The sequence below is a fragment of the Carcharodon carcharias genome, chromosome 19, assembly GCF_017639515.1.
Source record: "Carcharodon carcharias isolate sCarCar2 chromosome 19, sCarCar2.pri, whole genome shotgun sequence".
In the NCBI taxonomy this organism is placed as follows: Eukaryota; Metazoa; Chordata; class Chondrichthyes; order Lamniformes; family Lamnidae; genus Carcharodon; species Carcharodon carcharias.
Window position 1 is genome coordinate 96,527,083 of NC_054485.1, and position 288,358 is coordinate 96,815,440.

The following is a 288,358-nucleotide window of genomic DNA, read 5'->3' on the forward strand; positions in this document are numbered from 1 at the left end:
TTTATTACACTCCCAGAGTGATAGAGAGTCTAAAATCAGTTATATCCCACACACAGTGTGATAGAGAGACTGGGGTCAGTTGTATCACACAAACACAGTGAGAGAGAGACTGGGATCAGTTTTATCACACACACAGGGTGGTAGAAAGACAATGATCAGTTGAATCACACATGCCTCGTGATCAAGAGACTGTGATAAGTTCTATCACACACCCAGAGCGATAGAGAGTCTAGGACCAGCTATACACTACAAGCAGAGTAAAAGAGAGACTCAGATCAGTTATATCATACACCCAGTGTGATAGCAGGACTGGGATCAGTTATATCACACACCAGGTGTGATAACAGGACTGGGATCAGTTATATCACACACCCAGAGTGATATAGAGATTGGATCTGTTGTATCATACACCCAGAGTGATAGAGAGTCTGAGATCTGTTATACCCAGAGTAAGAGAGAGATTGGGACCAGTTATATCGCAGTACCAGAGTGTGGAGTGACAGGGAACTTTTATACCCTGCGAGATCACCAGACTGGGAACTGTTATACCAGAGTGAGAGAGAGATTGGGATCAGTTATATCACATACCCAGAGAGATGGAGAGACTGGGATCAGTTCAATCACACACCCAGAGTGATAATGAGACTGGGATCAGTTATATAACAAACCCAGAGTGAAAGAGAGACTGGGATCAGTTAAATCACACACCCAGAATGATAATGAGACTGAGATCAGTTATATCACAACCCAGATTGGTAGAGATTCTGGGATATCACACAGCCAGAAGAAGAGAGCGTGTGAGAGAGTCTTGGATCAGTTATATCACACACCCAGGGTGATACAGAGACTTGGATCAGTTACAGCATGCTATATTGTCAGTTATATTATTAAATGAATTAACGGCACAAATGGAGGTTAATAGGTATGGCCTTATGGCAATAACGGAGATGTAGTTACGAGGAGATAAAAGCTGGGAACTAAATATTCAGGGGTATGTGACTTACGAAAGGACAAGCAGAAAGGAAATGGTGGTGGGGTGACTTTTTTAGTACGAGATGGAATACGAACGATAGCAAGAAAGGATCTTGGTTCAGAAAACGTAGAATACATATGGGTGGAGATAAGAGATAACAAGGGGAACAAGGCACTGGTGGGAGTAGTCTATAGGCCCCCTGACAGTAGCTATCCTGTAGGACAGAGAATTAATCAGGAGATAATGAGGTCATGTAAAGAAGGTAGTACATTAATCGTGGGTTACTTTAATCTTCATGTAGATTAGAAAAATCAAATTGGCAAAGGTAGACACGAGCAACAATTCATAGAGTGTAGCCGGGACAGTCTCTTAGAACAATATGCTGCAAATCCAACCATGGAGCAGACTGTTTTGGATCTGGTAATGTATAATGAGGCAGGTTTAATAAATGATCTCAGAGTAAAGGATCCCCTAGGAAACAGTGACCATAATATAGCAGTGTTTAGCATTCAGTTTGAGAGTGAGAAACTTGGGTTGGAAACAACAGTGCTAAACCTAAATAATCTTACTAAACTTAATTAAACTTACAATGAAATGAGGGCAGAGTTGGCTGGAGTGGACTGGGAAAGCAGTTTAACAGAAAAGACGGTTGATGAACAATAGCAGACATTTAAGAAAATAGTACATAACTTTCAACAAAGATATATCCCAGTGAGGAAGAAAGACTCAAGGAAGGGGACAAACCAACCATACTTAACGAAGGAAGTTAAGGACAGTTTCAAATTGAAAGAAAAAAATTATAGAAAGATTAGTGGCAAAGCTTAGTGGTAAGCCAGAGGATTGGGAAAGTTTTAAAAACCAACAAAAAGAATAAAGGGGGAGAAAATAAACTTTGAGGGTAAACTAGCAAGTAATATAAAAACAGACAATAAGAGCTTCCTTAAATATATAAAAAGGAAGAGGCCAAAGTGAACATAGGTCCCTTAGAGAATGAGGCTGGGGAAATAATAATGGGAAACTAGGAAATGGCAGAGGAGTTGAATAAATATTTTGCTTCAGTCTTCACGGTAGAAAATATTAATAGCATTCCAAAAATACTAAATAATCAAGGGGCAAAAGTGATGGAGGAAATAAGTACAATAACTATTACTGGAGAAAAAGTACTAGGGAAACTAATCGGGCTAAAGGCAGATAAGTCCCCTGGATCTGATGGGTTGCGTCCTAGGATATTAAAGGAAGTAGCTACAGAGATAATGGATACACTGGTAGTAATGTTCCAAGAATCCTTAGAGCCTGGGAAAGTCCCAGAGGATTGGGGAATGGCCCTTTATTCAAAAAGAGAGGGAGACAAAAAAACAGGTAACCATAGACCAGTTACCTTAACATCTGTCATTGGGAAAATGTTGGAGTTTATTATAAACGACGTAAGAGCAGAGCATTTAGAAATACATAATTCCATCAAGCAGAGTCAGCATGTCTTCATGAAGGGGAAATCATGCCTAACAAATGTATTAGAATTCTTTGAGGGGGTAACAAGCAGGATAGATAAGGGGGAACCAGTAGATCTAATAACTTTGGATTTCCAAAAGGCATTCGATAAGGTACCACATATAAGGATATTAAATAAGATAAGTGCCCATGGTGTTTGGGGTAGTGCATTGGCATGGATACAGGATTGGATAACTCATAGAAGACAGAGAGTTGGGATAAGGAAGGCATTTTAGGGATGACAACCTATAACTAGCGGAGTGCCACAAGGGTCAGTGCTGGGGCCTCAATTATTTACAATATATATTAATGACTAAGATGAGGGAAGTGAATGTACTATCGCCAAGTTTGAGGATGACACAAAAATAGGTGGGAAGGCAAGTGGTGAGGATGACACAAGGAGTCTCCAGAGGGATATAGACAGGTTAAATGAGTGGGCAAAAAACTTGACATATGGAATATGATGTGGGAAAATGTGAGGTTATGCACTTAGGCAGGAAGAACAGAAGAGCTGGACATTATTCAAGTAGAGAAAGACTACAGAAAGCTGCAGCACAGAGGGATTTGGGAGTCCTTGTGATGAATCTCAAAAAGCTAACAGACAAGTTCAACAGGTATTAAGGAAGGCAAATGGAATATTGGCCTTTATTTCAAAGGGTGTGGAGTATAAAAATAGGGAAGTCTTGCTAAAATTATACAAGGCACTAGCTAGACCACACCGAGAATACTGTGAACAATTTTGGTCCCCTTATCTCAGGATCAATGTCTGACATTGGAGGCAGTCCAGAGAAGGTTCAATGGGTAGATCCCTGGTATGGAGGACTTTCTTATGAGGAACGATTGAATAGGTTGGGCCTGTACTCATTGGGGTTTAGAAGAATGAGAGGCAATCTTATTGAAACATATAAGATTCTTAGGGGGCTTGAGAAGGTAGATGCTGAGAGGTTGTTTCCCCTTGTGGGAGATTCTAGGACCAGAGGGCATAATCTCAGATTAAGGGGATGCCCATTTAAAACAGAGATGAGGAGGAATTTCTTCTCTCAGAGAGGAGTCAACCTGTGGAATTCCTTACCACAGAGGCCTATAGAGGCTGGTTCGTTGAGTATATTCAAGGCTGAGATAGACAGAGTTTTAATCAGTAACGGATCAAAGGTTATGGGAAAAAAGCAGGAAAGTGCAGTTGAGTGTTATCAGATCAGCCACGATCTCATTGAATGGTGGGCCTTGTACGGTTTAAGCAAGACTTCCCTATTTTTATACTTCATTCCCTTTGAAATAAAGGCCAACATTCCATTTGCCTTCCCTATTCCCTGTTGAACTTGTATGCTAGCTGTTTTTGATTCATGCACGAGGGCCCCCAAATCCCTCTGTGCTGCAGCTTTCTGCAGTCTTTTTCCATTTAAATAATATTCAGCTCCTCTATTCTTCCTGCTAAAGTGGATAATCTCACATTTTCCTACGTTATCTTCCAACTGCCAAGTTTTTGCCCATTCACGTAACCTGTCTATAGCCCTCTGCAGTCTCCTTGTGTCATCCTCACCACTTGTCGTCCCATCAATCTTTGTGTCATCTGCACGTTGGTGATAGTACATCCACTTCCCTCACCTAAGTCACTAACATAGATTGTAAATAATTGTGGCCCCAGCGCTGAACCCTGTGGCACTCCACTAGTTGCCGTTACGTTCAATGATCATAAAACCCTGGACCTGAGCTGGAGCATTGTGCCCAGTTAAGGAACTAAACAATGATGTCCAATTCTTTGAGAGGGTACGGAAGATATGTACTAGTATGGAATCAGGGATGAGCATCTACAGTTCAAGGAGAGGCTGGAGAAGATGGGATTCTTCACCTCTAAAAGAGAGCAAGTTAGGAGGAGATTTGTTGAAGTGGCTCCAGATCCAGAAGAGTTTAGTCACAGCCAACGACGAGAAACTGTTTCCACTGGCAGAATGTACGGGAACCAGGAGAGTCAGGCTTAAAGTGACAGAACAACCTCAGGTGGCATGAGGAAAAAACACTTGTGAAACAAGTTGTTGTGATCTGGAATGCACAACCCTGAAAGAGCAGCAGGAGCAGTTTCAAAGGTAACTTTCAAAATGGAATTGGGCAAATATTTGAAGGTGAGAAAGTGGCAGGGCAATGGGGAAAGAGTGGGGAGGAGTGAGACGAATTTGGAAACATCTTTCAAGGATCCCTGGCAGGATGGGCTGATTGGCCTCTTTCTGTGCTGTACGGTGCCGCTGCAGCTGAATAGCCTGCCAGCACTTGCTATGTAGGTCACTGGGTGAGATAAAGAAGGGCGATCGAACACTAGTTGGCTTGTATCCCTGTGGTAAATCAATTAATGCTTCAGGAACAGGGGAGGAGAAGGAAGGTTGGGTGAAATGCTGAGAAATGGGATAATTTGCACCAAGCGGCACTGCCATTGACTGTGTGAGAATTGAGACAGGCATCACCCTCCCCTTCCTAAGGACTAAACCCACCCCTCCCCGTTCCCCCCCCCCCCCCACCCCTTTCCCCCCTCTCTGACTGTATCACTTCCCAAAGCAATTAACTTCTTTGCATTCATAAGCAAGATGGCTGAATTAACTTCAATTTGTGGTAAGCAAAAACCATTTTATAACAGGGACCAGTGTCCACTGGGACTCGAGCTGAACCCAGCCAAATCCATGTTACTCTCTGACAAATGGCCATCTGAAAGCAGCCTTCCACTCTGTGGCTTGATTTGAAACTGCAGTCCGAATTGTCTTCACAGACTGAAAAGGAGAACAACATACCCCCTCTATACCAGCATAGGTGCTTTCCTTATAAACCATGATTCTTAGATCACTTCCTGTGCATGTGCTACCCAAAAAGAGCACTTTTAAAAATATTTGTTCATGGGATGTGGGCACCAATTGCCCAGCCAGCATTTATTGCCCATCTCCAATTGTCCTTGAGAAGGCAGTGGTGAGCTGCCTTCTTGAAACGCTGCAGTCCATGTGGTTTAGGTACACCCACAGTGCTGCTAGGAAGGGAGGTCCAGGATTGTGACCCAGCAACAGTAAGGTGGCGGCGAGATATTTCCAAGTCAGGATGTGGAGTGGCTTGGAGGGGAACTTAAAGGTGGTGGTGTTCCCATGTAACTGCTGCCCTTGTCCTTCTAGATGGGAGCGGTTGTGGGTTTGGAATGCACTGTCTAAGGAGTCAGCATATTGCCGGATTGCATTTCTGGCATTCTCCTGATGCCGAAACCTCCCGAAATTTGTACAGTGTCTTTACAGCCACAGGATGTCCCAAAATTCTTTGCAGCCAATGAAGTTCACTTCGAAATGTAACCACTTTAGTTAGTAGAAGAGTGGCAAAGGTTCAGCTCTGTTACTTAAATTGGGATGGGGGAAAGAGTGGGCATGCTTCTCTCAGTAAGGTGGGGTAAGTGAGGGTTTCTGCTGGAAGGCGGCACAGGTTGTCTGGCTGCCCTGCATGTTTCAATCTGAGCGCTCCTGGGAGGCCAAGCTCACTACATTGGAATCGAGAAAAATGCCTACAGGCAGCTCAGAGTCCTGCTCGGGGCTGTCACTTAATGTTAGGTTCCTCTCATTATTCCGCATGGTATTGAGAGGGTGCTGTCTTCCAGATAGGGCGTTAAACCAAACCCTGCCCCTGAGGTGGATGTTAAAGAACCCACGGCACTCTTTGGAGGAGAACGCGGGGGAGTTCTCCCCCAGTGCCCTGTCTAACATTTACCTCCCAAGCAACGGCCGGGATTTTCCGGTCCCGCCGGTGATGGGAATCGTCACGGGTGGCACAGGGAAATTTGACGGGTCAGGCAAAGGTGCGTTGGCTTCGGGCGGGAATTTTCGGTCCTGTGGCTGGCCGACATTTCTGAAAGAGATTACCTGGTCCTCATTGCATTGCTGCATGGGAGAGCTTGCTATGTGCAAATTGGCTGCCACATTCCTTACACTACGGCAGCAATGACACTCCAGACATGATTAATTGGCTGTGCACTGCCTTGCTATTCCCTGAGGGCATGAAAATCATGATATAAATTCAAGTCTTTCTTTTGAACAATAACACCTAAAGGAGGTGTGAGGGCCACTCGGGGGCCATCACACAATGTCCGATGCCTCATTGATTGTTCTTAGTCAGGTGATTTTATGTTTATAACACCAGTTTCATACTCAATACTGTCAGAATTGCGAGGTAGTTTAACAGCGATCGTGATTTCAATAAGGAAAAGCTCGTCCAGATGTGGCTCCTGGTGCAAGGAATCGTAAAGCCAGGTTTTTGACAATGCATTCCTCTACCTGATGTACACTCCTGCCCCCTGAGGTTCTGCACCTGGGGTGGAGCCTCCCTGAAATCAACCCGCAATTCAATCCCTAAAGGCTCATTGAACAATAATCAATACTCGCTGAATGGCAAATGACACAGTCAATTCCATAGACACAGACTGGGGCTTCAATTAAAAAGCATGTGAAAAAATATGGCTTGCATTCACATCACTCCTTTCACAACTCCAGGACATAAAGCACTTTACAGCAAGGAAGTACTTTGTGAAGTGGAGTCACCGTTACAATGCAAGGAAATGCAGAAGCCAATTAGCACATGTCATAAACTCTCACAAACAGCAATGTGATTAACAGCCAGATAATCCGCTTTACATATTTTGGTTAAGGAATGAATATTGATCAGGATACCAGGGAGAACTCCTCTGCCCTTCGAAACAATGACCAGGAGGTATTTCACGTCAACGTTAAATCTTTCTTCCAGTGAAGCCCAACGCAAACTGGAGGAACAGCACCTCATCTTCTGACTAGGCACTTTACAGCCTTCCGGACTGAATATTGAATTCAACAACTTCAACAACTCCATCCCCACCCCCTTTCTGTTTCTTCCCCCTTCCTTTTGTTTTTTTTTCCAATAATTTATATAGATTTTTCTTTTCCCACCTATTTCCATTATTTTTAAATATTTTTAAATCGTTTATGCTCCCCCCACCCCCACTAGAGTTATACCTTGAGTGCCCTACCATCCATTCTTAATTAGTACATTCGTTTAGATAATATCACCAACTTCAACACCTCTGTGTTCTTTTGTTCTGTTGTCTGTGACATCTTTTGATGATCTGCTCCTATCACTGCTTGCTTGTCCCTACAACCACACCACCCCCCTCCACTTTTCTCCTCCCACCCAACCGCCCCCACCACCTCCCCCCCCCCCCCCCCACCCACCTTAAACCAGCTTATATTTCACCCCTCTCCTTGGATTCACCTAGTTCTGTCGAAGGGTCATGAGGACTCGAAACGTCAACTCTTTTCTTCTCCGCCGATGCTCCCAGACCTGCTGAGTTTTTCCAGGTAATTCTGTTTTTGTTTTGGATTTCCAGTATCCGCAGTTTTTTGTTTTTAACTCTTTCTTTGTCCACAGATGCTGCTAGACTTGTTGAGGAGTCCCAACATTTCCTGCCTTTATTTTTGACTTCCAGCATCCACAGGATTTTGTTTGTGGACCATTGAAGTCTATCTGACAAGTACCTTAATTTAAAGTCAAATGCAAAAGGCAGCAATTCTGTAAGTGCAGTCCTCCCTCAGCGTCAGCCTAGATTTTTGTTCTCAAGCCTTTGGACTGGGGTTTGAATCCACAACCTTTGCCCACAAAGGCATGAGTGCAATCTATTGAGCCATATCTGACACCTACTTGCAGCTAGTTCTGTACAAAGGGATAGGAATTTTAATGGGAATTCATGCAGCCAGTCCTATGGATCGGGATTGGAGTTTTAATAGGAAATTAAATAACCGTAATTTCAGACATAGGGATAAAAATTTTAATGGGGAATCATTGTTCCAAGACATCACTGTAGGCATTCCTCAGGGTAGGGTCCTTTTTCAGCTGCTTTGTCAATGTCCTTCCTTCCATCATATGGTCAGAAGTGGGAATGTTCGCTGATGATTGCACAATGTTCAGCACCATTCGCAACTCCTCAGATACTGAAGTGGTCTTTGTCCAAATGCAGCAAGACCTGGGCAATATTCAGACTTGGGCTGACAAGTGGCAAGTAACATTCTCACCACACAAGTTTTTTTTTCATTCATTCACAGGCTGTGGGCTTCGCTGGTTGGGCCAACATTTATTATTCATCCCTAGTTGCCCTTGAGAAGGTGGTGGTAAGCTGCCTTCTTGAATCGCTGCAGTCCATGTTGTGTAGGTACACCCACAGTGCTGTTAGGAAGGTAGTTCCAGGTTTTTGACCCAGCGACAGTGAAGGAACGACGATATATTTCCATGTCAGGATGGTGAGTGACTTGGAGGGGATCTCCTAGGTGGTGGCATTCCCATCTATGTGCTGCCTTTGTCCTTCTAGATGGTAGTGATCATGTATTTGGAAGATGCTGTCTCTGAAGTCAGGCAATGACCACCTCCAACAAGAGAGAATCCAACCATTGCTCCTTGATGTTCAGTGGCATTCCCATCACTGAATCCCCCACTATAAATATCCTGGGGGTTACCATTGAACAGAAATTGAACTGGACTAGCCAAATAAATACTGTGACTACAAGAATAGGTCAATGGCTAGGAATCCAATGATGAGCAACTCACCTCATGACTCCCCAAAGCCTGTCCACCATCTACAAGGAACAAGTCAGGATTGCGATGGAATACTCTCAATTGCCTGGATGAGTGCAGCTCCAACAACACTCAAGAAGCTTGACACCATCCAGGAAAAAGCAGCCCGCTTGATTTGCACCACATCCACAAACATTCACTCCCTCTACACCAATGCACAGTAGCAGCAGTGTGTACTATCTACAAGATGCACTGCAGAAACTCACCAAGGCTCCTCAGACAGGACCTTCCAAACCCAAGACCACTACTATCTAGAAGGACAGGGGCAGCAGATAGATGGGAACACCACCACCTGGAAGTTCCTCTCCAAGCCACTCACCATCCTGAAATGGAAATATATCGCCGTTCCTTCACTGTCGCTGGGTCAAAATCCTCTAACTCCCTTCCTAACAGCACTGTGGATGTACCTACACCACATGGACTGCAGCGGTTCAAGAAGGCAGCTCACCATAACCTTCTCAAGGGCAATTAGGGATGGGTAACAAAAATGCTGCCCATCCAACGAAGCCCACATCCTGTAAAAATGAATTTTAAAAAACTGGTTTTGTACACCTTAAAACAGAACTCCAATATGACTGATTTTTACTGGGATTTGACAATTTTGAACTTTTTTTTTCCCTCCTGGGATGGATTTGTAGGTTAATAATCAACCTGTTTCATCACATTAAAAACACACTTGGCCATCGAGGCCTGGGGTGGGGTGCAAACACAGAGCTTCTGGCTCAGAGACAAGGAGACTATCCACTGCACCACAAGACCTCCTCAGTAGGTACTTCCCCGATTCTAATGATCTACCCACTGCTGTCAGGTGGGCATACATTGCCAGTTTGACCCTGCCTCCGACAAGATGAGGTAGACAACCTGGTGTGCAACTTCCAGAAATTCTCCACCCTCTCCCTGTCAAAGCCGCCTCTGCGTAGCTGTAAGATTCCGTTCTTTGTTTTGCTGGTTGGAGGATCAGTTCCCGATGGAGCAGCATTTCCCTGCTGTGTGCCCTCTAGAGCGTTGAAGCGGAAAACTGTGGCCTTAATTTGTAGAAGTTCAGCATTAAGTGCCCAGGCATTGAAGCTCTGTGCCTGCAGCAGCAGCCAGCAGCAGCAGCAGCAGCACAGCCTGACCTATTTATACAGGCTGTTCCCTGGGCGGGTCGGGGGGGAAGTTGGTAGAAATGTATTTTTTAATCCAGGGGAACCCAGCATGAAAGGTTTTCAGCAGCACCCCCATCCTCACAACAACATGTGTATCCGGGAACTGTGACAAGAAAGAATAGAGAGAGAAAGTACAGCTGAGATGCTTTGTGTTTACTTGGTCCTTGCTCAGTGTCGGCCCAGAGAAAAGTGACTTGTTACAAGGATCCTCCTCTGCTCCATTCACCTTCAGTACTTTCCTTCAGACAGTGGGACTGGTGCCATCAGGAAGGAGGAATTAAACCCGGGACACTGGAAATCCCACCACGGAGAATTAACCCTTTCAATTTCCTTATAATTGGACAACAAGCAGAGGAAATTAACCCTTTCATTTTCCTTATAATTGGACAACAAGCAGAGGAAATTAACCCTTTCAATTTCCTTATAATTGGACAACAAGCAGAGGAAATTAACCCTTTCATTTTCCTTATAATTGGACAACACGCAGAGGAAACTAACCCTTTCATTTTCCTTAAGATTGGACAACAAGGGAAGGAAATTAACCCTTTCATTCAAGCTTCTAGGGCAGTGTGAAATCTAGGCTCAGTCCTGTGCGGCTGGGAGGAGTGGAGAAATTTGACTCTGATGCCATCACACGTGACACCTGTTCTGAGCCCTGCCCTTGATTTTATCTTCAATGAGCTAAATACAGGGCATAACTGATAGCTGATGCGATGTTACTCAAACTGCGTCACCATCCCATTTGAATTTCACCACCCACCTCTGACTGCCTCTGCCTCTTTTACAGCTGCTGTAACATTGGCATCAATGTGGCGCTGGTGATGCTGCTTCACGAAGCCTGGCACAGCACACTATGGCAAATCTCATTATGGACTTGCTAGATCACCAGATGTTTAACACCTGGGGTGACCCTTTGTTTTAAAAGGATGAAACCATGTCTTCCTTGAACATTGGCCTCAGTGATTTACACAGATTCTTTCAGGTGAGGCATTAAACTGGGCACCGACTTCACTCTTGGATTGGCAAGGAAGATCCCAGGCTTTGAAGAAGAGCAGGGGAATTTCCCCCCCACCCACCCCCCGCATAACCTCCTTCTCAGCCCCGTATCCTGCCTGATATTTATCCCTCAATCAACATCATTATAACAGATTATCTGACCATTATCTCATTGCTGTTTGTGGGATCTTGCCGTACACAAATTGCCTGTCCTGTTTCCTACATTACAACAGTGATTGCACTTTAAACTATGTAATGCATCGGCTGCATAGTCCTTTGGAGAGATGCCAGAGAAATACATGTTGCTCCTTTTCATTCTGTACCCTGGGGTTTTGCCATTGGATGGAGGGGTTTCATGTTGATGAGATCAGTCACTACAATCCTGCTGATGCCAGTGGAAAGCAGTATGCAGGAAGGGACCTCAATGACGCCCACCCCCACCCCCCCCCCCCCCCCCCCCCCCCCCCCGCCATTCCCCACCCCCCACCCCCTCTTTAAAAGGGGGCCTCTGCTGGTAAGACGCAGCCCCTGACATCCCTTTGGGCGGCCACTTGTCCCCCATCGTTCCTTGGGCAGAGACCCCTGAACAAAAGCTTCAATAGGAAATAAGACATGAGTTGGTGCTGTGCTTTTCACAACCACCGGACATGCCAACTTTCTCTGAATCTTCAAAATCCCTGCAAAACAGGCTCTGAAGTACTTTTTGAAGTGTAGTCACTGTTATAATGTAGGAAATGGGGCAGCTGATTTGCATTCAGCAAACCTCCACAGTGCTAGCCAGCTCAGCTGGGCCACAATGACCAGGTCATCTGTTTTGTTCTGCCTTGGATGGGGGATAAATATTGGCCAGGACATCAGAGATAGCTCCCCTCTTCTTCTTCAAAATAGCACCATGGGATCTTTTACATCAACCCACGTAAGCAGGCAGACTTAACATCTCACCTGAAAGACTGCAATGCTCCCTCAAGGTACTGCACTAGATCATCAACCTTGAATTTTGTTCTTAAGCCCTGGAATGGAACATGAATTTGGAACTGTGTAATGTATGGATAAATGTGCTACCGACCAAGTCACAGCTGACACATGATGGCTGGGTGGGGTGGGCGGGGTGGGGTGCACAATGACGATTTCTAATGTTTCTTTGGAGTTTCCTATGTGATCAACCCTTCTACGACCTCCCTCTGCACCTTAGATTCAGGTTTTTCTTTATTCTTTCCTGGAAGGTGGATGTCGCTGGCTAGGCCAGCATTTATTGCCAATCCCTAATTGCCCTTGAGAAGGTGGTGGTGAGCTGCCTTCTTGAGCCACTGCAGTCTATGTTGTGTGGGTACACCCACAGTGCTGTTAGGGAGGGAGTTCCAGGATTTTGACCCTGCGACAGTGAAGGAACGGTGATATATTTCCAAGTCAGGATGGTGTGTGACTTGGAGGGGAACTTTCAGGTGATTGTTTTCCCATGTGTCTACTGTCCTTGTCCTTCTAGGTGGTAGAGGTCACGAGCTTCGAAAGTGCTGTTGAAGGAGCCTTGGCGAATTGCTGCAGTGCATTTGCTGATGTTATGTACTGCTGCAACTGTGCATCAATGGTGCTGGGATTGAATGTTTAAATTAGTGGGTGGGATGTCAACAAGGGAGCTGCTTTGTCCTGGATGATGTCGAGCTTCTCTAGCATTGTTGGACCTACGCTCATCTAGGCAAGGAGACAGCATTTCATCACACTCCTGACTTGTGCCTTGTGGACACAGAGTTAGGAGGTGAGTTACTCACCGCAGAATTCTCAGCCTCCGGCCTGCTCTTGCAGCCACAGTATTTATGTGGTTGTCCAGTTCAGTTCCTGGTCAATGGTAACCCCCAGGATGTTGATAGTTGTGGATTCAACGATGGTAATGTCATTGTATATCAAGGGGAGATGGTTAGATTCTCTCTTGTTGGAGATAGTCATTGTCTGGCACTTAGTATGGTGCAAAATTTACTTGCCGCTTATTAGCATAACCCTACCACTTGATCTTTAAGTATAGACTGAGCAGAAAGGACAGAGAAAGAAGGAGATTTACTTGCCAGCAATGGGAATTAATGCGAAGAAAATCCTGTGGGTTCTGTAAGAGACAAGCTGTAGCCCCTCAGCAGGTTTTCCTTGCTGTGTCTCCCTAACTGAAGCTTCACATCCAGCTGGACCAGATTAAAATCCACCCCTTTGCCTTTAAAAGGGCCTGTTACATCAGTGAGGGCTTTCTTCTAAAATAGTTTTCACTCTGGTTTGAAGCAAAGCAACTGATCTCTGGAACATTGCAAGGTTGACAAAAACTGTTGAGCTGAGAATGTCCATCGGTTTTACACTTTATGCCGTGCTGTACCTGCCCTGGGAGTGTTTGACGGGACAGTGTAGAGGCAGCTTTAATCTGTATCTAACCCTATGCTGTACCTGCCCTGGGAGTGTTTGATGGGGACAGTGTAGAGGCAGCTTTAATCTGTATCTAACCCTATGCTATACCTGCCCCGGGAGTGTTTGATGGGGACAGTGTAGAGGCAGCTTTACTCTGTATCCAACCCCGTGCTGTACCTGCCCTCAGTGTGTTTGATGGGGACAGTAGAGGGAGCGAGATTTACCCTGTATCTAACCCGTGCTGTAGCTGCCCTGGGAGTGTTTGACGGGACAGTGTAGAGGCAACTTTAATCTGTATCTAACCCTATGCTGTACCTGCCCTGGGAGTGTTTGATGGGGACAGTGTAGAGGCAGTTTTAATCTGTATCTAACCCTATGCTATACCTGCCCCGGGAGTGTTTGATGGGGACAGTGTAGAGGCAGCTTTACTCTGTATCCAACCCCGTGCTGTACCTGCCCTCAGTGTGTTTGATGGGGACAGTAGAGGGAGCGAGATTTACCCTGTATCTAACCCATGCTGTATCTGCCCTGGGAGTGTTTGATGGGCACAGTGTAGAGGGATCTTTACTCTGTATCTAACCCTATGCTGTACCTGCCCTGGGAGTGTTTGATGGGGACAGTGTATAGGCAGCTTTACTCTGTATCTAACTCTGAGCTATACCTGCCCTTGGTGTTTTTGATGTGGACAGTAGAGGGAGCTTTACACTGTATCTAACCCGTGCTGTATCTGCCCTGGGAGTGTTTGATGGGCACAGTGTAGAGGGAGCTTTACTATGTATCTAACCTGTACTGCACCTGCCCTGGGTGTGTTTGAAGGGGACAGTGTAGAGGGAGCTTTACACTGTATCTAACATATGCTGTACCTGCACTGGGAGTGTTTGATGCGACAGTGTAGAGGGTGCTTTACACTGTATCTAACTCGTGATGTACCTGCCCTGGGAGTGTTTGATGCGATTGATACAAACCCTTGATTCGCATCCTGGAAGATGCTAGGGAAACATGCCAAGTGGCAAAAGCATGAGATTCACACATAAACTGGTGCATTAAAATTGTCTTATTGACTTTGGAGTCACAGTGACTGCAGGACTCTCTCCCTTCCACTGTTAATTGATCTTTCCAAATTCATGCCAGTGCAAAACAGCGTTGAATTAGCAGCACACACATTCCATGGATGTTTCTCCTCAGACTGTAACAGGATTTATTTATTTGTTTCTCCAGATAACTTGAAGAAAATTTCGTAGATGAAATGCAGGATCTCTCTTTCCACATAAACTTTCGCTAAACTAAGATAAATAACGCAGGTACAAATACTTACTTCCTTTATCCTGCCACAGGTTACATAGTAACATATCGTAAGAAGAGTTTGGGCAGGAACAGTCTGTATGCACAGCCAGTCTCCTAACTAAACCTCCCTTTGGATTCCTTACCTCAGCTTTCCAACATGACAAAAATATTTTTAAAAAATCTCCTAGAAATATGATTAGACATACCCATGAAGCTGTCTTTTGTGTCTTGGTTTAACTTGCATTGATGTTGTACCTTTCACAACCTCAGGACATCCCAGAGCACTCTTCTTTTGATGTGCACTCACTGTTGTGATGTCAGAACAGTTGCAACCAACATGCACACAGCAAGCTCCCACATACACTAATGAAATAAATGACAAGATCACGTATCTTAGTGATGTTGGCTGAGGGATAAATATTGGCCAGAAGAGAAGACAGAACTCCCTGCTCTTTTTCGAACAATGCTATGGGATCTTTTGTGCCCACCTGAGAGAGCAGATGGGCCTCAGTTAAACATCTCACGCACCTCCCTCCGCACAGCACTGGGCTAGATCAAATCTCGATAGAGGGATTTGAACTCATGACCACTGAGCCACAGCTGATTCAAGTTTTACCTGGAGATATCAGTCTCTCTTAAAAGCCTAGCTAGGACACAATATTTTTCTTCAGAGTCACCACACTGTCAAGTAGAGAGACCAGCTATATAAGCACTATGGTTACAAGAGCAGGCCAGAGGCTAGGAATCCTGCAGCGAGTAACTCACCTCCTAACTACCCAAATCCTGTCCACCATCTACAAGGCACAAGTCAGGAGTGTGATGGAATACTCCCCACTGGCCTGGATGAATGCAACTCCCACAACACTCAAGAAGCTTGACGCCATCCAGAAAAAAGCAGCCTGCTCAATTGGCACCTCATCCACCACCCATACACATTCACTCCCTCCACCACCGACGCACAGTGGCAGCAGCATGTACCATCTACATGGTGCAACTGCAGGAACTCACCATTTCTCCTTAGACAGCACCTTCTGAACCCATGACCTCTACCACCTCAAAGGACAAGGGCAGCAGGTGAATGGGAACCACGTGCAAATTCCCCTCAAAGGCGCACACCATCCTGATTTGGAAAGATATCGCCGTTGATTCACTGTCACTGGATAAAAATCCACCCTAACAGCATGGTGGGTGCACCTACAGCACACCGAGTACAAGAAAGCAACTCACCACCAGCTTCTCAAGGGCAATGATTGATGAGCAATAAACGTTGGCTTTACCAGAGATGCTCACATCCCAAGAACACCAACTCCATCTGTGCTCACAGTTCTGAGGATGATACAGGCTGAACACATGCAGAATTATCCTGATGTATCATTAAAACGGGACAAATATTTATTCTCAGGTTGCATAAATACACATCTCTTTATCTCTGTGTCCAAATTATTGTAAAGAAAGGAAGGACAATGAATTTCAAAACCCTTTTCCAAGTAAAACTTAAAAATATATATTTAGTTTTGCCTTGGAGACAGAGGAACATTTACTGGACATAAAAGTTTGTGAGATTACTTTTTTTGCCAAAGCATTATGAAGTGACTGCACTGTGCCGTGGGTTTAACTGCCCCACCTTTAACTTTGTTCCAGATGGGAATCACGTGGCTTCCTTCTGCAGATAACACACCCAGTCACGCATATTAAATAAAAACACAGGATATTAATTACTACCCAATGCACCCGTTCTTAAAGGCATATCGCATGTAACCATTTTAAGGACAGAGTCCGTTTGCTCCAGCTACTTCACCAGTTATAGCTTAGGAAACCTTCTGCTGATTACCATCTACCGCCCTCTCTCAGCTGTTGAACACCACTTCAGAGAAGCACTGAGAATAGAAAGGGTGCAGAATGTACTCTGGGTGGGTGACATCAATGCTGCAGGCATGGGAGGGGGGAGACTTCAGAGAGGTAGTGGGTGTAGTAGTAATGTCACTGGACTGGTAATCCTCAGGCCCAAGTTAATGCTCTGGGGACATGGGTTCAAATCCCATAATGGCTGCTCGTGGAATTTAAACTCAATTAATGCACAAGCAATTGAAAGCTAGTTATCAATAATGGTGACCATGACACTATCATTGACTGTCATAAAAACCCACTTGGTTCACTGATGCATTTTAGGGGAGGAAATCTGCTGTCCTCATGTGACTGCAGACCCACAACAATGTGGTTGACTCTTAGTTGCCCTCTGAAGGGGCTGAGCAAGCCACTCAGTTCATAAGAAATAGGAAGAGGAGTAGACCAATTGGCCCCTCGAACCTTCTCCGCCATTTAATAAGATCATGGCTGATCTTTTTATGTTTCAATTTATGCATTGCCATCTTTCCCAATAACCTTTGATTGCCTTGCCTAGCAAAAGTCTATGTACCTCACCCTTAAAAATATTCAATGACCCCGCCCCCAACGATTTCTGAGACAGAGAGTTCCAGCGTCGCACAACCCTCTGAGAGAAACAAAATTCTCCTCATCTCTATCCTAAAAGGGTGAACCTGAATTTTGCCCCCTTGTTCTGGACTCACCCACAAGAGGAAACATCCTTTTGATGCCCTCATTGTTAAGGCCGTTCAGATTCTTATATACTTCAATCAAATCACCCCTCACTCTTCTCAACTCCAGTGGAAACAAGCTCAGTCTGTCCAACCTTTCCTCATAAGACAACCAGCTCATTCCAGGTATCAATCTAGTAAACCTCCTCTGAACCACCTCCAACGCATTTACATCCTTCCTTAAATAAAGAGACCAAAACTGATCACATTATTTGAGATACAGTCTCACCAACGCCCTGTATAATTGAGGCATAACATCCTGACTTTTATGTTCAGTCCCTCTCGTAATAAAGGATAGCATCCTGTTAGCCTTCTTAATTACTTGCTGTACCTGCACACTAACTTTTTGTGACTCATGTGCTACAACACCTCAATCCCTCTGCACCTCAGAATTATTTAGCTGTTCTCTATTTAAATAATACTCTGCTTTTTTGTTCTTCCTGCTAAAGTGAACAACTTCACATTTTCCCACCTTAAACTCCATTTGCCAGATCTTTGCCCACTCACTCAATCTATCAATATCCATCTGCAACCTCTTCATGTCCTCTTCACAACATACCTTCCTACCTATCTTTGTGCCATCTGCAAATTTAGCTACCATGGATTCACTCCCCTCATCTAAGTCACTGATGTAAATGGTAAAAAGTTGAGACCCCAGCACAGACCCCCGTGAGATTCCACTCATCAAATCCAGCCAGTCCAAAAAAGGTCCATTTATGCATTCTCTCAAGGGCAATTGGGGATGGGTAACAAATGCTGGTCTTGCCAGCAATGCCCACATCCCATGAAAGAGTGAAAAAAAACATCAGTAGCACCACTACTGACTGAGCTGGCCGAGTCCTGAAGGACATATCTTTCAGATTGGGCAACTGACAAGTAGTGAGTGAACCAAGGAAAGTGAAATATACCTGACTTCATCCTCACCATGGCAGTATTGGTAGGAGCAACTAATGCACAGTCCTTGTGGGCAAAGTCCTGAATTGATACTGAGGATATTGCCCATTGTTTTGTGTGGCACTGTCACTGTGCTAAATAAGATAGATTCCAAACAGATCCAGCAGACCAAAACTGGGCCTTCATTGGGTATTGTGGGCCACCAGTAGCAGCACAAATGTACTCAACCCACAATCTGTAACCTCATGGCTCAGCAATCTCTCATGTTACCATGGCCATTGAACCCAGGTGATCGGCCCTGGATTGATGAAGAGTATAGGCAGGCAGGCCAGAAGTAATAGCAAGCATACATAAAAATGAGATGCCAACCTGGTGGAGCTGCATCACAGGGTTACATAAATGCTAAAAAGTGGAAGCAGCATGTGATAGACAAAGCCAAGCAATCCCTTAACCAATGGATCAGATAAAAGCTTTGCTGTTCTGCCATGCCCAGTTGTGAATGGTGGTGGAAAATTAAGTAACTCACAGGAGGACTTGGTTCCACAAATATCCACATCCTGAATAATGGGGACCTCAATTTAAGTCAAAAGCATTTGCAACCACCTTCCTTAAAATATGTTTTATTCTTTCTTGGGATGTGACTGTCGCTGGCTCAGCCAGCATTTATTACCCATCCCTAATTCCCATGGGAAAGGTGGAGATAAGCTGCCTTCATGAACCACTGCAGTCCATCTGCTGCAGGCACACCCGCTGTGCTATTTGGATGGGAGTTCCAGGATTTTGACCCAGTGACAGTGAAGGAATGGTGATATCGTTCCACGTCAGGATGGTGAGTGACTTGGTGAGGAACTTGCAGGTGGTGGTGCTCTCATGCCTCTGCTGCCCTTGTCTCTCTAGGTGGTAGAGGTCATGGGTTTGGAAGTTGCTGTTGATGAACGTTAGTGAGTTGCTGCAGTGCGTCTTGTAGATGGCACTTCAGCCAGAAGTGCCAAGTGGATGATCCATCTCAGCCTCACAAATGCCAGATTACAGCCAGTCCAATTCACTGCATGTGAAGTGAAGAAACAGATGAAAGTGCTGGGCACAGCAATGGCTATGGGCCTGACAACATTCTGGCAGCATGCTACAGAACTTTCCATACAACTAACCAAGCTGTTCCAGTACAGCTACGACAATGCATCTAACCAACAATGTGGAAAGTTGGCCAGCTCTGTCCTCGCCACAGAAAGCAGGACAAATCCAACTCAGCAAGTTACCACCCCATCAGTCTACTCTCGACCTTCAGTAAAGTGATGGAAGGTGTTGTTTGGGTTCCGCCAGGGCCACTCAGCTCCTGACCTTATTGCAGACTTAGTCCATATATGGGTAAAAGCTGAACTCCAGAGGTGAGGTGAGAGTGACTGCCCTTGACATCAAAGTAGCATTTGACCAAATGTGGCATCAAGGAGCCCGGGCAAAATTGATGTCAATGAGAGTTTGGGAAAACTGTCCACTGGTTGGGATCATATCTAGTACAAAGGAAGATAGTAGTTATTGTTGGAGGCCAATCAAATTAGTCCCAGAGCATTTTTTTTAATTCATTCATGAGATATGGGCATTGCTGGTAGGGAATTTACAAGTCAACCAAATTGCTGTGGGTCTGGAGTCACATGTAGGCCAGGCCAAGTAAGGGCAGAAGATTTCCTTCTCTAAAGGGCATTAGTGAACCAGATGGGTTTTTATGACAATCGACAATGGTTCCAACGTCATCATTAGACTTTCAATTCCAGATTCTTATTGAATTCAAATTTCACCATCTGCCATGGTGGGATTCAAACCTGGGTCCACAGAGCATTACCCAGGGTTTCTGGAACACTGGCCCAGTGACAATACTGCTATACCACTGCCTCCTCACTGCAGAATCCCATCTACAGAATGCACTGAAGCAACTCACCAAGACCCCTTCAATAGCACCTTCCAAATCTGCAACCTCCACCATCTAGAAGGACAAGGGCAGCAGGCATATGGGAACACCATGACCTGCAAGTTCCCCTCCAAGTCACATACCATCCTGACTTGAAAATATAGTGTCGTCCCTCCACTGTTGCTGGGTCAAAATCCTGGAACTCCTTCCCTAACGGTGCTTTGGATGTATCTCCACCACAGGGACTGCAGCGGTTCAAGAAGGCAACTCACCACAGCTTCTCGAGGGTAATTAGTGATGGGCAATAAATGCTGGCCTAGCCAGCGACACCCACATTCTATGAACGAATAAATAAAGAAATAACCCTATCTACAAATCTTAGCCCACAGCCTACTTACTGTGCTTAGAACATTGCTTAAATACAGTTTGGAGACAAAGCCCAAAATCTTTGGAAAGAGTTTGTCTCAGAGCAAAGATCAAAGTCTACCAGGCAGTCGTTCTTACATCACTCCTACATGGGTGTATGAGTTAGACAATCTACCAACATCACATGAAACAATGAGAAGCATTCCATCTTTTGTTGTCTGAGATATATTTGCAGCACCACTGGGCAGGGTACAAACCCCAACACTGAGGTTCTTGCAAAGCGTTGCGTACCTTGAATGGAGAGCATGCTCATCAGAGCTCAATTTCACCAGGCCAGTCATGCGTTTCGCATGGAGGATTCCCGCACAACAACAAGCACCACAGGACATCCCAATGTTAGACAGAGATGATAGGGAGCCAACCTCCGAGCTTGCCAACACATGGGAGGGAGGGAAAAAACAACCGTGGACTGACCCAAATGAAGAAACCTCTGTCATCAGGCTGTCATTTTGACATTTGAGTGCCTTCAGGACAAGCGAGCATTGGCACAAAGCCAGTGACCCCATCCAACCCTTCAACATTGACTTCCTATGCAATATTTGCAAATGGTTATGCAAATCAGACTTGGCATAACCTCACACATGGGAGGACGTCAAACTAGACTGTAATCCGGTTTTGTTTTTTTTCACTTGGTCCATATTTTTCTGTGATTCTATAGTATCTGAGCCCAGATTTCATATAGTACTTGGGCTGTACAGTATACAGCAGGTAGTCCATATAATTGGCAATACTTAGCCCGTAGCCTGTCCACTGCACTTTACATCACCAAATAAAGGACTTGCATTTATATAGAGATTTTTCACACTTGCAGGACACGACAAAGTACAGACAAAGTGCGTTTGAAGAGCAGTCATTTTTAGTCAGGGCAAACAAACACTGGTCAAATAGCATGCTGTCAGGTGGCACAAATAGAACTCATGGGTTAATTGTTTATTTTCTTTTTAGTCGTGCTGTTTGACTTTGGAATACTGGCCAAGGCACCAGGAGGATACCTGGGGATGACTGCAGCGCTGTCTCAGCACCGCACCTGGAGGATGAGGTCAGGGAGAGCTGGCCCCTCACACGAGTCCAGGCATCCACTGCCTCTCACATTCCGCCCTGGCTTCGGTAACTGCAAGTGTGTATCTGATATGGAGGCACACAGAAGTCGGCCGAGTTTCCTCCTCTCTAATCTAGGCTGCTCACAAATACTCACTCCAGCGTTCGGCTGTGTTTGGCAGATTCCCAATAACAGTCCTGGGATCGCTTCCTTTAAACTGCTGGCTTCAGCCTGTGGCTCACATTCGCTCTCAGACGCACGGTGCCCAGGGCGAGCCTGGGGCGATACAAGAGAAACATCTAATCCAGCCGCTCTGTAGCCCGGGACATCAATCCTGGAAATTCTTGGAGTTCCGTTCGGATTTCTTTGCTGGGATTTTGTTTATTTCATTTGTTTTGCTTCGCTGCATGAGTCTTTCCGAGCTGCTGGAAGTTTTTGACGCGAGGGATGGTGCACCTGCTGGGAATTCTCCTGCTGTTTCTGCCAAGTTCTCAAGGTGGGAAGGACAGACAAATACACACACAGACACACAGATAGGCAGAGATAGACAAATACACACACAGACATACAGATTGACAGGGACAGACAAATACACACACACAGGCACACAGATAGACACACACACAGGCATACAAATAGACAGAGACGGACAAATATACACACAGGCACACTGATACAGAGACAAACAAATACACACACAGACACAGATAGACAGAGAGACAAATACACACACAGATATACAAAGGTATAGACAAATACACAGACAGACACACAGATATTTAGAGACAGACAAATACACACACAGACACAGGCAAATACACACACGAACAGATAGACAGAGACACATAGAGAAACACACACATAGACAAACACACACACATAGTCATGTGCACACAAACAAACACACAGGCCAGCACACACACACATAGACAAATAAACACACAGACAAATGCGCACACACAAACACATAGGCAGCACACACACGGTCAAATACATACACACAGATAGATGGAGACATATAGGCAAACACATGCAGACACATAGACAAATATTCACACACAAACACAGGCAACTACATACACACAAACACAAACTTTCAGATAGACACAAACACACGCAGAAAGCACGCACGCGCGCACACACACACACACACACACACACACAGCTGCACATACACCCACAGAGACACAGAGACAAATACTGACACACACGTACACACAAAGAGACATGCCTAGATAGAGACATACACACAGAGGCACACAGTTACACGCCACGCACAGACACGCATGTATAGACACAGACACACAAGTACGGGGGACACTCAGTTGCACACAAAGACACACGCACAGACACACACACTACTACACACACACGGATATACAAACACTGAGCCACAACAGCTACAGACAGATGCACACACATATACAAAGAAACACGCGGACATATAGAGAAACAAGCACACAGGCACAGAAAGGTTAGAAACTTCGGTAACTTGGTGAAGTAGTCAAATTCACAAAGTGACATGTCAGTTTCATAAATTGAACAGTTTTCAAGTGCGTTAGTTTCGTATTGCGAATAACATGTCAATTTCACAAGTTGAGCAGTGGTCAGTTTCAGCTAATGGAAACATCGCGTCCGCGTGTAAACCGTATCCGTGTTAACGCTTACTTTACATCTCATCTGAATAGTTAACCGAGCAAGGGGGGACATTGTAAAGTTAGAACAGATATCACGAGCGAGCTCCAGCCTCTCGAAGCTCGCCCGGATCAATGTCAGCGGTCTGCCTGTGTGGCCCTACCGACATATCCACATCAGTGTGGGTAAAAAGCGCTGGCAAGAGCAAAGTTGACTAGGGGCCCCATTCCTAACAATTACACGGCAACCTTTGCTAGAAAGTGCGTGAGCGGGTAGCTGGGAAAGCCCCTTCAACCAGGGGCGAGGGGAATTGCATGTTTTAATGGGTGTCCAGTAAACAGAGTGTGTGTCAGGTCACATGAAAAGAGAAACAGTTTTATTCCATTCGGTTTGTCCATTCACATCGCGTGTGGTATCCGTCAGGGAGGGCTTTATTCAAGATGTGGTTCGGATCTCAGGGACTGGCATTCGGAGTGCCTTCGTGCTTTGTGTCGATTTGAACAGTAGCTTTCGTTGCCGGGCGGAGGTCTCGTTGTGTGTGTGTGTTCAGTAAATGAGAGCAAATGACCAGTCTTGATCACCAGGATTCAACCGCAAACCAACCTTCAAGCCATGGTCAACCGTGTGCCCGTGAAAAGCTGGGCAAAAGGACCATCTGGATCCAGCAAAGCATTGGGGTTTCTTTCCAGGGGAGTAGAACTGAGGGTGCAGGGAAGTTCTGCTGAGCCGGTGTGGGAACATTGCTCAGATCACACAGGGTGCAGACCTGCACTGCTCACAGTACTGGTCGCCATACAATGTAAAGAAAGATAAGGGAGGCGTTGGAGGGAGGTGCAAAGAAGGATTTACAATTGTGATAAAAACAAAAAAACTGCGGATGCTGGAAATCCAAAACAAAAACAAAAACAGAATTACCTGGAAAAACTCAGCAGGTCTGGCAGCATCGGCGGAGAAGAAAAGAGTTGACGTTTCGAGTCCTCATGACCCTTCGAAGAACTTGAGTTTGAGTCCCTCGAACTCAAGTTCTGTCGAAGGGTCATGAGGACTCGAAACGTCAACTCTTTTCTTCTCCGCCGATGCTGCCAGACCTGCTGAGTTTTTCCAGGTAATTCTGTTTTTGTTTTTGTTTACAATTGTGATGCCAGGAATGCAGGGGGTAGGGGGGGTGGGGCGGGTGCTGATGGTGGATATACCTGTCAGAAGTAAACAGACTGGCCCTCTTTTCTCTTGGGTTTTGGGGAGGGGGGGTCGACCTAACAGAGATATTTTAAACTGCTACAGGTTTTGATAGAGTGGATGCTTCCCCCTGTGGGGAAGAGCAAAACTAGAGGCTGTCAACATAAGATAGTCACAAAGAAATCTAAGGGACAATTCGGTGGGGGGGGGGGGGAACCCTCTTCACCCAGGGAGTGGTGGGAATGTGGAACACACTGCCACAGGGAGCAGTGGTTATTCTTTTCGCTATTCTTTCATGGGATGTGAGTGTTGCTGGCAAAACTAGCATTTGTTGCCCGTCCCTCATTGCTCCTTGAACTGAGAGGCTTTGCTAGGCCATTTCAGAGGGCATTTAAGAGTCAACCACATTGCTGCAGTCTGGAGTCCACATGTAAGAATGACGGATTTTCTCCCCTAAAGGGCATGAATGAACCAGATGGATTATTGGAACACTCAATGATGGTCGCCATGGCTACCGCTACTGAGACTAGCTTTCGATTCCAGATTTATTAATCGAATTTAAATTCCACCAGCTGTCACGGTGGGATTTGAACCTATGTCCCCAGAGCACTAGCCTGAGCATTACTGGTCCAGTGCTAGTGGTTGAGGTGAATGGTTGAAGTGAATAGTATGGGTGCAGTTAAGGGGAAGCTAAGCCAACAATATCTAGGAGAAGGGAAGAGGGGGTTACGATGATAGATTTAATTGAGGAAAGGTGGAAGGAGGCTTGAGTGGAGCAAAATGCCAGAAAGGCATTTGACCTGTTCTGTACTGTACAGTTTATGTGATCCTGTGTAAAGATTTCCTTTGGGTGCTGTTTGAAGTCCAGGGAGTGCCATTTAAAGTCAAGATGTGTGAAGATGAGACACTTGGGGAAACATTTACTTTAGGCAGATGGAGGTGGCTTCTCCCTCCTTGAGTGTATAAGATTGAGGGGTGACCTGATTGAGCTGTTTAAAGGATTCAATAAGGCAGTGAGGTCGTGAGATAGGACTATCAGGAGGAAGTGGACATTAAGGCTAAGCCATTCAGGTGGGGAACCAGGATGCGTTTTGTCAACACAAACGGTGGTGGAAATCTAGAGCTCACTCCCCCAAAAGATTGCGGTCTTGTGGACAATTGGAGCTTCCTGTACTGCACTTGATAGATTTTTTGTTGGGTAGGGGAATCAAGGTTAATGGAACAAAGGTGGGTAAATGGAATTGTGGTACAGATAAACCAATATCCAGCTGAATGGTAGAAGTAGCTAAAGGGGCTGAGTGGACTTCAATTGTTTTCTACAATAGTGGAACATTTTCCCAGAGGATAATGGTGGGGTGAAGAACATTGGAAGATTTAAAATAAGTTTCAGGGGGAATTCCTATTAGGAGAGGGGTCACGGGGGGAATTGTTCACATTAGGGACCTGGTTTGGGCGGGGGGGAGGGGGTGGGGAGGTGGTGGCTATGTACTCAGTTGGGGTTTTAACAGTGTGTGGTGAAGTTAGTGGGTAGGTTTGTGTACATGTGCAGACATTAGGTAAGGGTAGATTGGACTGGGCTGCCACACCCTCCTTTTTCTTACTGTTCATTCTTGGCACATAGGCATCACTGCCAAGGCTGGTATTGATTGCCCGTGCCTAGTTGCCTTTGAAAAGGCCTGCCTCTGGAGCTGCTGCAGTCCACATACTGAAGGTGCTACCGCAGTGACATCAGCTCGGCAGTTCCAGAATCTTGACCCAGAGATGAGGAAGGGACCACGATTACCTGACCAAGTTCGAGCTTTGTTTGGCTTGGAGGGTAAGCTGGAGGTGGTGGCGTTTCCATGCCAAACTGCCCCTGTCCTTCTAGGAAGAGGAGGCTGCTGGTTCAAGAGGTGCTGTGTCACAGGAGCCTTAGTGAGTTGGTGCAACATCCTTTCTGGATGGTGTATGCTGCTACACTGTGTCAATGATGGAAGGAGTGGATGTTTAAAGTGGTGGATGGTGTGCTGATCAAACGGGTTGCTTTGCCCTGGATGATGTTTTGCCTCTTGACAGTTATTGGAACTCGACACGTGCTATGGTTGAATAGCTGGAATGGTCTCCCACAGTAAGAATGGGTTCTTGGGTGGAGTGCCCAGTGACTATTAATAAATGGTGGTACAGTTTCTCTAAATGTGCTGAGGATAGATACGGGGAGAGCACTTGAGGAAGAACACTTGCAGTCTAAGTGAGTTGAAGCTCTTAGGTTTACTGGTTGTTAATAGCATTGAAGGTTGAAGTCACATCAGCTGCCACAGTATAATGGACCATTCTTTAGCAATCTGTGAATGTTTGTTTGGGATAAGGCGTGCAGGATGAGGAGTGTTTTTACTCACTTCCTCCCCTTGTTCTTATTTTGCTCAGTAAATTAAGTCACATATCCTCCACTACATCAAACCTAAAAAAAAACAGTGACCAGGATAGTTTTTGTTCTGGAAATCTAATCAGGAAGATTTCGATGAATAACACACTTTTTGTTTGACTTCCCCACAAGAGCAAAGAGTCTTTTCAATGCCACATTGAAAGTTTTTTTAAAAATTAATTTACTGGATGTGGATATCGCTGGCTGGGCCAGCATTTATTGCCCATCCCTAGTTGCCTTTGAGAAGGTGGTGGTGAGTTGCTTCCTTGAACCATTGCAGTCCATATGATGTAGATACACCCACAGTGCTGTTAGGGAGGGAGTTCCAGGATTTTGATCCAGCGACAGTGAAGGAACGGCGATATATTTCTAAGTCAGGATGCCGAGTGACTTGGATGGGAACTTCCAGGTGGTGGTGTTCCCATCTATCTGCTGCCCTTGTCCTTCTAGATGGTAGTGGTCATGGTGCTGTCTAAGGAGCCTTGGTGAGTTCCTGCAGTGCATCTTGTAGATGGTACACACTGCTGCTACTGTTCGTCAGTAGTGGAGGGAGTGAATGTTTGTGGATGGAGTGTCAATCAAGTGGGTTGCTTTGTCCTGGATGGTGTCAAGCTTCTTGAGTATTGTGGGAGCTGCATTCATCTAGGCAAGTGGGGAGTATTCCATCACACGCCTGACTTGTGCCTTACAGATGGTGGACGGACTTTGGGGAGTCAAGCGGTGAGTTACTCACCGGAGGATTCCTAGCTCTTGAGGATCCTGCAAGATATCTACCCTGCTGCATGCTACTTACATTTCCTGATTTACGGTGAATGCATAAAACCCGTGTCTCCAGTATTGGAGACCTCCTTTTAGCCCTCCTAAATAACCAGTCTCCATGCATGAACACAGACATGGAGGGTCTGCAGGATGTTTGATGATGGAGGATTCCTCTGACCTGCTCTTGCAGCAACAGTATTTTTATGGCCACTCCAGTTCAGTTTCTGATCAGTGGTAACTCCTTGGATGTTGACAGTGTAGGATTCAGTGATGGTAATGCCATTGAACATCAAAGGGAAATGGTTAGATGCTCTCTTGTTGGAGATGGTCATTGCCTGGCACTTGTGTGGCGTGAGTGTTATTTGCTACTTATCAGCCCAAATCTGGATATTGTCCAGGTCTTGCTGCATTTGGACATGGACTGCTTCAGTATCTGAGGAGTCACGAATGGTGCTGAACATTCTGCAATCATCAGCGAATATCCCCAATTCTGATCTTATGATGGAAGGAAGATTATTAATGAAGCAGCTAAAGATGGTTGGGCCTAGGACATTACCCTGAAGTACTCCTGCAGTGATGTCCTGGAGCTGAGATGACTGACCTCCAACAACCACAACCATCTTCCTTTGTGCTAGGAATGATCCCAACCAGTGGAGAGTTTTCCCCCGACTCCCATTGACTCCAGTTTTGCTTGGGTTCCTTGCTGCCACACTCAGTCAAATGCTGCCTTGACATCAAGGCCAGTCACTCTCACCTCACTTCAGGAGTTCAGTTCTTTTGTCCATGTTTGACCCAAGGCTGTAATGAGGTCAGGAGCTGAGTGGCCCTGGTGGAACCCAAACTGGGCATCAGTGAGCAGGTTATTGCTGAGCAAGTCCCACTTGATAGCACTGTTGATGACCCCTTCCATTACTCTACTGATGATGGAGAGTAGACTGATGGGGTGGTAATAGACCTGGTTGGATTTGTTCTGCTTTTTGTGTACAGGACATACCTGGTCAACTTTCCATATAGCTGGGTAGATGCCAGTGTTGTAGCTGTAATAGAACAGCTTGGCTTGGGGTATAGCAAGTTCTCAAGCACAAGCCTTCAATGCTTTTGCCGGAATATTATCAGTGTGATGCTGGGGACCTCCGGAAGAGGCTGAGATGAATCACTTGGCATTCCTGGCTGGAGAAAGTATCAAATGCTTTAGCATTATCGTTTGCACTGATATGCTGGGCACCCCCATCATTGAGGATGGGAATATTTGTGGAGCCTCCTCCTCCAATGAGTTGTTTAATTGTTCACCACCATTCATGACTGGATGTGGCAGGACTGCAGATCTTAGGCCTAATTCATTGGTTGTGGGATCATTTAGCTCTGCCTATCACGTATTGCTTATGCTGTTTGGCACGCAAGTAGTCCTGTGTTATAACTTCACCAGGTTGACATCTTATTTTTAGGTATGCCTGGTGTAGCTCCTGTCATGCACTCCTGCACTCTTCATTGAACCAGGGTTGATTCTCTGGCTTGATGGTAATGGTAGAGTGGGGGATATGCTGGGCCATGAGGTAACAGATTGTGTTTGAGTACAATTCTGCAGTGCTGATGGACCCACAGTGCCTCATGGATGCCCAGCCTTGAGTTGATAGATCTGTTCAAAATCTATCCCATTTAGCACGGTGGTGGTGCCACACAACACGATGGAGGTTATCCTCAATGTGAAGTCGGGACTTTGGCTCCACAAGGAGTGTGCGGTGATCACCACTACTGATACTGTTGTGGACAGGCAGGTTGCTGAGGATGAGGTCAAGTATGCTTTTCCCTCACCACCGCCACAGACCTAGTCTAGAAGCTATGTTTTTTAGGACTTGGCCAACTAGGTCAGTAGTGGTGATTCCGAGCTACCCCTGGTGTTGGACATTGAAGTCTTCCACTCAGAGTACATTCTATGCCCTTGCCACCCTCAGTGCTTCCTCCAAGTGGTGTTCAACTTCAAAGAGTACTGATTCTTCAGCTGAGGGAGGGTAGTACGTGATAATCAGCAGGAGTTTTCTTTGCCCATGTTTGACCTGATGCCATGAGAGTTCATGGGGTCCAGAGTTGATGTTGAGGACTCCCAGGGCAACTCTCTCCCGACTGTGTACCACTGTGCCACCACCTCTTCTGGACCTGCCCTGCTGATGGATCAGGCCATAGCCAGGGATGGTGATAGTGGTGTCTGCTTCATTAAGTTATGGTTTTGTGTGGATGACTATGTCAGGTAGTTGCTTGACTAGGTTGTGAGACAGCTCTCCCAATTTTGGCACTAGTCCCCAGATGTTAGTAAAGCGGACTTTGCAGGGTTGACAGGGCTGAGTTTGCCTTTGTTGTTTCCAGTGCTTATGTTGATGACGAGGGATCCATTCGGTTTCATTCCTTTTTTATGACTTTGTAGCAGTTTGATATAACTGAGAGGCCTGCTAGGCCATTTCGGGGGGCATTCAGAGTCAACCACTTTGCTGCGGGTCTGGAGTCACATGTAGGCCAGACCAGGTAAGGGAGACAGATTTCCTTCCCTAAAGGACATCAGTTAACCAGATGAGTTTTTACAATAATCGACATGGTCATCATTAGGCTTTTAATTCCAGATTTTTATTGGATTTAAATTCCACCATCTGCCAGAGTGGGATTCGAACCCATGTCCCCAGAGCATTTCCATGGATCTCTGGAGCACTAGTCCAGCGACAATAGCACTATGCCTTTGCCTCAGGACTTTGAAAATGAGCTAAAGAAAGTATTGACTGAGAGGATTGTGGGGAAAATGGTGTGTGCAGAGAGTGTTCAGCACTTACTGGAATTGGCAGAAACCAAAAAGGATGTCCACCTTCCATTCCATTTGCGCTACCATTGGTGTCCGCGCTGTCCATCATCCCATCCCACTCTCTCAAATTGCCGCCCTAAACCCTTTAGTATCTCCTTCTCCTTGGATGGCGAATATAATAGCTTTCAAAGAGAGAGAGGAAAAGACTGTAAATAAGATAGATGAGAGAGGGAAAAAAAGAGGTAATGAATGAGGAGCAAAAGAAAGCTCGAGTAGGGGAGAAAGATTTGAGTGAAAGATAAAATGCTGCTAGATAAAGAACAGAGAGCAGCTAAGGTGACAGCTTTATATGCGACATAATAGTAATGTCACTGGACAAGTAATCCAGAGGCCCAGGCCTATGCTTTAAACGCCTGCCTGAAAACCACTCTTTAACCAAGCTCCCGGTCTCCCCTCCTGAAATTAGTTACTTCTGGCAACCTGACCTTTTATTAACATCTCTTTGGAATCCCTTCTTGTGTTAAAGACCCAAATAATGGGCGTTGTTGTCATTACAGTAGAAGGAGCAAGCACAAAGTGGCGAGGAGGACAGGAATAATGGGCTAAGGCAGGGCAGGGCTGGGGGTGCAGTTGGATGGCGAATATAATAGCTTTCAAAGAGAGAGGAAAAGACTGTAAATAAGATAGATGAGAGAGGGAAAAAAAGAGGTAATGAATGAGGAGCAAAAGAAAGCTCGAGTAGGGAAGAAAGATTTGAGTGAAAGATAAAATGCTGCTAGATAAAGAACAGAGAGCAGATAAGGTGACAGCTTTATATGTGACATAGTGGTAATGTCACTGGACAAGTAATCCAGAGGCCCAGGCCTATGCTTTGAGGGGTCTGGGTTCAAATCCCACCACGGTGGCTAATGGAATTTAATTTCAATTAATCAATCTGCAATATGAAGCTTGGGGCTAGTCTCAGTAATGTGACCATGGTAACCATTATTGATGATTGTAAAATGCCCCTTGCAGAGGGGAAATCTGCTGCCCTCATCCTGGCCTGGCCTACATGTGGTTCCAGATCCATAGCAATGTGACTGACTCTTAACTGACCTAGCAAGCCACTCAGCTCAAGGGAAATTAGGGATTGGCAACAAATGCTGGCCTTGCCAGTGATGCCCACATCCCGTGAAAGAATATTTAAAAAAAAACACTGCTCCATAGTGCTGTTTATGCTCCAAAAAACCTCCTCACACCCCCTTATCATCCAGCTCCATGAATGCATTCACACGATTCAACTCAACCACTCCCTGTGGTAGTGAGCTCCCTATTCTCAGCACTCTCTGGATGAAATGATTTCTCATGAATTCCCTGTTGAATTGAAAGCTCTGTGCTCTGAATCATGCTGTACAGCCCTGGTGCTACCGGCTCTTAGTGCTGGATATTTGCCAGCCCTGAGTCTGTCCCAAGCCTGAGGCCTGACTCTTCACTCCTCGTCTCAAGTCTGGCCTCTTGCCTCTTTCCCACGCTCAGAGCAAGCACTGATATTTTCCAGTTAACTAACCTACCACAGAAAGAATGGAAGATCTCACCGTTTTACCCACAGTAAAATGGAAATGGAATACTTAGAGGAAAAGTCGGCTTGTCTCTGACTGGAGCCCACAGTCACACTGCACCCTCACGCACAGACCTACCCTGAACACAGACTTCCCAAAAGGTAGCAGGTACAAACATGAGGATGGGAAAGCTGAGAATTAAAGTCAAATATTAAATTGAATTAGTCCTGCATTTTCTGTGAGTACAGCGATAATGAACAAACTGACTTTTCATCTAAATATTCCATTTCCGTTTTATGTCCTGTGGCTGCAGGCAGACAGTGACAGAATTGAGAGACTCCACAGCAGCATAGAGAGTTAGAGGATACTGATACTGGAACTGGCAGAGTCTGCACTTATACACTGAGCCCTGCATTGTATGGGGAACACAGAGAGAGTATTACAGTCCTATTGAAATCCTGTACTGAGCCCTGTACAATGCAAGGGCAAGAGAGAGCATTTATTGGTCTCTGTTAAAGATCTCCTTATATTCCAGGCTGAACTAGGCACTGTACAAGGGATGGTGGAGAGTATTTGAGTCCTGTACCATTCAGAGGGTGAGAAGGTATTGTAGCTCACTTTGTCAGCCATGGTTCAGCTGGTAGCACACTCATCTCCCCATTGCAAGGTTCTGGGTTCAAATCCCCATCCAGGGCCTGAGCACAAAAATCAAGGCTGACACACCAGTGCAGCAAAGAGGAATCATTGCACTATTGGAGATGCCATCTTTTGGATAAGGTGTTAAACCAAGCCCCCATCTGCCTGCTTGGATGGTTGCAAATGGTCCCATGGCGCGATTTAGAAGAAAAGCAGTGAAGTTACCCCTGGTGTCCTGGTCATTATTTAATCCCGCAATAAACATCACAAATAACAGATTTAAAAGTAGAAAACACTGTAAAAACTTAGCAGGTCTAACAGTATCTGTGGAGAGAAAAAAAACAGTTAATGTTTCCAGTCCATGTAACTCTTCAGAGCTGATAACAGATGACCTGGTCATGGTCACATCACTGTTTATGGGAGTTTGCTGAGCATATATTAGCTGTCACATTTTCTATATTACAAGAGTGACTACACTTCAACAAGGGCTTCACTGGCTATAAAATAATTGAAAATATGCAGTGATTGTGAACAGCGCAATAGAAATGCAACTCTCCCTTTCATTTACATGAAAATATGAAACTGAGCCCCATAAAATACAGGGGGTGAGAGAATATTAAAGGTTTATATATATCTATTATATATAAGGGTGAGAGATAGCAGTAAAGCTCCATTTATATTCCAAACTGAGTCCTGTAATATACAGATGGAGTATTACAGTTCTATTTTGTCTTCTTTCTGAATTGTAGTCACTGTTGTGATGTAGGAAATGCAGCAGATAATTTGAACATAGCAAGGCCCCACAAATAGCAAAGTTAAAAATGAAAATATAATGTTTATTTCATGGTACTTGTTGAGGGATAAATGTTAGCATGGACACAAGGGAGAACGACTGGTTCTTCTTGAAAATCAAGGGCAGGTGAGCCCTTGATTTAACAGTTTTTCTGGAAGACGGAACCTCCAGCTGTGCAGCTCTCCCTCAGTGCTGTCTTCTGCTCAAGTCGCTGAAGTGGAGCTAGACCTTCAGATTAAGAGAGAGGAGAGCAACCAGAGTGAGTCACAGCTGACTGTGGGGAAGGGATTAGAAACATAGAAACACACAACAGACTTGTGAGCAAAACTCTAGGTCATAGAATAAAAGAGAAAGTGGGCACTTGGTTATGAAATCATCTGAGTGACAGGAAACAGAGAGAAAAAAGAAAAACAGAATTACCTGGAAAAACTCAGCAGATCTGGCAGAATTGGCGGAGAAGAAAAGAGTTGACGTTTCGAGTCCTCATGACCCTTCAACAGAACTAGGTGAATCCAAGGAGAGGGGTGAAATATAAGCTGGTTTAAGGTGTTGGGGTGGGGGGTGGGGGGGTTGCTGGTGGGGTGGGTAGAGAGAAGTTGGGGGGTTGTGGTTGTAGGGACAAGCAAGCAGTGATAGGAGCCGATAATCAAAAGATGTCACAGACAAAAGTACAAAAGACCACAGAGGTGTTGAAGTTGGTGATATTATCTAAACGAATGTGCTAATTAAGAATGGATGGCAGGGCACTCAAGGTTCACGTGGGGTAAGTCGGAGATTGAGACAGTCACTGAGAAAGGAGATATGGCTTTGAAAGCGGGTTTTAGTAAACACCTTGTCAAACACCAGGAGAGAAATGGAAAGCGATGAAGATGAACAAGGCAAAAGAGAGATACAGAAATCTTTTCACAGAGAGGAGCAGAACTTCTTCAAGGTGGGCATTTCTTGAAGAGGAGTGGCAGTCAATTAAACACAGAGATAAAAAGAAAAAACTGCGGATGCTGGAAATCCAAAACAAAAACAGAATTACTTGGAAAAACTCAGCAGGTTTGGCAGCATCGGCGGAGAAGAAAAAAGTTGACGTTTTGAGTCCTCATGACCCTTCAACAGAACTGAGTGAATATTAGGAGGGGGTGAAGTAAGAAGTTCCAGGTAATTCTGTTTTTGTTTTGGATTTCCAGCATCCGCAGTTCTTTGTTTTTATCAAAGATTGGAAATGTTGTCAACTGTGATGGGGATAGTCTTGAACTTCAAAAGGACATAGACATGTTGGTGGATTGGACAGACAAGTGGCAGATGAAGTTCAATGCAGAGAAGTGTGAGGTGATTCATTTTGGCAGGAAAAATATGGTAAGACTGTACAAAATAAAGGGAGAGTCTCTTAAGGACATGCAGGAACAGATAGTATTCAGTGTATATGAACATAGGTCATTGACAATGGCAGGGCATGTTGAGAGAGCAGTTCATAAAGCATATAGTAGCTTAGGCTTTATTAATAGGGGCACTGTGTACAAGTGTAAGAAGGTCATGTTAAACTTGTATAAGACACTAGTTAGGCCTCATATGGAGTACTGCATCCAGTTCTGGGTGCCATACTTGAGGAAGGATGTGAATACATTGGAACGAATACAGAGGAGATTCATAAGAATGATTCCAGGAATAAACAACTGTAGCTATGAGGATAGATTGGAGAGGTTGAGACTCTTTTCCTTGGAGAAAAAAAGGCTGAGAGGAGACGTGATAGAGGTACTCAAGATTCTAAGGGGTATGGGCAGGGTAAATAGTGAGAAACTTCCAACGCAAGAGAACATCAAGAACCGGAGGACATAGATTCAAAATAATTGGCAAAAGGAGTAAATGTAATGTGGGGAAAAAAATTTTCACCCAGAGGGTTGCTGGAGTCTAGAACAAACATTTTGAAAGGATAGTGGAGGCAGGTTTGACCAAGGTATCCAAAAGAGAATTGGATTGATATCTGAAAAGAACAAATGTGCAAGGTTACGAAGGTGAGCCAGTGTTGTGGGACTCGGTGGAATATTCTTTCAGAGAGCCAGAGTGGATTCGTTAGGCCGAATAGCCTTCTTCTGCACTGTAAAGGCACTGTGATATTGTGATACATAGAAAATAGAAACAGGAGTAGGCCATTTGGCCCTTTGAGCCTGCTCCACCATTCAATATGATCATAGCTGATCCTCTATCTCAATGCAATACTCCCGCTCTCTCCCCGTATCCTTTGACACGTTTAAAGTCTGGAAATTTATCTATTTCCTTCTTAAATATATTCAGTGACTTGGCTTCCACAGCCTTCTTTGGTAGAGAGTTCCACAGGTTCATCACCTTCTGAGTGGAGAAGTTTCCTCTCATTTCATTCTTGAATGGTCTACCCCATATCCTGAGTCTGTGACTCCTTGTTCTAGGCCCTCCCCCAGTCAGAGGAAGCATCATTTCTGTGTCCAGTCTGTCCAGCCCTCTCAGAATTTTATACGTTTCAATGAGATCCTCTCTTTTTCTTTTAAACTCCAGTGAATACATGCCTAGTTGACCCAATGTCTCCTTATATACCAATCCTACCATCCCAGGAATCAGTCTGGTGAACGTTCACTGCACTCCCTCTATGGTAAGCATATCCTTTCTTAGGTAAGGAGACCAAAACTGTTCACAATATGCCAGGTGTGATCTCACCAAGGCCCTGAACAGTTGCAGTAAGACATCCCTGCTCCTGTACTCAGGCCCTCTCACAATGAAGGCAACCATAACATTTGCCTCCTTAACTGCCTGCTGCACCTGTATGCTTGCTTTCAGTGACTGGTGTACAAGGACACCCAGGTCCCTTTGTACATCAACATTTGCCAATCTATCACCATTTAACTAATACTCTGCCATTCTGTTTTTCCTACCGAAGTGGATAGCTTCACACTTATACATGTTATACTGCATCTACTATGTATTTGTCTACTCCCTCAACTAGTCTAAATCGTCTTGAAGCCTCTTCACATCCTCCTCACCACACATTCCCACCTAGCTTTGTGTCGCCGGCAAAATTAGAAATATTACATTTGGTTCCCTCATCCAAATCATTGATATATATTGTGAATAGCTGGGGTCTAAGCACTGATCCCTGTGGTACCCCACTAGTCACCGCTTGCCACACTGACAGAACCCACATATTTCCACTCTCTGTTTCCTGTCTGCTAATTAATTCTTAATCCATGCCAATATATTATCCCAATCCCACATCCTTTAATTTTGTGCGCTAACCTCTGATGTGGGACTTTATTAAAAGCTTTCTGAAAATCCAAATACTTGTTCTCCCTTATCTATTCTGCTAGTTACACCCTCAAAAAACTCCAGTAGCTTTGTCAAACATGATTTTCCTTTCATAAATCCAAATAGACTTTGTCTGACCCCGTTGATATTTTTCAAGTGTCCTGTTATCACATCCTTTATAATAGACTCTAGAATTTTCCCTGCTACTGAGGATAGGCTAACCGGTCTGTAATTCCCTGTTTTTTCCCTCCCTCCTTTTTAAATAGTGGGGTTACATTTGCCACCCTCCATTATGCTGGAATTTGGAAGATGACAACCAACGCATCCAATATTTCCATGGTCACATCCTTTAGTTTTTTTATTCATTTACGGAATGTGGGCATTGCTGGCTGGGCCAGCATTTATTGCCTATCTGGGATGTACCCTGGGATGTCGATTATCAGGCCCTGGGGATCTATCCCATTAATTTCTCCAGCACTATTTTTTTTGTAAACTAATTTCCTTCAATTCCTCTTTCTCAATCGACCCTTGGCCCCCTAGCATTTCTGGGAAGTTACTTATGTCTTACTCTGTGAAGACAGAACTAAACTAGTTGTTTAATTTCTCCGCTGTTTCCTTGTTCTCTATTATAAATTCTCCTTTTTCGGACTGTAAGAGACCTACATTTGTCTTCACTAATCTTTGTCTTTTAATATACTTATACAAGCTTTTACAGTATGCTTTTATGTTCCTTGAAGTTTACTCTCATCAACTGGTTTAATTTGCCCGTACTTTCACAAAAAGGAAAATTTTTTCCTTAGCCCTGTTGAAGAGTCATATGGACTCAAAGCGTTTACTCTGCTCCTCTCCGCAGATGCTGTCAGACCTGTTGAGTTTTTCCAGGTATTTTTATTTTTATTATTGTTTTGGATTTCCAGCATCCGCAGTGTTTTGCTTTTATCTTCACAACAAGGACTTCAGTTCAGATACTGTGGCTATGAAGCACTGTTAAGGAGGATCTTCAGTTTCCCAGCCTGTTGTGTGGTAGCTGAGAGGGGCCCTATCCACACAGCATGTTGTACCAATTGAAATATTTATCCAGCATAGCACAGGCTCCAGATAAGAGCTTCTTTGAAGTCACCCGTACATTGATTAGCCTGCAATATTGAGCTCATTAGCCCATTTGAGAAAGGATAATGAGGTTGATTATATATGCGTGCACATAATGGTCACAGGGATCGGAGGATACCAGCTGGGAGGTCAATGGGTGAACTGATAATGATGCGACTGTAGCTTTGCCAGTTTACCATTCCCAGCTAAGGCAACAGGAGGGAAAAAAAAAGTAAACAACCGACGCATTTATATATAACTTTTCATGACCTCAGGGTGTCCCAAAGTGCTTCACAAACAATGAAGCATTTTTTGAAGTGCAGTCACTGATGTAATGTAGGAAATTTAAACAAAGCCAATTAAGTAGTATGAAGGGAGAGCTGGCTAAATTTGATTGGATAAATAAACAAAAAGTTAAAAGGGTAAATAAACAGTGGGAAACATTTAAAGAAACAATGCAAAATGTTCAGTGCAAATCCATTTCATTAATTAACAAAAACTCAGCAAGATTCATCCATGGCTTACTAGAAAAATTAAGTATAATATTTGATGAAAAGAGAAGATTTATAATGTTTCAGGAATAAGACTAGGGATTGGGAATATTTTAGAAACCAGCGTAAGACCGCCAAAAAGTTGATATAAAGTGGAAAAATAGAATATGAGAGAGTAAACTAGTCGGGATATAAAATCAGTTTGTAAGAGATTTTACAAGTATATACAAGAGAGGAGTGTAGCTCAAATAAATAATGTTGGTTACTCAGAGGCAGAGAAAAAAAATAATCATGGGGAAGAGGAAATGGCGGAGACACTGAAGGAATACTTTGTGTCTATCTTTACAGAAGAAGATACAGGACAAAAATTTGACCTCGGCAGGTGTGTGCACGCCCGACCAGCTCAAACGTAAAATGATGCGCGTTGACGTTGGGTGAGCGTCCCAGAGTCAACCTGCAGTTGCGGGATATTTCAGTTAGCGGGAATGTGCGGGAGTCGGCAGCACGCCCACCGACAATTAAAAGGCCATTAAAGTCTCAATTAACCTAATTTTTCGCTGCCCGTCCAACCTTATGATTGGCGGGCAGGCGAAAAGGCTAAGCGGCCTTTGCACTTTTTTGGAAACCTCACTCGCGGGCGGGTTGAGGTTTCCAAAAGGAAATAAAAGTAAAATAAAAATTTTAAAATTTAATTAATGGAGCCACATGAGGGGACATGTTTTATAACATGTTTTCAATTTTTTATTTCTTTTTGGGAAAACTCTTCATCTCCCTAAGGCAGCTCCATGCTCTTTAGTGCACATGCTCGAAGTTTGCGCTCGCTCCGCTAGCCCCCCCCACCCCACCCCCGGCCCGCAGAGGCAGCACTGAGCGCTGCCGCTCATGTGTCATGCTGGGCGGGCCTTAATTGGTTCGTCAGCATGAACAGCCCCCCTTCCGGCCTCGATCGCGGGTGGCGATTGGCTTCCCGACCGCCCTCGTCTGCCCCTGCCGAGCCCATCCGACAAGGGCTAAATTCTGCCCACAATTTACATACCAAAAATAAAGGATAACCAGGAAGCTAATAAGAGTGAGGAACTTAAGGTAACTCTATCAGCAGAGAAAAAGTATTGGAGAAATTTAAGGGATTAAAATCTGGCAAATCTCTAAAACTCGATGGACTAATCCTAGCATTCTAAAAGAGGCAGCTACAGTGGATATGCTGTTATGATTTTCCAAAATTCCCTAAATCCTAGAACAATCCTACTAGATTGTAAGTTAGCAAATGTAACACCACTATTCAAGAAAGGAGAGTTAAAGAAAACAGGAAGTACAGGCTAGTTAGCCTGACATCAGTTATTGGTAAAATGCTATTATTATTAATTATCTGTTATTGAGGAAGCCTTAACAATATGCCTGGCAGCTTTAGAACTGCGCCCCTGCTTCTTCACTGCCACTGGACCAAAAATCTAGATCTCCCTCCCTATCGACATGGTGGGTGTATCTACACCAGATACATGGATTACAGCAGTTTAAGAAGGCAGCTCACCAACATATTCTCAAGGGCAATTAGGGAATGGACGATAAATACTGGCCTTGTTGGCAACACCTATATCCCATGAACGAACAAAATAAAAAGATAAACAACTCCTATGTCAAACCGCACACTGCACCAAGTATATTCTGTATCCTTCAGCACACTGGACTCGCTGCCTGAACCTAGATATGTCCTGAGAAAATTGCCACCACAGTAGTTTCCAAATTGAGTATAGCCGCCCAAAGTTTAGAGGGGTGTGTCTGTAATCCAGTGGCCAATGATGTTGGCAGAAGAGGAGCAGCAGTCGGTGGTGGAATGGAAACAGATGTCTTGAGGGGCAAGGCCATAACCAGCACCAGTTAGACCACAGCCACAGTTAGACTCAGCAGCTATCAGTCTGCATCAGGAGCCAAGTAAAAGAAGCTGGTCAGTTGCCATGCTCCCAGGTAGGCTGCAGTTAAACCAGCGGCCCATTGGAAGTAGAGTTGGCTTTGCCTCCAGGATAGTCCTGATGTCTCCTGGACACAAGCTGCAAGCAAACTCTGAGGAGAACTATCACAGAGGTTTTAAAAAATGCGCCATATTTTCGCTTTCTTTGAACAGGCTTTTTGTTCACTATTGGCAAATTACTGAAGATGGGAGAAAAAGCTTGTTTGAGCAGGATGAACATTTGCTGGCAAGAGTTCATATAGTGAAGCCTCTATAAATCATCCAACCAGCTGGCAACCCTTACTGGAAGCCAGCGTGACTGAGGCCTGACCGACCCAGCAGCCAAGGAGGAGGGGTAGCACCATTGATTCACAGAGCTGCTCTGTTAATCCTGGAGTCTCATAGTGCAGGAGCTTCCACATTAACAAAGAAACAGAGTGAATCAGAGAAGTTACCTCTCCTGCTCTGGTTCTGATACAGATACAAACTTTAGGGGATCTGAATCCTCCCTCTTTAAATAGGATCCTGATGGTGATAGTCCCTTATTAAAATACGTCCTATTGGTGAGACTCCCTCTTTAAGGGGTTTATTGATGGTGCGACATCCTTTTCAAGGGGATCCTGATGGTCCGACCACCCTCTTTAAAGGGGATCCTGATTGTGTAACCCCCTCTTTAAAGGGGATCCTGATGGTGTGACTCCCTCTTTGAAGGGGATCCTGATAGTGAGACTCCCTGTTTTAAAGGGGATCCTGATGGTCTGACTCCCTCTTTAAAGGGGATCCTGATAGTGAGACTCCCTCTTTTAAAGGGGACCCCAATAGTGAGACTCCCTCTTTAAAGGGGATCCCGATAGTGAGACTCCCTCTTTAAAGGGGATACTGATAGTGAGACTCTGGGGATTCTGATGGTGGGACTCACTTTTTATAAGTAATCTACATCATACAAATCCCTTTTTAATGGGGTCCTGGTTAGCGTCTCTTTTAGAGGGGACTGCAGCACAACAATCTGATTGGGATCTCCACCTTGAATACAACTACCAGATGGTGTAAACATTAAAATTTCTAATTATACTGGGCGGTGGGTTGTGGGGCTTTGAAATTGCAGTTGTTTTGAGAGCGTTTGATCTCAGATGTTCAGTGAGTTGCGATTGCTCATAGTGATAAAATGGGGTCAATTTCGTATCATAGTGTGCTGTGGACCCTGACCAGCTTGGAGTGAAACATGAGATACTTGACAGAGAGAGCAGGCTGCCGCATACTCTCCCCTAGCCGCTTAGCCTCCTTCCTTGTCTCCTGAATCTTCAACACACTTCCTCTTACCTCTAGCTCATTTTATAGTGGGAACTCTGAGCTGCGGATCCCCTTGTGTCCCTCACACGACCCTTAGCTCCTGCAGCCTGCCGGGTTTTATAATCAGAGGCTGGTGTCAACTCACTGAGCGTCTCAATTTATTTCATTCCCTCTACTAAGTGTCACCTCATTGATAACCTTCTGTCTCTAAGTCTCTAAGTCAGAAAGTTGGGAGTTGGAGCCCCAATACCTACATGAGCACATTGACCACTACATCCTGTAAGCGGGTAACTGCTGCCCGCTGATACTCATCTTTGCTGGAGATTTCGGTGGGGCGGATGGGGGGCGTGGGTGGTGGGGGGAGGGGGGGTGGTGGTGCCACCACAGTGATTGACATTGAGCATTGGCATGACATTGCATCAGTGAGTATTTTATTCAGCATTAAATTCAATGGATGGGTGTTTAGTTCAGTAGAGGGGGTGTTTAATTCAGTGGTGGGGGGTGCTTAATACAGTGGGGAGGTGTTTCAGTGAATGTTGAGTTCAGTAGGTATTGAGTTCAGGAGGGGTTTGAATTCAGATCAGGGAGGGGTGTTTGATGCAATGGAATGTGTTGTTCAACTCTTTGGGATGGGGGATGGAGGTTCAGTTGATGTTACTGCTCTGTCAGTTAATACCATTCCCTTCATGCTTCCATTTTCTCCATCTCTAGGTTTTAAATGCTTAAACACTGTGGATCCTTGTGTTAACGGTGGGAGCTGCCTGTCACTCAGTAACGGAACCGCAGCTTGCCTGTAAGTAAGAAAGTATCACAGTCATGGGGAAAGTGATTGAAGTGAAAGGGTATCACAGGCAAAAGGGCTAATGAGCAGAAGACACTGGTGTAGAGTGAGCACAATCAACCAGAGTGTGCCTGTTTCAGTGTGCAACTGTGCAGGTGTGCATGGCTGTGTGGGTGTGCACGCCTGCATGTGCCTGTGTTCCTGTTTGTGCCTTATGTGCATCTGTGCCCATGTGTCTGTGCCTGTGTATCTGTGCCTGTATGTCTGTGCATCTGTGTCTGTGTGTCTATGCCTGTGTGTCTGTGCATATGAGCCTGTGTGTCTATGCCTGTGTGTCTGTGCGTATGAGCCTGTGTATCCAAGCCTGTATGTCTGTGCCTGTACGTCTGTGTGTCTGTGCTGTGTCCTCACCTGTGCATCAGTGCCTTTGTGTCTGGGCCTGTGCATCTGTGCCTGTGTGTGTGACTCTGTATACACAAGGTGGGCCGCAATGGTACTGTTACCCTCCAAGTACCTCTCGTGCTACAAATGTATTATTCATAATCAGCTTTGATCGAAAACTGAGGTAAAATCACAAACACAATAGCATTTCAGTGGATATACAGTTGGATATATGGCACAGAAACAGGCCATTCAGCCCAACTGATCCATGCTGGTGTTTATGCTCCACTCAACCCATTGTAACTATCTATTCCCTTCTCCCTCATGTGTTTGCCTTGTTTCCCTTTAACTGTATCTATACTATTCCCTTCAACCACTCCCTGTGGTAGTGAGTTTCATATTTTCATCGTTCTTTGGGTGAAGAAGTTTCTTTTGAATTCCCTATTGGATTTCTTGGTGACTATTTATATTGATGGCCCCTAGTTATGCTCTTCCCACGAGAAGAATCATTCTCTCTGAATCCACTCTGTCAAAACCTTTCATAATTTTAAAGGTCTCTGCTAGGTTGCCTCTCAGCCTACTTTTTGGAGAGGGTCAGCCTCTCAATCTCTTCCTGACAAGTACACCCCCAAATTTCTGGCACCATCTTTGTAAATCTTCTCTGCGCCCTCTCCAAATCCTTTTTGGTATAACCCTTGGCCAGGCCCCCAGTTTGTGAGATCTGATTAGGGACAATTAATGTTTTGTTTAAAGTAGACAAAGTTTGAGATTCAAGACACGTGCTAATAGAAAAAAAAAAAACCACAAGATTCCAAGGATCTTGAACAAACAAAAATAAACTTTACCATACAAGGTCAGAAAGATAAAACAATTTACAATATTGAACTTATATTCTAATACTCAGGGTAAGTATGAAGTACATGTGAATTAACAGGTGAACTGTGATTGAACATACCACACTACACAATAAATGACAGATGCAACCAAGAAAGATTCCATGGATTTCTCAAACCGCATCCAAACATTAGTTGCATTCTGAGTTAACCAATCTCACTCAAACTCTGTCTCTCTCGCAGAAGTTTCCAATCTTCACCTTTGAAGATCTCACCTTGGAATTCTCTCCAAAAGTCACCCCAACTCAGACGGCTTCAATGATGGCCCACTTGTAGGGTTTCAATCTTGCTTGCCGAAACTCCGTTCCCCTAGATTCCTGAGTACACTCAAGCATCAATATACAAGCACAATTTCAGTTCTTCACTCATGCCAATCAGAACACTGCTGCTCCAAAGGAGTCCTTTTACCCCAACGGCCCACAGTACGGAGTCACCAACCTTTGGCTGCCTTCTTGGGTCATCAGGACTTCTTCTGAGCCCTCTTTGATTACCAGGGATTTTCCAGAGCCCACTTCATGTAAAGTCTGCTCCCCATAGCCTTTTTTCTAATTGGACCCTGTTTCTCTGTTCTACTCTTTCTTAACTGGGACCTGTTTCTGTCCCCTGTCTTTGACCCTTAACTGGGACCTCTTTTTGGGACCTCTCCCTGTCCCCCTCCCTTGCCCTTCTCTCTGGGACACTTCTTTTCTGATTAAAACTGACTGACTCAAACTGACACTTGAACTGATCTGGTGACCTATCAAAACACTCCAAGAGTGTTCTGCCCTTGTCACTAGGCAGGAACAAATGTAACAACCATTGGAACATCCTGTACTTTAAATGTTACAATCTCCACAGACTGGTAGCTCACAAATTCACAGAAAGAATGAATTTCATAACGTAACCAGGACTGCACACAGTATTTTAAGGCCTGAATTTCTGCTGAGTTAGAAAGCAGGCCTTAAGTGGCTATGGGGCTGGCCAAGTGCCCAGGTGAGCTGGTTAGAAGGCCCACTTTAGTTCTCTGGGGCTTCGTCCCAGTTGTGTTATGGGATTTTAAGCCCTCTAGCCTTCACACCTCACAGACCCTCAATCCCCACAAAGCCCCATGGCCCTTTATACACCTATGCCAACTTATACCAACTCTCCCATCTACCTGGGACCCTCGAGGTCCTAAATTGATGCAATGCTGTTGCTCCCCCCCCACCGGGACTTGGGGAGTTAACCTTTGCCTCCCTTTGTTCCCACCCTCCAACCCCCTCACTACTCCCCCAACTTTTGTCAAACTGAGTTGTTCTTTACTGCCGCTCCCGACCTCACTGGGACGTCGATGTTCTGAGACCCGTAAGTCAGGGGAAATCCTGATGCCTTGTGGGGCTTCCCCATAGAGAGGAGAACACAACCAAACATGATTCTCATGCAGTCACTCATGATTATTAGGATAACCCTTTAGTCAGCCAGTTAGGCTCACCTTTAACTTCATCCACCCGAAAAGACCCTCGCCCTTCTCCCAATTCAAGGATTCAAATGCACAGAGCAACTGTTTTGTGAAGAACCTTGAGTAAATGATGAGTTACTTTCCAGACACACTCCACCATCCTCTCTCCACCCTCATCACCCACCAACAACCCCCCATCACCCTTGACCCACCAAATATAACTGTCTCTCTCCCCTCTGTTACCTTCAATCTCCCCCCTTTACCCTTGAGCCTGTAACCATCACATGCCACTTGTCTTCTCTCACCTATGAGGCTACACCCGCTACCGCTCCCATGCCAAACATATCCCTGACCGCTCCCATTATCCATGATCTCCCACATGAGACCATCTGCGACCCGACCATGACCTTGAACTCACCACCCTAATGCAGCCCGGTCTCCCCTCTGACTGTGGCTGTTCCCCCCACTGCCCAGTGCCCTCAGTTCAACACCAGGACCCCACCATTGAAAGCACCAACCCCGCCCTTTAGGACCATCCCTCTCCCGCCACCCCCGGCCAGAAGCATGCCCCAATTCCCCCACCCATTCACAGGACTCCCACACCCAACATGCAAGGCCCTCCCCTCTGTCCCAAGTCGCTGTATCTTCAGGCTCCCTTCCCTGGCTCTATCCCTGCCTCAGACTCCCTCCCTCCCTCCCTCCCACCCTCCATCAGCCAGTCTCCTTGCCCCATTGCCCCTGAGGCTGCCACCATCCAATCATCTCCTCCTTGAACAATGCTCACCAAAGAGGAAAAAAAGCAGCGGCTACTCACTTCAACTCCGGCAAGTTGACAGCCTCGCCTGCTGCACTCCACCTACAGGCAGTCCTAAAATCCGAAGGCACGTGCTGCTCGCTCGCCGGTAACTTTATTGGGAAGGGAACTGAATTCCAGCGAGCTGACCCTTTAATGAGCCTGCCTGACATGCGGACACCCCTTTCAAAGACGCACCTTCAAAATTCTACGAATGTTCGCCCCGCCATTGGTCTCCCGCACAATTAAGTACCCCCACGACCCCCCCAACTCCCTCCCCTCCTGCCTTGCTTCCCGCTCCTGGGGGCAGCACACGATTCTGTCCATTGGAACATGACCTCGGATGCTGGAGGCAGTGAGGGATCACTGAGAATAGCCTTGCCTGGTGGAGTTATCTCCCCATCATTTATTCCTCATCACCTGCCCCACTAGTGCAGTGGGCAGCCTGGCACCACCCCAGCCAAGAGACCGCTCTTTACTAATCTTCCTGAACAGTCAGGGTCCGTGGGGAGCTAAGCTGTTCAGGAGCCCGGCAGCTGAGCCCCAAACCCAGGAGAAATAAAAGGAACATGAAGGCAAATCTTGGTGTTAGCTGTGGCTCAGTGGATTTGGAAGGCATTGCTCCAAGTCCCACCCTGGACACTTGAGCACATAATCCAGGCTCTCACTTCCATTGCAGTACCAAAGTACTGGAATCAATGGGAATCAGGGGGAAAACTCGCTGACGCTTGGAGTCATACCTAGCACAAAGGAAGATGGTTGTGGTTGTTGGAGATCAGTCACCTCAGCTCCAGGACATCACTGCAGAAGTTCTTCAGGGTAGTATCCTCGGCCTAACCATCTTCAGCTGCTTCGTCAATGACCTTCCTTCCAATATAAGGTCAGAAGTGGGATGGTCACTGATGATTGCACAATGTTCAGCACCATTCGCGACTCCTCAGATACTTAAGCTGTCCATGTCCAAATACAGCAAGACCTGGACAATATCCAAGCTTGGGCTGACAAGTGGCAAGTAACATTTTTGCCACACAAGTGTCAGGCAATGACCATCTCCAACAAGAGAGAACCTAACCATCGCCCCTTGATGTTCAATGGCATTACCATCACTGAATGCCCCATTATCAACATCCTGGGGGTTACCATTGACCATAAACGGCACAAGACTAGCTATATAAAGACTGTGATACAAAAGCAAGTCAGAGGCTAGAAATCCTGCGATGAGTAACTCATCTCCTGACTCCCCAAAGCCTGTTCACCATCTACAAGGCACAAGTCAGGAGTGTGATGGAGCATTCTCCACTTGCCTAGATGAGTCCAGCTCTCACATCACTCAAGAAGCTTGACACTGTCCAGAACAAAGCAGCCCACTTGATTGGCACCACATCCATCAACATTCACTCCCTCCACCACCGATGCAGGGTGTACCATCCATAGGATGCATTGCAAGAATTTGCCAAGGCTCCTTAGACATGACCTTCCAAACCCAGGACCACTACCATCTAGAAGGACAAGGGCAGTAGGTAGATGGGAACACTGCTGCCTGGAAGTTCCTTTCCAAGTAACTCATCATCCTGATTTGAAAATATATTGCCGTTTCTTCACTGTTGCTGGGTCAAAATCCTGGGACTTCCTTCCTAACAGCACTGTGGACTGCAGCAGTTCAAGAAGACAGCTCAGCACTACCTTCTCAAGGGCAACCAGGGATGGGCGATAAATTCTGGCCCAGCCAGTGAAGCCGACATCCTGTGAATGAATAAAGAAAAATATATTGGAGTGCTGCATTGTTGGAAGGACAGTACAGAGGAAATACTGCACTGTTAGAGGGAAAGTACTGAAGGATTGCAGCACTGTTGGGGAGACAGTACTGAGGGAGTGCTACACTGTTGGCAGGTCAGTACTGCGAGGGCGCTGCACTGTAGGAGAGGCAGGTCTGAGGAAGTGCTGTACTATTGGAGGATTAGTAATGAGGGGGTGCTGTAATGTTGAAGGGACAGTATGGAGGAAGAGCTGCACTGTTGGAGGGCCAGTACTGAGGGAGTGCTGCAATGTCAGAGGGTCAATACTGAGGGAGTGCTGCACCAACAGAGGTACCATCTTATGGATGAGTCATTAAACTGAGGATCCATCTGCCCTTTCAGGTGCATGGAACTATTTCAAAGAAGGGCAGAGGAGTTATTCCTGGCATCCTGGTCAATATTTATCTCTCAACCAACTCCACTAAATAGAGATTATTATTATATTGCTGTCTGGGGGAGTTTGCTGTGTGCAAATTGGCTGCTGCATTTCCTACATTACAACAGTAACTACACTTCAAAAGTACTTCAAAAGCGCCGAGGCAGGCTGAGGTTGTGAAAGGGACTAAGTTCCTTCATTACTTTTTCTTTCTCTTCCCTCCTTCTCCTGAAGAATGGAAAAGAGAGACAGACACTGCTTACTTCAGACCACTGGCCTTACATGGTTTCCTGAGGCACTGAGGTCAAGCAGGAGGTTCATTTGTGGTCGTCCCCGTCTCAGTTTCAGGATTTAGGATTGTTCGACATCCCAGGGTAAGGAGCAACTGGGGAAAATCAAAGTGGGACAAGAGCATGATCATCGAGGTTCTCTTGGACTGGAGAGTCAGCAGAATTCTAGGGCTTGGGCAGAGTCTTCAATCCAGTACAAAACTGTATTCCACGTTCCTCCTCCTCCTCCTCCCACTCACACTTTCAAACACTCGGAATCTAAGGGTCTTGCTGAATTTTTTTTCAGACATGGGCCTAGTGCTGGAAAATGGGATTAGCATAGTTAGGCACTTGTTTGACCGGCGCAGACTCGATGGGCCAAAGGGTCTTATTCTGTGCTGTAGGCCGCTATGACCCTATGACTATGTCTTTCCGAGAATTAGGCCTGTGTTGGAGTTTAGTCCAGGCCTGGCAGTTGCTGGATGAATGTTGCCAGCACAATCCTGAGAAATGGATTCCAGGGAAACAGTAGGAGATCGGGATCCTGGGGAAGACAACTGGAGATTGGGATTGGGGGAGAAAAGAAATAACTGGAGGTCAGGACTCCGGGAGATATGAACTGGACCGTGGCTTGGTCATACAGAACTTAAATGTTGCTGAAAAGCGAAGCGTGCTGCCAAAGCTTCTCGTCTCGCACTCATCAGGACAAACACAAGAGGATCAAATTTGAAACAATCACAGCAACTTTTACTGCAGGAGTGCTGATTGGTCGGCAAGTAAACTCTGATTGGCTGAAGTGTTGTTATGCAGAGAGCAGTGGGGAACCATAAGCTCCTAAGCCTCCAGGTCAACTCCTGGCCACCTACATGTTGAAAGCAATAATTGGATAAATATCGAAGTAGAAGCATTCACAGGACATTGAGGAAAGAATGGTGAGAGTGGGAGATGGGGGCGGTGACTAATTTGGAAAACTCTTTCAATGAACCAGCACAGACATGATAGGCCGAATGGCTGTGTGATACTATAATCCTATTGGAAAATGTTTGCGCAGACTTTGGGTGGGAAAAGGACTGAACTTGGGGGAGTGTGATGCCTTCTGTTGTTGAATAGCCTACCAGGCTCCCACAAGAGTGGCCAGATGGATGAAAAACTGGGTGAGGGACGGGGAAAGGGGGTCTGCTATTGTAAACACACCGCAGTAGTGGATCAGCACTGTTAGGATAGGATGAGTGAGGAGAGAAGGAGACGGCTTCTGCTCCAAGGCTTTGACTGTTTCCATGCACTGTGGCGTGAAGGAGAATGTAGGTGGCTCTGTTCCAGTGATCATTTCCAACAGTTCCTTATCTTTGTTGTTGATCAGTGCCGTAGACTGTATGACATAAATCATCACGTCCAACATTTCCTTTGAAACTGGTTCCAATGTTTATGGGAAGCTCATAAATACATAACACCTGAGAGTCAGGGCAGCCTGCTGGATTAATCAAATTGTCCTGTAATACCCTCTGCCAGTCACATTGCCCTGTGTCCTGTAATACTCTCTGTCCTGTAATACTCTCTGTCCTGTAATACCCTCTGCCAGTCACATTGTCCTGTGTCCTGTAATACCTACTGTCGTGTAATACTCTCCGTGCTGTTACACCCTCTATCCTGTAATATCCTCCACCAGTCACATTGCCCTGTGTCCTGTAATACCTCCTGTCCTGTAATACCTTCTGTCCTGTAATACTCTCTGCCCTGTAACACTCTTTGTCCTGTGATACCCTCTGGCAGTTGCATTGCAGATCCCAATTGCTCACTGCGTAGAAAAGGTTTTACTCATGTTACCATTGATTCTTTCATCCATTACTTAAATCTGTGCCCTCTGGTTCTCGATCCTTCCACCATTGGGAATAGTTTCTCTCTATCTACTCTCTCCGGACCCCTCATGATTTTGAATACTTCTACCAAATCTCCTCTCAACCTTCTCTTCTCCAAGGGAAACAGCCCCAGCTTCTCCAATCTATCTACGTAACCTTTAGACACAGAGGTGAGAGTTTTGCCCCCTCCCTCCCTCCGAGTTATGGCTGATGCCCTCTGCCATTCACAGTGCTTTGCCCCCAGTGTTATCCACACCCCATCACAGTGACTTCGGCCTGACATGCTCCATTTTGATCACAATCTTGCTTCCTCCCCAGCTGTGCGCCGCTCTACATCGGTGACCGCTGCCAGCACTTGGACCCCTGCTCCAGCGCTCGATGTTTGCATGGCGCCACATGTGAGACTGTTACGCGGAATAGCTCTGTTGCCGCCTCCTGCTCCTGTCCGCCAGGCTACGGGGGAAGATGGTGCGAGACGTTCCTCAACAGTGCCTGCCTGAAAAGCCGTTGCCTCAACGGAGGGAAGTGCGAGCTGCTCGCCAACAACGGCTACAGATGCCAGTGCCTGCACGGCTGGACAGGTAAGGCGCCCTCCTGCTCCCAATCATTATCCAGTGGCCAACCCCCACCCTCCACCCTCCGACTGGGGAGTCCAAGCATCTGCACATGAGTCGAGGGGCAGGATCAGACCCATCCATGTTGCTTTCAAGGGCGATCAGCTTGGTGTGCCAAATGTTGGCTATTTGACTAAGGTAATGGAAGGTGAACAGCACCTGAGACACTGAATAAGCCCCTTCCAAATAGGAGTTGGAGAAAATAAATCATTATGGAATAATAAAGCACAGGAGCTATGAGATGGCGGTGTAGTGGTAAAGTCACTGGGCTAGTAACCCAGAAGCTCAGCCTAATGTCCTGGGGACATGGGTTCAAATCCCACCATAGCAGCTGGTGGGATTTAAATTCAGTTAATAAATCAGGAATTGAAAGCTAGTCCTGGTAATGGTGACTATGGAACTATCATTGATTGTCATTAAAATCCCATCCTCCAGTGAAAGAAATCTGCTGTCCCTACCTGGATTGGCCTACATGTGACCCACAGAGTGGAATTGACCCAGATTTGTACTGAGTGTGATAGTGGGCAGGAAAAAGGGCATCTTGACTGCCAACCCACCTCCCCCCACCATTAATCGCACATTCTTGGGAAATATGCTGTTTTGATGGTGCGCTGCAAAGAGGACATAGCCCCGAAAGGCAAGAAGACTGCAGCTGCCATCTTACCGGTGGTGCTGCTGTGTACAGAAGAGCTATTGGCCTCCGATTGGCAGCTCTCAGCAGACAGGACCTCTTTAACCCCAGTGTAGGCCCGCTGCTGGCCTGTCAGGTGCCTGAGTCTCACTTAGTTCAGCAGGCCTTCCCGAAAAGAGGTGACGCAGGGACTGAGGGCCCCACAGCCTCCATTGAACCCAGCCCAATGACCCTGTCTTCTCCATGTAACTTTAGTCTCTGAGATCTCATTCTGGTAAACCACCTCCTGCAACCTCTCCAAGGACTTGAATATTTTAAAAGGAGTGAGTGGTGGGGGAACAAGTACCCCCTAGTATTGTGCTGGGAGATTTGGGCCTGTGTTTCATGGCCCCCTCTCTGTCCACGAGCGCAGACACTCCCAGCTGTTGGTGATCTCTCTTTTGTCCTCCATACTGTTGCCAGCCGCTGAGAGATGCACCACTTGATTGTTAAATTCTCCTCCTTGTTTTCAAATCCCCCTCCCCTCCACCTCGTGGCCTCACCCCTCCCTATCTCTGTCATCTCCTCCAGCCCCCTGAGATATCTGCACTCCACTAATTCTGGTCTCTCGAGCATCCCCAGTTTGAATCGCTCCGCCATTGGATGCTGTGCATTCAGTTGCCCGAGCTCTAAGTTTGGGGATTTCCACCCTGAGCCTCTCCACATCTTTCTTTTCTCCTTGAAGGGGTCTCCTTAAAACATACGGCTTTGAGCAAGCTGTTGGCCAAATGATCGAATATCTTCTTGATGTCAAGTTCTGTTTGATAACACTCCTGTGAAGCACCTTGGGATGGTTTAACTATGTTAAAGGCGCTATGTAAATTCAAGTTTTCTTGATTTCTGCTGGGTGCTGACTGATCCTTATCAGCAGCGAGGCTCTCTAGGTCAAGTGACCAGGCTCACCAAGCATGTCGCCAGGTGGAGCCAGCTCTCTGTCCATGGGCGAGGTTTGGCATGGCCTGGGTGCAAAGTCAACATGGAGGTGACCGCTTTCAGCAAGTGCTGCACGGTCATCTGAGGGAGGTCTTCTCTCCAGGTGTTGCGAGGGTTAAAACCTTCCTGGACGGTCGGCCGGGCCGTTAGCGGCCGAGAATTCTGACCCAGTGACGATGAAGAAGCAGTGAAAACGCTCCTAGGTCAGGATGGTGTGTGGCTTGGAGGGGAACTTGCAGGCGGTGGTGTTCCCATGCATTTGCTGCCCTTTGTCCTTCGAGGTGGTAGAGGGTGCGCAGGTTTGGAGAGTGTTGTTGAAGGAGCCTTGGCGAGTTGCCGGTGCATCTTGTAGGTGGTACACAGTGTTGCCGCTGTGTGTCAGAGGTGGAGGGAGTGAATGTTTAAGGTAGAGGATTAGCTACTAATCACACGGACTGCCTTGTTCTGCATGGTGTCTAGTGTCTTGGGTGTTGCAGGAGCTGCACTCGTCCAAGAAACTGGAGAGTATTCCACCACGCTCCTAACTTGTAGATGTTGGGCAGGCATTGAGGAGACAGGGATTGAGTTACTCGCTGCGGAAGTCGCAGCCTCTGACCTGCTTTTGTGGCCACGGTATTCATGTGGCTAGCCCAGTTCAGCTGCTGGTCAATGGTAGCCCCTAGAATGCTGATAGTAGGGGATACCGGAATGGTAATGCCATTGGATGTCAAGGAGTTGGGGGGGGCCCGGGCGGGGGGTGGGGGAGGTGGTTAGATTCTCTTTTTTGCTCTTGGTGGATGGGGTGAATGTTTCAAATAGGCACAAGGTCACTGTAACATTTTTCTTCTGCTCTTTAGGCCATCAATGCCAACTGGCAGACCTGTGCACTGCCAACCCCTGCACCAATGGCGGGAGATGCACAAGCACCAAGGGGCACTTCACCTGCCAGTGCAACCCGGGGTTCGAGGGCCAGGTGTGTGAGATCGACGTGGATGAATGCGGCTCCAGTGGCGGAGGGCCCTGTCAGAACAGAGGCACCTGTATCAACGTGCCCGGCTCATACAGGTGCTCCTGCCCACCTGCCTACACGGGCCCCAACTGCGAGGTCCCCTCCTTCTCCTGCTTCCCATCATTCTGTCAGAATGGAGGGACATGCCTTCCGAAAGCCGGCGTGATGTATCAGTGCGCCTGTCTCCCAGGTAAGGTCCCAATCGCTGTCAATAACTTGCAGTGAGGTCAAAATAAACTGACGGGGTGGGTTTTCCACTCCGGTGATGCAGGGGTTGCGGTAGTGGGTGAGGGCGTATATCAGAGAATGTGAACATATGCACAGTCCATGATTTTCCATGCAGTAAAACTGGCATTTCATAATGCCAAATCAGCCTGGTGGTCAGTGTGTAGCTGGGTGTGGCATTGTGAGAAGCTACAGCGCCATATCTAGTCCGAACACAATGCTCTAAATGGCTTTAGTGGGATACGTAGGTGAAACATAGTGTAGCCCTAGTGGGATATGTAGTGGGGGTACTGAGTGACTCTTGTGGAATATACAGGAGAGACACCGAATGAGCTGAGTGGGATAAGTACAGGGAATACAGAGTCCTGCTAGTAGGATTTGTATAAGGGATACTGAGTGACCATCGTGGGATTATGTAGAGGAGACAGATTGACTCCAGTGAGATATGTAGCAGAGATACAGCGTGACTCTAGTGGGGACTTTGCTGTACTTTCTGTTCTGATGTGGTATAGATTTTACATAGGATATATGGCACAGAAACAGGCCATTCAGCCCAACTAGTCCATGCTGGTGTTTATGCTCCACTCGCGCCTCCTCCCTTCGTCTTTCGCCATCTAAATCTCTCACTGTAATCCTCTATTCCTGTCTTCCCTTATACGCTTATCTAACTTCTCCTTAAATGCATCTACACTGTTCTCTTCCTGTGGCTGCAAGTTCCACATTCTCACCGCTTTCTGGGTAAAGAATTTTCTCCTGAATTCCCGACTGGATTCCTTGGCGACTCTCTCATATTGATGGCCTCTTTTATTCCTCTTCCTCACAGGAGGAAACACTCCCCCTGAGTCCACTCTATCAAACTCTGTCATAATTTTCAAGACCTCTATGAGCTCACCCTCAGCCTTTCGTTTAAGAGAAAAGGACATTTTGATGAAACCTGAAAGCCTGGCTGTCTAGGCATCTCCCATTCCCTCCTGTACATTGAGAGCCTTAAGTTACTGCACTGAGTCGGTTCAACCATTTCATTTTTGTGATGTGTATCTGCTTTCTGCATTTTTGACCGTTTTGCCTCTCCCCCTTTCTTTCTGGGGCTTTCATTCCTGCTGTTCTGCCTCCCTTATGTATAGACATTATCATCCTTATGCACAAGCATTTTCAGTGGGGGGCTGGGAACGAGGAAGTCCGATTGCTCACTGGGGGCCACTGGCCACTTAAGTAGAGGTCGGAAGCGGTCATCATGTGGTTTGGGTGAGATGTTCTCAGTGGAACCCATTAAAGAGTCTCAAGGCCACACTGTGTTGCTGCAGGAATGTGTTTCCATGGATACTTGGCTGTATTTATTTTACAAAAATACTGCGGGTGCTGGGAATCTGAAATGTAAACAGAAAATGCTGGAAACACTAAACAGGTCAGGTAGCATCGGTGGAGAGAGAAACAAGAGTTAGCATTTCAGGTAGGGGACCTTTTGCCAGAACTGGTAAAAGTTAGAGACCTGACAGGTTTTAAAGCAAGGATAGAGGCAGGGGAAGGTGGAGAGGGGGAGGGGGAGGGGGGGAAAGAAACAGAAGAGAAGGTCTGTGATGGGGAGGGAGGAAGGAGAGGTTAAATGACAAAAATGACCATCATGCAAGATGAAGGGAGATAGTAATTGTTTCTATCTGTTGAACTCTCGCAGAGCTGGTGTGGCCTGAACTCTGTGAGTATCATTTATCTCAGTTTCCCGCTCCACTGCTCTTTGGGCCTGAGCCAAGGGTTCACTGAACTCGCTTCTGGCACGAAGCAAAGCATTTGGAGCTGAGTCTCGGAAACAGCTCTTCCTTTTCAGCACTGGCAGCTGCTGGCTGAACTTGGCCTGGGGATCTGGTTACCAGGGTGACCAGAAAGGAACACAGGAACAGGAGGAGGCCATTCAGCCCCTCGGGCCTGCTTGACCAGTCAATTGCTTTGTGGCTTATCTGCAACCCGACTCCACTCACCTGCCTTTGCCCTACTTCACCTCGAGACTCTTAACCAACAAAAACCTATTGATCCCTTGGAAATCACCAACTGTTCCTCTGTATCCATCACTTCTTTGTGGAGAGGGTTCCATGTTTCCACTGCCCTTTGTTTGAAGAAATGCTTCCCTATTTCGCTCCTGAACAAACAGGGTCTAATTTTAACATTATACATCCTTGCTCTTGTTTTCTCCACCAGAGGAAAATGTTTGTTCCTTGAGATTGGAAAATCGTGCACGTCACTCCATTATGTAAGAAAGGTGAGAGAGGGGAACCAAGGGATTATGGGCCAGTTGGCCTAACACCTCTTGCCAGGAAATTGCTTGAGTTTATAATTAAAGCTAAGGTGAACAAGCAACTTGAAAACTCTCAGCTGATCAGAGAGGGAGAGAGAGTCAGCATGGATTTGTAAAGGGTAGGTCAGGCCTGAAAAATCTATTTGAAATTTTTGAAGAGGTGGCTAAACTAGTGGAAAGTAGTAAGGGAACTTTTGTGGATGTTATTTGGTAAAAATATATAAATCAGTTAGCTATCATTCACACCCATGGAATTGAAGACAAATCATTGATCTGGTTAGGAAATTGGCTGAGCAGTGGGAAGCAGAGAGTAGGGCTAATGGGTGGTTACCCTAAATGGAAGTAAAAACAAAAAAAGCTGGAAATATTCGGCAGGTCTAGCTCTGGAGGGTGATTCTCAAACACATTTGGCAAGCAAGACTGCGATTTTTATAAAATTCATTCATGTGGGCATTGCTGGCTGGGCCAGCATTTATTGCCCATCCCTAATTACCCTTGAGAACGTGGTGGTTAGCTGCCTTCTTGAACCGCTGCATACAAACATACGAATAAGGAGCAGGAATGGGCCATTCAGCCCCTCGAGCCTGCTCCATCATTTAATAAGTTCATGGCAGACCTGATAGTAACCCGAAATCTGCATCCCACCTACCCCTGATAACCTATTACCTCTTGCTTACCAAGAAACCATCGACTTCTGCCTTAAAAATGTTCAAATAAGCTGCTTTCACCACCTTTTCAGGAAGAAAGTTCAAAAGATTCACAATGATCTGAGTGAAAAAATTTCACCTCATCTCTGTTTTAAATGGGTGACCCCTTATTTTTAAACAGTGACCTTTAGTTTTAGATTCTTCCACAGGACGAAACATCCTCTCCACATCCACCCTGCCAAGACCCCTCAGGATCTTATATGTTTCAATTAAGATGCCTCTTACCCTTCTAAACTCCAGGATACAAGCCCAGCCTGTCCAACCTTTCCTCATAAAACAACCCACCTATTCCAGTTATTAGTCTGGTAAACCTTCTCTGAACTACTTCCAATGCATTTACATACTTCCTTAAATAATGTGACCAATACTGTGCACAGTACTCCAAATGTGGTCTCATTAGTGCCCTTTCCCACTGAAGCATAACCTCCCTACTTTTGTATTCAATTCCCCTTGCAATAAATGATAACATTTCATTAGCTTTCCTAATTATTTGCTGTATTTGTATACTAACCTTTTGTGTTTCATGTGTTAGGACACCCGGATCCCTCTGCACCTCAGAGCTTTGCAATCTTTCACCATTTAGATAATATGCTTCTCTTTCATGCTTCCTGTCAAAATGGACAACTTCACACCTTCCCACATTATACTCCATTTGCCAGATCTTTGCCCACTCACTTAACCTATTCTATCTTTTTGTAGCCTCCTTATGTCCTCTTCACAACTTACTTTCCTACCTATCTTTGTGTCATCATAAATTTGCCAACCATCCCAGCCATTCCTTTATCCAAGTCATTTATATCAATTGTAAACAGTTGAGGTCCCAGCCTTGATCCCTGTGGCACACCACTCATTACACCTTGCCAACCTGAAAAAGACCCATTTATGCCTACTCTCTTCTTCCTGTTAGCCAGCCAATCTTCAGTCCATGCCAATATGTTACCCCCTATAGTATGAGCTTTTATTTTCCGCAATAACCTTTGGCATTGCACTTTATCAAATGACTTCTGGAAATCTAAGTATAGTACATCCACCAGTTCCCCTTTATCCACAGCATATGTTACTTCCTGAAAGAACCCCAATAAGTTGGCTAAACATGATTTCCCTTTCACAAAACCATGTTGACTCTGCCTGATGATCTTGAGCTTATCCAAGTGTCCTGTTATAACTTCTTTAATACAGTGTCTGACATTTTCTCTACGACAGATGTTAGGCTATAGTTTCCCACTTTCTGACTCCCTCCCTTTTTGAACAATGAAGTTACATTTGCTATCTTCCAATCAAATGGGACCTTCCCCATTTCTAGGGAGTTTGGTAAAATTAAAACCAATGCATCAACTATCTCACTAAACACTTTTTTAAAGATCCTTGGATGAAGCCATCAGAATCCAGGCTCTTGTCAGCCCGCAGCTCCAACAATTTACTTAGTACCGCTCCTCTGGTGATTGTAATTTTCCTGACTTCCATCCCTGCTTCTATTTCCTGGTTTATAGCTGCCTCTGGGATGTTACTTGTATCCTCTATAGTGAAAACTGATGCAAAATACCTCTTCAATCAGTTGCAGTCCATGTGCTGTAGGCACATTCATAGTGCTGTTTAGAAAGGTGTTCCAAGATTTTGACCCAGCGACAGTGAAGGAACAGCAATATATTTCCAAGCCAGGCTGGTGAGTGACTTGGAGGGGCACTTCCAGGTGGTGGTGTTCCCATCTATCTGCTGCCCTTGTCCTTCTAGGTAGTAGTGGTCTAAAAGTACAAGGAGCAGGGTTTACTGGTGCCTTGAGGAACAGAGTAGGCAGGAGAGCAGAGGGCCACCACCTTCATGGTGCATGCAAGTGCCCGAATGCTCACTAATCAGGTACCCAATCCATTCTGTTCAAGCAATTGCAACGTTGTTCCACCACATGAGTACCTCAGCTTGACTATCCTTTTGTCCCCCAAGACTTCAAATCAGCAGCAACAGCAAATATTGGCTCCCTGCTAGACTGTTCCTGTTTTACCTTTTAACATTTGACTCTATGCCTCTCCAACTGGTGACAAGCTCTTCAACAGCCTTGACACCAAGTTAACTGGAGGCGTATAGATTGCTGGCTTCCCCGACACCTGCCTTTCCCTTTGAAAATTTCAGCATGTTCCGGGGTCATCAGAAGATTAACACAGCTGTCCAGAAGTACTGTTTTCCAACCCGACCTACCCCTCCAGGAGTGCTTGAAAATCCAGCCCCACTAATCACATCCTGCCAATTAGAGCCCAAAAGCAAAATACTGCAGGCGCTGGAAATCTGAAATAGAAGCAGAAAATGTTGGCAATGCTCAGCTGGTCAGGCAGCATCTGTTGAGAGAGAAAAACAGAGTTAACATTTCATCAGAACACATTTCTGAAAGTGATTACATCCAAGGTAGTTTATAGTCCATGGGATGAAGGGTTACTTGAGCAATGTAGAGTTTTAATCGAATCTTGACTCCTGGTTGTAGTTGGGTGTGGTGAGTTACCATTTGGCTCGTTGTACCTGTGTTGGCCCTTTGAGAGATCTGTTCAGTTGCTACCACTCCCCCTGCTCTGTCCCCATATCCCCGCAAAATTTTCCCTTCCGATTCTTTTGTCCAATTCACTTTGAAGGTTACTGATGGATCTACATCCGTCGCCCTTTCAGGCAGCGCAATCCAGATCACAACAGCTTGCTGTGTTTAAAAAAAACACAGCCACCTTTCGTCTCCAGGCACCATGCGGAGCCACCAATGGGTGCCAAACTTGCCTCCAGGCCAATTAGGGCTTTTACATAACAAAATCACCTAGAGTCACTGACACTGACGAGGCGTGGGGCACAGATCACGGAAGGTTAAAAATCCGGCCTATGGTGTCCCTTAGGTATCTGTGTTGGGCCCTCAACAATTCATTGTATCCTATTAATGAATTAGATGATGTGATAGGAATCCACATATACAAATTTGCTTATGATAAAGAGATATTGACAGATGAAGTAAATGGGCAAATATTTGGCAAGTGATTATTGATGTAAGAAAATGTGGGGTTATCCACTTTGGTCCTAAATGGGATAGAACAGGGTACTTTGTAAATAGTGGAAAGCTAGCAACAGTGGATGTCCAAAGTGACTTTGTGGTTCAGGTACATAGATCATTAAAATGTCAACAATAGGTAGAGGAAACAGTCAAAAGGCTAATGGGATGCTGGCTTTTATATTGAGAGGACTAGAATACAAGGGGGTAGAAGTCATGCTTCAGCTACACAAAGCCTTGGTTAGACCACACCTGCAATATTGTGAGCAGTTCTGGGCACCTCGTGTTAGGAAGGAGATGTTGGCTATGCAGGGAGTACAGTGTCGATCTACCAGAATGATACCTGGACTCCAAAGGGTTAAAATACCAGAAGAGATTCCACAAAAAAGGTTGTATTATCTGGAATTTGGAAACATCAAGGGTGACTTGATAGAAGCTTTCACGATATTGAGGGGAACAGATTGGGAGAAACTATTTCTGTTGATTGGGGACTCCAGGATTAGGGAACATTGTCCACAAATTAGAGCCAGATGTTTCGGGGTGAAATTAGGAAAAGCCTCTTCATTTTTAAAAATTCTTTCTGGGACATGGGTCACTGGCAAGGCCAGCATTTGTTGCCCATCCTTAATTGCCCTTGAGCTGAGTGGCTTGCTAGACCATTTCAGAGGGCAGTTAAGAGTCAACCACATCCATGTGGCCTGACATGTAGGCCAGACTGGGCAAGGATGGCAGAATTCCTTTTCTGAAGGGCATTAGTGAACCAGATAGGTTTTTACGATAATCGATGATAATTGTCATGGTCACCATTGTTAAAACTAGCCTTATAATTCCAGACTTATCAATTGAATTTAAATTCCACCAGTTGTCATGGTGGGATTTGAACCCATGCCCCCAGAGGATCAACCTGGGCCTCTGGATTGCTAACCCACTGACCGCAACTCCTAATCCCTTCATGTGGAGGGTGATAGACATTTCGAACTCTCTGCCAGAAATGGTAATTGATGCGAGAGCAATTGTTAATTTTAAAACTGAGATTGATAGATTTTTGTTAAACAAAGGTATTAAAGGATATGGGCCAAAGGTGGGTAGATGGAGTTAGGGTCGCAGATCAGCCACGATTTCATTGAATGGTGAAACAGGCTTGAGGGGCTAAATGACCTCCCTCTATCCCTGTGTCCCTTGAGGAAATTGTTTCTCCATATTTGACCTTTTGAATTATTTAACCATTTTAAACACCCCGATCAGATCACCCCCTCAATCTTTTGTACTCAAAGGGATACAAACTGGGCCCAGGAAGAGACCGAGACAGAAATTTTTTAAAGAATGAAGCGAAAGTATAGCAAAATGGGTCAGGATCTTTCAAAGAGGCAACATCGGCTCAATTAGCCATGTGATTTCTCTCTGTAGTAAACCTCAGTGATTTGTTGTTGAGTTATTGTAATGCCTTGTGGTTGTGGAAAGGTTATTTTTCGCTATCTGTGATGCATCTGAAATCGTACGCTAAAGTTATTTTAAAAGAGATGGGGGCGGGGAACGGGAGAGGCAGTGACATAGTGGTATTGTCACTGGACTTGTAACCCAGAAACTCATCAAAGTGCTCCAGGGACTCAGGTTTGAATCCACCACAGCAGGTGGTGAAATTTTAATTTAATAAAAACCTGGAATTAAAAGTCTGACGATGACCACAAAACCATTGCTGATTGTCATCAGGGAATCTGCCATCCTTGCCTGGTCTGGCCTACCTGTGACTCCAGACCCACAGCATGCGGTTGACTCTTAAAGGCTCTCTGAATGAGGGCAGTAAATGCTGGCCTTGCCAGTGACCCACATCCCCATGAATGAATAAAAAAGGAAAGAAAAATCCCTGATTAAACAAGGCGGGGGGGGGGGGGGGGGGGGGGGTGGGGGCGAAGGTTTATCAGGGGGGTAATTGGGAGGTTACAGTCAGATGAGCCACGACCTTATTCAATGGTGGAGCAGGATGGAAGGGCTAAGTGGCCGATCCCTGCCCCTAACTCATTTTATAAATCACTAGTTAGATCTCAGCTGGAATATTATGTCCAATTCTGGGAGCTACTCTTTAGGAAGAATGTCAAACCGTAGAGAGGGCGCAGATAAGATTTATTAGAATGGCACCAGGGGTGAGGGGCTTCGGTTATGTGGAGAGGGTAGAGAAGCTGGGATTGTTCTCCTTACAGCAAAGACGGTAAGGAGGAGATTTGATAGCGGTGCTCAAAATTGCCCAGGGTTTTGAAAGAGTAAATAAGGAGGAACTTTCTTTTAAATTTAAGAGAGGTAAAAGCAGGAGATGTGAAGCTTTACTAACACAGAGAGTTGTTGTAATGTGAAGTGGATGAACTGAAAGGGAAGCGGGAGCAATTTGAACAGTAACTTTTAAAAGGACATTTAATATATAATTAAAAAGGAAAAATTTGCAGTGGAAGAAGAGCAGAGATGAGTAGGACCAATTGGCTATATCTTCCAATATATTGGATATATTGAGTTCAACAGTTTTAGATCATGAACTCTCTCCTCCGTCCCCACCCCCTTTCTGAACCCCCCCCGCCTTTTTTCACTTCTTTAGTGGAGTTACACTCATCCAAGCAAGTGGAGTGTATTCCGTCACGCTCCTGACTTGTGCCTTGTCGATGGTGGGCAGGCTTTGGAGAGTCAGGAGGTGAGTTCTCACTGGAGAATTCCTAGTCTCTGATCTGCTTTTGTAGCACAACATTTATGTAATTGGTCCAGTTCAGTTTCTAGTCAATGGTAACCCCCAAGATGTTGGTAGTGGGGGATTCAGTGACGATAATGCCATAGAATGTTTAGGTGGTTAGATCCGCTCTTGTTGGGGATGGTCATTGCCTGGCAAGAGTGTGGCGTGAATGTTACTTTCTACTGATGGGGCGGTAATTGGCAGGATTGGATTTGTCCTGCTTTTGGTGTACAGGAGATACCTGGAAAATTTTCCACATAACCGGTTAGATGCCAATGTTGTAGCTGTACTGGGACAACTTGGCTAGGGGCGCGGCAAGTTCTGGAGCAGAAGCCTTCAATCCTATTGCCAGAATATTGTTAGGGCCCATAGCCTTTGCAGTCTCTAGTGCCTGCAGCCATTTCTTGATATTATGTGGTGAATCGAACAGCTTAAGACAAGCACCTATTCTGGGGACCTCTGGAGGAGGCCGAGATGGACCATCCACTTGGCACTTCTGGTTGAAGGTTGTTGCAAATGCTTCAGGCTTATCTTTTGCACTGATGTGCTGGGCTCCTCTATCATTGAGGATGGGGATATTTGTGAAGCCTCCTCCTCCAAAGCATTTTACAAGCAATGAAATATTTTTGAAGTGTTGTCACTGTTCTAGTATAGGAAACACTGCAGTCAATCGGTGCACAAGATTCACTTTAATGATAAATGTTGGTCAGCACAGCAGAGAAAACTCCTCTTCATCAAAATAGTGAGCATGGGATCAGTCACATCGATCTGAGAAAGCCATTTCATCTTTCATGTAGTCATAGAGTCATAGAGGTCTACAGTAGTCTTTGGCCCATCAAGTCTGCACTGGTCAAACAAGTGCCTAACTATTCTAATCCCATTTTCTAACACTAGGCCCATAGCCTTGTATGGCATGGCATCATAAATGCACATCCAAATACTTCTCAAGTGTTATGAGGGTTTCTGCCTCTACCACCCCATCAGGCAGTGAATTCCAGATACCCATCACCCTCTGGGTGAAAAAATTCTTCCTCACAACCCCTTTAAACCTCCTGCCCCTTATCTTAAATCTACGGCCCTGGTTATTGATCCCACCACCAAGGGGAAAAGTTACTTCTTGTCTACCCGATCTATGATCCTCATAATTTTACACACCTCTATCATGTCTCCCCTCAATCTCTTCTGCCCCAGGGAAAGTAACCCAACTACCCAATCTCTCCTCATAACTAAAACTTTCCAGCCCAGGCGACATCCTGATAAATCTCCTCTGCACTCTCGCTCTAGTGCAATCACATCCTTCCTATAATGCGGATTCCAGAACTCCACACAATACTCCAGCTGTGGCCTAACCAGTGTTTTACACAGTTCCAGCATAACCTCCCTGCTCTTATATTCTATGCCTCTGCTAATAAAGGCAAGTATCCCATATGCCTTCTTAACCATCTTATCTACCTGTCCTGCTACCTTAAGGGACTGGTGGACATGTACACCATAGTCCCTCTGATCCTCGGTACTTCCCAGGGTCCTACCATTCATCGTGTATTCCCGTGCCTTGTTTGTCCTGCCCAAGTGCATCACCTCACACTTATCCAGATTAACTTCCATTTACCACTGATCAGCCCATCTGACAAGCCCATCTATATCCTCCTGTAATCTAAGGCTATCCTCCTCACTGTTTACCAATTTTCGTGTCATTCGCGAGCTTACTGACCCTCCTACATTTAAGTCTAAATCGTTTATATACACCACAAATAGCAAGGGACCCAACACCAATCCCCGTGGAACCCCACTGGACACAGGCATCCAGTCACAAAACACCCCTCAATCATCACCCTCTGGTCCCTGCCACTCAGCCAATTCTGGATCCAATTTGCCAAATTGCCTTGGATCACATGGGCTCTTAGCTTTGTTATCAGTCTCCCATGCGGGACCTTATCAAAAGCCTTGCTGAAGTCCAAGTAGACTACTTCAAATGCATTGCCCTCATCTACACACCTGGTCACCTCTTCAAAAAATTCAATCAAATTGGTCAGACATGAACTCCCCTTAACAAAACCATGCTGACTGTCCTTGATTAAACCCTGCTCTCCAAGTGTAGATTAATTCTGTTCCTCAGAATTGCTTCCAATAGTTTCCCCACCACTGAGGTTAGACTGACTTGCCTGTAGTTCCCTGATTTATCCCTTCTTGAATAATGGTACCACAGTGGCTGCCCTCCAGTTCTCTGGCACCTCTCCGGTGGCCAGAGAGGTATTGAAAATTATTGCCAGCACCCTGCTATCTCCTCCCTTGCCTCACTCAACAGTCTGGGATATATTTCATCCAGGTCTGGGGATTTATCTACTTCTAAACCTGCCAGACCACTTAGAACCTCCTCCCTTTCTGTGCTGATTTCTTTAATTACATCACAGCCTTTCCATACCCAGGTCGTCCCTCTCACTTGTGAACACCGACACAAGGTATTCAGTTAGAATCCTACCTACGTCTTCCGGCTCCACACACAAATTATCATTATGACCCTTAATAGGTCCTATTCTTTCCCTAGTTATCCACTTACTCTTAATGTACTTGTAAAATAACTTTGAATTTTCCTTTATTTTACCTGCCATGTTTTTTCACACCGTCTTTTTGCTCTCCTAATTTCCTTTTTAAGTTCCCCCCTACACATTCAATATTCCTCTAGGACTTCCTCTGTTTTCAGCCCTCAGTATCTGTCATAAGTTTTCCTTTTCCTCTTTATCTAATTCTGTATATCCCTCGACATCCAGGTTCCCTGATTTTGTTGGTCCCACCCTTTAACTTGACGGGAATATGTTGGCCCTATTTCCTTCTTGAATGAGTCCCACTGATCTGATGCAGATTTACCTAAAAGTAGCTGCTCCCAGTCCACTCTGGTCAAATCATACCTGATCTTATTAAAATCAGCCTTCTCCCAATTTAGAGTTCTGATTTCTGGCCTATCCTTGTCCATTTCCAAATCAACCTTGAATCTAAAGGAGTTATGATCACTATCTGCAAAATGCTCCTCCACTTCCCAGCTTCATTCCCTAAAATTAAGTCCAGGACTGGCCCTCTCATGTCGGACCTTCTACATACTGGCTTAAAAAGCTCTCCTGGATACATTTTAAGAATTCCGCTCCCTCTAAACCTATCACACTGTGACTAACCCAGTTAATGTTGGGGAAGTTGAAATCCCCCTCAATTACGACCCTATTATTTTTACACTTCTCTGAAATTTGCCTACATATCTGCTCTTCTATTTCTCTCTGATTGTTTGGGGGCCGATTGTACACTCCCAGCAATGTGATTGCTCCTTTTTTGTTTTTCAGTTCTATTCATATGGCTTCATTTGAGAAGCCTTCTAAGATGTCATCCCTCCTTACTGCTTTAATTGATTTCTTTTACCTCCTCCCCTGTCTCGCCTGAGGACCCTATATCCTGGAATATTGAGCTGCCAATCCTGCCCCTCTCTCAGCCATGTCTCTGTGAAAGCAATGACATCATACTTCCATGTGTTAATTTGTGCCCTCAACTCATCTGCCTCATTCGTCAGACTCCTTGCATTAAAATAAATACCATCCAACCTTGCCAAACTCCCTTGCACCTTAACTGGCCTATAATTTCTATGCCTTCCAGACTCATTTGCTCTCTCTTCTAACTTTGGCTGTGCTTCTCCCCCTGCTGAACCTCCTCTCAGGATCATATCCTCCTGCCAAGTTAGTTTAAACCCTCCCCAACAAGCACTCGCAAACCTCCCCGCAAGGATGTTAGTCTCATTATGGTTCCGGTGCAAACTGACCACCTTGTACAGATCCTACAGCCCCCAGAAATGGTCCCAATGTCCCAGAAATCTAAAGCCCTCCCTCCTGCACCATCTCTCCAGCCATGCATTCATCTGGACTAACCTCTTATTTCTATACTCACTAGCGCGTGGCAGGAAGTAATCCAGAGATTACTATCTTTGAGGTCCTGTTTTTTAATCTGCTTCCTAGCTCCCTAAATTCTGCTTGCAGGACCTCATCCCTCTTTTTACCTATGTCATTGGTACCAATAGGTACCACGATCTCTGTCTGTTTGCCCTCCCCCTTTGGAATGCCCTGTAGCCGTTCAGTGACATCCTTCACCCTGGCACCAGGGAGGCAACATACCATCCTGGAGTCATGTCTACAGGTGCAGAAATGCCTGCTTGTTTCCCTTACTATCGAGTCTCCTACCATTATTTCTCTTCCCCTCTTTTTCCTCCCCCACTGTGCAGTTGAGCCGCTCACAGTGCCATGAGCATGGCTGCACTCCCCAGAGGAACAATCACTCTCACTGTTTTCCACCACAGAGAAATGGTTCTCGAGTGAGATGTACCCTGGGGATTTCCTGACTCCCTGCCTGACATCCTTCTTCTAACTGATGGTCACCCATTCCCTCTCTATCTACAATTCCGTAAACTGTGGGGTGACCACGTCTAAAAATGTGCAAGCCATGAAACTCAGCCTCACAGATGCACCTAAATGCCACCAGCAACCCGGAACTGAAGCAGCTGGTTGGTCATAGCGCAAGGAGTGTCAAGACTTCCCACATGTTGCAGGCGGTGCATAAGATGGGACTGAGCTGTCCTGCCATGTCTCCTGTTGAAAAAACCCTTACTTTAAGTTAAGTAGTGTAAAAAAAAGTTAAATTATTTATGTAGTTTAAATAAAAACTAGAGCTCTTACCTTTCCTTAGTTTAATCTATTTTAAACTGGAGAAAAACTGGACAAAAAAACTGGAGGAAAACACTTATCCGCTACTCACCAATCAGCTCTCACCTTTGTGCTGACATCATTTTTTGAAGCTTCCCCCCACTCGCGCTGGTTCTGTTCTCTCCGCCGCTCTCTCGCATTGTCTTGTGATGTCACTCTTGTGGCAGCTTCAACATTGGCAGCTCCAACATTGCTGTCCCTCCAACAGTGCAGCATTCCCTCAATACTGCCCCTCCACCAATGCAGCACTTCCTCAGTACTGCCCCTCCAGCAGTGCAGCACTGCCTCAGTTCTACTCCTAAGATAGTGCAGCATGTCCTCAGTCCAGATCCCCTGACAGTGCAGCACTCCCTCAGTACCGGCCCTCTGACAGTCATCATGTCCTCAGTACAGACCCTTCAACAGTGCAGCACTCCCTCAGTACTGCCCCTCTGATAATACAGCGCTCCCTCAGTACTGTCCCTCTGACAGTGCAGTCCTCCCTCAGTACTGTCCCTCTGATAATACAGCGCTCCCTCAGTACTGTCCCTCTGACAGTGCAGTCCTCCCTCAGTACTGTCCCTCTGATAATACAGCACTCCCTCAGTACTGCCCCTCTGATAATACAGCGCTCCCTCAGTACTGTCCCTCTGACAGTGCAGTCCTCCCTCAGTACTGTCCCTCTGACAGTGCAGTCCTCCCTCAGTACTGTCCCTCTGAGAGTGAAGCATGTTTTCAGTACTGCCCCTCCAACAGTGCAGCACTCCATCAATACTCCCCCTCCAACAGTGCAGCACCCCCTCAGTACTGCCCCTCTGAGAGTGCAGCATGTCCTCGGTACTCCATTGCATCTGTCAGCCTACATTATGCGCTCAAAATCTGGAGTGAGACTTGAACCCAAGAACCTGTGGCTCAATGTCCGGAGTACAACACACTGAACCTCCGCTCACATTGTGGTAAGACAATAGGACCCGATGGCTTGGGAAGATGATGAAATGTTGTCAAGTATTTGCCATTTTCTTTCATCTTTAATGTCTGTTTCCCTGCAGCTTTCACTGGTCGGTTTTGTGAAGTGAATGTCGATGACTGTAAGGAACACCGGTGTCAGAATGGTGGGACCTGCGTGGACCGCGTCAGCACCTACGATTGCAAATGTCCCTCAATGTGGACTGGTAATAAACCCTGTACTGTGCAAATATCCATAATAAACAGTTCATTCAGTTTTCAGCTGCCCCCAATACGCACCCCCCTCTGCTCCACACACCCACCCCTGCTCCCCACGCCCCCCTCTGCTCCCCACACCCCCCTCTGCTCCCCACTCCACCCCCATCTCTGCTCCCCATGCCACCCCCCTCTGCTCCCCATGCCCCCCTCTGCTCCCTACACCCCCCCTCTGCTCCCCACAACCCCCCTCTGCTCTCCTCCCTCGCTCCCCCGATCCCTAAACCCCCCCTCTGCTCCCCACGTGCCCCCCTGCTCCCCACGACCCCCCCTCTGCTCCCCTCGCCCACCCCCTGCTCCCCATGCCCTCCCCTCTGCTCCTCATGCACCCCCCCCCACTCTGCTCCCCCAACCCCGCTCCCATACTTCAGCTGCTGAAAGGTGTTCATCGTTCAGAGGGTCAGTGAGACAAGGTCACAGTGAGTTCATGGATTGACAGGATAAAGTCATGGTGAGCTCAAATGAGATAAGGTCTCAGTGAGCTCAGGCATTGGCAAGAAAAGTTCAGGGTGAGTTCAGGGGTTGAATGGATAAGGGCAAGGGGAGTTCAGGGGTAGAATCGATAAGGGCACAGGGAGTTCAGGAGTTGAATGGATAAGGGCACGGGGAGTTCAGGGGTTGAATGGATAGGGGCACAGAGAGTTCAGGGGTTGAATGGATAAGGGCATGGGAAGTTCAGGAGATGAATGGATAAGGGCACGGAGAGTTCAGGGGTTGAATGGATAATGGCACGGAGAGTTCAGGGGTTGAATAGATAAGGGCATGGGAAGTTCAGGAGATGAATGGATAAGGGCATGGGGAGTTCAAGAGTTGAATGGACCAGGAAATGGTGAGTTCAGGCACTGTGAGTTCAAGGATTGGGGGGGAAGGTCACAAAGAGTTCAAGGGTCTCCTTGAAGATGAATGTTCTTTGGCAACAACTTCCATTGGGTGCCTGTAGAAGTGAGTACTGATCCAGACAGTTTTTATGCAGGTTGGAAATGCGCAAGTATATTGCAAGACATTTACCATGAGCTGGCATAACTTCTTGACTTCTCTGGTTGGGTTACAGGTCGGTACTGCACTGAGGATGTGGATGAATGCCAGCTCCAATCCAACCTGTGCCAGAACGGGGGCACCTGCACCAACACGGATGGTGACTACAATTGCATCTGTGTCAATGGCTGGTCCGGCCATGACTGCAGCGAGAACATCAATGACTGCACGGAGACCTCCTGCGCACAGGGTGCCACCTGCCATGACAAGGTGGCAAACTTTGTGTGCGAGTGCCCGCCAGGTAAAAAAGGTAAGAATGCTCCAGCTTCTCCTATGTAAGGGGGTCTTGGAGATTTTTAAGAGTTGGGGGGTGGGGCGGGGGGGGAGGTTGGTGGTTGTCCTCATTTTATTTAATGAGGGGAAATGTCCTCAGCCCATCCTGATGGTTAGAAAGTCTGCCTAAACAGGGCACCTCAACCATGGAAAATCCATCACCCAACATCAACATGAACAAACTCCGCCAGAGTCGCTGGACACTGGGATCAGGAGCAGGATCCTTGGACCAGCTGTGGAAACAGAGAGTTAAGTTAATTCACTGGGTGGGAATTGTATGTGATCAGGTGGAATGCTGGCTGACAGCATGCCTGATATCACTCATTCATGGACTTTGATGGAGAGTAAAATTGACTGTGCTTTTAACATCAACATCGCACCCATTCCATTATTTTTATAATGGCTGGATTGGGTTAAAATTGCCCCCGTTATTTTCGTGAGCGAGTGGTCAGTCTTTCGAACACTCCCTCTCCTTGGGAGATGGTGGAAGCAGGTAATGTTGTATTATTCAACTGCAAACTAAATAGATTGCTTTCAGAAAATAACTCCTTGGGATACAGTCTGTGATTTGAGACCTGAAATGTGGCAAGTGTGGCATGCTTGGAATGAATCGATAACCAAAGCTCTCAACCCTGAGGTGTTCTCCTATGACACCTGCATCAGTTGGAGACTAGAAAGAAATCCTTGTGTTCCTATAGTGCTTTTCACAAACGGAAGATGCGTCAAAGCAGGTTTACAGCCAGTTAAGTCCTTTTTGAACTGTAGCTGCTGTTGTGATGTCAGAAAAACAGCGGCCAATTTGCACACTGCAAAATCCCACAAGCAGTAACGTGATAATGATCAGATAACCTGTTTTTTTGTGATGATGATTGAGGGATAAATATTGGTCAGGACATTGGGGATAATTTGCCTGTTCTTCTTCGAAATATTGCCATGGGATCTTTTCCACTTCTGACAGTGCAGTGCTCCCTCAGTACGGCACTGGGAGCCTCAGCCTAGAGTTTTGTACCCAAGTTTGTGGAGTGTGATTTGAACTCACTTCCTTCTGACTGCGAGGCAAGAGTGCTAGACACTGAACCTCAGTGTGAGAGATTGAAGGTTATGATAAGTGAACAATTCTGTGACCATTGTATTGTGTGACTATCACAATGATGGAAGGCGAACTCGGTGGACCTAAATCTTTTTCTTCTCCAGCTGTTCCTATGTTCCTCTATTTCCCCTTCCGCCTTACATCCCAGGGACATGATCATGTGAAGAGACCAATGAGAAAAGACCATCTGGCCCATTGAGCAGCCGCTTTCCTCATTGTATCATCATAGACCATTCCTTTCTCCCCTCTCCTTTCTGTCCCTTCCCTGCCCTTCTCTGTCACTCCCGATGCACCTTCCCCTTTTCCACTTGCCTCCCTTCCTTCCTTTGGGCCTTCCCTTCCTCCCTCAATGCTGTGAAAATGTTTCGGCACTGAGCGACTGTTTTGTCATTTCGTCCCAGGTCTGTTCTGCCAACTGGACGACCCCTGCGTCAGTAACCCATGCCACGAGAATGCCGTCTGTGAGATGAACCCACTAACGGGACAAGCCATGTGCCAGTGTCCCGTCGGCTTCACGGGACTATCCTGCAGGCAGGACATTGACGAGTGCTCAATGGGTGAGTCTGACTGCTGTCAGTAACTGAGCCGCAGTGCTCTCTGGATCTCAGGTCCCTACCCTTACAGCCTTCCTCTTGTTATGATCACTGTGTAGACCAACAAACCAGAAGAACCAGATTTACCAAATGATGGCAATGAGGAAACCGAAGGGCAAGATTTCACTTTTTAGAACTTTAACAATCAAATCAAAATCAACATAAATTGAACATGAATTAATAGACAAGTTCTGGTAAACATATATCTTACAAGTTTACACATTAAATAGCAGGTACAGCAAAGAACTCATGTGTTTACTAGGCAGCTCCCTCAGCATATGTACAGCACTAATTTCAGCCACAAAGTCATTCAAAGCTCTGAACTTCCTCAGATAGAATTCCAGCTCCTTTTCTTTTAGGATTTAGCCACTGATTCCCATCTAACAGCCACTCCCAAACCAACCCAATTTCCGTGGGCATGGTCATCACCACAATGCTGCACTTTTCCAGAACCTCCTCAGCTCCTTTCATGATGGCCAGAAATAGCTTTAGCCAAACCCCCAGTAACAACATTGTATGGCCAGTGCTGGTCATAATCAGTTCCTTTAAAATCACTGGAGCAGCAGTGGAATATCCTTATTCTGTTCCCCACCTCTCCTTCCAGATCCAGCCTTCACATTTAGCTTTTTTTTAAATGCCTGCACTGTTCTCCCCGGCACTTGATCTTGGATGGATCTGTTCCTATTATCTGGTTTCAATCAGTCTCAGTTTCTCTAGAAACCTGAAGTTTCTACTTCTATTTCAGTTTCAGTCTCAGTTTACCTAGAAACCTGACGGTGAACTTTTCCCATCAGTTAGGGCCTGACCCCAAAAATGTAAGGTTTGAAACCATGGATTTCATCAAACTCTGCTGTCTGTCTGCCGGTGCTTCATGTTAACCCTTTCACTGTTGCGATCAGTCGTTCAACAGCCCTTAATGTAAATTAACAAGCTGTAAGTGTTCCCAGGTTAGGTTGGGTGGAGCTAGATGCAGAGTGCAGCTCCTTCTTCCAGCAGTGTGCCCGCATGCCCATCACAGGAGCCCAGATGCTACGCTTGCACACTTATTTCCCCACACCAACATTCCTATAGTTCAATGGCACAATTTGAAACAGTTCCAAATTGTGGACCCAACAGGAACTGGTTTAGGGTGGATAAATGAAGTTGCCTAGGATCCTGGTGGCCAAGTGGTAGGGGAGACTATAGGAGCATAGGAGCAGGAGTCGACCACTAGGCCTCTCAAGCCTGCTCTTTCTTTTAACCAGGTCATAATCAATCTTCTACCTCAATGCCAACTAGCCCCATATCCTTTGATGTCATTAGTATCTAGAATGACAGCTAGATACTCAAGAACTGAGCCTCTACAGCCCTCTGGCACAGAGACTTCCAAAGATTCACCACCCTCTGACTGAAGAAATTCCTCCCAATCTCGGTCCTAAATGGCCTGCCTCTTATTCTGAGATTGTGTCCTAAACCCACCCACCTCCCCCACCCCTCCCCCCAACCAGGGGAAAAATCCTTCCTGCATCTACCCTGTCAAGACCTTTATTAATTTTGTACACTTCAGTGAGATCACCCCTCATTCTGCTGGACTCTATAGAATACAGGCCCAGTCTCATCAAACTCTCAATCTTGTCAGGATGGGGTGGGCCTGAAGCCTGATTCCAGAGATGAATGGCCAGCTGAAAAACAAAGAAACTGCTTGCATTTATATAGCGCCTTTAGGACCATAGGATATCCCAAAGAGCTTTGCAGCCAATGATGTACCTTTGAAGTATAATCACTGTTGGAATGCAGGAAATTGAGCAGCTAATTCATGCACAACAAGATCCCACAAATTGCAATATGATAATGACCAGATAATCAGTTTTTATGATGTTGGCTAAATGATAAATATTGGGCCAGGACTGCAGGGAGAACTCATTGCTCTTCTTTAAAACAGTGTCAGTGGGATCTTTTACAGCCACTTGAGAGGACACACGAGACCCTGCCAAAATACCTTGTCCAAAAGACAGCACTCCCAACAGTGCAGTTATTCCTCAAGATTGAACATATGATTGTGTAGCAGTCCCTCAGTATTGCTCCTCTGACAGTGCATCATTCCCTCAGTACTGAACGATTGGCTGTGCAGCACTCCCTCAGTATTGACCCTTTGACGTTGCGGCGCTCCCCTCAGTACTTGACCCTCCGACAGTGCAGCACTCCCTCCATAATCTCCTTTTGACTGTGCTGCGCTGCTGCTGTACTGGCCCGCCGGCAGTGCAGCGCTCCCTCAGTACTGTCCATCTGACAGTGCAGCAGTCCCACAGTAATGTCCCTCCAACAGTGTGGCAGTCCCTCAGCGCTGCCCCTCTTGCAATACAGCTCCTCAGTATGGCACTGAGAGGACCATCTTAGGTTATGTGTCCAAGCCTCTGGAGTGAGACTGGAACCTAGAGCCTTTGGGGTCAGAGGTAAGACAGCTCCCCACTGATTCACAGCTGACATATATGCATATTCTGGCAACTATTCTGCATGTTTCACACTTCCCTGCAACAGGACATTGAATTTTTCATGCTTCCTTGACCAGAGTAAGGCAGGTTAACATAAATCAGTGAGATTAAATGCTCTTTTCTGAGTACCGAGGTCACACAGCTGGGGAGAATTCTGCTGCCATGACCTGTCCTGTTCCTCCCTCCCCACAGCTGCATTTTTAACAAGGTTAAACCTGCTTCTCCACAATCATATTTTGGGCAGATGCCAATCCCTGTGAGCTCAGCGGCCGCTGTGAGAACAATGTGGGCTCCTTCGAGTGTCGCTGCCTGGCAGGATACACAGGCGCACGGTGTGAATTGGACATCAACGAATGCCGGTCGAATCCATGCCGGAATGAGGCAACATGCCTGGATCAGATTGGCGAGTTCAAGTGCATCTGCATGGCCGGTAAGATCACAATCTGTACGGGCGGGTAAGGTCACAACCTGTATGGATGGGTAAGGTCACAATTTGTACGGGTGGGTAAGGTCACAACCTGTATGGATGGGTAAGGTCACAATCTGTATGGGTGGGTAAGGTCACAATCTGTATGGGTGGGTAAGGTCACAATCTGTATGGATGGGTAAGGTCACAACCTGTACGGGTGGGTAAGGTCACAATCTGTACGGGCGGGTAAGGTCACAATCTGTATGGGTGGGTAAGGTCACAATCTGTATGGGTGGGTAAGGTCACAATCTGTATGGATGGGTAAGGTCACAACCTGTACGGGTGGGTAAGGTCACAATCTGTACGCTCAGGTAAGGTCACAATCTGTATGGGTGGGTAAGGTCACAATCTGTATGGATGGGTAAGGTCACAATCTGTACGCTCGGGTAATGTCACAATCTGTACGCTCGGGTAAGGTCACAATCTGTACGGGCGGGTAAGGTCACAATCTGTACGCTCGGGTAAGGTCACAACCTGTACGGGTGGGTAAGGTCACAATCTGTATGCTCGGGTAAGGTCACAATCTGTACGCTCGGGTAAGGTCACAATCTGTACGGGTGGGTAGGGCACAAACTGTACGCTTGGGTAAGGTCACAATCTGTACGGGCGGGTAAGGTCACAGCTTCATATTTGACTTTCCTGAACCATTTCCAGGAAAGGCAGGCCTACCTGGCTCTGCTGATTTCTCTTGGATAAATTATTTTCCAGACCAGGTGAGAGATGACAGGCTCCCTTACTCTTCCTTAAGAGTGGGGTCATCCAGTTGGGTTGCCATGACAAACTTCAATGATCCATTTATCCTGGTGCAAGGCCCTACATTACAGGGTTTATTAAATTGAACTGCAGTACTTGCCAGTTGGGGATTCAAAGGTACGCTCTTAGCAGTCTGCATGACACGTTTGTATTGAAATAGCCTGGTTCGTGTTTCCCAACCCTTTGGAATTAGCCTGGTGTCTCCAGTAATTGAAGGCTATTTGCTAGGACATGGCCCATTTTGCTCTAAAGATAATATATGGGCTGGGGAGAACAAGATCTGTTTGACTGACATGCAAGAACGGTCCAATCAGGCATCAAAGCATCTGTTTATTCCCCAATTGGATGGGGGCTGGGCCAATGACAGGAGGGTGGGGTGATGGTAGGTCAGGTCATGAAGCCTCCAGGATTAGGCCTGACTAGGGTTGGCAATCCCAGTGCAGAGCTGGCAATGTCCTGCAGTATTTTTTAAAAATTCTTTCCTGGGATGTGGGTGTCGCTGGCAAGACCAGCATTTGTTGCCCATCCCTAATTGCCCTGGAACTGAGTGGTTTGCTAGGCCATTTCAGAGGACGGTTAAGAGTCACCAGATTGCTGTGGGTCAGGAGTCTCAATAAGGATGGCAGATTTCCTTTCCTAAAGGACATTAGTGAACCAGATGGGTTTTTATGACAATCGATGATAGTTGTCATGGTCACCATTACTGAGACTAGCTGTATCTTCCAGATTTGTGTCCCCTGAGCATTAGGCTGGGCCTCTGGATTACTGGTCCAGTGACATTCCCCCTGTTAACCCTGCCTCCTCTTCCCTCAGGTTATGAAGGCTTGTTCTGCGAAATCAACAGTGATGAATGCCTGAGTAATCCCTGCCTGAACAACGGCATGTGCCAGGATCTGGTAAATGGTGTACACTGCCAGTGCCCTCCAGGTAAGGAATATGTGGCAACAGCATCGGACCCAATTAAAGGATGGAAGAAGGATAGAACTTGGATTCCCACAGGGAGTCTACCATGCCTCAGACTGGGCCAAAATACTTTACAGACAATGACATACATTTTTTTTTGCTCAGTGTTTTTTAAAATTTATTCCTAGGATGTGGCTAGACCAACATTTACTGACCATCCCTAATTTCCCTTGAGAAGGTGAAGGTAAGCTGCCTTCTTGAACCGCTGCAGTCCATGTGGTGTAGGTTAAACCCACAGTGCTGTTAGGGAGGGAGTTCCAGGGTTTTGACCCCGCGACAGTGAAGGAACAGTGATATATTTCCAAATCAGGATAGTGAGTGGCTTGGAGGGGAACTTCCAGGTGGTGGTTTCCCAATTTGTTTGTTGCCTTTGTCCTTCTAGATCGTTGTGGTCGTGGGTTTGGAAGGTGCTGGTGAAGGAGCCTTGGCGGTTTGCTGCAGTGCATCGTGTAGATGGTACACGCTGCTGCCACTGTGTGTTAGTGGTGGAGGGAGTGAATGTTTGTGGAAGGGGTGTCAATCAAGTGGGCTGCTTTGTCCTGAATGCCGTGAAGCTTGTTGAGTGTTATGGGAGCTGCACTCATCCAGGCAAGTGGAGAGTATTCCATCACATTCCTGACTTTTGCCTTGTAGATGGTGGACAGGCTTTGGGGAGTCAGGAGGTGAGTTGCTTCCCACAGGATTCCTAGCCTCTAACCTGCTCTTGTAGCCACAGTATTTGTGTGGCTAGTCCAATTCAGTTTCTGGTCAATGGTAATCCCCAGGATGTCGATGGTGGGGGATTCAGCAACATTAATGCTGTTGAATATCAAAGGGAGATGATTAAATTCTCTCTTGTTGGGGATGGTCATTGCCTGGCACTGAGGTCACTGTTGTAATGTCAGAAACACAGCAGCCAGTTTGGCTATTCACCAATGAGGAAGCAACATTTTTCCATCTTTCAGGCATGGGATCTTCTCAGAACTGAAGTTTTGATGAGGCTGAGTGCAGTAAAAGGGAAACAGACCAGCTGGACCTATGCAGGGTCATAGGATCATATCAGTGCCTCTTTGCATGCAGGCTGCATCCCCAGAGCCCTCTACCATCCCCATAAAACAGCCAGTGTTACAAGATACGGATTCTGAGATAAAATTGTCTCTCATTTTTTTGCCTCCGTCCCTGTTTTCCCTGCCCTGTCTCCACCTTCCATTCTTGTCTCCATCCATCTCTACCCTGTTCCTTCCTATTTCCCTCTCCCTTTTCCGCCATCCCTTTCCTCTCCTCTGTTCTTTCCTCTCTTTCCCCTTGTCTCTCTCCCTCTCCTCTTTAGTCTCTCTCTCCACTTCTCTCTCATGTGCTTCTCTCTCTAGCCTCTCCTCTGTCTCTCCTCCTTCAGTCATTCTCTCTCCTCTCTTTCCTTTCTCTCTCTCTCTCTATACTCTTTCAGTCTATCTCCTCTCTCTGCTCTCCCCTCACTCTCTTTGCCTCCCCCTTCTTTTTCTGCCCCCTCTTTCTCTGTCACCTTCGCCCTCTCTTTGTGTCATATCTTTCCCTCTGTCAGCTTTATAATGGAGAAAGTGTATGATTTACATATGGCCTTAGCACATTATCAACAGATCTGACACAATGTCCTAACCATCTATTGTCTATACACTGAGAACTGGCACCAGATGGAGGGCTGTGTTTCTGAACTGGCCCACTCTCCTGTTTTATAGATCACCACCCCCATGCCAACTCTGTCGGTGCTCAGTTTAACCCTGTGAATCTTAACCTCTCGCATGTCTCCCCATCCCAGGATTTGCCGGTCAGCGGTGTGAGATTAACATTGATGAGTGTTCCAGCACTCCTTGCCTGAATGGAGGGAAGTGCGTCGATGGCCCCGGCCGCTATGACTGCGAGTGTCCGGAAGGTATGTGCTGCAGTTTTATCAGTGGGTGTGTCTGACGGTCAATGATCTCTCTCCGCCAGGGCCAACATGTGACTGGAGTTGAAGAGATATCACTGGAGCAAAGGCATTGTGTGTAATGCCTCATTGCACATGTTGGCTCACGTAGAGATCGGACACCGACACTGACACTAACCGTTCTATGATTCAGTATTTTATTTTACAGGGTTCCCAGTGCAATTCTCACTTCACCTGACCTCCGCTGCCTCCCAGTCTCCGCCACCATCAGCTCCTTTACACTTCTTCCACTTTCTCTTCACTCTTCTCTCCTTCCCTCCCCCTTCCTTTCCTTTGTCCATCTCTCTGCCTCCTCTCCACCGCTCACCATTTCCCCCTCTTTCCCCTACTATTCGCCCCCTTTCCTTCTCCTCCCTTCCCTCTCCCCTGACCCCCTCACCTCCTGAGGGTGTTGACTCACTTCTGGCTTCAGGTCTGAGCTCGCAGGCAGCCCTCCAGTTCCTCGACTATCCCTCATGCGTGACCCTGAACTATTGAATATTAACCGGCTAGTCGACTGTGTTGGGACAGGAGCAGGAGTAGGCCATTCAGCCCCTCGAGCCGGTTCTGTCATTCAACTAGGTCATGGCTGATCTGCCACTTCAATGTCATTTCCCTACACTATCCCCATATCCCTTTATATCTTTAATATCTAGAAACCTGTCGATCTCTGTCTGGACATACTCAATGACTGAGCCTCCACAGCCCTCTGGGGTAGAGAATTCTAAAGATTCTTCACTCTGAGTGAAGAAATTCCTCCTCATCTCGGTCCTAAATGATTATCCTCTTATTGTGAGACTGTGTCCCCTTCTTGACCCTGCTCCTGCCCGCCCCCCACCCCCACACCGAAACACCAGCCAGGGGGTTCCTGCATCTACCCTGCCAAGGCCAGTAAGGATTTTGTACACTTACTGAGATCACCTCTCATTCTTGTAAATTCGAGAGAATATAGGCCCAATCCCCTCAATTCCGCCTCATAGGAGAACAAAGGTTCACCAGCCCAATTCCTGGGATGGTGGGATTGTCCAATGAGGAGAGATTCAGGAGACTGAGCCTGGACTTTCTAGAGTTTAGACTTCTGACACCCATCTTGGTTCCATAACCCTAATACCTTTACCCGACAAATACCTATCCAGCTTGGTTTTGAAATTTTCAGTTGACCCTTACCATTTTGGGGGAGAGAATTCCAGATTTCCACTACCCTTTCTGTGAAGGACTGGTCCCTGACACCACCCCTGAATTTTAATTTTCAGGTTATGCCTCAGAGAACGGTCAGAGGGCAGAAGGAGGCCTTTCGGCCCCTCATGTTTGTACTGGCTCTCTGCGAGTGTAATGCACCTCGTGTGCCACTGCCCTTCCTTTTCCCAGTAGCCCTGCAAATCTTTCCTCTTCAGATAATGATCCAATTCTCTTTTGAAAGCCATGGTAGAGCCTGCCTCCATCACACTTCCAGGCAGTGCATTCCACATCCTAACCACTCGCTGCGGAGAAGCTTTTCCTCATGTCGGACTTTCCCCCCATTCCGGACTATCCCCCTGCCACACTACCAGAGTTTCTCTCTGTCGACCCTATTGAACCCTTTAATCAACTCAAACACCTCAATTAGATCACCCCTTAATTTTTTCTATACTAGTGGGAATACAAACCTGAAACGGGACTTCATAATTTAACCCTTTTATTCCCAGTATTGTTCAGTTGCACCTACATTGCACACCCTCCAAGGCAAATATGTCCTTCCTGCTGTGCGGTGCCCAGAGCTGAGCACAGTCTGTAGATAGGGTCTAACCAGTGATTTATATAACTGTGTCATTAATACAAGTCCAGATAGGCTGGCTGAGATCCAATGAGCCTTGTCCTTGTATTCTCCGGCTTGTGAGCTCTAGCAAGCATCCTGGGATAACACTCAGAATGGAAATCAGAGCTGCTTTTCCTGTTGCCCTCTCCAAGCCAGAGGTGGTGAAACCATTTGCTGCTCCCCCACTGAAGTCAATTCACTCAGCACAGAGCAGATGTCAAACCTGGAGCCTTCCAGGTCTGTGTGGATCAGTGCAGTGTGTAGCGAAACTGAGGGTAATGGTCCAGAGTTAGAGCGGAAAGGGAGTGATCTATAGGAGGGATGGAGTGAGGGGAGAGTGATATGGATTGGGGGAAGCGAAAAGGAGTGGTCTTGTTTGCCTAAGTAAACATGTGGTCTCTCTCTCTCTCTCTTTCCCTCTCTCTATGTAAGTACCTCTCTCCGACTCTGTCTCTCTATCTCTCTCTGCATCTGTCTCTCTTTCCCCTCCTCTCTCTCTTTCTGTCTGTATCTATCTCTCTGTCTCTCTATCTCTCTCTATCTGTATCTCTGTCTCTCTCTCTCTGTCTCACACTTGTCCTGTCTCTGTCTCTGTCTATTTCTCACTCTCTCTCTCTGCCTCTTTCTCTGCCTCTCTGCCTCTCTCTTTCATGATCACTCACATGTTCTGTCTCTGTCTCTCTCTCTGATTGTCTCTGTCTCTCTCTCTCTCTCACTCTACTCACTCTGTCTCTGTCTCTCTCTGTTTCTCTCTCTCTCTCTGCCTCTCTCACTCATTCTCACTCGCTCTGTCTCTGCCTCTCTCTCTCATTATCACTCACTTTCTCTCTCTGTCCCTCTCGCTGATTATCTCTCTCTCTCTCTCTCTCTCTAGGGTTTGAAGGGCTGCTCTGCCAGACGAACATTGACGACTGCCTTCAAAACCCGTGTCACTACGGGACCTGCCTGGATGGGATAGCTGACTACTCCTGTGCCTGTGTGCCCGGGTACATGGGACGGATCTGCAATATTGAGATTGATGAGTGCCTGAGCCAGCCCTGCCAGAATGGCGGGCGATGCACAAACCTGGTGAATGACTATCGGTGTGCCTGCCTGCCTGGTACCACAGGTAACCAGGGTAGTTGGGGGGAGGGGCGGTTACCTGAGAGTGATGACAAGTGGGCACAACTTGTACCAGCCTAGGATTCGGGCAGCAGAGTTCTGGAACTGGAGTGTGGGAGGTCTTCCAGCCAGGAGAGCAATGGGATAGTCACATTGGGAGGTGATCCCCACATGGTCGAGGCTTTCACCAACAAATGGGCAGCAGTACGACTATGGGATTGTCCGTGTTTTTCCAGGAAGTGCAGGTTAATCTCCAAGGCACTGCTGCCAGCAAACCAGGGGAAACATTCTCCGGGAAATGTTTACCTTTTCAAAATTGACTTTCAGCACTTTCCCTTATGATTTGCTGAAGGAAACATGGGAGTCAGGATGAATGAGAGCTGTTTGACTGCGGTGAGCTTCATCCAGTTGAGTAATGAGGAGGCTCTCATTCGGCCATAGGTGGGCAGAGTGCCCATGAGGATTGGCGCGCCAGGGTGAAAAAACGGAGGGAGCTGAGAGATCATGTGAAAAAACCTCCAGGAATGTGCCAGGCCAGAGTCGGCAACTCTTTGGGTGCGGCAATGGGCGATGTGGCTGAAGCTGAGGGCACCAAGATCACAAACTGTCTGATTCAGACAGTGGCTGAGGAGTGGGGTGGAATTGGAGGGTTAGGAAGTTGTAGCGGGGGAGGTGGAGTGGAATGGGCAACAGTCTGAAGACCGTGGCCTTGGCCTATCCAATGCTTAATGGCAACCATCACGTATCACCCAAGACTGATACCTGACCAATAGTCTGGCAGTGCAGAGGTCATGGTGGGGTCAAAAGAAGTTGGCTGGCATCAGTGTAGCTATGGAAATGTCCCCCTGGGGGACTGAAGGCCCTGGCATGACTTTCTTCTGTCCATTCTATTGTGGAAGAATTATCCCATTTGAGTAGGTTACATTGCAGAACAGGAATATTGCATGAGTGCGTCAAATGCTATATTCTCACTGTCAGTTTCTTCTTGTGGGATTCCCAGCAATGACATCCCTCATTTCGATGAAAGAAGGCTCATATATCCATCCTGCCTTTCGCCAAACCGGGACGCCCCAAAGCGCTTTACAGCCAATGATGTGTACTTTTTGAAGTGTAGCCACTGCCGTAATGTAGGAAGAGTGGCAGTCGATTTACACACAGAAAGATCCCACAAACAGCAACGTGGTCATGTTTGTGTGATGCTGGTGAGGGCTAAATATTGGTAAAAACGCCAGAGCTGAGGTTGCCAAGGGATCTTTTTATGCACCAGAGAGGGCAGGCGGGGACCCCAATTTAATGTCTCATTTGAAAGGACTGCCAACAGCACAGCACTCCCTTGGGTGTCGGCCTGGTTTATGTGTTTATAGTTCTGGAGTAGGATTTGAACTCATGAACCTTCTGACTCAGAAGTGAAAGCGCATCCGCTGAGGCACTGCTGACATGGCTGAGGTGCAGAAAAGTGCACAACAGTTGAAGAAATGTTGCCAGTGAAATAACACTGTCACGGTGCACTGGTTCATGACTGAGTGGAATTGATTGATGACAGGGCTATTTGACAGGCCTTTCAACACGCACAACTCCCCTTGTTTTGGGTTTCATTCCTTCCTTCTCTCTTTCCTGAAGGGCCGCGATGTGAGACTGACATTGATGAGTGTGTGTGCAATCCCTGCCAGTCTGGCCACTGCAAGGACTATGTCAATGGCTACATCTGTGTGTGTGACCCTGGTTTTACAGGTAAAAATAATCAGTTCCAACTGATTCCTCTCTGCGTTTTGTTGCACTTTCTACTGAAATGAGGGAAAATATTCTCTATCAGTGAGATACTCACTTGGTGCCATTTAGTGGAGAATTTTAATGATCTTACATTTCGACTTCCAGAGTGAAGTGGCTCTGAGCCTGTTGCCATACTTCACTCTTTCTTGCATCAGCTACAAAACTTGCAACCACAGGTAAGCCGGTGTCTCACAGCACCATCCCCCCTACCTCCCCCACTCTCTCTCCCTTAGAGAGATACTTATACACTGAATGGGTTTCTCAGTCCCCCTGCATCCCCCCTCTCTCTTAGAGAGATACCTGTACACTGATTTGGGTTCCCTCAGTCTCTCTCTCAGGGATATCTCTATGCACTAATCAGTGTACATCTCTCAGTCCCCTTTCTCCCTCAGAGTGATACCTGTACACTGAATGGGGCCTCTCATTACCTTTCCATCAGGGATTTATCTGTACATTGACTGGGATCTCTCAGTCCCCCTTCTTAGAGAGGTATCTGAACACTGATAGTGATCTTTCAGTCCCTCTGTCAGGGTGTTTTCTGTACATGGGCTGGCTCTCAGTCCCTCTCCCTCAGGGAGATATCTGTACACCGACTGGGGTCTACCAGTTCCTCTTCCTCAGGGTGATATATGTACACTGACTGGGAACTCTCAGTTCCTCTCCTTCAGGGAGATATCTATACACTGACTGGGGACTCAGTCCCTCTCCCTCAGGGAGATATCTGCACACTGACCGGTGTCTCTCAGTCCCTCTCCCTCAGGGTGACACCTGTAATGCAATTGACTGGAAGCCAAGGAGAAGATCGCTTTTGCTGGTATCTGCGGTCAGAACTGATGACACCAGCATTGTTGAAAAAGATACGGGCAGGAGGAGGTGGATGAAATTGGGAAGGAATGCCCCATTCACCTGCCCCGAAAGTCCCTCTCAGTGTGAATTGAAAAATCGTGGGAAGCTTACAAAGCACTAAAACAAAAATTCTTGGTGAATGAGTTTGACGTTGAACTGGTCTGTCTGGTTTTATCAGGACATTGCATTACTCCTGGCAAGGAACAAGGGCATCTGCAGAAACAGAAACTTCAATCTCTTTTCATTCCCACCCAGCAGACTGCCTGTGTTATTCCACTTTAGAAATATGAGTGAGGGGCTGGGAATGAGAAGGTGGGGAGATGGGAGGGCGGCTGATTGAGGAAGATGAGTCTTTGGGACATACCATTTATCTGTGAGTGAGTTTACAAAAGAAGGCAAAAGTTCATCGAGATACAACAGTGTCAGCATAAACTGTGATGGTTGATTTAATAACTGCAAAGTGGCCTCTTAAATCACCATTGGCCTTTTTGTTTTAAATCCTGTGGTGAAGTTTTGTCCTCTCTTTCCCCTCCCCACCTCTCGTCGCTGATTCCTCAAAGTGTGAAATACACGAGGTTTCGGAGCCCTGTACTGAGAAGGAGGCGGGTACGCTCTCTCCACCCACTCACCTCTCTCGCCCCTCTCAGCCCAGTGTAAGAAGCATGGCAGAGCTCAACCACCACCCTGTTCTACATTGAAAGAAAGAAAGACTTGCATTTGCATGGCACCTTTCACAGTCTCAGGACATTCCAAAGCACTTTATCACCTCATCAGCATTCCATTGTTGTAATGTGGGAAACACAGGAGCCAATGTGTGCACAAATGATCAAATATCTCTTTTTTGTGATATAATTTGAGGGATAAAAATTGACCAGGATGCTAGGGGAACTCCCCTGTTCTTCTTCGCAATAGTGTTGTGGGACCTTGGTTCATCTAAAAGTCTGACAGTAATGCCCCTCTTACTGTACAGCTCTCCCTCAGTACTGACCCTCTTACTGTGCAGCTCTCCCTCAGTACTGCCCCTCTTACTGTGCAGCTCTCCCTCAGTACTGCCCCTCTTACTGTGCAGCTCTCCCTCAGTACTGACCCTCTTACTGTGCAGCTCTCCCTCAGTACTGACCCTCCGAGTGTGCAGCTCTCCCTCAGTACTGACCCTCTAATGTGCAGCTCTCCCTCAGTACTGAACCTCTGACAGTGCAGCCCTCCCTCAGTATTGCTCCTCTGACAAAGCAGCACTCCCTCAGTACTTCCACCTCACTGTGCAGCACTCCAGCAGTACTGCCCCTCTTACTGTGCAGCTCTCCCCCAGTACTGACCCTCTTACTGTGCAGCTCTCCTTCAGTACTGACCCTCTTACTGTGCAGCTCTCCTTCAGTACTGACCCTCTTGCTGTGCAGCTCTCCCTCAGTACTGACCTTCTAACCGTGCAGCACTCCTTCAGTACTGAACCTCTGACAGTTCAGCACTCCCTCAGTACTGATCCTCTGACAGTGCAGCACTCCCTCAGTACTGCTCCTCTGACAATGCAGCACTCCCTCAGTACTTCCACCTCACTGTGCAGCACTCCACCAGTACTGCCCCTCTTACTGTGCAGCACTCCCTCATTACTGACCCTCTGAAAGTGCAGCACCCCCTCAGTACTGACCCCCTGACAGTGCACGTTCCCTCAATATTGTTCCTCTGATAGTGCAGCGGTCCCTCAGTACTCCACTAAAATATCAGCCTAGATTTTGTGCTCCAAATCCTGACATGGAGCTTGAACCCACAAACATCTGACTCAAAGTGAGCAACACCTTGTACAGGGCTTTGAGCTGGAATCCATCCTATCTTTACCCAACTTGCCAGCAGTGTTCACTGTATAGCAAGAATTCTTGCTATGTCTCCCCTCACTAGCCAGGGGTGCGGTGGTGGAGTACCCATTCATAGCGACCCTTGCTGAGATCAGTTAACCAAGCATAAGTTTCACATGCATACTTTCGACTGACAGCTCAGTATGCTTATCTATCTATTGAAACTAACCTTATTCATGAACCATTAAGGGCATTACCAGGTAGAATAATTAATATTTCTCAGGTTTGTTATCACTATTCACTCCTGTAAGGACTGGGGGGCATGCAACTTTTCCTGAACATTGGCTATCTAAACAATAGCGTGACTCAATAACCCTTACCATGTGTACCGGCTACTGGAATATGCCATGTTCCACCGCAGGTGTTCTCTGCTCTTTGGAAAAAAGAAGACTAAGGAAGCATTCATCTCCCACCCCTAGTTTCCCCCAGAAGGTGCTGAGGGCCTTCTCCTTGTGAGGATGGCACTTCCGCATTAACCTAACCAAGATGGGCCAAATGGCCAGCACCTATGCTGTAAAACTCCGTGGGGCTATTTTTAACCTATCTCATCAGCAGGGAATCCCACAGGAATGAGTGGAATGGCAGGTTTGTAACCCACCCAATATCAACTTTGATACAGAAATATATTGTGTGGGGTGTAAACCATCATTGCACTCAACCATGAGGGGTGGGCTAGATTAAAACGATGAATCTAAGCTTCAGACCACCTCCTGGTTTATCTGTGTAAAATACATGCAGGAGCAGGGTACAATTTTTGGTGTGAGGGGTTTGTCTTATGAGGAAAGCGTGAGCAGGTTGGGCCTAAATTCATTGGAGTTCAGAAGAATGAGAGCTGCTCTTATTGATTCCTGTGGGAGCTTGACAGGGTGGATACCAGGAGAATGTTTCCCCTCATGGGGGAATCTAGAACTGGAGTTGGGAGGGGGGGGTGGAGGGGCAGTTTCAAAATAAGTGGTCTCCCACTTAAGACAGAGATGAGGAGGAATTTCTTCTCACTGCAGGTCGCTAGTGTTTGGAATTCTCTACCCTAGCACACAGTGGGGGCTGGGTCATTGAACATGTTCAAGGGTTAGACAGGTTTTTGATCAGCAAGAGAGTCAAGGTTACGGGGAAGGCAAGAAAATGGAGTTAAGGCCTCAATCAGGTCAGCCGTGATTTTATTGAATGGTGGCAAAGGCTCAATGGGCCGAATGGCTGACTCCTGGCTCATTTTTCTTATATTCTTATGTAAAAGTTAATTTCCCTCTGCTCCTCGGTTATAAAAAATGATAATCATCAAATCATAGGAGATTTACGGCACAGAGAGGCCACTTGGTCCATCATGTATGTGATAGCCGATAAACAAGTCGCCCTGCCTGAACCCACTTTCCATCATTTAGTCTGTAGCCCTGCAGGTTATGGCACCTGAGGTGCATATCCAAAGGGAGTCTGCCTTACTACCCTTTCAGGCAGTGATTCCCAGACCCCCACAACCCTCTGGGTGAAAAAATCTTTCCCCATCTCCTCTCTAACCTTTCTACCAATCCCTTTGAATCTATGAGCCCTAGTCACTCACCTCTCTGCTAAAGGAATAGGCCCATCCCATCCAGGCTGCTCACAATTTTGTACAATCCGTCTTCATCCTCAGTTCTAAGGGGAACAACAACAGACTATCCAATTTTTCCTCATAGCTGCAATTTTCTGTGTGCTAATGTACTAAGTATCTCAACATGGCCTTACCATTGCTATCTTAAGCCTTTCAAACCTGGACTGGTTCAGACTTTCGGGCCTAGATATTCATCTCAGAAGGTGGTGTAAATTGTCTCCCACAATACACAGCATCTAATACTCAGATCCACCACAGCCAATGTCCCTGCACTGGACAGGAAGACTATCCAATGCTGCCTGTCTTCCATCATTACCTGACATGTGTTTCTACCCTTAGACTCCAGATAGCATCATGTTGCTGCTGAGAAAACAGAGAATGCTCTGTCTCTGGGTGAGAGAGAGAAAGAGAAAGACATAAAGAAAGAGAGAGCGAGAGAGGTCTTTTTTAAACTACTCCATCTTAAGTCTCTGAGATACCTTAGCTCATTGATCATTAGCTGACGATCAAAATGGCCACATTGAGAACTTGAAGGGATAGCAGCATGACATCACCAGAAGGGAAGTGCGTCATGAGATCCAGCCTCAGTTTCACTTTTGTCTGAGAGCAGAACACAGCACCTACAACTCTGATGTCTTCAAACTTCATACCTTTGTATACATGTCCTCATGTGCCTAGCCTAAATAAGCGGACACACAACATGTTTACACAATCCCTTATGAACGATGAACGATTGGTGTTTATACCACTATAACAACATGAAAATCGGAGCAGGAGTTTCCTTTATATCTCCCTTAGCGTAGCCTCCGGCCATGTTGAGGATGAGACCTGAATCTTAACATGCTAGAAAAGCCTCCCAGTAACCCACAATGTTTGCAGTGGAGTGCAATTATCCTTCCTTTGAATGGCTAATTAATGGTTCACAACACTATTGTGAAAAATATGGGTTCTGCCCTTGAGAAAGATTGCTGAATCAAACATGACACAGCTGTTACAAGTTTTATTATAAGTTTACAAAGCTCGGTAAAGTACCTTGGGACATTTCATTATGTAAAAAGTTGCTATACTCGGATGACACAAACAAAGGTTAATTTATTTTATGATTTATTATCTTGATTACAGGCTTTCAGTGTGATGTTGACATCGATGAGTGTGTCTCCAGCCCTTGTCATAATGGCGGCACCTGTGAGGACGGGGTGAATGGGTTCACCTGCATCTGTCCAGATGGATATTATGACCCGCAGTGCGTTTCCAGAGTAGACGAGTGCAAAAGTAATCCGTGCGCACATGGGACGTGCCTCAGCGACATCAACGGGTATGAAATCGGGGTCAGGGGTTAAAGAGCAAGAGTTAGTGGGGGCATATGGCTCAAAGCCCACCACTATGCAAGCAGGCAATTTATTAATCTTAAAAGGGTAACATATCTCCATCTTTTTGTGGGGAGGGGAAGAGAAATTTCAAGATGCTGCAAGAAACACAAATCATTGCAATGTCAACAATTGTCAGCTGTCCCTCAGTGGTAACACTCACACCAATTTTCGTATCTTTTATATAGCTGATTAGCTTTAATGCAGTTCAAAGACGATACTAGTGCAGGAGCTTTATTTACAGTTCTACACAATGCTTTAAAATGTCTACTCCCATGCTTCTAGTAGCTTCTGTATGTCTCTTTACTTTGCTGAGTCCATACCCAGGCTTTAACCAATCAGGCACAGTGAACATAGATCAGTCAACAAAACACACAGAATCGAACACAGAACAATTGAACCATTGAATACTACATCTTTTCCCTCTGGTAACTAAACATCTTTAAATTAAACCATCCTAAACAACTAACATATGTACATGAACTCTCTTATAGAGTTCGATATGTCCACTTTCTCTAAGCATAGAAATAGTCTTTGAAATACATAGGTCTCTGATGTCTGCATTGAGATCCATGAGTTTGAGGTTGTGATTCTGCGTGATCAGCTTGAGGTGAATGATCAACATTAGAGTCACTCGTCGGGAAATCAAATACATCCTCATAATCACTGTCCTCAAAAAATCCTGGTCTGCTCACTATCAGGCATTTTGCATTCCACTTTGTGTTGTCATCCAACAGGTAAGTATAGGCACCAGCAATTGTTTGTTCTGCTTAGGTCTTGACAGAGATGGTGCAAGTTTGCGGTTGCTATTTGGCTGTTTGATGCAAAGCCAATTTCCAACTCCAAATCATGGTTCCCTGGTGCCTGTTCACTTGTCTATGTATACTTTTGTTTTGCCTTGTCACTGTGATTTTTTCTGCTTTTGTTTTGACATTCCTGTTGGATAATGGTGACAGCTTAAAAAAGGTTAGCGGCATGCAAAAGTTAGGACCACCAGCTCAGCTGGTGTCTTTCCATTCAGAGATATAGAGTAGATCAATATGTGTGGAGTAGAAAATGAGTAGATTGTTCAAGTGTTTTCTCCTGCGACATTCTAGCTCTCAGACTGCCCTTTATCATCCTGTTGAATGATTCAATGCCACCATTTGACTATGGGCTGTATTGTGTTATGACACAGCAGATGGTAAATGCTGAGCTATTCAAATCCCAGAGGGAAACTTGAAACAACTGTTACAACTAATTTTCAATTTGTATGTTTCGAGATGCGGGCTTTGATTCAGTAATAAGACCACTGAGTCTTAAGAGGTTTTTAAAAAAATAATTAAAATTTATTAATATAAGAAAAGATTGTAGGCACATAGGTATGTCTACAAATTACTACCATTATAACTTCTAAATCCCCCAATTGATTTAACTCCCAGTTACACTTTTGCTAAGGCAACAGTAAGACACATAGATTTTAAAAGGCCCTGGCAAACTAAATGATACCGAGATTCAAAGTAAGTTCTCTTAACTTCAGTCCCTGGAGGCGGTAGTTTGGTACAAACAGGCTGCAGGCTTTTCACACTTGTTGAATTTTAAAGTGGCCTCCATTACAAACAGCCTTCTCTCCTTTATACATATTTTCTCTTTGAATGCAAATTTCCATTGTTTCACTATGTCTTTTGAACTTTACCCCTCTCTACTAATAAAAAAAAAATCTATCATCGTACCAATTTCACCAGTGATTTTTGGGAAAAATAAATAAATGCATTATTTCTTACTACTTCTGCCAGCTAGGTATACATTACACCCACTCCTTTGAGTTCAAGCCACTATAGATTGTTTAAAAATGCAAATGTTCCCTTTACATTTCACATTCTAAAACTTCCCCACGTTTACCTAATTATCAAACCTAACCTCCCTTCTTACATCAAAACATCCTCTAATTCAATTAAGTCTCACACACGCAAACACATAGATATATCCTACTATTATGCTATTTTACTATAAATTCTAATAACATTATGGAAATTATTACATCTTTATGACAATTGTGATGTCAGATGCTGGTGAATTCCATAGCTTCCTAGGAACTCCATTAACTGACCGGAAATTTTGGAAGAGATTTTCCTGTTGCAATCTTATTTCAATCTGTTACCATGGGTAGAATTTTCTGCCTGTCGGACGACCCAATTGCCGGTGGGTGGGGAGCTGATCCCTGCCAGTGAAGCAGGCCGCATTTTACTTGGGCGGGCCAATTAAGGCCTGCCCAGCGTGACATCCGGTGTGAAGCGCTATGTGCTTCCTGTGTGGGTGGGGGAGGGAGATTCCCTAAAGGTGAGAGTGCGCTCTTTTGCACACGAAAGAACACACATCTCCCTGAGGCTAAGTGCAGCCTCAGGGAGATCGCTTCCACTTTGAAAAATATTAAAAATAGAAAAAAAAAATCCCTAACATGTCCCCCTCATGTGGCAATGTAACATGAGATGGGACACATTCATAACTGACAGAAAAACTTTATTAAAATTTTTAAAACCCTGCATGAAACCTCATCCCGCTGCTGGTTGAGGTTTCATATTGTTTCTATTCCCCGCCGGGGCTCCTGGCCTGCCCGCCAACCTTAAGGATGGACGGGCAGGTCCTTTAATTGTTTAAATGATCCTGTCAATGGCCTCAATTGGCCATTGACAGTTCGGTGGGCCTGCAGCTGATTTTGCTGCGCCCCTGCCTTCCTGAAAATCTAAATGGGGCGGGATGACTTCGGGGGTCCCACCCAACATCGTCCCGCATCATTTTACACGTCAGCGAGCGGGCCCCACCCCCTGCTCACCGACAGTAAAATTCTGTCCCATGTCTTGTTGTCTTCCCATACCTTGATGAGCCTTTGCTTATTCTATGATTTACTTGAGATAGTTGGTATACAGTTTTTCTTGAAACTTTTTATAAAGAAAGACCGCAGGGTAAGCACATGGTTCCCGGGACACAACTATTCTGTGTCTTACTCTCTTGGAGCCGCTTAGTCACCTGACTCTGATGTCACACTTACATCATCCTTAACATCATGGTCTCATTAATAATGACCATTCACTTATTACTCTACATCTCCCCACAAGTATAATCTCAAAACTGTTACATTCTTTTGCTAAAGTATTTACATTACATTACCAATGCCCGTAAACCTCCTGTACTGTTTACAGTTTCCATCCAACTCCTACCTGCTCTCTCACTCCAAGTTACTATCACCCAAGACTTCGACCTCCAACAGTGTTCTGAGCTCACTTGGAGGATGCTGTGGACATGTATGTATTCCCTTATCCTCTCCTTGGAAGGAAAACATATGGGTGGAGTGGGATAGCAGCTTCTGGTGACTGCTGATACCTGGGCTGTGACCCTTATGACAATGTGGTTGTAAAGGCTATGAAAACCATTCAATGAGAAACTGATTCAGGAAAGAACTCTTCAGGACAATTGACAACAGTTTCACCATCACCATTACTGAGACTAGCTTTTAATTCTAGATGTATTAATTGAATTTAAATTTCACCAGCTGCAGTGGTAAGATTTGAACCTGTGGCCCAAGAGCACTAGCTTTGGGCCTCTGGATTACCAGTCCAGTGACGTTACCACTATACCACTTGTCATGAAAATACAATAATTCTCATAATATTATTGTGATTTATTGTAATAGTGGGGTTTAAATAGTTTCTCTGCGTGTATATGTACGTGTGTGTGTATGTATGTGTGTGGAAGGGGGACTTAATTGAATTGGAGACAGCTAGTTTGGAGGCTTTGACTTATCAAAAGGAAGCTAGGTTTGAAGTGCTAAATACATAAACACGGCTGAAGTTTTAGAAGGTGAAGTGAGAGAATTTGCATTTTTAGATAAATCAGGTAGTTTGAATTTCAAAGATATGGTACGATCTTACACCTAGCCAGAGGAGCTTGGCCCAGCAATGTGCTTATTTTTCCCAAAGATTACTGATAATATTAGCACCATGCAATGATTTATATTATGAGAAAGATAAAGTTCCAAAGACATATGGGAACAATGGAATTTATAAAGGAGAAGGGCTATGTGTCAGAGGGGAAGGCATTATAAGATCTACCAGAAGTGTGAAAAACTTCCAGTAGTTGTGCATTAAGCTGTTGTCTATAGAAACCGAAGCTGGGAAAAACCACTTTGAATTCTACTGTCCAGGGTATTGTGATGATTTGCCTGGATCTGTTTAAAATATTTTTTTTTACTGTTGCCTTAACGGGGGTGTAACTGGAAGCCAGATTAATTAGGGGTTTTAGGAGTTATTATAGTAGTAATTTGTACACCTATGTTTGTGCTTAAAATCTTTTCTTTTGTTAATAAATGTTTAATTTAGTTTTCTATAAATCTCTAGAGTCTTGGTGGACTCATTACTTCTGAATTCAGGGTATGCCTCTCGATATAAAACATAAATTGCCAAGTCATTGTGACCGGGTGATCAAGTTTCCTTCGTGGGTTTGAGCTGCCTGGCACACACCGTCTGCTGCGTCATAACATCTGGAACTATGATCATTCCCAAAACTGGATTAATAGAGTTGTTGTAATCTTGAAGGGTTTCTATCGCAATAGGGAGATAAAATTGCAAAAAATACCGATGGTAGAGTTTATCACTCACAATAGGTACTTTTGCGCCAACATCGCCAACATTGAGAAACAACACCAAGATGTCCGTGATCTCAACTGAGCACTCCTGAAAATGGGCTAGTGCTTTACCATTCGTGATGGTAAACGCATTCATGATGATGTGCCTCACTCTCAGGAAGAGACTCTTTCATGTGTCGAACCAATGAAATCCTCTTCTTTGACGACCTGCACTTCCTTGTAAAATGATTCCACTTTAAACATGTGCTAAAATTTTTCCCTCAAGCTGGTCATAGTTGTGCATTGATGAGCACTTCCATGATTTAGGCATGGTTTTGAAAGTAGCTGACCACGATGGGACACATGATGATGAGCCTGCTGACGCCTCTTTGACTGCATCTCTTGCACGTAAGCTGGTTGGGCAAACTGTGTGTGCAACCCTGATTTTGAGTGTGCATTTCTAGTGTAACCTCTTCGAATATAACATGGCAGATTCAATTTGGACTGCCAAGGTTGTGTTTTTTTTCCCAAGGTTAAATCATCATCCTCCAAGAGGAGATGTTCCCCAATTTGTGAAATTGAAGTCTTTTCAATAAATTGGTCACAAATTAGTTCATTGGCCAAATTAACAAGGAGAAGCCAATTGCCATGTATTGTTGAACGGGTTCACCATTTCCCCAGCATCTTGATGGAACTGATGTTGTTCCACCACCAAATTTTTCTTTGGCCCAAAATATTTTGCAAGAATGCTTACTGACTATCGAAAGGAGACATCCCTTCTGTGAGCTGCTCGAACATTCACTAGCCCTCTGCTCTGAGACAATGTATTTGTATCGCCTTCCTGTGAATAAGTGCTACATTTAGAGTCTCCATCTGTGGAAAGAGCGAGTAGGCATTGAACCCTGAAATCTATTGGTCCCATGGCATGGATGGATCTCCCATCGAAGGAAGAAGTGCTGCTGGAGCTGGTAAATATTTGTCAACCATCCTTTTTGCCAATTTTGTTGTACATTTTATACATTCGATTATCATCAAAGCAATGCAGAGATGTCACTAGTTTCTAAGTGTGTAGGGACTTTACTTAGAGTTTTATACAATGCTTAAGATATTTAAACCCATGCTTTTAGCTCAGTTTTCTAGTAGCTTCTTTGTGGCTATTTACTTTACTTTGAGTCCACACTCAGGCTTGACCAATCAAGCGCAGTGAACATAGTCAGCAGACATACATAATCAAACACAGAATAATTGAACCATTGAATACTACACCAATGAGGCTGAAAGTATGGATTAAGTATCACCTCAGAAACTTGAGCACAAAATCCAGAGGCGTGTAGGCTGGAGAGGTGGTGATGGTCAGTGGTTGCAGGTCAGAGAAGTGGTGATTGTCAATTGCTACAGATCGGAGAGTTAGTGACAGCTGATGGTTGAAGGCCATGGAGACAGTGAGGGACAATGACTGTATGCCAGAGAGGCAGTGACGGCCAATGGCAGCAGCCCAGAAAGGCAGTGATGGCCACAATGGCTGCAGGCTGGGGATTTGGTGATGGCCAATGGCTGCAGGCGGGGGTGTCAGTGATGGCCAATGGCTGAAGGCCGGGGAGTCTGTGTTGGCCAATGGCTACAGGCTGGGGAGTCAATGACAGCCAATGGCTGCAGACTGGAGCAGCAGTGATGGCCAATAGCAGCAGGGTTGCTGTCCAAACACAGAAGCCAGAATGCTTCCAATCCCAAGACATCTTTCAGGCATCCAGCCTTGCCTTTTATTTCCCAGGCTCCATCTAACTGCATCTAGTCTCCTCAGGTCGGATCTGACTGGGGAAGGTCAAAGGGCATAAGGCTTGTTTTTGATTCCAAAATGAGCTTCCGACCACATATTTGCAGCATCACGAAGACCACTTATTTCCACCTATGTAACATCACCTTACTGTGGCCGTGCCTCAACTCATCTGCTGCTCAAACCCTCATTCATGTCATTTAATCTCTAGACTCGACTATTACAACAGACCCTTCCCCAGCATTACACATTCTACCCTCTGTAAACTTAAGCTCATCCAAAACTCTGACGTCCAAATCCTGATGTGCACTAAGCCCCTTTTCCCCAATCGCCGTTGTGCTCGCTGACCTGCATTGGCTGCCACATCATCAGTACCTTGATTTTAAGATTCTCATTCAAGGATTCAAGGATTCTCATCCTTGTGTTCAAGTCCCTAAAGTAGCAAACTAAGGAACAGACAATCTTGGAGACACTCAGGCAAGATTAAGTTGAACACCTCCAGAGCTTTCTGTTTCTGAGTTGCAGCATCAACAATATTTTTCTTGTCTCTTTTGTGAATTGTTAATAATGGCTCTTTAACAATTATTCAACGTAATTAAAATATTAGGAGGGGTAGCTGGTCCGCTTGTGCTGTTTGAACATTGTTAGTGGAAATGCAATTATTTAATCATTTTTCTGCCATTCCTCTGTAGTTGTAAAATATTTAAGAATTATTAAGACGTTAAGACCTGTATACATTTCCTGCCTACAAAACCCATGTTTTGGGCGCAGCAGAGTGGCATCTGTGCAGACCAGTGTGCATGCATAAATGGCCATATTGTGTTGGCGGGAGACACAGTGAGCTTGATATTAAATTGGGTGTGATAGTCAGTACTGAAGAGCACTGCAACCAATTACAAGACAATATGAACAAACTTGCAGAACAGACGCTTAATTGGCAAAAGAGTTTCAACATAGATTAATGTGAGGTGTTACATTTAGGCAAGGAAAATAGGGGGTTACATGCTACTCAGAAAATAAAATCCAACCGGGGTAGCAAAGGGACCTGGGAGCGGTGGTGTTGTGTGACAACTCACTCAGGGTGGAGACATGCACATTGTATGGATAGTGATGGTAGAGGCTGCAACTTTCTTTCCATCACATGGTGAATTAGGAACCTCTCCTGCTCTTGCCGCTGGTATGTTCTGGAAGGATTTTCAAGTTGAAATGAAGAAGATTCATTTAAGCTTAAAATGCTAACATTGTTTCTCTCTCCACAGATGCTGCTACACCTACTGAGTTTTTCCCCCCAGCCAATTCTGTTTTTATTTCAGATTTTCAGCATCCACAGTATTTTTGCTTTTTTACTATGATAATCAACCTGTTTGGCTGTATTATGAACACATCTTCCTTGGCCATTGAGTCCTGAGGTGGGACTTGAACTGAAGGCTTAGCAGCTCAGAGGCAGGGATATGACCCACCGCACCACAAGGCCTCTGAAAAACTAAGCGTACACATACACAAATGACTTAAAGTAGCAATAAGCCCATTAAAAAAAGGAAACCAAGAATTAGGGTTGACACCTCGAGGGATAGAATTGAGAAGTAAAGAAGATATGCTAGACTTGTGTCGAAACTTGGTCAGACTGCACCTGGAGTACTGTGTACAGTCCTGTTCACCATATTATGAAGAGATCTATCATTGCAAAACTGCTAGCACCCATTACTAAGCAGGTAGGAAGGAGCAGGGCATTTAGAAAATCAAAATACCATCAGGCGGGTCAACATGGTTTTATGAAGAAGAAATTGTTTCTCCCATTTAAGATGGAGGTGAGGAGGAATTTCTTCTCTCAGAGAGTTATTAGGCTTTGGAATCCCCACCCCAGACAGCAGTTGAGGCTGGGTGATTGATTATATTCAAGGATGAGCTATTCATATTTTTTGATATACAAGGGAGTCGAGAATTATAGGGGTCAGACAGGAAAGTGGATTTAAGACCACAACCAGATCACCCTTGATCATTTGGAATGGAGAAGCAGGCTAGATGGGCTGAATGGCCAACCCCTGCTCCTATTTCTTCTTGTCTTACGAGATCCAGAGGAGCTGGAGAGAATGCAGGGCAGAATTACAAGGACGATAGCAGAAATGTGTGGGCGCACATACAGGAGGGAATGAACGGGCTTGAAAGAAATAAGGCTGAGGGGTGACCGAGTACAGGTTTTTAAAGTTGTGACAGATTTTGATAGAGTGGATACAGAGACAGCAGCCGGAATTTCACAGCCCCCTCCCTGCGGTGGGGATGACCAGCCATTGAAACCCCAATTCGCGTCGGCTGGACCAGAAGATCCTGCCAGCGTGGGGGTGTGGTTGGGGGGGGCGGCTGGAAAATCCACTCGACGTTTCCTCTCATGTGGAAGGGTGTAACTAGAGGCCGTCCATGTAAGAAACCCAGTGGGCAATTCAGGAGGAACTTCTTCACCCAAAGAACGAGAGAATGCGGAGCACACAGACAGCGGTTGATGTGAATAGTATTGGCTCCATGTCAAGGGTGGGTGGACATGAGAGAGAAGGGAATAGAGGCCGATGCTGTTAGAGATAGGTGAGGAAAAATGGGAGAAGGCTCGAGCCAGCACAGACAGGTTGAGCTGGATGGCCTGTTTGCCTGCTGGATCGTGTGCTGTGAAAATGCTGAAATCCCTCCTTACTGGGATTGCAAGCCCTCAAGGGCTGATGTCACCCGTCAGGGCCATGGGTTTCTCACGGTGCTGGACGTCACTGAGCGTCATTTGTTTTCCTGTCGAATGACTTCTCCCTGTCATTTATTCCAAGGGTGGTGACAGGGCTCCTGCTGTGAGGCCAGCCTCACGAAAGCAGCACAGTCTCTCATCGGCCGAACTGAGCACTGACTCTTCCCCCCCAGAATGATCCCCATGAATGGTTTCCACAGGATACAGAGTATGGCCCTTTGTTGTGATTTGCAGGCCGGAAGCAGATGCTTCCTGGTTGATAAGCCTCGGATTGTACCACATAGGGACGGGAAGGGAGGGACCCATCTCCTCATGAAGTGTCAAATTCATGTATCCCAGAGAGTCACAAACTTTAATCTTTACCCTCACCTGGCCTCTTGGATATATTACCCCTCTGAGCATGATTACCAAAAATAAGGGAGTGACTCTAAAGTACTAACTTTAGATATATAGATAGATTAGTTGATCTCATAATCGTATACAAAGTATTAAGTGCATATATGTAAAATCATATAGGTAGGGAGGTACGAGCCATGGTCCACAAAAGGCCATAGGCATCTCGATTAGAGAGAGATGGTTGATTATATAGCTTAAGGGGCACTACTTCACAGCTAACATGGAACAGGCAAGAAGGCAGGCCCTAAGTCCACCTCAGCTAGAACAGGAATCGAACCTGCGCTGTTATCATTAATTCTGGACCACATACTAGCCATCTAAACTAACTGGCCCCTCCCCACAATAGTATGCAATATATTAAATGATATATAGATAGGTGAGATGATCCCACTATTTCAAGGTGCACAGGTCAATAGATCATTCGAGTAAATAGAATCATAGAACAGTTACAGCACAGATGGAGGCCATTCGGCCCATCGTTTCTGTGCCAGCTCTCTGCTAGTTGAACACCCCTGCAGCGCCCCCCCCCCCACCCCAACCGTCCCACCTTTTCCCTGTATCTCTGCATCCTTTTTGCCCTTCCAGGTGGTAATCTAATTCTCTTGCGAAAGCCACAATTGAATCTGCCTCCAGTAAGACTCTCGGGCAGCGCATCCCAGATCGTAAACATCGCTGTGTAAAGGAAGCTCTTCCCCCTGTCGCCTTTGCTTCTTTTGCCAATCACCATAAATCGGTGTCCTCTGGGGCAGGATTTTACATCCCGCCCGCCTGACCCAATCGGGTGTAAAATAGAGAGCAGTGTTTCAGTCGGAGGGCGCGTGCAAGAGTCAGCAGTGTGCCCGCTGACAGTTAATAGGTCTATTAAGCCCTTCAATGTAGGAACTGACCTGGGTTTTCCGCTGCCCGTCCAATGTTACGGTTGGTGAACTGGCCAGACGGCCTTTGAATTTTTGAGGAAACCTCATCCAAGGGCGGGATGAGGTTTCCGATATTAATTAAAAAATAATAAAAATGTTTGGGCACAATTTTTATCGTCAATACGTTTAGGTGAGTGACTCTTATGGGCGGAAAGAATTTTTTGGGGAATTTCAAAACGTTTCCTTTCAGATTTAAAATTCTTCAGCTCCCTCAGGCAGCTCTCTGCCTTCAGGGAGCTTTCATTCCACTGACTCCAGTGCTCACCCTCCTCCCACCCCCACCCCAGCAGCGCTGAGCTTCTCAGTGCGCCTTTCACACTGGCCGGCTGTTAATTGACCAGCAAGTGCGAGATCGCGGCCGGGGGCCGATTGTGGGCGGCGGCCTGTTTCCCGGCTGCTCCTGGGCCCAGCCACCACGCCCGCCCAACGACCCGAAAATCCTGCCCCTGGTTCTCAATCCTTCCATCAGTTTCTCGCTACCTGCCCTGTCTACAGACTTCATGATTTTGAACACCGCTCTCAAATCTCCCAACAACCAACAACCTTCACTTCTCTAAGAATAACCCCACCTTTCCCAATCTACCCACGTATCTTAAGTGCCTCGTCCCTGTAACCATTCTCATAAATCTTTCCTAAGCCCTCCCTGAAGACTTCACATCCTTCCTAAAGTGTGGTGCTCAGAATTAGACACAATACCTCAGTTGCGGCCAAACCAGTGTTTTATAAAGATTCACCATAACCTCCTTGCTTTTGTACTCTGTTTCCATTAATAAAGCCCAGGATCACGTGTTTAAATGCTTTCTCAATCTGCCTTCCCACCGTCAGTGATTTGTGCACTAATATTCCCAGGCCTCGCTCTTCCTGCACTCCATTCAACAAAAAGGGAGATTTAAATCAGCAAAAGGGAAAAATGAATCTCCATTGGGTGATCATTCTTTTTTTTTAAAGAACCAAGAAGTGATGTAATATAGTATTTGTAAACTGCAAAGAAAGACTAGCATTTATACAGCTCCTTTCATCTTCTCAGGACATCCCAAAGTACTTTTCCAAAATAGGTGATTGGTTGTAGCTTTATTTATTCCATTTATTCTTTCATGGGACATGGGCATCACTGGCAAGACCTGCAATTGTTGCGCATCCCTATTTGCCCTAGAACTGAACTGAGTGGCTTTTCAGAGGGCAGTCAAGAGTCAACCACATTGCTGTGGGTCTGGAGTCACGTGTAGGCCAGACCTGGTAAGGACAGCAGATTCCCTTCCCTAAAGGACATGAGTAAACCAGATGGGTTTTTAAAACAATATTTGTTACCATGGCCACTACTACTTTGCTATTACAGATTTTTATTTATTGAGTTTTAAAATTCCACCAGGTACCATGGTGGGATGGGAGCCTCTGTCCCCAGAGCATTAGCCTGGGCCTCTGGTTAATAGTCCAGTGACACTACCACTACTCCTCCATCTCCTCTTACTCTAAGTGTAGTCATTAAGTGTACACAGTCTCGTAAGTGTAGGCATTACTACGATCTAGGAAATGTAACTGCCAAGTTGTGCACAGCATGGTCTCCTAAACAGCAATGAGATAAATAAAAACAAAAAAACTGCGGATGCTGGAAATCCAAAACAAAAACAGAATTACCTGGAAAAACTCAGCAGGTCTGGCAGCATCGGCGGAGAAGAAAAGAGTTGACGTTTCGAGTCCTCATGACCCTTCGACAGAACTTGAGTTCGAGTCCAGGAAAGAGCTGAAATATAAGCTGGTTTAAGGTGTGTGTGTGGGGGACGGAGAGATAGAGAGACAGAGAGGTGGAGGGGGTTGGTGTGGTTGTAGCGACAAACAAGCAGTGATAGAAGCAGATCATCAAAAGATGTCAACAACAATAGTACAATAGAACACATAGGTGTTAAAGTTAAAGTTGGTGATATTATCTAAACGAATGTGCTAATTAAGAATGGATGGTAGGGCACTCAAGGTATAGCTCTAGTGGGTTTTTTTTTTATTTTATATAATGGAAATAGGTGGGAAAAGGAAAATCTTTATAATTTATTGGGAAAAAAAAAAGAAGGGGGAAACAGAAAGGGGGTGGGGATGGGGGAGGGGACTCACGACCTAAAGTTGTTGAATTCAATATTCAGTCCGGAAGGCTGTAAAGTCCCTAGTCGGAAGATGAGGTGTTGTTCCTCCAGTTTGCGTTGGGCTTCACTGGAACAATGCAGCAAGCCAAGGACAGACATGTGGGCAAGAGAGCAGGGTGGAGTGTTAAAATGGCAAGCGACAGGGAGGTTTGGGTCATTCTTGCGGACAGACCGCAGGTGTTCTGCAAAGCGGTCGCCCAGTTTACGTTTGGTCTCTCCAATGTAGAGGAGACCACATTGGGAGCAACGAATGCAGTAGACTAAGTTGGGGGAAATGCAAGTGAAATGCTGCTTCACTTGAAAGGAGTGTTTGGGTCCTTGGACGGTGAGGAGAGAGGAAGTGAAGGGGCAGGTGTTGCATCTTTTGCGTGGGCAAGGGGTTGTGCCATAGGAGGGGGTTGAGGAGTAGGGGGTGATGGAGGAGTGGACCAGGGTGTCCCGGAGGGAGCGATCCCTACGGAATGCCGATAAGGGGGGTGAAGGGAAGATGTGTTTGGTAGTGGCATCATGCTGGAGTTGGCGGAAATGGCGGAGGATGATCCTTTGAATGCGGAGGCTGGTGGGGTGATAAGTGAGGACAAGGGGGACCCTATCATGTTTCTGGGAGGGAGGAGAAGGAGTGAGGGCGGATGCGCGGGAGATGGGCCGGACACGGTTGAGGGCCCTGTCAACGACCGTGGGTGGAAAACCTCGGTTAAGGAAGAAGGAGGACATGTCAGAGGAACTGTTTTTGAATGTAGCATCATCGGAACAGATGCGACGGAGGCGAAGGAACTGAGAGAATGGGATGGAGTCCTTACAGGAAGTGGGGTGTGAGGAGCTGTAGTCGAGATAGCTGTGGGTGTCGGTGGGTTTGTAATGGATATTGGTGGACAGTCTATCACCAGAGATTGAGACAGAGAGGTCAAGGAAGGGAAGGGAAGTGTCAGAGATGGACCACGTGAAAATGATGGAGGGGTGGAGATTGGAAGCAAAATTAATAAATTTTTCCAAGTCCTGACGAGAGCATGAAGCAGCACCGAAATAATCATCGATGTACCGGAGAAAGAGTTGTGGAAGGGGGCCGGAGTAGGACTGCAACAAGGAATGTTCCACATACCCCATAAAGAGACAGGCATAGCTGGGGCCCATGCGGGTACCCATAGCCACACCTTTTATTTGGAGGAAGTGAGAGGAGTTGAAGGAGAAATTGTTCAGCGTGAGAACAAGTTCAGCCAGACGGAGGAGAGTAGTGGTGGATGGGGATTGTTCGGGCCTCTGTTCGAGGAAGAAGCTAAGGGCCCTCAGACCATCCTGGTGGGGGATGGAGGTGTAGAGGGATTGGACGTCCATGGTGAAGAGGAAGCGGTAGGGGCCAGGGAACTGGAAATTGTTGATGTGACGTAAGGTGTCAGAGGAATCACGGATGTAGGTGGGAAGGGACTGGACAAGGGGAGAGAGAAGGGAGTCAAGATAACGAGAAATGAGTTCTGTGGGGCAGGAGCAAGCTGAGACGATCGGTCTACCGGGGCAGTTCTGTTTGTGGATTTTGGGTAGGAGATAGAAGCGGGCCGTCCGAGGTTGGGCAACTATCAGGTTGGAAGCTGTGGGAGGGAGATCCCCAGAGAAGATGAGGTCAGTGACAGTCCTGGAAACAATGGCTTGATGTTCAGTGGTGGGGTCATGGTCCAGGGAGAGGTAGGAGGAAGTGTCTGCGAGTTGACGCTCAGCCTCCGCGTGGTAGAGGTCAGTGCGCCAGACAACAACAGCACCACCCTTGTCAGCGGGTTTGATGACAATGTCAGGGTTGGACCTGAGAGAATGGAGTGCAGTAAGTTCAGAGAGAGACAGGTTAGAATGGGTGAGAGGAGCAGAGAAATTGAGACGACTAATGTCGCGCCGACAGTTCTCAATGAAAAGATCGAGAGAAGGTAAGAATCCAGAGGGAGGGGTCCAGGTGGAGGGAGAATATTGAAGATGGGTAAAAGGATCCGTTGAACTGGGAGAGGACTCCTGCCCAAAGAAGTGAGCCCGGAGACGAAGACGGCGGAAGAAGAGTTCAGCATCGTGCCGAGCCCGAAATTCATTGAGGTGAGGGCGTAAGGGTATGAAACTAAGTCCTTTGCTGAGCACTGAACGTTCAGCATCGGAGAGGGGAAGGTCAGGGGGTATAGTGAATACACGGCTGGGGTTGGGATTGGAAGATGGGGTGGGGACGGAGGGACAGGCAGGGGTGGAGGGTCCTAGATGGGTGTTGGTGTCGATGAGTTGTTGGAGCTTGCGTTCCTTAGCACTTGAGAGAAAGAGAAAAAGTTTCTTGTTGAGGCGTCGGATGAGCCGAAGGATAAAATGAAACTGGGGGCACGCGCAGCTTTGAAAAAGGGTACGGCGGTGCTGCTGGAGGGAGAGGTCGAGTGTGTTCATATGGCGGCACATGGCACTGAGAGTGGATTTCAGAATGTGACGGGAACAGCAGTCCGAGAAACGTTTTATGTCCCGGAGATACCTGTAATCCTGGGTGGGTTCGAAACATGAGGGGTGGAATTTCAGTTGAAATCCATGTGGGGTAAGTCGGAGACGGAGACAGTCACTGAGAAAGGAGATATGGCTGTGAAAGCGGGTTTTAGTAAACACATTGTCAAACACCAGGAGGGAAATGGAAAGCAAGGAAGGTGAGCAGGGCAAAAGAGAGGAACGGAAATCTTGTCGCAGAAAATAACAGAACTTCTTCAAGGAGGTAGGCATTTCTTGAAGAGCAGTGGCAGTCAATTAAACACAGAGATAAAAACAAAAAAACTGCGGATGCTGGAAATCCAAAACAAAAACAAAAACAGAATTTCCTGGGCGCATGGCACTGAGTGTGGATTTCAGAATGTGACGGGAAAAGCAGTCCAAGACACGTTTTATGTCCTGGAGATACCTGTAATCCTGGGTGGGTTCGAAACATGAGGGGTGGAATTTCAGTTGAAATCCATGTGGGGTAAGTCGGAGACGGAGACAGTCACTGAGAAAGGAGATATGGCTGTGGAAGCGGGTTTTAGTAAACACCTTGTCAAACACTAGGAGAGAAATGGAAAGCAATGAAGGTGAACAAGGCAACAGAGAAATCCGGAAATCTTGTCGCAGAGAGGAACAGAACTTCTTCAAGGAGGTAGGCATTTCTTGAAGAGCAGTGGCAGTCAATTAAACACAGAGATAAAAACAAAAAAACTGCGGATGCTGGAAATCCAAAACAAAAACAGAATTACCTGGAAAAACTCAGCAGGTCTGGCAGCATCGGCGGAGAAGAAAAGAGTTGACGTTTCGAGTCCTCATGACCCTTCGACAGAACTTGAGTTCGAGTCCAGGAAAGAGCTGAAATATATTCAACTGAAATTCCACCCCTCATGTTTCGAACCCACCCAGGATTACAGGTATCTCCGGGACATAAAACGTTTCTCGGACTGCTGTTCCCGTCACATTCTGAAATCCACTCTCAGTGCCATGCGCCGCCATATGAACACACTCGACCTCTCCCTCCAGCAGCACCGCCGTACCCTTTTTCAAAGCTGCGCGTGCCCCCAGTTTCATTTTATCCTTCGGCTCATCCGACGCCTCAACAAGAAACTTTTTCTCTTTCTCTCAAGTGCTAAGGAACGCAAGCTCCAACAACTCATCGACACCAACACCCATCTAGGACCCTCCACCCCTGCCTGTCCCTCCGTCCCCACCCCATCTTCCAATCCCAACCCCAGCCGTGTATTCACTATACCCCCTGACCTTCCCCTCTCCGATGCTGAACGTTCAGTGCTCAGCAAAGGACTTAGTTTCATACCCTTACGCCCTCACCTCAATGAATTTCGGGCTCGGCATGATACTGAACTCTTCTTCCGCCGTCTTCGTCTCCGGGCTCACTTCTTTGGGCAGGAGTCCTCTCCCAGTTCAACGGATCCTTTTACCCATCTTCAATATTCTCCCTCCACCTGGACCCCTCCCTCTGGATTCTTACCTTCTCTCGATCTTTTCATTGAGAACTGTCGGCGCGACATTAGTCGTCTCAATTTCTCTGCTCCTCTCACCCATTCTAACCTGTCTCTCTCTGAACTTACTGCACTCCATTCTCTCAGGTCCAACCCTGACATTGCCATCAAACCCGCTGACAAGGGTGGTGCTGTTGTTGTCTGGCGCACTGACCTCTACCACGCGGAGGCTGAGCGTCAACTCGCAGACACTTCCTCCTACCTCTCCCTGGACCATGACCCCACCACTGAACATCAAGCCATTGTTTCCAGGACTGTCACTGACCTCATCTCCTCTGGGGATCTCCCTCCCACAGCTTCCAACCTGATAGTTGCCCAACCTCGGACGGCCCGCTTCTATCTCCTACCCAAAATCCACAAACAGAACTGCCCCGGTAGACCGATCGTCTCAGCTTGCTCCTGCCCCACAGAACTCATTTCTCGTTATCTTGACTCCCTTCTCTCTCCCCTTGTCCAGTCCCTTCCCACCTACATCCGTGATTCCTCTGACACCTTACGTCACATCAACAATTTCCAGTTCCCTGGCCCCTACCGCTTCCTCTTCACCATGGACGTCCAATCCCTCTACACCTCCATCCCCCACCAGGATGGTCTGAGGGCCCTTAGCTTCTTCCTCGAACAGAGGCCCGAACAATCCCCATCCACCACTACTCTCCTCCGTCTGGCTGAACTTGTTCTCACGCTGAACAATTTCTCCTTCAACTCCTCTCACTTCCTCCAAATAAAAGGTGTGGCTATGGGTACCCGCATGGGCCCCAGCTATGCCTGTCTCTTTATGGGGTATGTGGAACATTCCTTGTTGCAGTCCTACTCCGGCCCCCTTCCACAACTCTTTCTCCGGTACATCGATGATTATTTCGGTGCTGCTTCATGCTCTCGTCAGGACTTGGAAAAATTTATTAATTTTGCTTCCAATCTCCACCCCTCCACCATTTTCACGTGGTCCATCTCTGACACTTCCCTTCCCTTCCTTGACCTCTCTGTCTCAATCTCTGGTGATAGACTGTCCACCAATATCCATTACAAACCCACCGACACCCACAGCTATCTCGACTACAGCTCCTCACACCCCACTTCCTGTAAGGACTCCATCCCATTCTCTCAGTTCCTTCGCCTCCGTCGCATCTGTTCCGATGATGCTACATTCAAAAACAGTTCCTCTGACATGTCCTCCTTCTTCCTTAACCGAGGTTTTCCACCCACGGTCGTTGACAGGGCCCTCAACCGTGTCCGGCCCATCTCCCGCGCATCCGCCCTCACTCCTTCTCCTCCCTCCCAGAAACATGATAGGGTCCCCCTTGTCCTCACTTATCACCCCACCAGCCTCCGCATTCAAAGGATCATCCTCCGCCATTTCCGCCAACTCCAGCATGATGCCACTACCAAACACATCTTCCCTTCACCCCCCTTATCGGCATTCCGTAGGGATCGCTCCCTCCGGGACACCCTGGTCCACTCCTCCATCACCCCCTACTCCTCAACCCCCTCCTATGGCACAACCCCTTGCCCACGCAAAAGATGCAACACCTGCCCCTTCACTTCCTCTCTCCTCACCGTCCAAGGACCCAAACACTCCTTTCAAGTGAAGCAGCATTTCACTTGCATTTCCCCCAACTTAGTCTACTGCATTCGTTGCTCCCAATGTGGTCTCCTCTACATTGGAGAGACCAAACGTAAACTGGGCGACCGCTTTGCAGAACACCTGCGGTCTGTCCGCAAGAATGACCCAAACCTCCCTGTCGCTTGCCATTTTAACACTCCACCCTGCTCTCTTGCCCACATGTCTGTCCTTGGCTTGCTGCATTGTTCCAGTGAAGCCCAACGCAAACTGGAGGAACAACACCTCATCTTCCGACTAGGGACTTTACAGCCTTCCGGACTGAATATTGAATTCAACAACTTTAGGTCGTGAGTTCCCTCCCCCATCCCCACCCCCTTTCTGTTTCCCCCTTCTTTTTTTTTCCCAATAAATTATAAAGATTTTCCTTTTCCCACCTATTTCCATTATATAAAATAAAAAAAAACCCACTAGAGCTATACCTTGAGTGCCCTACCATCCATTCTTAATTAGCACATTCGTTTAGATAATATCACCAACTTTAACTTTAACACCTATGTGTTCTATTGTACTATTGTTGTTGACATCTTTTGATGATCTGCTTCTATCACTGCTTGTTTGTCGCTACAACCACACCAACCCCCTCCACCTCTCTGTCTCTCTATCTCTCCGCCCCCCACACACACACCTTAAACCAGCTTATATTTCAGCTCTTTCCTGGACTCGAACTCAAGTTCTGTCGAAGGGTCATGAGGACTCGAAACGTCAACTCTTTTCTTCTCCGCCGATGCTGCCAGACCTGCTGAGTTTTTCCAGGTAATTCTGTTTTTGTATGAGATAAATAAGCCATGTTGGCCAGCACCCCACAGAGAACTCCCCAGCCACTCTCCAAACTGTATGTTTGGATTTTTAACATCTATCTCGAAAAGCATTGATTCAGCATTTCGCCTGAAAGACAACACCACTATTAGTGCAGCACAAGACTCAAGCACAAAATCAAGTGCAGTGCTGTACTGAGGGAGTGCTGCACTGCCGGAGGTGCTGTCTTTCAGCTGAGGCATTAAACCCAGGACCCGTCTACCCTCTCAGGTGTCCGTAAAAGATCCCACGGCACTATTTCGAAGAAGAGCAAGAGAGTTATACCCAGTGTCCTGGCCAATATTTATCCCTCAATCAAGCTCACAAAAAAATGATTATCTGGCCATTATTGCATTGCAGTTTGTGAAATCTTGCTGTGCACAAACTGGCTTTTGCAGTGGCTACTCTGCAAAAGAATTTATTTGACTGTAAAGCACTTTGAGATGTTCAATAGTTATGAAAGGTACCATATATGAATGCTTTTCCCCCTCTATCAGTACTGCAGTGAAATATCAGCCTAGATTATGGGCTCAAGTCCTGGAGTGGAGCAGGAACACTTGACTTTCTGATTTGGGGATGTGGGGTTGGGAGTGAAGTTGGGGGGTGGGGGTGGCTGTGCTACTAGTGAGCCAAGTTAACACCTGCAGTAAGTTATATTCTCTGCTGCATTCTCCATGGCAATGCCGCTACCATTCGGAGACCACTTGCCAATCAGCAATCTCTTCTCATGCAGTGTAAATTGTTGTTCCCTTTCCTGTTGGTTTATCTTGCTAGCTGTCCTGATGAGTGCAAGGTGAAAAACTTTGATGGTGTGTCTCTTTTTTCAGCAATGCTCAATTTTTATAATAACAAATGACTATATCCTCACTCCCTTCTGCACATACATCCCAGTAGCAATCAATGGATGATGACTGCTGGCAGTGACTTTCATTTTCCTTTCTAACCTAAGATGTACTGAGGCCAATAGTGACTCCTACATGTTGGGTAGTCACAATGTTCATTGCAGAATGGGCACTCTGCCCCGCTGCTCCTGAGGGTATTCAAGTGATCGACCCAGTAATGGGAGACTCCATTCTGGCTAAGATACTATGTCGTAGAAAGTGGTTCCTTCCATTGCTCGTTGATGCTAACAGTGGTTGACTTTCATTCTCCAGATTCACATGCCTTTGCCAGTCAGGCTGGACAGGGACCATGTGCCAAATGGATGTGAATGAATGTGAGTCGCAGCCGTGCAGGCAAGGCGGGACGTGTCGGGATCGTGTCAACGGCTACGACTGCCTCTGCCCAAAGGGGTTCAAAGGTAAGAGCAGCCAATGGTGTAGAGAATGGTATCGCAAGGATTGTCAAACTCTCAAAGGGAAAGGGAGGGGCACTGAAGGAGGGGGAGAAGAGGGAGGAGAAGGAGTGGTGGAGGATGGAGGCAGAAGGAGAGACAAGAGGAGGTGAGGGGAAAGCTGAGGAGGAAGGGAAGGATAAGGAAAGATGAGGAAAATTCTTCCTGTATTTGGAGTTTCAAACCTCTATAAATTCACCTCAGTATCTTGTCCTGAGGGCTTCATGTCATCTCTCAACAAAGTGGACTTTGGCTAAATAAAGAATTGCTGAGGCAACCTTATTTTAATTTTAACTTGTACTGAGACATTGTAGAGTTTTACTCTGTATCTAACCCATGCTGTACCTGTCCTGGGAGTGTTGATGGAATAGGGTAGAGGGAGCTTTACTCTGTATCTAACCCGTGCTGTACCTGCCCTGGGAGTGTTTGATGGGGACAGTGTAGAGGGAGCCTTACTCTGTATCTAACCCGTGCTGTACCTGTCCTGGGAGTGTCTGATGGGGACAGTGTAGAGGGAGCTTTCCTCTGTATCTAACCCCGTGCTGTACCTGTCCTGGGAGTGTTTGATTGGGACAGTGTAGAGGGAGCTTTACTCTGTATCTAACCCCATGCTGTACCTGTCCTGGGAGTGTTTGATGGGGACAGTGTAGAGGTAGCTTTACTCTGTATCTAATCTGTGCTATACCTCTCCTGGGAATGGGTGTATTCACTCCAAAAGATTCATATCAGTTTGAAGCTGGTTCACCTTCAGACCAATACTTCACGTTTGCAGGTTAAATCAGGACATAATGGTCAGCCTTTCTCTCCATTCCCTGTGCTTCATTCTTTGCTCTGTCAGCCAATTTTGAGCCATTAAGGTCACTCAATAAAACTAAGCTCTTGTTGTCGAGTGAGCAGGTCATGGAGAGCAGGTCTCAAGCACCCGGAATTGATTGACTCTATTGCATTCTTCCCGGGGACAATGGCTCACATGAGTGGGAAAGTGCCTTCGATGACAGAAGGATGGGCACTGCCAGCTTGGCACCCAGGTAACAATCCTCAAGTAACTCTTTTGTTTTGTGATCATTGCACTAGGCCAGAACTGCCAGATGAATCAAGATGACTGCCTCCCTAACCCCTGTTTGAACAAGGGACGCTGCATCGATGGTATTGCCAACTACCTGTGCCAATGCGAGCTTCCGTACACAGGTATCCCAGTTCTTCAAATTGTTTGTAGAGCAGGAGTTGATCAGTTTTTGTCTTTTTTTGTCTTTGCAGCTTTTCAGTGGCAATGGTACCTTGTAGGGTGCTATCCCAGAGAGACCGGGGCGGGATGTGGGGACATTAGGGGGAAGGGAAGTGTTGCTGCCTGAGTGTATTTACTCCATTCCTCAACAAGTCCCAAAAGACAGTCTTCAAACAAGCAGTGAGCTTTTCTTATGAGTGTTTAGGGTCTCCAGGGAGGTATTGTAAGGAGTTGGTCGACTAATGTTTGCTGATTATAGACATTCCCTTCAGTATGGATGAAACTGCCAAGGACATGAACTCCTACTGATTTATCAACTGGATTGATCCAGACCCATCAGGTCAAAGATAATACAGCAGTTCTTGTGGGCCTAGGGGGGTCGTTATTATCCTGCGATTGGTGTGATCATGTGGTTGGGTGATCCTGTGATTACGGTGATCATGTGGTTGGGGTGATCCTGTGATTATGGTGATCATGTGGTTGGGACGATCCTGTGGTTGGGACGATCCTGTGGTTGGGGCGATCCTGTGATTGGGGTGATCCTGTGAGTGGTGTGATCAGTTGAGTGGTGTGAACCTGCGGTTGAGGCGATCCTATGGTTGGGGTGATCCTGTGAATGGGGTAAATCTGTGGTTGAGGTAACTTTGTGGTTGAGGTAATCCTGTGATTGGTGTGATCCAGTGATTGGGGTAATCCTGTGGTTGAGGTGATCCTTGAATTGGGTGATCCTGTGACTTGGGTAATTCTGTGGCTGGAGTGATCCTATGAATGAGGTGATCCGGTGAATGGGGTGATCCTGTGAATGGGGTGATCCTGTGCTGGTGTGATCCTATGATTAGTGTGATCCTGTGATCGAGTTTATCCTGTGATTGGAATGATGCTGTGTTTGAACCACAGAACCTTTAAAGTATGGAAGGAGGCCATTCAGCCCATCACGTCTGCACTTGCTCTCTGAAAGAGCATTCCACCTAGTCTTACTACCCTACTTTATCCCCGTAACCTTGCATAGTCTTTCTTTTCAGATAGCAATCCAATTCCCATTTGAATTCCTCGATCGAACCTGCCTCCACCACCCTTTCAGGAAGTTCATCCCAGGCTCCAACCACCCTGTGGATGAAAATATTTTCCTCACATCAGTTTTACTCCTTTTGCCAATTATTTTGAATCTGTGCCCTCTAGTCCTGGATGTTCTCTTGAGAGGGAACAGTTTCTCACTATTTACCCTGTCCATACCCCTCAGGATCTTGAATACCTCTATCAAGTCTCCTCTCAGCCTTCTTTTCTCAAAGGAAAACAGTTCCAACCTCTCCAATCTATCCTCATAGCTACAGCTCTTTAGCCCAGGAATCATTCCTATGAATTCCCTCTGTTATCTCACCAATGCCTTCACATCCTTCCTCAAGTACGGCACCCAGAACTGGATGTAGTACTCCAGATGAGGCCTAACTAGTGTCTTATACAAGTTCAACATAACCTCCTTACTCTTGTACTCAATGCCCCTACTAAGAAAGCCTAAGCTACTATATGCTTTATTAACTGCTCTCAACATGCCCTGCCATCTTCAATGACCTATGTACGTATATACCGAATATCATCTGTTCCTGCATCTCCTTTAGAGTCTCTCCCTTTATCTTATGCTGTCTCATCATATTTTCCTGCCAAAATGGCTCACCTCACACTTCTCTGTATTGAACTTCATCTGCCACTTGTCTGCCCAATCCACCAACAAGTCTATGTCCTTCTGAAGTTCAAGATTATCCTCATCACAGTTGACAACATTTCCAATCTTTGTATCATTTGCAGATCTTGAAATCATGCCCTGCACACCACAGTCTAAGTCATTAATATATATCAGGAAGAGCCAGGGTCCCAACACTGACCCCTGGGGAACTACAAACCTTCCTCCAATCTGAAAACAACCATTTATCACTACTCTCTGTTTCCTGTCATTCAGCCAATTTCTTATCCGAGTGCCAACTTTCTTTTTTATTCCATGATCTAGAATTTTGCTCACAAGTCTGTTGTGTGCAAATGCCTTTTGAAAATCCATATACACCACATCACTCGTGCTTCCCTGATCAGCCTTCTCTATTACCTCCTCAAAAAGCTCCAGAAAGTTAGCTAAACATGATTTTCCCTGAAAGAATCCATGCTGGCTTTCCTTAATTATTCTTCATTTGTCAAAATGAGTATTGATTTTTATCCCGAACTATAGTTTCCAAAAGTTTCCCTGTTATTGAGGTCAAACTGACTGGTCTGTAGTTGCCGGCTTTATCCTTGCACCCCTTTTCGAACAAGGGTGTAACATTCATGATTCTCCAGTCCTCTGGCACCCTTCCTGTGTCCATGGAAGACTGGAAGATTATCACTAGTGCCTCAGCAATTTCCACTCTCACTTTCAGTACCCTTGGATGCATCTCACCGGGTCCTGGTACCTTATCTATTTTAATTAAAGATAGCCTTTCTAACACCTCCTCCTTCTCAGTTGTAGATTCTTCTAGTGTAACAGTGACCTCCTCCCACACCTTGGCCTGGGTAACATCTTCTTCCTTTGTAAAGACAGGTACAAAGTACTCGTTCAACACCTCTGCTATTTCTCCAGCCTCCACATGCAAGTCCCCTTTTTTGTCCCCAATCAGACCTCATCTTTCTTTTACCACCCTTTTATTATTTACATGCTGAGAAAAGACCTTGGGGTTCCCTTTTATGTTAGCTGCCAGCCTCTTTTCATGCTCTCTCCTTGCTTTTCTTATTAGTTTCTTCACTCCCTCTCTGGTCCTTCTATATTCAGCCTGATTCTCCATTGTATTTTCTACCTGACATCTGTCGTACATGCACTTCTTCCTTTTCATCTTTACCTCTATCTCTTTCGTCATCCAGGGAGCTCTGGATTTATTTGTCCTACCTTCCCCCTTCAAGGGAAAGTACCTTGACATTGCCTGCAATACCTTTTCTTTGAATGTAGCCCATTGCTCAGCCAGTGGGCAGAATTTTGCCCTCAGATGGCGTGTGTGCCCCACCAGCTCGGCCGACTGCCATTTTGAGTGGGTGGGCCAATTAAGGCCCGCCCAGCGGCCTGCCCGACAGGAAGCGCATAGCGCATAGCACTTCCTGTGCCGGGGGAGGGGAGAGGGATTCCCCAACTGTCAAAGTGCGCTCTATTGCGCATGCGTGCGAAAGAGCGCACTGCTCCCTGAGGCAAAGTGCTGTCTCAGGGAGATTCGTGAGAGGTAAGTAAAGTCTGAAAATAACTAAAAAATAAATTTAAAAAAAAGATAACTATTAAAATGATTAACATGTCCCTCTCATATGACAATGTCACACAAGATGGGACATGTTAATAATAAACGCTTAAAATTTATTACATTTTTAAAAAACGGACATGAAACTTCATCCCACCAGTGAATGAAGTTTCATGAATAATCTGGAGCCTACAGGGGCTCCTGGCCTGCCCGCCAGCCTTAAGCTTGGATGGGCAGGTCTTCAATTATGTTAACTAGCCTGTCAATGGCCTCAATTGGCCATTGACATGTCGGCGGGTGGACAGCTGATTTCTCTGTGACCCGCCTTCCTAAAGATTTAAAGGGACTGGGATGACTTCGGGGATTCCTCCCGACATCATCCCGCGTCATTTTCCCCTTGGCGAGCGTGCCCCGCCCCCAAATCTCCGAGGGGAAAATCCTGGCCAGTGTCTTTTCTGTCAACTCACTCGACTCAGATGCATTCTCATCCCATCAAAGTTGGCTTTCCCTCAATTAATTATCCCTGCTCTGGATTGTGCCCTGTCCTTTTCCATGACCAACTTAAACCTTGTGATTCAATGATCGTTGTTTTCCCACTGATATTTGATCCCCTTGGGCCAACTCATTCCCCAGAGCCAGGTCCAAAAGTGCTTGTCCTCTCATTGGATGGGAAACATACAACTGCAGAAAATTATCTTGAACACATTCCAGGAACTCTCGCCCCTCTTGTCCCTTTGTACTATTCCTATCCCTGTCTTTATTTGGATAATTGAAGTCCTCCATTATGATTACTCTATAATTCTTACACCTCTCTGTAATTTCTTTGCAAATTTGTTTCTCCACATCCCTTCCGCTAGTTGGTGGTCTATATACTATACCAATCAATGTTATTGCACCTTTTTCATTCCTTACCTCTAGCCAGAGAGATTCCATCCTTGACATCTCTGGAACAACCTCTCTCTCCAGTACTGTAATGCCATCTTTAACCAATATTGGCACTCCCTTCCGCCCCCAACTATCAGAGGGTGATCATGTGATTGGAATGATGCTGTGATTGAGGTGATCCTGTTATTATGATGATCCTGTGATTGGGATGATCCTTTGGTTGGCGTTATCCTGTGGATAATAGAATCCTCTGGGTTAAGGTGATCTTGATGTTAGAGCATCCTTTTGATTGGCATAGTCTATCAGTCCTAAGTGTGATTTATACAGATTCTGCTCAATAATTCCTGCAGTTGATTAATTTTCTCAATCTTGTTTTTCTTGCAGGTCCCCACTGTGAGACACTACTCGCCCCTTGTGCTCAGCATCCTTGCAAAAATGGTGGCACGTGTATTGAGTCAACGGACTACCAGGCATTCTCTTGCGTATGTCCAGGTGGATGGGGTGGTGAGAGACCTTACAATTCATTTTAGTCCGTTCTCAATCCCATAATCTCCAGATACCGTGGAAGTGAAGCCCTACGTATTTGGTTCTGGATGAAAACATCCTCCTCATGCCAAGAAAGAAAAGGTCACAAGGTCATTGAGCACATGACATGCTGTTCTGACTCAAATAGCGGACAGAGTGTCAGCTTCATTAGCAATTCTTTCAGCTGGCAAACCCTAAAAGTGCATAAGGAACACGCAAAGGTACAGCACAGGAAAGACTGGAGCTGTCTCTCCCAGAGTTCCAACTGGCCAGAAGAAAGCTGAACCTGACTTTGGATAGACATTCAAGTTTCTAATAATATTATTTGCCTCACTTCAGGAAATGCGCCCCCAAAATTGGAAAAAAAGGTCAGTTACGGCATGGGTTAGATATAGAGTAAAGCTCCCTCTACACTGTCCCCATCAAACACTCTCAGGAGTGTCCAGCACAGTTTAGACACAGAGTGAAGCTCCATCTACACTGTCCTGCCAAAAACTCCCATGGCAGGTACATAAGGACATAGGACTTAGGAGCAGCAGTAGGCCATTTGGCTCTTCAAGCCTGCTCTGCCACTGGGTAAGATTAAGGCTGATCTCTTTATGGTCTCGCCTCCATTATCCTGTCTGTCCCCCATAACCCTTGGCTCCCCTTTCAATAAAAATCTGTCTAACTCAGCCTTGAATAAATTCAGTGACGCAGCTTCCACTCCACTGGGGGAAGAGAATTTCACATACTAATGACCCTCTGAGAGAAAAAATTCTCCTCATCTCTTTTTTAAAAGGGAAGCTTCTTATTTTTAAACAGTGTCCCCTAGTTCTAGTCTCCCCCCACAAGAGGAAGCATCTTCCAGTATCCACCCTGTCAAGTCTCTTCAGGATCTTGTATGTTTCAGTAAGTCCGCTCCTCATTCTTCTAAACTCCGATGGATACAAGCCCAATCTGTTCAACCTTTCCTCATAAAATAACCCTTTCATCCCAGGAGTGAGTCCAGTGAACCTTCTCTGAAGTGCTTCTAATGCAATTATATCCTTTCTTAAATAAGAAGACTAAAACTGTACACTATTCCAGATGTAGTCTGACCAAGGCCCTGTACAGCTGCAGTAAAACTTCCCTACTTTTATATTCTATTCCCCTTGCAATCAATGCCAACATTTGTCTTCTTATCTCTTTTTTTTTATTCATTCATGGAATGTGGGCATCGCTGGTTGCCCATCCCTAATTGCTCTTGAGAAGATGGTGGTGAACTGCCTTCTTGAACTGCTACAGTCCATGTGGTGTAGGTACACCCTCAGTGCTGTTAGGAAGGGAGTTCCAGGATTTTGACCCAGCGACAGTAAAGGCACAGTGATATATTTCCAAGCCAGGATGATGACTGACTTGGAGGGAAAATTCCAGGTGGTGCTGTACCTGCATACTAACTTTTGATGATTCATTTACCAGGACGCCCAGATCCTCTGTACCACCAAGTTCAGCAATCCCTCCATTTAGATTGTATGCTTTTTTCTATCCTTCTTGCCAAAGTGGACAATTTCACATTTTTCCACATCTGCCAAATTTATGCCAACTCACTTAACTTATCTATATTCCTTTGTAGATTATTTACCTCCTCTTGACGATTTACTTTCCTATCCATCTTGGAGACATTGGAAATTAAACTACCAGCTATTTTGTTCCTTCATCTAAGTGATTGACATAGATTGTAAATAGTTGAGGACCTAACACTGATGCTTGTGGCACTCTACTAGTTACAACTTGCCAACTTGCAAATGACCCAATTATCCTTACCATCTGCTTCCTGCTAGCGAACCAATCCTGTATCTGTGCTAATATGTTAAGTACCCCCAATGCCACCACCCCCCCTCCCCCCCCAATACCATGAGCTCTTATTTTGCAGAGGAACCTTGGATGTGGCACCTTATTAAATGGCTTTTGGAAATCCAAGTACACCACATCTACAGGTTCCCCTTTAGCCATGTTTAGCTTGATACTTGGTACAGCACAGGGTCAGATACAGAATAAAGCTCGCTCTACACTGGAGCATCAAATATTCCCAGGACAGGCACACCACGGGTTAGTTGCAGAACTATATAACCAGCATTGCCAACTTATGGCTGCCCTCTTTGGATTTAGGTGAGGGAGAATGTATGTATCGAAAGAATGTGGTTTATATCGTTGCAACATTGACTACGTTTCAGAAGAGCTTCATTGGCTGTACAGCGCTTTAGAACCTCCTGAGGTCATGATATGTCGATTCATGCAAATGAAAATATTGGCCAGGGTTTTTAGCTGAGTGGGCGGGTGCATGCCTGATCCGGTGGAGCGTAAGATGACACGCGATGATGTCGGGTGAGCGTCCTGATGTCATCGAGCACTAGCGCAATATTTTGGCCGGCGGGCGCGGGCAGGAGTTGGCAGCCTGCCCGCCGACAACTAGAAGGTCTATGAAGGCCATTAACAATCCAATTGATTTAAATTTCTCGCTGCCCATCCAGCCTTACGGTTGGCGGGCAGGCTTAAAAGGCCAGGCAGCCTTTGCATTTTTTGCGAAACCTCATCCACTGGAGGGAAGAGGTTTTGATCTGTCATTAAAAAATCAAGGAAAAATAAATTCATCCTCGTTTCTTAACGTGTCCCTGCTCAAGTGATAGAGACACATGAGGGGACATGTTTTTTACACCTTAAAATTCTTTATTTTTTTATTTCGAGAATTGTTCATCTCCCTGAGGCAGCTCCGTGCCTCAGCTTGCGCTCACCCTCATCTGCCGCACCACTGCCCCCGTCATCCCAGAAAGGCAACGCTGAGTGCTGCAGCACATGTAGCACGCTGGGTGGGCCTTAGCTGGCCGGCCAGTGTGAAATCGCGGTCCGGCCCCAATCGTGGGTGGCAGTCGGCTTCTTAACCACCCCCACACGCTCCCGCTGAGCCTGCCCGACGAGGGTAAAATTCTGCCCATTGTCCATGTTGTTATGATAATTTGGAGACTGCTACGTATGATTTTTGGCCCTCCAAACACTGTCAGATACTACGCTGAACAAAATAAAAACTGCTGAAAGTGAATCCGAGAGCTTCGAATGCGTCGGCTCAGTTCCTAGTTTAGAGAGTTTGCTAATCTCAGTTGGGGCAACAGTTGAGAAGCTGCAACTGGCCTCAGCTTTGAGGAGTTGAAGCAGAATGGCTGAGGGGGTGGGTGTTGGTGGGGGATAATAGCCACTGAGCTGAGGCCCAAGCAGCCTTGTGGAAATACAGACAGTGGAAGGCGTAAACAGAATGTGCAGTGGAAAATGAAACACTAAAAACAGCTTTGAATGATTTCCCCTGCAGGGCAGGTTTGTGAGGAGGACATTGATGAATGCGTCTCTAACCCGTGCCTCAATCAAGGGGAGTGCCAGAACTCTGAAGGCGGGCATATATGCAAATGCCAAGCGGGCTACAGTGGGCAGCTGTGTGATGTGGACATTGATGACTGCTCCCCTAGTAAGTGATTAGGATTCCTTTCCTACCTTCTCTTGGTTTTCTCTTCTTCCTCCTTCCCTATCTCCGTCCCTCCACTATCCAGTCCCACATTCTATATGGGCTGAAATGTCAAGAAAACAGCCTGTCCCTTGACCACTACATTGGCACCTGATGGGCTCAGGCATCTGACCAAGTAGCACAAATCAACTCTCCTTCTGGTTTCCTCCTCTTACCCTTAGGACCTGCACTACGTGCCTGAGGATTGGATTAAACATCCTGCCATTCCACACTATACTATCCCTCTCAGCTCCCTCCTCTCCTACTTATTTTCATGCTCTCCTTTCCTATTCTCCCTCACCCCACCCTCACCCCATGATGGTCCAAATAGCCTACTTTTGTGCTGTAAGATTCTGTAATCTGTAACGGTCTCTTAGTTCCTGATTGTAAATTGTCACTGAGAAGTAATCGGATAGCATTGTCCGAACTTCAGATGTTAGCGAGATTTATTAGGATGCTCTGCCACATGCACTCGCAGTGGGGAAGTGGGCACTAGACTAATGGAATCAATAACATCAATAATTACAGCGCAGCTAGTTACAAGCAGTAGGTGCAAAAGATGGGTTATACCCCAATTCTTTGACTACATGTTGAAACTTCTTTATAAATAGCCATTTGGTAGTTCAGAACTTGAGTATTCCATAGCATGTGGAAGCTTTTCATCCTGAGCTCATTAAGACAGATGCAAGAATGCCAAATTTCAAAGGGACAACAATTTAATTGCATGAAAAAGGGTGCTAATTGGTTGGCAAGTCGACTCTGATTGGTCGAGTGGACAATAATTGTCTAATAATAATATCATCATGGGGAGCAATAGTTTCTTGGTGCATTTTCCATGGCAACATCTTGACCAATTAGAGTCAACTTGCCAACTTCTCATGCAGTGTAAATTATTGTTCCCTTTGCAGTTCTTGCATCTGCCCTGATGAGTGCAAGATGGAAAGCTCCGAAAGCGTGCCCCCTTTTTCAGCCAGACTCATGTTTCTTCTCTTCCCTCTTCCTCATTAGGGCAAATCCTCCTATACCCCAACTCCTACAACTATGTCACCATCCACCCTCAACCAATCAGTGACACTGCAGCCCCTTCAACCCCTAGATGGGCACAATTTCATTCTGTTCTTCTCTGACTTTTTTCGGCAAAGTGCATTGAGCCAGTTTAATGGAGTAACAGTGTGGTGGTTTGTTGGGTGATGGGGAGAAGACTAAAATGAGATTTAACCTCCATGTGTCCTTTTCTCTAGACCTGTGCCACAATGGCGGCTCCTGTGAGGACGGAGTAGATTCCTTTAACTGCTCCTGTCCAGCGGGCTTTGCCGGCGAGCGTTGCCAGGACGATATCGATGAATGCAGCAGTGGCCCATGCCAGAATGGGGCAGTCTGCAACGACCACGTCAATGGGTACACCTGCAGCTGCCCACTGGGCTACGATGGCATCCACTGTGAGAACGACATTCCAGACTGCAATCCAAGGTAGGGATGATTGGTGACAAGCATCAATCACACCGAGGTCTGAGACTGGGCCAAAGAAAGAATGCTTATTTCACACAACACCTTCCAGAATGTCCTGAAACGCCCCACAGCCAATGAAATATTTTTTTTTAACTGTTATCACTGGCATAATGTAGAATCATAGAATATGAATATTGCTGAAAGAGGGATGTGTTGCCAAAGCTTTTCATCTCACGATCATCAGGACAAACACAAGAATACCAAATTTCAGACAATCACCCCAATACTTTATACTACAGGAGAAAAACATGCTGAATGGTTAGCAAGCCGACACTGATTGCCCGAGGTATTGCCATAGAGAAAGCAGTGGGGAGCTATAAGCTCCCGGATGAAACAGAAAAAGGCACGAGGTTTGAACATATTCCTTTTGTTTGTAGAGAATAGGTCCCTGCATGTCAGTTTGCTAACCCAATCAGCATTCTTTTCTCTTGTAGTATAATTGTTGTGATCATTTAAAATTTGGCATTCTTGCATTTGTCCTGATGAGCGAGAGACAAAAAGTTTCTGTAACATATGTCTCTCTTTTCAGCGATATTCAAGTTCTACACACCCAAGTGACAATCGTAGAATGGTTACAAAACAGAAGGAGGCATTTCGGCCCACCAGGTTCATGCTAGCTCTCTGCAACAGCAACTCAGCTAGTCCCATTCCTCTGTCCTTTCCCTGTACCCCTGCAATTTTTTTTCTCTTCAGCCGCTGACTCAATTCCCTTTTGGGATTGGAAGTCTTCACTATGTCTCAGGCTGTGCATTTCACATCTTAACCACTCACTGCATAATGTGTTTTCATCATTACGACTTTGCTTCATTTGTCATTCATCTTAAATCAGTGTCCTCTGGTTCTTGTCGCCTCAACCAATGGGAACAGTTTATCCCTATCTACTCTGTCTAGGTCCCTCTAACAAATCTCCTCTCAACCTTGTCTTTTCTAAGGAGAACAGCCCCAGCTTCTCCATTCTATCTGTGTAACTGAAGTCTCTCATTCCTGGAACAACGCTCATAAATCTTTTCTGCACCTTCTCTAAAGCCTTCAAATCCTTCCTAACGTGTGATGACCAGAATTGGACACAGTACTTCAATTGATGTCAAACCAATATTTTATAAAGACTCACCATGAGCCTTGAGACTCTCTGCCTCTATTTATAAAGTCTAGGGCCCCTTATGCCTTTTTAACCACTTTCTCAACTTGTCTTGCCATCTTCAATTACTTGTGCACATACAGCCCCAGGTCCCTCTGTTTCTCTTTTAGATCTGCACCTTTTATTTTGTCTCCTCCTCCTCATTTTTCCTACCAATGTGTATCACTTCACACTTCTCTGCATTAAACTTCATCGGCCATGCGTCGGCCCAATCCACCAGCCTGCCGATGTCCTCTTGAAGTCTATCACTATCCTCCTCGCAGTTGACAATACTTCCCAGTTGTCGCCTAAAAAATGTTGTCATTTTGCCCTGTACACCCAGGTGTGTACTCCCATGTAGGGAAATCTGGTGACCGATTTGTGCGCAGCTAGCTCCTGCAAACAGCAAAATGACAATGAGCACGCTTTTTTAATGATGTTGGTTGAGGGATAAATATTGGCCAAGACACCGGGATGAAATTCTGCACTCTTTGAATGATGCCTTAGGATCTTTTATGCCCACCTGAGAGGACAGATAGGGCCTTTTGTTTCATGTCTCATCCAATCAAACGATCTACCTGACAGTGCTGAGGGAATGCTGCACCATCAGCCTAGACTTTGTGCTTCCACCTCCGCAGCCAAGGTCAACACCACCTCGACAGTCTGACATAGATTGTACTAATGTGGCCAATGAATGGCCCGTATCTGAAACACTGGGGGAAATTTTTAACCTAATTCACCTTTGCCTGTTGTGTTTCACTGATTTGTTGTCCGTTATATATATTTGATTTACCTCAGAGATGACACTAGTTTCTAAGTGCACAACAGGTTTACTTCCAGTGTTTTAAAATAACTCTGCAATCACAAAATGTCTGAACCCATGCTTATCCCAGCTTGAGCTCCTCTGTTTACTTTCACTCTGAGTCAACACCCAGACTTTACCAATCAAGCGCAGTGAGCATTGATCAGTTAACAGACTAACATAATCAAACACAGAACAATTAAACACTACACTGCCCATTGGGGAAACTGATTGGATCAGGGATAGCGTTGCTACCTGGTTTCACTTTCCAGTGAAAGTAATATTGGGCAGGGTAGCACTGGCACCTGATTCCCTGGATTCCCATTCGGTCAGTTAGGCTAAAATTTGGCCGCGGATCTGAATTCCTATTTCACGTTTCCGGCATTGGTTGTTTTATTTTTTTAACATTCCCAACTGTGCTGGAAATTAACTTTGCTGATTTTGACCTGAGGGAAATGGCATTTACTTAGCACTGTACTAATACCATGTCAGGGCCCTGGCTCAGCCACTCGAACTATCTTACCGTCAGCTTTCTCACTATTCCGCAGCTCCTGCCTGAACGGAGGGACGTGTGTCGACCAAGTTGCCAACTTCACCTGCCACTGCCCGGCCGGGTTCGCCGGCCACTACTGCCAACAGGAAATAAACGAGTGTGATTCGCAGCCCTGCCTGAATGGGGGCACCTGCCAGGATGGCTATGGGACCTACAAGTGTTCCTGTGCTCAGGGTTACACCGGCAACAACTGCCAGGTAACGCGGAGGCAGGGGAAGTGGAGGATCAATGGGTTGCTGTGACAGACTAGAAACAAAAGTATTCTCAGTGAGTTGAAGCATTAGGAACAGCAGGTGGCAGTTCAGCCCCTCTAGGGGCTGAATGCGATCATAGCTGATCATCCACCTCAACTCCACTTTCCCACCAGATCCCTTTGTTTCTTCAGTGCCCAGTAATCTTTCAGTCTCAGTCGTAAAGACATTCATCAGCTGATCGCCTAGAGCTCTCTGGTGTAGACTCACAAAGATTCACAACCCTCTGAGTGAAGAAATTTCTCCTCATCTCGGTCCTAAACGGCCGACCTCTTATCCTGAGACGCTACCCCCTGATTGTCCTGCCAGGGCAAATGGTCTCTCAGTATCTCTCCTGTCAAGCCCTGGAGAATTCAGTTAGATCACTGCTGATCTGCACTCCAATCCCATTTCACCGCCTCTGCACACTGGCAGACCGTATGGCCTCCTGTGTCCATTTTGTCCGACTGCGCGCAGTATAAATCACTATTACTTCAGGCTGAAGTTTTTAATGGTGAGATTAATTGTAATTATTTCTTTTGAAAGCCTTCTTGACAGCCTTATTAATAACCTTTCTGCCTGAGTTCCATTTGGGCACCTCGCTTCCCTGTTTTTAACTTGCATCCTCCTCACTAACCCTCTGATATTCCAACCCTTGTCCACAGTGAAGGATTTCCCCGGGAAATCAAATTACTTGTCAAATTATTTCATGGTCTAATAAACTTGACGTCACCTATTTTCAAAAGGAAACATTTGCAACTTCCTTAACCTCCCCTCATGTATTGCTCTCCTGTCAGGCTTGGTGCAAAAATCCATATCCTGTTTGGTGGAGTCCTTTCACCCTCCGCAATCACCAGACTTCAGAAGGCCCTGGTCACCCTGCTAATGCTGGGAGCAGAGTGCTGGCCCCACCAGTAATGGGGAGGGTGTAACGTCAAGTCACTTGTAGGTTATCAGTCAGTGAGATGTTTGGATCGCTGCTGCTTCCTTCGTTACTGCAGCCTCATTAATCTAATATATGTGGATCTTCCCAGCAAGCTGACCGACCCTGATTGATGCCACTCGCTTTTCAAATATTTCCCTCATCGGAGGAGAAACTTCAGCCCCCTTGGACTTGTTCTTCCGATCAGTCGGACCGTGTTGCTCAACCCTATTTACCTGCTTGTTACTTCACCTGCCCCTCCCCACCACCTCCCAGCCTTCAGGGAAAAGAGAGTTCCAGATTTGAACTACATTTTGTACGAAGGAGTGCATCTTGATATTGTCTTTGAACACCCTGGCTCTAATTTTAAGATAATGCCCCCCTCCCACCCCCAACCGGAGGTAAGAGTTTCTCTCTATCGATCCTGTCGTCTTCTTTGATCAATTTAAGCATCTTGAGCAGACCACCCATTTAATCTACTGTGTTAATACACAGTCGCATACAGGTTCTGGGGATCCACTTGACATCGGCTTATCTCAGACAGGGATAGCCCTCAGTGCCTCAAAGCCAGAATGGCGCTGGTACGGGGGTGGGTTTTGCTGGTGTGGAACATCAGCCTGGGTGGATCCTGGCCGGAAAGTAGCCCCCGCGTCAATCCAGCGCAATGACCTGAGCCCCAGCTCCATGGTGGGAATCTCGTCACGGGGGGAGGGAGGGGGGTGGGGGTGGGGGGTCGGGGGGGGGGAGCTTACCCAGGTCCTCAGTCTCACCCCGTAGGTGCACGGCAGCTGGGTCAGGCAGCGCCAAGGAACCAGACCCCAGTGCCAAGAGAGCAGACCTGACACGTGCCATTTGGCCCGTCACATCTGGGCTGGCTGTTTGAAAGAACGACCCAAAATACTTCAACTCCTCCCCGACTCTTTCCTCATCGTCCTGCAATTTTCTCTCTCAGTTTTGTGTTTTTTTTATCCAATTCCCATTCGAAAGGTCTGTCGAATCTGCTTCTACTGGCCTTTCAGGCAGTGCGTTCCAGATCACAACAACTCACTGCATTAAAAAAAACAAATTCTCTTCATCTCCCTCTTGGCTTTTTTGACAATAATCTTAGTTATCGAAATAGAAGCTGCAGGACCTCTCATGCGTCATGACTCTGGCCATCTGCAGCTTTATAAAAGCTAGACTTGGTGTTACCCAATGGCTGTTTCTTGCTGTCTCCTTGCAATGTGTCAACATGGGCCGGTGTGTGGAGCCTTGGCGTTAGCACTGGTCCTGCACCACGACCCTTCACCCTTCACCCCGCCTGTTTGGTGTGCCTTTCACTCCTCCCTTTCTCCCACCCACAGACTCTGATAAACTGGTGTGCCAAACCCGTGTGCAAAAATGATGGCAAGTGTGAGCAGGTGAACACAACTTTCCACTGCGAGTGCAAGATGGGCTGGTCGGGTCTTTACTGTGATGTGCCTAAGGTGTCCTGCGAGGTCGCTGCTGGAAAACGTGGTAAGGGGCTGAGACAGCTAAACCCCAGTTGTTTCTTCTCAATCTGCTGTGGGCTGTGGAATAATGGCATATTGCTGAAAAAAGACACATGAAGTCGAAGCTTTTCATCTTGCACTCATCAGGACAAATGCAATACTGCCAAATTCCAAAGGGAGCAACAATTTATACTGCATGAGAAAAGGGTGCTGGCTTTGTTGGCAAGTCGATTCTGGTTGGTTGAAGTGTTGCCATGGAGGATGCGCCAAGGAACTATTGCCCCCCACACTTTTGTTGTGCAATGCATGTCCAGGCATCGTGCCTTTTTTTTAAATTGAACAAAAGCGTGGGTGACGATAATCCCCTGCAGCATTCTCCATGGCAACAATTCAGCCAATCAGAGTCAACTTGCCAACCAGCCAGCACCCTTTCCTAATACAGTATAACTTGTTGCTCCCTTTGAAATTTGGTATTCTTGTGCCTGTCCTGATGAGTGCAAGACAGAGAACTTTGACAGCATGTCTCTTTTTTCAGCAATACTCAAGTTCTGTGCTACCAAGCGACAATGAATAATGACATTCTTGACACTGACCATGGTTTGTAGAGGAGGACAAGCAACATTAAATGGGCCTCTGAACAATCCTGAGACAGAAGATAAACAGGATCAATAGTGCTCGATCAGAAACAGGAAACTATAATGTCATTTTGTAGATGTATGAGGGACAGGACGGGGGATGGGGGTTGGGTGAGAGGTAGAGCGAGTAGGGACTGGGCCGGTGGTGTTGGGATTTTGGCATAAGAGAGATTGAATCATCCGGCACCACTCTGTCAGGCAGTACATTCCAAATCTTAACCATTTTTAAAAGTTCATTGGATGTGGGCATCACGGGCTAGGCCAGCATTTATTGCCCATCCCTAAATGGCCTCAGGGGGCATTTAAGAGCCAGACCCACATGTAAGCCAGACCAAGTAAGACCAGCAGATATCCTTCCCTAAAGGACATTAGTGAACCAGATGGGATTTTACAACAATCGGAAATGGTTTCATGGTCATCATTAGACTTTTAATTCCAGATTTTTATTGAATTCAAATTCCATCATCTGCCGTGGCAGGATTCCAACCTGGGTCCCCAGAGCATTACCCTGGATCCCTGGATTACTAGCCCAGTGACAATACCACCACACCATTGCTTCCCTGCTTCTGGCTCCTTTTCCAACCACCTTAAATCAGTCCTCTGGTTCTCACTCCTTCCATCAATGTTTCTGTCTATCTTCTCTGTCCAGACCCCTCATGATTTCGAACACCTCTATCAAATCTCCTCTCAACCTTCTCTTCCCTAAGGAGAACAACCCCAGCTTCTCCAACAGAGTAAGAGAGTAATAGGGTCAACTATAGCACAGAAGGAGGCCATTGGACTCATCACGTCCATGCCGGCTCTCTATCCACATAACTGAAATCTCTCACTCCCTGTGTTACAACCGATCCCTGGATGAGGTCCCCTGTGACCCCCAACAAGGAACCCCAAATTGTTAACTTCCCAATTGGAACCCCAATTTTGTTATGCTCCCGGGTGAGGAGAAATGAGCTGACTCCTCTTCTTTATTAAACCCCTTCAGTTGGCTGCAACAAGATTAATTTAAAAAGAATCCCTTCCCTCGTGGTTACCTTTTCCCAATCCAAATATATTAGGAGGAGCCAATTTAACCAGGTTTTCTTGAGTCAAAGAAAGAGTAAGTTTAGTTGTTGCTAAAAATCCGAGAAAAGAATAAATAAAAATGCTACACACATACACAAAAGATTAGAAATGAGAAGTTGAGTCCAAAAATAAAAGTTTTAAAAGATATACGTATCAGTCTTTGGCTTGTCCGTGAGGAATAGATGGTGAAATGTTGTGGCCGTTAAGTTGGGTGATTCTGGTAAAGCTGACTTTGGCAGCTGAGCAGTGGGTTTGGAGACACTTGATTCTGCAAATTAGCTGAAGAACCTGTTCTATTTCCATTTTGACTGTGGCTTTGCTGACTTGTGACTTGCCTCCAGCAACAGGGAGAGAAGAGATTTTTACCTGCAAGCTGTAGGGATGCCTAGTTGCTGTTCTTCTTCTGTGACCTTCACAGTACACACCAGAACTAACACACCAGAACTAGCATGCACACAGCAGGTTTGCAGCTGGTTTTTTAACCCCTTTTCTTGTGTATTCCTGGATGGGAAAACCAAACATGTCTTTCACCCAGAAACTGCTTTATTTCAACTCAGATCATTTCCACATCCTGAGATATAAGTCAACAGGAGATGCTTGCTGCTGAGATGGTAATCAGCCTCCATTATCTCCGCAATCACAGGAGAGTAAAGTTCAGTTTTTACATTGCATCTCTTCCTTTGACGTGTCTCGGTCTGAAGTAGGCCTTGACACTTTTTTAGGTGCGACGTTCTGTTCTCTCTGGGCTAGTCAGTTAAGTAAGGAATTTTCCAGCAAGTGGTTACATTCGCAGCCAGCTTTTGCTTGTCATTTTTTTTTCAAAAAACACACAACTTCCTTAAAAAAAGTTCAATATGCCTGTAAGTAATTTGGGTGTGATACGCTGTCACGACAGCTGGAACCATTCTCGTAAACCTCCACCTGTGATCTCACTAAAGCTTTCATAACCTTCCTAATGTGTGGTTCCCAGAATAGACACAAAATCCAAAGAAACATAACACGTCATAACTTCCTTCCTTTTGAACCACTGTTTATAAAGCCCAGGATTCCCTTTGCTTTATTAACTGTTTTCTCCACCTGCCCTGCCACATTCAACAGTTTATGCACCCCGGGTCCCTCTACTCCTGCACCCCCTTTAGAACTGTACCCTTTAGTTTATAATGCTCTTCATCATTTTTCCTACTAAAGTATATCACTTACTTTTCACGTGAGAAAGAATGGATATGGATATCTTTTTCCATTGCTTTACGTCTGTCAACAACAACTTATATTTATATAACGCTTTTAACGTCAGAAAACATTTCAGAGGAGAATATAAATCAAAATATGACACCAAGCCACATAAGGCAACATAAGGGCTGATGACCTGAAGCTTGGTCAAAGAGGAAAAGGAGGAAAGTGAGGTACAGAGGCTGAGGGGAATACCAGAGCCTGGGGCCTTAGAGCGATTAAAATCGTGGATGCTCAAGAATTACAGGAGTTCAGCTGTCTCGGAGGGCTTTGGGGCTTGATGAGATGAGAGAGAGATAGGGAGGGGTGAGGCCATGGAGGGATTTGAAAATGAGGATGGGAATTTTAAAATCAGTTTCTTCATCATTCATCACTTTTCCTTGCAAATGGATGGAGAGATGGATCCATAGATCGACACATGATTCTTTAACTTATCCACAGGCCTGCCTCCTGATGTATAGGCACATGCGCACAAATTAGCTGCTGCATGTCCTGCATTACAACAACGACTGCAGTTCAAAACAAAGGCACTTCATTGACTGTGGAGCACTTTGGAATGTCCTGAGATTGTGAAAGTCACTATTGAAATTCAATCTTTTAAGTAGCTCCATTAAAACCATGAGTGTCAGTGTGATAAGGATATGGTTACCCTCCGCTTTAATTAATAGGACTCAGTGCACTGTTCACTTGCAGGTGGCGCACTGCGTGATGTGAGGCTGGGTTTTGGGTGGGGGGTGTTCTCTCTAATTGTCTAAGCTGTTCCTTTCTCTCCACCAGGGGTGGCTGCCACACAGCTGTGCCAGCATGGCGGGCAGTGTATCAACGCAGGAAACTCTTATTACTGCCAGTGCCCTATTGGCTTTGAGGGCAGCCACTGCGAGACAGAGATCAACGAATGCCAGCCCGACCCCTGTCAGAATGGAGCCACCTGCCGCGACTTAATCGCAAAGTATTCCTGCCAGGTACTGGGTGCTTGCTCTCCTCCAAGGCAGAGCCGCGGATTTGGTCCGATTATTGAACGCCATTGTGCTGGCTCCCACGCTATCACCCCTGTGCTTGCTAACCTGCCTTGGCTCCCCAGTCTGGCAATGCCTCTGTTTTAAAATTCTCATCCTCGTGTTCAAACCCCTCCACGGTCTTGCCCCTTCCACCCCCACAGCTCTCTGAGATAGCTGCGTCCCTCTAATTCTGGCCTCTTGTGCAGCCAGGATTTTAATGGCTCCACCGCTGATGGTCGTACCGTCAGTTGCCTAGGCCCCAAGCTCTGGAATTCCCTCCCTACACCTCTCCGTGCTCTCTACCTCACTTTCCTCCTTTAAGGTGCTCCTTAAAAACTATCTCTTTGACCAAGCTGCCTTGGTGTCATGTTTTGATTTAGATGCTCCTGTGAAATGTTTTATTAACCTACCCCTTTGAGCAAGCTTTTGAGATCTGCCCTATGTGTTGAAGGCTATACTGGCCACAGAGGGCGTGCAACAAAGGTTCCCCACACTAATCCCAGGGATGTTCTATGAGGAGGGATTGAGGATACTGGGACTGTACCCTCTACAGTTTAGAAGAATGAGAGGTGATCTCTTTGAAGTGTACAAAATTCTTAGAGGGCTCGACAGGGTAGGTGCAAGAAGGATGTTTCCCCTGGCTGGGGGAGGATGGGGGTCTAGAACCAGGGGACACAGACTCTGAATAAGGGGTAGGCCATTTAGGACTGAGATGAGGAGGAATTTCTTCAGAGGGTGGTGAGTTTTTGGAATTGTCCACCCCAGAGGGCAGTGGAGGCTCAGTCATTGAGTGTGTTCAAAGCAGAGGTCGGTAGATTTCTAGGTACCAATGACACTAAGGGGTTAAGGGTTAGTGCGAGAAGATGGCTTTGAGGTAGAATACCTGGCATGATCTAGTTAAACGGTGGAGCAGGCTTGAGGGGCCAAATAGCCTACTATGTTCCTATGTTCCTATGTGTCTCAGTGTCAAATTTAGTTTGATAACACTCCTGTGAAGAGAGATGTTTTAAAGACGCTCTCTATATAAGTTGTTGTCTACAGAGTACAGCCTTGACATTGAGTTTAACAAACATTGAGCAACATCGCCATCAGCTGGTAGATAGGTGATGCTACATCACATTTCTGATTTCCCACTCCCCTAGCCCATTATCGCCAGGAAATTTCTCTCTGATTCTCTTAATTCTGATACGACCCTCGAATTTGCACCACTATAAAAAAAAAACCCCAAAAGATTTAAATTATACAATCAAAATTATTTTTGGTAAAGCAAGGAAATTTCAGCTCCATTTTCATCTCTTCACCATTGGTGGCCATGCCTTCAGCTGCCTTAGTCCAGATCTCTGGGATGCCCATCCCTGAACCTCCTTGACCAAGCCTCCCCTATCAAATCTGATGTGCACTGGCTTCCAGTCCATTCGCAGGTTCGTTTTAAAATCCTCACCCTTGTTTCCAAATCCCTCCATGGCCTCACCCATCCTTATCTCTGTAATTTTCCCCCAATTCCACACTCCTCTAATTCTGGCCTCTTGTGCAGCCCCAATTACAATGGCTCCACCATTGGTGGCCATGTCTTCAGCTGCTGAGATCCCAAACTCTGGAATAATCTCCCTACTCCCCTCCGCCTCGCAACCTCTCTTTCCTCATTTTAAGACGCTCCTTAAACCTACTTCTTTGACTAGCTTTTGGCCACATGCACTAATATCTCCTTTTGAGACTCGATGTCAAACTTTTTTTTTGAAAACATGCCTGTGAAGCATCCTGGTGGTGTTTAGTTGCATTAAGGAGGTGGTGGCGGTATTGTCATAGGACTGGTAATTCAGACACCCAGCGGAATGGTCTGGGGACCCCGGTTTGAATCCCACCCCAGAATATGGTGGAATTTGAATTCAATAAATATCTGGAATTAAATGTCTGATGATGACCATGAAACCATTGTTGATTGTCATTAAAACCCATCCCTTTAGGGAAGGAAATCTGCTGTCCTTACCTGGTCTGGCCTACATGTGACTCCAGACTGACAGCAATGCGGTTGACTCTTACAAATGTCCTCTGAACAAGGGCAATTAAGGATGGGCAATGAATGCTGGCCTAGTCAGCGACACCAACATCCCCAGGAGATAGCTGAAGAGATAGTGGAGGCATTAGTGGTGATCTTTCAGGAATCACTGAAGTCAGGGAGTGTCCCAGAAGACTGGAAAATCGCTAATGTAATCCCCCTGTTTAAGAAGGGAGTGAGGCAAAAGATGGGAAATTACAGGCCTCGGTCGTTGGTAAGATTTTAGAGTCCATTATTAAGGATGAGATTTCAGAATACTTGGAAATGCATGGTAAAATAGGGCAAAGTCAGCATGGTTTCATCAAGGGGAGGTCATGCCTGACAAATCTGTTAGAATTCTTTGAGGAGCTAATGAGTAGGTGCCAATGGATGTTATCTACTTGGACTTCCAGATGGCCTTTGACAAGGTGCCGCACAGGAGGCTACTCAGTAAGGTAAGAGCCCTTGGTGTTAGTAGCAAGGTACTAGCATGGAAAGAAGATTGGCTGTCTGGCAGGAGGCAGAGAGTGGGGATAAGGGGGTCCTTCTCAGGATGGTGGCCGGTGACTAGTGGAATTCCACAGGTGTCAGTGTTGGGACCACAACTTTTCACTTTATACATTAATGATCTAGATGAAGGAACTGAGGGCATTCTGGCCAAGTTTGCAGATGATACAAAGATAGGTGGAGGGACAGGTAGTATTTAGGAGGCGGGGAGGCTGCAGAAGGATTTGGACAGGTTAGGAGAATGGGCAAAGAAGTGGCAGATGGAATATAACGTGGGGAAATGTGAGGTTATGCACTTTGGTAGGAAGAATAGAGGCATAGACTATTTTCTAAATGGGGAGAGAATTCTTGGATGTCCTAGTCCAGGATTCTCTTAAGGTTAACTTGCAGGTTGAGTCAGTAGTTAGGAAGGCAAATGCAATGTTGGCATTTATTTCGAGAGGACTAGAATATAAAAGCAGGAATGTGCTGCTGAGGCTTTATAAGGCACTGGTCAGACCACATTTAGAATATTGTGAGCAATTTTGGGCCCTGTATCTCAGTAAGGATGTGCTGGCCCTGGAGAGGGTCCAGAGGAGGTTCACAAGAATGATCCCGGGAATGAAAGGCTTAACATATGAGGAACGTTTGAGGACTCTGGGTCTATACTCGATGGAGTTTAGAAGGATGAGGGGGGATCTGATTGAAACTTACAGAATACTGAAAGACCTGGACAGAGTGGACGTGGGGAAGATGTTTCCATTAGTAGGTGAGACTAGAATCCGAGGGCACAGCCTCAGAGTAAAGGGAAGACCTTTTAGAACAGAGATGAGGAGAAACTTCTTTAGCCAGAGAGTGGTGGATCTATGGAATTCATTGCCACAGAAGGCTGTGGAGACCAGGTCATTGAGTGTATTTAAGACCAAGATAGATAGGTTCTTGATTGGTAAGAGGATCAAAGGTTACGGGGAGAAGGCGGGAGAATGGGGTTGAGAAACTTATCAGCCATGATTAAATGGCGGAGCAGACTCAATGGGCCGATTGGCCTAATTTCTGCTCCTATGTCTTATGGTCTTATGAATGTTAAAAAAATTAAGACTATCAGATAAATACAAGTTTATTGTGGTGACGATATCCTGCTTACTCACATCCCTGTGAATTGCCTTGAGACAGTTCACTATATTAAAAGAGCTCGATAAATATGAGTTGTGATTGCGTATCCAAGAAGAAGACAGGTTTCTCCTGCTCATTCTTTCCAGCAAACCATCCCCGCAAACCTTTGTGCCTCTGTGTGAGCTTGCTACACCACACCAGACGCCCCCTGAACCTCATCGCATGGCCCTCTGTGTGGCTGTGCTGCGAGCTGTGAGGCTTGAGCCTTTCAGATCAATAAAGCCGCAGCTTCAGTCTGTGCTGAGTCACCTGGGTCACTGCAGGGACCTTTACAATCAGCTTCATTTGGGGAACAGCAGCCCGGCAGCTATTCTTGGCTCTACAGTGACTCCTGCTGGCTGGTGTGCACAGTGCGGAACTGGCTCTTATGCATACCCTCCACCCCCACAGCTCCTCAACCCCCAACCCTACTTCTCTCACTCTGATACCCCACCACCCACATTCCCCACCCTCGCTTTGCTCGCTCTGATACTCCCCATCCCCCGCCCTCGCTTTGCTTGCTCTGATACTCCCTATCCCCCACCCTTGCTTTGCTTGCTCTGATACTCTCCATCCCCCATCCTCGCTATGTTCGCTCTGATACTCCCCATGCCCCACCCTTGCTTTCCTTGCTCTGATACTCCCCATCCCCCACCCTCGCTCTGATAATCCCCATCCCCCACCCTCGCTTTGTTCGCTCTGATACTCCCCATCCCCCACCCTCACTTCGCTCCGATACTCCCCATCCCCCACTTTGCTTGCTGATAATCCCCATCCTCCACCCTCACTTTGCTCGCTCTGATACTCCCCATACCCCACCCTCACTTTGATACTCCCCATCCCCCACCCTCGTTTTGTTCGCTGATACTCCCCATCCCCCACTTTGCTCGCTATGATACTCCCCATCCCCCAACCTCGCTCTGATACTCCCCATCCCCCACCCTCGCCTCAGTCACTCTGATACTCCCCATCCTCCACCCTCGCTTTGATACTCCCCACCCTTGTTTCGCTCGCTGATAATCCCCATCCCCCACCCTCACTTTGCTTGCTCTGATAATCCCCATCCCCCACCCTCACTTTGCTCGCTCTGATACTCCCCATCCTCACTTTGCTCGCTCTGATACTCCCCATCCCTCACCCTTGCTCTGATACTCCCCATCCCCACCCTCGCTTTGCTCAGTCTGATACTCCCCATCCCCCAACCTCGCTTTGCTTGCTCTGATACTCCCTATCCCCCACCCTTGCTTTGCTTGCTCTGATACTCCCCATTCCCCACCCTCACTTTGCTCACTCTGATACTCCCCATCCCATACCATTGCTGATACTCCCCATCCCCCACCCTCGCTCTGATAATCCCCATCCCCCACCCTCGCTTTGTTCACTGATACTCCCTATCCCCCACCCTCACTTCGCTCTGATACTCCCCATCCCCCACTTTGCTTGCTGATAATCCCCATCCCCCACCCTCACTTTGCTTGCTCTGATAATCCTCATCCCCCACCCTCACTTTGCTCGCTCTGATACTCCCCATCCTCACTTTGCTCGCTCTGATACTCCCCATCCCTCACCCTTGCTCTGATACTCCCCATCCCCACCCTCGCTTTGCTCAGTCTGATACTCCCTATCCCCCACCCTTGCTTTGCTTGCTCTGATACTCCCCATCCCCCATCCTCGCTATGCCCGCTCTGATACTCCATCCCCCACCCTCGCTTTGCTTGCTCTGATACTCCCCATCCCCCATCCTCGCTATGCCCGCTCTGATACTCCATCCCCCACCCTCGCTTTGCTTGCTCTGATACTCCCCATCCCCCACCCTCGCTTTGCTTGCTCTGAAATTCCCCACCCCCCACCCTTGCTTTGCTCGCTCTGATACTCCCCATCCCCCACTCTCGCTCTGATACTCCCCATCCCTCTCCCTCGCTTTGCTTGCTCTGATACTTCCCATCCCTACCCTCGCTTTGCTCGCTCTGATACTCGCCATCCCCCACCCTCGCTCTGATACTCGCCATCCCCCACCCTCACTTTGCTCGCTCTGATACTCCCCATCCCCCACACTCACTTTGCTCACTCTGATACTCCCCATCCCATACCATTGCTCTGATACTCCCCATCCCCCACCCTCGCTCTGATAATCCCCATCCCCCACCCTCACTTTGCTCTGATACTCCCCATCCCCCACTTTGCTTGCTGATAATCCCCATCCTCCACCCTCACTTTGCTCGCTCTGATACTCCCCATCCCCCAACCACGCTCTGATACTCCCCATCCCCCACCCTCGCCTCAGTCACTCTGATATTCCCCATCCTCCACCCTCGCTTTGATACTCCCCACCCTCATTTCGCTTGCTCTGATAATCCCCATCCCCCACCCTCACTTTGCTTGCTCTGATAATCCCCATCCCCCACCCTCACTTTGCTCACTCTGATACTCCCCATCCTCACTTTGCTCGCTCTGATACTCGCCATCCCTCACCCTTGCTCTGATACTCCCCATCCCCACCCTCGCTTTGCTCGGTCTGATACTCCCCATCCCCCACCCTCGCTTTGCTTGCTCTGATACTCACCATCCCCCACCCTCGCTTTGCTCGCTCTGAAACTCCCCATCCCCTACCCTCGCTTTGCTTGCTCTGATACTCCCCATCCCCCATCCTCGCTTTGCTTGCTCTGATACTCCCCATCCCCCACCCTCGCTTTGCTCGCTCTGATACTCCCCATCCCCCACCCTCGCTTTGCTCGCTCTGATACTCCCCATCCCCCACCCTCGCTTTGCTCGCTCTGATACTCCCCATCCCCCACTCTCGCTCTGATACTCCCCATCCCCCTCCCTCGCTTTGCTTGCTCTGATACTTCCCATCCCCCACCCTCGCTTTGCTCGCTCTGATACTCCCCATCCCATACCCTTGCTCTGATACTCCCCATCCCCCACCCTTGCTCTGATAATCCCCATCCCCCACCCTCGCTTTGTTCGCTCTGACACTCCCCATCCCCCACCTCACTTCACTGTGATACTCCCCATCCCCCACTTTGCTTGCTGATACTCCCCATCCTCCACCCTCACTTTGCTCGCTTTGATACTCCCCATACCCCACCCTTACTTTGATACTCCACATCCCCCACCCTCGTTTCGCTCGCTCTGATACTCCCCATCCCACAACCTCGCTCTGATACTCCCCATCCCCCACCCTCGCCTCAGTCACTCTGATACTCCCCATCCTCCACCCTCGCTTTGCTTGCTGATACTCCCCACCCTCGTTTCGCTCGCTCTGATAATCCCCATCCCCCACTTTGCTTGCTCTGATAATCCCCATCCCCCACCCTCACTTTGCTCGCTCTGATACTCCCCATCCTCACTTTGCTCACTCTGATACTCCCCATCCCCCACCCTTGCTCTGATACTCCCCATCCCCACCCTCGCTTTGCTCAGTCTGATACTCCCCATTCCCCACCCTTGCTCTGATACTCCCCATCCCCACCCTCGCTTTGTTCGCTCTGAAACTCCCCATCCCCCAACCTCGCTTTGCTTGCTCTGAAACTCCCCATCCCCCACCCTTGCTCTGATACTCACCATCCCCAACCCTCGCTCTGATACTCCCCATCCCTCACCCTTGCTGATACTCCCCATCCCCACCCTCGCTTTGCTCAGTCTGATACTGCCCATCCCCCACTCTCGCTTTGCTTGCTCTGATACTCGCCATCCCCCACCCACGCTTCGCTCGCTCTGAAACTCCCCATCCCCCACCCTTGCTCTGACACTCCCCATCCCCCACCCTCGCTTCACTCGCTCTGATAATCCCCATCCCGCACCCTCGCTCTGATACTCCCCATCACCCACCCTCGCTTTGCTCACTCTGATACTCCTCGTCCCCCACTCTCGCTCTGATACTCCCCATCCCCCACCCTCACTTCACTCAGTCTGATGCCCCCCACCCATACTCCACCCTTTACTTCATTCACTCTCCTTGGCCAAAACAACCCACATCCCTGAGGGGGAGGCATTGCACTTCGACTCTCCCTGTGTTCATCATAATCAGGAGGAAATCACAGCTGGGAGTTTGTGTATATTCCCATCTTTCACTCCTGGAATTTCTTCAGGATCATTGAAGAAGGAAAGCTGGAGCCTCACTCTCGGGATTCACACATGAAGAATGGTCACTTGGGGAAGGTAGCTGAGGTCATTCAGGCACTTGATCCCAAAATGCCTCAATGCCAGTGACGCTCAATCCCAGTGACCCTCAGTCTCCTCTGACCCTCACATCACTCTGGCACCCAGAGATCCTCAGTCCTGGTGTCCCTCAGTTCTCTCTGACCCTCAGTCCCTTTGAACTCAATCCCTGTGACCCTCACAACCAATGATCCTCAGTCCTGGTGACCCTCAGCCCTCTCAGTTCTGGTGAATCTCAGTCCTGATGACCCACAGTCCCTGTAACCCTCAATCTCCTCAAACCCTCAGAGCATTCTAGCATTCAATGACCTTCAATCCCAGTGAACCTCAGTCACCCCAGACCCTCAGTCCTGAAGTCCATCAGTCCTGTTGACCCTCAGTCTCTTTGTCCTTGAGTCCTTCACCCTGGCGACCCTCGATCCTGTTAACCCCTCAGTCCTGTAGATCCCAAATTCTCCCAGAGGAACCTCCATTCCTTAGCCCCTCATCTCTTTCCTCAACACCAGCACCTTCCCCTTGCCTCCATTCCCCACCCACCCTCCAGAATCCGGTCTCCTCCAATTTTTTTCTGAATGTAATCCCTTTTGGGACCTCTGGAGGGGCAGAGGTGGAATACATTGGGTGGAAATGTCAGAATGTGGTGGAGAGTATATTGCCAGGATGTCTTGATATACCAGCTACTCAGCCCCGTGTGAGCAGCAGCCTCCTGCCCTGAGTTAATGCAGCAACGATTGACAGTGGTCTTTGTATGTTTACTCACAGTGCCTCCCTGGTTACCATGGCACTAACTGTTCCGAAGAGATTGATGAATGTCGCTCCCAGCCCTGTCAGAACGGTGGGACCTGCATCGACCTGCTCAGCGGTTACCAGTGTTCCTGTCTATATGGCACTCAGGGTAAGCACCGACCCAGAGGGGGAAAATGTGTCATCGGCAGGCAGAAGGGTCACCTCCCTGCCCCGTTGGTGTGAGGTAGAGAGAAAACAAGTAACAGAAACAGACCTTCCACTGATAGAACTGCTCCTCACACAGTCCACGCAGCGGCAACCTGCCTGGAGAATGCCCTGAGGGACACCCTCCCCCACAGTACCTGAGAGAGCCCCCTCCCCCACGGCGCCTGAGCGAGCCCCTCCCCCATGGCGCCTGAGGGAGCCCCTCCCCCACAGTACCTCAGGACCCCCTCACCCACAGCACCTGAGGAACGCCCCCTCCCCCACAGTGCCTGAGGGACCACCGCCCCCACAGTGCCTGAGGGAGCCCCTCCCCATCGTACCTGAGGGAGCCCCTCCCCCATAGCGCCTGTGGGACCCCCTCCCCCACAGTGCCTGAGGGACCACCGCCACCACAGTACCTGAGGGACCCCCTCCTCTATAGTACCTGAGGGACCCCATCCCCTACAGTGCCGGAGGGACACCCTCCCCTACAGTACCTGAGGGATCGCCACAGTACCTCAGGACCCGCTCCCCCACAGTACCTGAGAGACCCCCTCACCAACAGGGCCTGCGGGACTTTCTCTCCCAAACACAATGCGCAGTCTCCCCTATCATAGACTCAACCCCACCTATAGGCCCTCCCGGGGAAGACAGAAACTGCATTCAACTTCTCTGATGTTTGGATTGGATCACTGGATAGCCACTAGGAATTGGATCCCTGCCTAGTTGGATCTCCTGCTCTGGAATCCCACAGGATAAAGTCCATCCTTTCCCCTCCTGAGCCTGTATGTGGGCCCCAGTGTGAATTGTGGCTTTGAGAGTGGGGAGGAAGAGGGTGGGAGCGGGAAGGAAGCTGGTGGGAGCAGGGCAAGGGGGGAATGGCAGGGATGGGTGTGGGTGGGAGTGAGGAGGAAGGGGTTGGGAGCAGGAAGGGGTGGGAGCGGGGAGGAAAGGGGTGGGAGTGGGAAGAAAAGGGGTGGGAGCGGGAGGAAAGGGGTGGGAGCAGGGAGGAAAGGGGCGGGAGTGGCAAGGAGGTGGGTGGGAGTGGGAGGGAAGGGGGTGGGTGGGGAGGAAGGGATGGGGTGGGAGTGAATTCCTACCATGCCAGAAATGCGGGAACGCTGGGAAACGATTCAGAGTCCGGTTTGTCTCGCTGTGGGTTTCCTCCTCCCTGGATTGATAGGCCTATTTCTCGGCGTTAACCCCTCCACAGGTACGCAGTGCGAGCACAACATCGACGACTGTGCCTCCCCCGCAGCCGACCACCAGCCCAAGTGTTACCACGGGGCCCGATGCGTGGACAGGATCGGCGGCTACGCCTGCGAGTGCCGGGCCGGCTACGTGGGGGAGCGGTGTGAGGGTGATGTCAATGAGTGCCTCTCCAACCCGTGCGACAGCAGCGGGACCCAGAGCTGCGTACAGCTGGTCAACGCTTACCGCTGTGTGTGTAAGCCCGGATTCACAGGTCAGTGCCTCAAACCACCCTAAAGGTAGCGACCTTAGCAAATGCGTGAGGCTGTTCGGCCCCTCTCCCGCCTGCTACTCCATTCAGTGGGACCGTGGCCAATTGCCACTCCACTTCACCACCTTTCACTGACAATCTTTGACCCCCCCCCCACCCCCACCATTGCAGTGATGATGGAGTTGTGGTAATGTCACTGGGCTAACAATCTAGGGACACAGGCTGAGGCTCGAGGGACAGGGGTTCAAATCCCACAGGGATTTTGAATTCAATTAACTAATAATTTTGGAACATTAAAATAAAAGCTTATCAACCATTATTGATTGTTGAAGAAGCCCATCTGGTTCACCACTGCCCTTCCGGGGAAGGGAATCTGCCATCCTTACCTGGTCTGGCCGACATGTGACTCTAGACCCACAGCAATGTAGATAGCTCTAAATGGCCAAGTAAGCCATTCAGTTCAAGAGCAATCAGGGGCGGGTGACAAATGTTGGAATTGCCAGCGACACCCACATCCCACGAAAGAATAAAGTAAAAAGCACATGTGGTCCAAGGAGAAGGCTCACCACTAGCGTCAACTCGTGCAACCAAGGATGGCCAACCAGTGCCAGCCTTGCCATCAATGCCCTCGTCCAGTCCATGAATATTGGTGAAAAACTGATGCACCATTGGTTTTAGCAGCAAGTATTTAAAGCCGAGAGTCTAAACCTTTCCATCCCGACATCTCTCTCATATTCAACCCTGTCATTCACTAACTGCATTCATTCCCTTCATTGCAACAGTGGCCACACTTCGCATTTCATTGGCTGCGAAGCACTTTGGAACGGACTGAGTTTAGGAAAGGTGCTATATAAATGCAAGTTTTTTTTTTCACTTCATTTCTTCCTCCTCTGATTGTCTCCCCTCCTCTTCTGGAGGTACTGGGTCTTCCTGGGAAAACTCAATGAGTGGCAATTCTCCCAGTCCGGTGAAGGAAGATGAGCAATAGGAAGAGGCCATTCAGCCCCTCAAACCTGGTGCGCCATGTCATTGGATCATGACCTTAGCTCCATATCTCTCGATCCACTTGGGTCAACAATTCTGGCGTGCTCAGTCTTGAAGGTGGCTAACGGCCCATGGTATCTTTGTTGGAGAGAGTTCCAGATTTCCACTCCCCTCTGTGTGAACGTGTGCATCCTGAGTTCCCTCCTCAACCGGCCTGGCTCTGACTTTAAGATCATCCAGAGGTGAGGGATTTTAGCGACAAGGCTGGTTTGGAGAAGCTGGGGCTGTTCTCCCTGGAGAAGAGAAGACTGAGGGAAGATCTGGCAGAGGTGTATAAGATCAACCCCAGGTTTGGATAAGGTGTTCAAAGAAAAGCTGTCTGCATTAACTGATTGTACAAGGGCCAGGGGACACAGAGTTAAGGTTTTAGGCAAACGACTCAAGAGGGAATGTGAGGTGGTGATTTTTTTTTTTACATAGTGAGCAATAATGACCTGGAACCCACAAGGCTGGTAGGAGCAGAAATGATGAACGATCTCAAAAGACAATTGCACGGGCACCTGAGGGAAACAAATTTGCGGGACCGCAGGGAGAGAGCAAGGGAATGGAACTGGCTTGATTGCTCAACTGAGAGCTGACCTGGACTCCATGGGCTGAATGGCCTCCTTTTCGAAACATAGAAGTTGGGAGCAGGAGTAGGTCGATCAACCATCGAGCCTGCCCCACCATTCAATATGATCACGGCTGATCCTCCATCTCAACACCGCACTCCCGCTCTCTCCCCATACGCCTCGAAGCCTTTAGAGTCTAGAAATCTATTTCCTTCTCAAATATATTCAGTGACTTGGCCTCCACAGCCTTCTGTGGAGAATTCCACACGCCCACCACCCTCTGAGTGAAGAGGTTTCTCCTTATCTCAGTCCTAAATGGCCTACCCCATATCCTGAGACTATGACCCCTTTCTAGACCTCCAGCCAGAGCAAACATCATCCCTGTACCCAGTCTGTCTATCTGTCAGAATTATATATGTTTCAATGAGATCCCCTCTAACCTCCAGTGAAATACAGGCCCAGTCAGCCCAATATCTCCTCGTATGACAATCCTGCCATCCCAGGATGCCGGAATGGCTCTGTGCCCTCCTGATCTCCTTCATGGGAGGAAGACATTTCTCTATAGTGACCCAATGGGATTGTTTTCACATTTTACAACATCTCGGCCGGATCAAACGCTGCAAGCGGAGGGCCAGCCCAAGGTTGGCTGCCCATGCTGGGTGCTTTCGTTTCGGAGGCCTGGTAGGCCGCGCCGTGATCCCCCTTGCTCAGTTCGGTCGATCGGTGACCCCGCGTGCTGTGTCTCCCGCAGGTCAGCGCTGCCAGTCCGTCATCGACAGCTGCAAGTCCGGGCCCTGCAGGAACGGCGGCACCTGTGTCCTCGCAGTCAACACGCCCATCGGCTTCCTGTGCCAGTGCCCGCCGGTGAGTGAGGCAGAGCCTCGTCCCTCCCATCACCACATCCCCGCGGTTACATGAGGGGGGAGGAACAAACAGCAGGGGATACCTGGATGCGAGATAGGCCGAGGAGACTGGAATTCTTCGAGGATTCGGGTGGGAGACTAGTGGTGGGGGGCTTGGGGGTGGGTGAGATGGGGAGACCCTCCCTCCTGTTCAGGAAAATGGTCAAGGCCTCAGTTCAACTGGGGTTTTCATCATTTCTGGCTGTTTCCTAACTACCCCCTAAAAGGGACGATGCCTCCAGCTGCCTCACGCGAGGCAAAATCAGTGGAAGGAAGCCGGATCTGAGGGTGGTCCTGATTGGGGTGGAGGTGGAGGGGCATGGAGGAGGAGGACAGGTTTGGAGTGGAAGGGATGTGGAGTGGAGGGGGTGGGGGGGATGTTGGGATGGGGAAGGGTGAGGAGGTTGGGAAGGGTGAGGGGGTTGGGGTGGCGAAGGGTGAGGGGGTTGCGGGTGGCGAAGGGTGAGGGGGTTGGGGGTGGGTAAGGGTGAGGGGGTTGGGAAGGGTGAGGGGGTTGGGGTGGGGAAGGGTGAGGGGGTTGGGGTGGGGAAGGGTGAGGGGGTTGGGGTGGGGAAGGGTGAGGGGGTTGGGGTGGGGGGGAAAGAGACGGACAAAGGGGATTCAGTGCTCCAGGGATGTAAATCATTTGACACCGCCCCCTCACCACCCCCCCCCCCCCCCCCCCAAGTGTAAAGACCAATCGAGAGGGTTCATGGGCCTTGGCTGGCTCGACCCCATCTGTCTGGGATATTCCGCCCTTACCCCACTCCTACACCCCACTCCGCCCCCCCCATACCCCCCCTCCACACCCCCAGCCCCACCCCCCCCCAGCCCGACCACCCCACTCTGCCCCCCACACCCCCAGCCCTCTCCCCACACCACCCCCAGCCCTCCCCCCCCACAACCCCCGCCCCCACCCCCTGACCACCCCACTCCGCCCCCCACACTCCCAGCCCTCCCCCCACACCCCCTGCCCTGCCCTCCCCCCCACTCACCCCCCCCCCCCCTGCCCTCCCCCCACTCACCACCCCCCCCGCCGCCATCTTGTCTGCACACAGCAACGTCGGCCAGTGACGGGAAGTGATGATGATTCCCCTGGTTTATGGAGCAATAATATTCTGGGTGGATTTTTTTTCTCTCTCTCTCTGTTCCCAGGGCTACAGCGGAGGAAGGTGTGAAAACTACAACTCCTGCAACTCCCGGCCCTGCCGAAATGGGGGGACTTGCGCCTCGGGCCGGTGCGTCTGCCGGCCGGGCTTCGAGGGCGCGGACTGTTCGGCCCCGGGGAGCGGCCGCTGCACCGCCGGCACCTGCCAGAACGGGGGCACTTGCCTGGAGCGGGGCCAGGAGCCCCGCGCCCTCTGCCGCTGCCCGCCCGGCTTCCGAGGCCGGCGCTGCCAGAGCCCGGAGGCGGGCCGCAACCGCTCGGCCGGAGCCGGGTGCCCGGTCGAGCCCTGCGCCGCCCGGGCCGGCGACGGCCTCTGCGACCGGGCCTGCGACACCGCGGCCTGCGGCCGGGACGGGGGCGACTGCCCGGGCGGCCCGTGGAGCAAGTGCGCGGCGCAGGAGCTCTGCCAGGCCGGCTTCAGGGACGGCGAGTGCGACGAGGCCTGCAACACCGTCGAGTGCCAGTTCGACGGCTTCGACTGTCAGGAGCAGAAGGCCACGTGCAAGTGAGCGAAGACGCGCTTCCGGTGGGCGGGGCGGTGGGCGGGGCGGTGGGCGGGGCGGTGGGCGGGGCGGTGGGCGGGGCGGTGGGCGGGGCGGTGGGCGGGGCGGTGGGCGGGGCGGTGGGCGGGGCTGATCCCAGGGCCTTGACTCACCTGCCCCCCTACCTTTGCAAGCAAAGAGCTTCTGTTTAACACGTTATTTCTCACCCACTTCGGCGACTTCCCAAAGACCGAACCCATTCAGTCACCACCCAAATGCAGTGGCCAATGTAGGCATAGCAAGATCCCACCAACAGCGGTGTCATAATGACACAAAGCTCCCCTTGCCCATTTTTTTTTGTTGGAGATAGTGCCAGGGGATGGTTCATGTCCGCCTGAGAGAGCAGTTGGTTTATAGACCAACCTGAAAACCTGTGCCTCTGATGGTGATCCCTCTACACACATTGGCTGCCACGTTTCCCACATTGCAGCAGTGGCCACGCTTCAAAGAGCACATGGACTGTAACGTGGTTTGAGACGTCCGCAAGTGTGAGCCTGTCTGCCTCCCCTTTGTCTCCGGCTTTTTTGTCACCTTTCCCTTTCCTGCTTCCCTCCTTCCAACCTTCCTTCCTGCTTTCCTTGCCCTTGCCCTTGCCCTTAACTGTTGCCTTGTCTCGACAGCCCTCGCCACCACACGTACTGCAAGCACCACTACAACGACGGGCACTGCGACAAGGGCTGCAGCTCGGCCGACTGCGGCTGGGACGGCATGGACTGCGCCAGCCCCGAGGCCCAGGACTTTGCCCACGGCACCCTGGTGCTGGTCGCCTTCCTGAGCCCGCGGAAGCTGCAGCACAGCCTCTCCAGCTTCCTCTGGAACCTGGGCCTGGCCCTGCACTCCACCGTGCGGGTCAAGAAGAGCCCGAGCGGGGAGGACATGGTCTACCCGTATTACGGACGCGAGGACCTGGACAACCTGACTGCTTTGGTCTACAACGTCAGTGACCCGGGAGGGAAACGCGTGACAAGGGAGCTGGCCCGACACGAGGAGGAGGAGGAAGTTGGGCCCACGCAGGGGTCAGAACGTAAAGTCCTCGGGTAAGAACTCCCGCGCAAACAGTTGATGTTTACTAACCGGCTATCTCATAGACCTTAGAGAAGATGCAATCACATAATGATACCGGAACTGGGAGTGCACAAGAACGTAAGAAATAGGAGCTGGACTAGGTCATCTGGCCCTTCAAGCCTCCTCTGCCATTCAAAACAATCGTGGCTTATCCTCGACCTCAATTCGACCTTCCTGTACTAACTCCCATATCTCTCTCGTTCCTTTAGGACCCAACATCTATCAAACTCCGTCTCCATTGATTGGGCACCCACAGCTCCCAGGGGGTAGAGAATTCCAAAGATTGGTAGCCCCCAGAGTGATGTTATAATTCACGGGGAGGTGGTGGTGTTGTGATAATGTCACTGGGCTGGTCATCCAGGTGGTCAGGTTAATGCTCTGGGTTCACCTGCCCATTGACAGCTGGTGGAGTTTAAATTCACTTAATCTGGAATTAAAAGTTAGCGCTGACTATCGATTGGCGTTAAAACAAAAAGCCCATCTGGTTCACTAATGCCCCTTAGGGAAGGAAATCTGCTGTCCCTACCCGGCCCGGCCCTACATGTGACTCCAGGCTCACAGCAATGCGGTTGACTCTGAAATGGCCTAGCAAGCCATTGCAAGGGCAATTAGGGATGGGCAACAAATTCTTGCCCAGCCAGCTAAATCCCAGGAAATAATAAAAAAGGCCAGAACAAGCAGCTGATCTTTTCTCCAGAGAGAAAGGAGTAAAATGAAAGTAAAAGAGTAAATCTGATGGAAATCTTCAGGACTATGAAGGTTAGACCTAAAGGAAATGTTTCCACTTTGAGACAAGTCTGAAACTGGGGGACATAAATATAAGGTAATCATGAACAAATCCAATAGGGAGTTCAGCAGAAACCCCTTCCCCCAAAGAATGGTAAGAACGTGGAACTCGATACCACATGGAGCAGTTGAGGTGAATAATGCAAATGCATTTAAGGGGAAGAAAGGAATAGAAAGATAGGGTGAGATGAAGTAGGGTGGGATTAGCTTCATGTAGAACATAAGGACGAACATGGACTGGTTAGGCCTGTTTCTGTGTTGCAAAGGCTGTTACAGCGAACGTCACCTCTGCTGTCTTTCCCTCACATGGAAGGTGCATCATATTTGTGGAGATCAACAAACAGCCATGTCTGGTGACCTACACGGCCTGCTTCCCCACCGTCCTCGACGCTGCCGCCTTTGTCGTCGCCCTGGCCTCCTCCGAGAATGGTGTTCAGGAGTTCCCCTTCCCACTGCGGGCTGTCGCTGTGATGCCTGAGGAAGGTCAGTCAAGTCCCCACCCCCCACCCCCCCCAGCCACCACGCAGGTCGCCACTGTCAGAGAGGGTCGCGGAGCCTGTCCGCTGACCCCTGTGACCATTTCCTCCTCCCCACCTCCCTCCAGTTTGGGTGGAGCTGCTCCGAGCCTGGAGGCATGGCTTGGTGAAAACCGCCCCCCCCCCCCGCCCAACTCCCCCGAAGCTGGGTGAGAGGGATCACTGGAGGAATGTTGTTGGCGGGGAGCGAGGAAAATCAGGGCAGGCTAGGTTGAAGAGCGGATGAACATTCTGCCTGATTGCCTTTGAAGGGGAAGGAATATTGATGTAGAACGTTCTCTCAGGAAGCAAATACGTGGGGCAGACTCCAGGATAGAGTCTGTGGAAAGAATAAGCGAAGGCCACATTCTCTTCTCCCAGGCCCTCTCAAACTCCTGCAGCTACCTCTTGCCGATGCGAAGATTGAGAGTGCGCAACATGGTCACAAAACCCATTGAACATTGTTGACGCTACAGCCTCAGACAAGCATTAGAAGGCTCGGTCGGATCTGTGGTTCGAATATATTCACAAACAACAGCAAGTGGAGTTGCAGAATGGTTACAGCACTGAAGGAGGCCATTCGGCCCATTGTGCCTGTGCTGGCTCACTGTAAGAGCAAATAAGCGAGCCCCCACTCTACCCCCACCCTTTCCCTGTAACTTGGCAGCTTTTACTTTTTTCTCTTCAGTTTATTTATTGACAGCAAACGGACTGCCGAGAGGAGCAGGATTATTTCTCTTGAGAAATGCAGTCAGCGGAGGATAGTTATATACAAATTACAGGTGTAAGATTTGCAGCATCGCGGACTCCAGGTGTGATTGGCAGGGAAATGACCCAGTCCCCTGAGCTCTGGGCAAGGCTTGTGTCTGACTATACGCAGCCGCCGTCTATATAAATGGACCAGCAGCTGCCTAAACGCGCATTTCTCTGGCCGCTGCCCCATTGTGTTACACACCCCTCCCCCCCGATTCTTCTCTTTAAACGCAGGGGTGCAACCTGTTTCGTTTCCGTGGAAACTGACCTGCATTTCGCTTGCCGTCCTCTTTGCCATCGTCCTCGGGATGTTCGTCGGCATTCACATCGCCAAGAAACCAAAACGCAAGCGGGGCCCCCTCTGGCTGCCCCCTGGATTTGCCCCAAGTAAGGAGTCCAAGAACTACAAGAGGAGGGAGCCGGTGGGGGAAGACGCCATCGGGATGAAGTGAGTTTCTGAGTGGGGGCTGGGGGGGGTGTGGTTTTGGGAAAGTATGGTGGCGGGATCACTCTTCCCTCTGGGTGCGACAGAGAATGTGGGGCTGGCGGCGTCACGGTAATGTTACTGGACAAGCAGGCCAGATGTCTGGACTAACGTGGCCGGGGACACGAGTTCAAATCGCAGCGCAGCAGCTGGGAGAATTTAAATTCGTCGTGGGACAGCTCTCCCAATCCTGGCACAAGTCCCCAGATATTAGTAAGAAGAACTGTGCAGCGTTAACTGGACAGTGCGTGGTTCCTCCACATCCAGGTGATGTGGCACTCGGCTCTACCTGCTCGCACTCCAAGAGTAATACAGACGTGCAACACTCCTCACCCCCTCTCAGTGTCACCTTCCTCTAACCAGTGTAACTCGGGACCAATCCGAGAGGGCCAGAGGAGGTAACACTGAGGGGGAGGTGAGGAGTGTTCCACATCTAGGCTGAGGGTTATAGGAAGGTGACACAGAGCAGGGGTGAGGAATATTTTATATCTGGTCCGAGGGTTAGAGGAAGGTGATACTGAGAGGGGTGAGGAGTGTTCCACATCTTGATCGAGGGTTAGAGAAAGGTGATATAGAACAGGTGGTGAGGAATATTCCACATCTGGACTGAGGGTTAGAGGAAGGTGATACTGAGAGGGGTGAGGAGTGTTCCACATCTGGACTGAGGGTTAGAGGAAGGTGATACTGAGAGGGGTGAGGAGTGTTCCACATCTGGACCGAGGGTTAGAGGAAGGTGACACAGAGCGGGGGTGGTGAGGAATATTCCACATCTGGACCGAGGGTTAGAGGAAGGTGACACAGAGTGGGGGGGGGGGTGGTGAGGTGAGGAATATTCCACATCTGGACCGAGGGTTAGGGGAAGGTGATACTGAAAGGGGGTGAGGAATATTCCACACCTTGACCAAGAGTTCGATGAAAGTAACACTGAGGGGGTGAGGACTTTCACTTGTGTATTATTCTTGGAGTGTAAGCAAATACGGCTAAGTGCCATATCTATATTGCACTGGGTGTGGTGGAAGTGGGCACTGAGAGACAGGCCAAGATCCACAATCTCGATGCCCTAGGGAAGGATGAGTCAGAGTTGGACATGGTACAATAATTCCTGAATTCTACACTGTGAGGATGGAGAGGAGGTGTAAAAAGCTTGTGGGAGCGAGGCGGAGTTATTGAGAGAAACGAGAGTTAAGTACATTTCAACACTAACCATAGTAATATTGGTAACTTAGAGAGAAGAGGAAGGTCGTGACAGAAAGTTCTGACTCAGTTTGTGTCATTTCTCACTGTGCACTCTTAATCCCAGGATTCTGAACCAAGAAATTGACTGTGAAGATGAAGAAGACAATCAGAATTCCTTAGTGGAAGGTCCGCCCAGCAACAAGAAATCCAAGGTAATGAAGACCGCACAATGTTGAGGAGAGTTTTAATCAAGGTGTTCAAAATTGAGAAGGATTTTCATAGAGTAAATAATTTCCACTGGTAGGAAGGTCGGTAACAGATTTGAGATAATCAGAAAATTTATTAGAGTTTTTTGAGGATGTAACTAGTAGGGTAGATAAAGGAGAACAAGTAGATGTAGTATACTTTTGATTAGTTGCTACACAAAATGTTAATATACAAGATAAGAGCTCATGGAGTTTGGCATAATATATTAGCACGGATAGAGGAGTGGCCGATGGACAGAAAGCAAAGGCGTAAATGGGGCATATTCAAGTTGGCAGGCTGTGCCTAGTGGAGCGCTGCAAGGACCAGTGCTGGGGCCTCAGCTATTTATGATCTATATTAATGACTTGGAAGAAGAGACAGAGAGTGGTGTATCTAAGTTTGCTGATGATACAAAGGTAGGTGGGAATGCAAACTGTGAGGAGGACACAAAGAGGCTGCAAAGAGATATAGACGGGTTAAGTGAGTGGGCAACAAGGAGGCAGATGGAGAATAATACAGGGAAGCGTGAAGTTATTCACTTTGGTCATAAGAATTCAAATGTAGAAAATTTTTTAAAAGGTGTGAAACTTATAAATGTTGATGCTCAGAAGGGCTTGGGTGTACTCTTACAGGGAAGGCAGAAAGTTAGCATGCAGCTGCAGCAAGCAATTAGGAAAGCAAATGGCACGTTGGCCTTTATTGCAAGGGGGTTAGGGTGCAAGGATAAGGAAGCCTTGCTACAATTTTACAGGGCTTTGGTAAGGGGCGGGGGGGGGGGGGGGGGGGGGGAAGTTGATGGCCAGGCGCGTACAGGTGTGTTTCCGATTGGCGCCCCCGATTGGAGGCGCGGTGCCATTTTAGGTGGGCAGGCCAATTAAGGCCCGCCCAGCGTGACATCCGCAGGGAAGCGCTATGCGCTCCCTGTGCAGGCGGGAGGAATCCCTAAAATCGAGAGTGTGCTCTTTCGCACATGCACATGAAAGAGTGCACTCATCTCCCTGAGGCTAACTGCTGCCTCAGGGAGATCGGCTCTACTTTCAACAATGTTAAAAATAGAAGAAAAAAAATTCCCTTACATGTCCCCTCATGTGACAATAACAACTTTATTAAAATTTTTAAAATCCTACATGAAACCTCATCCCACCCCGGATGAGGTTTCATGTTTTTTCTAGTTCCCGCCGGGGCTCCTGGCCTGCCCACCAACCTTAAGGTTGGACGGGCAGGTCCTTTAATTACTTAATTGATCCTGTCAATGGCCTCAATTGACCATTGACAGATCGGTGGGTGCGCAGCTGATTTTGCTGCACTCCCGCCTTCCTGAAAATTTAAATGGGGCGGGGTGATGTCGGGAGTTCCCCCCAACGTCATCCCGCACCATTTTATGTGTCGTCGAGCGGGCCCCGCCCCTACTCGCCGACGGTAAAATCCTGCCCGGAATACTGTGTGCAGTTTTGGTTACCATATCTAAAGGAGGATATATTTGCATTGGAGGTGGTACAGTAAAGGTTCACTAGATTGGTCCTTGGGATGAGGGGGTTGCCCTATGATGAAAGGCTGAGTAAATTGTGACAAAATTTTGAAGTATCTTCTCAGGGTAGACACTGAGAGGTTGTTTCCCCTGAGTGGGGAATCTAAAACACAGGGGCACAGTTTCAGGATAAGGGATCAGTCATTTAGGGCTGAGACGAGGAGAAATTTCTTCGCTCAAAGGTTTGTGAATCCTTGGAATTCTCTACTGCAGAAGGTTGGGATCCTCCATCACTGAACAGATTTTTGGTCTCGAAGGGAATCAGGGATATGGGGAGCAGGCAGGAAAGTGGATTCAAATTGAGGATCAGCCATGATCGTATTGAATAGTGGAGCAGGCTTGACAGGCCATATGGTCTACTCCTGCCCCTATTTATTATGTTGTTAAATATTTGAAGGGGAAATATTTATGGGTCTATGGGGAAAGACCGGAGAGGGATGAGACTGTGGGACTAATTGGATAGCTCTTTCAAAGTGGTGTCATAGACATGATGGGTCGAATGGCCTCTTCCTGTGCTGTAAGATCTGATGAAGCGTTGACAGAGGTTGTCTGTTTAATTCTAATTACTGCCACACAGAGACAGGCTACTAACCGTATGTCACCTGCTCTTTGCAATGTGGTCAGAACCCACTTTGAGGTGTCCTGATCATCCCCAAGCCAGGCTCCCGGTGCCTCTGCTCTCACACATGGTCAAGCTAACTGACAGTTGGAAGGAAATGATGGCTGGGTTTTGAGACTGTTTTCGAAGTGGCATTGATTGAGGAGAGGGTCTCAGTCCAACAAAATTATTTCTGAAGCCGACTGAACCAAGGTCATGCAAAATCACTCTGGGTTAAATGTCGGATCGAGCTTAAGGCCTGTAGTAAACTCTGACTGGGCATGTGCAGTGTGCCTCACTGCTGCCCCCGAGTGTTCAACAGGTAAAGAAAGTCATTGCATTTATGTTGCACTTTTCACAACCCCACCATCCCAAAGCTGTTTACAAAGCCAATGAAGTACTTTATGATGTGTGGTACTTGTTGCAATGTAGGAAATGCAGCAGCTAATTTGCAAACGGGTTCCACAGAGAGCAATGTGATAATGACCAAATAGCCTGTCTCTTGTGGTATTGGCTGAGGGGCAATTATTGACCAACACACAGAGAATAGCTCCCCTGCCCTTCTTCAAAATAGGGTGGTGGGATCATCCAAGAGAGCAGGCAGGACCATCAGTTTAAGATCTCATCTGAAACACAGTACGTCTAACAGTGCAGCACTCCATCAGTGACCCTCTGATAGTGCAGTGCTCTCTCAGTACTGCCCCAACAACAGTGCAGCACTCCCTCAATACTGCCCCTCCACCAGTGCCTCACTCCCTCAGGACTGCCCCTCCAGCAATGCAGTATTCGCTCAGTACTGCTCCTCTGAAAATACAGTGATCCCTCAATACTGCCCCTCTGACAGTGTAGTGCTCTCTCAGTACTGCCTCTCTGACAGTGCAGTGCTCCTTCAGTACTGACCCGCTGACGTGCTGCTCGCCCTCAGTACTGACTCTCTGGCAGTACAGCACTCCCTCAGTACTGACCTCTGGCAGTACAGCACTCCCTCAGTACTATCCCTCTGACAGTGCAGCACTCCCTCAGCACTGCCCCTCTAACAGTGCAGCACTCCCTCAGTACTGCCCCCTGATAGTGTAGCACTCCCTCAGTACTGCCCATCTGACAGTGCAGCACTCCCTCAGTACTGACCCTCTCTTTGACAGTGCTGTGCTCCCTCAGTACTGACCCTCCAACAGTGCTGCCCTCCCTCAGTAGTGACGCTCTGACAATGCAGCACTCCCTCAGTACTGAATCTATGACAGTACAGCACTCCCTTAGTACTGCCTCTCTGAATGTGCAGCACTCCCTCAGCACTGCCCCTTTGACAGTGCAGCACTCCCTCAGCACTGCCCCTCTGACAGTGCAGCACCTCCTCAGCACTGACCCTCTGACAGTACAGCATTCACTGAGTTCTCCATTGAGTGTCAGCCAGACCTTTGTGCTCAAATTTCTGGAGTGGGGCCTCAGCCCACAACCTCTGATTTGGAGGCCAGAGAGTGACCCACTGAGCCACATCTGATAGGATGCTCGTATGTGCAAGTACCTAAGGGGGAGGAGACGAGAATAAAGTTTTGAGACGTTTTTGACTGTTTTAGCACTAATGTTATGTTTATTCCTGCAGTCTGAGGAGATCCCAATGCTGCCTGATCATCGTAAATGGACGCAAAAGCACATCAAGGCCGTTGTCAATGTTCCACAGTCTGTAGCACTGACCCCACCACAGGAGAATACAGAGACCGTGGATGTTGATGCAAGAGGCCCAGGTGAGTAGACACAAGTCTCAGTCCCAGCTCCCAGGTTCCATGGTGTTGAGGTCTATTCTCAGCATCTATGATGCTGTGGGTTGCCTCCAGCTTCCATAGAAACATGGCCGACTCTCACCTTCCATGGTGACGGGGCTTACTCTCAGGTTTCATGATTATGTGGCCTACTCCCAGCTTCCATTGTGACATGGCCTACTCCCAAGTTCATGACAACTTCGCCCGCCATCAGACTGATAACCCAAACCCCTAGTAAAGTGTCAGCCACTTCCCAGGCATGAGACCTTTCCCCTTGTTTTCCCTTTGCTTCTGGCTGGATCAATGTTTCCCTAGCTATGGTACAAATAAATCTAGAGCAGTATGCAGTAGGCCTCAGGCTACATTGCTTTTCTCTCTACTTTGGCATCCTCTCTCTGTCTCTTTCTAGGTCCCTGTCCCTGCTCCTTACTTAAACCCATCGCTTTTTTTTCCCCTCCTCTCTGTCTCTCTGACAGTTTCAACTTATCCCCATTTTCTATGCTGTCCATTGTCGCTTTCAGATGGAGTAACGCCACTGATGTTGGCCGCCTGTGCGGGTGGAGGTCTGGAATCGGGTTACGCTGAGACGGAGACCCAGGAAGGCTCAGCCAGCACCATTATAGACCTTATTGGCCAGGGAGCGAGCCTCCAACCTCAGACGGATGTGACCGGTGAAACCGCCCTGCACCTGGCGGCTCGATTCTCTCGGGCAGACGCCGCGAAATGCATGCTCGACATGGGAGCCGACACCAACGTCCAAGATAAATCGGGGCGTACGCCCTTACACACAGCGGTGGCAGCTGATGCACAGGGGGTCTTGCAGGTACGACACACCACGGCAGTGACCATCAATATTGTTCATTCCCCTGACAATGTTTCATCTTGCTGCACTTTATCCCGGAGATGTACAGGTGTAATTCACAAATTTACTGAAATGTTTTCAGTGCCAAGTGTTGACATTAAGTACTCCCAGTCCTGGTTAGACACACCTCTACACTGTCAAAGCTCGGTTGGCACTCTATCCACCACCATTTATTCCCTCCACCACTTATGCACAGTGGCAGCAGTGCGTACCCTCTACAAGATACACTGCAGCAACTCACCAAACCTCCTTCGACAGCACCTTCCAACCCACAACTTCCACCACCTAGAAGGACAAGGGCAAGCGGGCAGATAGAACCAATACCACCTGCCAATTCCCCTCCAATCCTGACCTGGAAATATATCACCGTTCCTTCACTGTCGCTGGGTCAAAACCCTGGAAATCCCTCCCTAACGGCACTGTGGGTGTACCTGCATCACATGGACTACAGAGGTTCAAGAAAGCGGCTCACCGCCACCTTCTCAAGGGCAGTTAGGGATGGGCAACAAATACTTCCCTTGCCAGTAATGCTCATTTTCTAAGAAGGAATTAAGCAATACAGTGGCGTTGGATGGAGTGGCTTTACACTGCCACCTACTGGCACATTGCTGAAAAAAGAGACATGTTGTCGAAGATTTCTGTCTTGCACTCATCAGGACAGATGCAAGAATACCAAATTTCAAAGGGAACAACACTTTATGCTGCATGAGAAACAGGGTGCTGATTGGTTGGCAAGTGTACTCTGGTCGAGATGTTGCCATGGAGAATGCACCAGGGAGCAGCTAACCCAAAGCTTCCGTTTAAATTCAAAGAAGGCAATTGACTCTAGTCGAGACATGCCTTGGGGAAGTGTTCCCCAAGCTCTTGTTGAATTGAAGAGGCACAATGCTTGGACCAATTCCTTTTGCCTTCAGAGTAACTGCGTATGAAGATATGTAGCTTCTTGTAAGCATAAGTGAGCCACATTGAGAGCCTGACCGATTATCTTAAATTGGTTATTAGTGTCATGCTTGGCATATTCAGGATTGTTAGTATGTGTTGCCCAATTGTGGAATGACATCTAATTTTGGACACTATGTTCTGGGTTTTGCAAGCACATGTTGGTCGAGTACGGCCAGTACTCTGCTGAGAACAGCTGAAGGTACATGCAACAAAAACAAAAATTGCTGGAAAAACTCAGCAGGTCTGACAGTATCTGTGGAGAGAAAGACAGAGTTAACATTTCGAGCTTGTATGACTTCTTCAGAAGGGACGTGCAGTTTGCTATGATCCACCATTTGTTGGGACGTATGGCCTACATCCCTGGCACTGAAATTCATTTACCACATTGCTCGTTGGTGTGATAGGCAGAATGTATTTTTTTTCCCTGACAGCAGCACCCTGTTAGTGGCGAATACCACTTGTGTTGCTAATGCATAGTAGCAGTGTGCAACAGCTCGCTTCATCTGTTGCTCATATTTTTGAGACATCTCACCCTTCCAGGGTAATCTTAGGTAGACTGCGCACTTTTCAGAACTAAAAGTGGTGCCCTTATGCCTGTTAACGAGTTTGGGTGATATACCGTGATCAACAATCTGATCGTGGTAGCCATTATCCCACAGGATAGCTCTGATGCACCCTATTTTGGCATCAAGTTTGCATGGTGAGCAATGGCTCAGGTCCTATTTACAAGGTTGCCGATAAGGCCAATCTTATAGTGTGTGGAGCTGTAGGAATGCCAACACCTACATTGACCAGTGAAGGTAGATTTGCAGTAGACAGCAGTAGAGAACCCATTAGTGGATTTCACATCTAGCCCATCGAGGGAAGGAAGCTCATTTGACTGCTCCATTTCAAAGGGGAATTTAAGTGTGGGATGGAGCCCATTTAGGTATACAAGGAAATTCTTACATGCAACCACAGATTCAAATATAGCAAACATACCATCTATGATTTAGAAACATACGAGGGGTAAGAGGTGAAGTGTTATTCCATCGAAGAGGCATTTCTTATGGAAACCGACAAAGATGTTAGTAAGACCAGGGCCTAGAGGAAATCCCATTGCAACACCATCTTTTTGGGCATACATGGTGTCTTTAAACTGAACTCAACTGCACGAGCTGCAGTTCACGACTTCAGTAAACACAGATTCACACAATGCCAGTATTTCTAGATCACCACGGTAGGGTGGCGTGGTGCAAATGTTTATGGCTTCCTTGAGCAGTGCATTAGTAAATAGGCTAGCAATGTCAAATGAGCACATAGATATGGCATTGCTATAGATCTATAAGTCCTGTATGGCCTTTGTAAAGGTGAAGGTATGTGAAAAACTCATAGAAACATAGGACAGTTATGGTACAGAAAGAGGCCATTCAGCCCATTGTGTCTGCGCCAGCCAAGAAGAGAAAAAAAGAAACAAGCCGCTCATTTTAATCCCACTTTCCAGCACCTGGTTCGTAGCCTTGCAGGTTACAGCATTTCAGATGCAGATCCAGGTACCTCTTAAATGAGTTGAGGGTTTCAGCCTCACCCACCAACTTAGGCAGTGAATTCCAGATGCTCACCACCCTCCGGGTGAAAGAGTTTTTCCTCATGTTCCCTCTAGTCCTTCTACCAATCAGCTTAAACCTATGCCCTCTGGTATTTGATCCCTCTGCTAGGGGTAACAAGTCGGGCAGTGAATTCCAGATGCTCACCACCCTCCGGGTGAAAGAGTTTTTCCTCATGTTCCCTCTAGTCCTTCTACCAATCAGCTTAAACCTATGCCCTCTGGTATTTGATCCCTCTGCTAGGGGTAACAAGTCGGGCAGTGAATTCCAGATGCTCACCACCCTCCGGGTGAAAGAGTTTTTCCTCATGTTCCCTCTAGTCCTTCTACCAATCAGCTTAAACCTATGCCCTCTGGTATTTGATCCCTCTGCTAGGGGTAACAAGTCTTTCCTGTCTACCCTATCCGGGCCCCTCATAATTTTGTACACCTCAATTAGGTTACCCCTTAGCCTCCTCTGTTCTACGGTAAATAACCCCAGCCTATCCAATCTCTCCTCATAGCTGCAATTTTTAAGTCCTGGCAACATTCCTGTAAATCTCCTCTGCACTCTCTCCAGAGCAGAATTGATTGTAGCAACTCACTCAACCATTTGGCCAATCATGTCGTTCAGTCACAGATAAGATAGGGTGTAAAGGGACATCACTTTTGTGTGTCTTGGGCAGCCCCATATGTGGATGCAATGAGCTGTGAGGACGACTCCTATCATATATACCACCTGGCAGCTCGTTACTCTTACTCAAGTCCAGCAAATGTTTTTGTAACTTGCTTTCGAGCAGGGCCTTGTAAGTGTGCCTAGATGATCCAGCACATGCAATTGTCCAATTTTTACATATAGCGCCAATGTCTGGTGGTGTTGCGAGGCCAACTCAGACACATATATCCACGCCCACATATGTAAGGGCTGTGCAAGACACACAAAAGTGATGTCCCTTTATGCCCTATCTTATCTATGACTGGCTCTGCACAACATGAATTGGCCAAATGGTTGAGTGAGTTGCCCACATACTCAGTGAAGGACTCCTTTACCTTTGTGAAGACTTTACGCGACCTGCATATTGACAGAAATGCCGTGTCCATGTGCTGGTTAATCTGTGGAATTGTCTTCCCCAGAAAGCAGTGGAGGCTGGGTCGTTGAATTTATTCAAAGTTGAGTTAGGCAGATTTTTGATAGACAAGGAAGTCGAGGGTTACTGGGGGGAGTGGGAGGGGCAGATGGGAAAGTGGAGCTCACACCAAAACCAGATCAGCTATGATTTTATTGAATTGTGGAGCAGTTTATAAGAGCTGAATGGCCTACTCCTGCCCCTTAGTCCTGTGTTCCTATGTGAACTTCAGTGCCGGTATGATACCAGATATATAGGCCAGACACCCCAACAACTAGTGGATCATATCAAACAGCACATCTTTTTGGCTGTTCGCAACAGGCAGTGCTGCCTAGACTGAACCAACCCGTGCTTGCAAAACTCAGAACATAGCGTCCAACGTTAGATGTGATTCCACGACTGGACAGCACTTACAGAAGTCCTGATTGTGCCAAGAATTACACTAACAACCAATTTAAGATTATCAGTTAGATGTGCACTTACGCTTGCTAGAAGCTACATATACTCTTATGCAGGGCCCAACCCTCTGAAGGCAGAAGGAATTTGTCCAGGCATTGTGCCTTTTCAACAAAAGCTTGGGGGTACACTGTTCCTTGGTAAATTTCCCCATGGCATGTCCCAACCAATCAAAGTTGACTTGTCTTTTTTAAACTTAAACAAACGCTTTGGGGCAACTGTTCCCTGGTGCAACTCCATGGCAACACCTCAACCAGAGTCCTCTTGCCAACCAACAGGCACCCTGTTTCTCATGCAGTAAAAATTGTTGGTCCCTTTGAAATTTGGTATTCTTGCATCTGTCCTGATAAGTGCAAGACAAACAGCTTTGACATCATTTCACTTTTTGCAGCAATACTCAAGTTCTGTGCTACCAAGTGACGACTGGCCACATCCTGAAATGACAGCATTGCAGGCTTCTGTTTACATAGGAATTCTAACTGATGACATGAGCACCTTCAAAGTTTGCGTAGAAGCCATGACCAAAGGCTGCAACAATGGGAAATAGGGTTACTTGACAGAAAGTGGGCACAGCCACAAAATGTGCTAATGTGAAGTAATGGGAGGTCACGCGATGAGAGCTGGCCTCAATCTGTGACTGGCCAAGTTTAACCTTCCCTTATTTCCGCAGATCCTCGTGCGCAACAGGTCGACCGACGTGGATGCGCGCATGCACGACGGGACCACGCCGCTGATCCTGGCGGCCCGACTCGCCATCGATAACGTGGTGGAGGAACTGATAAACTGCAACGCCGACGTCAGCGCCACAGACAATCACGGTATGACACAGGCTCCCAGATGCACGGTTAGGGCAAAGAATCCCAGTCGCCTCAGCCTTGGAGGACGAGGGAAAACCGGTCAGATTCACTGGCGGGATGGAGGCGTGGGCGGAAGGGGTGACGGGGGAGGGGTTTTAACCTCAGGCTCTGGGTGCAAATCCCTCAGGATGGGGTGGAACTCCAGTTTTACCCTCTTCCCCAACGTTGCTCCCCGCCAACTCCAAAGGAGGATGAAAAATGGTTCCGTCAGATTTGCAACAGGGGGTAGGTTAACATTTCCACCTTTAAAATAGAAAGAGCTGCAGAGGAGGAAGATGATTCAGTGAAAGCAACGCAGGAGGATTTCAACCAGTTTAGCCGACGAAGAGAAGAGTCAGCTTGTGCACCAGGTGCACGGAAGGGATTAACTTTTCCATTCATCTCCTTCCACTGATGGTCTGACATCCGAACCTTTAAGATTGAATAAATGAAAGAGAAGAAACCTGCATTTATACAGAGCCTTTCACAAAGAGAGCACTATGCAAAGTACTTTTTGAAGGTCTGTTACTGATGCAACATTGGAAATGTCAATTTGAACACAGCAAGCTCTCACAAGCAAGAATGGGATGTTGGTGTTACTTTACTGATGTCGATTGAGGGGTGAATATTGAGGAGGACAGCAAGGGTAACTCCCCTGCTCTTCGAAATGTTTTCTTTTACATCGCCTGAGGGGGAAGACGGGACCTCAATTTAATGTCTCATCCAAAATTGGGCTCATCCGACAGAGTAGTACTGACACACTAACAGTGCAGCATTCCCTCAGTACAGTCCCTCCGACAGTTCAGCTCTCAGTACCGACCCTCCAACAGTGCAGGACTCCCTCAGTACAGTGCTACCTCAGTACTGACCCTCCAACAGTGTAGCACTCCCTCAGTACAGTCCCTCCGACAGTGCAGCTCCACCTCAGTACCGACCCTCCTGACCCCTCTTTCCCTTTGCTCCTTCAGGTAAATCGGCTCTACATTGGGCAGCCGCTGTGAATAACGTGGATACGGTCGTCATCCTTCTGCGCAATGGTGCCAACAAGGACATGCAGGACCACAAGGTAAGGAGGATGGGAAGGGCCTTTGATGGGGAAAGACCTTCATCCGTGGATGTCAAGGGGATAGTTCACACCTAGCATTCCCAACAAGTGACAGACAGTGTGAGATGGGAAGATTCGTTCCTGACCTGTACCAGCCCTGGGAGTGTTTGATGGGACAGCATAGAGGGAGCTTTACTCTGTATCTAACCCCATGCTATACCTATCCTGGGAGTGTTTGATGGGACAGTGTAGAGGGAGCTTTACTCTGTATCTAACCCCGTGCTGTACCTGCCCTGGGAGTGTTTGATGGGGACAGTGTAGATGGAGCTTTACTCTGTATCTAACCTGTGCTGTACCTGTCCTGGGAGTGTTTGATGGGACAGTGTAGAGGGAGCTTTACTCTGTATCTAACCTGTGCTGTACCTACCCTGGGAGTTTTTGATGGGACAGTGTAGAGGGAGCTTTACTCTGTATCTAACCCTGTGCTGTACCTGTCCTGGGAGTGTTTGATGGGGACAGTGTAGAGGGAGCTTTACTCTGCATCTCACCCCATGCTGTACCTGCCCTGGGAGTGTTTGAGAGAAGTAATTCTATCTTTCCCAGCACTGAGTTCCTACCTGTCACTGAACACACAAAGTATATTTTGGGAAATGCTGATAATGCTGACGGTGATACAACTGGCAGTGACTGACCAAATGGGGGATGGGGGGGGAATCGCCTCATCTCCGTCTTGTTTCACGTGTTTGCCTTTTCCTGCCACAGGAGGAGACTCCGCTCTTTATCGCCGCCCGCGAGGGGAGCTACGAGACGGCCAAAGTTCTGCTGGAGCACCTGGCCAACCGGGAGCTGGCCGACCACATGAGCCGGCTGCCCCGCGCCATCGCCAGTGAGCGCCAACACCACGACATCGTCCAGCTTCTCGACGACCACGGCCTGCCGCGCGACCCGACGGTCACCCCCGCCTCGCCCTTCCCCGCCCTCAAGCCCCCCAAGAGAGGGGGGGCGGTGGTGGGGGGAGGGAGGAGGCAGGGCGCCCGGGGGCCGGCCTGCCCCAAGGAGGGCGGGGAAGCCGGGGCCAGGGATAGGGCGGGGCCCGGCAGCCTGCGAGGCGCGTCCCTGCCCCCCCAGATCGACCTGAATCACTCCCTGTACCTCCCCCAGACGCTGCCCTGCCCCTATCAAGCTCCACCCGCCGTCTTCCTGCCCCCGGCCTGCGCGGTGCATTCAGCGGACGGGCACTGCCACGGCCACGGCCCTCAAGCGGACCGGCTGTACAACCACGTGTTGCCGAACCTGAGCGCGCCGGTCCGAGACGCCGGCAGGCTCGCGGCGGCGGCGGGGGGCGCCCCTCACTCGGGCTACTCTGACAGGCCGCGCCTGGGCCTGGCGCTCGGGTACGCGGCAGCCCGCCAGCGGGAGGCGCAGGGCCCGCCCTGGCAGCTGAGCCGCTACCCGGGGCGGCGCCAGGACTGGTGGGCGGGGCAGGGCGGCGGGCCCGAGCGGCCGATGTTGCCGCCGGTTCACCCGCACCTGCGGTACCCGGCGCCCACCACCGGCGGCGGCTGCGGCAGCCAGGAGGCGGCGGCCTGCAACCAGCCGGGCCTCCTGGGGCCAGCGCTCCTGGGTGTCCGGAACCCGCCCCAGGAGGGGCCGCCGGGTGAGGAGCAAAACCTTTACGGGGCCTCGCTGCCCGTCATCCACGAGCAGCCCGTCGCCGCGGCGGCGACCAGCCTGTACCCAACCCCGCCGTCACAGCACAGTTACCCGTCGCCGCCGGATACGGACGTCCACGCCTGTCGCCAGGGGCGACACCCATTCCTGACGCCTTCCCCCGAGTCCCCCGACCAATGGTCGAGCTCCTCGCCGCATTCCAACCAGTCTGATTGGTCGGATGGAATAATCAGCCCCACCTCCTAGGCTGCACTTCGAGGTAAACGGAGGGAAAGGGGGGGCGGAGCGAGGGGCAGTCATGTGACCGCCGGTGATTTGTGGGTAACGGGGCGTCTGAGTGAAGATCGGGGTCGAGGGGAGGGGGAGGCGGTCAATGCGGCAGCTTCTAAAAACGGGAACACGTTCACCGGTCTGCGTCTGCGCGGAGGGAGCACTGCGCATGCGGTGCGCCAGCCTGTCACCAAGAGCACCGAGAGCCAGGCTGTGGGGAGGATCATGTGTACAAGATTATGAGGGGCATGGACAGGGGGCAGCTGTTCCCCTTAGTTGAAGGGTCAGTCACGAGGGGACACAAGTTCAAGGTGAGGGGCAGGAGGTTTAGGGGGGATGTGAGGAAAACCTTTTTACCCAGAGGGTGGTGACGGTCTGGAATGCGCTGCCTGGGAGGGTGGTGGAGGTGGGTTGCCTCACATCCTTTAGAAAGTACCTGGATGAGCACTTGGCACGTCATAACATTCAAGGCGATGGGCCAAGTGCTGGTAAATGGGGTTAGGTAGGCAGGTCAGGTGTTTCTCACATGTCGGTGCAGACACGATGGGCCAGAGGGCCTCTTCTGCCCTATGTGACTCTGTGATCATGTCTCTCAGGTCACACGCACACTGTGATATTTCACATGGTTTCTGGCATTAAAACCCCACCCCCAACCCCCAACCGAGATCACTTTGCGCCACTAGCCTCCCCACAAGCCCCCTCCATCCACCGTGCGCTGTAAGGAAGCAAACTGTGTGATTTCGAGGAGAATGGCCGGCGATACCCAAGAGACCGAGAGAGAGACTTCCTGTTAAGGAAGAACAGCAAGCCTGATGTAGCCTGAGCGGTGGCGATGGTTCCCCCCCCCTCCTTGTTCGGGATGTGTAGACAGCACCACCACGTGGCAGAGGCAGCACAGCAAGAATAAGAAATGCGTTTGCCAAAGAACACTGGCAGCAAACATGTTCCTAACCCCCCCCCCCAGCCCCAACCTGACAACTCACCTTAACCCGAATCATAAACCTAACCCCAAGCTGACCCCTGAACCTTTACCCTAAGCCCATGAATCCCCGGGGGTAAAGGAGCAAGGGCTGTGTTGATATGAAATTGGCTAAGGGGCAGAAAGCAGAGGGAAATGGTGAATGGTCGTTTCTTTTTAGGCTGCAGGGCAATGTACAGTGATGTCCCCCCCATGAGTCAGTATTAGTGCTACTGCTCTCTGATATATTAATGACCTGGGTTTTCAGGATATGATTTAAAAGTCTGGGTATAAACTTGGAGTGAACAGCAGGGGGCGGTGGCAGGGTGAGTGAAAATCAGGATGTTAGGAGAATACAGACAGGCTGGTGGAATGGGTGGGCACATGGCAGCTGAAATTTAACATAAAGTGCAAAGTGATACTTTTTGATAGGGGCGTGGGACAGGCAGTAGAAATGTACAACTCTAAAGGGGGTGCAGAGTCAGGTGTATGCACAAATCTTTGAAGGTGACAAGATAAGAAAGTTTTTAAAGGAGGGACATTGGATCCTTTAGCTTGACAAATAGAGGCACAGAGCATGAAAGCAAGGAAGTTATGGCAAACCTTCAGAAAAATAAACACTGCTAAACGCCAGCTGGAGTGTTATGTTCAATTCCAGGCATCATGCTTTAGGGAGGATGTCAAGGCTTGAAGACGGGGCAGGAGAGATTGACTGGGATGGTCCTGAGATCGGGGAATTTGAGTTATGTGGAGAGACTGGAGAAGCAGGGACTGTTTTCCTTTGAGTAGAAAAGGTTCAGAGAAGATTTGATAGATGTGTTCAAAATCGTGAATGTTTTCGATGGGGTAAGTAAGTTGAGTGGAATTTGATGGCCCTGTCACGGTGGGGGGTGGGGGATGCGGAGCTATAACATCCAAAAGTCCATTGACTTCGGCGGGACTGTAAAATCCCATCGGCGTAAAATTCTGCCCATAGAAACACTATCTCGTAGCTGAAGGGTCAGTAACCGGAGGGACATGGGTTAAAAGCTATTTGCGAAAGGAGGGTGAAAAATTGATTTGGAATAATATGGAAGGTGCCTGAAAGGGCAGTGGAATTGGTTAGACGCATGAAGGGTAAAGGCAGGGCTACAGGAACAAAGCTGGGGAGTGGGACTAATTGGGTAGCTTGGCCAAGGAGCCAACACCGACGCGACGTGCCGAGCGGCCCTAACCCTAAACATTTACCTGATCCGTAAGCCTTAACCTCAACCCTAAATCATGTTAACGGGTTGCTCCATTAAAAGATGGAAAACTGGGTGCACTCTCCTCCGGGCCTGCGTGCGTAGTCTGCAGGGGACCCAACAGGGCCAGGAGTGAGAAGATGAAAATGTGCCATATCTCCCTCCACCTCCCCTCTGCTCACTTCACTGCGCCATTGCCACTCGCCCGTCAAATCAGTGCTGCTGTGCCCTTTACTGCAAATAATGAGCAAATTCAGCACTCTGTCCGCTGGTCATTGAGCTTTCAATCACTACTACACAGAAGGAAGTTCCCCACTTTAAGACGACACAACGTTAGAATTTACAACCTCTGGGCAAGAAGGTGGGTGTGGGTTGAGGGGGGAGGTTGGGGGGGCGGTGGGGAGGGTTGGTTGGGGTGGGGGCAGGTGATGGTGGTGGTCTGTCCTCAGGCTGCCGTCAAATATGAGTGTTCATATTTCCATATATTTATTACTGTTATCGACACAGGTGCACCACTGCTAATCTCTCCTGGTTACTTAAATGCAGCATTTTATTAAAGAGGTTATTTTTGATATAATTTTATAAATACTGTGCATATGGTTTTTGTAACAAATCTTGTGTTTCTAATAAAAGGTTTGTGGACAAATAAAATATCTGTGGAAAGGGTTCATTTTAAATCACTGAGATCAGCAACTTTTCAAGGAATTATGCCCTTGAAAAGACACTGGCATGTGAGAATCATATTATTCTTTGTTATAGGCTAATCCCAAAATAGCTTTTCGGTGCATGCAAGTAAATGTGCAGTAAATGCTGGTGCACTGGCAATCCAGGGTGTGACTGTGTCCAGAACTGTGGCTGTGTGCTGGCATGAAATTTCATCACTAACTTGGCATCGCAGTCAAATGCCCAGTCTGAGGAAAGGAAATGCTATACTGGTCCAATAGGGGTGCACTTTTGAGCATGACACAAAGGAAGAATTGGAGCAGTGGAGAAGGAGATTTATTCTCTATCTAACCCTGTGCTGTACCCGCCCTGGGAGTGTTTGATGGGATAGTGTAGAGGGAGCTTTACTCTGTATCGTATGAACATTTGAATTAGGAGCAGGAGTAGGTCACTTGGCCCCTTAAGTTGCTCTGCCATTCAATAAGGTCATGGCTGATCTGATTGTAATCTCAACTCCATATTCCCGCCTACCCCAATTAACTTTCTTATCTTGCTTATCCAGAATCTATTTACCTCTGCTTTAAAAATAACCAAAGACTCTGCTTCTACTGTCTTTGAGGAAGAACATTCCAAAGACCCACAACCATCTGAGAGAAGATTTCTCCTCATTTCTGTATTAAATGGGCTGCCCCTTAATTTTAAACAGTGACCCCTAGTCCTAGATTCTCCCACAAGAGGAGATATCCTGTCCACATCCACCCACTCAAGATCCCTCGGAATCTTATATGTTTCAATCAAGTTGTCTCTTACTGTTCTAAACTCCAGTGGATACAAGCCTAACCTGTCCAACCTTTCCTCATAAGACAACCCGCCCATTCCAGGTATTAGCCAAGTAAACCTCTGAACTGCTTCTAATGCATTTATATCCTTCTGTAAATACGGAGACCCAATACTGTATACAGTAGTCTAGATATGTTTTCACTAGTGCCCTATACAACTGAAGCATAACCTCCCTACTTTTCTATTCAATTCCCCTCGCAATAAATGATAACATGCTATTAGCTTTACTAATTACTCGCTGTATCTGCATACTAACCTTTTGCATTAGGACACCCAGATCCCTCGGTATCTGAGTTTTGCAGTCTCTCGTCATTTAGATATAAGGTTTTTTTTTATTCTTCCTGCCAAAATGGACAATTTCACATCTTCCCACATTATACTCCACTTGCCAGATCTTTGCCCACTCACTCAACCTATCTATGTCTCTTTGTAGCCAAGCCAACCTGTGCTCTACCTGTCCTGGGGGTGTTTGATGAGACAATCTAGAAGAAGCTTTACTCTGAATCTAACTAGTATTGCAACTGTCCAGGGAGTGTTTGATGGAACAGTGTAGAGGGAGCTTTACTGTGTATCTATCCCATGCTGTACCTACCCTGGGAGAGTGTTGATGGGACTGTGTAGAGGGAGCCTTATCCTGTATCTAACCCTGTGCTGCACCTGTCCTGGGAGTGTTTGATGGGGACAGTGTAGAGGGAGCTTTTCTATATATCTAACCCGTGCTGTACCTGTCCTGGGAGTGTTTGATGAGACAGTGTAGAAGGAGCTTTTCTATATATCTAACCCTGTGCTGGACCTGTCCTGGGAGTGTTTGATGAGACAGTGTAGAAGGAGCTTTATTCTGTATCCAACCTGTGTTGGAGCTTTGCTGAGAGTGTTTGATGGGACAGTGTAAAGGGTGCTTCACTCTGTATCTAACCCCGTGTTGTACCTTTGCTGAGAGTGTTTGATGGCAGTGTTTAGGGAGGTTTACTCTATAAGTCAAGCTGTGGCTGACTTGGGAGTGTTTGATGGGATGGTGTGAACGCACTTCTATTATGTAGCTTACCCACTTTCCTCGGTCACTAAGTTCTGTGCTTCAGCTTCTTTGTCATGTGCTACATCTTACTCGGGGAAGTGGTTAAGTGAATCCTTCATGGACTTGTTCATGCCTCACCCCTCTGTGGTTGACTTGAAAGCATGTTGCTATGCTGTATCCCTTCCACAGCGAAAAACTGAGAGTGACCTTAAAATCCGCTTGAGGTGATTTAACAGAAAGCCACCAAATCTGAGGTACTCCAGTTGTGTAGGGTGACAGTAGAAACTAGGATGGTTAATCTTAAGAGCAGGGAAGGCTGAGTTTAGAGTTAATAGGGTGTTCAAAATCAGGGGGTGGGTTTGTTTGAGTTAATTTGATAAGACTCATATTCTCTGGATCAGTCCAGTGACATAGCTACTGCACTACAATGACCTATCAGTGGTGGAGGCTTCTAATTCTGCCTATACTTGCTGAAGCCGCCATACATTTTGACCACAGTGTTTTTGTTTATGTCAAAGGTATTCTGTCTCAACAGGGCCCAATCCGGCCTTCAAAAACCAGGCAGGTCAATCCTGTCAGTATGAATTTCTTACTTCCAGTTTTGCCCACTTTAAATCCTCTGGGCCTTGAGATTTGGCAGCGTCTGTTGTCAACCGTATGGTTGCACCTCACTGGTGTAGAAATATTAAATGAGAACATTGAACAGCACCAGCGGCTTGATATATATCCAATTGTCAACACATCCAATTGGTGGGAGCAAGCATTTAAACTCAATTCAGGGACCTCCCAAAAGCCAAGTGTAAACCCCTGCTGCCTCTGCACCTCAAAGCCAATAAACCAGGACACCCCCTCATTCACATGGCTGGGACTGATAGGGGGATTTGTTTGGTCTTGGGCTGTGCTGTCAGTTGAGTTCCGAGAACGCTGCGGTTCTACCTCCCTGTGATCAGTTTTGTCTTCATTCTCAGAGTGTGGGCATCACTGCCAAGGCTGACGTTTATTGTCCCCCCCTCATTGCCCTCAAGAAGCAGGCAAGGGGCCTTTTTCTCTTACCACTGCAGTCCACATGGTGAAGGTGCCTTTAGGTGGTGGAGGGGGGAGATGCACACAGCCATTACAGGACAAGAGGAGGCCATTAGGCACGTTGAGTCCATGCTGGTTCTCCGCACCAAACCAACCAGTCCCACTGCCCAGTTTGATCCTTGCGTCCCTGTAATTTTATTTCCCTTGACTGCCCGTCCCAGTTCTTTTCGAAATCATTCGTGGTTGTGACAGTGTCTCGCTCGGCCGCTTTGGAGGACGGTTAGGAATCGACCACATGGCTGTGGGTCTGGAGTCACACGGCCAGACTGGGAAAGGACGGCAGATTTCCTTCCCTAAAGGGGCATTAGTGAACCAGGTAGGCTTCTACGGCAAGCTGACAGCCTCATGCTCCCTTTTAGTGAGGCCAGTTTTTTTTATTTCCACATTTGAATATTCTCAAGATATCATGTGAGATTTGAACACTCATTTTCTGCATTATTAGCCCAGGTCTCTGGATTTCAAGTCTAGCAACACAATCATCATACTTGCATTCCCCACTGTTGCTGGCTAATTTCCACGCCCATTCCTTTCCACTTTCCTCCCTCTGCCAGTCGACAGGACACTCCTGCCCTCGACACAAACATGTCACTTCACCTCACAGCTTGTGGCAACAACTGTTTCTTCATCCAGCTCCACACAGCCAAATGGTACCATGGGATCTTTCACAGCTACCTGAAATTCTCTTTGTTTGACAGCACCTTCCAAACCTGTCACCCCTCCCATCTAGAAGGACAAGGGCAGCAGACACATAGGAACACCACCAAGTTCCACTCCAAGCCACGCATCCTGACTTGGAAATATATCGCCGTTCCTTCACTGTCACTGGGTCAAAATTCTAGAACTCCCTTCCTAACGGCACTGTGGGTGTACCTACACCACGGTTCAAGAAGACAGCTCACCACCACCTTCTCAAGGGCAATTAGGGATGGACGGGAAATGCTGGCATAGCCAGTGACACACGCACCCCATGAAAGAATCAAAAGGAGTGGTAGACGCTGTGAATATAAACTTTCAAAAGGAAGCTGGGTTTTTTTTAATATAAGATAAAAGGAGAAAACTTCACTATGAGGAAGGAGCAGAGGGAAATGGGGACTAATTGAATAGCTGTTTCAGAAGCACAATGAACTGAATGGCCTGCTGTATCCTATGAGTCTCTTGTTCGATGGATCACTGAGCACACTTGACATATCACCTTGGGCAGAATCCAGGCCATGGTTCATGTTTAAAGAAACAACTTGCCTTTATATCATGTGTTTCACAACCCAAGGAGGTCCCAAAGTGCTTTACAGCCAATGAAGTTTCTTTGGGGGTGTAGTCAGTATTGTAATGTAGGAAATGAAGCAAGCCTCACGAACTGCAACCTAACAAATAATCAGATCATCTGAGTGGTGTTGATCACCAAGGGTTAAATACTGGCCAGAACAAAATAGTACCACGGGATCTTTCACATCCGTTTGAAAGGGCAAATGCGACAACAACAGGGATATAATGTTCTTTTCGTTTAATGACTCATTCAACAGAGTGCATCTCTGATCAATGTCCTGTCTACATATTTTTCCTTGGGCCTGCCCTATTCATTTCAATACGGAGCACTTTTACATTTTTTGTACGCGGTATCTTAACGGGGACAACTTGTGAGGGGCTTGCACTGTAACTTTTGGGAACTGCACACACGCACTCACACACCAAACATGGCCTTCCAACAGTGCAGCACTTGCTCCGTATAGACTTTGCAGGCTCTCATTATGGGATCCATCCTTTCTGACCCAAGAGGCGTGAGCTCCACTGACTGAGCTATGATAACCCACGGGAGAACGGCTGAAAGCATCACAAGCAATATCCCTCGCCTCTGCTCGATTCTCACAGCAATCACAACCCGCCCTCTCAATGATCACTGGCTCCACCTCGTGCCACACAAGCATTTAGCCTCTTGGTCAACATGCTTCATAGCAGCTCCTTTAACTGCCCTTTGGCACTTCAAAACCAAAATGGAACAATCAAATAATACTTTACAAAATGAGATGAAGAGAAAAATGGGGCCATATATTTCCAGTTACAAAGGCACATGTCCCACTCCCAGCCACCCTGCCGCACAGCCCCACCATAGGAATTTTCTACATTTACAAATGACCCTCTATTTATGTGTGAACCTATACTGCATTCAGTTTAAAGGAATTGGAGTGAGCTGTACAACAGGCAGTCGATCGAATATCATCTGATTTACAAGATCAGCAAAGCAAACTTACACCCAAATGCATGTTACAGTGGTATAACACTCCTGTGTATATTATATAACACATTGTGTGTTACAGGGTATAACACTCCTGTATATATTATATAACACACTGTGTGTTACAGGGTATAACACTCCTGTATCCATTATATAACACAGTGTCACAGGGTATAACACTCCTGTATATATTATATAACACACTGTGTTACAGGATATAACACTCCTGTATATATTATGTAACACACTGTGTGTCACAGGGTATAACACTCCTGTATATATTATATAACACAGTGTTACAGGATATAACACTCCTGTATATATTATATAACACACTGTGTGTCACAGGGTATCACACTCCTGCATATATTATATAACACACTGTGTTACAGGATATAACACTCCTGTATATATTATATAACACACTGTGTTGCAGGGTATAACACTCCTGTATATATTATATAACACACTGTGTTACAGGGTATAACACTCCTGTATATATTATGTAACACACTGTGTGTCACAGGGTATAACACTCCTGTATATATTATATAACAGTGTTACAGGATATAACACTCCTGTATATATTATATAACACACTGTGTGTCACAGGGTATCACACTTCTGCATATATTATATAACACACTGTGTTACAGGATATAACACTCCTGTATATATTATATAACACACTGTGTTGCAGGGTATAACACTCCTGTATATATTATATAACACACTGTGTTACAGGGTATAACACTCCTGTATATATTATACAGCACGCTGTGTGTTAGAGGGTATAACATTCCTGTACCTATTACATAACACACTCTGTGTTACAGGGTATAACACTCCTGTATATATTATATAACACACATGTAAATATTATATAACAGTGTTACAGGGTATAACACTCCTGTAACCATTACATAACACACTCTGTGTTACAGGGTATAACACTCCTGTATATATTATATAACATACTGTGTGTTACAGTGTATGACACTCCTGTATCTACTACATAACACACTCTGTGTTACAGGATATAACACTCCTGTATATATTATATAACATTCCTGTATATATTATATATCACACTGTGTGTTACAGGGTATAACACTCCTGTAGATATTATATAACACAGTGTTACAGGGTATAAAACTCCTGTATCCATTATATAACACACTGTGTGTTACAGGGTATAACACTCCTGTTTATATTATACAGCACACTGTGTGTTACAGGGTATAACACTCCTGTATATATTATACAGCACGCTGTGTGTTACAGGGTATAACACTCCTGTATATATATAACATTCCTGCATAATATTATATATCACACTGTATTACAGGGGAATAACACTCCTGTACATATAACACAGAGCGTTACAGGGTATAAAACTCCTGTATATATTATATAACGCACTGTTTACAGGGTATAACACTCCTGTATCCATTATATAACACACTGTGTGTTACAGGGTATAACACTCCTGTATATATTATACAGCACGCTGTGTGTTACAGGGTATAACACTCCTGTATATATTATATAACATTCCTGCATAATATTATATATCACACTGTGTATTACAGGGGAATAACACTCCTGTACATATAACACACAGTGTTACAGGGTATAAAACTCCTGTATATATTATATAACGCACTGTGTTACAGGGTATAACACTCCTGTATTTATTTTATAATACTGTGTGTTACAGGGTATAACACTCCTCTATATATTATATAACACTGTATGTTACAGGATATAACACTCCTGTATATATTATACAGCACACTGTGTGTTAGAGGGTATAACATTCCTGTATCTACTACATAACGCACTCTGTGTTACAGGGTATAACACTCCTGTATATATTGTATAACATACTGTGTGTTACAGTGTATGACACTCCTGTATCTACTACATAACACACTCTGTGTTATAGGATATAACACTCCTGTATATATTATATAACATTCCTGTATATATTATATATCACACTGTGTGTTACAGGGTATAACATTCCTGTAGATATTGTATAACACACTGTGTTACAGGGTATAACACTCCTGTATCCATTATATAACACACTGTGTGTTACAGGGTATAACACTCCTGTATATATTATACAGCACGCTGTGTGTTACAGGGTATAACACTCATGTATCTATTATATAACACAGTGTGTTACAGGGTATAACACTCCTGTATATATTATATAACATTCCTGTATAATATTATATATCACACTGTGTTACAGGGGAATAACACACCTGTACATATTATATAACACACTGTGTTACAGGGTATAACACTCTTATATTTATTTATAACACATTGTGTTATAGGGTATAATACTCCTGTATATATTATGTAACGCACTGTGTTACAGGGTATAACACTGCTGTATCTATTATATAACACAGTGAGTGTGTTACAGGGTACAACACTCCTGTATCTATTATGTAACACACTGTATATTACAGGGGTATAACACTCCTGTACATATTATATAACATTCCTGTATATGTTATAGCACACTGTGTTACAGGGGTATAACAGTCCTGTACATATTATACAACACTCCTGTATATGTTATAGCACACTGTTTTACAGCGGTATAACACTCCTGTACATATATAACACACTGTGTATTGCAGGGTATAACACTCCTCTGTATAACACTCCTGTATATATTATATAGCACACTGTGTCTAACAGGATATAACACTCCTGTATATACTACATAACACACTGTTTTACAGGAGTATAACACTCCTGTATATACTATATAACACAGTGAGTGTGTTACAGGGTATAACACTCCTGTATCTATTATATAACAGTGGGTGTGTGACAGGGTATAACACTCCTGTATCTATTATATAACACAGTGAGTGTGTGACAGGGTATAACACTCCTGTATATATTATATAACATTCCTGTATATATTATATATCGCACTCTGTGTTACAGGGGAATAACGCTCCTGTATATATTATATAATACTGTATATTACAGGGGTATAACTCTCCTGTACATATATAACACACTGTGTATTGCAGGGTATAACACTCCTCTATATATTATATAACACTCCTGTATATATTATATAGCACACTGTGTCTAACAGGATATAACACTCCTGTATATACTATACAACACACTGTTTTACAGGAGTATAACACTCCTGTATATATCATATAACACTCTGTGTGTAACAGGGTATAACACTCCTGTATTTATTTTATAACACACTGTGCGTTACAGGGTATAACACTCCTGTATACATCATGCAGTAATGGGAATGATTTTGTACCAAGTCTTCCCTAGTCTGGTCAGTTGCCAATACCCTGTGCGGACCTGAGAGAATCTCCGAGTCACCGTGTCATGGGTAGCGAGAAGGGAATGAAATAAGGCAGACAGCGAACCCCAATCCTTAAGAACTGTCACCCAAGACCAGGTCCGGAGCGTAATCCGGCTTCTAGCTGATGAGCAGGATGGGGACGGGGTTGTAATGGACAGGTGGAAGAGTTGGGAGCAGCTCAACATGAACCGATTTTGCAGAAGGCTTTTTTATTTTAAAAAAAAGAAAATCCAATTTTAAAAGAGGGAGAGCTGATTTTTTAAAAATTAAAATTACAAATAATGAGCACTGTTTCATGAGACTGCTATTGGTTACCAAATCTAAGAACAAGCACAAATCAGCATGGGGACCAAGAAGAGGGCACAGGTTCCATCTGATACAGTTCGAGGCTGATTCCCATCTTCCTGAAATGGTGTCTTCCCAACTGGACAGAACCTGTGCTGTACCTGACCTGAGAGTGCTTAGTGGGACAGTGTAGAGGGAGTTTTGTTCTGTATCTAACCCATGTTGTACCTGACCTGAGAGTATATAATAGAGTGTAGAGGAAGCTTTACTCTGTGTCTAACATGGGCTTTACTTGCCCTGGGAATGTTTGATGGGCTGAAGACAGAAGTAATTTAAAAAATATTTTTGGGATATGGTAGCATTTTGTGAAGAAGGCTGTGGGTATGTGTGTGTGTGTGTTATTAAACTGGGGAAAGGTTAATAAAGACAGCTTGTCTGTGGGAGCACAGAGATGAACGGTAAAGAGATAGGTGCATGCATTTGTAACAAGAGGCTATGGTGAAGTTGAATGTATGAGTAAATAGGTTGAGTTTAAAATTTGCATTAGGTGACAGGTAGGAACTTGACTTCTCAGTTGTTAAGTTTCAAAGGGAGTTTAGAAGTGACAAGGGACTTTTAAAACTTACAAAGGTTTCATTGGTAAAGAAGGGGAGGTTATTTGACCCTTAAGTGGATGCAATCGGAAAACATTCAAGATTTTTATATTTTGGGAAAATTGAGTTCAAAGAGGTGCTTAGAAAAATGGAGTCTAAGATCAATGGGGAAAAGGATATTTAAGGAAAGATGTTCAGCTGAGCTGTGTTGGCACTGTTACCAGTTCTGTGCTGAGAAAAGTAGTGAGTTTGAAGTAGCCATCCAGTTCAAACCAGAAAGGTTTTTGTTTTCGGAAAACAGTCCGTTTCTGAACTTTCTTCGGTTCCACCGAAGGGGGAGAGAAGTCACGTGTTATAGTTTATTAAAGTAGCAGAATGCTTTGCCTTGGTTAATATCGCTGGGTTTTCATGGTTAAAATCTTTAAGGGAGCTGTTGCCAAGTAGTTTAATTGTGTATTCTAACCAAGTGGGTTGTTTTGGGGGAATGTTTTGTAAGACTATTTAACTGTGTAATGTTAATCTTGTGTGCTTAAGTTTTTTTTTTACCTTCCCGTTAATAAATCTTTTAACTTTAAAATCCTAAAAGTGTTACTGGGATTCTATGCTTCTGGGATCAGTAGTTTTCCCCTCATTTTCAGAATATCAAAAAAAAGGTTATGATCAATAAGACAAGTTTCCCTCTGGAATGTGGCTTGCTCAGCAAATAACATCAGCTGCGGTCCTAACAGTGCAGAGGGAGCTTTACTGTGCATCTAACCTGTGTTGTACCTATCCTGGGATTGTTTGATAGGACAGTGTAGAGGGAGTTTTATTCTACATCTAACCCATGCTGCCCTGGGGGTGTTTAATAGGATAGTGTAGAGGGAGGCTTTCACTGTATCTAACTTGTGCTGTACCTGCCCTGGGAGTGTTTGATGCCAACACTTGGTGTTATGTAATTGGTTGTGTTCCATCCCCTAGCACCAACACCCCTCATCTGGGCAATGACGAAAAATGCCCACAAAAGACGAGCAACCAGGATTGTACAATAGAGTCATTTTTACATTGTCAGTCGACGGTACAGTTTGTTAGTGTTCCAGAACTTTCCCGGTTAAAAGGTCCATGTTACTTGGTTCCAGAGTTGCCGCCGTGTCCGTCCACCCATCTTGAGTGATGCCGGTCACAACCACCAAAAGTAAAGCATCACCATGAAGAGGCAGATGCCAGTGGCTGCCACCTTGGTGAAGCGTGACCTGGAGTTGAGCTCTTTGGCATCATGCTGGTATTTCTTGGACAGGCTGGACAGGTTACTCGCTTTGGTGTTCAGGGCTGAAGAAGAAAGAAAGATTAGAATGGGAGGAGGCTCAAAACATGCTCGTTCCCGCATCCCTGCTGCCAGCCTTCATCAAACAAATGGGTTCGGTCAATACTTACGTCACCAAGTGTGGCAGGTAGAGGTCAAAGGTCAGGTGGTGGCTCAAGAGGCTACTAAGAATGACCCCCTCAGCTACAAGGAGCAGGGAATGGAGGCTGGGATCAGGAACAAGAAGACAGGAGCAGAGGCTGGGATCAGGAACAATGAGATGGGAGCGGAGGCTGAGATCAGGAATAAGGAGATGGGAGCGGAATCCAGGATCAGGTATGGGAAAGCTGGGACTATGCCGGTGATTGGACTTAAGGAACTGGGAGGAAAACCTCAGAATAGGCACATGGAACCAGGAGCAAGGGCTTGGGATTGAGTACATGCCTCAGGAACCGGATTGTGAACAAGGGGCCTGGGGTGAGGTGCGTGTAGTTGGGGTCGACGTGAAGAAGCGAAGTGAGAGGCCACACTGGAGAGTGGGATCATTTCCAAGCTCTTGTTTTACATCGATTAAGAAACAGGTTTGAAACTGGTATTGTGCTGACTGACTCTACCTCCACCCCACAGGGGTTTTTCCACGGGACAGAAATAATTAACCCCTCATGCTACCTGGCACATTGCCTGCCTGGATATACAGACATGGGCTGAAATTTTATTAAAGCCTGGCGCACCACGGGACCCTGGGCATCAGTTTACCAGTCACAGGCAATTAAGAGGCCGCTAACAGAACTGGCATCCAATTGAGGGCGGCGGCCAAACTCCTAGAGCTGCTGGCCTCAGTCAGAGGGCGAGCAGCCTGGGCAGTGGCCCCTGCTGAGGCTGCAGAAAGGAGAAGAGGTTGCCTCTGGGTTGAGGCACCCTCGAAGGCCCGATAAGCCTGAGATCAGCCGAGGTACCATCCAGCTACTGCGCCACAGCTGCAGAATACTGCTTGCCATCAGGGAGCCCTCTCCATGAGCCAAAGGGCTGTCACAAAGCAGGGTCGGTCACCCCCCCACCCAAGCAGAGCATTAGTCTGGGTCTTGTTAGCCTATTGCAGAATATATGTATTGTAAAAGATAAGCAAGCAAATTCAAGGTAAAAATCTAAAGGCCAGGCCTGCTGACAAATGGTACCGTCTCCCCACTCACCTCTTGCAAATTCAAACTTGCACAGGGGGTAGAGAATTGGGAACAACGAATTTTTACAAAGCTGGGAGATGATCTGGTGCAAGTGGACTGATTACAGCTACTTGAAGGGAAACGAGTGGCAGGCCAGTGGGAGGCATTCAAAAGCAAGACGCCGCGGGCACAGTGTAGACATGTCCGCACAAAGGAAAAGGGCGGTACTGTCAGATCGAGAGCCTCCTGGTTATCCAGAAGCATACAGGGTAAGACAAAGCAGAAAGAAAGCTTATGGCAGTTGCGAAAAACTTATACTGTAGAAAGCCGAGAGGAGTATAGAAAATACAGGGATGAAGTAAAAAAAAAAGTAATTAGGAAAGGAAAGAGATGATATGAAAAAATATTGATAGGTAAAATCAAAGAAAACCCAAAAATGTTTTACCAGTACTTTAAGAGCAAGAGAATAACTAAGGAAAAGGTAAGGCCTACCAGAGATGTACATGGTAACTTGTGGGTGGATGCAGCAGATGTGGGCAGGGTTCTCAATGAGTTCTTTGTCTCTGTCTTCACTAAGGAGAGGGATGATGCAGGCATTCTAGTTAAAGAGGAGGAGTGTGAAATATTGGATACAATAAGCATAGTGAGATAGGAAGTACTGGAGGGACTGGCATCTTTGAAGATGGATAAATCACCAGGGCCAGATGGATTGCATCTCAGGCTGATGAAGGAAGTCAGGTAGGAAATAGCAGATGCTCCGAGGATCATTTTCCAATCCTCACTAGATACAGGTGAGATCCCAGAGGATTGGAGGTTTGCGAACATTGTACCATTATTAAAAACGGGTGCGAGGGATCGGCAAGAAAATTATAGGCCAGTCAGTCTGACCTCAATGGTGGGAAAATTATTGGAATCAATTCTGAGAGAGAGGATAAATGGCCACTTAGAAAGACACCGATTGATCAGGGATAGTCAGCATGGTTTTGTGAGACAAGGTCACATCTTACTAACTTAATAGAATTTTTTTGAGGAAGTAACAAGGAGGATTGATGAGAGTACTGCAGTGAATGTTGTCTACATGGATTTCAGTAAGGCATTTGACAAGGTCCCACATGGCAGACTGTCAGGAAAGTAAGATCTCTTGGGATACAGGGGAAGGTGGAAAGTTGGATCCAAAATTTGGTTCAGTGACAGGAAACAAAGGGTAATGACCGACAGATGTTTTTGCGAATGGAAAACAGTTTCCAGCGGCGATCCAAAGGGCTCAGTGTTGGGTCTTGGACTTGGGCTTAAATATGAGAGGCCATGATGGGAAATTTGCAGATGACACGAAAATTGGCCGTGTAGTTGATAGTGAAGGAGATAGCCGTTGTCTCCAGAATATATCAATGGTTTGGTTGAGTGGGCGGAGAAGTGGCAAATGGAATTCAATCCAGAAATGTGTGAGGTAATACATTGGGGAGGGCAAACAAAGCTAGGAAATGCACAATAAATGTGAGGGTATTGAGAGTGGTCGGGGAAGTGAGAGACCTTGAAGTGCATGTCCACAGCTACCTGATGGTGGCAGGAGAGGTGGACAAGGTGGTCAAGAAAGCATATGGAATCCTTTCCTTTACTGGGCGAGGTGTAGAACACAAAAGCAGGGATGTAATGACAGAGCTGGTTAGGCCACAGCTGGAATTTTTTGTACCGTTCTGGGCACCACATCACAGGAAGGACATAATTGCCTCTGGAAAGGAGATTTACAAGACCGTTGCCAGGGCTGGAAAATTGCAGTTTTAGGGAAAGATTGGATAGGCTGGGGTTGTTTTCCTTGGAACTGAGGAGGCTGAGGGGTGGCCTGATTGAGGCGCACAAGATTGTGAGGGGCCTGGATAGGGTCAACAGGGTTATCTTGTTTTCCCAAGAAAGGGATCAATTAGCAGGGGCACAGATTTAAGGTGATTGGTAGAAGGATCAGAGGGGACACGAAGAGGAACTTCCTCACTCAGAGGATGGTGGGTGTTTGGAATTCACTGCCTGGTTTGGTGGTGGAGGCAGAAAACCTGAGGCATTAAAAATGTACCTGGATCTGCATCCAAAGTGCTGTAACCTTCGAGGCTACGGACCAGGTGCTGGAAGATGGGGTTAGAATGGACGGCTGGTGTTTTAATTTTTCCTCCGCAGCCAGCACTGACATGATGGGCTGAATGGGCTCTTTCTGTGCCATTACATTTCTACGGTTCAAAGGACGCTTCTTCAGTGTGATAAGTACCTCACTACTACAGGGACTGGTTGAAGCAAATAGTCCAAATGCGTTTAAGGGGAGACTGGACAAGCACATGAGGGAGAAGGGATTAAGAGGTTATGATGGTAGAGTTAGATGAGGAAAGGTGGGAGGAGGCTTGAGTGGAGCATAAACACCGGTATGGACTGGTTGGGCTGAAGGGCCTGTTTCTGTGCCATATATCTTATGTAATGCTAAGGAACACCACCAGCTGTGAGTTGCCCTCTATCCCAACATAGAACTATCGCTGTTCCTTCACTGTCGCTGGGTCAAAGCGCTGGAACTCCCTCCCTGACAGCGCTGTGGGTGTACCTACACCGCAGGGACTGCCATGGTTCAGGGCGGCAGCTCATCACCACCTTCTCAAGGGCAATTAGGGATGGGCAACAAATGCTGGACTTGCCAGCGACTCTCGCATATAAAGGCAAAAATATGCACCAGAATGGAGAGCCAGAGGAGGCACAATGTGTCCAGACAGAGGGCAGGATTGGAGATGTCAAATCAGGAACGCACTTGGAGGGGTGTTGGGGGGGCGTGGTGGTGGGGGGTGCGTGGTGGTGGAGGGGACACACAGCAGGGGATGGGACACTCTGGATTTCTCCATGGAGAGCTCGAAGGGCAAAATGGCCTCCCTTCTGTGCCATAAATGACTCCGTGACACTTTGTCAAATTAGCATAGCTCCCCAAACATATCACACAGGATGAGACAACAACTCGAGGCACGCTCAGTCACACAGCTTCTAATTCGGGCAGCCTAATAACTGCAGAACCGAGCTGATAGAAAGCTACTAAAATCCAATTACACTGGGGAACAGGAGGAGACAATGAAGGGACATTCAATGCACAGAGCTCAGGGCTATATTTCCAAATTCAGCCTATCGCCCCCATCCCCCTCCACTCCATTACTCACTCCACCCCTTCCCTCAACCTCTAGTCAGCACAGAACCAAACAGCACATACGGAGACTGTTCAGCCCATCCTGTCCGTGCTGGCCCCTGGAAAGAGCGATCCAATTAGCCCCAGTCATTTCCCATCACCCAGCAGTCCTTTTTCTTCCTCGAGTATTTATCCCAAGCCCATCTTAAAGTTATGATTGGACCTGCTCCCACTGCACCTTCAGGCCACATCACAATAACACATCACTGCGCAAACGAACTCTCGCCACCTCCCCTCTGGTTTTGCAGCCATTAATCTTACAGCCGTGCCCCTCTGGATTCTGACCCTCTGGCCAATGCCAACCTGCAGCCACCTGCCACTCACCCGAGAGCGCCTCCCCTCGCTGCAGTACCTCCTCGATGTTGGTCACCATAATCCTCTGGACATCGTGAAGCTCGCTGTTAATGGAGCCCAGTTTGCGTCGGGACCACGAGTCACTGTACGACTTCTTCAGCTTCTGAATGTAGGTGTCTGCAGGGCGCGGGGGAGCGAGGGGAGACAGAGAAAGAGGTGACAATAAAAATCTGGTGAGGGCCAACAGGAACACAAGCAATGCCTGCACCCTCTGCGGGCGAAACAGGTGCTGACAAACTGACCACGACACTGCCAACCTCAACAATTCGGCAAAAGGTCACCAACTGTGCCAATCGGTTGTCGGTGAGAGGGTTGATGGCTCTGGTCAGTGGATACAGAACTGGCTGACAGGGGCTGTACTGAGCCACATTTGAACCAGGCTTTTCCAAGCTCGATCCTGTCTCTACTTTAGTTTCACTGATTTCACCAGGAAGGCAACGATAATAGCTCCTCCCACGTAGGGGTCAGCCTTGCTGAGTCAGGGAGTTCAGGGGTCAAATCAGACTCCAGAGGCTAGAGCACCAAATCAAGGTCATCGTGCTAATGCAGTAGTGATGGAGTGCCGCGCTGTCCGAGGGGCGGCGCCGAGGGAGCGCCGCGCTGTCCGAGGGGCGGCGCCGAGGGAGCGCCGCGCTGTCCGAGGGGCGGCGCCGAGGGAGCGCCGCGCTGTCCGAGGGGCGGCGCCGAGGGAGCGCCGCGCTGTCCGAGGGGCGGCGCCGAGGGAGCGCCGCGCTGTCCGAGGGGCGGCGCCGAGGGAGCGCCGCGCTGTCCGAGGGGCGGCGCCGAGGGAGCGCCGCGCTGTCCGAGGGGCGGCGCCGAGGGAGCGCCGCGCTGTCCGAGGGGCGGCGCCGAGGGAGCGCCGCGCTGTCCGAGGGGCGGCGCCGAGGGAGCGCCGCGCTGTCCGAGGGGCGGCGCCAAGGGAGCGCCGCGCTGTCCGAGGGGCGGCGCCGAGGGGCAGTACTGAGGGAGCACTGCGCTGTCAAAAGATGCCAAATTTCAGATGAGACAGCAAGCTGAGGTCTCGTTTGCCCTCTCGGGTGGGTCTAAAAGTTCCCACGGCACTACTTTAAAGTAGAACAGAGGGAAATCTTCCCAGGCCCTGGCTGCAATTTATCCTCAACTTGCCTCCAAAGAAAAAAGCAATAGGTCTGGTCATTTTGACACTGCAGCCTGCCGGAGCTTGCTGCCTTTCCTTTATTAGAGCAGTGACTGGCCTGCAAAAATACTTCCTTGCCTGTAATGTGCTTTGGGACATCAGAGGTTGAGAGAGGCACTGTATAAATGCATGTCATTCCTTAACTTGGCACGGCGGCCTAGGGGGTTAGGCTTGTTTAAGTCACTGTGACCCAGACATGAACTGATCTCAATTACAACGCAGCTCGGAGACCAATTAACAATCAATCACCGCTGTTGATTTTTCTTCCAACTGAGCTGTCGCCCTGGTAACCGGTCTTGCGAGACTTTTTCTTTGGTTGACGCACTGGCACCAGGGAAAACCAACACCAACTCAGCAAATACATCACAGCTCGAACTGTCACTGCTATGTCAGGTTTCCTTTAAACCAGAGCAAAACTTTAAGAATTCTCTGCCCCTCCTCTCTCTCCCGACAGCTCCGACTCCTGGTACGAGTGAACTAGCTGGGACCTCATCCAGGTGGCCCTGCTCCCCTAGGAGCCGGGGGAATGAGTGATGGTAGGACATTCAACCACAGACGCAAGCATGTCCGAGTTTAATACACTTCTCCCTGAAGCCCTCCATCAAAACACACAGGGGTGAGCATGACCATTAAACATCCAAGCGAGGGGGAGGGGTGGGAGGGGAAGAGACATGCCGCCAAAACTTTTCACCTGGCACTCATCAGGACAAATTCAAGAATGCCAAATTTCAAAGGAAGCAACAATTTGTACCACGTGACAAGAGGGAAGCTGATTGGCAAGTCTGCTCTGATTGGTAGAGGTGTTGCTGTGGAGACTGCACCAGGGAACTAATGCTCCCCCTTGCTTTAGTTGGCATTTGCCAACCTTGCGTCTGTCCCGATGAGTGCAAGGCAAAACATTTCGACAGCATGCCTCGTCTCTCTGGACTATCAAGTGACTGTTAAGTTTGCCTTTAAAGTGAAAAAAGTCCGGTGATTGGAAACTTGGTGTCAGTCAGAAATAGCGTTAATTTTTCTGGGAATGTGTGTTAAATTGTGCAAGACCAAAATTTGGATCCTTTGTAATGTTACAGGTAATTGAGCGTGTAAGTGCGCAGGTCCTGCGCATCGGGAGCTCTCCAAGCTGACCGACGCCTCGGATCCTACCCCGCACCCCCCCATCCCACGCTAAAAGGCCGCATCCCACACCCCCACCTCCCCCACCCGCCCCCGGTTTTCACCATTTCTTCCCGAATTTCTTACCGAATTCGATGAAAACGTAGGGCCTGGAGACGGTGGCCACCTTCTTAATGTAGAGCTCGCTGAACTCCGCCTGCAGGTCATCCAGAAAGGCATAGGCCATCTTCTTGGAGTAGTTCCCCTCGCACAGCACCAGGTAGCAGACGCCTCGGTCTATCAGGTAGCTGCCGGCGTACACAGAAAGATCCCATTGAAATGGCCCGACAGTTTGCGTGGATACTGGAATTTGCGGGTGAGTAATGGGCATTGTGGGTTGAAGTCTGGTGAACACCCCCAGGACACTGGAGTCGAGGCCAAGGCGAGAGTGAATCTCATACGGAGGCTAGTGGGTACCATCTGGGGGAGCAGAGCCAACACAACATACATTGCTTCCCTCGCCCTGGTCTACCCAACAGCACAGCACTGCTGCTCAACCTGGCTCAGGAGCCTCCACATAAACCATATCTATGGGGGAAGATGGCGGAATATCACTGGACTAGTGATCCAGAGGCCCAGGTTCGAGTTCTGGGAAAATGGGTTCAAATCCCACCACAGCAGATGGTGGAACTTAAATCCAATCAATAAATCAGGAATTGAAAGCAAGTCTCTGGACTGGTGTCCATGAAACTACCACCGATTATTGTTAAAAACCCATTTCGTTCACTAATGCCCTTGAGGGAAGGAAATCTGCTGTCCTTACCCGGTCTGGCCTACCTGTGACTCCGCGCCCACAGCGATGTGGTTGACTCTTAACCGCCCTCCGAAATGGCCTAGCAAGCCACTCAGTCCAAGGGCAATTAGGGATGGGCAACAAATGCCAGCCTCGCCAACGAGGCCTGCATCCCATGAACAAATAAATAAAAATAACATGTCCACCTCTGGGAAGTCATGAGGCCTATTTCTAGAAGACTGAGACCAGCACAAGTCCTGTGGCTTCCTGTGCTAGCACATATTGATTATCCTGATGTCCATAGGGAAAGCATTCTCCTCAAAGAACACCACCGGCTGTCAGCTAACAAAGCACTACCACACAGGGCCTAAAAATAACACCCCACCCACCAGCCTGAAATCCTATAGCTCCAACTCTACATCCTACAAACTGAAGACAGCCCCACTTCTCAATGGCACACTTCCTGGCTGACTCCACAGCCTGGTAACTGACCCGAGTAGCAAGGCCCCAGCTTTCAACCTTCCACGGAATGTCTGGACAACCTTCAACCATTTGAGGACGGGCCAGAGAAGATGTGGCCGCTCGCTCGGCAAGTGGAACATGAGGAGCAGCTCAAGTTGTGACTGAGAGCCCTCCAAGCCGGACCCATACGCTGAACTCATTGCCTGAGGGATCCATTCCCGGTGGCATCACAACCATTCAGACCATGTCAGCTGAAGGATTGTCCACCTTGACATCGAATTCTAACTGCTTCCCCGGCTGCTGTCACCCCTCGACCACCCTGCACCCTAACTCACCCCTCAGCCCTCACCCCACCCTATCATGAGGAGATACTAATGTGTATAATGTTATTGGAAATTATTTTTTAAAATAGAATTCTGGTGGGGGGGTCTGTGTCTGGGGAGAGTGTGTGTGTGTCTTAATTGGATTAAAGCCAGCTAGTCTGGGTGCTTTGATGTACAGTAGTTTTGAGATGTTAACTACGTTAACAGTAAGCAGAACAGCAAGGTAAAGTGTTCATTTGCATATGTTGAATAAACCACTCAAGACTGCAGATAAAATCTTGCACCTAGCTAGAAGAAGTCAAACAATGGGTTTATTTTTTTCAGCTTACTAATAAAATTGGTGCTCTGAAAGGGGTTTGATTGTTAGAAGAGCTGAAGTTCAAAAGATCTAGTGATACAATGGAAAGTTTACATTCAAAGGGAAAGCTGGGTGTAAAAAGGAAGGAGTTGGTGTGCGTAAGGTAGAGGCATTTAAGACCTAATCAGCCTGTATGCCTCCAACCAACTTGCAAAGGAACCTTATTCAGAATTCGTAAGGTCAAATGTGTTTTGCCCAGTGTCTATTTAAAACTATGGGTTACTGTTACCTCAGTGGAGATTTACCTGGGGGTGATTAATTTGGGGATTTGTTAAAAAGTTATTATAGTAGTAATTTGTAGCCAGGTGTATGAATTTAGTTTGTTGTTAAATTAATAAACTCGGTGGTCCTGAATTCAAGTCAGCATCTCGGAATATACAAATTGCAAAAATGGGTTCTGCCAGTCGCTTCAAGTTTCCCTCTGGGATTTGAACAACTCAGCCTTTACCATCGTTGCGTCACCCTTAGTCCCTCCCTCTACCCTAACTCAACCCCCCACCCCCGGCCCATCCTGCACCCTAACTCACCCATCGACCCTCATCTCTCCTGCACCCTGACTCACCCCTCAACCCCCCCACCCTAACTCACCCCTCGACCCTCCTGCGCCCTAACTCACCCATCGATCGTTGTCCCTCCTGCACCCTAACTCACTCACTGAATCTCACATCTTCAGGACATTAATTTACTCAAACCACCTGGAAAAGGAGTTGCTGATGGTAGGGGGCACCAGGGAGTTGAGGCAAACACTTAAACAGTAACATTGCTGGCAAACCTAGCTCCGATCTCACATACAATCAATAAACCTGATCGGTGCCACATACTGAAACATCAGAAGTCCCGTCTCCAGGGTGCATCGTGTCGGAGAATGTTCCGTCAGCTTCCGGAAGAGCTGCTTGGCCTGGTTTTGATATTCCTGTAGATTCCGGCCCGACTGTAACAAACAACATCAGGCATAGAGTCATTCCGGTACAGGGGTCCATTTGGCCCATTCAATCAATGCTGGCCCAGCTGTAGACCAACCCAGTCTGTCCTACTCCCTTGCACCAATCCCATAGGCCCTGGGAGCCTATTGCCCTCAATTGCCCATCCAAATTCCTTTTGAAATCATTCAATGTCTCCGCCTTCACTACCCTCGTGGGCAGTGAGTTCCATGTGCCCCATAAAAACGTTCTTCCTCACATCACCCTCTGCATCTCTTCCCCAAAACCTTAACTCTGTGTCCCCCAATCCTTGTTCCGTAATGGGAACAGCTTTTCTTTTTCTGCCTTATCTAAACCTGTCATAATCTTAATACACCTCTATCAAATCTACCCTCAACCTCCTTTGCCCAACCCCAGCATCTCCAACCTAACCTTGACATTAAAATGCCACCGATCCCTGGAACCATCCTTGTGACTCTCCTCCCAAAAACCCTCACATCCTTCCTAAAGTGAGGTGGTGACCAGAAATGGATGCGATACTTCGGTTGTGGTTCAAACCAGAAGTTGATGAAGTTTCAGCAGATCTTCCTTCCTTATGTACTCAACACCTCTATTCATGAGGCCCAAGATCCCATATGCTCTGTTGAACACCCCTTCAATATGTCCCATCACCTTCAAAGATCTCTGCACATGAAATCCCAGGTCCCTCTGTCCCTGTACACTCTTTAGAACCATGTCATTATGTTTAACTTACCACTCTGCATCCCTTCTGCCAAAATGCATCTACTCATACTTCTCTGTATTAAATTCCATCTGCCACCTGCTTGCCCATTCTACTAGCCTAGCATTGTCCTGTTATAGTCGATTCATATCATCCTCGCTGTAAACACATCTCCAAGTTTGGTCACATCAGCAAATTTTGAAATGTTACTGTTTTCCAACATCCAAGTCATTCATTATACATCTCAAAAGAAAACAGTGGCCCTAGTAGTGACTCTTGGGAAACACCACTCTCTACAATCCTCCAGACCGAAAAATAACCATTTACCGCAACTCACTGTTTTATGTCCTTAAGCTAATTTTTTATCCAACTGGACGCTAATCTTCCTAATCTATGAGCCTTAATTTTGTTAACCAGCCTTTTATGTGGTACTTTGTCAAACGGTTTAAAATCCATATAGACAACATCCACCGCGTTCCTCTCATCAGCCTTCTGTGTTACATAATTATAAAATTCAATCAGATTCATCAGGGGTATCATTTTGAAGCTGACTGTTCACATTTCAGAGATCCAATGCCAATGTAAAGCACTACAAAGTCAGGGACAGCAGGAGTTAGATACAGAATAAAGCTCCCTCCATTCTGTCCCTTTCAAACACTCGCAGGACAGGTACAACATGGTTTAGATACAGAGCAAATCTCCCTCTGCACTGTCCCATCAAACACTCCCAGGACAGGTACAACATGGTTCACATACCGAGTAAATCTCCCTCTACACTGTCCCCATCAAACACTCCCAGGACAGGTACAGCACAGGTTAGATACAGAGTAAAACTCCCTCTATACTGTCCCATCAAACACTCCCTGGACAGGTACAACATGGTTCAGATACAGAGTAAATCTCCCTCTACACTGTCCCATCAAACACTCCCTGGACAGGTACAACATGGTTCAGATACAGAGTAAATCTCCCTCTACACTGTCCCATCAAACACTCCCTGGACAGGTACAACATGGTTCAGATACAGAGTAAATCTCCCTCTGCACTGTCCCATCAAACACTCCCTGGACAGGTACAACATGGTTCAGATACAGAGTAAATCTCCCTCTGCACTGTCCCATCAAACACTCCCTGGACAGGTACAACATGGTTCAGATACAGAGTAAATCTCCCTCTACACTGTCCCATCAAACACTGCCTGGACAGGTACAACATGGTTCAGATACAGAGTAAATCTCCCTCTGCACTGTCCCATCAAACACTCCTGGAGCAGGTACAACATGGTTCAGATACAGAGTAAATCTCCCTCTGCACTGTCCCATCAAACACTCCCTGGACAGGTACAGCACAGGTTAGATACAGAGTAAATCTCCCTCTGCACTGTCCCATCAAACACTGCCTGGACAGGTACAACATGGTTCAGATACAGAGTAAATCTCCCTCTGCACTGTCCCATCAAACACTCCTGGAGCAGGTACAACATGGTTCAGATACAGAGTAAATCTCCCTCTGCACTGTCCCATCAAACACTCCCTGGACAGGTACAACATGGTTCAGATACAGAGTAAATCTCCCTCTGCACTGTCCCATCAAACACTGCCTGGACAGGTACAACATGGTTCAGATACAGAGTAAATCTCCCTCTGCACTGTCCCATCAAACAGTCCTGGAGCAGGTACAACATGATTAGATTCCAGTCTGTAATTCACTCCTGGGTATTCATTACTCTATATCATCTTTTGCTGTGAACATTGACAGTGATGATATAATAGATTCTCACAATCCTCAATCAATGTCAGTTCATGTCTGCCTTAAAATGTTTCCAGTCAGCTGTTCATTTTTTTTTTATTGAAGCTCCAATATAGGAGAACACTTAAACAGCACGAGGGAGTAGAAGGCTGTTTACTGGCTTTCTGACTGGACCCACAATCTGATCGCCCTTTGCTCCCTTGGTTGGTGATGTTTTTCTTTATTGCCGCATCAGCTAAAGGGTCAATGCTTACAATTCAGAACACAGCACGGTCAGGAAGGACAGAGAGAGACAATATATCATGCGAGTTCTGCGCAAGTAGGGGCACGCTTGATTCTGGAAGGAAGTGAAGGCTGGGCAGGGTAAGCAGTGGTAGTCTGAGGTGCTGGGTAAAGGATGAGTTATCGTGGAAGGCAATCAGTTAATCAGTTTTTGTTTGAGGTTTCCAGCATTCGCAGTGTTTTGCTTTTATCTTGCTTTAATCAGTTAATAAAGTTGGCTTTAAATAAGGTTTACGTGTGTGTGTGTGTGTGTGTGTGTGTGTGTGGAGGGGGGCGGGTGCCAGGTGCAGAAGTGTTTGAGGACCACATCTTTGGAGGGACAAAAAGATTTGTATTCACACAGAGCCTTTCACTACCTCAGAGCATCCTCCATGTGCTGTACAGCCAATGAAGTACTTTTTGAAGTGTAGTCACTGTTGTGATGTAGGAAACTCTGCAGCTAATTTGCTCACAGCAAACTCCCACAAACAACGTGATAATGGCCAGATCATCTGTTCTGGCGATGTTGGTTGAGGAATAAACATTCGCCATTGTGAAATTGTGCCACAGGATCTTTTGCCTTCGTCTGAGAGGGAAGACAGCCTCAGTTTAATGTCCTATCCGAAAGATGGCACCTCCGACAGTGCAGCTCTCCCTCAGTGCTGACCCTCCGACAGCGCAGCTCTCCCTCACTGCTGACCCTCCGACAGCGCAGCTCTCCCTCAGTGCTGACCCTCCGACAGCGCAGCTCTCCCTCAGTGCTGACCCTCCGACAGCGCAGCTCTCCCTCAGTGCTGACCCTCCGACAGCGCAGCTCTCCCTCAGTGCTGACCCTCCGACAGTGCAACATTCCAACAGTAGGAATGTCAGACTATATTTGATATGAAGTGTCTACAGTGGGACTTGAACTCACAACCTTCTGATTCAAAGGCAAGAGTGCTACCCACTGAGCCACCGATGACTACAAGAGAAGCAGCTCTAGCATAACTAATGATAAAATTACAAGAGGTTGAAAGGTAGTGTTTGGAAAATGAGAAACTTGAAGCAAGAGGGACTCTTGATTGTTCAGGAGCATATAAAGAAGCCCCAATATCAGAAATATTTATTATGGCCCATGGTGTATGAAAACTAAGATAGATATCCATTGGCTGTAGATACTGCCTCCCCTCATCCTCATCTTCCACTCTAGTCACCTCTATATCTGCCAGGCCAATATACCGTTCCAACCCCACCCAAATTCTCAAAGAGGATTTCCATTCCGCCCACCTTCCAGTGGGAACAGTCCCTCCTTAACACCCTTGCTCATTCTTCCAAAATTTCCACTTCCTGCTGCCCTCCCCTCACACCTGACAATACAACAACTGCCTCGTTGATGGGAGATGCAACACCGGGTCTCATTTATCTCCACCCGCAACACTGCCTGGGGGCCCGAACACTCCTCCAGGTGACACAGCATTTCCCTTGTCCTTCCTTTAAGCTGCTGTACTCTACGCACCGCTGGTAGGGGGTCTCCTCCACACTGTAGACAGAGACTAGGTGGCTGCTCCCCTGAACACCTCCACAGGGTTGCCAACTCTGACTGAAGCCACGCCAAGAGGTTTCGTCACATGACTCCCTGCAGGCCCAACCATTAAAACAGCCATTTTTCACCATCTCCAATATTTTTCTCAGATATACAAAAAGAGAATGCAAAAAATACCTTTTTTCCTTTAAATGTCCTTGACTTTTTTCCTGGGTGTTGCTGGTAGCAGTGTCCAGGAGATTAATGTTCATCTCTCAGTGACTCCAGGGCTATCCTGAAGGGTTGGCACAGCGTGACTGTGACTGGTGATTCATCACTTTTGCTCTGCCTCCATGGTCCCAGTCCCGATCCCACTTTAACCTCTGCCTCTTTCGTCTCCTGCACCATTCCAATACATGGAACGGCAGCCTAGGCTTTCCTGGGAACTGACTCTGCCAAAATGGCACAGGTCAGCCATGACCTTCTTGACTGGTGGAACAGGCTTGAGGGGCTGAATGGCCTCCTCCTGTTCCTACGCTCCTCTCTATGCAGAGAGACTGGGAAATTGTGCAGTAAGTGAGCCTTGCCATTAATTATACCACTCCATATTTTTTTCTGGGCCTATATCACAGCACCGTCATTAACCTCAACAAACACTGCTCAAAATTACTTATCACCACCCTCTCCTGCTTCAAATTGATAGCAATTGTGCCTTCCCTACAATTAAGCTGCTTTTTGGACCAGTGCTGCTTACAGTGAAAACTAATAGCACCGGGGTGATTTACCAACTTTAAATGCATTTTCTGGTTGTATTTAAATGATTTGCCAACATCTCGAATGATCAGAACCTGTGGAAAGGGAGCTTCTTAAATCATTCCACAGAGGAAGGCATATTAATACTGATTCTCTAAAATATTTTGTTAAAACACTCGCCCTTTTCAAGCAGTAATTGTTGCTATGAACTGATTTCAAAACCCCCGCAGTAAGGCCCACAAAGAAACTGGTCTGAGAGCCCATCTAATCCTATTACAGTTAAGTATCTTCATTACAGACATGGTGTTGAAGTGCTCTTAGGTGATGCTGGCTCCAGTTCTCTCTTCACACTTGGATTAAAATATTTTGTATACACAAGAAATTTTTAGTGGGCCTATTAGTCCAGTGTTTAAAATTTTAAAAAGGGGCTTTACATTGGATTGCAAGGGATATAGAGCACAGAAACAGGCCCTTCGGCCCAACCAGTCCATACTGGCATTTATACTCCACTTGAGCCTCCTCCCGTCTTTCCTCATTTAAATCTACCATCCTAATCCTCTATTCCCTTCTCCTTCCTATACTCGTCCAGTTTGCCCTTAGATGCGTCTATACTATTGAACCACTTCCTTGGTAGCAATTCCCACTTTCTCGCCATTCTTCGGGTTAAGAAGCTTCTTCTGAATAAAAGGGCAGGCAGTGAGGAGGTTTTGTGGCGCAGTGGATAACATCCCTGCCTCCCAGTCAGAAGTTCCAGGTTCAAGTCCCGCCTCGGGACTCGATGCCCGAGAAAGGGGCATTCATAACGCAGCCAAACTGGTTGGGGATAAACTTGTAAATCCTTCCAACGCATGCCAATGGCAGTTGGTAAGAGTGGGAGAGATTCCAGGTCAGCCATGTGATGGAAAGAAACTGGAGCCTCTCCCATCACTATCCATAGCTACGGGCTACAGCAACTCAGGCTCCTTGGGCTGGGCCAGTTGGCTGGAGGACCAGTGTGGATCAGATCGGTACGGATGGCATGGGTTCGATCCCTGCCTCAGCTGGGTGGGTTTGGGACCTGGCTCCTTCTCCCAACCCATGGTGGAGGTGGCAGCGACATGGGTCAGACCGACCTTCTGACAGAGAACTCAAGAAGAAGAATAGGGTAAGACCTTAAGACATAGGAGCAGAAGTAGGTCATTCGGCCCATTGAGCCTGCTCCGCCATTCAATGAGATCAATGGCTGATCTGATAATCCTCAACTCCACTTTCCTGCCTTTTCCCCATAACCTTTGATTCCCTCACTGATTAAAAATCTGTTCACCTCAGCCTTGAATATACTTATAGGACCATATGAGGTAGAATGCAGAGATGCTATTTCTGCTCATGGGGTAAATCAAGAACAAGGGGCATTCTCTTAAAACTGGAGCTGTGCCATTCAGGAGGGATATCAGGAAGATCATGTGAAATAGGAGGAGTAGGGCCATTCAGCCCATCGAGCCTGCTCCGCCATTCAATAAAATCATGGCTGATCTGATTGTGGCCTTAATGCCACATTCGTTCCTGTCCCCCATAACCCTCAACTCCTTTATCAATCAACAATCTGTCTAACTCAGCCTTGAATATATCATTGCTTCAAACAAAAGGTAGTGGAAATCAGGAACTCTCTCCCCCAAAATTGACAGATGCAGGAGTCAAAGGAACATAGGAACAGGAGAAGGCCATTCAGCCAGTCGAATTCAATACCATCATGGCTGATCGAACACTTCAATGCCTTTTACCCACATAACCCTTTACTCTATTGTTAATCAGGAATCTATCAATCTCTACCTTAAACACACTCAATGACTAAGCTTCCATGGCCCTCTGAGGTAGAGAATTCCTAAGATTCATAACCCTCTGAGTAAAGAACTTTCTCATCATCCCGGTTCTAAGTGGCTTTCCCTTATTTTGAACATAAGAACATAAGAAATAGGAAAAGGAGTAGACCATTCGGCCCCTCGAGTCTGCTCCGCCATTCAATAAGATCATGGCTGATCTGACTGTGTTTTGATTCCCATATTCCCATTTAACCCCAATAACCTTTGATTCTCTTGCCTAACAAGAATCTATCTAACTCTACCTTAAAAATATTCAATGACCCCGCCTCCAGCACCATCTGAAGCAGAGAATTCCAAAGTCGCACAACTCTCTGGGAGAAAAAAATTCTCCTCATCCCTGTCCTAAAATGGTGACCCCTAATTGTAAAACAGTGCCCCCAAGTTCTGGACTCACCCACAAGATGAAACATCCATTCTAGAGGAAAGGAAGTATTCCTTGTATACTTCAATCAAATCACCCCTCGCTCTTCTAAACTCCTGTGGAAACAAGCCCAATCTGTCCAACCTTTCCTCATCAGACAACCCACTCATTCCAGGTTTCAATCTAGTAAACCTCCTCTGAACCACTCCATCGCATTAACATCCTTCCTTAAATAAAGAGACCAAAACTACACACAGGATTCGAGGTGCGGTCTCACCAACGCCCTGTGTAACTGAAGCGTAACATCCTTACTTTTATGTTCAATCCTTCTCATAATAAAGGATAGCATTCCCTCAGCCTTCTTAATTACTTGCTGTACCTGCATACTAACTTTGTGACTCATGTGCTAGAACACTTCGATCCCTCTGCACCTCAGAATTATGCAGCCATTCTCTATTTAAGTAATACTCTGCTTTTTTGTTCTTTCTGCCAAAGTGAACAACTTCACATTTTCCTCACATTAAACTCCATTTGCCAGACCTTTGCCCACTCACTCAACCTATCTATATCCATCTGCAACATCCTCATGTCCTCTTCACAACACACCTTCCTACCTATCTTTGTGTCATCTGCAAAGTTAACTACCACGTCTTCACTCCCCTCATCTAAGTCATTGATGTAAATCGTAAAAAGTTGAGGCTCCAGTACAGACCCCTGTGAGACTCCACTCATCACATCCTGCCAATCAGAAAAAGACCCACTACACACACTCTCTGCTTTCTGCCAGCCAGCCAATCTTCTATCCATGCTAATATGTTACCCCCTATACCGTGCGCTTTTATTTTCTCTAATAATCTTGATGTGGCAACTTATCAAATGCCTTCTAGAAATCCAAGTACAATACGTCTACAGGCTCCCAGGGGAAACATCTTACCTGCATCTACCCTGTCTATTCCTATAAATAGGTTTCAATGAGATCACCTCTCATTCTTCGAAACTCCAGAGAATACAGGCCCAGTTTCCCTGATCTCTCTTTATGAGACAGTCCCGCCATCCCCGGAACAAGTCTGGTGAGCCTTCGTTGCACTCCCTCTATGGCAATAATATTCTTTCTGAGGTGAGGGGACCAAAACTGCACACAGTACGGTCTAACCAAGCTTCTATACAATTGAAGCAAGACTTCACTACTCCTGTACTCAAATCCTCTTGTGATAAAGGCTAACACACCATTAGCCTTCCTAATAGCTTTCTGCACCTACATGTTAGCTCTCAGTGACTTATGGACAAGGACACCAAGGTCTCTTTATACATGTACGCTTTCTAATCTCTTACCATTTAGGAAATACTCTGCACATCTGTTCCTTCCACCAAAGTGGATAACCTCACATTTTTCCACATCATATGCCATCTGCCATGCTCTTACCCACTCATTAAGTCTGTCCAAATCCTCCTGTAGCCGCTTTACATCTTCCTCACAACACACATTCCCACCTAGCTTTGTGTCATCTGCAAACTTGGAAATATTACATTTGATTCCCACATCCAAATCATTGATATATATTGTGAACAGCTGGGGCCCAAATGCTAATCCTTGTGGTACCCCACTCGTCACAGCCTGCTAATGCGAGAATGACCAGTAAATGCTACTCTCTGTTTTCTGCCTGTTAGCCAATCCTTAATCCATGTCAGTATGTTACCTCCTATCCCATGTGCTTTTATTTTGCTAACCAACCTCCTGTGGAGATCAAAGACCTTCTAAAAATCCAAGTATACTATATCCACCAACTCTCCTTTATCAATTTTGTTAGTAACATCCTCAAAAAACTCTTACAAGTTCATCAAACATGATTTCCCATTCGCAAATCCATGCTGACTATGATCATGATTATCCAAGTATCCATTTATCACATCCTTTATAATAGATTCTAGCATTTTCCCTACTACTGATGTAAGGCTAACAGGACTGTAGTTCCCTGTTTTCTCTCTCCCTCCCTTCTTAAATAGTGGGGTGACATTTGCTACCTTGGTGTGCATATCAATAGATCACTGAAGGTAGCAGGGCAGGTAGATAAGGTGGTTAAGAAGGCATATGGGATACTTGCCTTTATTAGCCGAGGCATAGAATACAAGAGCAGGGAGTTATGCTGGTTCGGCCACAAACGGAGTACTGTGTGCAGTTCTGGTCACTACATTATAGGGAGGATGTGATTGCACTAGAGAGGGTGCAGAGGAGATTTACCAGGATGTTGCCTGGACTGGAGGGTCTGAGCTATGAGGAAAGATTGGATAGGCTGGGGTTATCTTCCTTGGAGCAACAAAGGTTGAGAGGGAACCTGATAGAGGTGTATACGATTATGAGGGGCATAGAGAGGGTGGGTAAGAAGGCACTTTTTCCACTAGTAGAGGGGTCAATAACCAGAGGTTATAGATTTAAGGTAAGAGGTAGAAGGCAAAGAGGGGAGTTGAGGAGAAATTTTTTCACCCAGAGGGTGGTGGGAGTCTGGAACTCACTGCCTGAAAGGGTGGTTGAGTCAGAAACTCTCGTAACATTTAAGAAGTATCTAGATATTCACTTGTGTTGCTATAGCCTCGAGGGCTATGGGCCAAGCACTAGAAAATGGGATTAGTGTTGTCCGATCTTTGTGGACGGGTGTGCACAGGATGGGCCAAATGGCCTCCTTCTGTGCTGTAGACGCCTATGAGTCTTCCAATCTTCAGGAACCATTCCAGAATCAATGGAATTTTGGAAAATGATCACCAATGCATCCACTATATAGCAACCCCTTCAAACACTCTGGGATGCAGTCAAGTCAACTGGAGCTTTCAAAATTGTGAGGGATAGATTTTTGTTGGTTAAGGGTATCTAGGGACAGAGACAGGTAAATGGGTTTGAGTCACAGATCAGCTTTGGTCCAACTGAATGGCGAAGCAAACAGATGGGCCGAATTGCCTTCTCTTGCTCCTACACCCCAAGGAAAGTGTCTCACTTGGACACCGTGCAGTCCTCCTGTCATAGAACTGACATTTGTACCACCACACCAGCACTATATTCGCTCATTCTTTACGAAGTAGTGGGTACAAATGATATGGAGGTATTGGAGGTGAGGGGTGATGAAGGCAGTTTGTTGACATTTGGGCCGGAGGCCCCTTAAGAGAGCACGGCACTGTCATGGGACTGGAACCTGGGTGAGTGTGGATCTTGGACCCATACTGTGGACTGGCTCTTTCCCTTTTCACCTGACTGCAGGATTCACTGTTTCACTGAAATCTAATTGAAAGGTTCAGATGGTTTTCATATAAAGGAATGGATAACCAGGAGCAAGTTACAGACTGCAATCTAATCAAGGGGTTCAGATGGTTTATAGAGGAATGGATACCCGGGAGCAAGTTACATACTGAAATCTAATCGAAGGGTTTAGCTGGTTTATATATAGAATAATGGATACCTGGGAGTGAGTTACAGACTGGAATCTAATTGAAGGGCTCAGATGGTTTCTATATAAAATAATTGATACCCAGGAGTGAGTTACAGACTGGAATCTAGTCGAGGGGTTCAGGCAGCTTATCATAAGGTAAATCAGATATCACAAATCCCAACTATGAAATTGTAGCCATTGTCTGAATGCAAGATGTGGTCACCACTTCAAATCCATCCTAAATGTCTGACTGCACTCACAAAAGTCATGGGCAATTTGACAAGTGCTTTAACATGCCTAATGTTTGCTGCCAGCAAATATCACAATTGGCAGCAAGAGACAGAACCCTGACAGATAGTGAATCCTCCTTCAACGATTAGCAATCTCACCGCAATCGTTGCCAATTTCTCAGCCAGTTAGCTCAATGGCAATGTCACCAGTAAGGGTACAAACCTGCACTCGGTGCACCCATTATATTCCATTAAGTCACCCAACTGCCTGGGAGGTCCTATCAGTGAGGAGGGGGAGGGGGAAGGTGAGAAAGGGTCTCAGAATACTCAACGCCACAGGTTTTCTGCGTTGCAATGCAGGTGACTCACAGTTGCAGAGACACTTCCACGTCGTAAATAAAGAGAGCTTGCCTCCTGCCTGATATGGTTAGAGTTACAAAGTTGTGGGTTTGAGTCCCCACTCCAGGGTCCCGAGTACATAATCTTGGCTAACACTCCAGTGCAGTACTGAGGGAGCGTTGCACTACCTGAAGTGCCATCTTTTGGGGCCTGTGGGCCCTATCTGCCCTCTCCAGTTGGCACACAAAATACCAAGGCACTATTTTAAAGCAGGGCAGGCGAGCTATCGCCAGTGTCCTGGTCAATATTTATCCCTCTATCAACACCGCCAAAAAGCAACAAATTATACAGTCATTAACACAGTGCTGGTTGTGGGAGCTTGCTGTGTGCAAACTGGCTGCCACATCTTGTGCACTACAACGATGAATACACTTCAAAAAGTACTGGTCTCCTACAAACTGGCAACCCACAGCTGGCAGACTGTTTTGCTCGGTGCAAGTGCAACAAAGGGCGTGACCCACCTGAAAGCTCCCAGGTGGCAGAGAATGGCATATTCTTGGCAACACAGGCACTATCACCCACTCCCTTCCAAGGAGACTTGAAGGCGGACAGTCAAACAGCAGAGAATGCAAACTGAGGTTGGGGGGCGGGGGTGGGGGGGGAAGTTGATCAATTATACCATCAATTATAACTATGGAACCCTGCAAAGGGAAAAAGGCCTGAAGCCAAAATGCTTCTACCCGAGAGCCTAGGTGAGTGTGTGCATGTTGAGTAAATACCTGCTGCTGTAAACCCTGTTACTTCTACTCCAATGCCCCAATAACACAGTAGAAGCTGGGGAAAGGGTCTCAATCTCGCTCTCGCTCTCTCTCTCTCCTCCTCTGCTGCTTGTTACCTGCTCGTTCTCCTGCATGGAGGCGGCAAGGGGCAGCCCGTCCGCCACCCGGGCGATCATAGTCATCAGGATCATCTCTCTTTTTGTTTTTTTTTTAACGCGGAGAGACAGACAGACAGAGCGCACCAACTCGGGGGCTGCTGCAAAGGTAAGAGTCCCGGGGATGTGGCACCGCTTTTGAGTGACGTGGCTCATTCTGCGCTGCAGCGCCGCGTCAGCGCAGGGCAGAGAGCGACAGGCAGACAAGGCAAGGCTGCTGCTGCTTAAAGGGGCAGGCAAGGCAGCTGCTGCTGAAAGGGGCAGGCAAGGCAAGGCTGTTGCTGTTTAAAGGGGCAGGCAAGGCAAGGCAGCTGCTGCTTAAAGGGGCAGACAAGGCTGCTGCTGCTTAAAGGGACAGGCAAGGCAAGACAGCTACTGCTTAAAGGGGCAAGCAAGGCAAGGCTGCTGCTGCTGAAAGGGGCAGGCAAAGCAGTTGCTGCTTAAAGGGGCAGGCAAGGCAAAGCTGCTGCTGCTGAAAGGGGCAGGCAAAGCAATTGCTGCTTAAAGGGGCAGGCAAGGCAAGGCTGCTGCTACTTAAAGGGGCAGGGCAAGTTGCCACAACACTCCCCCCACTCAACCTCCTGAAAGGCAGCCCGGCACCTTTAAGTGCAATCCCCAACTTCCACTGGGGGAGCGCAGATAGCCAACAAGAGTTTGATGCTTCGACCTTCAGGCACCATCCAGACAGCCTCTTCTCCCCACCCAGAGACAGGAAAAATGGGATGAGAGTTGATACGTGCTTGGTGGCTGGCATGGACATGATGGGCCAAAGGGCCTGTTTCTCTGCTGTGTAACTCTTGTGACTCTGTTGTTGCATTAGCTCCTTCCAAATTTGGCTGCCCTCCCTCCGTCCCTCCCTTGCAGCTCCTGCAGCAAACTCCGGCCTGTCCAAGGTTCTGGTGCCCGTGTCCTAAATCGCACCAAGCCCTCCCCCCCCCATTCATCCCGCTTGAGCTACCGGTCCAGCAACGCCTGGGTTTTAAAATTCTCAACCTTGTTTTCAAATCCCTCCCCTGTATCGCCCCTCCCTATCTCTGTAATCGCCTCCAAACCCTACAACCCTCCAAGATGTCCATGCTCCCCTAATCCTGACTCTTCACCTAATCCTGATTTCCATTGCTCTGACATTGGTGGCCATGCCTTGAGCTACCGAGGCCCTAAGCATTGGAAACCTTTCCTAGGCCTCTCAGACTCTCGGCAACCTTCTCCTCCTTTAAGGCCCTCCTTAAAAGTCCTAGTGCATCCTCTTGTGGCTCGGTGTCAAATTTTGATTGATTATGCTTCTGTGAAGCTCCTTGGGACATTTTGCTATAATGGTTAAAGGTGCTATGTAAATACAAGTTGTTTTATTGTTGGCCGTCAGCTGATATACGTCCATTGTGTTCAGTGACACTGCATCACTGCCCAGCACAACCTGCTCCAACCTAATTACTTATTCCTTCATGGCTTGTGGGCATGGCCGGTAAAGTCACTATTTATTACCTGTGACTAAATGGTGCTGGGCCTGCTCCTTGAGCTGCCACAGAGTCCTTAAGTCGATGGTGCTTCAGCAATGGAGTTAAGGTGTGAATTCGTTGTTACATGACACAATGTGGCACAAAATGGCATTTTAATTTCTTGCATCGGGAATCGCTACAGGAAATTATACATAATTCTTGCACAAAAAAGCAGTGAATGCTAAGTTCATCCTGCTTTCTGCGGCGAGTAACTTGTCTCCTTCCAAACCCATGACCACTACCATCTAGAAGGACAAGGGCAGCAGTCACATGGGAGCACCACCACCTGGAAGTTCCCCTCCAAGACACTCACCATCCTGACTTGGAAATATATCGCCGTTCCTTCACTGTCGCTGGGTCAAAATCCTGGAACTCCCTCCCTAATGGCACTGTGGGCGTACCTACACCACATGGACTGCATGGATTCAAGAGGCGGCTCAGCACCTTCTCAAGGGCAATTAGGGATGGGCAATAAATGCTGGACCAGCCAGCGATACCCACATCCCGTAAATGAATTTTTAAAAAGCCTGTCCACCATCTATAAGGCACAAGTCAGGAGTGTGATGGAATACTCCCCACTTATCTGGATGAGTGCAGCTCCAAAAACACTCAAGAAGCTCGACACTGTCCAGGACAAAGCAATCCCCTTGATTGGCACCACATTCACTACCATCACTCCCTCCACCACCGACACACAGTAGCAGCAGTGTGTACCATCTATAAGATGCACTGCAGGAACTCACCAAGGCCGCTTAGACAGCACCTTCCAAACCCACGACCTCTACCATCTAGAAGGACAAGGGCAGCAGACACATGGGAGCACCACCAGGAAGTTCCCCTCCAAGCCACTCACTACCCTGACTTGGAAATGTATCGCTGTTCCTTCACTGTCGCAATTACTTAATTATTTTTGTTGAATGACTTCTTGCTCAGCAACATGACAACTGGGAAACAGAATCCTGTTTTAAAACAAGAGATACCTTAAGACACTCCCAGGTTACAGATGCACCCATCTAGGCAATGTTCCATCATACTCCTGACTTGACCCTTTTAGGTGGTGGAGAGGCTTTGATGGAACAATGAAGTGCAAGACTTGATGCCTTGTTACCCAACCTCCACCCTACACTTGTATCCATAGTGTTAGCATGACTGGTCAGTGGTGACCCACAAGGTGTTAAGGGCGGTGACTTAATGATGATGTGGCCTTTGAAGCCTAAATAGATGGGTGAGCTTTCCCTTTTGTTGGAGGTGATCATCACTGGGCACATTATGTGCTGCAAATGTTACCTAGTCACTTGTCGTACCAGTCTGAGTGTTGTCTAAGTCCTGATGTAGACTGGAATGTTTTTTTTCACTATTGGAGGAGTTATGAGTGGAGCTGAGGGAAGGCCATTGCTAAATTGCTGAGGATGGTGGGGTCTTGGATGCTATCCTGCAGCAATATCCTCAATCTGCAATACCTAACCTCCAACCACTTTCTTTTGTGCCAGTTATAAGTCTGACTACAGGAGGATTTTCTCCCCCTTTGACCAACAGTTTTGCTGAGGTTTGTTGGCACCAGGCATGGTCCATTATTCACTTGATGTTGAGGCCACCTCTGCTCACCTCTTCTTTGACATTCAACTCATGTGCCCATATCTTGGTGAAGGCTATGACACTGTTATGGTTGGGCTTGATGGTTCAGATGGAACCTGAACTGTGCATCGGTGAACAGATTATCTTTGACCACAAGTAATTTGATGATACCATGAATGACTGCTTCTATCGCTTTACTGAACATTGGGAGGAGGCCGATACAATAGTAATTGGGCAAGTTAGTGTGCAGTTTCTTTGGAAGAAACAGTATGATCCGCTAAGTAGCAACATTGCTGCACATGCTGTTAAAACATAGATTCCTTTATTCTGACACCCCACCTCTCAGACATCCTCTGCTGGTATATGTGTATGGTAGCCACAAGTGAACAAAATGCAGAATACAACTTTCACTACATCCCTACCCTTATTAGCAAGTGAGAAACATGGTGTGTTTCTGCAGCTGGTTAAAGCATAAACAATAAACTTAAGCATAATTTGAACATTCAACTTCACCAGTAATGTTATTCTATATCCTAACTTTTGTATTACTTCAACAATGCACTCAGTCATATACAATGAGCTGAAAGACTTCTTCACCAACTGAAAATAGTTTACTTGTAACATAATCACTTAAGTATGGTGGACGGCTCTCCCCAGTAGGGTATCATCTGACATCAGGTGTAACTTCATTTCACTCATATTCTTCATCTGAGATATCGATATCGAAATCAGATTCAATGCTTACGAATGGAGTTTTCAGTGCTTTGAAGAATGGCACAGTTCATGTGATGATTTGCGAACCGCACTTCATGATGATCATTGATCCTTTTGTGGTGGTCACAACAACCAGTTGGGTTTCATAGGCTATCCAACGTAACCATCATGTTTAACAAGCAGTTTATCTGAAGCTGTAAACTTCATGTATTTACTCTCATTCTGTCCTCCTGAACTCGTTGGAATTAAGTGCATGTTGTTCATTAGCTCTGTGGCTCAGGAAGATTTTTTTTTATTCATTCATGGGATGTGGGCATTGCCCATCCCTAATTGCCCTTGTTCAGAGTGCATTTGAGTCAATGACAAGTAGGCCAGAGCAGGCAAGGACGGCAAATTTCCTTCCTTAAAGGGCATTAGTGAATCAGATGGGTTTTTATGACATTATGCAATGGTCTAGTGGTCATCATTAGATTCCAGATTTTTATTGAATTCAAATTGTATCATCTATGGTGGAATTTGAACCCAGGTCCCAGTGTATTACCCTGTGTCCCTGGAATACTAGTCCAGTGACAATACTGCTATGTTACCGCCTGCCCTACATATATATGTGTGTTTGTGTATGTGTGTGTTTGTGTGTGCGGGTGAACGCGTAGCTGGGGGTTTTACAGTGATGAGCTGCTCTGTAATTGCGAAGAAATACAATCCTGCTCTACATTATCGTCATATACAAGATATGCATAAATCTCTCAATTGCTCCATGAGCTCTTGGCTAACCGAGTGTAATTTTTTGATGAGTGGAGCCCAGGTAGTTCTGAACTCATTGCTGTTGAATTGGGGTCCATTATCACTTTTCACCATGCGAGGAACTTCAAACAAGGTGAAAACCTAGTCAGGCTTTGGGATGACTGCTTTGGTGGAAGCTGACAGACCGATTTCCACAACTAGGAATCTGCTGTAGTCATCAGAGACAACAAGCAGCTGTTCGCCATTGGGTAAATCTGCAAAATCAATACTAACTTCAATCCATGGTTCTGGAGGTGGTTCAGGCATCTTGATAGTATCACAAAAAATTTGACGTTGCTTGACATGGCAAACACCGATTTTTTTTCTTTGAAATGCGGTCAATTCCTGGGAACCATACCTTTTCCCTAAGGAGTTGTTTATTTTTGACAATTCCCTGTGCCTTTCATGTGCTGTATTGACAACACATTCCCTCAATGACTGTGGAATGACAATGCAGTTGTTGTGTTATATGCATTGGAGGTAACAGTGAGCTTATTTTGAACATCGTGAAGACCTTGTAGAGAGTGAGCGATTTCATTTGAAGATGCTGTCTCGTTCATGTGTTTCCAGTTTTGTGATTCCATAACAGCATACATAGTTGTAACGCCTCATCTTATTTTGCTGCAGCTTTGATGTCAGCTAATTTTAGTAACGTTGGCACCACAGTTAGGCTTCCATTAAGACATTGTTTGGCAACCTTTTCCTCATGACATTATTTTTATTTATTCGTTCATGGGATGTGGGCATTGCTGGCTAGGCCAGCATTTGTTGCCCATCCCTAATTGTCCTTGAAAAGGCGGTGGTGAGTTGCCTTCCTGAACTGCTGCAGTCCTTGTGGTGTTAGGAAGGGATTTTGACCCAGCGACAGTGAAGGAATGGCGATAAATTTCCAAGCCAGGGTGGTGTGTGTCTGGGAGGGGAACTTGCAAGTGCTGGTGTTCCCCTGTGTCTGCTGCCCCGTCCCTCTAGGTGATAGAGGTCGTATGTTTGGAAGGGGCTGTTGAAGGAGCCTTGGTGAGTTGCTGCAGTGCACCTTGTAGATGGTACACACTGCTGCCTCTGTGTGTCAGTGGTGGGGGGAATGAATGTTTGTGGATAGGATGCCAATCAAGTGGGTTGCTTTATCTTGGGTGGTACCAAGCTTCTTGAGTGTTTTTGGAGCTGCACTCATCCAGGCAAGTGGAGACTATTCCATCACATTCCGGACTTTTGCCTTGTAGGTTCTGAACAGGTTTTGGGGAGGTGGGAGGTGAGTTACATGCAGCAGAATTCCCAGCCTCTGACCTGCTCTCATAGCTACAGTATTTATATGTCTAGTTCAGTTCAATTTCTGGTCAATGGTAATCCCCAGGATATTGATAATGAGGGATTCAGCAAGGGTAATGTCAATAGGAGATGGTTAGATTCTCTCTTGGTGGAGATAGACATTACCTTACACTTGTGTGGTGCAAATGTTACTTGCCACTGATCAGCCCAAGCCTGAATGTTATCCAGGTCTTGCTGCATATGGACACATACTCTTTCAGTATCTGAGGAGTTGTGAATGGTGCTGAACATTGCACCATTAGTAGGACTGACTATCGGGTTAAGCTTGCCCGGCTGATACTTAACATGTAGTTTGAGTATCCAACACTCTATTTGAGTAGGTGGTTTGTGGATTGTTGAGTAAGCTTATTTGTGGTCTATGATCAGTTATTACTTCAAACTCGCTTCCATCCAAGCAGAGCTGAAAGTGTAAGAGAGTGCTTCTTTCTCTGTTTGCAAAAAATGTTGCTCTCCAGACATTGGCAATCAGCTTGCCATCACAACAGTCGATGGGTTCCCTGCCTTGTCTTTCTTCATGAGAGCAGCACCTGAGCTCCCCTGGGCTTACATCCACAACTGCATGGGTGGTTTCCTCAGGGTCAAAATAGGCATTTGTGCAACTTGCTGGCAACTATGTTTGATCCAATGCAGCCTGTTTGTGTGATTTAGTTCATTCCCCCTTAGTAGTCTCTTTTGTCAGATCACATAGTGGGGGCAGTATTTTCTTTTATTCTTCTCATGGAATGTGCACTGAGGTCAAGTTTAGCGAAATGTTTAGCACCATTCACTTTCTCTACGATGCAACTGACTGTCGGTGTCAAGTTGTATGGCTTGGCTTGGTGACCGACCGCACATCAACGCAGATTCTAATCTCGTTCTCGCTGTTGGGTTTCTTGATGATTTGTGGGGGTGAGACCCAAGAGGTAGGCTCATCTCCAATATTCTCAATAATGTCAATGTTGAGTAGACACTGAAGATCCTTCTCTCCCCGCTTTCCAAAGTGGAATCATATTCATCACTGTGGATGTGTGACTGGAGGCACATTAGGATCGACCTGCAACTTGCAAGTAACAGCCCTGTTTGCCGAAAACAGTGAAACAATCAGATACAATTCAAGGATGTTGTTGCTATGCATAGGAATCGTGCATGCAACTGCAATTATGTGCAAACCGGTTGCTACATGGAAACTGGTAAGTGTGTCACATCCTCCAGCTATAACATGGAGTGCAGCATTCATTCCAGTGTCTTTGAATGAGGTCGGAGTTCCCAAAGACCCGAGAACTGTCAAGTGGTTCGTCACTGTTGTAAAAGAAAATTTTTGTATTCCCCAGTTTGCAGTAAATGGGACAGTCCTGAAGTTGATTGAACGTTTTGCCTCTCATGACTCTGACAAATGGTCCCAAATCTATTGGAGATCTTCGTCCGAGCAGCCAATGGCCACTGTCACACGTGGCTGGTTGCTGCGTCCAAAAAGAGAGCAGAAAAGGATATTCAGGGTCGCCGGCCTCTACAGTGGCTGCACTCTCTCACCCTTTCACTGTGGTAGACATACAGGGAACCTTCTACTGGTATTGATTTTAGTAGCTGAGTTTGGACAATTGCAAGCAAAGCAGTTGAGCTTTCTCACAGACTGTTTACCGGTAGCAGAACACTCTGTCCAGTGTGGGTAAGCACCGCCTCTGTGGAAACATTCTTCGGGTAAATCGGAACTCTATTTGCGAGACTACTGTTGCTGCTTTACAGGTGGTTTCCTGGCATTTGAGTGATGGACAGCGTTCACAGGAATTGAACTTGGACTGTGAACATTGTTGTTGGAACCCTCAAATTCAGTAGCTTTGGACTCTGTAAGTGGTTGTGATCTTGCTAATTCCAGCAGTTCTTGACATTTTTCTATCTTCGTCAAGTGCTTTTAGGAGGAGTTGGCTAGAGAGATAACCTTCGATTATTCGTATTTTAATTTCCCTTTTGACGTTCAATATCGTCAAAGTCGCATTTGGTTACTAGTTGCCTCAATTGTGTGCAATATTGATCAATTGTCTCATTTGTTTCTTGCTTAGTACGTCAGAAGACAATTGTTTTGTATATTGTATTTTTCTTGGGTGTGAAATAGGTTGTTAGAGCACGTTTTTGCTGACTCATAGAGTCAAAGAGGTCTACAGCACTGAAAAAGGCTCTTCGACCCATCAAGTCTGTGCCGGTGGAACAAGCTGGAGATTTAACTATTCTAATCCTGTTTTCCAGCACTAGGCCCATAGCCTTGTATGCCATGGCATCTCAAGTGCACATCCAAATACTTCTTAAATGTTATGAGGGTTTCTGCCTCTACCACCCTTTCAGGCAGTGATTTCCAGATTCCTACCACCCTCTGGGTGAAAAACTTATTCCTCAAACCCCCTCTTATCCTCCTGCCCCCTGCCTTAAATCTATGCCAAAACAGAAACAAAAATACCTGGAAAAACTCAGCAGGTCTGGCAGCATCTGCAGAGAGGAACACAGTTAACGTTTTGAGTCCAAATGACCCTCCAACAGAACTTGAAGGGTCATTCAGACTCGAAACGTTAACTCTTTTCCTCTCCGCAGATGCTGCCAGACCTGCTGAGTTTTTCCAGCTATTTTTGTTTCTGTTTTGGATTTCCAGCATCCGAAGTTTTTTGCTTTTAACTTAAATCTATGCCCCCTGGTTATTGAGAAAATAACTTCCTGTCTACCCTATCTATGCCCCTCATAATTTTATACACCTCAGTCATATCCTTTCACAATCTCCTCTGCTGCAGGGAAAATAACCCCAGTCTATCCAATCTCTCCTCATAACTAAAACTCCCCAGCTCAGGCAACATCCTGGTAAATCCTTTGCACTCTCTCTAGTGCAATCACATCCTTCCTATAATGTGGTGACCAGAATTGCACGCAACACTCTAGCTCATGGTCCTTTTCATCTTGCACAGGCCTAAGTGTCTCAAAAATATCTTCCAATTCTCACCTCTACATTAGAGAGGTAAGGCTTTTTTTTCCTTTTGTTACCTGTGATTGCAAAACCTGCTATTGGGCCTTTGAAATGGCGCAGCCACTTTTGCCAATATGGGAATACAGAAGATGGCTCTGAACGCACATTAAAAGGTGGTAGGTTGAACACAGACAATGCCATCTTGATCAGCAGTCCAATGACAATGCATGATCATGTGTGGGATCTCGTTCCTTCCAAGGAAAACCTTCTCCATAATGAGGCAATATCAATTTTCCTTTTTTGTTGATTGGATGATTATTTTTGTGAGATCAACGTGTGCGTATACACTGTGCAGGCCTTCCTCGTGCTAATCCCAGACTGGAGTGCCTCAATGTGTGGTGAAAATCAGCCTCAACATGTTGCCTAAATCTCCAACGTAAAATACTGCCCACAGAAAGTAGGCAAAATGGCTTCCAAAAGTTGCGTACCTGAAAGCAATGTTTCCTATTTTTCACCCTCTTTGTCACCATTGTGAAGTTCTCAGGGTGAAACAGTCAGATTCAATAAGTATTCAGAATCAGAACTGCACGTGCTGGTAAAACATGGGGCAGCATTTTATGTTCCCCCACATGCAGGGTTGTAGGAAACTCTGCCATCCTAAAAATCCTGGTCATGGATTCCTTTATTCTCCTTCCAGACTTCCTCTGCTGGTGCATGGGCAGAGTGACCTTGAGTAGACAAAATGCACAATTTATTCCAAGTTTCTCATTTAATTTCGTCTCCCCATCGAGGAGATATCTGTACACTGACAGGGGTCTCTCAGTCCCTCTCCCTCAGGGCAATAACTGTACACTGACTGGGGTCTCAGTCCCTCTCCCTCAGGTTAATAACTGTACATTGACTGGGGTCTCAGTACCTCTCCCTTGAGGAGATATCTGTACACTGACTGGTGTCTCTCAGTCTCTCTCCCTTTGGGAGATATCTGTACACTGAGTGGAGTCTCTCAGTCCCTCTCCCTCAGGGAGATATCTATACCGACTAGGATCTCTCAGTTCATCTCATGTGGAGAAATCTGTACATCAACTGGTGTCTTTCAGTCTCTCTCTCTCTCTCAGAGAGATACCTACACTGACTGGGGTCTCCCAGTTTCTCTCCCTCTGGAAGATATCTGTACACTGACTGGGGTCTCTCAGTCTCTCTCCCTCTGGGAGATATCTGTACACTGACTAGGGTCTCTCAGTCTCTTCTCGCCCAGGAAGATATCTGTACACTGGCTGCTGGGGTTTCACAGTCCCCTCTCTCAGTGTTCATGCAGCTGGATGTCAAAGATCCCAAGGCACGATTTGGATAGCCGAGGGGCCTGGCCAATATTCCACTCTTAGCCAACACCACCAAAAGCAGATTGGTCAAACTTGTCATTGTTGCTTTTGCCATGTTTGCAGTGCAGAATGGCTGCCACACCTGTGTCCCTTAAAAGTAATTCAATTTGCAATATGCTTCAAGAGGTTTCAGTAGGCAAGGTAAGTCAATGTATTTTTTTCTGTTGGAATTTATTTATAGGCAGTTAAAGATACTTTTCACATCTTCACGAAACCAAAGCACTGCTCTGGGGTTAGAGAACACTGTACTTAAGGCAGTTCCACACACTCACTAAAATCCAGCAAAGTAACCAAGCATGTTTCCTTATAGAGATTAAAAAGTTTGCAGTTCAAAGAAGAAGAAACTTGCATTTATTTCACGCCGTCAACTCCTCAGGACATCCCCAAAGCATTTTTTAAAACATTCATTCTCAGGGCATCGCTGGGAAGGCCAGCGTTTATTGCCCATCCCCTTGTTGCACCCCCCCCCCCCGCCGCCCCCCTGCCAACTGCACCTTCTCGAACCATGTCAGTTTTAATCTAACTGTGTGGCTCGCTGGGCCAGGTCACAGGGCATTTCACAGCATCATAGAATGACACAGCGCAGGAGGAGGCCAGTCGGTCAGTTGCACCTCTGCCAAATCATTGGCGGAGCTACGCAATTAGTGCCACTCACCAGCTCTTACCCATTGCCCCGCAAATGTTATACTTTTCATGTATTTATCCTATTCCCTTTTGAAAGTTGTTACTGACTCTGCTTCCACTGCCCTTTCAGGCAGCACCTTCCTAAGATAAGCGTGGCAAGGTGGGTGCCCAGGCACAGGCTGCGGGCCTCCTTTAAGTACTTTTAGCCATAACACCAGCTTTGTCTGTTTCCACAGTCGATAACCGCAATGCATGAGCTTGAGATAGCCCTTGTGTTAATCTGAAAGACAGCAGCTCCGACTGTGCAGCACTCCCTCAGTGCTGGCTGGGGACTTGGTGCCGGAAAAGATTGTTTCTGCGTGTTGCCTGTTTCTTTTGCCAGTTACCTGATTAGCAGCCCCTTCGACCACGGAAACAATTTCTCCTTATTTATTCCATCCAAACCTTCAAGGTTTATGAACAGCCCTGTCAAACCTCCCCTTAACTTTCTCTGCTGTCAGGGGAACAGTGACAACAGTGCAACAAAAACAGAAAATGCTGGAAAAACTCAGCGAGTCTGGCAGCATCTGTGGAGAGAGAAACAGAGTTAACGTTTCCAGTCCGTGTGATCATACGAACAGAGGAGTTGCCCCTGGTGTCCTGGTTAATCTTTATCCCTCCATCAACATCACTAAAATCATATTCTCTTGTCAGCTCCATTAAAAACTACACTTCAAAAAAAGTACTTCAGTGGCCATAAAGCATTCTGGGATGATACGAGAGGTGCTGGATATAAAACAAATTCAAGTCGGTCTGTTGATCTAGACTTCCCAAATCTGGGAGTGCAGGTCAGGAAGTCTCAGACCTGCACCACCCCTGATTTTCCATCCATTGGTTTTAAAGCAATTGAGGGGAATCAGCTGGTTATACATGCCCCAGGGACTACATAGTAAGTCCCCAGGTGGCTCACAGGGAGAAAAAAGACTTTTACAAGAGCAGGTCAGAGGTTGGGAATCCTGCAGTGAGTAACCCACCTCCTGACTCCCCAAAGCCTGTCCACCATCTACAAGTCACAAGTCAGGAGTGTGGTGGAATACTCTCCACTTGCCTGGATGAGTGCAGCTCCCACAAAACTCAAAAAGTTTGACATCATCCAGGACAAAGCAGCCCACTTGATTGACACCCCTTCCACAAACATTCACTCCCTCCACCACTGATGAACAGTGGCAGCAGTGTGTTGCATCTACAAGATACACTGCAGGATCTCACCAAGGCTCCTTGCACAGCACCTTCCAAACCCGCAACCTGTACCACCTAGAAGGACAGGGGCAGCAGATAGGTGGGAACACCGCCACCTGGAAGTTCCCCTCCAAGTTACACACCACCCTGCCTTGGAAATATGTCACTCTTCCTGCACTGTCGCTGTATCAAAATTTTGGAAGTCCCTCCCTTAACAGCACTTTGGGTACGACATGAGATGGGCTCCAACAATTCGAGGAGGCAGCTCACCACCTCCTTCTCATGGGCAATTTGGAATGGGCATGGAATGCTGGCCTTGTTAGCAACAATCCCATCACAAGAACGTACGATGAACAAAAACTATTTGGCCCAGTCTTGGTGAAGGTCTCAGCTGGACAGTAACTGAGTCATTACATTTCATATCAGTGGCTTGGAAGGAGGTGGAGAGTAAGGTGGAGAGATTCGCCAGTGCCCCCACCCCACTCCCACTCCAGTGAACACTGGCTCACCAGCATCCCTTGCTCCCCACCAAGCCCCCACTCAACTGTCCCCAAAGAAGGCGGACAGGATTGAGCTGAATCACCGCTTAAATCCTCTGACGATATTTGACAACAACAACAACAACTTGCATTTACATGGCGCCTGTAAGGTAGGAAAACATGCCCAAGGCGCTTCACAGGAGCATTATCAGGCAAAAAGATATTGGGATCACATCCAAGACGGCGACAAGTCGGCGCAGGTGGTCAAAAGCTTGGTCCAAGAGGTAGGTTCAGAATAGCAGGAGGGCGGGGGTGCAAACCAGGAGCAGCAGCGGTGAATTGAGGCGGGGCGGGGATGCAGGTGCCAAACGCCTCTGACTTTAACGCGGGTGTTAAATCGGGAGGAGCGGGAGCCATTTACCCGCCGCGGGGTGGCCCAGTCCCGAGCAGTCACAATTTTAATGCCATCTAGACGCGGGTCAGGGGGAGGTGAAGAGTTTGTTCCTTTGGCTGTTCTCAGGTTATCCAGCTTCTGCGCTGCAATATCTTTGACCGTAACGCCCAGCTTAGTTCCCACGTTGCCAACCTCCTCTGGGAGCTGATGAATGTGGAGATATATATATACATATATATATACATGGACATAATTTTGTGTGTGTGTGTGTGGTGCCGCCTGGTGTGGTTGCCTTACTCCCGCGTTTTTATTTATTCCTTAATTTCTATTTTGAATTCTTTTTTTCTTTTTTTGCTGCCTCCTCTTTTAGCTGGAGTTGGCGCGGCGTTGGGACATGCCCTTCAGCAGGGGAGAGAAGATGGAGCCCCGACGCTCCTCCTGAAGCCGATCGGGCACCCGCTTCGGTGCCAGTCCCGGCGGCAGGGGCGCCCGCTGCTCGTCCATCCGCTGCTCTTGCAGACGCTGCAACAGGTCGAAGAAAGCCTGGGAGCTGTAGGCGGGAGGGTGGCTGCGCTGGTCCTCAATCCGAGCACTGGCTGCCTGCCGGGGGCCGAGAGAGAGAGAGAGAGGGAGAGGGAGGGAGAGAGAGAGAACAAAATGGGTTACTTCATTGCCAGCTTCCCCCCCGCCGCCCCCCCACCCCACCTCCCCTCACATCCCAGAATAAATTCCCCGCCCTTCAGCCCCGCTCCCGGTGTCAGCCGTGGCTCCGCGGCCGCTGCTCGAACCTCTGAAGCCCCGAAGGGAGGAGGAGGGGAGGGGACGGGAGGGGAGGGGGGGGGGGGCATGGGTTCGAATCCCCTACTCCAAATCGCTATGAGCCTCCTCCCCTGAAGACCTTAACCTCCCGCCGAGGCGTGTCACCCCGGCCCGGCCCTGAGGCTCGCTCCTTCAATCCCTCAAAACTCGCTCTTCTCACACAAACCTCGCCGGTGAGCTATTCGACTAAATGGGGCATCGCAGTCCAGCCCAGTTCCCGGGAGCGGAGGGGAGAAGGGGAAGGGTTGGGGAGGGGGGGTCTTCCGATTCAAAAGGGAACGGGATGTAAACTCGGAGAGGTTAAATTTGCAGCTCCACGGTAAAACAGCAGGGGAATGGGTCAAACTGTCTTTCAAAGGGCCAGCACAGGGATGATGGGCCTCCTTCTGCGCCATATGTTTTTAATGGGGCGTTCCGAAATTCCTGCTGCGAATAGCGCCAACATCCACACCTCCGATCCCCCCCCGCCATCCCCCCATCCATCTGCCACCAGGATTAGAGACTGTGGGCACAGTCATTCCCAGTGGCAAAGCATTGCACAGTCCATTAACAGTGTGTGTGTGTGTGAAGAAATTCCCTCCTAACCTCTATCCTTACCCTGTTAGCGACAAGTTTATAGTGATACCTCCCCGTAAAGGGCTTGCCTCCCCAGAAGAAACAGTCTTTCCCTTTCGGCTTTGGCGGGATGGATAACAGATGATACGGCCCTTGCTGTTAGTGGGAGTTTGGTGTATACACATTTCCCACAGTGCCTTATTCTCAAAGAAGTACTTAGCGCTTCGGGTCGGTGAGCTTTCATCAGAACTGGGAAAAGTTAGGGATGCGATAGGGTTTGAGCAAGGGGTGGGTGGGACAAGGACAAAAGGGAGGTCTGTGATAGGGAGGAAGACAGGAGCGATTGAAAGACAGAAGAGTTAGTCTTCCAGGGCCAAAAGGGATGGTGCTGGGTCAAAGAAAGGAACAAAAGATGGGCTGAGCGCAGGTGTGCTGCTGACTGAGAGAAGAAAAAAATGAACAGCCAAAGGAAAGGAAACAAAGTGGAGCAGAGATTATGGTCCGCAATTGTTGAACTCAAAGTTGAGTCCTGGAGGCTGTCAAGTGCCTAATTGAAAGATGAGTTGCTATTCCTCAGGCTTACAGAGGTGGTGGTATAGTGTTGTCACTGGACTGGTATTCCCAGTGACCTGGTTTCAAATCCCACCATGGCAAATAGTGAAATTTGAATCCAATAAAAATTTGGAATTAAGTCTGTCGAAAACCATTGTCGACTGTCGCAAAAAAAAACTGGTTCAAAATGCCCTTTGGGAAAGGAAATCTGCTGTCCTTATCTAATCTGGCCTGGCCTACATGTGACTGGTTGACTTTTTAAAAAGTGCCCTCCCTCTGAACAAGGGTAATTAGGGATGGGCAATAAATGCTGGCTTAGCCAGCGATGGCCACATCCCATGAATGAATAATTAAACAAAAAACTGGAACAGGGCAGCAGACCGAGGATAGGGATCTCAGCATGAGACCAAGGTGGAGAGTTAAAATGACAGGTCACCCGGAGCTTGGGATCATGCTTGCAGACTGGGCAGTCACCCTATCTGCGTTTGGTCTCCCAATGTAGAGGAGACCGCATTGTGAGCAGCCAATGCGCTATGCTAGATTGAAAGAAGTGCATATAAGTTGCTGTTCCGCCTGGAAGGAGTGTTTGGTGCCTTTGATAGTGAGGGGAGAGGAGGCAAAAGGGCAGGTGTTGCATCTCCTGTGTTTGCGTGGAAGGGGACGAGATGTCAGGGGCAATTGAGGAGTGGACCAGGGTGTCACAGAGGGAATGGTCCCCGTGGAGTGTGGAAAGGGGAGGGGAAGATATGTTTGGTGACGGCCTCATGCTGGAGGTGCTGCCATGACATCCTGTGCGTTACCAGTGCTTTCTCTTTCTATTTCAGGGTTCCAGCATCCGCTTTTCAAAAAGGTGCTTGATTGACTGTAAAGTGCACTGGGACATCCTGAGATTCTAATAGATGGTGTATAAAAACAAGTTCTTTCTTTTACCTAAACTCATTGTAATTAAAAAAAAACTCCATTAAACCTGGTCTGCTCCAGCAGACCTACATTTGTCTGAAACGTCTCTCGACACAGATTCCAACACGTTTGCAATGGGCAGATAAAGCCCTTTGCTAAATGGCTGGCAGACGAATGTCAGACGAACACGTCGAGCATCCGACACTAATATTGGCACTGGGGATTTCACACTGACAGAGTGATCAGTCGCCATGGGACTGGTCCTGCTCACCCACTCCTGCCCCTTCCCCCACTTGTGCCCCAAATACTCCAGCAACATGAATTCCACTGTCTGATTCAGATCTGAGATATGCCCCAATTTCTGTCAATGAATTTAAATGGATTGGGTCATGAGATGTGCTTTTCTAAAAGGGTGGGGGGCGGGGGGGGGGGTGTGATAGACACTTTGTTTCCCCTGAATTTCCTGTGCCCGTGCAACCGTATAGCCACAGACGCAGGAAGGGGGAGGAAAATCGGCCTCTTTAACCTGCAGGACCCACCTCCCTCTGCTGGGAACATGTGTGAAGTGCAGGTCACAAGCACAGTCCCCACTACAAAAACTATCCACTTTGCAGTGCCATTCCCGAAACAGTCACTTACACCTTGTTACCCTGGGTGTGTTCGAACAGGCGGTCCAAAGGGCAGCCTGCACCTCAGTAGGGTTACACCTATCAGGAATGGCTGAACAGCCTCTTTTCTCTAGAGTGGGGAAAGTCGTGGTGGGGGTGACCTGAGAGAGGTACTTAGGAGTTTCAGAGGGTAGATATGGAGAAGATGCTTCCACTTGTGAGGGGCTGGGTGGGGGGAGTTGGGAAGACCAAAGTCTAGGGGACATAAGTATAAGATAGTCATCAATAAATCCATTAGGGAATCCTGAAGCAACATCTTTGTCCAGAGAGCAGCAAGAATGTGGAACTCACTACACCATGGAGTGGTTGACGTGAGTCACACCGATGCAGTTCAGGGGGACCTAGATAAGCACATGAGGGAGAAGGGAATAGAAAGGTATGTTAATGAGGTTAGGTGAAGAAGGGCAGGGGAAGGCTTGTGTGGAGACCAGTGCAGACCAGTTGAGCCAGTGCTGTACATTCTACATAATTCTCTTGTAGGGTGTGGTTATCCATTAGTCTTATCCTGAATATCTAATATTGAAGGTGTTTTAAGTAACTGTGAGGACAGTGTTTGATAATCTCATGAGCAGCTGAAAAGTCTCAGATGCCAGAATAAAACACATTCACCTACTGAGAGGTGATATCCAGAAAGCTCTTCCAATTTCGCCACTTCCTACTTTAAATAATTTGATGCTGCAGTTTATCTGTTGACACCAGTTTGCAACAACACTGCTTCAGTTCCTCATTCATCCACCAATAGCTTACTCATGTTCTTTAGGGAAGAAGAGCTACCCAGTCTGGCTTATAAGTGATCCCAGACCCACAGTAATGTGGTTGACTGTTAAATGGTCTCCAAAATGGCCCAGCAAGCCACCCCAGTTGATTGCAGGAAGGTGGTCCACCACCACCTTCTCGAAGGCAATAGGGATAGGCAGTAAGTGCTGGCCCATCCAGTGACACCCACATCCTGGGAATGAATTTAAAAATTCAGGCAGATTCATTACACCATCCAACACACGTTAAGGACAAATTTGCATTAGCACTAACTCCGTAAGCAATGGGGCAAAAAAAAAATACTGCAGGTGCTGGAAATCTGAAATAGAAATTGGGTCTAAACTCGATGGAGTTTTGAAGGATGAGGGGGGATCTGATTGAAACTTACAGAATGCTGAAAGGCCTGGACAGAGTGGACGTGGGGAAGATGTTTCCATTAGTAGGAGAGACTAGGACCCGAGGGCACGGCCTCTTGGTAAAGGGAAGACCTTTTAGAACAGAGATGAGGAGAAACTTCTTTAGCCAGAGAGTGATGAACCTATGGAATTCATTGCCACAGAAGGCTGTGGAGAACAGGTCACTGAGTGTATTTAAGACCGAGATAGATAGGTTCTTGATTGGTAAGGGGATCAAAAGTTACAGGGAGAAGGCGGGAGAATGGGGTTGAGAAACTTATCAGCCATGATTGAATGGCGGAACAGACTCGATGGGCCAATTGGCCTAATTTCTGCTCCTATGTCTTATGATCTAGAAGCAGAAAATGTGGAAACGCTCAGCAAGTCGGATTTAAGGGCAGAATTTAATGCAGGTGGCGGTGAGGGCACTTAATTGGCATCAGGGGTGTAGGTGGGAACCTCACCATCATTCTGCCCGTACCCTGACTGGAAGAAGGCCCAGAAAAGGCTTCCCACCACCGCTGCCAATTAAGGCCCTGAATGTGAGCAATTACTTTAGGGCCGTATCCCGCTGGTGCTGGTATTAATTCATTCTGTGGTGGCGGGGTGGGTCTGCCATGCAGGGAGCAAAACAAACAAATCCTGTTTGTTTGTGGGCTCCCAGGGGAGTCGGGGGTGAGGGACCCTTGTTCATAGGCACTTAGAAGACTGAGATCCAATGAGAGACACCCCTTTAGTCTTGCTGCCCAACCCCCACCCCGCCCCCCCCAACACCCACCCCGTGACCGCCCCCCCCCACAACAACACCCCCCTCCCCACCCACCCAACTCATGCCATCACTCGCCTGTGGCCTGGGTCCATCCATGCTCCTAGGCCTCGGATGAATGTTGTACCAGCAACAGCCACTGCGTCCCCGGAGTAAGACCCTTAAACTGGGGGTCTCACTTCCGTCTAAGGTCTGGATCCTGTAATAGGTATCCATGACACAAAACAACTTTGGACACAATTTCCACTTTACGTGGAAAACCTTTATTGGCCCACTAAGCAATAGTAAGTACTCACAACGACAGTTGCTTAGTAACACCCCCGAGTGTCAGAGCTCATTCCCGGATGGTCAGTCTGCTGAACGGATTCCTCTGCAAGCCTTCCCGTGACTGACCAAGTCACGTTTTCCTGGCTGCAGCAACACTGTCCTTGTGGCTGTGGCTTTTATGCCCCTTTCCAACCCTGGTCCTTTGACATATAAGGTAATACCTCAAATTGAGTCATCTGATTGGTTTTCAGTGCCTTATCAATCCCACTGTCCCTTTGCAAGACTACCTGCATGTGGCCATTTCCTGCACTTAGCAGGCGATGTCTCCAGGTCCATTCAAGTAACCCTTGTTCATAGGCACTTAGAAGACTGAGATCCAATGAGAGACACCCCTTTAGTCTTGGTGCCCAACCCCCACCCCGCCCCCCCCAACACCCACCCCGTGACCGCCCCCCCCCCCCACAACAACACCCCCCTCCCCACCCACCCAACTCATGCCATCACTCGCCTGTGGCCTGGGTCCATCCATGCTCCTAGGCCTCGGATGAATGTTGTACCAGCAACAGCCACTGCGTCCCCAATTAAGTGCCCTTGATAAGGCAGGAAGAAAGCCATTTACACAGGGAGGCCATTGTCTATAAGGGTTGTTGTGGGCAGAGTGTCTGAGTGCGATTAGTCTGGGCCACCACCTAATGACATGTCCGGATGTGTGTGTGTGTCTGTGTGCATTTTGTGTGTGTGTGTCTGTGTGTATGTGTCTCTCTGTGTGTATGTGTTGTGTGTGTCTGTGTGTGTGTCTCTGTATGTGTTGTGTGTATGTGTGTGTGTTGCATGTGTGTGTCTGTGTGTGTGTCTGTGTGTGTGTGTGTGTGTGTGTGTGTGTTGTGTGTGTGTATGTGCCTGTGAGTGTTGCATGAGTGTGTGTGTGTCTGTGTGTGTCTCTGTGTGTCTGTGTGTATGTATGTGTGTCTCTGTGTGTCTGTGTGTGTGTCTGTGTGTGTGTGTGTCTCTGAATCTGTGTGTATGTGTGTCTGTTTGTGTGTGTGTCTGTGTGTGTGTCTGTTTGTGTGTGTATGTCCCTGTTCAAGTAAACTGTCTTTATCTTTAAAAGGTTCAATGTGAGCCCCAGTGATGATGTCTTTGGTTAGAATTCTACTCCCTTCTTACTGATGTCCTTCATGTTCCTGCTACCCGGTGAACTCCACACGCTGCTCCACACCACAACTGGGTTACATTTTACTGAAAAGTGCCTTTGAACAAGGGTTTGCCCCCTCCCAGGGAGCCTGTAAACAAACGCACCAGCAAGAAGGACATCAGGACGAAGGGAGGAGACTTTTGACTTTTGACTTTTGCTGGGGCTCGTACTGGACTTCTTAAAAATAAAGATAGTTTAACTGAACAGGGAAACACGAACACGGACAAATACACACAGACACACACAGACACACACACACACACACAGACACACACACACACACACACACACACACATCAGGACATGTCACTGGGTGGTGGCCCAGACTAATTGCACTCAGACACTGTCCACAACAACCCTCATAGACAATGGCCTCTCTGTGTAAATGGCTTTCTTCCTGCTGCCAGGGAAGCATGACTTGGTTGGTCACAGGAAGTCGTGCAGAAGAATCCACTCAGCAGACCGACCACCTGGGAATGAGCTCTGGCACTCGGGTCTCAGTAAGCAACTGTCGTTGTGAGTACATACTATTGCTTAGCGGGTCAATAAAGGTCTTCCACCTAAAGTGGAAATTGTATCCAAAGTTGTTTTGTGTCATTGATATTTGTTACAGGATCTGGACCTTAGAGGGAAGCGATTCTCCCTGTTTAAGAGTCTTACACCGATGGTGTTGTCATTCAATAGCGCTGCCAGCCTCTGATTGGCTGACAGCTCTGGTGGGTGGGGCTTCCGCCCAGGGTCCTTGATCCCAGGAAAGGCCTGTCCCTGGACTGTCAAGTGCCTGAATGGCACAAGATGTTGTGGGCCTTCCTGCAAAGAGATGTCGCGGGGCCGAGACCCCCATCGACTCCATCAAATACCCCTCTAAATGTCGAAAGTTTTCATGTTACTAAAGGCAAAGAAAATGAAAATAGTTGTCGTAAGAAACAAAAGATTTGTCCAGAGCGGTTGTGAATGGCAGAATAATGAAAGCTATGTCCGAGAAGAATAACATGACAAAGAAGATTAAGATCAGCACATGCAAAAAGCAGCAATAAACCTTTAATTTCTTTACGCCCACCATTACCACTCCTTTGTCTTTTGTAACCTGAAATCTTTTGTCATTCCACCTATCTTGACCTCTACCCTATAACAGACCTTTCCCTCTCTACCTCCTCCTCGCTTCCCCTTTCACTGCACAAAGCCTATTACATTTTTACTTTCCTTCCGTTCCATAGAGAAGTCCCTGACCTGGAATGTTAACACTGTTTCTTTCTACACAGATGCTGCCAGACCTGCTGAGTATTTCCAGCATTTTCTGTTTTTATCCCTGTAAGCAAGTGGAGCCTGTTTCTGGGCTGTAATTGCTATGTAACCGTGGATACTATTAATGGGGTTCTGCAAATCAATCAACTGAACTTAGTTTATGTTCTACATGAGCCTCCATCTAACCCAATCAACATACCCCTCGACTCCTTGCTTCCTCATATACTTAGCTATCTTCCCCTTATCTGCTTCTTTGTTTTTATTCTTTCATGGGATGTGGGTGTCGCTGGCTGGGTCAACATTTATTGCCCATCCCTAACTGCCCTTGAGAAGGTAGTGGTGAGCCACCTTCTTGAACCGCTGCAGCCCACATGTTCCAGGTACATCCACAGTGCTGTTAGGAAGGGAGTTCCAGGATTTTGGCCCAGCGACAGTGATATATTTACAAGTCAGGATGGTGTGTGGCTTGGAGGGGAACGTGCAGCTGGTAGTGTTCCCATGTGTCTTTCTTGGCGGTAGCAGTCACAAGTTTGGAAGGTGCTGTTGAGGAAGCCTTGGTGAATTGCTGCAGTGCATCTTGTAGATGGTACACACTGTGGCCACTGTGCACCTGTGATGCAGGGAGTGAATATTTAAGGTGATAGATGGGGTGCCGATCAAGCGGGCTGCTTTATTCTGCATGTGGTCGAGCATCTTGAGTGTTAATGGAGCTGCATCATCCAGGCAGGTGGAGACTATGCCATCACACTGCTGAATTGTGCCTTGTAGATGGTAGACAGGCATTAAGGAGCCAGGAGGTGAGTTACTTTCCATAGAATTCCTAGCCTTTGACCTGCTTTTGTAGCCACAGTATTTATATAGTTAGTCCAGTACAGTTTTTGGTCAATGGTGGGCGATTGAGCGATGGTTAATGTAATTGAATGACAAGGGGAATTGGTTAAATTCTCTCTTGCCTGGCGTTTGTGTGGCATGAATGTTTTGCCACTTATCAGCCGAAACCTAACCTACTCTCTGTGGTGATGAGTGTTCTAGTCACTCTCTGGATAAAGAAGTTTCGCATGAGTTCTTCATAGGATTTATAAGTGATTATCTTATATTTATGTCTCCTGATTCTGGTCCCACCAGCAAGGGAAAACATCTTCTCTACATATACCCTGTTGAACACTTTCATAATCTTGAAGACATCTATCTGATCACCCCTAAGTCTTCTCTTTTCTAGAGAAAAGAGCTCCAGTCTATGGAATCCAGGTGTAACTAACCAAGTACCTTCCCAATGAATGTACACCTACAAATCATTGGACAAAGGGAACAATGGGACAATGTTCCTTTTATGGGCAGCCTATTCCCTCCTTCCACTCAGATAAAGAGTTTACCCTTTTGTTTCCCTGTACCTGATGCATCAAGATGGTGTTGTAGAGGTCATCATCTGGCTCCTTCTTCGCTGCTGGATTCGTCTCTTTCTTTGCTGCAGCCTCCCCTTTCTCTACTGGAAGCTCCTCCCTCTCTGCTGGAACCTCATCCCCTTCTGCTGGGAGCTTCTCTCTCTTTGCTGGAATTTCCTCTCCCTCTGCTGGATTCCCATCTCCCTTTGCGGGAATCTTCTCACTCTCCACTGGGAGTACTTCCTTCTCTGCTGGATTGTCTTCCCCCTCTGCTGGAATCTGATTTCCCTCTGCTGGGAACTCCTCCCTCTCTACGGGATCCTGCTCATCCTCTGCTGGAATCTCCTCTTCCCTTGAAATCTCGGCTTCCTCGGCTGGAGACTTGTTTCCCTCTGCTGGAGTGGCTGCTGGAGATTCCCCTCGCTGCGTTGGAGATACTGTCCTCCCTACTGGAGCCAGGTACTCAACAGTTCCCGCAGGAAAAGGTGAGCTGAGTTCAACTGTGGGGGAGTCTTCAAAGTCCGCCCGCTGATCGTCAAGGCGACGGCTCTGGGAGTAGGCAATTAGATTGAAGAATTCTTCCGTTTGCAGTGAAGACATAGAGGGGAAGAAAGCTGCAAAAAAAGGTGAAAAATCAGCAGAGGGGAATGAAAATATTTCAGTTGAACTTCATCTCTCCAGCTTTCATTATTTTTACCTCCATTTGTACGATACATACACACACACACTCACACACCCATCCCTGTAAACATATAAGCACTTGTACACATCCACATCCATGTAAATCTGCACATGTACGTCCATACACATACACACCCATGTACACATGCACATCCATATACACATACACATCGATGTACAAATCCACACCCGTGTACACACACACACCGATGTACACCAGCACATCCATATAAACCCACACATTCATGTACACATGTACATCCATACACACATACACAAATCCATGTACACTACCACATTATTGTACACATCTACATCCCTGTACACATATGTATGCATATATACATTCATTTGCAAAAACACATCTATGCACACAACCGTATGCAAAAAATGATATTAATGTATATGCCCATAGAAATCCTGGCACAATATGTGTTACCAACAAAGTAAAATGCCTGCACCTTTGTCCTATAGGGTAAATTATTATTCAACAGTGTAGATCCGACTCAGGTACACCATGGGTTAGACACAGAGCAAATAAAGCTCCCTTCACACTGTCCCATCAAACACTCCCATGGCAGATACAGCACAGGTTAGACACAGAGTAAAGCTCCCTCTACACTGTCATCATCAAATACTCCCAGGGCAGATACAATACGGGGTTAGATACAGAGTAAAGCTCCCTCTATACTATCCCATCAAACACTCCCAGGGCAGGTACAGCACAGGTTAGGCAGAGAGTAAAGCTCACTCTACACTGTATGCATCAAACACTCTCAGGACAGGTACAGCACGGGGTTAGACACAGAGTAAAGCTCCCTCTACACTGTCCCCATCAAACATTCCCAGGGTAGATACAGCATGGGTTAGATACAGAGTAAAGTTCCGTCTACACTGCCCAGTCGAACAATCCCAGGGCAGGTACAGCACGGGGTTAGATACAGAGTAAAGCTCCCTCTACACTGTCCCATCAAACACTCCCAGGCCAGGTACAGCACAGGTTAGGTACAGAGTAAATCTCCCTCTACACTGTCCCATCAAACACTCCCAGGACAGGTACAGCACGGGGTTAGATACAGAGTAAAGCTCCCTCTATACTGTCCCATCAAACACTCCCAGGGCAGGTACAGCACGGGGTTAGATACAGAGTAAAGCTCCCTCTACACTGTCCCCATCAAACACTCCCAGGACAGGTACAGCACGGGGTTAGATACAGAGTAAAGCTCCCTCTACACTGTCCCATCAAACACTCCCAGGCCAGGTACAGCACGGGGTTAGATACAGAGTAAAGCTCCCTCTACACTGTCCCCATCAAACACTCCCAGGACAGGTACAGCACGGGGTTAGATACAGAATAATGCTCCCTGTGAAGACTGAAATATTGGACACCTAGCTGGGTGGAGTCCTGAGAGATGGTCTGGACCAAACATGGAGAGATGGGAAAATTATAATGGGAAAAGAGCACTAGCGCACAGAGACCCATATAAGGACTGAAAACAATCAATGATAATTGATGCTGTAGCAGTAAATGAGTGATAAAATTGTGGAGGCATAGCTTAAATCCCTCACTTCTTTCTTTTTCCACAGGTGATGAGGGCATTGATCTACATGCTCGACGGTCTTTGATCTTCTTACGGAAGGAGCACCGTTGGTCATTGAGACGTCTGCTCTGGATCTCCCACACCAGATCAAAGAATACCTCATGGTCACTGAAGTCGGGGGTCAAGCTTTTAGTCTGCAGAATGAGAGAGACAGCATGACATTAAGTGACATCCCAGTCAGCAAATCCCAACCAAGACCTGGTAGAAGGCGGCTCCAAAAATGGCCAATGAAATAGCTTTTTGTCCACCTTCTACCATGATTCTTTGGTCGGGGAGAAAGGAACAGAGGATATGTTGATGAGCTGAGATGAGGAAGGGGAAGAAGGGAACTCGCGTGGAGAATAAACATCAGCACAGACCTTTTGGGCTGAATGGCCTGCTTCTCCACTGCAAAATTCTACTTATTTGATCCATCCACTGAGGATTGAGCTAGTATTGCCCCTATTTCATCCAGAGCCCTTTCGGACAATAGATCGAGGAGAAAATCCATTCAAAAAAGGGTGGTACTGCCAATCCTAATGCCCCCTGATTATCCAGAAGCATACAGGGTAAAATAAAGCAGAAACAGAAAGCTTATGACAATCACAAAAGACTTAATACTGTAGAAAGCTGAGAGGAGTATAGAAAGTACAGGGATGAATGAAAATTAGGAAAGTCAAGAGGATACAAAAAAATATTGGCAGGTGAAATCAAAGAAAACCTAAAGATGTCTTTCCAGTACATTAAGAGCAAGAGAATGACTAAGGAAAAGTTAAGGCCTATCAGAGATGTACATGGTAACTTGTGGGTAGATGCAGCACATATGGGCAGGGCTCTCAATGAGTTCTTTGTCTCTGCCTTTACTAAGGAGAGGGATGATGCAGACATTCTAGTTAAAGAGGAGGAGTGTGAAATATTTGATACAATAATCAAAGGGACAGAGGAAGTACTGGAGGGACTGGCATCTTTGAAGATGGATAAATCACCAGGGCCAGATGGATTGTATCCCAGGCTATTAAAGGAAGTCAGGTAGGAAATAGCGGATGTTCTGAAGATTATTTGCCAATCCTCACTAGATACAGGCAAGATCCCAGAGGATTGGAGGTCTGTGAACGTTGTACTATTATTTAAAAAGGGTATGTGGGATCGGCAAGAAAATGATAGGCTGGTCAGCCTGACTTCAATTGTGGGCAAATTATTGGAATCAATTCTGAGAGCCAGGATAAAGTGACACTTAGAAAGGCATTGATTGATCAGGGATAGTTAGCATCGTTTTGTGAGGGGAAGATCATGCCTTACTAACTTAATTGTCTTTTTTGAGGATGTAACATGAATGATTGAGGATAGTGCAGTGTATGTTGTCTACATGGATTTTAGTAAGGCATTTGACAAGATCCCACATGGCAGACTTGTCAAAAAAGTGAAATCCCATGGGATACAGGAGAATGTGGCGAGTTGGATCCAAAATTGGCTCAGTGACAGGAAACAAATGGTAATGGTCGATGGATGGTTTTACAAATGGAAAATGGTTTCCAGTGGTGTTCCACAGGGGCAGTGCTGGGGTCCTTGCTGTTTGTTGTATATATTAATGATTCAGACTTAAACGTGGGAGGCATGATTGGAAAATATGCAGATGACACAAAAATTGGCCGTGTGGTTGATAGTGAAGAGGATAGCTGTCAATTCCAGAATGAATCAATGGTTTGGTAGAGCGGACAGAAAAATGGCAAATGGAATTCAAACTAGAAAAGTGTGAGATAATGCATTTGGGGAGAGCAAACAAAGCAAGGGAATACTCAATAAATGGGAGGATATTGAGAGGGGCTGAGGAAGTGAGAGACCTTGGAGTACATGTCCACAGGTCCTTGAAGGTGGCAGGATGGGTTGATAAGGTGGTAAAGAAAACATATGAAATGAATACAAAAATTGAATACAAAAACAGGGGTGTAATGATGGAACTGTGTAAAAATGCTGGTTAGGCCACAGCTAGAATTTTGTGTACAGCTCTGGTCACCACATGACAGGAAGCTCTGGAGAGAGTACAGAGAAGATTTACAAGAATGTTACCAGGGCTTGAAAATTGCAGCTATGAGGAAAGATTGGATAGGCTTAGAACAGAAGAGGCTGAGGGGTGACCTGATTGAGGTGTACAAGATTATGAGAGGCCTAAATACATGCAGGAATTATACAGTAAATGGCAGAACCCTTAAGTGCATTGACGGGCAGAGGGATCTGGGTGTACAGGTCCACAGGTTACTGAAAGTGGCAACGCAGGTGGATAAGGTAGTCAGGACAGCATATGGCATGCTTGCCTTCATTGGCAGGGGTATTGAGTATAAAAGCTGGGAAGTCATGCTGCAGCTGTATAGAACCTTGGTTAGGCCACACTTGGAATATTGCGTGCAATTCTGGTCACCACATTACCAGGAGGATATAGAGGCATTGGAGAGGGTGCAGAGGAGGTTTCCCAGGATGCTGCCTGGTCTGGAGGTTATTAGCTATGAGGAGAGGTTGGAGAAACTCGGATTGTTCTCACAAGAGTGACGGTGATTGAGGGGCGACTTGATAGAAGTTTACAAAATTATGAGTGGCATGGACAGAGCAGATAGTCAGAAGCTTTTTCCCAGGGTGGAAGAGTCAATTACTAGGGGACATAGATTTAAAGTGAGAGGAGAAAACTATAGAGGAGATGTGCGGGGCAAGTTTTTTACGCAGAGGATAGTGAGTGTCTGGAATTTGCTGCCAGAGGAGGTGATGGAAGCAGGTACAATAGTGATGTTTAAGAGGCAGCTTGACAAATACATGAATAGGATGGGAATAGAGGGATAAGGACCCTGGAAGTGCAAAATGTTTTAGTTGACGGGCAATATGATCGGCGCAGGCTTGGAGGGCCAAAGGGCCTGTTCCTGTGCTGTACTTTTCTTTGTTCTTTGTTCTAAGTAGGATAGATAGAAAATACTTCTTCTCCTAGCAATTACCAGGGGGCATAGATTTAAGGTGATTGGCGGAAGGATTAGAGGGGACATTAGGTACACCTTTTTCACCCAGAGGGTGGTGGGTGGGTGATGGATGTCTGGAATTCACTGCCTAAGTTGGTGATTGAGGCTGAAACGCTCAACTCATTTAAAAATGTACCTGGATCTGCATCTGAAGTGCTGTAACCTACAAGGCTATGGACCAGGTGCTGGAAAGTGGGATTAAAATGAGCGGCTAGTTTCTTTTTTTCTCTCTTTTGACTGGCGCAGACACAATGGACTGAATGGCCTCTTTCTGTACCGTAACATTTCTATAGTTCTACAATCGTTCACCTCGTCTCACAGTATTGTAACTTAACTAGCAGAGATGAAGGTACGTTTGCTAACCTACTGTGTGTGCCCCCTTGGCTATCTTTAATACACAGTAACAATGTAAATGCAGGGTTCCCACTAATCACATCGGCAGGCTATATGACTTTATCCAGAGCAACAGGATGATCCCAGCCTCATTTCCGAATTATTTGGCGCTCACCGTAATGTTTACGTTGCTGATATCCAGGGGCAACAGGTCAAGGTTAAGTTGCCTTACAGCTTCAGAGTTGCAGTCACCCTGTGACATGGCGCCACTCTCCTCCTCACTCCCGTCGATGGGACAACTGGGGTAACCCACATCAGCGTGAGTGTCTGTAGAAGCTGACTGATCGGTCACCTCATTGTCTTCCTGGGCACCGCCATCTTCACTCTCTCTGGCCTGCGATAAGAAAGACTCAGCATTTATACCAGCGCCTCTTACAACCTCAGGGTATCTCTAAATGATTCGTGGTCTAAATCGCCATCCAAATGCTGCTTGACTCATGGGCAACGATTTGGCAGCCCGTTGGCGAGTCACAAGGTGAACAGCCAGTCAGAACCTTCTAATTTGGGTGCTCACCCCTTCCCCTCTGAGTCAGAAGGTCACAGCTTCAAGCCCCATTCCAGAACGTGAGCACATGATCAGTTCTGGGGTTGGTTGAGGATTGAATGTTCAGCAACTCAGCAGATGAACTTCTTCACGTCCCATCATTGAATCAGTTACACTGAGCTGAGGGGCCAGATTGACCCTCACACGGAAGGTTCACTCTTCAGACAGGGCCTTTCTCTCAGAGCGTTTCTCATCATTTCTCATTCCCAGAGCGGGGTTTGAACACCTGATCCTGTGATTCAGCATGTTACCCATTCAGCCACCCCTGACTCTCGCTACCAAGAAGCAGTTTAAAGAACAGACCCTTAAATGGGTGAGAAGCAGTGAATGCTTCTCCCCCTTGCTGGAAAGTTCCTGCACAGGTTGGTCATTTCTTCAGTGTTCAGCCCAAGGAGGGTTTTGTTCACATGGCACAAGGTGTTGGCAGGATTCTCAAATGCTGAGAGGCAGTACAGGCAAACTGCAATCCTGCTCTCACCTAGTGGTCACACAGAGACACTGTCCACACCCGGTGTCCACTCACAGGCACTGTCTACACACAGACACTGTCCACACACTGACACTGTCCACACAAAGACACTGCCCACACCCAATGTTCACACACAGACACTGCCCACACCCAATGTTCACACACAGACACTGCCCAGTGTCCACACACAAACACTGTCCACACCCAATGCCCACAGTCACTGTCCACACACAGGCACTGTCCACACACAGACACTGTCCACACCCAATGTTCACACACAGACACCGCCCAGTGTCCACACACAAACACTGTCCACACCCAATGTCCACACACAGACACTACCCACACTCAGTGTCCACACACAGACACTGCCCACACTCAGTGTCCACACACAGACACTACCCACACTCAGTGTCCACACACAGACACTACCCACACTCAGTGTCCACACACAGACACTACCCACACTCAGTGTCCACACACAGACACTGCCCACACTCAGTGTCCACACACAAACACTGTCCACATCCAATGTCCACACAGTCACTGTCCACACCCAGTGTCCACACACAGACACTGTCCACATCCAGTGTCCACACACAGACACTGTCCACACCCAGTGTCCACACACAGACACTTCCCACACCCAGTGTCCACACACAGTCACTGCCCAGTGCCCACACACAGTCACTGCCCAGTATCCACATACAGTCACTGCCCAGTGCGCGCACACAGTCACTGCCCAGTGCCCACACACAGTCACTGCCCAGTGCCCACACACAGGCACTGCCCAGTGTCCATACACAGACACTGCCCAGTGCTCGCACACAGACATTGTCCACACCCAGTTTACAAACAGTTGCTGCCCAGTGTCCATACACAAACACTGTCCACACCCAGTGCCCACACATGGTCACTCCCCAGTGTCCACACACACACACACTGTCCACACCCAGTGTTCATACACAGTCACTGTCCAGCATCCATACACACACACACGCACTGTCCACACCCAGTGTTCATACACAGACATTGCCCAGCATCCACACACAAACACTGGCCAATATTTACACACAGATACTGTCCACACCTAGTGTACAACAGTGTCCATACACAGACACTGTCCACACAGTCATTGCCTAGTGTCCACACAGAGTCACTGTCCAGCGTCCATACACACATACACTGACCACACCCAGTGTACACACACAGACACTGCCCAGCATCCACACACAGACACTGGCCAATATTTACACACAGACACCGTCCACACCCAGTGTACAACAGTGTCCATACACAGACACTGTCCACACAGTCACTGCCCAGTGTCCACACACAGTCACTGCCTGGTGTACAGACGCTGCCCAGTGCCTATACACAGATACTGCTTAGTGTCCACACACACAGTCCATACAGAGACGCTACCCAGTGTCCATACAGTCACCACCCAGCATCCATACACAGACACTGCCCAGTGTCCAATCCCAGATACTGCCCAAGAGGATATATTGAACAAGAAGGTCTGCTCATTTCTCCTATCCATTTGCCAACACTGCTCACGTCTATATCCCTCATTGTTTAAAATCTAGATTTTTGACCAAGCTTTAGGTCACCTTGTGTGGTTTTGCTTCAAATGTTACCTGAAAATTGCTGAGATATCCAAGTCATGTGTCCATATATATTATATGCGTGTGCGCACACAGAGTTGGGACTTGGATTATTCTCACATGATTCAGGTTCTTGTTTTCTTTACACTTAGATTTGTTTTGTCCCTGGGTGTCACTGGCAAGGCCAGCAATTGTTTCCTGTCCCTAATTGCCCTTGAGAAGATGGTGATGAGCCACCTTCTTTACCACTGCAGTCTATATTGTGTAGCTACACTGACGGTATTGGATTGATACAATTGAGTAGCTATCTAGACCATTTCAGAGAGCAGTTAAGAGTCAATCGCATTACTGTGGGTCTGGAGTCACATGTGGGACAGACTGGGTAAGGATGGCAGATTTTCTTCCTTAAAGGGCATTAGTGAACCTGAAAGGTTTTTACAACAATTGATGATAGTTTCATGGTCACTCTTACTGAAATTATCTTTCAATTCCAGAATTTTTAATTAATTAAATTTAAATCCACCAGCTATCCTGGTAGGATTTGAACCCTTGTCCCCAGCTTATTAACCCAACAACATTGCCACTACACTACCATTCCCTCATGGATTTGTGCTGAAATGGTTAAAGTTACTCATTGCCAGGATGTTTTCAAGTTTAATGTGCCCAGGTACAATGTAGTTGACATTTTAGCAGGATTATATGATTCATGCCTGTTGAGTTCATCGTGTTGCTACATCGTGAAACAAGATAGCCAAGGCAATCTCAAGATGATGGAACTGGCAATGTGGCTGAGATGATTAGCTACCTGCTGAATAGTAAACAGATTGACCATCTGGAAGTTTCATTCACAATAACACTTGACATGCCATAATGAATCAGCAAGGACAGTGTGCATGACTAGAGGGCTGTAAAAAAATCTTGAGCTTTCCTTCACAAATTGTGGAGAGGGTCAGGATTGAAAGGATTAATGAAGGTTAGATCTCTACCTCAGGGGTAAATGGGGTATTTATTGCTTATTTCTCGTATGGTACTGCTTAGAAATACTGCGCGAATTAAAAACAACCACAATTAGCATTTATCTTGATCTTTTAAAATAATAAAATGTCCCAAGGCATTTCATAGGAAAATGATCAAACAAAATGTGATGTTGAGCCACATAAGGAGATATTAGGGCAGATGCCAAAAGCTTGGCCAAAGATTAAAGTTTTAGGGAGCATTGTTAGGTAGGAAAAAGAGGCAGAGAGTTTTACTAAGGGAATTCCAGAGCTTAGGACCTAGACCACCGAAAACATGGCTGCCAAGTGTGCAGCGATTAAAACTGAGATGCTCAAGAGGCCGGAATTAGGGAAGTGCAGATATCCCAGAGGGTTGTGGGGCTGGGGGAGATTACAGTGTTAGTGAGGGTGAGGCCAACATCAACTAACCCAGTGCAAACTCAGATACAAACTCAGTCCACCATCTTCTCAAGAGCAGCCAGGGATGGACAAGGGGATGAGGTATTGTATCTGACTCCTTCAGGCCCAGGTCTCTGCTTACAGCCCCTTCACGGTGGCAACAGCCACATGGGAACACCATCACCTCCCAGCTCCTTCACCGTCGCTGGGTCAAAATCCTGGAACACCCAACCTAACAGTGCCGCGGGTGCACCTTCATTACATGGGCTGCGGCAGTTCTGGAAGGTAGCTCACCATCTACTCTTCAAAGACAGAAAAGGAACGATCAACATACGGTGGACTTGGATAGGAAATCTAGATGGGACGGTGGGGGGTGACACTGTTAATTGTGTGCACTGAAGTTAAACTCTAGGGAGCATCACAAGAGCCAACTCCCCCCACAACACCCCCCCATCCCCCACACCACCCCCCACTCTGCCTCCTCACTCCCAACCATATAATCTTCCTCACAACATCAGCTAAAATGGTAATTGTGAACTCAGTCTCAGGAAATTGGCCCCAAAATTCTTCCACAAAATCAGCATCTGATAGGGCAACATTTGGGGAGTATTGGCAATGATGTTTCCCCCTCCAGCCCCCCAAGGTCGGGGGCTGATGGAAGTTCTTCCCAAAATCTACCCCCCCCCCCAACTTAGAAAGAAACACATCCAGATGAATTTCAACTCCAACATCCCACCCACTGAACCTTCAAACCTCCCAACCAGGATGACAACTGTTATCAACCCAGCTAATGGCGCTTTGGTGGTTCAATGGGTTACGTTAATTAAGCACCAGTGGGTAGGGGGCCACACGTGGGACTAAGAATGGTTGGAGGGGGAAATACTGGGGAAGGAGAGAAGGGGTTAATGAAGCCAACTCACCAGGCCGCTGTCTGCACTGGTATCAAGTTCTGAGGATGTAGGCATGGGCGATGTTTCATTCTGACTAACTTGGTCTGCAAGCTCATCTCCCACCCACATGATAGGCGAGATGTTCCCCGTGCGATTGGTTGGCTCGGTGAGGATCTCCATATAGGGTGAGGGGGCAGTCTGCTCTTCCTCCCCATCTCTCTGAGCATCACTGGAGTCCGACTTTTGTGCTCCTTCAATCTGATCTTCCTCAGGCAGCTCACCCCCGACGCCCAGTGAGGCTGTGTCCGCGTTGCTGTATCGAGTGCCCACCGTTCCACTCCGAACCTCTGTGTTCTTCAATCCTCCTTCCTCCATTTCTCTCTCAGCTTCCACCTCCTCACACTGCAACACAAAGACAGCTATCTTGTAAAGGAGAGAGCTTGCATTTATATAGCGCCTTTCATGACCACAGGGCATCCCAAACAGCCAATGGAGTCACTATTGTAATGTGGGAAATGCAGCTGCCAATTTGCTCACAGCAAGCTCCTTCAAACAGCAATGAGATAATGACCAGACCATCTGTTTTAGTGATGTTGGTTGAGGGATAACCGAAGCAAACGGCCCTGGTCTTCTTTGAGATACTGGCATGAGATATTTTATGTCCACCTGAAAGGACATCAGATATTGGGCCAACACTTGATCTGACAGATGGCATCACAGACTATGCAGCGCTCCCAGTATTGACCCTCCAACAGTGCAGAATTCTCCCAGTCCTGGTCCTCTGACAGCGCAGCACTCCGTCAGTACTGACTCTCTAACAGTGCAGCATTCCCTCAGTACTGGCCCTCTAACAGTACAGCTCTCCCTCAGTACTGACCCTCTAACAGTGCAGCACTCCCTCAGTACTGACCCTCTAACAGTGCAGCACTCCCTCAGTACTGACCCTCTAACAGTGCAGCATTTCGTCAGTACTGACCCTCTGACAGTGCAGCACTCCCTCAGTACTGACCCTCTAACAGTGCAGCATTTCGTCAGTACTGACCCTCTGACAGTGCAGCATTTCCTCAGTACTGACCCTCTAACAGTGCAGCATTTCGTCAGTACAGTCCCTCTGACAGTGCAGCACTCCCTCAGTACTGACCCTCTAACAGTGCAGCATTTCGTCAGTACTGACCCTCTAACAGTACAGCTCTCCTTCAGTACTGACCCTCTGACAGTGCAGAACTCCCTCAGTACTGACCCTCTAACAGTGCAGCATTTCGTCAGTACTGACCCTCTAACAGTGCAGCATTTCGTCAGTACTGACACTCTAACAGTACAGCTCTCCTTCAGTACTGACCCTCTAACAGTGCAGAACTCCCTCAGTACTGACCCTCTAACAGTGCAGCATTTTGTCAGTACTGACCCTCTGACAGTGCAGCACTCCCTCAGTACTGACCCTCTAACAGTGCAGCATTTCGTCAGTACTGACCCTCTAACAGTACAGCTCTCCTTCAGTACTGGCCCTCTGACAGTGCAGAACTCCCTGAGTACTGACCCTCTAACAGTGCAGCACTCCCTCAGTACTGATGCTCTAACAGTGCAGCACTCCCTCAGTACTGACCCTCTAACAGTGCAGCACTCCCTCAGTACTGACGCTCTAACAGTGCAGCACTCCCTCAGTACTGACCCTCTAACAGTGCAGCATTTCCTCAGTACTGATCCTTTGACAGTGCAGCACTCCCTCAGTACTGACCCTCTGACAGTGCAGCATTTCCTCAGTACTGATCCTTTGACAGTGCAGCACTCCCTCAGTACTGACCCTCTGACAGTGCAGCACTCCCTCAGTACTGACCCTCTAACAGTGCAGCATTTCCTCAGTACTGATCCTTTGACAGTGCCACATTCCCTTGGCACTAACCTTTCTACATACAAATATACCCACAGATGAGTTAGGAGCAAGCATAGACCATTCAGCCCCTCCAGCATGCTCCTCCATTCACTAAGACCTGATTGTGGCCTCAACTCTGCATTTACACCAACCCCCAATTACCCCTGACCCCCTTGTTAGCCAAAAGCCTATCTACCTCTGCCTTAAAATTATTCAATGGCCCTGTCTGGAGAAACTGAGCATATCTGGCAGCATCTGCGGAGAGAGAAAAACAGAATTAATGCCTCAGGACAGCGACCTTTCATCAGGATTTGCAAAAGTTATTGAATTTTCTGGTTTTATTTCAGATTTCCAGCATCACAGAATGCTGCCTTTCCACATCAGCTGGATAATGTGCTGAGGCCTTGGGATTGCAACGTTGACTCACAACCAGCTGACTCAGAGGCACGAGCACTACGCAGCGAGTCACAGCTGAAGTCTCAAGCCACGTCTGAGTCAAATGTCTGACTCAGGCTTTCAGACGTTGTTCACCAGGGAGAGAGTAACTTTCTCTGACGGCAGGGGAAAGGACTCGAGGGCCAGAATGTTTTTGTCCCACGGATGAGCTCGTGCCCAACCTGAACGGGAGTGAAGCAGCGCACGCTGGCGTTGGGCGAGTGCCCCCACGTCATTGCGTAACCCCCTCTTTCTCCCCACCCCCCCCCCGCCGCCGGTGAACTATCGGTTGGCAAGCCCAGATGAGAGACGGCAGCGCGCCCGCCGACAATTAAGAGGCCTATTAAGGTCCTAAAGTAATTGGTTAAGTTGTATTTTTCACTGCCCGCACAGCCATTCGGCAGGCAGGCGGGTGATTAGACCAGGCGGCCTGCGCATTCTTAACGAAATCTCATTCACGGGTGGGATGAGATCTCCAAAGGTTGCTGAAAAACACAGTTAAACTTTTTTAGCATCCTTTTTCACAGGTCCCTCTTCATGTGACTGAGTCACGCGTGGACATCTTTGTATCATACATAAAAAAGTTCATTTTTCATTTTAACATCCTTCAGCTCCCTGAGGCAGCTCGGTGCCTCAAGGGAGCTGTCAGCGCGTGAACCCACCCGCTCCCCCCCCCTCCCCCGCTCACGCGCACACTTCAGTGCTTGCGCTCCCTCCGCCCCCACCCCGGCAGTGCTGAGGACCCCAGGGCATGTTTCACGCTGGCTGGTGTTTAATTGGCCAGTCGGGGTGAGATGGCGGGTGGAGCCCGGGCACAGGCGGCGGTGGGTCTCACGGCTGGTCCTGGGCATGCCCACCGTGCCCACCCTACGAGTGGAAAATCCTTCCCCAGGTGGTGCAAGCAGCAGCTTTTGCTCGTGTCCAGAGCATTAAGGTACCGGTGCAGCCACCCCTCCCCCCCCCCGAACAACGTTGGTAACAGAATGTGGCCATTCAGCCCCTCAATACTAATCTGCTGTTCAGTGAGCTCATGGCCGACCAGTAGCTGAATTTCATTTATGTGCCTTGGCTGCAGATTCTTTTATACCACTGGGCAGATATAAAGGATCTCTAATTTAAAAGTGTGAGGGGAGATTGCATCTGGTGCTTTTTTTGTGGGAGATAGTTCCACACGTCTTTCACCTTTTGCATAAAGAAGTGTCTCCAACCTCCTCTCTCCTGAATGACCTGGCTCCGATTTTAAGGTCCCTTATCCCAGACTCTGCCACCAGTGGTGATGTAGCCGACCAATTCCTTTCAAATTCTTAAAACAACCCCAAAGCCTATTGGGACCAGCTGTCATTCCAGACACATACAAGTGCTGCTATGCCACATGGACAGAATAATGGGATGGTGTAACTGGCCATGTTAGCCTGAGTGGGACATTTCAACCCAGAGTCTGGCACTGAGGCCTAGAATGGGCCTACCTGCCCGAATCCACGGGTATGGTTGCCAAATACTTAGACAGAGATTTAATCAAATGACCTGTCTCTTAAACGGTTGTTTCTCTTCTGTCTCCAATAGTTTTATGACCAAAAAGAAAATGAAAGTGGGATCCTTTTGAAACCATAAACCCCTATAATTTTTCCCCAAGGCTTGTTCAAGGAAGTGTCCTGCAGATCAATCAGTAATTGGTGCAGACTCCAAGACAGTCCTGGAGGGATAGCCCAGCAGCTTGGAGCCACAACCCAAACAACAGCAGTTTATTTGGTGCTATTAATTTGGAGGCGTTATTGACAGGAGTTATTTGGAGATCCCATTTATACAAGTTTACAGCCATCATTAAGGTCACCGTTGCAAACACAGTTCTTCTTATAAAGGGTGACTGTGTAATGTCTGCTTGTTTATCTAAATATGTACTGTTCTGCATTGACAATCGAATATATCTGAGGAATTCAGGCAGAAATGCAAGAGAGTGCGTTATTCAAAAGTAATAAATTATTTGTTTGTTTAACCCAGTTGTAGGAAGTCACAGCCCCCGTTTACAGATAGTTGAGAAATCAGGGAAATATGTGGTGAGATGATTTAAAAGATAAGGCCTAGGATGCAGAAAAATACCTTTAGAAGGCACAGTGACTGGGTGCAGAAACACTCCTTCAGTACTCAGAGGGCACTGGGTACAGAACCACTCCTTTGATATTCAGAGGGCGCAGTGACTGGGTAAGGAAATGCTTCTTCAGTACTCAGAGGGCACTGGGTATAGAAACATTCCTTTAGCACCTAAAGAGCACTGGGTACAGAAACCCTCCTTCAGTACTAAGGGGCACTGAGTACAGAAACACTCCTTGAGTACTCAGAGATAACTGGGCACAGAAATATTCCTTTGATATTCAGAGGGCACAGTGACTGGGTACAGAAACACCCCTCCAGTACTCAGGGGGCACTGGGTACAGAAACATTCCTTTAGTACCCAGAGGGCACTGGGTAAGGAAACACTCCTTCAGAGAGGAGATTGTGGGGTGATGGTAGTGTCACTGGATTAATATTCCAGAGTCCTAGACTAATGCTAGTCTAAGTACACTGATTGTCATAAAAACTCATCTGGCTCACGAATGTACTTTAGGGAAGGAAATCTGCCACCCTTACCCGGTCTGGCCTACAACGAGACTCCAGACCCACAGCAACCTAGTTGACTGCAAATTGCAATCCAATGTGGCCTGGCAAGGGACTCAGTTGTACCAAACCACTGTGGAAACCACTATGGAAAAGTCAAAAAGGAATAAAACCAGATGTCACCACCTGGTATTGACCTAGGCACCAGAACCGATAATGGCAAACCCAGCCCTGTCAACCCTGCAAATTCCTCCTTACTATTGAGAGAGCTACCCCAGAGATTAGTTAAGCAACAGCCTGCCGAAATTATACCTTATAGACAATTTCCAAGACTGCTCTGCCACCATCCCTGGCTATGTCCTGTCACACCAGCAGGATGGACCCAGCAAAGGTGGCAGCACAGTGCTATACAGTTGGGAGGGAGGTGCCTGGGAGTCCTCAACGTTGACTCTGGACCCCATGAAGTCTCATTGAATCACGTGAACATGGGCAAGGAGGCCTCCAGCTGATTACCCATTCCCACCATCCTCCCCACCACCAAGGCTGATGAATCAGTGCTCCTCCATGTTGAACGCCACTTGGAGGAAGCACTGAGGGTGGCAAGGGTGCAGAATGCACGCTGAATGGGGGACTCCAATGTCCATCACCAGGAGTGGATCGGTAGCACCACTACCAACCGAGTTGGCCGAGTCCTGAAAGAGATTTCAGGCACTGGGCCTCTAGCAGGTGGTGAGGGAAATACCAGGAGGGAAAAAATCTACTTGACCTTGTCCTTGCCAATCCACCTGTTGCAGATGCATCCGTCCATGACAATATTAGTAGGAGTGACTATCGTACAGTCCTTGTGAAGACAAAGTCCCGTCTTGGTTTTGAGGATACCCTCCATCGTGTTGTGTGGCACTACCACCGTGCTAAATGGAATAGATTTCAAACAGATCTAGCAGCTCAAGACTTGAGATCCACGAGGCGCTGTGGGCCATCAGCAGCAGCAGAATTGTATACAACCACAATCTGTAACCTCATGGCCTAGCATATCCTCCACTCTACCATTAACATCAAGCCAGGGGATCAACCCTGGTTCACTGAAGAGAGCAGGAGGGCATGACGGGAGCAGCGGCACCAGGTATACCTAAAAATGTGGTGCCAAACTGAAGCTACAACACAGGACCACTTGCGTCCCAAACAGCGGAGACAGTATGCAATAGACAGAGCTAAGTAATCCCACAACCAACGCGTCAGATCTAAGCTCTACAGTCATACCACATTAAGTTGTGAATGGCGGTGGACAATTAAATAACTAACTGGAGGAGGAGGCTCCACAAATAAAGCAAGTAAAACAAGTGAAGGAGGCTCCATCCTCAATGATGGGCAAGTCCAGCACATCAGTGCAAAAGACAAGGCTGAAGCATTTGCAACTTCCAAGTGGATGATCCATCCTGGCCTCCTCCTGAGGTCCCCATATCACAGATTCCAGTCTTCATCAATTCAATTCACTCCATGTGAAATCAAGAAATGGCTGAAGGCACCGGTTACTGCTAAGGCAATGCACCCTGAAAATATTCTGGTAATAGTACTAAAGACTTGTACTCCAGGACTAGCGGAACCCCTAGCCAAGCTGTTGCAGCACAGCTACAACACTTGCGGCTATCCAACAATGTGGAAAATTGCCCAGGCATGTCCTGTCCGCAAAAAGCAGGATAAATTCAACACGAACAATTATCGCCCCATCAGCTACTCTTGATCTTCAGTAAAGTAATGGAAGATGTTATTAAGCGGTACTTCCACAACCTGCTCACTTATGCTCAGTTTGGGTTCAACCAGGGTCATCCAACTCCGGACCAAACATGGACAAAGGAGCTGAACTCCAGAGGTGAGCTTGGCATGAAGGCAGCATTTGACCGAGTGTGGCATCAAGGAGCACTGGCAAAATCAAAGTCAATGGGATTGGGGGAAAACTCTACAATGATTGGAGTTATTCCTGGCATAAACGATGATTGTTGTTGTTGGAGGTCAATTATCTCAGCTCCAGAACATCACTGCAGGAGTTCCTCAGGATAGTATCCTCAAACCAACCATCTTCAGCTGTTTTATCAATGACCAGCCTGCCATCATAAGGTCAGAAATGGGGATATTCGCTGATGATTGCACAATGTTCAGCACCATTTATGACTCCTCAGGTACTGAAGCAGTCTGTGTCCATATGCAGCAAGACCTGGACAATATCCAGGCTCGGGCTGACAAGCAGCAAGTAACATTCAAACTACACAAGTGCCAGAAATGGCCATCTCCAACATGAGAGACATTCAACAGCATTGCCATCTCTGAATCCCCCACCATCAACATCCTGGGGATTACCATCGACCAGAAACTAAACTGGACCAGCCATATAAATACTGTGGCTACAAGAGCAGGTCAGAGGCTGGGAATTCTGCAGAGTGTAACTCACCTCCTGACTCCCCAAAACCTGTCCACCATCTACGAGGCATAAGTCAGGAGTGTGATGGAATACTCCTCATTTGCCTGGATGAGTAGAGCTCCAATAACACTCAAAAAGCTCAATACTGTCCAGGCAAAGCAGCCCACTTGTTTAGCACCCCATCAAACTCTATAAATATTCACTCCCTGTACCACTGATGCACAGTGCCAGAGTGTGTGCCATCTACAAGATGCAATGAATTAACTCACCGAGGTTCCTTCGACATCACCTTCCAAACTCATGACCTGTATCATCTAGAAGAATAAGGGCAGCAGGTGCATGGGAAACACCACCAAGGCACATATCATCATGAGTTGGAACTATATTACTGTTCCTACACTGTCAGTAGGACAAAATCCTGGAGCTCCCTCCTTAACAGCACTGTGGGTGTACCTGCACCAGATGGATTCCAGCACTCCTGGGACGTTGCTGCAGAAGTTGCTCAGGGTAGTGTCCGAGGCCCAATCATCTTCAGCAGCCTTATCAATGACTTTCCCTCCATCATAAGGTCAGAAGTGGGGATGATCGCAGATTATTGCGCAACGTTCAGCACCATTCGTAACATCTCAAATACTGAAGTAGTCCGTGTCCATATGCAGCAAGGCGTGGGCAATATCCAGGCTGGACTGATAAGTGGCAAATATCATTCATGCCACACAAATGCCAGGGAAAGACCATTTCCAACAAGAGAGAATCTAACCATCAACCCCTGCCATTCAATAGCATTACCATCACTGAATCCCCACTATCAACATCCTGGGGGTTAGAAGCTGAACTGGATGAGCCATATAAGTGCTGTGGCTACAAGAGCAGGTAGAAGGCTAGGAATCCTATGGTGAGTAACTCACCTCCTGAGTCCCTAAAGCCTGTTCACCATCGACAAAAGACAAGTGTGGCAGAAGTGTGATGGAATACTCTCCACTTGTCTGGATGGGTGCAGCTCCAACAACACTCAAGAAGCTTGACACCATCCAGGACAAAGCAGCCCGCTTAATTGGCACCACATCTACCACTTTCAATATTCACTTCCTCCACCATTAATGCACAGTAGCAGCAGTATGTACCATCTACAAGAAGCACTGCAGCAATTCACCAAGGCTCCTTAAACAGCACCTTCCAAACCCATGATTGCTGCCTTCTAGAAGGACAATGGCAGCACATAGATGGGAACACCACTACCTGGAAGTTCCCCACCAAGCCACTCACTACACTGACTTGGAAATATATCACCGTTCGTTCACTGTCGCTGGGTCAAAATCCAGGAAACCCCCCTTCATACAGAACTGTGGGTGTACTACAGCACATGGACTGCAATGGTTCAAGAAGGTTGCACATCACCACCTTCTCAAGGGCAATTAGGGATGGGCAATAAATATTTGCCTTGCCAGAGATGCCAAAATCCCATAAAAGATTTTTTAATATCCTTCTTTATTCAGAGGGCACTGGATACAGAAATGCTCCTTAAGTACTCAGAGGGCAGTGGGTACAGAAACGCTCCTACAGTACTCAAAGAGTACTGGTTACAGGAACACTCCTTCAGTATTCAGAGGGCACTGGGTACAGATAAACTCCTTCAGCACTCAAAGGCCAGTGGGTACAGAAACTTTCCTTCAGTGCTCAGAGAGTACTGGTACCGAAACACTCCTTCAATACTCACAGGGCACTGGGTACAGAAACACTCCTTCAGTACTCAGAAGGCACTGGGCACAGAAACACTCTTTCAGTACTCAGGGAGTTTTGGGTACAGAACCAGTCCTTTGATATTTAGAGGGCACAGTGACTGGGTACGGAAACGCTCCTTCAGCACTCAGAGGGCACTGGGTATAGAAACATTCCTTTAGTACCCAGAGAGCACTGGGTACAGAAACACTCCTTCAGTACTAAGGGAGCACTGGGTACAGAAACACTCCATCAGTACTCAGAGGGCACTGGGTACAGAAACACTCCATCAGTACTCAGAGGGCACTGGGTACAGAAACACTCCTTCAGCACTCAGAGGGCACTGGGCACAGAAACTCTTTCAGTACTCAGAGAGTACTGGGTACAGAAACACTCCCTCAATACTCAGCATTTGTAATGATTTGACATACCGGACAGGCATCAACACGAAACAGATGAACTTTATTACAGAGAGCTTTTCAGATGCTACATGCTTGAACAGGACCCTCAACAGGAAGACCTGCCCACCCAAATTACCTACGCTTAGAACTCATTTGTCGGAGCCTCCAAGAACATTATATGACATCTGATAGACAGGAGGGGGGGCTATAACTTCAGTTAGGACATTTCCTCGCCCATTAGTTTTTTTATAGATTCTATTCACAGAGAACATTTGAATATCTAACAACATATACATATATAAAACTCAGGTGATTAAAGGTTAAGTCTCTGACGCTTTCATTATTTGGTTAGAGCAGCATAGCTCTAACATTTGAGGTTCTTCTACAGGATCGACATGATCAGGAACTGTACTACCAGATGCATCATTAGAAAATGCCTGTCCAAGGCCTGGCAGCTCTGCAGAGATATCGGACATGTGTATTCTAGATTGATCTGTCACCTCAGGGATTAATGGTTCGATGTTAATCACAGGTGGAGTGGCTGGTTGTTAGAATGTCTCTCTATCCCGAGGATAATTCTGTCTTCCACTTCCGTCTAGAAGGATAAGGGACCAGCTTCTGAGAAAATGGTTCCAGCAATCCCACAAAGTCCACTTCCAAAATTCGGCATGAGTACTGTGTCTCCTATAGTGAATCTGCGAGCTTTGCTATGAATATTGTGATTCAATTTTTGGTTACTCTGATTCCTCTCTACCTTCCCCTCTAAGTTTGGAAACACCAGACCTGACTGTACATAGGTGGCACTTCATCAATAATTCAGAATGTGTTGGACCCGTAGTTGAATGAGGCGGTGTACAATAACGGAGAAGAAAACGGGAAAGTCAAGTTTCTAGAGTACCTACCGATGACATCTTCATTCCTGATTTGAAAGTTTGCACAGCTCTCTCAGCTAAACTGTTTGATGAGGGATGGTAAAGGGCTGTTTCAATATGTCTGATTCCATTTAAATTCATGAATCTCTGAAACTCTCTACTGGTAAACTCTGTACCATTATCAGAAATGATGACACCTGGTAGGCCATGTATACTAAAACAAGCAGCTTTTCAATAGTCGCACTCAATGTTGGTGATCTGACTTCATACACATCCAACTATTTAGAATGTGCATCCATGATCAATAAAAACATGGTACTTAAGAATAGTCCTACATAATCAATATGTGGTCAAACCCACTGTCGACCAAGCTACTCCTACGGATACAGTGGAGCTGAAACAGGCAAATTCCATTGTTGCTGACACTGAACACAGTGCTTGACCACGCTTTCAAAGTCACTCTCAATGCCTGCCCACCAGACATAGCTTCGCGCAAGCATTTTCATCTTTGATATGGCTGGGTGGGCACTGTGAAACTCTGTCAAGAGCGGTTCTCTACCTTGTGTTGAAACAACAATTCTTGATCCCCACAGCAAGATTCCATCTTGACAACTTAACTCTGTTTTTTGGACATGGAATGACCTCATCTCTTCAGACACTGTTGAATTTGACAACCATTTGCAATACAAGGTCTCTGAGTTCCGACAAAATTGGATCTCTATCCGTCCAATTTCTAATTTTCTTTGCACACAGATGCAAAGAATCCAAGAAATTCAGTGCAAGCACAATTTCTAGTGGCACTGGAGCATGTACAATGCTATCTGGTAACGGGAGATGACTAAGTGCATCCTCATTTGCAATATGTAAGCAGGATGGTGCATAAAAGTATTCTCATATGCAGATAATATCAAAGCCCAATGATGCATTTTTGCTGCAGCTATTGGAGGAATGGTCTTATCCTTTCTGAATAAGTCCATTAATGGTTTATTATGTGACACAGTGGTGAAGTGTCATCCATGCAGATAGTGGTGGAATTTCTTCACTCCGAATACCATCGATAAACCTTCTTTTTGTAGATGGGAATAATCTTTCTCAGCTGTGGAGAGGGTTCTCGAGACATAGCCAAAGGGCCTTTCTGATCCATTTTCCATTCTATGTGATAACACCATAAGGAGAGGCATCACATGTTAATACCAATTCTTTCGATGGGTTGTATTTTACCAATAAGCATGATGAATGTAATAGTTTCTAAGGTTCTTCCTTTTGTGAATTCCATGATCAATGGTGATTCTTTTTTAACAACAAGTGTAATGGTGGTAACACTGTTGATAAGTTTGGCAAGAAGCAGCTATAATAGTTGATCAAACACAGGAAAGACTTAAGTTTGGTTACAATGGACAGAGGGGGCGCATCCTCGATTGCCCAAACTTTCTCTTCTACTGGATGCAAAACCTGTGATCCAGGTAAGTAACTTCTGCCGCTTGGAATGTACTTTATGTTTCTTTAATCATACGCTGGCTCCTAAGAATCTTAGCACCTCTTCCAAGTTGGCCAAGTGTTCGGTCTCAGTTGACCCTATGATCAGGACATCATCTCGGTATTCTATCACTCTGAGAAGTCCTTGCAAAAGACTCTCTATTGTCCTTTGGAAGATTGCACATGCAGACAATATCCAAAGGGTAGACGAGTATATTGATAAAGACCCTTGCGTGCTTTGAACGTCACGTATTCTCTAGACATGCTATCCAGTTCTAATTGTTGGTAAGCATGGCCCATGTCCAGTTTTGTATAGGATTTGCCTCCAGCTAGCTTTGCACATAAGTCGCCTATCCTTGGAATAGGGAACTAATCTAATTTGGCTGCCTTGTTTATGGTTAATTCATAGTCCCCACAAATGCGTATATTTTGGTCAGGCTGAACCACTATGGGTTATGGGTGCTGCCCATTCTGAGAATTGGACAGGTTGGATGATGCCCAGCTTCTCTAACTGGCACAGTTCTGCGTCAACCTTCTCCTTTAATGCATAAGGCACAGGGTCTGGCCTTAAAGAAATGGGACGTCGCCTGAGAATCCACATGTATTTTTGCTTGCAGGCCTTTTAACTTCCCTAATTCGTTCCAAAATACACTGCCGTATTTCCTTAGCAGTTCAGGAACGCCTCCTGTTCTCAAGTGAAATATTTCAGACCCATCAAGCTTGATTTTTTGTAACCAGTCTCGGCCTTGGTTACGGGGAGAAGGTGGGAGATGGGGTTGAGAAACTAATCAGCCATGATTGAATGGCGGAGCTGACTCGATGGGACGAATGGCCTAATTTCTGCTCCTATGTCTTATGCTCTTATGGTCTTATGGCTCAGAAGACTAGGTCCTTCTCCTGTCACTACTACCACTGGAAGCTGAGATGTCTGTTGCCTATAAGACACAGGCACTGTGGTGATATCCTTTACCTGAGTGGATTCTCCAGTGTATGTCTTCAATTCAACAATTGCCTGCTCCAGATTCAGTGGCTGGGTACCTTCATGTAGGTATTTAAATATGTGCTCTCCAACCACTGTGTTTGAGGTTCTTATATCTACCTCCATTATTAGTGGCTTCCCATTAACTTGGACCGTGACAGTGATAGGTTCAGTTTTTACAGCAGTGATGTTATACAAGGGATAGATGTCAGTTTCAGAGCTTCAGGTTCTGTTGTATCATTCAATTCAGTCATTTTGGTTTGATGCTTTTGCTGCAACTCAGAGGGAACTGGGTGCAGAAACACCCCGTCAGTACTCAGAAGGCACTGGGTACAGAAACACTCCCTCAATACTTAGAGGGCACTGGGCAAAAAGAAAAACTCCTTCAGTGCTCAGAAGGCACAGTGACTGGGTGCAGATACTTTCCTTCAGAACCTAGAGGGCACTGTGTACAGAAACACCCCTTCAGCATTCAGATGGAACTGGGTATAGACACACTCCTTCAGTGCTTAGACCTCACTGGGTGCAGAAGCACTCCTTCAGTACTCAGAAGGCACTGGGTACAGAAATACTCCTTCAGTGTTGAGAGGGCAGTGCGTACAACAGCACAACTTTAGTACTCAGAGGGCACACTGACTGGCTACAGAAACACCCCTTCAGTACTCAGAGGGCACTGGGTACAGAAACACCCCTTCAGTATTCAGAGGGCACTGGCTACAGAAACTCACCTTCAGTACTCAGAGGGCACTGGGTACAGAAACACCCCTTCAGTACTCAGAGGGCACTGGTTACAGAAACACACCTTCAGTACTCAGAGTGCACTGGCTACAGAAACTCACCTTCAGTATTCAGAGGGCACTGGGTACAGAAACACTCCTTCAGTACTCAGAGGGCACTGGTTACAGAAACTCACCTTCAGTACTCAGAGGGCACTGGGTACAGAAACACCCCTTCAGTACTCAGAGGGCACTGGTTACAGAAACACCCCTTCAGTATTCAGAGGGCACTGGTTACAGAAACACACCTTCAGTACTCAGAGGGCACTGGGTACAGAAACACCCCTTCAGTACTCAGAGGGCACTGGTTACAGAAACACTCCTTCAGTACTCAGAGGGCACTGGCTACAGAAACTCACCTTCAGTACTCAGAGGGCACTGGGTACAGAAACACCCCTTCAGTACTCAGAGGGCACTGGGTACAGAAACACCCCTTCAGTACTCAGAGGGCACTCGGTACAGAAACACACCTTCAGTGCTCAGAGGGCACTGGGTACAGAAACACACCTTCAGTACTCAGAGGGCACTGGGTACAGAAACACTCCTTCAGTACTCAGAGGGCACTGGGTACAGAAACACACCTTCAGTACTCAGAGGGCACTGGGTACAGAAACACTCCTTCAGTACTCAGAGGGCACTGGGTACAGAAACACTCCTTCAGTACTCAGAGGGCACTGGGTACAGAAACACACCTTCAGTACTCAGAGGGCACTGGTTACAGAAATACCCCTTCAGTACTCAGAGGGCACTGGGTACAGAAACACTCCTTCAGTACTCAGAGGGCACTGGGTACAGAAACACTCCTTCAGTACTCAGAGGGCACTGGGTACAGAAACACCCCTTCAGTACTCAGAGGGCACTGGCTACAGAAACACCCCTTCAGTACTCAGAGGGCACTGGCTACAGAAACTCACCTTCAGTACTCAGAGGGCACTGGGTACAGAAACACTCCTTCAGTACTCAGAGGGCACTGGGTACAGAAACACCCCTTCAGTACTCAGAGGGCACTGGGTACAGAAACACCCCTTCAGTACTCAGAGGGCACTGGGTACAGAAACACCCCTTCAGTACTCAGAGGGCACTGGGTACAGAAACACCCCTTCAGTACTCAGAGGGCACTGGGTACAGAAACACCCCTTCAGTACTCAGAGGGCACTGGGTACAGAAACACTCCTTCAGTACTCAGAGGGCACTGGGTACAGAAACACTCCTTCAGTACTCAGAGGGCACTGGGTACAGAAATACCCCTTCAGTATTCAGAGGGAACAGACTATAGAAACACTCACTCAGTGCTTAGACCTCATTGGGTACAGAAACTCTCCTTCAGCACGCACAGGGCACAGGGTGCAGAAAAACTCCTTCAGATCTCAAGAGGTACTGGGTACCGAAACACTCCCTCAGTACTTAGAGTGCACCGGGCAAAAAAAAACTTCTTCAGTGCTCAGAGGGCACAGTAACTAGGTACAAAACCTCTCCTTCAGGACTCCGAGGCCAATGGGTACAAAAGCATTCCTTCTGTACACAGAGGGTATTGGGAACAGAAACACTCCTTTGATATTCGGAGGGCACTGGCTACAGAAACAAGCCTTCAGTACTCAGTGGGCACCGGGTACAGTAACGTTCCTTTCGTACTGGGAGGGAACTGGGAACACAATTACTCAATCAGTACTCAGAGCGAAAAGTGACTGGATACAGAATTAGTGCTTCAGCACTCAGAGGGCATTGGGTACAGAAACACTCCTTCAGTACTCAGAGGGCACTGGCTACAGAAACACTCCTTCAGTACTCAGAGGGCACTGGGTACAGAAACACTCCTTCAGTACTCAGAAGGCACTAGGTACAGAAATACTCCAACACTACTTAGAGGTCACTGGGCACAGAAATGCTCCTTCAGTACTCAGAGGGCACTGGGTACAAAAACACTCCATCGATACAAAGATGTCACTGGGCACAGAAACAAAACTTCAGCATTCAGGGGCACTGGGTACAGGCATACACTTTTAATACTCAGTGTTCACAGTGACTTGGTAGGGAAACACTCCTGCTGTACTCTGAGGGCACAGTGACAGGTTAGAGCAGCAGTCCTTCAGCATTCAGAGGGCATTGCATACAGAAATACCCCTTCAGTACACAGAGGGCACTGGGTACAGAAATACCCCTTCAGTACACAGAGGGCACTGGATACAGAAATACCCCTTCAGTACACAGAGGGCACTGGGTACAGAAATACCCCTTCAGTACTCAGAGGGCACTGGGTACAGAAATACCCCTTCAGTACTCAGAGGGCACTGGGTACAGGAATAATCCTTCAGTGCTGATTGGGCAGTGGATACAAAAGCAAAACTTTAGTGCTCAGAGGGCACAGTGACAGGGTAGAGAAACACTCCTTGACTACTCAGTGGGCACTGGGTACTGAAACACTCTTTCAGTACTCAGAGGGCACTGGGAACAGAAACACTTCTTCAGAATTCACAGGGCACTAGGTACAGATACACTCCTTCAGATCTCAGAGCGCACTGGGTACAGAACCAGTCCTTCAGTACTCACAGGGCACTGGGTATAGAAACACTAATTCAGATGTCATAGGCCATTGGGTACAGAAAAGCTTCTTCAGTAGTTAGAGGGCACTGTGCAAAAAAAAAACTCCTTCAGTGTTTAGAGGGCACAGTAACTGGGTACAGAAACATTCCTTCAGAATACAGAGGGCACTGTCTACAGAAACAAGCCTTCAGCACTCAGTGGGCACAGGGTACATAAACATTCCTTTCGCACTCAAAGGGCACTGGGAACAGAATCACTCAGTCAGTACTCAGAGGGCATAGTGGCTGGATACAGAAACACTCCACCAGTATGCAGAGGGCGCTGGTTACAGCAATACTCCTTCAGTACTCAGAGGGCACAGGATAAAGAAACACTCCTTCAGTATGCAGAGGGCACTGGGTACAGAAAAACTCCTTCGGTACTCAGAGGGCACAGGGTACAGGAAGAGTCCTTCAGTACTTAGAGGTAACTGGGCACAGAAAAACCCCTTCAGTACTCAGAGGGCATAGGGTACAGAAACATTCCCTCAGTAATCAAAGCCACTTGCTTCTTCAGTACTCAGAGGACACTGGGTACAGAAACGTTCATTCAGTAGTCAGAGAGCACTGGATACTGATACACTCCTTCAGAACTCACAGGGCACTGAGTATAGAAACACTTCTTCAGTGCTTAGAGGTCACTGGGTACACAAGTACTCCTTCAGAACTTGGAGGGTACTGGATACAGAAACAGTCCTTAAATACGCAGAGGGCACTGGGTACAGAAACATTCCCTCAGTGCTTAGAGGGCACTTGATACAGATACACTTCCTCAGTACTCAGAGGGCACTAGGTACAGAATTACTCCATTGTTGCTCAGAGGTGAATGGTCACAGAAACGCTCCTTAAGTATGCAAGTACACTGGGTACAGAAACTCTCCTTCAGTACTCAGAGAGCACTGGGTACAGAAACATTCATTCAATACTCCGAGAGCACTGGGTACAGATAAACTCCTTCAGAACTCACAGGTCACTGGGTACAGGAATACTCCTTCAATACTCAGATGGCATTGGACACAGGTACATTCCTTCAGTACTCAGAGGGCACTGGGTATAGAAACACTTCTTCAGTTGTTAGAGGTCACTGGGTACACAAGTACTCCTTCTGTACTTGGAGGGCACTGGGTACAGAAATATTGCCTCAGTGCTTAGAGGGCATTTGGTACAGATACACTCCTTCAGTGCTGAGAGAGCAGTGGGTACAAAAGCACAACTTTAGTACTCAGAGGGCAATGTGACTGGGTACAGAAACACTCCTTCAGTACTCAGAGGGCATGGTGACTGGGCACAGAAACACTCCTTCAGTACTCAGAGGGCACTGGGCATGAATACACTCCTTCAGTACTCAGAGGGCATGGTGACTGGGCACAGAAACACTCCTTCAGTACTAAGAGGGCACAGGGTATAGATAAACTCTTTCAGAATTCACAGGGCACTGGATACAGATACACTCCTTCAGTGCTCAGATGGCACTGAGAATAGAAAGACTAATTCAGGATTCACAGGGCATGGGGTACAGAAAAAACTCTTCAGTGCTCGGAGGGCACAGTGACTGGGTACAAAAGCTTTCCTTCAGGACTTGGTGGGCTCTCGGTACAGAAACGTTCCTTCAGAACTGGGACCGCACTGGGAACATAAACACTCCTTTTGTACTCAGAGGGCACTGGCTGCAGAAACAAGACTTCAGCACTCAGTGGGCACATGGTACCTAAACATTCCTTTTGTACTCAGAGGGCACTGGGAACAGAATCCTCAATCAGTACTCAGAGGGCACAGTGACTAGATACAGAAAAAGTCCTTCAGTATTCTGAGGGCACCAGGTAGAGAATTACTCCATCACTACTCAGATGTCACTGGGCACACAAATGCTCCTTCAGTATTCAGAGTGCACTGGGCCCAAACACTTGCCTTCAGTACTCAGGGGGCACTTGGTACAGGAAAACTCCTTCAGCACTCAGAGGGCACTGAGTACAGATACATTTCTTCAGAATTCAGAGTGCACTGCGTATAGAAACACCCCTTCAGTAATCAGATGGCACCAGGTATACAAACACTCCTTCAGTGCTTAGATGTTGCTGGATACAGAAACAGTACTTCAGTACTCAAAGGGCACTGGGTGCAGAAACATTCCCTCAGTGCTTAGGGGGCAGTGGTTACACAACTTTAGAACTCACAGTGACTGGGTAGAGGAACACTCTTTCAGTATTCAGAAGTCACTGGGTACTGAAACACTCCTTCAGTACTCAGAGGGCACTGGGTACGGAAAGACTCCTTCAGTACTCTAGGGTACTGGGCACAGAAAAACTCCTTCAGTACTCAGAGGGCACTGGGTACGGAAAGACTCCTTCAGTACTCTAGGGTACTGGGCACAGAAAAACTCCTTCAGTACTCTGAGGGCACTGGGTACAGAAGGGCTCCTTCAGTACTCTGAGGGCACTGGGTAATAAAAGACTCCTTCAGTACTCAGGGGGCAATGGGGACAGAAACACTCCTTCAGTACTCTGAGGGCACTGGGTTCAGAAGGGCTCCTTCAGTACTCTGAGGGCACTGGGTAATAAAAGACTCCTTCAGTACTCAGAGAGCACAGTGACTGGGTACAGAAACAATCCTTCAGTATTCAAGGGGCACTGGTTGCAGAAACACACATTCAGTACTCAAAGGTCACTGGGAATGGAAACACTCCATCAATGCTCAAAGGGCACAGTGACTGGATACCGAAATACTCCTTCAGTAAGCACAGTGCACTGGGTACAGAAACACTCCTTCAGTACTCAGAGGGCACTGGGCATGAATACACTCCTTCAGTACTCAGAGGGCATGGTGACTGGGCACAGAAACACTCCTTCAGTACTAAGAGGGCACAGGGTATAGATAAACTCTTTCAGAATTCACAGGGCACTGGGTACAGAAACACTCCTTCAGTACTCAGAGGGCACAAGGTACAGAAATACTCCATCAAAACTCAGAGGTCACTGGGTACAGAAACATTCCTTCAGTACTCAGAGGGCACTGGGATGAGAAAGACGACTTCTGCACTCAGAAGTGCACCTTTTGTACCCAGAGAGCACTGTGGCTGGGTATAGAAACACTTCTTGAGTACTCAGAGGGCACTGGGTACAGAAAAACCCCTTCAGTGCTCAGAGGGCACTGGGTACGTAAATACTCCTTCAGTACTCAAAAGTCACTGGGTACACAACTACTCCTTCAGTGCTCAGAGGTCACTGGGTGCACAAATAATCCTTCAGTATTCACAGCATACTAGGTATAGTAATACTCATTCAGTATGCAGAGGGCACTGGATTGAGAAACACACCTTCAGTACGCAGAAATACACCTTTAGTATCAAAAGGCACAGTGACAGGGTACAGAAACAGTTCTTCAGTGCACAAGAGGGATCAGTGACTGGATAGAGAAACACTCCTTCAGTACTCAGAGGGCACTGGGTACAGAAATACTCATTGAGTACTCAGAGGGCACTGGGTACAGAAATACTCATTGAGTACTCAGAGGGCACTGGGTACAGAAACACTCCAGTGCTCAGTGGGCACTGGGTACAGAAACACTCCTTCAGTGCTCAGAGGGCACTGGGTACAGAAATACTCATTGAGTACTCAGAGAGCACTAGGTAAAGAAACCCTCCTTCAGTGCTCAGGTGGCATTGGGTAAAGAAACACTTGTTCAGTACTCAGAGGGCACAGTGACTCGTTACCAAAACAGTAATTCAGTACTCAGAGGGCACTGGGGACAGAAATACACTTTTAGCACTCAGAGGACACAGTAACTGGATACAGTAACACTCTTTCAGTACTTAGAGGTCACTGGGTACAGAAACACTCCTTCAGTGTTCAAAGCCTATTGGGACCAGCTGTCATTCCAGACACATACAAGTGCTGCTATGCCACATGGACAGAATAATGGGATGGTGTAACTGGCCATGTTAGCCTGAGTGGGACATTTAAACCCAGAGTCTGGCACTGAGGCCTAGAATGGGCCTACCTGCCCGAATCCACACAGCCTGCCAGGGTATGGTTGCCAAATACTTAGACAGAGATTTAATCAAATGACCTGTCTCTTAAACGGTTGTTTCTCTTCTGTCTCCAATAGTTTTATGACCAAAAAGAAAATGAAAGTGGGATCCTTTTGAAACCATAAACCCCTATAATTTTTCCCCAAGGCTTGTTCAAGGAAGTGTCCTGTAGATCAATCAGTAATTGGTGCAGACTCCAAGACAGTCCTGGAGGGATACCCCAGCAGCTTGGAGCCACAACCCAAACAACAGCAGTTTATTTGGTGCTATTAATTTAGAGGCGTTATTGACAGGAGTTATTTGGAGATCCCATTTATACAAGTTTACAGCCATCATTAAGGTCACCGTTGCAAACACAGTTCTTCTTATAAAGGGTGACTGTGCAATGTCTGCTTGTTTATCTAAGTATGTACTGTTCTGCATTGACAATCGAATATATCTGAGGAATTCAGGCAGAAATGCAAGAGAGTGCGTTATTCAAAAGTAATAAATTATTTGTTTGTTTAACCCAGTTGTAGGAAGTCACAGCCCCCGTTTACAGATAGTTGAGAAATCAGGGAAATGTGTGGTGAGATGATTTAAAAGATAAGGCCTAGGATGCAGAAAAATACCTTCAGTACTCAGAAGGCACAGTGACTGGGCAGAGAATCACTCTTTCAGTACCCAGAGGGCACTGGCTGCAGAAATACGCCTTCAGAACTCAGAGGCCACGGGGTACAGAAACACTCCCACAGTATTCTGAGGGCGCTGGGTACAGAAATGCTAATTCAGTACTCAGAGGGCACTGGGTGCAGAAGCACCCCTTCAGTACTCAGAGGGCACTGGGTGCAGAAACACCCCTTCAGTACTCAGAGGGCACTGGGTGCAGAAACACCCTTTCAGTACTCAGAGGGCACTGGGTGCAGAAACAGCCCTTCAGTACTCAGAGGGCACTGGGAACAGAAACATTCCTTCAATACTCAGGGGGCACTGGGTACAGAAATACTCCTTCAGTACTCAGAGGGCATTGGTTGCAGAAACAATCCTTGAGTACTCAGAGGGGACTGGCTGCAGAAACAAGACTTCAGTACTCAGTAGGCACAGGGTACTGAACCATTCCTTAAGTACTCAGAAGATACTGGGTACAGAAACACTCCTTCAGTACTCAGAGGGCACTGTCTACCGAAGCATGTATTCAGTACTCAGTGGGCACAGGGTACAGAAACATTCCTTCAGTACTCAGAAGGAATTGGCACAGGAACACTCCTTCGCTACTCAGAGAACACTGGGAACAGATACACTGCTTCAGTATCAAGAGGCAGTGGGTACAGAAGCATTCCTTCAGTACTCAAAAGGCAATGGGCCCAGGAACTCCTTCAGTACTCAGAGGGCACTGGGTACAGAACTGCGACTTCATATTCAAGAGGGCACCGGGCACAGAAACTCTCTGTCAGTAATCAGAAGGCACTGGGTACATAAATAGTCCTTCAATACTCAAAGGGGACTGGATACAAAAGTACTACTTCAGTACACAGAGCTGACTGAGTACAGAAAGGCTCTGTCAGTACTCAGAGAGCACTGGGTAGAGAATCACTTCTTCAGTACTCAGAGGGCACTGAGTACAGAACTACGAGTTCAGTACTCAGAGAGCACTGGGTACAGACACTCTGCTTCAGTACTCAGAGGGCACAGTGACTGGATAGAGAAACACTGCTTCAGTGCTCAGAGGGCACTGGGAACAGAAGCACTTTTTCAGTACTCAGAAATCACTAGGTACAGAAACAGTGCTTCAGTATTCAGAGAGCACTGGTTAAAGAAACACTAATTTGGTGCTCAGAGGGCACCAGGTACAGAAAGAGTACTTCACTGTTCAGAGGGTGCTCATAAAGAAAACATTAATTTGGTAATCAGAGGGCACTTGTTACAGGAAAACTCCTTCAGTACTCAGAGCGTACTTAGTACAGAAACACTCCTTGAGTTCTCAGAGGCCACTGGGTACAGAAACAATCCTAGAGTGCTCAGGGGGCACTGGATAGAGAAGCACTACTTAAGTACTAGGAGGGCACGGAGACAGGAGTCTGAAACATTACTTCAGTATCAAAGGGCACTGGCTTCAGAAACATGCCTTCAGTACACAGTGAGCACTGCGTACAGAAACACTTCTTCAGTACTCAGGAGGCAATGGGTACACATACACACTTATTCAGCATTCATGGGGCACAGTCACTTGATATAGAAACTCTCCATCAGTACTCGGAGGGCACTGGGAACAGATATACTTCTTTAGTATTCAGAGGGCTCAGTGACTGGATACAGTTACACTCCTTCAATACTCAGAGGGCACTGGGTAGAGAAACACTCTTTCAGTATTCAGAGGGCACTGGGTACAGGAACAGTTCTTCAGTAATCAGAAGGCACGGGGTTCAGAAATGGTCCTTCAGTTCTCAGAGGGCACAGTGACTGGAAACAGATACACTAATTCAGTATTCAAAGGGCACTGGGTACAGAAACACTCTTTCAGTACGCGGAGGGCACTGGGTACAGAAACAATCCTTCAGCACTCAGAGGGCACTGGCTGCAGAAACAAAATTTCAGTACTCAGTGGGCACAGGGTACGATATGCTCCATCAATACTCAGAGGGCACTAGGAAGAGAAACACCTCTTGAGTACTCAGAGGGCACGCGTTCTGGTTACAGAAACACTCCTTCAATTCTGAGAGGGAACTGGGTAGAGAAATACTCCTTCAGTACTCAGTCAGCATTGGGTACAGAAACACTCCTTCAGTAATCAGAGGACACTGGGTACAGAACTATGACTTCAGTACTCAGAGGGCACAGGGTACATAAACAATCCTTCAATACTCAAAGGACACTGGATACAAAAATATTACTTCAGTACACAGAGCTCACTGGTATAGAGAAATTTCTTCAGTACTCCGAGGGCACTGGGTACAGCAACACTCCTTCAGTACTCAGAAGGCACAGTGACTGAACACAGAGACACTCCTTTCGTCGAGGGCACTGGGTTCAGAAACACACCTTCGGTACTCAGAGGGCACAGTGACTGGATAGAGAAACACTGCTTCAGTGCTTAGAGGGCACAGTGACTGGATAGAGAAACACTGCTTCAGTACTCAGAGGGCACAGTGACTGGATAGAGAAACATACCTTCAGTACTCAGAGGGCACAGTGACTGGATAGAGAAACACTCCTTCAGTACTCAGAGGGCACAGTGACTGGATAGAGAAACACTCCTTCAGTACTCAGAGAGCACAGTGACTGGATAGAGAAACACTGCTTCAGTACTCAGAGGGCACAGTGACTGGATAGAGAAACACTCCTTCAGTACTCAGAGGACACAGTGACTGGATAGAGAAACACTCCTTCAGTACTCAGAGGGCACAGTGACAGGGGACCAAAACATTACTTCAGTACTCAGAGGGCACAGGCTTCAGCAACATAACTTCAGTGCTCAGTGGGCACAGCGTACAGAAACACTCCTTCAGTACTCAGAGGGCATTGGGAACAAGTACATACACTCCTTCAGTAATCAGAGGGCATTGGGAACAAGTACATACACTCCTTCAGCACTCATGGGTCACAGTGACTGGATACAGAAACACTCCTTCAGCACTCAGAGGGCACTAGGAACAGATATACTTCTTTAGTATTCAGAGGGCTCTGTGACTGGATACAGTTACACTCCTTGAATACTCAGAGAGCACTGGGTAGAGAAACACTTCTTCAGTACTCAGAAGGCACTGGGTACAGGAACAGGTCTTCAGTTATCAGAAGGCACAGGGTTCAGAAACGCTCCTTCTGTTCTCAGAGGGCACAGTTATTGGAAACAGATACACTAATTCATTATTCAGAGGTCACCGAGTACAGAAATACCCCTTCAGTACCCTGAAGGCACTGGGTACAGAAATGCTAATTCAGTACTCAGAGGGCACTTGGTACAGAAACACTCCTTCAGTACTCGGAGGACACAGTGACTGGAGACAGAAATACTCCTTCAGTTCTCAGAGGGCATTGGGTGCAGAGACAATCTTTCAGTGATCAGAGTTCACTGGGCACAGAAACAATCCTTCAGTACTCAGAGGGCACTGGCTGCAGAAACAATCCTTCAGTACTCAGAGAGCACTGGCTGCAGAAACAAGCTTTCAGTACTCAGTGGGCACTGGGTACAGAAACAGTCTTTCAGTAATCAGAGGGCACAAGGTACAGAAACAGTCCTTCAGTACTCAGAGGGCACTGGGTACAGAAACACTCCTTCAGTAATCAGAGGGCACAAGGTACAGAAACAGTCCTTCAGTACTCAGATTGCATTGGCTAGAGAAATGCTCCTTCAGTACTCAGAGGGTACTGGGTATACAAACACTTCTTCAGTACTCAGAGGACACGGTACAGAAAAACTCCTTCAGTATTCAGAGGGCACTGGGTATGGAAATGCTCCTTCAAGACTCAGAGGGCACTGGGTATACAAACACTCCTTCAGTACTCAGAGGGCACTGGGTACAGAACCATGACTTCAGTACTCAGAGGTCACTGGGTACAGAAAGACTCCTTCAGCAATCAGAGGGCACTAGGTACATAAACAATCCTTCAATACTCAAAGAGCTCTGGATACAAAAATACTACTTCAGGACACAGAGCTCACTGGGTACAGAGAAATTTCTTCAGTACTCCGAGGGCTCTGGGTACAGCAACACTTCTTCAGTACTCGGAAGGCACAGTGAATGAGCACAAAGACACTCCTTCCGTCGAGTTGACTGGGTTCAGAAACACACCTTCAGTACTCAGAGGGCACAGTGACTGGATAGAGAAACACTCCTTCAGTACTCAGAGGGCACAGTGACTGGATAAAGAAACACTCCTTGAGTTCTCAGAGGCCACTGGGTACAGAAACAATGCTAGAGTGCTCAGGGTGCACTGGATGGAGAAGCACTACTTCAGTACTCAGAGGGCACAGTGACAGGGGACCGAAACATTACTTCAGTATCAGAGGGCACAGCATACAGAAACACTCCTTCGGTACTCAGAGGGCATTGGAACATTCACACACTCCTTCAGTACTCATGGTGCATAGTGACTGGATATAGAAACACTCCATCAGTACTCAGAGGGCACTAGGAACAGATATACTTCTTTAGTATTCAGAGGGCTCAGTGACTGGATACAGTTACACTCCTTCAATACTCAGAGATTACTGGGTAGAGAAACACTTCTTCAGTACTCAGAAGGCACTGGGTACAGGAACAATCCTAGAGTGCTCAGGGGGCACTGGATAGAGAAGCACTACTTCAGTACTCAGAGGGCACAGTGACAGGGGACCGAAACATTACTTCAGTATCAGAGTGCTCTGGCTTCAGAAACATGCCTTCAGTACTCACTGGGCACAGCGTACAGAAACACTCCTTCAGTACTCAGAGGTCATTGGGAATAAGCACACACACTCATTCAGTACTCATGGGGCACAGTGACTGGATACAGAAACACTCCTTCAGTACTCAGAGGGCATTGGGAACAAGCACACACTCTTTCAGTACTCATGGGGCACAGTAACTGGATACAAAAACATTCCTTCAGCACTCAGAGGACACTGGGAACAGAATACTTATTTAGTATTCAGAGGGCTCAGCGACTGGATACAGTTACTCTCCTTCAATGCTCTGAGGGCACTGGGTACAGAAACACCCCTTCAGTACTCAGAGGTCACTGGGTTGAGAAACGCTCTTTCAGTACTCAGAGTGTATTGGAAACAGATACACTAATTCAGTACTCAGAGGGCACTGGATACAGAAAAGCCCCTTCAGTACTCAGAGGGCACTTGGTACAGAATTCTTCCTTCAGTACTCAGAGGACACAGTGAGTGGAGACAGAAATACTCCTTCAGTTCTCAGAGGGCATTGGGTACAGAGACAGTCTTTCAGTGATCAGAGTTCACTGGGTACAGAAACAATTCTTCAGTACTCAGAGGGCACTGGCTACAGAAACACTCCTTCAGTGCACAGAGGGCACTGGGTATAGAAACACTCCTTCAATGCTCTGACGTCATGCTACAAAATACATTCCTTCAGTACTCTGAAGACACAGTGACTGGGTACAGATACAGTCCTTCAGCACTCAGAGGGCACTGGGTAAAGAAACATGCCTTCATTACTCAGCGGGCACAGGGCTAAGAAACTGCCATTCAGCACCCTGAGGGCACTGGGAATAGAAATGCTCCTTCAGTATCCAGGGGGAACAGTGGCTCAATACAGATACACTCCTTCAGTGCTCAGAACACACTGGGTACATGGGTACATAAACACTCCTTCAGTATTCAAAGAGCACTGGGTGCAGAAACATTAATACACTGAACTGTACTGTAAAAGTTTCTATAGGTATGTGAAGAGAAAAAGATTAGTGAAGACAATGTAGGTCCCTTACAGTCAGAAACAGGGGAATTTATTACAGGGAACAAAGAAATGGCTGATCAACTAACGACATACTGTCTTCACAAAGGAGGACACAAATAACATACCAGAAATGTTGGGAACACAGGGTTTAGTGAGAGGGAAGAACTGAAAGTCAGTATTAAAAGGGAAATGCTGTTGGAGAAATTGATGGGATTGAAGGCCGATATCCCCAGGGCCTGATAATCTACATCCCAGAGTACTTAAGGAAGTGGCCCTAGAAATAGTGGATGCATTGGTGGTCATCTTCTGAGATTCTATAGACTCTGGAACAGTTCCTACAAATTGGAGGGTAGCTAATGTAACCAAATGATTTAAAAAGGGAGGTAGAGAAAAAACAGGGAATTATAGACCAGTCAGCCTGACATCGGTAGTGGGGAAAATTCTAGAGTCCATTATAAAAGATCTAATAGCTGAGCTCTTGGAAAACAATGGCAGAATCGGACAGAGTCAGCATGGATTGATGAAAGGGAAAACATGCTTAACAAATCTACTGGAGTTTTTCGAGGATGTAACTAGTAGAGTTGATGAGGGGAAGCCAGTGGATGTGGTTTATTTGGACTTTCAGAAGGCTTTCGACAGAGCCCCACGTAAGAGATTAGCATGTATAATTAAAGCGCATGAGATTGAGGATAGTGTATTGAGATGGATAGAAAACTGGTTTGCATACAGGAGACAAAGAATAGGAATAAACGGGTCTTTTTCCAAATGGCAGGCAGTGTCTACAGGGTTAGTGCATGGATTGGTGCTGGGACCCCAACAATTCACAACATATATTAATGATTTAGATGAGGGAACTAAATGTAATATCTCCAAATTTGCAGATGACACAAAGCTGGGTGGGAGGGTGAGCTGTGAGGAGGATGCAGAGATGTTTCAGTGTGGTTTGGACAAGCTGCGTGTGGGCAAATGCATGGCAGATGCAGTATAATGTGGATAAATATGAGGTTATTCACTTTGGTAGCAAAAACAGGAAGGCAGATTATTATCTGAAAGGCTATAAATTGAGAGAGGGGAAAGTACAACGAGAATAAAAATAAAAATTGCTGGAAAAGCTCAGCAGGTCTGACAGCATCTGCGGAGAGGAACACAGTTAACGTTTCAAGTCCGTATGACTCTTCATCAGAACTGAGAAAATATAGAAATGAGGTGAAATTTAAGCTGGTTGAGGGGGGTGGGACAGGTAGAGCTGGATAGAGGGCCAGTGATAGGTGGACGCAAAGAAGAGATTGCTAAAGATGTCATAGACAAAAGGACAAAGGGGTGTTGATGGTGGTGATATGAGCTAAGGAGTGTGCTAATGGTGACAGTAAGGATAGAAAGCAGGGCGAGCAAGTGACAGGTAGCCCTAGTAGGGGTGGGGTGAGGGGACGGGATCAAAATAGGCTAAAAGGTGGAGATGAAACAATGGATGGAAATACATTTAAAAATAATGGAAATAGGAGGGGAAAAAAAATTTTTTTTTTAAATTATAAATTATTGGAAAAAGGGGGATCGGAAAGGGGTGGGGGAATGGAGGAGAGAGGTCATAATTTGAAGTTGTTGAACTCAATGTTAAGCCCAGAAGGCTGTAAACTGCCTAGTCAGAAGATGAGGTGCTGTTCCTCAAGTTTGCGTTGAGCTTCACTGTAACAATGCAGCAGGCCAAGGACGGACATGTGGGCATGAGAGCAGGGTGGAGTGTTGAAATGGCAAGCGACAGGCAGGTCTGGGTCATGCTTGCGGACAGACCAAAGTTGTTTTCAAGAAGGAGTTAGATATAGCTGTTGGGTTGAAAGGGTTCAAAGAGTATGGGGATAAAGTGGGAGCAGGCTATTGAGTTGGATGATCAGCCATGATCATAGTGATGGGCGGAGCAGGCTCAAAGGGCTGAATGGCCTACACCGGCTCCTATTTTCTATGTTTCTTTGTTTCTTTGAAGGCACAGTGACTTGGTACAGAAACACTACTTCAGTACTCAGAGGGCACTGGCTGCAGAAACTTTCCTTCAGTACTCAGAGGGCACTGGGTACAGAAACACTCCTCCAGTACTCAGAGGGCATTGGGTACAGGAACACTCCTTCAGTAATCAGTGAGCACTGGCTACAGAAACGCGCCTTCAGTACCTAGAGGCCAATGGGTACAGAAACGCTCCATCAGTACTCAGAGTGCACTGGGTACAGAAGCATTCCATCAGTACTCAGAGGACACTGGGTACAGGAAAACTCCTTCAATATTCAGAGGGCACTGGGTATATAAACCCTCCTTCAATACTCAAAAGGCACTGGGTACAGAAGTGCTGCTTCAGTAAGCAGAGTTCACCTGGTACAGAAACACTCCTCCATTACTCAGTGCCTTCTAAATACTGAAGGAGTATTTCTATACCCAGTGCCATCTGAGTGCTCAAGAAGTGTTTCTGTATGCTGTGCCCTCTGAGCACTGAAGGCTTGTTTGTGCAGCAATTGGTACAGGAACACTCCTTCAGTACTCAGAGGGCTCTGGGTACAGGAACAGTCCTTCAATATTCAGAGGGCACTGGCCACAGATACATGACTTCAGTACTCAGTGGGCACAGGATACAGAAACACTCCTTGAGCACTCAGATGGCACTGGGTACAGAAGCACTCTTTTAGTACTCAGAGGTCACAGTGGATGGGTACAGAAACATTCCTTCAGTACTCAGAGGGCACTACGTACAGAAACACCACTGCAGTACCGAGAGGGCATTGGGTACAGAAACACTTCTTCACTCTCAGTGTTCTCTGGGTTCAGAAACACTCCTTCAATACTCAGAGGGCCCTGGGTACAGAAACAGTCCTTCATTACTCAGAGAGCACATTGACTGGGTACAGAAACAGTCCTTCCATACTCAGAGTGCACTTGATACAGAAACGCTCCTTCAGTACCCAGAGGGCAATGGGTAAAGAAGTGCTCCATCAGTACTCAGGGGACACTGGGCACAGGAATATTCCTTTAGTACTCAGAGGACACTTGGTACAGAAACATTACTTCAGTCCTCAGTGGGCACTGGGTATGAAAACAGTTCTTTAGTACTCAGAGGGCACAGCGACTGGGTAGCGAAACAGTCCTTCAGTACTAAGAGGACACAGTCAGTGGTTACAGAAACATTCCTTCAATACTCAGAAGGGACAAGGTACAGAAACACTGCTTCAGTACACAGAGAGCACTGGGTACAGAAACGTTCCTTCAAAACTCAAAGGTCACTCGGTATAGGAAACAACTTTAGTAATCAGAGTGCACAGTGTCTGGGCACAAAACATAAGAACATTAAAACTAGGAGCAGGAGTAAGCAATTCAGTCCCTCGAGCTTGCCCCACCATTCAGTATGATGATGGCTGATCTCATTTCGGCCTCAATTCCAATTTCCCGCCCTCTCCCCATAACCTTTCAACCCATTACTAATTAAAAATCTGCCCATCTCCCCCTTAAATTTATTCAGTGTCCCGGCATCCACTGCATTCTGAGGTAGTGAATTACACAGATTTGCGACCCTTTGAGAAAAGTAATTCCTCCTCATCTCTGATTTAAATCTACCACCTCTTAGCCAAAAACTATGGCCTCCCATTCTAGAATGGCCCAGAAGGGGAAACATTCACCTCCACATCTACTTTGTCTATCCCCTTTAGCATCTTATGTACCTCAATTAGATCTCCTCTCATCTAGCGAGTATAGGCCTAAACTGCTCAATCTCTCCTCATACGACAAGCCCCACATCTCTGGAATGAATCTTGTGAACCTCCTCTGAACCGCCTCCAATGCAACTACATCCTTTCTCAAGTAAGGGGACCAAAACTGTGCACAGTACTCCAGGTGCGGTCTCACCAATGCCTTGTACAGTTGCAACAACACTTCCCTATTTTTATACTCTATTCCTTTAGCAATAAATGCCAAAGTTCCATTTGCCTTCCTTATTACCTGCTGTACCTGTATACTAGCTTTAAGCGATTCATGCATGAGGGCACCCAGATCCCTCTGCACTGAATCATTCTTAAGTTGCTCTCTATTTAAAGTCACCTTTTTACTCTTCCGACCAAAATGGATAACCTCACACTTATCCACATTAAATTCCATCTGCCACATTTTGGCCCATTCACCTAACCTGTCCATATCCATTTGTAAATTTCTTATTTCTTCATTGCAACTTACTTTCCCACCTATTTTGGTGTCATCTGCAAATTTAGCTATAATACCTTCTATCCCTGAATCCAAGTCATTAATATAGATTGTAAATAGTTGGGGCCAAAGGACCGAACCCTGTGGCACCCCACTAGATACAGCTTGCCATCCAGAAAAAGACCCATTTATCCCAACTCTCTGCTTTCTATTGGTTAGCCAATCCTCTATCAAAGCTAATATATTACCCCTGACACCGTGTGATCTTATCTTGTGTATTAATCTTTTGTGCGGCACCTTAGCAAAGGCCTTCTGGAAGTCCAGAAATACTACATCAACAGGATCCCAATTATCCACTTTGCTTGTCACATCTCCAGAGAACTCTAGCAAATTAGTCAAACACGATTTACTCTTCATAAAACCATGCTGACTCTGATGGATTGCATTTTGACTTTCCAAATGCCCCATAACTACTTCCTTAATAATGGATTCCATCAATTTCCCAATGACAGACGTTAAACTAACTGGTCTATCATTTACAACTTTCTGCCTCCCCCCATTTTTGAATAAGGGCGTTATATTTGCATTTTTCCAATCCACTGGAACTATTCCAGAGTCCAGGGAATTTTGGAATATTATAGCCAAAGCATCCATTATCTCTGCTGCCACTTCCTTTAAGACCCTGGGATGTAGGCCATCAGGTCCTGGGGACTTGTCACCCTTTAATCCCAATAGTTGGCTCAGTACTTTTTCTCTAGTGATGTTGATTATTCTAAGTTCCTCCTTCTCTATATCCTTTGCACTACCTGTTACTATTGGGGTGGTACTAGTGTCCTCCACTGTGAAAACTGAAGCAAAATATTGATTAAGCGTCACTGCCATTTCTGTGTTCCCCATTATTAACTCCCCAGTCTCTGCCTCCAAGGGACCAACATTCACTTTAGCTACTCTCTTTCCTTTTATATACTTGTAGAAGCTTTTGCTGTCAGTTTTTACATTTTGCACTAGTTTTCTTTCATAATTTACCTTTGCTCTTTTTATTATTTTTTAGTAACTCTTTGTTGATCTTTAAATGCTTCCCAATCTTCCAGCCTGCCACTGACCTTTGCAATTTGGTATGCCTTAGTTTTGCCTTTAAGTTATCTTTAACTTCCTTGCTTAGCCATGGATGCTTTCCCCCCTCTTATCATCTTTCTTCCTCTTTGGGATATGTTTTACTTGGGAGGAATTGAATATCTCCTGCCACTGTTCATCAACTGTCCTACCTTGTAGTCTTCCTGCCCAGCCCACTAGGGCCAAATCTGCCCTCATACCTATGTAGTTACCTTTGTTTAACTCCAGAACACTAGTGTGGGACTCAAGTTTCTCGCTCTCAAACTGAACTTGAAATTCCACCATGCTATGATCACTCTTCCCTAGAAGATCCTTTATTATAAATTCATTAATTAGTCCCATCTCATTACACAAAACCAAACCCAGAATAGCCTGCTCCCTGGTTGGTTCTGCAAAAAATTGCCCACAGGGCGCTGTGCACAGTAACAATCCTTCATTACTCAAAGGGCACTGGTTACAAAAACACTCCTTCAGTACTCAGAGGTCACTAGGTACAGAAACACTCCTTCAGTACTCAGAGGGCACAGTGACTGGATACAGAAAAACTCCATCATTACTCAGAGGGCACTGGGTACAGAAACATTCCTTCAGTACTCAGAGTGTGCTGTGTTTGGAAATACTCCTTCCATACTCAGAGATCACTGGATACACAAACACTTCTACATTACACAGCGGGCACTGGGTACAGAAACAGTCCTTCAGTACTCAGAGGGCACTGGTACAGATAAACTCCTTTGGTAGGCAGAAGGCACTTGGTAAAGATACACTCCTTGAGTACTCACAGGGCTCCGTGTACAGTAGCAATCCTTCATTACTCAAAGGACACTGAATACAGAAGCAGTCCTTCAGTACTCAGAGGGCACTGGGTACAGAAACCCTTCTTCAGTACTCAGAAGGCACAGTGACTGGAAACAGAAAGACTCCATGAATACTCAGACGGAACTAGCTACAGAAACCCTCCTTCAGTACACAGAGGCCACAATGATTGGGCCGAGAAACATTCCTTCAGTACCAAGAGGACACAGTGACTGGTTACAGGAACATTCCTTCCACACTCAGAGGGCACCAGGTCCAGAAACATCCCTTCAGCACTCAGGGCACACTAGGTACGGAAATACCCCTTCAGTACTCAGAGGGCACAGTGACTGGATAGAGAAACAATTCTTCAGTATTCAGGGGCACTAGGTGCAGAAACACATCTTCAGTGCTCAAAGGGCACTGGGTACTGAAATACTCCTTCCATACTCAGAGGGCACTGGGTACGGAAACACCCATTCAGTACTCAGATTGCTCTGAGTACACAAACACTAATTCAGTACTCAGAGGGCACTGTGTACAGGAACACTCATGCAGTACTCAGGGGGCACTGGGTATGGAAATACTCTTTCAGTACTCAAATCCACTGGGTACAGAAATACTCCTTCAGTATCCAGAGGGCACTGTGTTGAGGAACACCCATGAAGTATTCAGGGGGCACTGGGTACGGAAGTACTCTTTCAGTGCTCAATGGGCACTGGGTACAGAAACACTCATTCAGTACTCAGAAGGCACTAGGTAAAGAAACACTCCTTCAGTACTCAGAGGGCACTGGGTACAGAAACACTCCCTCAGTACTCAGAGGGACAGTGAATGGGTACAGAAACACTCCTTCAGTATTCAGAGGGCACTGAGTACAGAAACACTCCTTCAGTACTCAGAGGGCACTGGGTACAGAAACACTCCTTCAGTACTCAGAGGGCACTGGGTACAGAAACACTCCTTCAGTACTCAGAGGGCACTGGGTACAGAAATACTCCTTCAGTACTCAGAGGGCACTGGGTACAGAAATACTCCTTCAGTATTCAGAGGGCACAGTGAATGGGTACAGAAACACCCCTTCAGGACTCAGAGGGCACAGTGAATGGGTACAGAAACACCCCTTCAGGACTCAGAGGGACAGTGAATGGGTACAGAAACACCCCTTCAGGACTCAGAGGGATAGTGAATGGGTACAGAAATACTCCTGCATTACCCTAAATAATTTTGTGGCCTTCATCTGGCACCTGCATCCACATTCTGTCGTGATGCAGCCGTCGGAAGAAACTCTTTATTTTTGTGCAAATTATCACTCCTGACCTTTTAGTTTGCCTTGTGTCACACTGTTTAAGCAATGTTGCTACAAATCTATTGGAAGGAAATTGCTTTTGTATGTGGGTATGGAATGATTCCAGTCTCTGTTGCTGAAGCGTATGTCTGTTCTCTGCAAATGGCTATAACGCATTGTTTGCTGCCATTGGGCATTCAATAGCAGAAGTGAAGGATATTAGTGCTGTAGAACAAGACATTCTCTGGTGACACATGAAAAACAATGATGTGCTGAATCAGCGCATTGGTCGGGGTCAGGGATCAGCCTGGCTCCAGCCTACCTAGGACACACTAGGATAAAAGCAAAATACTGCGGATGCTGGAAATCTGAAACAAAAACAAAAATTGATGGAAAAGCTCAGCAGGTCTGACAGCATCTGTGGAAAGGAAGACAGAGTTAACGTTTCGAGTCTGCATGGCTCTCGAAACATTAACTCTGTCTTCCTTTCCACAGATGCTGTCAGACCTGCTGAGCTTTTCCAGCAATTTATGTTTTTGTGCCAAAGGCACACTGTGGATTAACTGCCACCCCCCAGTAGAAAATTCAAACCCATTATCGACAGTGAAAGTGGGATCCCTACAAATAATCCCAGTGCAAGTAAAGCATGTGTTAGATACAGAGTAAAGCTCCCTCTACACTGTCCCATTACACACTCGCAGGGCGGATACAGCACAGATTAGATACAGGTAAAAGCTCTCTCTACACTATCACATCAAACACTCTCCGGGCAGGTAGAGCATGGATCACATGCAGAGCAAAGCTCCCTCTACACTGTCCCAGCAAACACTGCAGTGTGTCCTGTCACACTGTTTAGAACGCAGTGCAGTGTGTCCTGTGACACAGACGACAGGCAGTGTAGTGTGTCCTGTGACACAGTCTAGAGTGCAGTGGTGTGCGCTGTAACAGTCTAGAATGCATTGCAATGTGTCCTGTGACACAGATTGGCATGCAGTTAAATGTGTCCTGTGACCCAGTCTGACATGCACTGTAGAGTGTCCTGTGACACAGTCTAAAAGACAGTGCAGTTTGTCCTGTGACACAGTCTGACATGCAGCGCAGTGTGTCCTGTGACACAAATAAACATGCAGTCTAGTGTGCCTTGGGACAAAATCTAAAAGACAGTGCAATATGTCCTGTGATACAGTCTAGAATGCATGGCAGTGTGTCCTGTGACACAGTTTAGAATGATAATGCAGTGTGTCCTGTGACACAGTCTGATATGCAATGCAGTGTGTCCTGTGACACAGTCTGACATGCAGTGCAGCGTGTCCTGTTACACAGTCTAGAACGCAATGCAATGTGTCCTGTGACACAGTCTGATATGCAGTGCAGTGTGTCCTATGACATAGTCTGACGTGCAGTGCAGCATGTCCTGTGAAACAGTCTGACGTGTGGTGCAGTGTGTCCTGTGTCACAGTCTGATGTGTGGTGCAGCGGGACCTGTGTCAGTCTGCAGTGTGGTGCAGTGGGTCCTGCGACACAGTCTGATGTGTGGTGCAGTGTGTCCTGTGTCACAGTCTGATGTGTGGTGCAGCATATCTTGTTACACGGTCTAGAAAAACAGTGCAATGCATCCTGTTTTACAGTCTAGGTTGAAATGCATGTGTCCTGTGACACAATCTGATATGCAGCACAGTGTGTCCTGTTACACAGTCTGATGTGCGGTGCAGCGGGTCCTGTGTCAGTCTCATATGCGGTGCAGCGGGACCTGTGACACCGTCTGATGCATGGTGCAGTGGGACCTGTGTCAGTCTGATGTGCGGTGCAGCAGGAACTGTGTCAATCTGAAGTGTGGTGCAGCATGTCCTGCGACACAATCTGATGTGTGGTGCAGTGGGTCCTGTGTCAGTCTGATGTGCAATGAAGCGTGTCCTGTTACACAGTCTGATGTGTGGTGCAGCGGGACCTGTGTCACAGTCTGATGTGCGGTGCAGCAGGTCCTATGTCACAGTCTGATGTGTGGTGAAGAGTGTCCTGCAACACAGTCTGATGCGTGGTGCAGCAGGACCTGTGTCACAGTCTGACATGCAGCGCAGCATGTCCTGTTACATATTCTGATGTGCGGTGCAGCAGGACCTGTGACAGTCTGATATATGGCGCAGCAGGTCCTGTGTCATAGTCTGATGTGTGGTGCAGTGTGTCCTGTGACACAGTCTGACATGCAGTGCAGCGTGTCCTGTGACACAATCTGATGTGGTGCAGTGGGACCTGTGTCAGTCTGATGTGTGGTGCAGCAGGACCTGTATCAGTCTGAAGTGTGGTGCAGCATGTCCTGCAACACAGTATGATGTGCAGTGCAGTAGGTCCTGTGTCAGTCTGATGTGCAGTGCAGCAGGCCCTGCGACAGTCTGATGTGCAGTGCAGCAGGTCCTGTGTCACAGTCTGATGTGTGGTGCATTGTGTCCTGTGACACAGTCTGATGTGTGGTGCAGCGTGTCCTGTGACACAGTCTGATGCGTGGTGCAGCAGGTCCTGTGTCACAGTCTGATGCGTGGTGCAGCGTGTCCTGTGTCACAGTCTGTTGTGTGGTGCAGTAGGTCCTGTGTCACAGTCTGATGTGCGGTGCAGCATGTCCTGTGTCACAGTCAAATGTATGGTGCAGCAGGTCCTGTGTCACAGTCTGATGTATGGTGCAGCGTGTCCTGTGTCACAGTCTGATGTATGGTGCAGCGTGTCCTGTGTCGCAGTCTGATGCATGGTGCAGCGGAACCTGTGACACAGTCTGATGTATGGTGCAGCGGAACCTGTGACACAGTCTGATGCGTGGTGCAGCAGGTCCAGTGTCGCAGTCTGATGTATGGTCCAGCGTGTCCTGTGTCACAGTCTGATGTGTGGTGCAGCGTGTCCTGTGTCACAGTCTGATGTGCGGTGCAGTGGGACCTGTGTCGTAGTCAGATGTATGGTGCAGCACGTCCTGTGTCACAGTCTGATGTGCGGTGCAGCAGGTCCTGTGTCACAGTCTGATGTATGGTGCAGCAGGTCCTGTGTCACAGTCTGATGTGTGGTGCAGCAGGTCCTGTGTCACAGTCTGATGCATGGTGCAGTGTGTCCTGCGACACAGTTACGCATGCAGTGCAGCATTTTCTGTGACACAGTCTGATGTGGAGTGCAGTTTGTCCTGTGTCACAGTCTGATGTGCGGTGCAGCCTCTGTTGCAACATGTTGTATGGGACAGATTGAAGTCTGGTGCAGCGGTGGTTCCGCACAGCTCTGCTTCAGGTCTGGCTGCAGTTCGCCAGCTAAGGGAACTTCCTCTGCCAACACAGCATAGCAACAGGACGTGAGGTCATCGCCCGCAGTTTGCAGTACAAGCTTTCACCTCCTGACAAATTTCTCTGGTGTTTATTTTGATTTCCCTCCTGTTTTTCCCAGCCCTTTTCTTGAAGGCATGAACATTGTGCTGAGGCCACAGGCACCAGTCAGCCAGTCTTCACCTGTGACTATTGGTGGGCTGTTCAACTGCAGAGGGCATCACTACTGATCTCAAACTCACGATATCAGTACATCCACGCTTGCTGGAAAATGTCATGGGGGCTGGGGGGAGGGTGGGGGGGGAGGGTGATTGATGTGAGAACAATTGACAGTGAAAAATCAGTGGGCAGAAATTCAGCAGGTTTTTCCCCACTGTTCCTGCCTGTCTCAGAGCTTACCCTTTCAAGTCTCCACCCAAAGATTTCAGTACATAATCCAGGGTTTTGACAGCCCAGTGTAGAACTGAGGGAGTGCTGCTTTGTCTGAGGGTCAGTACTGAGGGAGTGCTGCTTTGTCTGAGGGTCAGTACTGAGGGAGTGCTGCGCTGTCTGAGGGTCAGTACTGAGGGAGTGCGGCTCTGCCTGAGGGTCAATACTGGAGTACTGCGCTGTCTGAGGGTCAGTACTGAGGTATTGCTGCACTGCCTGAGAGTCAGTACTGAGGGAGTGCTGCACTGTCTAAGGGTCAGTACTGAGGGAGTGCTGTACTGCCTGAGTGTCAGTACTGAGCGAGTGCCGTACGGTTGTCAGGGCAGTGCTGAGTGAGTGCTGCACTGTTGTAGGGCCAGTAGTGACGGAGTGCTGCACTGTCAGAAGTGCGCTACTGAGGATGTTCTACTCAGTTTAGAGGGGCAGTACAGGGGGAGCACTCCACTGTCGGAAACATTGTCTTTCTGACGACACATTAAAGCGAAGCCCTGTCTGGCCACTCAGGTGAATGTAAAAGATTCCACGGCACTATTTCGAAGAAGAGCAGGCGCACTATCCCCAGTGTCCTAGCCTATAGTAATCCCTGAATCAACATGTAAAACAGGTTATCTGGTCATTACCTCTCGGCTGTTTTTGCTGTGGGTGTCGCTGGCTGGGCCAGCATTTATTGCTCATCCCTGTTTGCCCTTGAGAAGGTGGTGGTGAGCTGCCTTCTTGAACAACTGCAGCCCACGTTGGCGTAGGTACACCCACAGTGCTGCTAGGAAGTGGGGGCTTGCTGTGCGCGGGTTGGCTGCAGTGTTTCCGATGTTACAACGGTGACTACACTTCAAAAGCACTTCAATGGCTGGGAATCGCTTTGGGTTGTCCTGAAGCTGTGATCGGTGCTACATAAATGCAGGGTCGTTTTTAATCCTAGCCAAAGGAGACAGGATTTAATGGCAGAGCATTTTTCACTGCTTTGAACAGCTTTATCCTATACACTGTCCAGGTTTATGCACGAGAATAGGCAAACGCTGCCAGCATCCAAATACACCCTTTCACCAGGTCTCCTTGTCCTCCTGAGAGGAGCACTGCAAATATGTGGGGCCCGGGGTGGGTGGTGGTGGTGGGGGAGAGAGGGAAGTGATAATAGTATAACTGTGCGAGTGAAGTATCTAGGGGTGGTTAGCGCTGCTTCCTCATAGCTCCAGGGACCTGGGTTCAACCCTAACCTCAGGTGTCTGTTGGTGAGGAGTTTGCATGTTCTCTCCGTGTCTGTGTGGGTTCCTGCCGGGTGCTGCAGTTTCCTCTGTGCTAGTTTGGTGGATTGGCTACGGTAAGCGTGCGTGACTGTGTGCCCTGTGATGGACTGGGCGTACCTTGCCTAGTGCCCATTGCCTGCCAGGATAGGCTCTGACTCCCTGTGACGCTGAATTGGATGAAGAAGTTCTGGGAAAGTGAGCGGGAGGCGTCTCTAGCAGGTACATGAGTGGTTCTGGGCTTGAGGGTGGGTGAGTTGTGTGGGAATGAGACTCTGTCTTTATCTCTTCCTGTGTGACTGTGCCTACACCGCCACCCTGATCTGTCACCGTGACTGTTTGCAGCTCAGCTTCTGAATCATAAGCTCATGGGTTCATAGGCCACACACTCGCCACAGTCCTGAAGGAGTGCTGCCTTGTCGGAGGTGGCCTTTTTCAGATCCGACGCTGATCGGAGGCTCAGTCAGTACTTCCAGGCGGACATTTAAAAAATGCATTCTTTTGAAATCAAGCAGGGGAGTTATCATCTGTATCCTGGACAATATGTATCTCTCAAATAACACCATTGAAAAAGAAATCAATTATCTATTTATTGTCCCAGTGCTGTTAGTGGGAGATTGATGTGCACAATTTGGTTGCTGCTTTTCCTACGTCACAACATTGACTGCACTTCATTGGCTGGAGAGTGCTTTGAGATATCCCGAGACTGTGAAAGACGCTCCTCTCTGTCTGTGTTGGTACAGTGTATGTCTGTCTGTGTCACTGTCTGTGCTTTCACAGTGTGTCTCTGCCTGTATCACTGTCTTGTGCCTGTACAGTGTATCTCTTCTTGTATCACTGTCTGTGTCTGCACAGTATCTCTGTCTGTGTCTGCACAGTATCTCTGTCTGTGTCTGCACAGTGAATCTCTGTCTGTGTCACTGTGTCTGTACAGGATATCTGTCTGTGTCCCTATCTGTGTCTGTGTCTGTACATTTTTCTCTGCCTGTAGCACTATCTGTCTGTACAATGTATCTCTGTCTGTATCACTGTCTGTGTCTGTACAGTGTAACTTTGTCGGTGTTACTGACTGTGCCTGTACAGCATATTTCTGTCTGTAACACTGACTGTGTCTGTATAGTATCTCTGTCTGTATCATTGTCTGTGCCTGTACAGTATATCTCTGCCTGTGTCACTGTCTGTATATGAATGTAACCATGTCACTGTCTGTGCCTATCTTGATGTGTCACTATCTGCGTATGTGCCACTGTCCAAATGACTGTCTGTGTTCGTACAGTGTACCTGTGTCTGTGTCACTATCAGTGACAGTATAGGAGTCTGTGTCTGCATCACTCTCTGTGTCTGTGTTACTTTTTTTGCCTGTGTCTCTGTTTGTGTCAGTGTCACTGTATCACTATCTGTGTCAATGTTGCTCTTTCACTGCCTGTGCCTGTGTGTTCCTGTGTCTATGTCACTGTGTAAGCATCTGTATCACTGCCTGTGTCTGTCTGTGTCACCTTTAGTGCCTGTGTCACTGTTTCTGTGTGACTGTTTGTGCCTCTGCCACTGTCAAGTCATTGTCAATGTTACTGCCACTGTGTCACTGTCCGTGTCAATGTTGCTGTGTCACTGTCTGTGTCTGTGTTCCTGTGTCTATGTCACTGTGTAAGTGTCTGAATCACTGTCTGTGTCTGTGTCACTCCCTGTGTCTGTGTCACTATCTGTGAGTGTGTCACTGTGTGTACGTCACTGTCTCAATGCCTGGATCACTGCCTGTGTTTGTGTGATTGTGTTTGTTACACAATCTGTGTTACAGTCAGTATCACTGTCCACGTCTGTATCTATAACTGTGTCTGGGTCATTGCCTGTGGTTGAAACATCCTCCGTGGGCATTTACCAACACACCAATATTCAGCCTCGGAGACTGCTAATGGAAATTAAACCCGTGGGCAAATAAGGTTAAAGTTTGGAGGGTGGGAGTTGGGAAGGCTGGGAAATTCCTCCCTTTTGGGATCTGTTTTTACATGACCCAATGGATGCCATTATTGCATGATCCCGATGGATCCATTACCGGACCGTGCCAATGGATTGACTAACTTGCCTGCACTGAATGACTTCTGCTTTATTGTGTAAATTCAGAATTTTTGTACTTTTAACAACTTGATAAAGGCCATGTTCATCGAGCAGTGCTGATGGAAGAGTGCTCAGTTATTGCTGAGCACAAAGCAGTCCAATAGTTTGACCTGGAATAACACACAATGGATGACATGTCTTCCAGGATCCCTACTAAAGGAGGAATCTTGCCTTACAGATCCCCTACTGGGGGCCTCAGGCTGTGAGTGTCCTGACAAAAAGGAGAATCTGCCTTTGTGGCCTCTATTAGGGAAATAAAGCTGTCAAGACCTCTACCTAAGGAGGAGTTTGTGCATCAGAGCCCGACTAAAAGGGGAGGTTGATCAACTGGACTAATTAGAAAAAGAGGAAGTCAGACTCTCAGTATGTTTATCACTAAAGGCGCTGTCGGGAGGTTATTGGAGAACTGGTGTGGGAGAGTTACTAAACCTAGCATCGCAAGGGTACTGGACCAGCAAACACCAAAACTAACAGGCTCAAGCAGGCACAGTCAGATTAGTGGCTGGACATCCTCAGTGTTTCTGGAAAGACAAACTGAAGGAATCAAAACCAGCAACAACTCTGCCACCCACTGATGACCCCGACCTCCAAGAAATAAACAGTGTAAAAGGGAGGTTAAAGAATGAAATGCAAACCGCAGTTTTTGGGGGGAAGTGGGAGGGCTTGGAGTGGAGGGGGTGGGGGTGGTTGGGACAGGGTCTGTTTAAAGTTTTGTCCACGAAAAGCCACTCATAGTAACCCTAGAAAGAGACAGCACAGGAGGAGGCCATTCGGCCCTTGGTGCCTGTGCTGGCTGGTTGAAAGAGCTCTCCAGTCAACCCCCACTTTCCTGCTCTTTACTCATAGACCTGAAAATTTTCCTGTTCAGGGATTTATCCCGCTCGTGTTTGAAAGTTACGCCTGAATCCACTTCCACTGTCCTTTAGGGCAGCACATTCTGGGTCAGGGACACTTGCTGCGTCTAAAAAGACCTCCCCTCATCTCCCCTCCAGCTCTTTGGACAATTGCTTTAAGTCTGTATCCTCTGGTTACTGACTCACCGGCAGCAGAAAGATGAGGTAGACCTTTCGCTCTTATCAAAACCTTTCATGAGGGAAAGTCAAAAGGTTTCAAAGGCTTGGGGCATGCATGACGTCAATCATATCAGGCCTTGTACACTACTGAGAGGGGCTCAGGACACAGGCAATACCAGAGCAACATTTTGGAAGATAAAACTCAAGAGTACTCACGTAAATGAAGACACCTTCGGCGTGGACTCTTCTCTATTTCTCTTAGGCCCCTCATCTCTTTTTTCCACCTCCCCCCCTCCCCCCCACCCCCAGCCACCGTTTAGGCACCTCCTGAAAAAGCACCGACCCACCGTGTGTTCATAATCGCAGAGAGGAAGGGAACCGAATCTGTGATTGGTTTCCAGCTGTTGGTGGGAAAGATGCGAGCCGGGCTGGAGAAGGCCTTTCTGTTTCTGCCTTGTTGTGTCTCTCTGCAGTTGGGGCTCTGTGGTCACGTCGGGTTCCAGGAAATGTGTCAGTAACCACTTCCTCCTCCCAACTCTCGGCTTGTCATTGGTCTGATCACGCAACTCTGCTCTGACACCTTGAGGGTGCAGAAGCTGAAAGCTTGACTCCGGGGGATGACAGAGCTGGAATTGTCAGATTTATATGTGCAGCTGCACTTGACCCGAGATGTCAATGGCCCACACCCCCTTCCACCACTCCCCCCTCCCCCGGTCCCACCCCCAACCCACCGATCATACAGCCTCTGTACCCCCCAGTCTGACTGTGATTGTTCCACTGGGGAATCCACTGAGACAATGAAATCATCTCATTGTGTCACCGGGATCACTCCATCGGGGGATCCACTGTGATACTGTGACCATTGCATTGTGGATCCACTGTGACACCGGGATGGCTACATTGGGGGAACCATTCTGAAACTGGAATGATTCCATTGTAGATCCGTTATACACTGGGATTATTCCACTGGGGACACCATTGTGACACTGAGATCATTCCACTGGAAGATGCCTTGTGACATTGGGATTAATCAGTTTGGTGGGATCCAAATTGTAAAACTGGGGTCATTCCATTGGAGGATCCAATAGATCAATGGATAATTCCATAGGGGGATCCATTAGGTTGATGGAGTCATCCCATTGGTGGATCCAGTAGGCCAGCGGGGTTATCTGAATTAGTGAATTCATTGGGATAGAATCAAAGGTTCATTGAACGATTACAGCACAGAAGGAGGCCATTCGACTGTCAGGTTTGTGCTGGCCCCCTGTAAAAGCAAGAGCAACTCAGTTAGTTCCACACCCCGGCCTTTTCTCCACAGCCCTGCACATTATTCTTCTTGAGATAATTATCCAATTCCCTTTTGAAAGCCACCTGAGGATCTGCTGAACTAATAGGGTCATCCCATTTGCAGATCCATTGGGTCAATGAGTTAATTTCATTAGGGATCCATTGGATCTCTGGTATCAGCATGCCAGTGGGTCCTAAATCACTGATATAACCCCTGCAAATCCGTTGGCACATGAGTTACCCATAATCAAGATCCAGTGGGTCACTGGTGTGATCTCATGTGCAGATGCATTGGGATATGAGGATGATCCCATGAACAAGATCCAGTGGGACACTGTGGTGATCTCATAAGCAGATCCACTGGGGCAGAGGGATTATCCCATGACTCACACCACTGGGACAATCGGATTGTCCTGATGTGTGGACATCTGGTTTGTCCCAGGTTTGATCTGAAGCACATGTTGAGTGAGCTAGTCCAAGCGATGGCTGTCAGAACTGGATCTAAATCCTCACAGATTTTCGAGCCGGGATTCCCACTTCCTTTCCCTGCTCAATGATTTCTTTCCTGGAAAGTAGGTACATGGGCCCATCAGAAGAGGACCAAAATCCAGCACGGCTGAAATGTTCCTCGCTGGGACAATTCCCAACAGTGGCGGGACCCTCATTGCCAAGTGACTTCCCAAGGGAAGCAGTGACAGCAGGTAGCACTTAAATCCTCCCTCCCCACATCACCCCCACCTGCTCCATCCCCACCTACTCCATCCCCACCCACACCATCCCAAGCTACAGCATCCTCACCCATGCCCTCATCCTTCACCACACCCTCCCTGCCCACAACCCGCCAACCTACACCCTCCCCGCCCCACACCGCCCCCACCCACACCATCTCCACCTATATTATCCTCACACACACTCCCTCTACCCGCACCCCCTAGACCCTCACCATCCTCACCCACACCCCCTCAACCCACACCCCTTCCACCCACACCATCCCCACCCACACCCCCTCCACCCACACCATCCTACCCACACCCCCTCCACCCACACCATCCTACCCACACCACCTCCACCCACACCATCCTACCCACACCACCTCCACCCACATCACCTCCACCCACACCCTTCCACCCACACCATCCCCACCCATACCCCCTCCACCCACACCATCCTACCCACACCCCCTCCACCCACACCATCCTACCCACACCACCTCCACCCACATCACCTCCACCCACACCCCCTCCACCCACACCATCCCCACCCACACGCCCTCCACCCACACCACTTCCACCCACACCATCCCCACCCACACGCCCTCCACCCACACCCCCTCCACCCACACCACTTCCACCCACACCATCCCCACCCACACTCCCTCCACCCACACCCCCTCCACCCACACTCCCTCCACCCACACCATCCTACCCACACCACTTCCACCCACACCATCCCCACCCACACGCCCTCCACCCACATCACCTCCACCCACACCATCCCCACCCACACCCCCTCCACCCACACCATCCTCACCCACACCCCACCCACCCACACCATCCCCACACACAGCCCTTCCACCCACACCATCCTACCCACACCCCCTCCACCCACACCACTTCCACCCACACCATCCCCACCCACACTCCCTCCACCCACACCATCCTACCCACACCCCCTCCACCCACACCCCCTCCACCCACACCATCTCCACCCACACTCCCTCCACCCACACCATCCTACCCACACCACCTCCACCCACACTCCCTCCACCCACACCCCCTCCACCCACACCATCCCCACCCACACCCTCTCAACCCACATCATCCTACCCACAACCCCTCCACCCACACTCCCTCCACCCACACCCCACCCACCCACACCATCCCCACACACAGCCCTTCCACCCACACCATCCTACCCACACGCCCTCCACCCACACACCCTCCACCCACACCATCCTACCCACACCCCCTCCACCCACACCCCCTCCACCCACACCATCTCCACCCATACGCCCTCCAACCACACCACCTCCACCCACACCCCCACCACTAACATCATCCCCACGCCATACCACCTCCGCCCACACCTTCCCCACCCACATCACCACCACCCACACCATCCCTACCCACACCATCCCTACCCACACCATCCCTACCCACACCATCCCCACCCACACCATCCCTACCCACACCATCCCCACCCACACCGTCCCCACCCACACCGTCCCCACCCACACCATCCCCACCCACACCATCCCTACCCACACCGTCCCCACCCACACCATCCCCACCCACACCATCACCACCCACACCATCACCACCCACACCGTCCCCACCCACACCATCCCCACCCACACCGTCCCCACCCACAACGTCCCCACCCACACCATCCCTACCCACACCATCACCACCCACACCGTCCCCACCCACAACATCCCCACCCACACCGTCCCCACCCACACCACCTCCACCCACACCCCCTCCACCCACACCATCACCACCCACACCGTCCCCACCCATACCATCCTCACTCACACCCCCTCCACCCACACCATCCCCACCCACACCACCTCCACCCACACCACCTCCACCCATACCACCTCCACCCACACCATCCCCACCCACACCACCTCCACCCACACCACCTCCACCCATACCACCTCCACCCACACCATCCCCACCCACACCAACCCCACCCACACCATCGCCACCCACACCGTCCCCACCCATACCATCCTCACTCACGCCCCCTCCACCCACACCATCCCCGCCCACACCACCTCCACTCATACCACCTCCACCCACACCATCCCCACCCACACCAACCCCACCTACGCTCTCCCTACCCACACCCTCATCCTCCACCCTCACCCTCTCACCCTTACCCTCAGCACACATATCCTCCTCACCCACATACTCCCCACCCACCGTCATACCCCCGACCATCAATTTCCCTCCCCACCCCACCATCATCCTCCCCACTGACACCCTCCTCACCTTCACCCTCACCCTCCTCTCCCACCCACCACCTTGCCCACCTCAGCCCCTCTCCCTTCCCCATCCATCTCTCTCTTCTCCCTCCCCTGCTCTTTCCCCCTCACCACCTCTCTCTTTCATGTCCTGTCTCTCACCACTTTTCTCTATTCTCTCTCTCTTTATCTTTTCCTCTCTCCTTCATTCCTCTTCTCTGTCTCACCATCTTCTCCCTTCCCTCTCGTGCTCACTGTCTTTATCTCTATCTCTCCTCTCTCTCACTCCCCCCTCCTCTTCCTCTCTCTCTTCTCTTTCAGCTTTCTCAGTGAGTGGCTGCCTGGTGTTTGTGTTACAAACTCCAGGAACTTCACCACATAATGCACTCTGATGCTTCTAATGCGATACTCAGGGAGTGCTGCACTGTCAGAGGTGGCGTCTTTCAGATGAGACATTCAACCGAAGCCGTGCCTGCCCTCTCAGGTAGGTATAATAGGTCCTGTTACAACTGTTTTTGAAAATGAGTGGGGAAGTTCATCTCTGAAGTTCAGGCCATTATTTAAGCCTCAACCCCCATCGCTGAAATAGTTTATCTGCTCATTATTGCATTGCAGTTTGTGGGATCTTGCTGTGCTGCTGTGTTTCCAACAGTAAAAACACTTCAATAATACTTTATTGATTGTAAAGCGCTTTTGATGTCCTTCGGTTATGAAAGGTGCTATATAAATGCAAGTCTCACTCTGTTTCTCCTTTTTCTCACTCTGCTCTTTTGCTCTCCTTTTGTACTCTCTTGCTCTCTCTGTCTCTTTCTCTTGTTCCTCTTCTCTCATTCTCCTCACCCTTCTTTCTCTCCTGCTTTCTCTCCCTCTCTCCTCCCTCTCTCTTCTCTCTCACTCTCACTCCCCAGCTCTGTCCCTGTCCTTCCACTTTCTCGCTCCCTCTATCTCTCCATCACTTTCTCATGCTCCCTCCCCCTCTCTGTTCCCCTCTCTCTACCCCCTTCTCCCCCCTCTTCCCATCTCCCTCTTTCTCTGGCTCTCTCCCACACACTCTCTCAGCTTTTCACCCCTCACCTCATCTCTCCCTATCCCCACCTCTCTCCCCCTCTCCCCCAAAGTCTGCCCCCTCTCTTTCCCCATATTTCTTTCTAACTCTCTATCTTTCTCTCTCTCTCTCTCTCTCCCTCTTGTCCCTCTCTCCATCTCACTGACTCTCTCGCTCTCTCATCCTCTCCCTGGCTCGCCCACCCCTCCCTTTCCTCTTCCCCCTCCCTAACCCTCTTCTCCTCTCTCACTCTCTTGATTTCTCTGTCCCGCTCCTCCTCTCTCTTCCCCCTTTCCTTCTGTCTTTCTCTCTCCCTCCCCTTCTTCTCCTATCTCTCTCTCTTCCCCTCTCTTTCCTCCTTTCCTTCTCTCTATCCCTGCCCTTCTCCCTCCTCTCTCTCCCCCTTTCCATTTTCACCACCACTTCTCTCTCTCCCTCTCTGCTGGCCCCAGGATGAATTGACAGGTGTGATTGGTCAGCACCTTTCTCACTATTGCCGCCTCTTCACATGTTCACTGCATATTTAGCTCAACCTGAAGGCAGAGATATGATTGGACAAGCTGATCCTCCGAGTGGGGTTGTCACAAACATTGAGCTGAAAATGTGGTTTCCTGTCTCGAAAAACCCCCAGCTACTTAAATCTAAAATATATATAATAACAGCACGTAACAGCACAGCTATTTCCAAAAAATGTTTGGATGTTTGCGATAATTTTCTCATTGTTAACCACATCAGACATTGTTAGTAAATACAACACGGGAAGTAGACATATTTGAACATCAACAATGTTAGAATCCCATAATAGGGCCTAAAGCAGTGTCAATAGTTTACAGGGCACTGACCTAGTGTGACTAGACCGGGGCCTTCTCTCCTTCAGTACTCAGAGGGCACTGGGTAAAGAAACACTCCTCCAGTACTCAGGGGGCACAGTGACTGGGTGCAGTAACACTACTTCAGTACTCAGAGGGCACTGGGTACAGGAATACTCCTTCAGTACTCAGAGGGCACTGGGTACAGGAATACTCCTTCAGTACTCAGAGGGCACAGTGACTGGGTACAGTAACACTACTTCAGTACTCAGAGGGCACTGGGTACAGGAATACTCCTTCAGTACTCAGAGGGCACAGTGACTGGGTACAGTAACACTACTTCAGTACTCAGAGGGCATTGGGTACAGCAACACTTCTTCAGTACTCAGAGGGCACTGGGTACAGGAATACTCCTTCAGTACTCAGAGGGCACAGTGACTGGGTACAGTAACACTACTTCAGTACTCAGAGGGCACTGGGTACAGGAATACACCTTCAGTACTCAGAGGGCACAGTGACTGGTTACTGGTATAGAAGTGATATTTCACAGTAAGGTTTCTTGGATGTGAACCCTTAGCTTGCTTTGTTGTTCTGTGGTAAATACTACAGTCACGGAAATCATTGTCATGGCAGCATTGGCTGAGGCCAGGGCACAAGTACCCCTTTTACTCAGGGAGCAGCAATGTGGGTTCAAGGAAGCAGGAGAGCTGGTGGGAGAGAATTAAGAAGCCTTAGCATAAACAAATTAATAACCCAAGGCCAATAAAATAGGGAATTGCAAAGAAAGAAGCAGATGGTGGCAAAGAGAGTGGACAAAGAACGGGGGTGAGATAGGAGCGAAGAGTGGAGAATGAGAAAGATACTGGGGAGTGGAGAGAGAGACAGAGATAGGGGATAAAATGGAGCTTGAGAGGTTGATATACAAGACAATGGAGAGCGCATAGAGAAATAGAAAAGACATATGTGGGGAAAGGAGAGCGGAGTGTGTGGAGAGAACTTAGGGGAGAGAGAGTAAAGCAAAGTACATAGAGTGGAGAGTATTTGAGGTAAGAGAGCAGATAATGGAAAGAGTGAAACGGCAAAATAGAGAGGGACTAGGGAAAGGAGAATAGAGAATGAAAGAGGGGGCAAATGAGAGACAGTGAAAACATGGGTGGAGAGAGAGAGAGAGAGAGAGAGGAGGAGATGTTGAGAATTGGGCCCACATTGTCCTTCCCAAGCTCTTCCTTATTGGTACAGAGTGATGTCATGGCATAAACATTTGAAAACAACAGCCGCTAGGTGTCAGAGTTCAGCCAGGCTGCACACGCGCACTCACACAGACAGAGAAACAAACACAGACAAAAAACACACACACTCATAGACATAGATACACACACACACAAAACACACTCCAAATACAGACCATACACACACACTCATTGACATAGAAGCACGCACACACACACAGATAAACACACAAAACACACTATATACACACACTCGGACACAGAGGCAAACACAAAAAACATGCACATATAAACACACATACACACACAAACATGCACAAAACACACACCATATATACACACTCATAGTCACATATATATACACAGATACACAGGCTATACATACATACACATTTAGAGGTACAGATAGAGACATACGCACATACTCATAGACACAGGGAGGGGCACACAAACTCAGACAAGGAGACAGAGATGCACACACACTCATAGACACACACAGTCACACTCATACACGCATTCAGATATACACACTCTCATATACACACATTTCACAAACACAAACATGCACACACACAGTATATATAGGCCACATACTCACAGATACACACAGACAAAAAACACTCATATACACAAACATACTCATACACATAAATTCAAATACATATGTATTCACATATATTCACAGAAACGGACACCCATATACAATATAAAGACAAGCACACATGTTCACATATTCACACACACATTGACACACACATAAGAACTCACTCCCAGGCACTCTCATTCACACACTCATACACACACATACATACATACGTAGGGACACAAACACCCAACCAATATTAGAGTCCCATGCTCATATTCAATGACTTTAGTAGCTATTTGTTCATTGTTTACTTAGCCAAGAATGGAGAGCCCATGAATTAACACCCCTCGGTCTCCTCTCATTTTCAGTTCAAGGTCAGTTGTAAGGGCTCAGGTGAGACCACACCTGAAATGCTGAGTGCAATTTTAGTCTCCATATTTAAGAAAGGATATACTTGCATTGGAGGCAGTGCAACGAATGTTTGCTGCATTATTCCCTGGGATGAGAGTGTTGTCCTATGACGAGAGGCTGAGTAAATTGAGTCTTTATTCTCTGGAATTTAAAAGAATGATCAGAAGTGATCTCAGCGAGTCATGCAAGATTCTGAAGGGATGAGTGAGGTAAACACTGAGAGGTTGTTTACCCTGGCTGGGGAATCTAGAACAAGGGGGCACAGTTCCTGCTTCTGCTTTAGTTGTGTCTGCATCACAGATTCATATCTATATTTCACTGACATCTGTATGGGCAGCGCTGACTAAATCAAGCATGGCCTGCTGATATGGTGTAGTCCTGATAATGAAAATTGTTACAATCTTTGACCAGAACGCGGGACGAAAGGGGAGATCCATTTTGTTTAAAGTAGATAAAGGTTGAGATTCAAGAGATTGGAATAAAGCCACAAGATTCTGTGAGTTTTGAACAAACAGAAACAAACATTACTATACAAATCCAGAAAGATAAAACAGTTTACAAATCTGTCTTACATTCTAACATTCAGGGTAAGTATGAGGTACATGTGAATTAACAGATGAACTGTTATCGAACACACCACGCTACAGAGTGAATGACAGATGCAACCAAGACACAGCCCAAGGATTTCTCAAGAACCCACCCAGATATCACAGAATCGCAGAATCACACAGTGCAGAAGAGGCCCTTCGGCCCATCAAGTCTGCACCAACACGTGAGAAACATCTGACCTACCTACCTAATCCCATTTAGCAGCACTTGGCCCATAGCCTTGAATGTTATGACATGCCAAGTGCTTATCCAGGTACTTTTTAAAGGATGTGAGGCAACCCGCCTCCACCACCCTCCTAGGCAGCGTATTCCAGACCGTCATCACCCGCTGGGTAAAAGAATTTTTCCTCACATCCCCCCTAAACCTCCTGCCCCTCACCTTGAACTTGTGTCCCCTCGTGACTGACCCTTCAACCAAGGGGAACAGCTGCTCCCTATCCACCCTGTCCCTGCCCCTCATAATCTTGTACATCTCGATCAGGTCGCCCCTCAGTCTTCTCTGCTCCAATGAAAATAACCCAAGTTTATCCAACCTCTCTTCATAACTTAAATGTTTCATCCCAGGCAACATCTTGGTGAATCTCCTCTGCACCCCCTCCAGTGCAATCACATCCTTCCTATAATGTGGCGACCAGAACTGCACACAGTACTCCAGCTGCGGCCTCGCCAAGGGTCTATACAACTCCACTATGACCTCCCTACTTTTGTAATCTATGCCTCGATTGATGAAGGCAAGTATCCCATGTGCCTCTTTTACCACTTTTTCATCAGTGAACACCAAGTCAAACAACCTCATCAAAACTCTGCTCACGAGGGATTCCCAGCTTCATCTTCGAAGGTCCCTCCTCAGAATTCTCTCCAAAAGTCACTCCCATTTGGACAGCTTTAACAATGGCCCACCTCACAAAGTTTCAATCTCGTCTTCCAAGGTTCCTTCTCCTGGATTCCCAAGTACACTCAAACACTACCTCAAAAGCACACTTTCAGATCTATGGCCTTGCCAAGCAGAACGCCACTGCTCCAAAGGGTTACCTTTGCCCCAGCAGTCCTCTTTAATTAAAGTCTGCTCCCCACAGCTCTTTCTTTAACTTAACTTAGCTGGGACCTGTTTCTGTCGCTTTTTCTCTTTGTGACACTTGTTGGCCGGCAGATTGCCTCAAACTGAATGCCTCAAGATGAGTTGTTCACTGACCCTTGACCTATCAAAACACTCCCAGAGAGCCCCACCCTTGTTACTAAGTTGGAACCAGTGTAGCAACACAGAAAAATAGAAAATAGGAGCAGGAGTAGGTCATTCGGCCCTTTGAGCCTGCTCTGCCATTCAATATATTATGGCTGATCCTCTATCTCAACGCTGTACTCCTGCACTCTCTCCATACCCTTTGACACCTTTAGAGTCTAGAAATATATCTATTTCCTTCTTAATTATGTTCAGTGACTTGGCCTCTATAGCCTTCTGTGGTAGAGAGTTCCATAGGTTTACCACCATCCGATTGAAGAAGTTTCTCATCACCTCAGTCTTAAGTGGTCTACCCCGTATCCTGAGACTCTGAACTCTTGATCTAGACCCCCCACCCAACCAGAGGAAATATCATCCCTCCATCTAGTCTGTCCATCCCTGTCAGAATTTTATGTTTCAATGAGGTCTGTTCTCATTCTTCTAAACTCCAGTGAATGCAGGCCTAATCGGCCCAGCCTCTCCTTATACAACATTTCTGCCATCCCAGGAATCAGTCTGGTGAACCTTCACTGCAATCCCTCTATGGCAAGTATATCCTTTCTTAAGTAAAGGGACCAAACTGCATACAATACTCCAGGTGTGGTGTTACCAAGGCCCTGCAAAGCTGCAGTAAGACATCCTTGCTCCTGTACTCTAGTCCACTCGCAATGAAGGCCAACATACCATTTGCCTTCTTAACTGCCTGCTGCACCTCGTTGCTTTCAGTGATTGGTGTACAAGGACACCCAGGTCCCTTTGTCATCAAAATTTCCCAATCTATCACCATTTAAATGATAGTCTGCCATTGTTTTTCCTGCCAAAGTGGATAACTTCACACTTATCCACATTATAATGCTTCTGCCGTGTATTTGTCCACTCACTCAATCTATCTAAATTGCCTCGAAGCCGTTTAAGACTCTCCTCATTGCCCACACCAGTTTCATGTTGTCAGGAAACTTGGAAATATTGCATTTGGTCCCCTCATCCAAATCATTGATATTTATTGTAAATAGCTGGGGCTCAAGCACTGATCCCTGCGGTACCCCACTCGTCATTGCCTGCCACTCCGAAAAAGACCCATTTATTCCTACTCTCTGCTTCCTGTTTGCTAAACAATTCTCATTCCATCCCAATATATTACCCCCAATCCCATGTCCTTTAATTTTACACAGTAACCTTTTATATGGGACTTTATCAAAAGCTTTCTGAAAATACACCACATCCACTGGTCTATATTCTGTTAGTTACATCCTCAAAGAACTCCAGCAGGTTTGTCAAATATGATTTCCCTTTCATAAATCCATGTCGACTTTGTCTAATCCTGTTGATCTTTTCCAAGTGCCCTGTTGTCACATCCTTTATAATAGACTCTAGCATTTTCCCACCACTGAGGTTACACTAACCAGTCTATAATTCGCTGTTTTCTCCCTCCCTCCTTTTTTAAATAGTGGGGTTACATTTGCCACCCCCCAATCTGCCGGACAGTTCCAGAATCTACAGAAGTTTGGAAGATGACAACCAACACATCCACTATTTCCATGGCCACCTCCTTTGGTATCCTGGGGTGTAGATTATCAGGTCCTGGGGATTTATCGGCTTTCAGTCCCATTAATTTCTCCAGCATTATTGTTTTAATAATAATCATTTCCTTCACTTCCTTCTTCTCACTAGACCCTTGGTTCCCTAGTATTCCTGGGAAGTTATTTGTGTCTTCCTCCATGAAGACAGAACTAAAGTAGTTGTTTAATTGCCCTGCCATATCCTTGTTTTCTATCATAATCTCTCCTGTTTCGGACTGTAAGGGACCTACTTTTGTCTTCACTAATCTTTTTTCTTTCTACATACATTTGGAAGCTTTTACAGTCTGCTTTTATGTTCCTTGCAAGTTTACCCTCATACTCTATATTTTGCATTGGACAAGCATTGGGACACCCTGTACCTTAAATGTCACAATCTCCACAGACTTTTAATTTAATACCCAGGGACACACAGATTCAATGATTTCATGACAAAACTTATAAAATGGAAATAATCTGAAGATGGGTTTCGAAGATCTCAAGTGATGGGGCTGTGACTATTTCCTTTGGCAGCTTGTTTCATTGTGGGATTGTCCTTGGGGAAGAAGATTGTTTTGGAAACAAATGGCCTTTTAGTTTGTGTGGTTGGTTACCTCGTGTTTGGTTATTATCGGGAGCTGGGGGGGGCACAAGGTACTTGCTTCTGTCAATTCCCAGCAAGGTCAGCCATGATCGTATTGAATTGTGGGCTCGATGGGCTGAATGGTCTTTGCCTGCTCCTATTTCTTCTGTTCTTCTTAGATACTTTGGGATCTTTAACACCCATCGAGACAGTCCCAGAGGAGGAGATTAACCTTTAACCCATCTCCTTGTTTATGGCAAGATACTAGAGAGCTTGAAGCTGGAGGATAGGTTTAACTGTTTGACTTACCTCATCTCCTTTACAGCGCAAGCTTTGGGTGTATTTTGGCATTCACTGACCAGGGTTACAAGCATTGCCAAGGCAGAATGCGGCAAGGTAAATCACCACATCAACAACTCATCCTTTTGGATTTCCCTCCAGCTGAGATTAACACAAGAGAAATCTGGTGGGTTTTCTAAGACGCCCTGAGTTCAATATACGGGAAGGACCCACTCATATGACTCATTCCCCAAGGTCACGGTTCCACTGATAATAATTGACAGAGTAAGCCTGATGTTGCACTTCACATTGCCAGTCTGCAAAGCATACTGGAAAGCTCTGCCTTCCGGGATCACCATTTCCTGAATGTTAACATAGATGCATTTAGGGGAAGCTAGATAAGTGCTCAAGGGAGAAGGGAATAGAAAGATATGCTGATCGGGTCTGTTGAAGTGAGGTGGGAGGAGACTCATGTGCACCATAAACACCGGCATAGACCAGTTGGGATAAATAGTCAGTTTCTGTGCTGTTAATTCTATGTCATTCTATGTGACTAATGGTCAGAAACTCTTGGGCTGTCGGGAGTATGGAGTTATAGAATTTCTCCGATATTCACCGCTCCAGGAGCACTGGAGTGGAAGATCCTATCCCATGTAGTAGTAGCGATCTGCCTAAAGGCAGGTCCTCTGCTCACTTCTCCACGCCTCAGTCTTGTGCTTTCCCCGTCATTGCTTGTAGAACACCCCCACCCACCCCGTGTTTTTGGTTTCAAATTCTTCAGCATCATCATTCTCTTTCTCCCGCTTGGTCGGCTTCCCTCTAATCTTCCTTCAATCACCTCCTTCAGTGAGTTCTCATGCCTTGGAATATGGTAAATGTAGCCAATCTAAACTTGATGCCTTTTCTTGATAGTCACTCACCGCCCCCAACCATGTGGTGATGCATTCACTCAGGGGATCTGAGTTGCTGTGGCAACATGCACGTTTTACACAAACATAATAGTCCGAAGCTATGGATGATGATAGTAAAGGTTCCAATGCTCTTTCCATCACGTGGCAAGAATCTCTCCCACTCTTACCACCTGCCTTTGCCGTGTGTTGGAAGGATTTACAGGTTGATCCTCGACCTGTTTGGCCATGTTGTTTGCGCGCCTTCCCTGGCCTTCAAGTCCTGGGGTGGGATTCGAACCCAGGGCTTCTGTCCCAGAGGCAGGAATACTACCCACTGTGTCACAAAACCTCCTCAACCACCCCATGTATTCCTGCCAAATCTCTTTCTCATATCTGCTGGGTGCTGATGGCTCCTTGACCAGATTTTTCTGGTCTAGAGGTGTCGGCCCCGAGGGATCGCTGCCTTCAGGTTGTCAACAATTATGTAGTGAGGCGGTGAGGTGGAACAGTTTGAATTGTGGGGTGTGGTGTCTGGGGAGGTGGGTGGGGATAGTTGGGATCGGAGGGTGCGGGGGTGGATGACTGTTATTCCTGTCACCTGAGATTGGAGGTAAAAACATGAAAGACCTGCATTTCTAGAGCACCTTTCATGACCTCAAGATATCCTAAAGCACCTGGCAACAAATTAAGTACATTTTGAAGTGCAGCTACTGTGGTAATATAGGAAAGATGGCAGCCAATTTGCAAGCTCCCACAAACAGCCATAGAACTAAACACCAGATAACGCGATTTTTTTTTGTGATGTTTGTCAAGGGATAACTATTGACCAGGACACCGGGGACAACTCCTCTCCTTGACTTTGAAATAGTGCCATGGGATCTTCCATGTCCACCTGCGAGGGCACATGGGGCTCTCTCATCCCAACATCTCATCCCAAATGTCAGTAAGGAGGTAAGGAGAGGAGATGGATGGGCGGGAGGTGGGGAAGTGCCAATTTGAATGACGCTGTTGATGACTATTGGTCTCACTGTCACTGTATCGGAGGGAGTTGAGTCCTAATGACAGCCATGAACACCAGAAGCTGTTGGCAAAGTTGTTACAATGATGCCTCTTGGAAATAATAGTCTGATGGTGGGAGGAGGTCATACAGCCCCTCGAGCCTGTTCCACCCATTCGATTAGATCTTGACTGACCTTTATGTTAACTCACCCCACCTGCCTTTGTTCCACAACCCTCAATACTCTTACCCACCAAAAACTAATCAATCTCTGTTTTGAAATTTTCAAGTGACACCAAGCACTTTGGTGTCCCAGATTTCCACAAAACCTTTTGTGTGAAAAAGTGATTTCTGACTTCAGAGCTGAATAACCCAGTTCTAACTTGAAGGTAATGCCTCCTTGTCCTGGGAGGTGTGAAACTCACTGAGATATGCAACAGAGCTGAGGTGAGAGATCCTTGGAAGAGAGAAGGCTGGCAGCTGACCTGAGTGAGGTCTTGAAGATTAGGAAAGGGTTGGATGTGGTAGACAGTGAGAAGATGTTTTCACCCAGGAGCCATAAAGATAAGACAGTCACTAATAGATGTACTAAGGAATTCAGGAGAAACCTCTTTGCCGAGCTAATAGTGAGAATGTGGAACTTATTACCACATGGAGGTCTGAGGCGAATAGTATTGATGCATTTGAGGGAAAGCTAGATAAGAACGTGAGGGAGAGAGGAAATCGAAGGATATACTGATGGCGTGAAGTGAAATAGGTTGGATTGGGGTTTATGTGGAGCAAATGCACCAGCATAAAACAGTGGCTTGAATTGTCTGTGTGTGTAAATTTTAAGTAATCTCAGCCTCCCAGTAACCTTGTCCGCTTCTCTTTTTTTCTCCATTGGTTTCTGGATTTTAGTCTTGAAACTAGGCTTAGAGTAGAGCCAAGTGCAAAGAGTTTGGATTTTCCACTCTGTAAAAAAAAACATCCTTGTGATTCTTGTACATTTTATATATCTTGGAACAATGCAGAGATGGCATTAGTTTCTAAGTATGCAACAGGTTGATTTACAAGAATTTTAAATAACTCCACAAACACAAAATGTCTGCACTCATGCTTATCCCAGTTCTAGCTTCTCGTAGCCTCTGGTATCTGTCTACTTTGCTCTGAGTCAACACCCAGGCTTAACCAATCAAGCAGAGTGAGCATAGATCAGATACCAGACACACATAATCGAATGTAGAAGAAATGAACCATTGAATGCTACAGCAATCTCAGGCCTCCACGAGCTCAAGAAGCATTGCTGCTGTCTTTTTCAGGCCCCGGTCTCTGTTTACTGTCTTTGCATAAGAAAAGTGATGCAGGGGAACACAAACACCTCCAAGTTTCCCTCCAAGCCACACAACATCCTGTCTTGAAACAATTTCACTATTTCTTCACTGTCACTAGATCAAAACCCCAGAACTTGCTTCCCAGCAGCACTGTGGGTGTACCTGCACCACAGGGACTGCAGCGGTTCAAGGTGACAGCTCACTGCCACCTTTTCAAGGGCAGTTAGGGATGGGCAATAAATGCTGGCCTAGCCAGAGATACTCACATCCCAAGAATGAATAATAAAAATATACCTATCCCTTTTGGTTTCAGGTGCAAACTTTCAAGAGGAAGAGCCAAATCACATCTCAGACAGGTTTCATATTTTTATCTTGTGATTCACTGACTGCAGTTTCCTACTTTACAGCAGCAATACATCCAGAAATTCTTCAATGGCTGTAAAAAGGTTTAGAGACATCCTGAAGTTGTAAATAAGCTTTAGAGTTACAGATACTTTCTTTCTTCCCCCTCTAACTGTCTCCCCTCCTCTTATGGAGGTGTTGACTCTTATTGGGGGAGCTAAATGAATGTAATCCCTCAGTGCCGAACAGGAAGGTGAGTAGCTGGAAGAGTGCCATTCAGCCCCTCGAACCTGCTCCATCATACAATGAGCTCATGGCTGACCTAAACCTCAACTCCATTTAGGCAACTCAGCTCCATGTCCCTCAATGTGCTTACTTACCAATAATTTCACAGTCCCAATCTGGGAAGTTCCAATTGTCCCCCAGCCTCCACAGCTGCCTGGGGAGTGAATTCTAAGTTTTCACGATGCTTTGTGAGGATAAGGTGCTTCCCGGTTTCGCTCCTGACTGACCTCGCACTCATCTTTAGGCCCCATTGTTGACTCCCTCACCAGAGGGAAATATTTCTCCGTATCCACCCTATCGAATCCTTTTTATTGTTTTAGACAGGAAGCAAGGGAAGAGTGGGAAATGGTGGCGTAGAGGTAATGTCACTGGACTAGTAATACAAATTTCTGGGCAAATCCTTTGTGGGCATAGGTTCAAGTCTCACTGCAGCAGGTGGAATTTAAATTCAATTAATAAAAAAATCAGTCTGAATTGGAAGTGGTAATGGTAACAATGAAATTATCATCAATTGTTGTAAAAATCCATCTGGTTCACTAGTGCCCTTCAGGGAGGGATATTTGCCATCCTTACCTGGTCTGGCCTGTGTGTGACTCCAGACCTACAGCAATGTGGTTAACTGTTACCTACCCTCTGAAATGGCCCAGCAAATCACTGTTCAAGGGCAATTAGGGATGGGCAATAAAAGTTGGCCTTGCCAGCGACACCCACTTCCCATGAAAGAATGGGAAGCTCAGTCCAATCACCTCATTATCTCTGAAACTCCAGTGAGTAAGAGGACAAGTTTTTTTGTGGTCAATCCCCTGAGTTTAACCCTTTAAAGCTTGGTATCACCTTGAGTTGCTCTCCCCATTAGAGTCTTCCTAGATTCCAGGCTATCAGACCAGGTGATGCCTGAAGCTCTCCTCAGCTCCACACCAGAAATATTGGAAGCTATCAGGAGTGGCATAGATAGCTGATGCCATGCAACCCTCACCATCCCTTTCTTTCCAAGCCCAGGGATGTAGGAATTATTAGAATCACCCTGATGCCCTATTAAAATAAACCCTAGGCACGCTCTGGAGGGTCAGCATCCTTATCACTTACATAGCCAAACCACAGGGAACCAGGAAAGTCCCTCATTGCCCCC

At 47.2% G+C, this 288,358-nt stretch overlaps 3 protein-coding genes across 5 annotated transcripts; 1 reads left to right on the top strand and 2 right to left on the bottom strand.

Annotated features, from left to right (window-relative positions):
• Positions 1-21,984: 21,984 nt before the first annotated feature.
• LOC121291134 (neurogenic locus notch homolog protein 1-like) lies at positions 21,985-160,732 on the top strand. Of its 3 annotated transcripts, XM_041212211.1 has the most exons (34): positions 21,985-22,232; positions 42,250-42,331; positions 50,419-50,681; positions 53,154-53,495; positions 68,012-68,134; positions 69,235-69,468; positions 70,983-71,138; positions 73,890-74,075; positions 75,681-75,794; positions 77,605-77,718; positions 80,421-80,654; positions 82,268-82,378; positions 87,821-88,013; positions 108,178-108,323; positions 109,431-109,544; positions 114,093-114,212; positions 117,556-117,708; positions 118,986-119,214; positions 121,721-121,922; positions 124,221-124,374; positions 128,054-128,238; positions 136,871-137,003; positions 138,252-138,503; positions 140,847-140,959; positions 142,153-142,670; positions 143,328-143,744; positions 144,872-145,041; positions 146,061-146,274; positions 147,611-147,698; positions 151,459-151,600; positions 152,137-152,438; positions 157,237-157,384; positions 158,371-158,468; positions 159,210-160,731. In XM_041212211.1, the coding sequence occupies exons 1-34, from the start codon at positions 22,184-22,186 to the stop codon at positions 160,362-160,364; spliced, it is 7,254 nt and encodes a 2,417-aa protein (XP_041068145.1). In that variant the 5' UTR covers positions 21,985-22,183; the 3' UTR covers positions 160,365-160,731. The 3 variants fall into 3 exon arrangements, with proteins under 3 accessions (XP_041068145.1, XP_041068146.1, XP_041068147.1); XM_041212212.1 differs by lacking the exon at positions 82,268-82,378; XM_041212213.1 differs by lacking the exons at positions 144,872-145,041; positions 146,061-146,274 and having other exon boundaries at positions 159,210-160,732.
• A 12,939-nt stretch (positions 160,733-173,671) lies between these two features.
• On the bottom strand, positions 173,672-196,043 carry LOC121291648 (vesicle-trafficking protein SEC22b-like). Its single transcript, XM_041213123.1, has 5 exons — positions 195,839-196,043; positions 183,655-183,764; positions 181,045-181,205; positions 178,617-178,763; positions 173,672-173,956 (listed from the first exon to the last, which is right to left on the bottom strand). Exons 1-5 carry the CDS (start codon positions 196,031-196,033, stop codon positions 173,808-173,810), a joined length of 762 nt encoding a protein of 253 aa, XP_041069057.1. The 5' UTR covers positions 196,034-196,043; the 3' UTR covers positions 173,672-173,807.
• Positions 196,044-207,955: 11,912 nt separating this feature from the next.
• LOC121291111 lies at positions 207,956-271,079 on the bottom strand. The gene is made up of 7 exons (XM_041212173.1): positions 271,038-271,079; positions 230,912-230,970; positions 228,876-229,247; positions 224,057-224,275; positions 220,539-220,704; positions 218,298-218,902; positions 207,956-209,388 (listed from the first exon to the last, which is right to left on the bottom strand). The coding sequence occupies exons 3-7, from the start codon at positions 229,218-229,220 to the stop codon at positions 209,155-209,157; spliced, it is 1,569 nt and encodes a 522-aa protein (XP_041068107.1). The 5' UTR covers positions 229,221-229,247; positions 230,912-230,970; positions 271,038-271,079; the 3' UTR covers positions 207,956-209,154.
• Between the last annotated feature and the right edge of the window lie 17,279 nt (positions 271,080-288,358).

What these genes read in the sequence shown, in the direction of transcription:
- LOC121291134 (XM_041212211.1), top strand. Translation starts at nt 22,184, where the DNA reads ATGGTGCACCTGCTGGGAATTCTCCTGCTGTTTCTGCCAAGTTCTCAA. An exon ending in GTTTCTGCCAAGTTCTCAAG is followed by an intron (nt 22,233 to 42,249) that starts GTGGGAAGGACA and finishes CTCCATCTCTAG; the next exon opens with GTTTTAAATGCTTAAACACT. An exon ending in AGGACATGCAGGACCACAAG is followed by an intron (nt 158,469 to 159,209) that starts GTAAGGAGGATG and finishes TTCCTGCCACAG; the next exon opens with GAGGAGACTCCGCTCTTTAT.
- LOC121291648 (XM_041213123.1), bottom strand. Translation starts at nt 196,033, where the DNA reads ATGAGCCACGTCACTCAAAAGCGGTGCCACATCCCCGGGACTCTTACC. An exon ending in CTACGTTTTCATCGAATTCG is followed by an intron (nt 178,764 to 181,044) that starts GTAAGAAATTCG and finishes CGCGCCCTGCAG; the next exon opens with ACACCTACATTCAGAAGCTG. An exon ending in GCGAGGGGAGGCGCTCTCGG is followed by an intron (nt 173,957 to 178,616) that starts GTGAGTGGCAGG and finishes TTTCTTCTTCAG; the next exon opens with CCCTGAACACCAAAGCGAGT.
- LOC121291111 (XM_041212173.1), bottom strand. Translation starts at nt 229,220, where the DNA reads ATGGAGGAAGGAGGATTGAAGAACACAGAGGTTCGGAGTGGAACGGTG. An exon ending in CCAGTGCAGACAGCGGCCTG is followed by an intron (nt 224,276 to 228,875) that starts GTGAGTTGGCTT and finishes TTCTTATCGCAG; the next exon opens with GCCAGAGAGAGTGAAGATGG. An exon ending in ACACCATCTTGATGCATCAG is followed by an intron (nt 209,389 to 218,297) that starts GTACAGGGAAAC and finishes GGCCCCCGGCAG; the next exon opens with GCAGCCAGTGCTCGGATTGA.